General features: G+C 36.0%; 4 protein-coding genes and 1 long non-coding RNA gene across 13 annotated transcripts; 3 read left to right on the forward strand and 2 right to left on the reverse strand.

The window, feature by feature from the left end:
- The first annotated feature begins 16,731 nt into the window (after positions 1 to 16,731).
- LOC128555324 (uncharacterized) lies at positions 16,732 to 46,988 on the forward strand. 2 transcript variants are annotated; one of them, XR_008369984.1, is made up of 6 exons: positions 16,732 to 16,843; positions 25,864 to 25,977; positions 27,467 to 27,596; positions 28,506 to 28,705; positions 29,220 to 29,472; positions 45,876 to 46,988. It is a non-coding gene; the product is annotated as an uncharacterized LOC128555324 (long non-coding RNA). The 2 variants fall into 2 exon arrangements; XR_008369985.1 differs by lacking the exon at positions 45,876 to 46,988 and adding an exon at positions 39,442 to 40,032.
- Positions 33,079 to 104,640, reverse strand: LOC128555323 (protein zer-1 homolog). Of its 4 annotated transcripts, none has more exons than XM_053537410.1 (18): positions 104,523 to 104,640; positions 95,713 to 95,807; positions 90,597 to 90,690; positions 90,146 to 90,319; positions 85,201 to 85,312; positions 80,224 to 80,373; positions 78,594 to 78,682; positions 73,172 to 73,237; positions 69,185 to 69,281; positions 68,101 to 68,154; positions 65,734 to 65,898; positions 58,087 to 58,165; positions 56,081 to 56,151; positions 49,923 to 49,970; positions 45,563 to 45,630; positions 37,875 to 38,066; positions 36,807 to 36,907; positions 33,079 to 34,986 (listed from the first exon to the last, which is right to left on the reverse strand). In XM_053537410.1, the coding sequence occupies exons 3-18, from the start codon at positions 90,683 to 90,685 to the stop codon at positions 34,841 to 34,843; spliced, it is 1,701 nt and encodes a 566-aa protein (XP_053393385.1). In that variant the 5' UTR covers positions 90,686 to 90,690; positions 95,713 to 95,807; positions 104,523 to 104,640; the 3' UTR covers positions 33,079 to 34,840. The 4 variants fall into 4 exon arrangements, with proteins under 4 accessions (XP_053393385.1, XP_053393383.1, XP_053393382.1 ...); XM_053537408.1 differs by having other exon boundaries at positions 33,079 to 34,962; positions 90,597 to 91,746; XM_053537407.1 differs by having other exon boundaries at positions 90,597 to 91,746.
- A 17,655-nt stretch (positions 104,641 to 122,295) lies between these two features.
- LOC123541356 (uncharacterized) lies at positions 122,296 to 124,410 on the forward strand. Its single transcript, XM_053527548.1, has 2 exons — positions 122,296 to 123,606; positions 124,195 to 124,410. Exons 1-2 carry the CDS (start codon positions 122,296 to 122,298, stop codon positions 124,408 to 124,410), a joined length of 1,527 nt encoding a protein of 508 aa, XP_053383523.1.
- A 17,905-nt stretch (positions 124,411 to 142,315) lies between these two features.
- On the reverse strand, positions 142,316 to 219,085 carry LOC123564769 (protein zer-1 homolog). 5 transcript variants are annotated; one of them, XM_053537411.1, is made up of 19 exons: positions 218,622 to 219,042; positions 202,942 to 203,196; positions 202,557 to 202,655; positions 200,358 to 201,582; positions 197,025 to 197,198; positions 196,048 to 196,162; positions 190,880 to 191,029; positions 187,524 to 187,612; positions 181,102 to 181,167; positions 177,948 to 178,044; positions 173,239 to 173,292; positions 172,289 to 172,465; positions 164,991 to 165,069; positions 154,886 to 154,956; positions 153,439 to 153,486; positions 151,174 to 151,241; positions 148,055 to 148,246; positions 144,036 to 144,136; positions 142,316 to 142,962 (listed from the first exon to the last, which is right to left on the reverse strand). In XM_053537411.1, exons 4-19 carry the CDS (start codon positions 201,551 to 201,553, stop codon positions 142,817 to 142,819), a joined length of 2,823 nt encoding a protein of 940 aa, XP_053393386.1. In that variant the 5' UTR covers positions 201,554 to 201,582; positions 202,557 to 202,655; positions 202,942 to 203,196; positions 218,622 to 219,042; the 3' UTR covers positions 142,316 to 142,816. The 5 variants fall into 5 exon arrangements, with proteins under 5 accessions (XP_053393386.1, XP_053393389.1, XP_053393388.1 ...); XM_053537414.1 differs by lacking the exon at positions 218,622 to 219,042 and adding an exon at positions 212,287 to 212,329; XM_053537413.1 differs by lacking the exon at positions 218,622 to 219,042 and adding an exon at positions 210,333 to 212,251.
- A 6,229-nt stretch (positions 219,086 to 225,314) lies between these two features.
- LOC128546066 (uncharacterized) lies at positions 225,315 to 234,631 on the forward strand. The gene is made up of 4 exons (XM_053527552.1): positions 225,315 to 225,523; positions 226,758 to 226,821; positions 228,882 to 228,956; positions 230,168 to 234,631. Exons 1-4 carry the CDS (start codon positions 225,315 to 225,317, stop codon positions 230,258 to 230,260), a joined length of 441 nt encoding a protein of 146 aa, XP_053383527.1. The 3' UTR covers positions 230,261 to 234,631.
- Positions 234,632 to 235,266: the final 635 nt, after the last annotated feature.

Here is a 235,266-nt window from a genome sequence, read left to right on the forward strand (position 1 = left end):
CAGATTTTTCAATTAATTCAGAATATGCACGCAATACATCTTTCCAAAAGCAATTTTTAACATTGTTTACCGTTATGTCTATGTATCCCTTTCCACAATTGCATAGTTTTTCCAAATTCAATAAATTACCAGTAAGACTGTAACATTTGTTATTTGTACCCTTTAACAGCCTTTTAAACCAGGTATTCAATAAATTACCAGTAAGACTGTAACATTTGTTATTTGTACCCTTTAACATCCTTTTAAACCAGGTAAGTTTTAAACTTTTCATATATGCGTACACGTCAACCATTTTTGAACCGCCTTCTGCATATTCCTTTACTGCTACTGAATTTGTAATTTTTGCCGGCCCTTGCCAAACAAAGTCCAAAAACAGTTTATTTATTTCCTGTAAGGTCTGTATTTCGGGATTTGGTAGAGACATAAAAAGATGTGTCAGCAATGGTAAAAGAAGAGATTTTACAACAGTAATCGGGCCAATCGGCGTAAGTTTTCTTTTGTTCCAGTACGAAATTACGTTCCTTATTTTATCAACGTTTTCTTTGTAATTTATATCGCACATGGTTTTATGGTCGATATGAAATTTCAAACCCAGCAGTTTAAATGATTTTGTACCCCAGTTTAATTTCCATCTTGTTTTTATTGATCTTGTACTGTATTTCAAAGCACGATCCACACAACATGTGTTTTCTCAAAATTCACCTTTAGGCCGGAATACATTGCAAACTCATTTAAAACATCTAAAGTAGAGTGCAAAGAGGTTTCAGACCCATCTAACAATTACGATGTATTGTCTGCAAACTTACTTATTTTATATTCTACTCTATCAATTACAATTCGTTTTATTTTCTTACTGTTTCTAATTTTAATTGCTAAAATCTCGGCACATAATATAAAAATGTAAGGACTTATCGGGTCCCCCTGACGACAACCCCTTCTTATAACAAAAAAGTCGGATAAATACCCGTTTAATTGAATACATGCTTTGATATCTGTGTAAAACAGTTTTATCCATTTCTTAAACATTGGACCAAAATTAAAGAACTCAAAAGTCCTGTCAATGAATTCCAGCGACAAAGTATCAAAAGCCTTCTCAAAATCAATCATCATCGAGAGACCCGGAATTTCATTTTGTTCGGTGAAGTTCATTATGTCATAAATAAGACGCGTATTTTCACCTATATATCTGCCCTTGAGAAACCCTGTTTGATCCCTATCAATAAGAATATCTAAAACCAACTTTAGTCGTTTTGCTATTGTACCTGAAGCTAACTTATATACAGTGTTCAATAATGTGATAGGCCGCCAATTCTTTAAATATTGTCTAGGTTTATTCTCCTTTGGAATGCAAGTAATAATACCTTGTTTTTGTGTAACAGAGAGATGACCCTTCAGAAAGGCAAAGTTAATAGCCCTTACTACAAAATTACCAAGTTGTAACCAAAATACTTTAAAAAAAGTTAGAAGTGAAACCATCCGAGCCGGGACTCTTGTCGTTTTTCATAGATTTTAGGGTTTCTGAAACTTCTGCATATGAAAGGAGTCCTTCTACGTCATTTGATTGATCATTATTTAGCTTCGGAATATTGGCATTTTCTAAAAAGGCTTCAATATCTATATCAGAGGGTGTATCTCCCTTGGTATATAATTTACTGTAAAACAGTTCGGTTTCTTTTAAAATGTCTTATTGTGAGTAGACTTTACTTCCGTCATCTTTTTCTATAAAAGGAATTGTTTTGTTTACATAGTCTTTTCTAAACTACAAAAATAACTTGACGGGTTTTCTCCATTGTCAACCCAATTACCACTTGATCGAATAAAATGTCCTCTCATTTTTTCATGACTGATATTCTCTAATTCTGCCTTTGAAATAAGTAAATCTTCCTGATTAGATTCGGAGAAATTTTCCTCAAGCTTTTTAATCTTTAAAATCAAATACTGTTCTTTAGATTTAGTAGATTTACTTTTAAAACTAGAATACGATATAGTTTTTCCTCTTATTTCCATTAAAAGAGTTTCTAAGAATAATTGATCATCGATTGTAAATTGAATATCAGTTATTGAATATGAATTATCTATTTCTGGTAGCTTAGACATATTACAGACAGGTAAGCAATACTGTGCTTTTACCTCTTCTATTTTCTCTTTTATGCATTTGAGATACTCACTGTCGTGTAATAATGAATTATTAAATATTCCATAAACCTTTACCATGTGTAATTTCTTCTAGAGATAATTTTAAAATAACAGGCGAATGATCTGACCTATAGCTTATATCTAAATCACTAACGCGGATATGAGAAAGGAAATCTTCAGTTACTATAAAAAAATCTAGTCTTGCTTGCTGAGTAGGATTGGATCTTCTCCATGTATACTTTATTGCATTACCGTTTAATTCTCTAAAAGGATCAAGCAAGCGTCTGGCTTTGATGGCATCAAGTAAAACTACCCTCGCATTCCTATTGTTATTTATGGATTTGTAGTTACAGTAATCTAAATCAACATTTGTTACTAAGTTAAAATCTCCACATAATATGTATGAACTATTTCCTATGTTATCGATACTTTGAAAAATATGCCTGTAACAATCAGGTTTATCAACATTAGGTCCATATAAATTTACTAAAGTGAATCTTTTCGAATATACAGTTAAATCTAACATAATGTAATTTCCTTCTTTATCTACAACAATATCATTAGTTTGAAAAACCAGCTGTTTTTTTTAAATAATATGCTAACGCCTCTTGAGTTACTTTCACCAAAACTAAAATAGCAGTTTGCATTCCATTCTGAGTAAACTTGTTTCTGCATGCCAGCTGTAATGTGCAGATCTTGCAAACAATAAACATCTGCATCTCTTTCTTTAAGAAAATGAAATACATCTGCTCTTTTTATCGAATCATGTAGTCCTCTACATTTGTAAGATATTATCTTAATATTACCCGATGTCATAGCTAAACTTTACTTTGATTTGTACCCGTAACATACATTCAGGAATTACATACAATATTGTATAACAAAACATACAGATAAACATGACTGAAAATGACATAACTGCAAAACAACATTGAAAAATAACCAACAAAAACGTGAAAAAAAAAACAAGCAAATGTGACAGAAAATGTAAAGAAGAAGCCTGAAAGAGGCTTAATACATGTAACAGGATAAAAAGTGTTTAATTATCATTTATCCCTAAAGGCTTATTTTTTTCAAATTGCATAACACGATCACTTAGTATTTCCGTACTCCCACTATATACAATTTACACTTCCCTCTATATATATATACCTTCAACAAAAATACCTATATTTAATTACGGATCATATTTATACCTACACCTATATAACGTATTATTTACCTATCTCACCGGAATTTGAGTCGCGCCACGAATAACCATCGCGCATGCAATCTCAAGAATCCAGAACAGCCCCAGCACCGGCGCAGCCCGCCCGGGACCCACACCGCTGGCTGTCAGACACTGTGACTATTACAGAGGCTTTGAGCCAGCCGTATAGAACCCGCACAGACCCCGCAGACCGACACGGATCCAGTGTCTTCAAACTCACTAAGCCCGGCTCAATCAAAGAGCTATAGAAATAAATAATTGTTTTTTCTATACATGTCTGGTTCAATTAAAAGTTGTCGAATTAATTGAAATAGACTATATTTCTATATCCACCTCCTACTAGTATGTACATAAGGGACACAAACAGTATGTTATTTTCATGATTCATTGGTTTTAGACAAAAATAGCAGTTGTCACTGGGCCATAACTTGTCTGGTCAAACTGTGTCAGTTTTGTTATGTCATAGCAACAGGAAAAATAATTTTAGGATTTTATGCTAAATGTAAAAAACAGAAAAAAGCACTAAAATGTGACTGTTTTGGAATTATAGTGTACTATTACACAACATTTCCTAGAATACATGCATTTTCTTTGGAAGTAATTGAATACACTCCCTAGAAGGTAGGACATTTAACACTGTTAACAGTATATTTCACTTTGTTACCTTTATGGTTGCATGCTTGTAGTTTAGTTTACCGATTTTAAAATATTAAATCACTTCATCAACAATTCAAATGGTATAACTGAAGACAGAAGGATTACTTTACTGGTTGGGATCCATTTTCCGGACAGGACCAGTTTCCGGACACATGTAATATCCGCTTTATTTCGTTGTTATTCATGAAATTGTTTCATCTAGATCATTTAGATGTTTGTTCTTCATGTCTACAACAAACCACTATTTTATTAGGTTGTATAATGTTTGGGTTTTTAATGATAACTCACCTGCGTTTACAAAACAACTTTCTGTCTTAACGGGGCATGAAGATAACATTGCGCATGCGCAGTAGTTCACACATGCCGAGGTATCAAGTGGGGAAGAAATAATCAGACTGCATAATGATTGTCTGCTGATAACATGTTCTACTTTTAATTTCACGCTAAAAGTTACGTAAGATGCAGGGCTGTTGATTTTTGAACTAATTTTATTCTATTTCTATTGGAATTATCAAGAATTCGTATAAGGCGAAATTCGAGTTTTTTATAGTCAACCTCGGTTTGCTTTCGTAGCTGCTATTGAACGTCGGGTTATGTTTCATGTGCAAGTTTGAAGAGATGAATGATAAAGAAATGTGTAGAAATAGTTTAATTACTTATTTTGATATCAAATTAACAATAAAACACTGTCAAAATATTTGTCCGGATACTGGTTTACCTGACTGGAAAAATAACTTATTTTAGTGACCCCATTTGAGACCCCATGGAACCCATATTTTACGTCACAGCGCGATGCTGATTACAACATCGGATGTGGAAGGAGCTGAAGTTTGTGCAGTGTGGGCTTCATTTATGTCAAATATATTTTTAGGGAATAATGGAGCCGAAATATGAAAATGTGTCCGGAAAATAGTTCCCAACCAGTACAACAAACTCTTTATGTAAACATTACTAAAAAATATATGCATACATGCCCTGACCAGCCAGAAGGCAGTAAAACAGTATTTATGACTAATTGTTTAATCAACATTATCGTTAATACATGTATAGCCACTTCGTATAGAGTTATAGGTATATGCGCCAGAATATTTTAAAACGCCGCGTTACAATGTGCCTTTATGTTTCCACTACTCAGTGAAATTGATCAGGCTAACTGTATCTAAGACTATATATATTTATAACGTACTACATTTTCTACCGAATTCAAAAATCGTATTTATCCGGTGTTTCCGACTCATCTCTTCGAATACTCTATATAAGAACAGAAAAGTGGGAAAATACGCCATATAGTGTTTTGACAAGTCAAACTACTAAACAAAACAAAACACAACAAAACAAACGCGGCCTTGCACCAAGGCGCTTATATCTTGTCCAATTATTGTAAGAATATTCATGCATTGAATATACATCCATATTAATTACTCAAGTGTATACTGGGCATATTCCCTATAAATATGATGTAATAGTCATATAGTACAAAATATATATTTATACCAGTGTACTCAAATACACCGCCTTACACTGTATTGATAACGGTATCAAAAATCCATGTAAGTATAACAAACCAGCAGAATTTTGTATTTTAACAAACACAGATCCGTTCTTGTATCCCCAGGTAACATGCGAGTTTTTCCAAGGCAAATACATAATCAGTACAGCAAAATCGTGTATGCTTCAGAAACAAAATACACAACTTAACATAAATACGCACATGTTTTCAAAAGTATATCATTTTGTCAGTATTTTATCTACTATGTTATTTCTACCTGCTCATAGCGTCCGCATTAGTATTTGTTGTAAATTTATACTATACCAACTAGAAAAAAAGGTACGTGCGCATTTGCTTAATAATTACTCTTCGGATTTTGTTTTAGAATTAATTCCTTTTTCATATACTTTTTTAGTATAACCATTTTAATGAATGTTATATTGAATGATTCTTGTTCGATTTTTCCTGTTTTCTTTTTTTCTTCTTGAAAAATTCATGTTTTCCAAAATTTAATACAAGAAATCAAAAGTGTCATTCATACACATCAACAATCTATATTTCATCCGACTATTTTACCACCGTATACAAATGAAAACATAAGTAAGATTTACATACTATCAATAATAGACATGAAAAATGCGTAGAAGAAGTAAGGAGAATTTGAATTTTATCAATGAACAGTACGCAAAAACCGTGCGAAATGGGTATAAATAGGTTGGGGGAGTTGAAATACTATCAATGAATAGCACTTAAAACTCGTGCAAAATACTACTATTTAAGGTTATGAAAACAAAGTAGAGTAAATCTTTACAGAGTGTTGTGTAATGGGAATTAAGAAGTGCTATAAATAGCGAAAAACGTAATATTAACTTGGGAGTGTTTTTTACTAAATGAAGAGCACTTAAAAATCGTGCATTATACTACCATTTGAGGCTATGAAAACAGAGTAAATCTTTACTGAGTGTTGTGCAATAGCATTTAAGAAGTGCTATAAATAGCGAAAAAAGTAATGTCAATTCTGTTTCTTTTTTCTTACTAAGTCAATTTTTCATGATACAATAAGTAAAAAGTAGCATGTTTTCGACTTAGAAATGCATATTTCATTGTGCCACTAATACCTGTTGTCTTTATGATTAAATAAGGAAAAAAACTGAAAAAAAAAAAACAACATGCATATCAATTTAAACTGCATCTTTCAAATAATATTAGTTTTATTTTCCATTCAAAACATGACAGTTCTCTTCACGTCTTTACGGTTATGCAACCTAGTTCTTTCTCCTTGCTCGGAAACAGTTTTAAACAGTTATATATCTCTTCTCTCCCATTCATCTTCCTTTGACATTCTGACGTCTAAATAAACAGATAGTCCTTTCTCCTGTATCCTGGTTTTCAGTCCCTCATTTTGTCTTATATGGTAAGCTGCTTTAGCCAGATTTGACCTGATTTTTTTCAGTTCTGGAGGCAAATCTGTAACTATTCTTTTTTTCTCATCTCTCAACACTGGCATCAGAAATTTAGAATAAACCAAGTCTCTATCATCAAAAGAAGCAAATCTCACTATAATTGGTTTTGGGCCTTCTGCTTCAGAGGGTATTCTGTGGCAGCTACTGAAACGTATTTCACTCACTCTATCAGCATTTATGATCAACTTATCCTTAAAAAAGGTTTTCATAGTTTCTGTGAGATCTTCACCAGGCTGCTCTGAGAAACCATAAAAGACCAGATTGTACTGCATCTCCTGTTTTTCCGGTAGTAGCATCTTATGTTTCATCTCATCAAGCTCAGATTTAACTTTGTTTAATTTTGATTATTGTGTTTCTGTAATCTTCTCCAATCTATCTGAGTGAAAACTAACACTACTCTCTAAACTGTTGACTTTAGTTTTTACTTCTGCTACATCGTTCTTGGTTGTAGTGCAGTTTAAGTGACATTGCATTTACTTCACCCCTGATATCATTTACTGCTGTTTTAAAGCTTTGTTCCATTTTATTCAACCTCATATCCATATTTTCTTCAAAAGTTTTAAATAAACTTTTAATTTCTTGTCTAAATTTTTCAAACTCTTTATCTATTTGCCCTGTACTTTTCTCTTTCTCTTTCTCCTTGTCTGCTTTTTGTTTCTGCTTTTCGTATTTCTCATCCAACAGGTTACACACACATTCTCTCCATGACTGACCTCTTAGAGACATATTGAACATTCTGTTTATCTATTGTATTCTCATATATCATTAATCTATAGATTTATATTTTGTCTATTTTTATGACTATATATTGCTGCAGGTCTCTATCAAAATCGTCTCTAAGCAAAAAACATTTTGGCAGATGGTGGGTGGGGTACAATTACAGGTATAACATCTCAAGGTCACGCTCACTGTTTTCACTAGTTGATTTTTTCTATACGTGGTCCATACTAATACACATTTCACACGTTCATTATCATGCTAGATACCATATCAGTTCTCTATATTCATCTAAAAGTTCGTGAAAACCATATAGTATACACAATGAACACTTTTCATCCCGCTGTACTATTTACGTTCTGTCCGCCATGGCTGCGCTCGTTTTTTTTAATATGAATTGGTAAGTTAAATGGTATGTTCTTAATTTGAATATGTATATTGTCTCTAGTAGTTCTAATTAGAACGGTCATTTACAATTGTTTTATGCAGTATGTCAATTTATATGTTTGTAAATGAATAAGACGTTAATAAAAACTAAAAAAACTAAAAAACTTCTTATTCAAATGTCACGGTATAGAACTTGAATATTTAAACGGGGAGAAAATGTGTAGGCGGCCGGGTAGCTCAGTCGGTAGAGCATCGGAACGGTATTCCGAGGCCCCGGGTTCGAGTCCCGGTCTGACTGCACATTTTTCTCACCCTGTGACATTTGGCGCCCAACGTGGGGCCGTGACGGCATTACAATGGTTAGTCTCCGACGCCTGTAATTGCTTATATATAAAGTACCCGCTGAAATTCGAGGACGAATTTCAAAATGGTGGGGAAATATGTCACGGTATAGAACTTAAATATTTAAACGGGGAGAAAATGTGTAGGCGGCCGGGGTAGCTCAGTCGGTAGAGCATCGGAACGGTATTCCGAGGCACCGGGTTCGAGTCCCGGTCTGGCTGCACATTTTTCTCACCCTGTGACATTTGGATATGTCATAGGGTAAATCTGAACACCTATTTACATACCGTAGGCAGAGTAATTGTATTTGTAGTCGTAGGCCGTATCAGTTATTCACCAATATTTGCTTCCCTTATACCATCTAACATATCTATTTTCCCCGCACGAGTTATTAACCAATCACATTCGATCGATTGATATCCGCCATATTTTGAAATGTAAACAAGCCGATTTGTGCTGAACATTAAAACATCCAATTATGTAGTTATATATAAATATATCTACAGGTAATCATGTTTTTAAAATTTAAATATGTATTATTTGTCATGCATTGCTTTTGACATGAATGTGTATTATTAAACCCCTATTTTGACATTGTATTTATATTGTTTTGTTTATATCCTGTTTTACAGGAGGGTATCTGTCCATGACAATACATGTATACTGAAAATCTGTCGACCCATGTTGTTTTCACTACCATTGAGCAGCCCGGCGACACAAACTATAGCGAAAGTTCGATAATTTGATTCTGTTCACAGTCAACAGCTGCGTTCACACATATTGGTGATCGAAATTCCTTTCAAAACCTTTCAAAAAGCCGAATTACGAAACAATTGTTTATAATGTGTTGAATTGAAGCTAGCATTCCATTTAGAGCCTGGTTCAAGATCGAAATTCAAATTTTCAAAGGACAAAATTTCGAACAGGCATTACATTTCTAACAAATCTAGTAGATTCAAGCCAGCTCGAAGATCGAAATTCAAATTCAAAGAAAGCATCCAGCTTGAATTTAATGCCAAATGTGTTTACAGATTAAAAAATTAAACAACTGACATTTGTTCCGACCAATTAGAAAATCGAAATTCAAATGTTTAAAAGGCGGCTGTAATACTGACATTGTACTTTATTTTGGTTTTCTTCGAGAATCACATTTTTATCTCTTTGTTTTTTCGCATTCTTTTTGGAATGTAAGTCCTGGCGTACATGTTTTATTCCTAAATGGTTTCCGACTATGTACTGGACAACATGATATCACATATATCATCATGTAGTTTGAATTTTTTGTACTTTCATATATGGTAATGAATATTCGGGCGACTCTCTGAAGGAATGTTATGTTAATAGAATGGTTATTTTAAATAATTAAAGATATCAAATGGGCATCTTTCGCTTAAATATTGCATTTTTGCATATTTACTTACAATGTATAAAATCCTCATTAAATATAATTATCTTTACTAAATATATAAATTAAGTTTGCATATAGAACTACATTCATGATTAAATGTCATGCAGTAACAGTTGATTGTTAAAAAAACAGCCAGCTTTTAATGGTAGTATACATTGATACCGTGTTAATCTATACATGTATATTATAGTGTGTATAGTAGACGCAACTTGACCGCGATGGTTGACCTTAGGCTGATTATTCATATCGGTTATTTCATTATAGAAATCAAGTGTGCTTAGGGTAGCAGTGTATATTTATATGGAATTAGTTTGTATACAGTGCAGTATCAAAGTATATATACTTACATTTGATCAATTAAAACTTTCCAATACACTAATTTATATTTACACAAAATTATATTTCCTTCTTCTCGTGCAGCTCGTGTTTTACGTACACTCCTTTTCAATAATAGGTTGTGCTTCATTATGTATTATAATGCAGAGGTCAACCATCGGGGTCAAGTTGCGTCTACTATACTATTTTAAACCTTATGCATAGTACTGTCAATACACATGAACTTGTTGATTTTATGTTTTAAACTGAATAATGTATATGAAGTAATTGTTAATGTTTTTAAATATGAAATTTTGATCTAATATGCCTTTAAATTATCAACCCTTATTTCAGGTTTGCGTTTTGAAATAACCATGACAGTATTTAGAAACGTTCGTTTTTATGTACAGTAAATAACGACATTAAATGAACTATAAAATCAAAATCACAGTCATTTCTTTAAAACCAATAATATATGTTACACAGCTCCGTTCCATAACTAATATTCCCCAGAAGTTCTTTTTTTTTTTCAAAACAAATTTCGCACTTTTGGCAATATCGTTTAAGAAGTCCCCATGGTTTGATGATAGATGTAAACAGGCTAAAAAGTCTTTTTGTAATGATAAAAGAGCATTTAAAATAAATCCATCTGAAGAAAACAGATTGAAGTTCCTCTCTAGCAGGAGTGCTTTTACCAGTATTAAAAGAAAGGCAAAAAGAGAATTTTATTACACGGAAAAAAGCAAACTAGCTGATTTAAGCAAAAAAAACCCACGTAAGTTCTGGAAATATATTAAAAAGTACAAGAATAAAAACATGCCAGATTCTGTTAATATTAGCTTAAATGAGTTTGCCGAGTATTTTAAAACGTTATCCAACACTTTGCAAGATGATTTTATGTCGGATAACGAGAATATTGGTAGTGCAGAGAACTTACGTATAGATGAACTCGATTGTCCATTTACAGTTGAGGAAGTATCCAAAGTAATTCGTAGTTTAAATAGACATAAGAGTTGTGATTATGATAAAAATGTTGCTGATTTTTTCATTGACTCGAATAATTTTATTACTCCTTATTTGGTTTCTATCTTTAACAAAATATACGACTCGGGAAGATACCCTGAATCATGGTGTAAAGGTGTGATTATACCTATCTTTAAAAAGGGGGATGAGTCGAACCCAAATAATTACAGGGGAATAACTCTTGTTAACATATTAGCAAAAATATTTTCACTAACTCTAAGAAATAGAATTAATAAATGGTGCGAAGCCAATGATGTTTTTAACGATGTTCAGTTTGGATTTAGAGATAATCGTAGCACTAGTGACTGCATATTTTTATTACATACAATTATTCAAAATGCTTTGTATAATAAATCTAAATTATTTTGTGCCTTTATAGACTATGAAAAGGCGTTTGATACTGTAACTCGTGAAGCTTTATGGGTAAAACTTTGTAATTCAGGTATTAGTTGTAAAGTCATTACAATGTTAAAGTCTATATACGCAAGTGTTAAGTCATGTGTTAAATTAACTTCTAATATGAAAATGTCCGACTTTTTTGACGTCACTATTGGCTTAAAACAAGGGGAACCACTCTCGCCTCTACTGTTTATCTTGTTTTTAAACGATATTAGAAATAATATAGATTTCAACAACCTAACTGAGAATGATTTAAATCAGTTGTCTATGTATATGTTAATCTTTGCGGATGACATCGTTTTATTCACAACAAATGCTGATACTCTACAAGCACAGCTAGATTGTATTTATCATTATTCTATTAAATGGGGCCTTAAGATAAATGTTAAGAAGACTAAAGTCTGCATTTTTGAAAAACGAAAACAAAATCATGCATTTGAATGGTTTGTTAATGGTGAGAAATTAGAAATTGTCGATAATTTTTGCTATCTAGGTGTAAACTTTACATACACTGGTAATATGAAAAACGCTGTAAAGACTCTCTCTGATCAAGCCTTAAGGGCATATAGCAATTTGCTGTCTCTATTTAGTAGGATTAATCTAGATGTTAGAACGAAATTATCACTTTTTGATACAATGGTTGCACGTATTCTATTGTATGCGTCTGATATTTGGGGAATATACGATTTTAAAGAAATAGATAAAATTCATTTACGATTTTGTAAATATGTCTTAGGTGTGCGTAATCAAACCCCAAACTTGGCTGTTTTTGGAGAACTTGGTCGTTTTCCATTGTCTGTTATCATGAAAGAGAGAGCATTAAAATATTGGATAAAAGTCATGAAAAACCAAGATATGCCTATGTATAGACTATTTGTTGAACAATGCAACAGCCGTAATGTAAATTCATGGTCTCATAAAATTAAATCTTTGTTAGATAATTTAGGCTTTAGTGATGTCTTTTTGAATTTTGATTCAAATTGTAACTATTATAATATGTTTAAACAACGGTTACGCGATCAGTATATACAAAACTGGAAAGCGTCGATTCAAAATATATCAAAATTGGAATATTATAGAAAATTTAAAGTAGAATTCTGTTATGAGAAATATTTGGATATATTGCAAAGCAATTTATTGAGAAGGCAATACACCAGTTTTAGAACTGCATCGCATAGCCTGGAGATTGAGGTTGGACGTTATACTGGTATTGATAGACAACAGCGTGTCTGTAAAATGTGCTCAAGTCATTTTGTTGAGTCCGAATATCACTTCCTACTTTGTTGTAACAAGTACTCAAACATTAGAGAGAAATATTCTATAAATACAGCCTGGCCGTCTGTACAGAAATTCATTAATATTATGTCATCTACTAATAAGAAAAGAGTGATTAATAATGCTAAATATGTAAGCGAAGCTTTTAAATTACGGAAACAAACCCTTGAAGTTCTAACCGCTTCTTAGTTTTGTTTACTATGCTATCTTTTTGGATGATATGTTCCGCTTTATTTGTATGTTATAATTGTTTCTATATTTTATGTCAATATGTCTTGACCATATTTGTAATAGATTTTGTAAATGGTCAAAGGCATTTGTAATGCCGATTTGCCAATAAATGAAATGAAATGAAATGAAATGTTTAAATGCTTGCATGTGATAAGCTGAAAGATGTTGTTGATATTTGACTATATCATATTTTCCATTAATTTTTGGGGTCTTTAGATCAGGTTCTCAATATTGACCCCAGTTAAAGAACCCGTTTTCGATTTTTGTGTTAATGTCAAGCATAAATCTGAGATATGGTTCTCAATATTGACACTAGAGAAAGTACCCATTATCGACTAGCATAAATCTTAGATATGGTTCTCAATATTGACACTAGAGAAAGTACCCATTATCGACGAGCATAAAGCTTAGATAATTGTGGTTCTCAATATTTACACCAGTGAAAGTACCGATTTTCGACTTTGTGTTAGTGTCATGCATAAGTCTTAGATATGTTTGAGATATTGACACCGGTGAAAGTACCAATTTCCGACTTTGTGTTCTTACGACTTTTAGCCGTAACAAATCAAAGAGCATAGCATTCTTTGACGAAAAGCCTCAACTGTCTATGGCGAGATTCGAATCCGGGTCGATCGGGTGCTAGTCTAATGCTTTACCCACTGAGTCAATTAGTCGACTCCCTGACACAGTTGTCAGAGATTGGTTTTAAACGTTCAGGCTAGCAGAAGCGTCCGTAATAGTGTTAATGTCAAGCATAAGCTTATCCTGTTATTTAAAACATGAAACATGAGCTACATTTTACAAACAATTGCATCTGAGTAATGAAATGCAATTGTCTAAAGTATATAGTTTATTTTGCAATATATACTTTATGTTTACTATTTATGGACTGAATCAGATATAGATCACAATAACAATAAACACGGTTTACTACTGTAAATAGTATCGAATAGTTTAAGCAATTGTCTTTAAATAAATCGATTGATAAGAAACTATATAATTAGCGCGATCTCAATTAACTTTGTTTAAATTTCAATGTTAAATACTAGTAGATGAAGTATAGGTCGATTAAAATTCAAACCACATTTACAAATGACTTTGAATCCGTAATGTATTGTTCACTAAATGTTTACGTAAACTCGCGTATTTCACTGTCTTTCCTGAAAAATATTTACTATTTATTTAAGATACTATCAAAACTAACAGGTAATATAAGTCAGGAATTTAAATCAAATTTAAAACTATGTTTGTTTGCGTCTTGTCTTCTATTGTTTTACGTCTTATGTATTGTAATTCTGTCAAACTTGAGTTTACCGTAGGTTTATTTGTATTCAAAAAGAGATCTGAAATAGTGTAAGAGTTTAAAAAATCCTCTACGTTCAGATAGAGTCCCTGTCTCTAAGGTTTTCAAACTCTGTGACTGCCTGTGATCTGCGTTTATTTTCGCGAATCGTCGTCGTATATTTAACCTTTAGCCTGCTCGCGGCAAATGATTTTGCCTTTGCTACCTGTGCAGACCAAGATCAGCCTGCACATCCGTGCAGTCTGATCATGGTCTGCACTGTTCGCTATTCAGTCAGTAAATTTTCAGTGAAATCCCCTTTGAACATTAAGTGGTACTGCTCAAAATTAATAATGGACCAGTCTATTTTAGAAATATAGCAGGGAAAGGGTGCAGCAAAATGCACCTTATCGATTGCGAGGGATCAAGAGAGCTCGTACTCGTCCGAGATCTCATCTTCGCAATACATTTAGTGAAAACTTATCTTATGGATAAAAAACATTATTTTTCAATTGGAATGCAAATCATTAACAATAAATATAATTATTATTCTACTTTAAAACATTACACACTGTATTAGATAAATTGCGAACATAATATAAAAATGTAAGAGCTATTACAAAGCATAACTGAGCCAATAAGAGAAAAGCATGACCAATACGAGAAAACAGGACCAATAAGGAATTCAAGCATTTGGATTGCTTCAAAAGAGAGGGCAAATACGGAGATGTTACTTCCGTTAGACTTTTAAATGATGCTATTTTGTTCTAAATAAAAATTTATATACACAAAAATTTTCACATTTATGACAAAAATAATATCTAACATGTTCATGTAATAACCGAGTATGACTGAAAGGTGTACGTCTTTGTAGATTATAACGATACTTTCGGCTTATTTGGTGTTGTGTACAAACAAGTTCCTGTCAAAAATTCTGTATTCTTGTATTATCTTAATTCGTTGTCTGCAGCCTACAAAAGAAAGAAATTGACATTTAAATCACATTTTTTCACAGCTAAAATTATATGAAGATATTCACTAGAGAAAATAAAAACGGTATTTTCCTGTTATTGCTGATAATGTCGAGGCGTCACAATATCTCTAAATATTATTCACATGTTCCTACGAACAACCCATTCTGTTTTTCTGTCTAAAATGATGATTGTTGATTTGAACATGCATAACTGCCTTAAGATAACGCAAAGAGTTCTTAAAGTGCTACCGCCAATATTCGAAAGTTGAATAACAAAATCATTAATTAAGAGATTTCATATTGGCCCAGTTATTTGCCCTCGAACAGTCGTATTGGCCATCAGTCTACGGCTTTGGGCCAATACGACAACCCTGAGACAAATAACAAGGCAAATATGAAATTGTTTTATTAGTAATATTACATTATTACAGATTTACTATATTCTTGTAAATATTCTATCTTTACTGTGCGTATGCCACAATAAATGTTTCGCTTTTCAACAAGACGAAGATCAATGTTCTTACGAAGAGCAGTTTGCATTGGTATACACGCCTCTCTTTTCAGACTTTGTGGACATGTTGCTTTGCAAACTTTGCCTAGTGTTTGAATGGTCAATGACCCTAAATATTTGTTTAAAAAAATGATTTGTTATACAATATTAAAATGATTATCCTGTTATATATCTGAGGTCGGAACATGTTCTGTACCAAGGTTGATCCTAACTTAAGAACTGATACCAACATTAATATTCCAGTTATTATCTTGGTTGAATAAAACTGTATGAAACATTAAAATCAGTAGGCACAAAAAGAAAATGTAGAAGAGAGCTAACTTTTGTTATGCTACAAGATTCACTTCATGCGTGATTTATTCAAAGAAAGATAATTCAAAAAGTAACTTCAGAAAGGAACTTAGTTATACGTTAACATTTCAACAACGCAAACGTATATTTCGATAATCCTTGAATTTAGTAATCACACGGGGACAAATACTTCACTGGCAAGTATAAAAAGACATTTTCAACTGATTTAACGGTTGAAAAGTCAGATGAAATGGATCGTTTAAGAACAAATATACGTATCTTCGTAAAGTAAAAATGCGTGTGGATTTTAATATAAGACGCATTTTCCAAAAACAGAATGTTTATGTATTATGTAAATATAATTTTGAAAATTACAAACGTGAATGTGTTGGCACCTTTTATAAAAATAGGTTTGGACAAAACATTTGCAGGTTTGGCAACTCTTTAACTAATGTTAGGGAACCTTGTGATTCAATATCTGTAAAAGGAAGTTAAATACAGTACTTATGCGAAAACTGTGTTTACAAATATTTACCTGAAATATTACCCGAAATAAATATACTATGACGTTGTTTGTATTTCAATTTACCGCACCTTGAAATAACCATGAGGTATGCATTACGGAATATGTATTTTAATCAAATACGACGAAGAACACAAATTTAATGAACTAGACTAAAACAAGATGAAGTTCATTCTTTATTTTTTGTGTGGACTATCATACCTGTTGGGAGGTACATTTAACTTTTATTCTGGATACATTAACAAATACTGCTTTCAATTAATCATTGAAATAGACGACAAGGGCAAAGTAATATCTTAATATTTGTAGGAAAATACATGCGAGTCTAACTTTGAATATGGGCTAGTAATAGAAATAAGCTCTTAATCATAAAACAGATCATTCTCAAACTATACAGTGTAATGCTATATGACACATTTTGAATAAATTTAATGTTCTTTCCCTAATTATGTATTTCTGAAATCTGATTTTCTTCCTCCTTTGTCTAATAATATATCAAAGGACCAGAACTTATCGTACTTTCAATAGAACCTTACTATTTACCACAAGTCTTATTTTAAGATACAATTTCAATCAATCGTTAACAATTCAATCAATCGTTCTCAATTGTTTATAATATGTATAAACTGGTTTAAGATCCCCAGTGGTGGTTTTGCTACTGACCGTTCCAAGGTGGTGTCACACGTGTGTGTTGGTAGTGTGCACTTCTGCGTGCTGTGAGTTTCGTTTTGGAGAAGCTGCGTTTGTTTGTCTGTTTGTTTTTTGTTGTTTTTTTTTTTTTTTTTCGTTTTTTTTTAGCGTGGAATTCCCTGTTTGATATTTATCCCCTGGGATTGCCTTCGTTCCTGTTTTACACTGTGTAGATTCATACCGTTTCTTCAGTAATACCATATTTTTAAAACCTTACATACCAATATCAATCGCTAGTTCTACCCTAGTACACTTCAGTTCCTTAAATAATGCTGAGAGGGGCACATGAGGATTTCCTTTACCAATCAAAACTGGGAAATACTAGAAAATTCGCCATATAATCTAACATTGAGTTGGTGTGACTTTAAACCTAACAGATAAAGGATATACATGTCTGAGATTTAGTTACCACTTTAAAAAACAGCTACACGCATCTGTATCTGTCTTTTATAATTAGATAGGTAATACAGATTTCTGCTACGTGCACATCTATATGCAGGCTCCATTCCCGACGGACTTGCTGTTGATTCAATTTCACGGCCCCTGTTTGACACTGATGCGGGGAACCATCTTAAAGCGTTGATGGCTTTGGACGGTTCCAACCATGCCGTCGTAGTTAATATGGATTATGACCAGCCGAGAGCGATTGTGCTCGATCCTATGAAAGGATGAATATGAATAATAAAATATATGTCTTAATTTCTAAACTAAAACTGTCTTACGAATAAATCGCATTTAACCTGTGGAACTTTACATATGCAATAATGGAACAGCAAAAAAGAAAGACACATTTTCCGTTTTTGAAAAATAGTGAACATTGCACTACGTATTACAAATACCACAAGAAACACACTTCGGCATCTTTTGCTTCGTTGATATCTATAGAATATATATACCCACCTACAGAATTGGGTTTACTTTGTAGATGAAGTTGCAAACATTATGTAGCATTCAAAAGGGAAAAGAATATATACCAGAGTCTTAAAAAATAATTAGCATATGTCTAAAGAACACATCTCACTTTTTCAATAAACATATTTTAAGGTATCTCTTCATGGTAAGGAGTTGTGTATTTTTGGGGTTTTTTTGTGATCTTAGAAAAACAAAACTTACTTCCCTTTGTTGCTTCTATAAATAGCCTATTCTCGAAACTTCTTAACCTGGTTGTTAGAATTGAATATGTCATTGTTTTGGCTTACTGTCTACCAAACTTATACAGAATACGTTTTAATGTAACATCTACATGACGGGCGTATATTGTCACATTCTGGCACTTGATATTTTTTGTTCATGCCAAGATGCTGTATTGGCATGCAGTATGTTTTGTGAAAAATGTCCTTAGCCCCAACGTTGGTAACTCGGTTACAAATTCTTGTTATTATTATTTGTGACTCAATGGTAAGCTGTTGTTCTGTTATTGTGTCTTGACGCTTTTGAGAAATAAGAGAAATTCAAAGAAATAACAACTTAATCATAGGTAAACGTGGACAAAAGAATGATTGTTCGCCACAACGAACACGTTACTATATTTTTTCATACAGACGAATATTCTGGTCGGACTGGGGAAAATTTCCAAAACAAAGTAACAGCAAACTATGACGTAAGTGAACGAAAGGCGCTAATAACAACTGGAATCCTTTGGCCAAATGCTTTGGCAATAGATGTTGCAGGTTAAATTTGTAATTTTAATATATAAGCTGAATTGAATATTTTTGTATCTTTACTTATTGCCAAAGAATTGCGTTCCTTACAATCACTTTTTGCATGGCTAAAGATTATAAGATTCTTTCACTGGCTGTAGGTGCAGGTGGGAATTTCCGGCCTCGAGGGTAACTGTTTAGGCGGTAACGAGGCTCCCGCCTAAACAGTTAGCTGAGAGGCGGATATTCCCATCTGCACCTATAACCAATGACAGAATCTTTTTCTTGCATATCAAGAAATAATAATAAAAATACAAAAATACAAAATTTCGTTTCTTGAAATAAAATATAAATAGCTACATAAATCATCTACATATATGTAGTTCGTAATACGTCATTTAAAGCACGAGAGTCATCTTACACCACGGGGTGTAAGATGGATTTTTCCAGCACCGGTGAAAATCCCTGTCTGGTATGCAAGAATATGAGATTCTTTCACTGGCTGTAGGTGCAGATGGGAATTTCCGGCCTCGAGGGTAACCGTTTAGGCGGTAACGAGGCTCCAGCCTCGTTACCGCCTAAACAGTTACCCGAGAGCCGGATATTCCCATCTGCACCTATAACCAGTGACAGAATCTTTTTCTTGCATACCGATATCAAGAAATAATAATAAAAATACAATCAATCGAACGGCTTTCTTTTTAGAACTATTTCTTATAGCAGCGTATTTAAACAAAGCGCGGGAAAGCAACGTCCATAAACAGGAAAGACGTCATGACGTTTCAAAGACAAATAACAATGTTTAGTTCCGGTTTTGTTTTATCAGTTGCAGCGTAACGTTATGAATTTTTGATAAAATAACGTGTTTTGAATCGAGAAATATACTGTCAGGAACACAGAGGAACTGTCAAGGTATTGGGTTTTTATTTCGTTTCTTGAAATAAAATATAAATAACTACATAAATCGTCTACATATATGTAGTTCGTAATACGTCATTTAAAGTACGAGAGTCATCTTACACCCCGGGGTGTAAGATGGATTTTTCCAGCACCGGTAAAAATACCGGAAATCCCTTTCTGGTATGCAAGAAACAAAACATGGTATTCCATGTATTGTTTTCTTGATTAGCAACGTTCTCTTTTTCAGTTTGAAAATATATTACGGTGTTAGAGCATAGTCAACAAAAACTAGGTTATTTCATTAGATTTTACGAATATCGAAATGTTATATTAGGTCTCGTGCATGTGCACAATTCAGCCTTGAGACCATTTAAAATTGGGCTGTTTTATAAACAGTTATCTTTATTTTTTACATTTTACTACCTTCAGTCACATCCGCTGATTAAATTAAGAGCTTTTTGCGTCATATGTTAATATGCTATATAATTAAATTATGAAAGATCAGTGAATAAATTTGGGAGACGCAGGGACACATTACATCGAGCGGTCAAAATTAGACGACGCCCAGGCGCTCTATTTCTCCATGCACCTGTATTCAGATAAATTATTTTATACAGAAGAAAGTTCAGATACCTTCTGAATTTACGAACTGTTTTGACATGTTGGTAGTAAGATAAGAAATGTCAGATACAGTAAAAACTTAGGAAACCAGACTTTCTAAAAACAAGAGCACCGCCTTGCGGGTGCTGACGCTCATCTGATTTTTTTGTGTAATAGAAATATTGTCCTACCCATGATTTTCTAAGTCTAAAAAGGGCCATCATTCTTGCAAAAAGCAGGATAGAGTTATGTTTCTTGATGTACAGTGTCCACTTATGATGGTGAAAAACTGTTGCAAGTTTTAAAGCAATAGCTTTGATAGTTTATGAGAAAAGTTGACTTAAACATAATACTCAACCAAGAAAATGATTTTCTAAGTCCAAAAGGGGCAATAATTATTGCAAAAAGCAGGATGTAGTTATGTTGCTTGCTGTACAGGGTCAGCTTATGATGGTGAACAAGTGTTGCAAGTTTCAAAGCAATAGCTTTGATAGTTTAGGAGAAAAGTTGACCTAAACATAAAACTTAACCAAGAAATCTGATATTTTCTAAGTACAAAAGGGGCCATAAATCTTGCAAAAAGCAAGATGGAGTTATGTTTCTTGCTATACAGGGTCAGCTTATGATGGTGAACAAGTGTTGCAAGTTTTAAAGCAATAGCTTTGATAGTTTAGGAGAAAAGTTGACCTAAACATAAAACTTAACCAAGAAATCTGATATTTTCTAAGTACAAAAGGGGCCATAAATCTTGCAAAAAGCAAGATGGAGTTATGTTTCTTGCTATACAGGGTCAGCTTATGATGGTGAACAAGTATTCCAAGTTTCAATGCAATAGCTTTGATAGTTTAGGAGAAAAGCTGACCTAAACATAAAACTTAACCAGGCAATGCCGACGCCGACGCCGACGCCGACGCCGACAACCGCTCAAGTGATGACAATAACTCATCATTTTTTTTCAAAAAATCAGATGAGCTAAACAAACGAAATCTTCTGAAAATCGGATTTTCTTCAAAGTCCCAAGTTCTTATCTTGCACAATTAAAACTGTGAATTCTGAAAAGCGGTCGATTTTCCAAGGCCACAAAGGAATATTACACAAACATTTCCCCTGAAAGCGGACAATAAGTGTTATTTGTGTGTATTGTCTCACCCTGATTTAAAGAAAATATATTTAACAAGAGGGCCATGATGGCCCTATATCGCTCACCTGTTATCATTGCACTTGAGGGCAAGAAGTTTTTCAGAAAAAATATCTATGTCCAAAGGACAGTAACAACAAAGGGAAGAAATTTAACCATAAAGAAAAAAAATTCTTACAAGGTATAGATATGTCAAAATACACCTAAAAATTGGAGGTACCATCCATGTTGTACCACAGAAAAGTGGTCTCAGTTTTTCCCTACGGCCAATAATAAACAAGAGGACCATGATGGTCCTGAATCGCTCACCTCTTCCCACATGACCCAGTTTTGAGTATGACGTCGTTTTTTCTATTATTTGATATAGTGACCTAGTTTTTGAGCTCATGTGACCCAGTTTTGAACCTGACTTAGATATTATCAAGATAAAAATTCTGACCAATTTTCATGAAGATCCATTGAAAAATATGGTCTCTAGAGAGGTCACAAGGGTTTTCTATTATTTGACCTATTGACCTAGTTTTCGAAGATACGTGACCCTGTTTTAAACTTTACCTAGATATCATCAAGGTGAAAATTCAGATCAATTTTCATGAAGATCCATTGAAAAATATGGCCTCTAGAGAGGTCAAAAGGTTTTTCTATTTTTAGACCTACTGACCTAGTTTTTGACCGCACGTGACCCAGTTTCGAAACTGACCTAGATATCATCAAGATGAACATTCAGACCAACTTTCATACGGATCCCACGTAAATATGGCCTTAAAAGAGGTCAAAAGGTTTTTCTATTATTTTAACCTACTGACCTAGTTTTTGAAGGCACGAGACCCAGTTTCGAACTTGACCTAGATATCATCAAGGTGAACATTCTGACCAATTTTTATGGAGATCCATTCAAAAGTATGGCCTCTACAGAGGTCACAAGGTTTTTCTATTTTTAGACCTACTGACCTAGTTTTTGACTGCACATGATTCTGTTTCGAACTTGACCTAGATATCATCAAGATGAACATTCAGACCAATTTTCATACAGATCCCATGAAAATTATGGCCTCTAGAGAGGTCACAAGGTTTTTCTATTATTTGACCTACTGACCTAGTTCTTGATGGCACGTGACCCAGTTTCGAACTTTACCTAGATATCATCAAGATGAACATTCAAACCAATTTTCATGAAGATCTCATGAAATATATGGCCTCTAGAGAGGTCACAAGGTTTTTCTATTTTTAGACCTATTGACCTAGTCTTTGACTGCACGTAACCCAGTTTCGAACTTAACCTAGATATCATCAAGATGAACATTCAGACCAACTTTCATACAGATCCTATGAAAAATATGGCCTTGAGAGAGGTCACAAGGTTTTTCTATTATTTGACCTACTGACCTAGTTTTTGATGGCACGTGACCCAGTTTCGAACTTGACCTAGATATCATCAAGTTGAACGTTCTGACCAATTTTCATGAAGATCTTTTGAAATATATGGCCTCTAGAGAGGTCACAATGTTTTTCTATTTTTAGACCTACTGACCTAGTTTTTGATGGCATGTGACCCAGTTTCAAACTTGACCTAGATATCATCAAGATGAACATTCTGACCAACTTTCATAAAGATCCCATAAAAATGTGACCTCTAGAGTGGTCACAAGCAAAAGTTTACGGACGGACGGACGGACGACGGACACCGCGCGATCACAAAAGCTCACCATGTCACTTTGTGACAGGTGAGCTAAAAAGTTACTAAAATATGCTATTTATAGTAACGTAAAAGGGAAGTTATTAAAAAAAAATATTGTAAGTGGACAAAAGAAGGATCTGCCGAATAAATCTGTTGACATAAATGAAATTTCAGATCAGTATCTTCATTAGTTATGGAGATATAACAATTTTTATTTGAAATAAAGGGAGGTAATCTGACATAAAATCAGTCCATAGTTATCTATCCTGATTATCTCAGTCCAGCTAATAACAATAATGAAATTTCAAATAAATCCTGTAAGTACTTACTGATATAAATCCATTTTGATTACAATCAGAGGAGGTAATCAGATATAAAATAACTCTGGAACCTATGATTGGATCTGATTTGTCATGGAATCCAAGATTTATTGTTGTTGAAGATATTTTGGAAGTTTGTATCAAATAAAACCATAAATGAAGTCTCTATATGGCTGCAAAAGCCAAAATAGCCAATTTTGGACCTTTAAGGGGCCATAACTCTGGAACCTATGATGGAATCTGGCCAGTTGAAGAAAGGAAGCAAGATCTTGTGGTGATACAAGTTGTATGCAAGTTTAGTTAAAATCAAATCATAAATGAAGCTGCTATTGTGCAGACAAGGTCAAGATACCTAATTTTGGGCCTTTCAGGGGCCATAACTCTGGAACCCATTATGGGATCTGGCCAGTTCAAGAAAGGAACCCAGATCTTATGGTGACACAAGTTTTATGCAAGTCTGATTAAATTCAAATTATAAATGAAGCTGCTATTGTGCAGACAAGGTCAAAATAGCTAATTCTGGCCCTTTCAGGGGCCATAACTCTGGAACCCATAATGGGATCTGGCCAGTTCAAGACAGGAACCGAGATCTTATGGTGATACAAGTTGTTTGTAAGTTTGGTTAAAATAAAATCATAAATGAAGCTGCTATTGTGCAGACAAGGTCAAAATGGCTAATTCTGGCCCTTTCAGGGGCCATAACTCTGGAACCCATAATGGAATCTGGCCAGTTCAAGAAAGGAACCAAGATCTTATGGTGATACAAGTTGTGTGCAAGTTTGGTAAAAATCAAATCATAAATAAAGCTGCTATTGTGCAGACAAGGTCAAAATAGCTAATTTTGGCCCTTTCAGGGGCCATAACACTCGAACCCATGATGGGATCTGGCCAGTTCAAGAAAGGAACCGTGATCTTATGGTGATACAAGTTGTGTGCAAGTTTGGTTAAAATAAAATCATAAATGAAACCACTATCATGCAGACAAGAAATTGTTGACGCACGCACGGACTGACAACGGACGAAGGGTGATCACAAAAGCTCACCTTGTCACTATGTGACAGGTGAGCTAAAAATGTACCAGTTTTTGTTTACCAACTAACAATCAGAAATATTACCACGTAGGCGAGAGAAACATTTATCTGTATGTTTGTATTTTGTATATTAGCCATTAAGTGCAAGATATCCTAATCTAAGGGAGAGAAGTTTATTGATTTAGTTTATACTAATTTGTTTTAGCTCGATTGATGAAAGCTTAAAGCTTATTAGAGCCACTCTCTTTTGATTTGTTACTGTCAATTGATTTTTCATAAATTTGATAATATTTTGGAATGTGAAAAAGAAAGATATTTTTAATCATTAAATACTGATATTCACATAATCTACAGGAGCTAGTCTACTCATATCTCCACGGTAAGAGAAACATTCTTTTTACATCATCAGTAAATTCTCATTTAAGTGATGATATTGTGCTAAAACTATTTCAGTTTTTATATATAATAGAGATATATCATGCAGATTTTAAAAATGAAAAAGAAGATAAGACCTTAAACATAATATGGGCAAATACAGTGGATATGCACAATGCCTCATACAAGTCTGTGCAAAATCCTCTGAAAACCGGAATCCTCTTACCCGATATATTTTCGAGTAACTACACCATCAGGCACTACCCATGCACTTAAGTTGCGACATTAAACGCAACATAACAAACAAAAAGTGTTGTTCAGGAATAGCAACTTTGTTGCGACTTTCAAGCTTTAATAGTGGAGAAAGACCACAGGTGTCTCTCCGTGCATTATTTCATTTCGGGCGGGCACCTGGGTAGAACCGCCGACCTTCTGTAAGCCAGCTGGATGGCTTCCTCACATGAAGAATTCAGCACCCCGAGTGAGGCCCGGACCTACATCAGTGAGGGGCAATTGATTCGAAGTCAGAGATCATAGCCACTTGGCCGTGGAGGCACCCCTGAAAAAACACTGCTTTAGAGGAAAGCATCTATGTTTAACAACACAGCTTTAGAGACACTAATCTGTGTTTAAAACAGCTAGTTACCTATGTACATGCACTATATCTAATTGCTTATTCTGATAAACAAGTATTAGATCGGATCATAAAGAAAATAAACATTTTGTAAACATCCCGGATGTTTACAAAATGTTTATTTTCTTTCGCTCTTAATGTATATTATTCAATCGATAAGATTAAAATTACCCAACAGTAACATAGTTTAACAGAATTCTATGATAGCATCATGTCAAATTCTAGATCTGTAATGACATATTGCCCATATCCGGTGCAGAAAATGGTACAGCTGTCGGCAATGGATCTTTGCGGGACTGAATGACATAGGTCGATTGAAACAAAAACCTCTGTATCCTAGTAAGTATAATATACTTCGATCACAAATATCCTAGTAAATAATATAGTTCACGCCGAAATGTCCTCGTAAATAATGCACAACAACCACAAATATCCTGGTTAGTGGTATAGTCCACACATCTGTATCATAGCAAGTAAGATACTATATCCACAAATATCCTAGTAAGTGATATAGTTCACCACAAAATGTCCTAGTACGTAATGTACTACAACAATAATTATCCTGTTAAGGAGTGTAGTTCACACCTCTGTATCCTAGCAAGTAATATACTACAACCTAACCACAAATATCATAGTATATATTATATTTCAAACATCTGTATCCTTGTAAATAATGCACTACAACCACGAGTATCCTAGTAAGTGGTATAATAAACCCTAAAGTATCCTAGAAAAGGTTTAAGTACAAGTCAAATAATCTCAGAATTTCATGCATTGCAGGCCAAAATTTCATAAAAAGTTATATATGTATAACCAAAATATAAATTGACAAGAAAAGGGAATCATGACGACAATATGATAACTTCATAGTAATTTACTACAACTCAGTTTACCTTAGTAAGTGAAATATTACAACCAAAAATATTCTCATACAATGTTATATTACAAGCCACATGGGTATGTTTTAGAGATACCACATGCCGAAATATCCATGAAATTTATACTAATAAATTGACAAGAAAAGAGAATCATGACGACAATATAATAACTTCATTACCCTATCAATTCTTTAGAATATATTTAACCCTTACCCTACCAAAGTTTTATAATGAACTTGTCTTTCTTTCAATTTTGACAGTATCATTAACTGTTTAAAGGGGTGCATACCATATAGATACTGACTGAATAGCGAACAGTGCAGGTCATGATCAGCCTGCACATCCGTGCAGGCATTTCTGTTGAAGTATCATTGAAGACTATAAAGTCATACAACAAATTATTTTCATGTAATTTATGTTTTCTTTTTCAGTAGACAATACACTTTACTTTCAAATGATATCAAAATTATATAATCTGACCCGGCATCAATATCTGATACATTTTAATAGCACTTTAACATAGAACTTGCTTATTTGTGGATCGAATACCTTGAGTATTTTCTTAACGACATATTTGTCCAAATGAGTATGAAACTTGTTAAATCCCGGAAATTTCAGCTCAGAATCCCGGAAATGTCCTGAAAAATTATGGCATGTATGGTATTGTTTAACCCTTAGCCTGCTAAATTTCTAAAATGAACTGGTCCATCATTTAATTTGGGCAATACCATTTATTAGTCGAAGGGGTGTTTACTGAAAATTTACTGACTGAATAGCGAACAGTGCAGACCATGTTCAGCCTGCATAAATGTACAGACTGATTTTGGTCTGAACTGCAGGCTAAAGGTTAAATTATGTAAGATACTTTAAAACTGAAATATTGAAGGGGCGTAAGCGGCCTCGTAAAGTGTAATTCTGCAATATCATGCATCTTCATTATTGTTTAACAGGAACGAATGCATGTTCAAAGAATAAAGATGGATGTAGTCATATATGTATTCCAAGACCAAAGGGGAAATTCGCCTGTTTCTGTCCAACCGGATTTGCCGGATCTTAAAGACAATACGTATTGTACTAAAGGTATGCATCTTTTTTCACATAATCTGACTTTATCTTACCAATATATTAAGTTGTTACATATAATTTCTATTTTTTCAACTTTCGTTTTGAATTCCTTGTAATGCACTTTAAATTCAATGTCAAAAGAAACGTTAAAATCGCTTAATTATTCTGACACCCGATACTGCTACCACGTTCAAGATATCTAAGAAACTAACATCTTTATATTACAAATGTATATGTGTTTTGGGCCTATGAACATCGCCGATGTTTGTCTTCTGTGAGGTTATGAAAATTTGAGCCGCGCCATGGGAAAACCAACATAGTGGCTTTGAGACCAGCATGGATCCAGACCAGCCTGCGCATCTGCGCAGTCTGGTCAGGATCCATTCTGTTTGCTTTCAAAGACTATTGTAATTAGCGAAACCATGGATCCTGACCAGACTGCGCGGATGCGCAGGTTGGTCTGGATCCATGCTCGTCGCAAACCCACTATGTTGGTTTTCTCATGGCACGGCTCAAATGTTTTTGCTAAACATGCAGAACATTATGATTATTTTTTTGAAAATGGGTCACATGATTTTCGTGATCTTTTAATTTGTTAGGAAGTGTGCTTCAAAACAAGGAAATGTGTTTTAAAACAGATTAAATAATATTGTCATGAGGATTAAATGCATTTTTAACATAATGTTAACATCATTTTGGTACTACACATGTGTAAAAACACTTACGTTAACAGATTCTTCAGTAGGAAAGGCCAAAAAGAGATATAAAAGAACATTGTATGCGTGTCTTTCCACATTAAATTTATTCAACTAGTTTAATCAATTCGAATATACTCTACACATATCACAAACAAAAGCAACCACTGTGTGTTGATTTTGTTATACACGAGTCATAAGAAATGTACTTTTTTAAATATGATCATAGCACATCCACCTGACTACTGTCAACCATTAAATCTTCAAAACTTTATACAATTTCGCTGAATGATTGTATGACACACCCCTCACCGGTTGGGAAGGTTTGTACAGTCGAGTGCATGGATGGCTTTGTATATGACGGGTGCAAAACTGTACTTGTATGTTAGGAGAATGGGCAATGGAGCGATCCTATTCATAGCTGTATTGGTAAGAATTCTACTTTTGGTTGTACACTGTGTGTGAGTAGACCTCAATGTACGCAAATGATAGACCTTCGACATTGCAAGGCGAACCCGTTTGTTACAAGAAGACTTGCATGAAAGAATAACCTGAATTTTTGCATTGTTTTCTTTTTTATCTCTTTCTTTATCAACAAGGTTCTTATATAAATGTATAGTGTTTCTTTTCCTAAGTACGAGCAGACTAATGAACTAGTACACCAAGCAGCTCTAAAAAGATATAACATTATCTTTGGTGTTTATTTATATATTGTATTCTTTTCTCTTTAATATAAGAACAACTGAATTAAATTTGTTTGTAAATTATCTATTCACGGAAATTGCAATACTATTCTTTTGAAATATAGATCAACAGGCTTAGATACTAAACCTGAAAATAAACGTAAGAATTTTACTATTGACTGTTGTTTAATTCACACTAACGCTTGTTAATAGGGAATCCAGTTTACCTCAGTTCATATTAAGACTTTTTAAACATTTAGATGTGAGTCGCCAATTCATCCATAACTGTCAGCATGATTGGCAAGTTTTTACTGCTGGCAAGGGCAAGGACACAGTCACAATTGAATGGCCGGAAGTGTATGTAACTGACAATAGCGGCATTTTTTGCACCAGACATCTACTCATCTTTGAAAAGCAGTATCACACTACATGGGGCTGAATATACTGTAAACATATTTGCTGTTGATCACGTTGGTCATTTTACGGGCTGTGAATTCACCTTTATTATAAAAGGTAAGTTAATTAATACCGCTTGTTATCATTTCAACAATAATAGTATTAGTGGAAAGTTTTGTTCCAAGCACATATATTCTTAGCAACAGAATAACAAATCGAATCCCTAAGATCAGCGGTTAAAAATAATGTACGAGCAAAATATTTTATATCAAGTTATATATATAGGTCGATATTTCTCTATATTAGTACATCGATGTGGAGCAATTCCAATACCTGAACGAGGCTATATTCTGTCGGGTTGGTGTCCAGATTATTATGGAGCGAAGTGCAAAATTTCCTGTAACACTGGGTACCAGTTAAGTTCTAATAAATCGAATGTGTCATTGACCAAAGTAATCAGACGATGTGGACAGGGTCTATCTTTTATGTCAACGTAAATTATTATTGCGAAATATTTTCTTCATTTTGACTTTTTGCCTAACCTAGTGCCATAAAATCCCAAATATGATGCGTCATTTGTAAAGAGCGTGTCAATAATTCCAATAATTATTAAACAGTCTTATCAATGTGCAACTTTATCTTACTATTTCCTGGTTTGATAAACGTATGATGCGTTTTTAGCTCGACTATTCGAAGAATAGGGGAGCTATCCTACTTGCCCCGGCGTCGGCGTGAGCGTCACACAAATGTTAAAGTTTACGTACCACCCCAAATATTTTCAAAGTCCATTGAGATATTGCTTTCATATTTTGCATACTTGTTTGCCATCATGACCCCAGTCTGTAAAAAGGTGGAGGCAACTCTATCAAGCATTTTGACTGAATTATGGCCCCTTTTCGACTTAGAATAAATGTTAAAGTTTGCGTACCACCCCAAATATTTTCAAAGTCCATTGAGATATTGCTTTCATATTTTGCATACTTGTTAACCATCATGACCCTAGTCTGTAAAAAGGAGGAGGCAACTCTATCAATCATTTTGACTGAATTATGGCCCCTTTTCAACTTAGAATAAATGTTAATGTTTGCGTACCGCATATATTTTCAAAGTCCATTGAGATATTGCTTTCATATTTTGCATACTTGTTTACCATCATGACCCCAGTCTGCAAAAAGGAGGAGGCAACTCTATCAATCATTTTGACTGAATTATGGCCCCTTTTATGACTTAGAATAAATGTTAAAGTTTGCGTACCACCCCAAATATTTTCAAAGTCCATTGAGATATTGCTTTCATATTTTGCATACTTGTTTACCATCATGACCCCAGTCTGTAAAAAGGAGGCAACTCTATCAAGCATTTTGACTGAATTATGGCCCCTTTTCGACTTAGAATAAATGTACAAGTTTGCGTACCACGCTAAATATTTTCAAAGTCCATATTTTGCATACTTGTTTACCATCATGACCCCAGTCTGTAAAAAGGAGGAGATAACTCTATCAAGCAGTTTGACTGAATTATGGTCCCTTTTCGACAACTCAACTCAACTGTTACCATACAATATACAGTATGCCATACATATATGGATGGTCATAAGGGACCGAGAGTCAGGATTGTCCTCTTGTTTTTTGTTTTCATTTATTTCTATTTTCTCTTTCTTGTGTTTCTCAGTTTTCTCATTTGAATTGTTTCTTGTATAAAAAGAGCTCATCCTGAGCCCAAGGTAAACTTAAAATGACAAAGACAAAAGTTACTAGCAACAAACAAAATCAGATAATAACTGCAAACAGGTTGTAGATGAAAACTTCCATCTACATGTATATATGTATTAAGTATATCAAGCTTTACCCATGGCCACAGTTTTTTTTTCATGAATTATTTTTAAGCTATTTGGGTAAAGAGTAGACCCTGACAGACATTTTATATATGCTTGTAACTGACTCGCAGAGGCATTAAGTATTAAAGCCTGTCAAATGGGTAGTAAATAAAAGACAAGAGGGTCATAATGACCCTGGATCGCTCACCTGAGTAATATGAGCTACATGTTTCAAATGTCAAAATGATGATAAAATATTAAGAAAGTCAGTAGGTCACATTCATGGTCAATGAAATTCAGTTTTACGATTTGTGTGCAAAACTGTGTATGTCATCAAAATTTCAAGGCTGTCAAGGTCACAGTCAAGTGACATCATATTACTTGGGGTCATCAGGTAATTATAATTAAACAGTCTTGGAAATAGGATCAGATGATTTTTAAGTATTTTTCCTATATAACTCACATAATAACTAAGTGACCCCAGGGCGGGGCCTCTTTTAACCCCTGGGGCATAATTTGAACAATTTTGGTAGAGGACTACTAGACAATGCATCATACCAAATATCAAAAGCCTACGTCGTATGGTTTCAGACAAGAAGATTTTTAAAGCTTTTTCCTATATAAAACTTGGGACCCCCAGGGCAGGGCCTCTTTTCACCCAAGGGGTACAATTTGAACAATTTTGGTTGAGGACCATAAGACAATGCTACAAACCAAATATCAAAGGTCTAAGTGTTGTGGTTTCAGACAAAAAGATTTTAAAACTTTTTTTCCTATATAATTCTATGTAAAACCTGGGGCCCCTAGGGCCGGGCCATATTTGGCCCTAGGGGGATAATTTGAACAATCTTGGTAGAGGACCACTAGATGATGCTACATACCAAATATCAAAGCCCTAGGCCATGTAGTTTTGTACAAGAAGATTTTCAAAGTTTTCCCTAAATAAGTCTATATAAACCATGTGACCCCCGGGGCCGGGCCATATTTGATCCTAAGGGGATAATTTGAACAATCTTGGTAGAGGACCACTAGATGATGCTACATACCAAATATCAAAGCCCTAGGCCATGTGGTTTTGTACAAGAAGATCTTCAAAGTTTTCCCTGTATAAGTCTATATAAACCATGTGACCCCCGTGGCGGGGCCATATTTGACCCTAGGGGGATAATTTAGAAAATTTTGGTAGAGGACCACTAGATGATGCTACACACCAGATATCAAAGCCCCAGGCCCTGTGGTTTTGGACAAAAAGATTTTTAAAGTTTTTCCTTTCGGTTGCAATGGCAACCAGAGTTCTGCATGGAATTCAAATTTTTGAATAGTTTTGAAAGGGGGCCACCCAAGGATCATTCCTGTGAAGTTTGGTGTAATTCTGCCCAGTGGTTTTCAAAAAGAATTTTTTAGAAATTGTTGACGGACGACGCACGACTGACGACGCACGACGGACGACTGACATCAAGCGGCATACATGTCAAGTTTCCCGGATTGTCCGGGAGTCTCACGGATTTTTTGTGCATTTCCCGGACATACGGAAATCAATCATTTCTCCCGGAAATCCAAAATTCCAAGCTGATGCTTTCTGTATCAAACTAAATCCCTAATTACACACTGTGCCTGACGTTATTTATCACTCTACTGGTATATTGATAAGAGTTTAACAAGGTCACGCACTGATGACATTCTGCAAACAGGTGTGTACTGTGCTATTTTTAGATTGTGTTAATTGGCGAGTGGTGATACTGACATAATATGATGATAAGACAGGAACTTGTTTATAGAAGATTTATAGAAGATTTAGTGTGAAAATATATATTTAGGGATACATTTGAATAGATAAAGAGCCAACCTTTTATTGGAGTGATGGCAATAATTACCACTGATGACATGATTGAGAAAACAACTAGAGATAGGTTTTAACATTCTTTTAACACTGCTATGATTTTGAATTAAAAACGGTGAAATAGATTTATTTCCAATCTATGTTAGCTTCTGCTCATTTGCAAAAAATCTAAGAATGTAAAAAAAAAAATAAAAAACACGAAGATTATTCACATAAAAGAAACTCGCCAGTATAAAATTTAAAATTTCATCCAAATTCCTATTCCTCTGCTCAAAGAATACTGTAATAACTAAATAAAGTTACTACAAACCTATGTTGTTTTTTTTTTGTTTACATTGCAGAATTTCTAAAAAATTTTAGCGGTCACAATAGCTCACCTTGTCACTTAGTGACAGGTGAGCTAAAAAAGCCCTGAAAGTTTATCCTTATAATCCGAGTGCAACAGCTGCTCATCTTGAGCATACACTAACATAAAATCACTTGGCGAAGACAGTAAGGCTAAATATCGGTCGAAGGGAGTGTGTAAATTGGGATTTGATGTAGTGGATTTACGTAACTATGAAATCCACAAAAATTGTCCCCCATGAAAATAAATGATTTTACATTATAACAAATGCCAAACTCGGTTCTGAATAGCTCAGAAACATTTTGATCATATTTTATGTAGATCAGGTAAGTCATTAACAGAGTTTTTCAGTGACCTAGGTTTTACCCCATGTAACCAACTTTTGAACTTGACCTAGACTTCAAATGGATATACATTCTGACAAAAATTGATGATGATTAAGTTGAAATAGTGACCTTTCAAGTGTTTCAAGTGTCCTAGTTTTTTACCCAAATAATCCAGTTTCAAACTTAACCTAGATTTCCTATATGGACCAGATAGGAAGTGAAGCAGCCCACTTCTATTTTCCCTTTTTTTTTTGAAAAGGTAGGAACTACAAAACAAAACAATTTCTCAGTTATTGTACTTATAAAATGTCAATGTATCCCAGCTAAAAATATTCTTAAAGGTATACTTGAATTATAAACAACTACTACTTATAATTTATGTAAACACAAAAATTAACAAGTTTATGTGAATTTACAGTAATATGCATTAGACTAAATATGGTTACTACTTGGTACATGTATAGTTATAAACAGTATGAATATGGTTTTTAAACAATTCTGTTACTGTACATCATTTAATTTAGTTTATTTATTTAGTAAAGTTAAATATATAGTCAAGTACACTGGATGAGGATTTTCTACATTTGAACTAAATACTGAAGATAAAATATTTTGGTGAAAGATGGGCACTGAATATCTTTAACATATTATCCAATTACCTGTATTTTCATTCAAATAATTTCAATGTAGGTATCAATTAAACAGTTCGTAACATAATAGTATAACTATACATTTAACAAGCCAATGCATTGCTAAATTAATAATTCAACTGTTTCTCTTCATTGCTTGTAAATTTCCTAGTCTGTTGCACTTAACTGTTTGCCTATTTTGTCATCTTTTGTGTATTTCCTCATCTGTTGATCTTCACTGTTTATTTCCTTATTTGTTGCTCTGAATTCTTTGTATATTTCCGCATCATGTTGTTTGTATATTTCCACATTTGTTGCCCATAACTGTTTGTATGTTTCTTCATTTATTGCTCTTACTGATTGTGTATTTCCTCATTGTGCTGTTTGTATTTTCCCTAATCATCGCTCCTTGTATTCCATTTTATCTGTTTTTATTTTTCCTCACCTGCTCTTAACTGTCTATATATTTCCTCATTTGTTGCTCTTATTCATTTTTATTTTCCGTATTTGTGTTGTGTGTATATTTCCTCATCGTTGTTCTTTGTACTCCATGGTTAATGTTCTGATCTTCTCTAGGAGAATCACAATGTCATCTCGCAGTCCTCCATGTTGTAACACACTGTCAATCTTGGCCAATCCATCTCCAGATTCTAACATTTCACAATAACGCTTAGCTGTATTAAATACACATATACAATTATATAAATGAAACAGTATTTTTTCTTTTTGTCTGAAAGGTATGTTCACGATTTTTATCCAGACAAACCTCTAGTTGACATAACGGCAGTAATGGGGAGCTGACAAACTCTTCAAAAAATTATCGTTTTTCAGTTTTTTTTTCAGTTTCAAGTCTCACACACACATAAATTTGGTCACATTAAAACTCCTAGTTTTTAATGGTGCAGGAAGACCAAAGCTGCCCCTCTAAACATTATTTTAGGCATAAGCCGGCACCTGGATAGAACAAACGAACTTCCATAAGCCAGCCGGGTGGCATCCTGACATGAAAGAATTCTACAGCCCAAGTGGTGTTCAGAACCCACATAGGTAGGGGACAGTAAGAAAATTCAAAATCTGGGACCTTGACTACTAGGTTACAGAGGCCTAAAACATTATGCTATAATGGTTTAGAATACTTTTGATAAAACTACCTTCAAAGTTTAACAAATCCCTGTTCAATATTTAAAGTGTTCCGAATATTTCTAAGGAAAAACCAGCCAATTAAATAAAAAATTTGGCATTGTATAATAAAATATAATTTAATTTAAGGCGTGTTTGCAAGTTAACAGTAAACTGTAAATGTGTTTAAATTACAGGAAACACTACAAGTTTTTCTTTATTACCTTTATAACTGATTATTCAAGATACTTTCGTATCTTAAAACTGGGGGCTCTGTAGCCAGAGGTTAAGGATCCAGACTTTGAATAACTTGTCCCTCACTAATGTGTGTTTGAGCTTCATTCGGAGCTTTGAATTCTTCCTGTGAGGAAGCAGTCAACAGGCTTACAGAAGGTCAGCGATTCTACCCAGGTGACAACCCATGATGAAATAATGCACGGAGGGATACCTGGCATCAAAGCCGGAAAGTCACCATATGACCTACAATTGTGTAGATGTGATGTTAAACCCAACACTAGATGCCCAAGGGCAACATGTCGAGCCCGCCAGCAGTCAAAAAGGACTGGGAGTTGCACACAAACTCTGTCTCACTGAGGCAAACATTTGTGCCAAATAAAACAATTGTGCCAGGTTATTTTATAATCCCACATTCAATGACGAAGTTATTGTCCGGACAAGCTCAATTATAGCCATATTTGACCTTTGGGCTATAATTGACCTTTCAACTCCAAGTGTGACCTTAACCTTTAAGATATTGACACGAGTTTTGCGCGCGACACGCCGTCTCATTGTGGTGAACAATTGTGCCAAGTTATTTTAAAATCCCACAATCAATGACAAAGTTATTGTCCGGACAAGGTCAATTATAGCCATATTTGACCTTTAAACTCCAAGTGTGACCTTGACCTTTAAGACACTGACGCCGGTGTTGCACGCGACACACCATCTCATGGTGGTCAACAATTGTGCCAGGTTATTTTATAATCCCACATTCAATGACGAAGTTATTGTCCGGACAAAGTCAATTATAGCCATATTTGACCTTTAAACTCCAACTGTGACCTTGACCTTAAGATATTGACAGGGGTGTTGCGCGCGACATGCCGTCTCATGGTGTTCAACAATTGTGCCAAGTTATTTTAAAATCCCACAATCAATGACAAACTTATGGTCCAGACAAAGAAATCCGGACGGACGCACATACACCGAACAGCCATTTGGACAACTATGTCTTCGCTCCCTTACGGGCTTGACAAAAAAAAACCCCAGAAAGTATCTTACAATGATGTACATTTCTTAATCAAAACATAGCAGTTACATTACTTTAACAGTGCAACCTAATTTGAAGTTGATTTGAATCCACAAAGCCACTTACGTGAAACAATGATCGAATTATATATGAGCCAAGCTGCCCAATATTGTGCAACTGGGGTGCTATAACTGTCCAGGTGTGACAAAACTGTAGACAATGACCACCTGTGAAAAAGAAATAATCAAACTCATCTACTGTCTGATCCACCTTTCTGTAACAGGTTTTTATACAAGAATTACAGCTTCATTTTGCAAGATCCAGATATAAGTTATATATTATTCTTATCTCCCGTGTTAATAGTAGGATAATTCTGAATTCAGAATGACAATCGGCATTTTACATGAGATTATCCCGATGCTTCTTTAGCATTCTCCGGCTGCTAAATTTGCTTGTACGAGCAACCGGACAGAGAATGCCGAAGTCCTACATGGAGTAAATGTAATCACACGGAAATTATCGATATTCATTATGAATCAACTACCTTAAGACATAACTGAAATACTGTTGAAAAAACGACGTTAAACCCAAAACAAACAAAAAACCTTAAGACATCCTACATAACATTGCCAGAAAAAACCTACTTTTTCTGGTATAGAAATTAAATGTTTCGAAACTTACAAATATTTCACATGGGAATGTTACTTTTATGCTAAGGTATCCTGAAAGTTTATAACAATTCAGTAACAAAGTACAACCTAATATTTAGATAACTTTTTAGTGTCCAAACTGGCTGTAACTTACCATGGAAAGTACTACCCTATCGAAATTGTTTCTGATCAAGAATTTAAAACTAATAAAGGTATCTCGAAGACTACAAAAATCCTAGTACCATCATCAGACTTCTTTTTATTAGACTAATATAATATCATTGGTATTATTTCATATGTAAAGAGACATTAACTTAAAATCATCTTGTTGATCAAACAGTAGCTTTTCAATCAAGGCATAAAGATACAAGTAGCATTCGAAACAGACAAAAAGTACACAAGTGGGCCATAATTAGCTTATAGTGCTCCAACAGATGGTCAGCAGGTATGGTATGTAAGAAACTCTGACAAAGAGTGACAGTAAAGCCATAAAAGGCATAAATGTTGTAAAGGGATTTGAAATAAATGCAACACTACTGAATACCTGATTTTTCCGCCTATGGGTTTATTCATGTCCCATTTGTGCATGACCTGGTCTATTTTCTCTAATATTTCATCTCTTGACGGTTTCCTCACTGTCCACGCCTCAGGACCATGCAAAGCCTGCATGATGAGAAAATCCGCAGCGTTAGAACTTACACCAAAGTCTTCTTCATTTTCATATGACAAGAGCTCCCTGAAGAAATATATAATTGGTATCAACGTTACAAGAGAATGATGTAGCGACATGCAATACAGTGTCCAAAATCAGAAGGGAGTATATATCTCAACTGCAGCATAACCTAACGATCTGATATCTGTCAATGATGTATAAACCGTACATAAATATACAATATGTTATTATGCAAAATATTTGAACTTCAGTTTATATGTCTAAAAATTTACATTCTTATTTAAGCGTTTATTAATTTATTTTAATAACATTTCGATTTTAAATTGGCGGTGAAATAAAGCAAAAAATGTAATGAAATACTTAATCATATTTAAGTGAAGTAATTTTGAAGAAAACACATTAATTGGGTTCATTTAATATATTTACCTAATGCACATGTGCCGCAAGAAACCATTGCAGACTAGACAAGAAATCTGACATTATATCTTTGTTTTCTCAATGAGATCTTGACCTCTGAGCTATGGATCTGTGTCTTGCACGTGGGATATCATTTCATATAGGAGACTTTGTCCCGAGCGATTTTGAAATCCCTTGATAGATGGAACAGTTAAGGAGGTGACACAAAAAATCTCAGTTAAATTTTTACCCCAAAGAGTGATCTTGACTTTGAGCCAGGGATATGAGTCTTGTATATGACATGAATTAATTATGGGGAACATTTGTACCACTTTGGCCTCCATGGCTGACCTTGACCTTTGACTTTGGGGTCTGGGAGTTGCATTTGATACATCATAAGTAATATCAAAATCCCCTGATGGACTGCATAGTAAGAAAGCAGACACAAAACAGACAAAATTAACCTTTGACCTCCATGTGTAACCTTGCCCTTTACATTTTGGTAAAAATGTTCTGCATAACATATCATCTTGTTATGGCAAATGTCTGTGACAAGGTACTTGAATACTAATCCATTCATTGCAAAGTAACTGACTGGACAAGAAAAATTGCATAAAATCTTAAACATAAAGCATGATCTTTGAGCAGAAGGTCTGAATATTGCTCATGATACATTAATTAATTGTTTCACTATTACTGCTACATGATATCAAAATCCTTTGATGGATAGTCTACTTATGGAGGACAGGAAAAAACCCTGTTGACTTTTGATGCACTAATGTGACTCCGACTTTTGAGACTGGGGTCTGGGTGTGTGCATGACACATGTCAAATAATGGTGAACATTTGTGACAAGTTATATGAAACTCTCTTAATGGATGGCAGAGTTATGGACTGGACACAAAACAGACAGTGTTGATACCATTTTAACATTTGACCTTCACGCTGGAGCTTGGGGTCTGGGAGTTGCACATGACACATCATCTCATTGTTAGGAACATTTCTGCCATGTCACATTAAAATCCTCTAATGTATGGTTTAGGTATGGAGCAGACAGGAAAACAAGAGCTAAATGTTGACAGCGCGCTCGACTATTCGAAGAACTGATGGAAGTATGGGGTCAAAATTTTACCAGAGATTTTCAGACAAAAGAAGAAAAATAGATAGACAAACAAAGTACCTGTATTTGTGGATTTGGATAAGTCTCGCACTTTATGGCAATGTGTGACCATGATGGTAAGCAAGTGTTCAAGGTTTCAAAGCTATGTATATCAAACAATTACGACAAAATATGGAATGGTATGCCAAACTTAACTAATTACTATGTCAACTAGATGTGTGTCCATAGGACACAGGTGCCCCCACTCCTGCCACTGTAACATGGTTTTATGACTCGGGTTAAATAATTTTTAAGATGTTTGCAACACAAACTTTTAAGAACCTTACGTGTATTTTTCACTTAGTTAGCCATAACTCTGGCCTAGCTGAGTAAATCGTAAAGAGAACACTTCACAGGCGATAAAACAATCCTCTAATGTTTTATGATTCTAGATCAAGTATATTTTAACAAGTACATTTTGTACTTACATGTTTCACGAACATTTTTTTTGAGTAAGTCTGGACAAGAAGTCTGGTCTTGTGTAATGAAAAAAACTTAAAAAACAAAATAAGTCAGGGGCCACAACTCCTACACAATTGAATGAATCCGGACGCGAAACCCCAGGTGCACAACATGCTGACCAACATTCCTGTAAACTTTGGTGACTCTAGGTCAAATACTTTTGGAGCTATGCGCGACACAACATTAAAATGACCAATTTTTTACTTTTTTTTTTTTTTTGGATTTAACGTCGCACCGACACATGATAGGTCATATGGCGACTTTCCAGCTTAAATGGTGGAGGAAGACCCCAGGTGCCCCTCCGTGCATTATTTCATCATGAGCAGGCACCTGGGTAGAACCACCGACCTTCCGTAAGCCAGCTGGATGGCTTCCTCACATGAAGAATTCAACGCCCCGAGTGAGGCTCGAACCCACATCGACGAGGGGCAAGTGACAATTGTTTACTTAGTCAGGGGCCATAACTCCTACACGACTGAATGAATCCGGACGCAAAACCCCAGGTGCACAACTACACATGCTGACCAACATTCCTGTAAAGTTTTGTGACTCTACGTCAAATACTTTTGGAGCTAGGCGTGACAAAACACTTAAATGACCAATTTTTACAAAGTCAGGGGCCATAACTCCTACACGACTGAATGAATCCGGACGCAAAACCCCAGGTGCACAACTACACATGCCGACCAACATTCCTGTAACGTTTTGTGACTCTACGTCAAATACTTTTGGAGCTAGGTGCGACACAACATTCTCGGAAGGACAGACGGACGGACGGAAAACAGCAAATCTATATGCCCCCACCACTCCTTTGAGGGGGGGGGGGGGGGGGGGGGGGGGCGGGGGGCACAAAAAGGGTCATAACTGAGCTAAAGTCCTTGTCCTAGTTATGTAGTCTTGCCTACATATGTAGACTATGATGGTAAACAAGTGGTCAAAGTTTCAAAGCCATGTGATAAACAGGTTAGGCAAAATATGGACTTTAACTGATTTCCAAGTCCAAAAAGAGCCATACTTCTGCCAAAATAGTTGACAGAGTTATGTACTCTTGCCTACAGATGGAGATCATGATGATAAAAAGTGTTCAAAGTTTCAAAGACACATGTCAAATAGTTTTGACAAAACACTGACTTGTACGAAAACTGAGCCAATTTCCAACTATAAAAAGGGCCATAATTCAGCCAGAATAGTTGACAGAGATATGTACTCTTGCCTACAGATGGAAATCATGATGTTAAGCAAGTGTTCAAAGTTTCAAAGCCACATGTCCAGAGTTAGGTTTCTTCTATATTAGCCTATTTTATATACATGTCACACACACTTTTCAACCTAGGGCAAAAGTTTTAACAATTATGGTAGACATTACAAATCTGACATCACACGCCAGATATCAAGGCTCCAGCTATTATTGATTCAGAGAAAAAAAGTGACCACGCCCCCTATATGTTTGAACAACTTTGGTAGAGGACCACCCAACGTACATCATGGCCAAGTTTAATCAAAATCCATTCACTGGTTTTGGAGGAGATGTCGTTTAAACATAAATGTTGACGACGGACGGACAGACGAACGGACGCACGACGGCCGACGGACATAGCGTGATCACAATAGCTCACCATGTGCACTTTGTGCTCAGGTGAGCTAAAAATTGTTGACAGAGTTAAGTATTCTTGCATACAGATAGCGGTTGTTATAATAAACAAGTGATAAAAGTTTCAAAGCCATATGTCAGTATTCTTGCATACAGATAGCGGTTGTTATAATAAACAAGTGATAAAAGTTTCAAAGCCATATGTCAAACAGTTTACACAAATTACGAACTGGTACGAAAAACTTGACTAAGACTTGTAAGTTCAAAGGGGCCATAATTCAGCCAAAATCCTTGATGGAGTTATGGAATCTTGGATTAAACTGGACAAGGTGATGGTACACAAGTGTTGAAAGATTCAAAGCTTTATCTCAAAAGGTTTTGTCAAAATGTGGACTGGTATGAAAAACTTAACTAAGGTGTTACGCCGACGCCGATGCAGACACATGTCGTGGAGAGTAGGATAGCCCTACTTATTTTTCGAATAGTCCAGCTAAAAACCCTGTTGGCCTTTGATTCATAAGTTTGATCATAACATTTGAGCTGGCAGACCTGTAGTACCCTAAACCAGCCGTAGGAAAGGTAGGAGACAAACAAAAGCTATTGCCATATTTCAAAAACTCATATAATCAAAGATGAATGGAGGATATCTGGTAATGGAAACAAATAGCAATTATTTTGATTACACAACATTGTGATCTCATTTCCCACATCATTACATCATAATAGGTTATGTCTGAAAAAATAATAGTTGTAAGATATTACACACCCTTATTTTTCAATAAATCAATTAACAAATTCTGTCACTATTAGTGACAAATGCCCCCAAGCATATACGCCAAGTAATTCAAAAATCCCTTCATCGGTGGCAGAGTTATGGTCTGGACAAGAAACAGACCATGTTAACCTTTAACCTCTAAGTGTGACATTGACCTTAGAGCTAGGGTCTGAATTTTGTGCATGACAGGTCGTCTCATTATGGGGATCATTTATGCCAAGTAATTTTAAAATCTCTTGATGAATGGCAGAGTCATGAAACGGAAACGAAAGAGACCATGTTAACCTTTGACCTGTAAGTGTGACCTTGAGCTTAGAGCTATGGGCCTGGGTCTTGCGCAAGACACGTTGTCTCATTATGGTGAACACTTATGCAAAGTTATTTCAAAATTCCTTTATGGATGGCAGAGTTACAGCCCGGAAGAAAATTTGCACGGACAGACGGACAAACAATGCAATTTTAATATGCCCACCTTCGGGGGCATAAAAACTGTGTTAAATACTTCAGGCCAAAGCTCGTTAAGTATGTGTACTTAAAAATATCATCTTGCAAAGACAATGTTTTGTTGACAAGTGATGTTTTACACTTGGTTAATTTTGAAGTTCCTTTCTTAAAACTGGCAAATAAACAAGATCTGCGTGTTAGCACATATGCCCAATACGACACCTTTTCATATTTGACTGGGCGTACAATTTTCAGTCTCAAGCCTGAGCTATCTACTGACAATAGTTTATCCTTCTATAATGTTTGTTGGCCACAAGCCAAATCACTCTCAAGTCATTTATGTACCATCAAAGTCATTTTCACCTTGACCTTTGGTCTCTTGACCCCCTATAACAACACAAGCAATCTACTGACAACATACAATCATCCAATAAAGTTGTGCTAATCAAAGATCGTTTTCAGTTTCATAGTCACTGTGGCTTTCCAGACCCACTCTCTGCACGGCCTCCCCCCCCCCCCCACCTCCCCTCCCCCAGCAACAGGGTTCATATAGCGACCAAAGGCAACTGTCCTGTGAAGTTTGACTACTACAGGTCTGGTCCCCAGTCACAGATGTAAAACACATACCGACCGAAATACCAACCTACCTACTGACTGACGACAGTTTCAGTATGACACACAACCGGCATAGACGACTTGAGAGCTCCCAAGTGGTGCAAAGTGTGTGTGTGCGCGCAAGCGCGCGCGAACACATGCACGCGTCTGTGTGTGCGTGCGTGCGTGTGTGTGTGTGCGCGCGTGTGCATGTGTGTGCGTGGATTCATGCATGTGTAGCAGTTTGAGGGTTGTGGAGGAGGCAATTTGACTGTGGGCTTGTATTTGGGCAGGGCCTTTTTGGCCGTTTTGTAAGACACAGTGGTGTTAGGCACAAGAAACTATAAGTGAAAACAATTTTCAAAGGAAGCTGTGTTGGGGTTTGGGTGGGAAGTGGTCAGTTGTTGTACTCTGCAAATCGTCTCATCGCCACCTTTCTATATTCTAACTTTCAATATCTTTGATAGTTTTTAAGATACGCTCTGGATACAAAATATGGATATTTTACGGCCAGATCTAACTTTTGAACTCAATTTGTGACCTTAACGTTTTGTCTACTGACCTCTTTCATGCATTTTGCACAATGTTTCATTTTCACTGCTATTTACCTATATGCTAAGTTTAACGTCATTATCTTTAATGGTTTTAAAGTCACGCTCGGGACATGAAATATGACAGACAGACAGACAGACAGATGGACAGATCAAAACCCCTTAATAGAAACGCAAATTTTCCAAAACAGATTGTTTGTTTTGTTTTGGGTTTAACGCCGTTTTTCAACAGTTTTTCAGTCATGTAACGGCGGGCAGTTAACCTAACCAGTGTTCCTGGATTCTGTACCAGTACAAACCTGTTCTCCGCAAGTAACTGCCATCTTCCCCACATGAATCAGAGGTGGAGGACTAATGATTTCAGACACAATGTCGTTTATGAAATAGTCACGGAGAACATACGCCCCGCCCGAGGATCGAACTCACGATCCGTAGACCAACGCTCTTACCTACTGAGCTAAGCGGCAAAACAGGCATGTAACAAGAGGGCCAAGATAGCCCTAGGACGCTCACCTGAGAAACACACCATAACAGTGTGAACATGTTTGACCTAGCGATTTCATGGAAACAAATATTCTGACCAATTTTCATTAAGATTGGACGAAAAATGTGGTCTCTGAAGTGTAAACAAGTATTTTCTTCAAATCTGACCTAGTGACCTAGTTTTTGAGCCAAGATCACCTACATTCAAACTTGACCTAGATTTGATCAAGGCAATCATTCTGACCAAATTACATGAACCGCAATTGAAAAACACAGCCTCTATCTCATACAAAACATTTTTCTTTGTTTTTGACCGCAGATGACCCATATTCAAACTTGACCTTAATTTCATCAAGGCCATCATTCTGATCAAATTTCATGAAGATCAACTGAAAAATACAGTCTCTACCGCATACACAAGGTTTTTCTTTGATTTTACCTAGTGACCTAGGTTTTGATCACAGATGACCCATTTTCTATCTTAACCTAGATTTCATCAAGGCAATCATTCTGACTAAATTTTATGAATATCCATTGTAAAATGCAGCCCCCTATATTGCCTACAGAAGATTTTTCTTTAATTTGACCGGGTGACCTAATTTTTGATCCTAGATGACCCAAATCTAAAGTCGACCTAGATTTGATCTGGACAAACATTCTGATCACATTTCATGAAGATCCTGTGTAAAATGCAGCCCCTATTGCATACAAAAGGTTTTTCTTTGATTTGACCTAGTGACCTAGTTTTTAACCCTAGATGACCCATTTTCGAACTTGGCCTAGAATTCATCAAGGTTATCATTCTGACCAAAACTCATGAAGGTCAATTGAAAAATACAGTCTCTATCGCATACACAAGGGTTTTTTTATTTGACCTAGTGACCTAGTTTTTGACCCAGAAGACCATTTTCGAACTTGGCCATCAAGGTAATCATTCTGGCAAAATTTCATGAAGATTAGTTGAAAAATACAGCCTCTATCGCATACACAAGCTAAATGCTGACAGACAGACGACAGACAGACGCCGGACATCAAGCGATCGCAATAAAGCACCTGAGCATTGCTCAGGTGAACTAAAAACATAAATGAACACTCTGAACTTACTCAAACATTGATACCATGCCCGAAATCATCGACCAAGTAATCAAACCAGGATTTTCAGATACACCAACCTGAAAAAATTTGAAAACAAAAAAAACAATAGAAAACAGGGTCAAATGAGCCTAAATCGCTCACCTAAAGAGGACTTCACCATCTGACCTTACTTCTGACCAAGTTTGGTGAATATCCTTTAAGCAGATCATCAAAAGTTATTAAACATTTTTTTTTTCTATATTTTGCTGTTAAACACCCAAAAATGCATAACCATTAGAACAAGCTTCGTGATAAGAGCTTGTTTAAAAATTTCTATTTTCAGTTTGATGTCTACTAAAAAGGGGCCAAGCTGTACAATAACAATTATATCCAAGACCAAGTTTGACGAAGAATCATCAAATGGTTAATGAGACACGGTCAATAAAATATTTCTAATTTTAGCTCTAGAGATCAAGACAAAGTTGGAAGAGGACATTGCAATGATGAAACAGACCAAGTTTGATTAAGAACCAGCCAGCATTTCATCAGAAGAAGTCATTCATTTTAAAGATTTTTCTATTCTTAATCTAGCAGCTACTGAAGCAGACTGCCCATTTGAATAAATTTGTCAGAGGACCTTACTAGAGCTACTTCCATTTTTTGCTATAATTCCCCCTTTTCATGTCAAGTTGTTTAATAGTATTTCTATTTTTAGTACTTCTTAACAAGGCTAAGCACCCCTATTTGAAATTTGTAAGAAGATTTTATACTGATGCTATACACCAAGTGAAATGAAATGAATGATGCCAATGATGTGGAAGAACAATTTTAAGTTTAAATAAAATCCGTTATGAAATAACAAAAATATAGAGAAAGTGCATAAAAATTAACCCTAAATTTTAAGTTAAAAGGGGGCATAATTCATATAAGAGGACCTTGATTATCCTTTAAGAAGTTCATTAAAATAAAAGTTATATTACATTTTGCTGTTACCATTAGAACAAACTTCAAGCTAAGAAGTAATTTTTTATCTTTAACTCTGGTGTCTCCTAAATGGGACAAAGCTGAACCATTTGAACAACACTGGGAAAGGACCTTACAATGACCCTACAGACCAAGTTGATAAAGATTCATCAAGCAGTTCATGTCATGTTTAAGAGGCCCCTTTAAGGATCAAATTGCCCCCATTTAAACTAGAGCTATCACTAAAGGTGATGAATGTACCCCCTGCATGCACTGACACAGTACATTGCAATTTGATGCACACAAGATTACATAATAATTATGTGGACTGTATGTATATAGACTGTATGTATACAGTACAGTTACAAAAAACAAAGTCTCATAACTATGCAGAATATTTATCTAAAAGAATATAACATGCACCATGCACAACTAGGGTTGGTACTGATCACTTGTGTGAAGTGTCATTAAATTGTGTGTAAGGGTTTGGTAGATTAGGCACGCACAAGATTGCATATGCAGACTGTATGTACATAGCATGTTAACAAGAAACAAAGTCCCATAACTCTGCAAATTTTGTCTCTGAAAGAACCTAACATGCCCCATGCACAACTGGGGTTGGTACTGATCACTTGTGTGAAGTTTCATTAAACTGTGTCAAGGGGATGAGGAGAGATGGTGCGCACAAGATTGTGTCTATGTATATAGTAGAGTAACAAAAAAACAAAGTCCCATAACTCTGCAAATTTTTTTTCTGAAAGAACCTTACATGCCCCATGCACAACTACTGTTGTTACTGATCACTTGTGTGAAGTTTCATTAAATTGTGTCAAGGGGATGAGGAGAGATGGTGCGCACAAGATTGTGTCTATGTATATAGTATAGTAACAAAAAAAAACAAAGTCCCATAACTCTGCAAATTTTTCTTCTAAAAGAACCTAACATGTCCCATGCACAACTACTGTTGGTACTGATCACTTGTGTGAAGTTTCATTAAATTGTGTCAAGGGGATGAGGAGAGATGGTGCGCACAAGATTGTGTCTATGTATATAGTATAGTAACAAAAAAACAAAGTCCCATAACTCTGCAAATTTTTTTTCTGAAAGAACCTAACATGCCCCATGCACAACTACTGTTGGTACTGATCACTTGTGTGAAGTTTCATTAAATTCTGTCAAGGGGATAAGGAGAGATGGTGCGCACAAGATTGTGTCTACGGACAGACGGACAGACAGACAGACAACCTGAAACCAGTATACCCCCCCCCTTACAACTTTGTTGTCGGGGGGTACAACAAGTTTAGAAGAGACCCTTACACTAACCTTACGGATGAAGTTTAATGAAAATCCAGCCAGAGTTTCATGAGAAGATGTCAAGTTTTTTCTTCGTTTTTAATTCTTGCGGCCCCTTAAAGGGCAAAACCTGAACTTGATAAAGATCCTTCAAGCAGTTCATGACAGGTTTTTCTATTTTTAGCTCTAGTGGACCCTAACATGCACCAAGTGCAATTGAACAAGAGCTTGTCGAACACGAAATGCCCCCATTGATGCATTCAGTAATTGCACAAGGAACAGAAATTATTTGCTCACTGTAAACAAAAGTTCTACTGTTCTGGTTCAATGTGACGTCCAGAAAGGGTGTAAATGTTCCGAGTCACTGTAACCTTGACCTTTGACCTACTGACCTCAAAATCAATAGGGGTCATCTGCTGGTCATGACCAATCTCCCTATCAATTTTCCTGATACTAGTCCCAAGCGTTCATGAGTTATCGCCCAGAAACCGTTTTACTGTTCCTGGTCACTGTGACCTTGACCTTTGACCTCAAAATCAAAAGAGGTCATCTGCTGGTCATGACCAACCTTCCTATCAACTTTCAAGATCCTAGGCCCAAGTAATCTTGTGTTATCATCCGGAAACCGTTTAACTGTTCCGGGTCACTGTGACCTTGATCTCTGAAATACTGATCTCAAAATCAATAGGGGTCATCTGCTGGTCATGACCAACCTCTCTATCAACTTTCATGATCCTAGGCCCAAGTGTTCTTGAGTTATCATCCGGAAACCGTTTAACTGTTCAGGGTCAGTGACCTTGACCTTTGATATACAGATCTCAAAATCAATAGGGGTCATCTGCAGGTGATGACCAACCTTCCTATCAACTTTCATGATCCTAGGCCCAAGCGTTCTTGAGTTATCATCCGGAAACGGATTGGTCCACATACAGACTGACCGACCGACAGACATCTGCAAAACAATATACCCCTCCTTCTTCGAAGGGGGCATAACAAATTTGGGAGAGGACCTTACAGTGATGCTACAAACCAAGTTTGATGAAGATCCATTAAGCCGTTCATGAGAAGAAATCATTTAGAGGTATGTCTATTTTTAGCTGTAGTGGTCCTTACATGACGCCAAGCATCCCCATTTGTATAAAATTGGCAGGGAGCATTACAACGATGCTACACACGAAGTTTGGTGAAGGTCCATCCTGTGCTTCATGAGAACAAGTCATTTTTCTATTTTTGAGTGGTCCCTAAAAGTGGCCAAGTGGCCCCATTTGAACAACTTTGGTTAACGACCTTATAATGATGCTTCAGACCAAGTTGATGAAGATCCATCAATTGGTTTATGAGAAGTTGTTTAAGTGGTATTTCTTATTTTAAGTTCTAGTGACCCACTCCCATATGAACAAAATGAGGAGAGGACCTTATTATAATGCTACAAACCAAGTTTGATCAAGATCCATCAAGCGGTTCATGAGAAAAAGTTGCTTAAAGGTATTTTTATTTTCAGCTTTAGTCTCCCTTTTGAACAAATTCGGGACAGGTAATTATAATGATGCTACAGATTAAGTTTGATAATGGTTCATGGGAAGAAGTAGTTTAACAGTATTATTATTACTAGCTGTAGCTTTCCCTTAAAGGAGCAAAGTCCCCAACTTTAAAACAAAATGGAGAGAACCTTGTAATAATGCTACAGACCAGCTTTGATGGCGGTAGAATCACCGACCTTTCGTAAGCCAGTTGGATGGCTTCTTCACATTAGTTCAACGCCCTGAGTGAGGCTCGAACCCATATCGATGATGGGCAAGTGATTTGAAGTCAGCGACCGTAACCGCTCGGTCACGGAGGCCCCCTGTTGCACAGACAAGGTAAAATATGACAAAACAACTGAAAATCTCCTCCTTGTGGTGTTGGAGCACTGACAAGGTACAATAGAACAAATTAAGGGCAATAACCCTACTGAAAATCTCTGAACCAGAACATGCAAACAATATGCGCTACGAGGTTTGCCACTGGTCATTCTTGTAAAGTTGAGTAGAAATCCGCCCATAACACAAAACATCAGAAAATTTGACAAATTAGGGTCATAATGTATACTACATATAAAAGTAGTCGACTTTGCAAATACAAAATAGAAACATACCAAAGTCGCGGTGATCACTTCCCTGAGAGTTTTGTCATCAGAATATTTCTGAAACAAAGTCAGCGTAATTACACATAGTAAATTACTTAAATACTATCTATTCAATCTATACACTCAAACCTATGATGAAAATTTAATAAAAAATGTATAAAAAAAGAAGTTCAGGAAGTAGTAGATAAAAACTCATGCAAAATATTGTTGCTTTTTTCATTATTTCAAAAGGATCTCAGACCAAAAAAGAGTTTTGTTCTCTATTTTTGCAACAAATATGTCAATAAGGCTTATACAAAAGGAATCTTTTACTAAATACAATTTTTACAAATTTTTAGTTGAGACTTCCTTTTTTACTTGAGGTTTCAGGTACGTGTGCCTAAACCAAAGTGACCTCAGTGACCTTAACTGACTGACATGAGCAAATGAATATATATATGTGGTTTTGTTTGATTCCATTTAAGATCAAAATATATTTCACAAAGCAATTTCGAAAGCAATATTTCCATGTGTGGAACAGCTACCAGTTATAATTTGAAATCTGGTTTTAATGAGTGAAAGATATTTCGATCTTACATTTGAAACAAACATATTTTCTTTTTATTTCACGGCTTTTCAATTTTGCAACTCGTACTAGTTTTACCAGCCAAATGTCACGCATATTCTACAATGTCACATGCAAAGTTATGACATCACAATGTTAATACTGGGAAAGGATCTAAAAATTATTTTACATTTTAGTACAATGGAGAACATACATTTTATATTTTTGTAGGTATTTATATTCTCTATAGCTTTACTGATGTATATTTTGGGAAGAACACTGACTTTTTTTTATAATTCATATTCTTTTAGTGAAATCCTACCTAACAGTGATAGTTACAACTGGAATGTGTCTGTAGGACACAGGGTGTGCCCCCCACTGGTACATTTGTCACAAATAAGGGGCAATAATTCAAATGTTGGAGTCTTAATGGGGTATAGCCTCAACAAACATTTTATGAAAAGGATTCATTATTCTAGGCCCTATACTTCTTGAGCTATGAGCATTACAAACAAAAAAACCACTATTTTGGCTATTTCAAAAGCCATAACTCTAAGAGTTAAGATTCTCAAGAAGAATGCCAAGTTTGCAAGGTCACATCACGATAAAGACTCCAGCAAGGTTTCCTGAATTCACATCTAATACTTTTTGAGCTAGGCACGTAATTAGGTGAAAAAGTGCATTTTTTTACTATTTCAGGGGCCATAACTTTAAAAACAGCGGGTGGAGCCAGCCAAAAAATTAGAGGTGTGCAAGTTTATATCATGATAAAGACTTAAGCAAGTTTTCAACCATTTATATTAAATACTTTTTGAGCTAGGTGCGTCACAAGGTGAAAATGTACATTTTTGACTATTTCAGGAGCCATAACTCTAAAAATATGGGGCGGACCCAAATGAAAAATAGGAGGTGCGCAAGTTCATATCATGATTAAGACTCACGTAAGGTTTCATGAATCTATATCAAATACTTTTTGAGCTAGGTGTGTCACAAGGTGAAAATGTGCATTTTTGACTATTTCAAGGGCCATAACCCTAAACAAGAGCTGTCCCTAAGACAGCGCGCTCCACCATTCGGGGATTTGACAATAAAAAGTATATATGTCTGAATAAGAGAACTCTACTATAAAAGGAAGATACACCAAGGGGCATAATTCCATCAAATACACAAATTAGAGTTATTAGGATTGTTACAACAAATGCAGATGATGATGGTAAAGATATATTTTGAGTTTCAAGTCATTATCTTATATAGTACCAAAGTTATGTCCAGAAAACGAAGTTTGTTAAAACAAAAATTAAGTATAAAAGGGGCATAATTTGGTCAAAAATACAAATCAGAGTTACGGGGATTGTTACATGCAGATGATGGTGATAAAGATACTTTTTAAGTTTCAAGTCTTTATCTTATATTGCATTAAAGTAATATCCAGAAAGCGAAGATTGCAAAAAAAAGTTTAAGTACAAAAGGGGCATAATTCTGTCAAAAAAACAATTAGGAGTTATGGGGTATGGAACCACACATGCAGATAATGATTATAAACAAATATTTTTAATTTCAAGTCATTATTTTTTAAAGTACCAAAGATATGTCTATTAATAAAGCTTTCGAAAATATTTAACGTGAAAATAATTCCAAGTATAACTCCTTTGTGACCTTGACCTTGGGTATAATGGGCCCAGCCCCTGCATATACTATGTTTGTGTGCTGGGCAATATTTATGAGAACTTACAGTAAGATACAAGCAAAAGTAACAAAGTCATAACAGAAAAACAAAGGTTGCATAAAAACTTTAACCTTAAAAATAACCCAAGTATAAGACCTTGGTGACCTTGACCTTGGATAAAATGGGCCCAGTCCCTGTACATACTTTGTTTGCATACTGGACAATGTTTATGTAACGTTACAGTAAGATATAAGCAATAGTAACAAAGAAATGACAGAAAAACAAAGGTCGCTAAAAAACTTTAACCTTAAAAATAACCTAAGTATAACACCTTGGTGACCATGACCTTGGGTATAATGGGCTCAGCCCCTACACATACTTTGTTTGCATACTGGACAATGTTTATGTGAAGTTACAGTAAGATATAAGCAATATTAACAAAGATATGACAGAAAAACAAAGGTTGCTGAAAAACTTTAACCTTAAAAATAACCTAAGTATAACACCATGGTGACCATGACCTTGGGTATAATGGGCTCAGCCCCTACACATACTTTGTTTGCATACTGGACAATGTTTATGTGAAGTTACAGTAAGATATAAGCAATATTAACAAATATATGACAGAAAAACAAAGGTTGCTGAAAAACTTTAACTTTAAAAATAACCTAAGTATAACAGCTTTGTGACCTTGACCTTGGGTATAATGGGCTCAGCCCCTACACATACATTGTTTGTATACTGGACATTGTTTATGTGAAGTTACAGTAAGATATAAGCAACAGTAACAAAGATATGACAGAAAAACAAAGGTTGCCGAAAAACTTTAACCAAGAAGGGTCACGCCGATGCCGACGCCGGGGCGAGTAGTATAGCCTCCCCCCCCCACCCCCCTATTCTCCGAATAGTGGAGCTAAAAATAGGGGGCGGACCCAAATGAAAAGTAGGAGGTGTGCAAGTTCCTATCATGATTAAGACTCATGCAAGGTTTCATGAATCTATATCAAATACTTTTTGAGCTAGGCGTGTCACAAGGTAAAAATGTGCATTTTTGACTATTTCAGGGGCCATAACTCTGAAAATAGGGGGTGGAGCCAGATGAAAAATAGGAGGTGCGCAAGTTCATATCATGATTAAGACTCATGCAAGATTTCATGAACCTATATCAAATACTTTTTGAGCTAGGCATGTCACAAGGTGAAAATGTGCATTTTTGACTATTTCAGGGGCCATAACTCTTAAAATAGGGGGCGGAGCCAGACGAAAAATATGAGGTGCACAAGTTCATATCATGATAAAGACTCATGCAAGGTTTCATCAATTTACATCAAATACTTTTCGAGCTAGGCGCGTCATGAACTTCGGACGGACGGATGCACGGACAAGATCAAATCTATATGCCCCCATCACTCATGGGGGGCACAAAACCTAGAGCTATCACTGAAGGTGATGAATGTACCCCACCACACAGATACACACACACATGCACTGACACAGTACCTTGCAATTTGACGCACACAAGATTGCATAATTATGTGGACTGTATGTATATAGTATAGTAACAAAAAATGAAGTCCAATAACTCTGCAGATTTTTTTTCTGAAAGAACCTAACATGACCATGCACAACTAAGGTTGGTACTGGTCACTTGTGTAACGTTTCATTAAATTGTGTGCAAGGGTTCAGGAGATAAGCCACGCACATAATCTATGTATATAGCATAGTAACAAAAAACAAAGTCCCATAATTCTGCATAAGATTTATCTAAAAGAATGTAACCATGCACCACTAGGGTTGTTACTGATCACTTGTGTGAAGTTTCATTAAATTGTGTGCAAAGGTTCGGAAGATTAGGTGCGCACAAGATTGCATATGCAGACTGTATGTATATAGTATATTAACAAAAAACAAAGTCCCATAACTGTGCAGCATTTGTTTCTGAAAGAACCTAACATGCACCATGCACAACTAGGGTTAATACTGATCACTTGTGTCAAGTTTCATTAAATTGTGTGCATGGGTTCAGGAAACTAGGCGTGCACAAGATTGCCTATGCAGACTCATGTATATAGTATAGTAACAAACAAGAGGGCCAAGATGGCCCTAGGTCGCTTACCTGAGAAACACGCTATAATACAGCATATTAAACAGAGTAAACATGTTTGACCTAGTGATTTCATGGAAAAAAATATTCTGACCAATTATCATTAAAATTGGAGCAAAAATATTGAGTATAAGTACATATTTTCTTTGATTTGACCTAAGACCTAGTTTTTGACTCCAGATGACCCATATTCGAACCTGACCTAGATTTCATCAAGGCTATCATTCTGACCAAATTTCATGAAGATCAATTGAAAAATACAGCCTCTATCGCATACACAAGGTTTTTCTTTGTTTTGACCTAGTGACCTACTTTTTGACCCAAGATGACCCATTTTCAAATTTGGCCTAGATTTCATTAAGGTAATCATTTTGACCTAATTTCAGGAAGATCAATTGAAAAATACAGCCTCTATCGCATATACAAGGTTTTCCTTTGATTTTACCTAGTGACCTAGTTTTTGACCCCAGATGACCCATATTCAAATCTGACCTTGATTTTATCAAGGCAATCATTCTGACCAAAATTCATGAAGATTAATTGAAAAATGCAGCCTCTATCACATACACAAGGTTTTTCTTTGATTTGACCTAGTGACCTAGTTTTTGACCCCAGATGACCCATTTTCAAACTAGGCCTAGATTTCATCATTATTATCATTCTGACCAAAATTCATGAAGATTAATTGAAAAATGCAGCCTCTATCACATACACAAGGTTTTTCTTTGATTTGACCTAGTGACCTAGTTTTTGACCCCAGATGACCCATTTTCGAACTTGGCCTAGGTTTCATCAAGGTAATCATTCTGACCAAAATTCATGAAGATCAATTGAAAAATACAGCCTCTATCGCATACACAAGGTTTTACTTTGATTTGACCTAGTGACCTAGTTTTTGACCCCAGATGACCCATTTTCAAACTCGGCCTAGATTTCATCAAGGTAATCATTCTGACCAAAATTCATGAAGATCAATTGAAAAATACAGCCTCTATCGCATACACAAGGTTTTTCTTTTATTTGACCTAGTGACCTAGTTTTTGACCCCAGATGACCCATATTTGAACTAGGCCTAGATTTCAACAAGGTAATCATTCTGACCAAAATTCATGAAGATTAATTGAAAAATACAGCCTCTATTGCATACACAAGGTTTTTCTTTGATTTGACCTAGTGACCTAGTTTTTGACCCCAGATGACCCATTTTCGAACTTGGCCTAGATTTCATCAAGGTAATCATTCTGACCAAAATTCATGAAGATTAATTGAAAAATACAGCCTATATCGCATACACAAGGTTTTTCTTTGATTTGACCTTATGACCTAGTTTTTGACCCCAGATGACCCAGTTTCGAACTTGGCCTAGATTTTATCAAGATAATCATTCTGACCAAATTTCATGAAGATCAGTTGAAAAATACAGCGTCTATCGCATACACAAGCTAAATGTTGACAGACGACAGACAGACGACAGACGACAGACAGACGCCGGACATCGAGCGATCACAAAAACTCACCTGAGCATTGCTCAGGTGAGCTAAAAACAAAATCCCGCAAATCTGCAAAATAATTTTCTGAAAGAACCCAACATGCACCATGCACAACTACTGTTGTTACTGATCACTTGTGTGAAGTTTCATTTAATTGTGTCAAGGGGATAAGATTAGGCGTGCACAAGATTGTGTCTATGGACAGACAGACAGATGGATGGACAGACAACATGAAACCAGAATACCCACCTTACAACTTGTTGTTTGGGGATACAATAACCTACTGTTTTATTTCAATAAACTACTGAAAAGCATGATATGAACCCCGCTCCTCTTAAAAGAGGGGCATATAAGAGTTCTTACATAAATACAGGTTCTGGATAACTGCAACCCTTCATTCTGTACAAACAACTCACAGTTACATGGGACGCCTTCTGCAAACAAAGCAAGCTATGAAAAGTAAATTTCTTCGTAATAAAACAAGCAAAACATTGCAAGGAAATTAGACAAGTTTGGAAAAAGAATTAGCAAATTTTGTGATGAAATATCTATACCCATACCTGCAATTAAAATGGATATCATTAAGAAGGCAATTTAATGTATGATTTAATGGGAATTAGTTGCACAGTGGTTAGCATGCTGGACTACAACGCCGGCAGTCCCGATTCGATTCCTGGATGCCGCTGATATCCCAACTTGTGTTAAGTACCGGGTGATTTACTTAAACTGGTACTGTTTCAAGCAGTATAGGCCTAGACTGGATGCTGGGGAGGTAAATATGACACCTGCCGTGGGCTCAGCTGGAAATAAGTTGTTCCATCCATTCCAGGTGGGAACTTCTGATTTTCACTAAACTTGGTCTTGTATCAATGTGAATCATTTGAACAAACTTAAGACAGGACAATGCAGGGACGATACAGACCAAGTTTGGTGTAATTCTATCAAGTAGTTTCAGAGCAGACATAAAAATGTTGATGCAAATTGACAAAGGCAGGACACAGGATGATGGTGGTGCCAGACCACCCCATAATACAAATAACTCACTGTGAACAAAGATGTAACAAACAAATTCAATGAACTGGTATCCCCTGCCGAATGGATTTGCGGTGAGGAATGGCAAAGAAATATATCCGGCAAAAAGTTAAGGATGTTTGTCCTTAATAGAGCACAATCAAGTAAGAAATCTGGACCAAGGGGGTGGGGATGGGAGGGGGGAGCGGGTGTTACAACTTCACTTCACATGTTGATAAATATTCATGGAAGGTTTGAAAACAAAATTTAAAAAGGAATGAATTTTTTGGGGGGAGGGGGTGACCTGTTGTGGTACATTACTTCACATGTTGATAATAAATGTTCATGGAAAAAATGAAAGAAGTTTAATGAAATTCTACCAAATGGCATAATGTACAAATATGTGGATTTTTAAACAGTTAAAGGGTAATAACTCTGAAGTTACTAAAAAGATCCTGACGAAATCGTGTGCACTACCACATTATGGTGATCTAAATTCAATTTAAGTTTCATAGTTTTAGGTCAAATATGTCACAAGTTATGAAGCAGAAATTGCCATATTTATAGTACCCTATATAGATAACACTAGAAACTACTAAAGGCCATAACTCTGGTGTTACTTGGGCAAGTCAGCAACCTTAACCACTTGACCACTAAAGCCCCTACCCTGTACCAGACAATCAAAATAAATACAAATGTCAACATCCCATTATAGATTACCTAAACACGTTAATATGTCCGCAACTCCATTCTGAACTATCAAAATTAGAAAATTACATCTGCAAATTTCAAAATAAAACAACTATGTCACCATCCCAATCAAAATAAATATGTCAGCAACGCCATTTTGGACAATTAAAATAAGATAAATACAAGGGATATTCACAAAATACGTAGACTGATGCATTACTTTACTGTTTCTTGAGATTTGTTAATGTTCTTTTGAAGTCATTTTTATGTTAGGCTAAGTATAAATACCCTAAACTAAAACATTGTTTATTCAAGACATGAATGACCAACTGATGTTAAATTTTAAGGTGACACCTTTTAAATGCAGAACAGAAGTGATTTTTCCATTGCAGAAATTTATGTAATTTTATTTTCATCTAACGATAATTTTACATTAAGACATAAAAACAGTGACTAGGCCATGTACAAGTTCAAAACTGTTAAATAACCACCAATTCTGTACTTCGTGAAGTCATTCTAACTACAGCTGCAAGCAGACATATTACTGGTTATAATGGTACCGGTTATACAAAATTGCACATCACAGAAACAAAGTTGAGAGCTAGTCTATGTATTTCTTGAACACCCCTCTTATGTCAGCAAATAAGACTGCAAGATGCATAATTTACCAGTAAGAGTCCACAGAATATTCCATATTTTTGGCATGAAAGATGAACTTGCTTTTTCTTTGATTTCTTTTAACAATATCTGAAAGAAATTTACCTTTATGTTATCCTAAATCTTGTCAAAGTTTCATAAAGACTGGCCTAGAAATGTGGCCTCAAACGGTTATCAAAATATTAAAGATGGAAACTAAAAATCAGCACAACAGTTCAAAATTTTTCTCTATCATGCAGAATTGTATTTTCAAAACTGAAGAATATACAAGAACAAGACCTGTCATAGGACAGCAAGACTAGACTATTCAACAGCCTTGTCAAATGGAAGAATATGAAAGTCAAACAAGAGCACCGCAATGTGGATCAATATACGCCCGAAGGTATGACCTTGGACCCCTAAGTATGACCTTGACCTTGAAGCGAGCCATACGAAACATGCGCTCTGCAGGTTGTCTCGATGTGGTGAACATTTGCGCCAAGTTTCTTTAAAATCCTTCAAGCAGTTCAAGAGTTACAGAGCGGACAGTAAACAAAGTCATATGACCTTTGACCCCTAAGTGTGACCTTCACCTTGAAGCGAGACATAAAACAAGAGGGCCAAGATGGCCCTAGGTCGCTCACCCAAGAAACACTCCATAACAGTGTAAAACATGTTTGACCTAGTGATTTCATTGAAACAAATATTCTGACCAATTTTCATTAAGATTGGACCAAAAAATTGGTCTCTTGCGATAAAACAAGCATTCTCTTAGATATGATCTAGTTTTTGACCCTAGATGACCCATGTTCAAACTCGACCTAGATTTTATCAAGGCAATCATTCTGACCAAAATTCATGAAGATCAACTAAAAAATACAGCCTCTATCACATACAGAAGTTTTTTCTTTGATTTGACCAAGTGACCTAGTTTTTGACCTCAGATGACCCATATTCAAATTCGACCTAGATTTCATTAAGGCAATAAACCTGACCAAATTTCATAAATATCAACTGAAAAAAAACAGTCTCTATCGCATACACAAGATTTTTCTTTAATTTGACCTAGTGACCTAGTTTTTGACCTCAGATAACCCATATTCAAAACCGACCTAGTTTTCATCAAGGCAATCACTCTGACCAAATTTCATGAAGATCAATTGAAAAATACATCCTCTATTGCATACACAAGGTTTTCTTCGATTTGACCTAGTGACCTAGTTTTTGACCCCAGATGACCCATTTTCGAAATCAGCCTAGATCTTATCAAGGTAATCATTCTGGCTAAATTTCATGAAGATCAGTTGAAAAATACAGCCTCTATTGCATACACAAGGTTTTTCTTTGATTTGACCTAGTGACCTAGTTTTTGACCCGAGATGACCCATTTTCGAACTTGGTCTAAATTTCATCAAGGCAATCATTCTGACCAAAATTCATGAAGATCAATTGAAAAATACAGCCTCTATCGCATACACAAGGTTTTTACGTGATATGACCTAGTGACCTAGTTTTTGACCCCAGATGACCCATTTTCGAACTCGGCCTAGATTTCATCACGGTAATCATTCTGACCAAAATTCATTAAGATCAATTGAAAAATACCGCCTCTATCGCATACACAAGGTTTTTCTTTGATTTGACCTAGTGACCTAGTTTTTGACCCGAGATGACCCATTTTCGAACTCGGCCTAGATTTCATCAAGGCAATCATTCTGACTAAAATTCATGAAGATCAATTGAAAAATACAGCCTCTATCGCATACACAAGGTTTTTTCTTTGATTTAACCTAGTGACCTAGTTTTTGACCCGAGATGACCCATTTTCGAACTCGGCCTAGATTTCATCAAGGTTATCATTCTGACCAATATTCATGAAGAAGAATTGAAAAATACAGCCTCTATCGCATACACAAGGTTTTTCTTTGATTTGACCTAGTGACCTAGTTTTTGATCCCAGATGACCCATTTTCGAACTCGGCTTAGATTTTATCAAGGTCATCATTCTGACCAATATTCATGAAGATTAATTGAAAAATACCACCTCTATCGCATACACAAGGTTTTTCTTTGATTTGACCTAGTGACCTAGTTTTTGACCCAAGATGACCCATTTTCGAACTCGGCCTAGATTTCATCAAAGTTATCATTCTGACCAATATTCATGAAGATTAAATGAAAAATACAGTCTCTATCGCATACACAAGGTTTTTCTTTGATTTGACCTAGTGACCTAGTTTTTGACCCGAGATGACCAATTTTCGAACTCGGCCTAGATTTCATCAAGGTTATCATTCTGACCAATATTCATGAAGATTTATTGAAAAATACAGCCTCTATCGCATACACAAGCTAAATGTTGACAGACGACGGACGACAGACGACAGACGACGGACGACGGACGCCGGACATCGAGCGATCAGAAAAACTCACCTGAGCATTGCTCAGGTGAGCTAAAAAAAACATGCGCTCTGCACGTCATCTTGATGTGGTGAACATTTGTGTCTAATTTCTTTGAAATCCTTCAAGAGGTTCATGAGTTACAGAGCGACACAAAATTGTTAACGGATGGACAGACAGACGGAAACCAGCGTCATAACATAATACGTCCCTTTGGACGTATAAAAAAGGGTATAATTTTGTTAAAAAGCAAAAGAGAGTTATGGGACCTATGCAATGTAAGTCAGTTTATCACAGTTTCAATCAATTCCCACAACTGGTTACTGAGACTCCAGCTTACACACAAAAACTTAACTAAATTGGGACGCCGACGCAGATGCTGATGCCGACGCACCAATGCTTTGAATAGTCAAGCTAAAAAGAAGAGATAGCTTCCTTACATATTGATTCACAGATTAAAAGGAACACCAATGTTACCAATTAACAAATTAATCTAAACTGCGCATAACCTGTTCATCTGATATCTGTTAATGATGTTTACAAAATATTTGGGTATATACAGTTTATGTTATACATGTAATATAAAATGTTTTGGTTTGAATTTGTATGTCCACAGCTGTTAATTCTTTTTAAACATCTATAGATACATAAACAAGAGGGCCATGATGGCCCTATATCGCTCACCTGAGTAGAGTTGTTTGCTTGAACAAATTTCCTAGCTAAAGCTTTAAAAACAAGAAAATTAGGTGAGTGGGTCAAGGTAAAGATTATGCACGATTACTTTTGAAATCTGTAAAAAAAAAAATATTACAGGTGGTCCAAATCCTTTTGCTGTAGCTCAGAAAACAAGAAAGGAGGTCAGTAGGTAATGTGAAAGAATGTCCCTAGGTCAAAATCAAGGTCAAATTTCATTTCGGAACACAAAACTATGCATGTGGTCCAAATTTGAAGCCTGTATCTTCAAAAATGTGAAGTAGGTCACTAGGTCAATGTCAGGGTCAAAGTTCATTTCGGTACAAAAAACTATGCATGTGGTCCAAATCTGAAGGCTGTAGCTTGAGAAATGTGAATGTAGGTCACTAGGTCAAGATCAAGATCAAAGTTCATTTCGGAACACAAAACTATGCAAGTGGTCCAAATTGGAAGGCTGTAGCTTGAGAATTGTGAAAGTGGATCACTAGGTCAAAATCAAGGTCAAATTTCCTTTCGGAATACAAAACTATGCATATAGTCCAAATTTGAAGCCTGTACCCTCAAAAATATGAATTTAGGTCACTAGGTCAATGTCAAGGTCAAAGTTTATTTCTGTACACAAACCTATGCATGTGGTCCAACTTTGAAGGCTGTAGCTACAGAAATGTGAAAGAAAGTCACTAGGCCAAGATCAAGGTCAACTTATATCAAGGTTCATCTAGCCACTCAAAACTATAGATGTGGTCCAAATTTGAATGTTTTAGGTTATAGACAAAAAGATTTTTAGAGTTTCTCCCTATATAAGTCTACATAAACCATGTGGCCCCCGGGGCGGGGCCATATTAGACCCTAGGGGGATAATTTGAACAAGCTTGGTATAGAACCACTAGATGATGCTACATTACAAATATCAAAGCCATAGGCTTTGTGGTTTTCTACAAAAAGATTTTCGAAGTTTTTCCCTATATAAGTCTATATAAACCATCTGACCCCCGGGGCAGGGCCATATTTGACCCTAGGTAAATCCTTTGAGAGATCTTGGTAGAGGACCACTAGATGATGCTACATACCAAATATCAAAGCCCTAGACCCTGTGGTTTTTGACAAGAAGATTTTCAAAGTTTTTCCCTATATAAATCTATGTAATTTATAATATTAAACAAAGGGCCATAACTCACTCAAAAACTGTTGAACCAGTCTGATTTTCAGGGGGGCACAACTAGGGTACTAATACATCATTCTGACAAAGTTTGGTCAAAATCCCCCGATTAGTTTCTGAGGAGATGCGATAACGAAAAATTGTTAATGGAAGGACGGACGGAAGGATGGAGGGACGGAAGGACGATGGACCACGGACGCAGAGTGATTTGAATCATCAGATGGTGGGCTAAAAACAAGAAAGTAGGCCAGGAGGTCACATTCAAGGTCACTGGAAATCAGTTTTAACATCCGTGTGCAAAACTGTACATGTCATTTAAATTTCAAGGCTGTATCTTAAAAAACAAGAAAGAAGGTCAGTAGGTCACAATCATGGACATTCTGAATCGCTCACCTGAGTAATATGAGCCACATGTTTAAAATGCCAAACTGATGCTAAAATATTAACAAGAGGGCCATGATGGCCCTATATCGCTCACCTGTTATCACTGCACTTAAGGACAAGTCTTCAAGGTCAAAAGATCATAATAGACATCAATCAAAATAATTATGAGAAAATATAGTTGAAATTTGCTTTAAGTAACTTTAAAAACAAGATTTGAAAACTTTTTGTAGCGGTCCACTAGGCAATGCTACATGTCAAATATCTAAGCTCTTCTGGTTTATTTTTAGAAAATTTTGAAGATTTTTTTATGTACAATCAAGTAACCCCATGGGGCAGGGTCATGATTTGAATAAACTTTGTAAAAGTCTAATAGGCAATGCTACATGTCAAATATCTAAGATCTAGGCCTTCTGGTTTATTTTTAGAATTTTTTTTAAAGATTTTCCTATGTAAAATCAAGTGACCCCTAGGGCGGAGTCAATTTTGACCCCGGGGGACAAGGTTTGAACATATTTTGTAGAGGTCCACTAGGCAATGCCACATGTCAAATATCTAGTCTCTAGGCCTTCTAGTTTATTTTTAGAAATTTTTTGAAGATTTTCATATGTAAAATCAAGTGACCCCTGGGGCGGGGTCAATTTTGACCCAGGCGGTCATGATATGAACAAATTTTGTAGAGGTCCACTAGGTAATGCTACATGTGAAATATCTAAGCTCTAAGCCTTCTGGTTTATTTTTAGAAAACTTTTGAAGATTTTCCTATGTAAAGTCAAGTGACCCCTAGGGCGGGGTCAATTTTGACCCCCGGGTCATAATTTGAACAACTTGAGTAAAGGTCCACTAGGCAATGCTACAAGTCAAATATCTAAGCTCTAGGACTTTTGGTTTTTGAGAAGAAGATTTTTTAAATATTTTCCTATGTAAAATCAAGTGACCCCTAGGGCGGGGTCAATTTTGACCCCGGGGGCCATGATTTGAACAAATTTTGTAAAGGTCCACTAGGCAATGCTACATGTGAAATATCTAAGCTCTAGGCCTTCTGGTTTATTTTCCGAATTTTTTTGAAGATTTTCCTGTGTAAAATCAAGTGACCCCTGGGGCGGGGTCAATTTTGACCCCGGGGTCATGATTTGAACAATTTTAGTAGAGGTCCACTAGGCAATGCTACATGTCAAATATCTAAGCTCTAAGGCTTCTGGTTTTTGAGAAGAAGATTTGTTAAGATTTTCTTATGTAAAATCAAGTGACCCCTGGGGCGGGGTCAATTTTGACCCCAGGGTCATGATTTGAATAAATTTGGTAGAGGTCCACTAGGCAATGCTTCACACCAAATATCTAAGCTCTAGGGCTTCTGGTTTTTGAGAAGAAGATTTTTAAAGTTTTTCCTTTCGGTTGCCATGGCAACCAGTGTTCTGCATAGAATTCAATTCTTTGAACAATTTTGAAAGGGGGCCATCCAAGGAACATCCCTGTGAAGTTTCATCAAAATTGGCCTGTTGGTTTAGGAGGAGATGTTGTTTAAAGGAAAGTGCGGACGGCCGGACGCCGACGGTGAGCGATCACAATACCTCACCCTGAGCACTTTGTGCTCAGGTGAGCTAAAAAGTAGGTCAGTAGGTCACATTCATGGTCACTGAAAGTCAATTTTAAGATTGGTGTGCAAAACTGTACATGTCATAAAAATTTCAAGGCTGTATCTTATAAAACAAGAAAGTAGGTCAAGGTAACAGTCAAGTGACCCTAATTACTTGGGGTCATAAGGTAATTATAATTAAACAGTCTAGGAAATATGATCAGATAATTTTTGAAGAATTTTTTCCTATATAACTCATGTAAAATCTATGTGACCCTCGGGGAGGGGCCTCTTTTCACCCCAAGGGCATAATTTGAACAATCTTGTTTAATAGAGAGCCACTAGGCAATGCTACATACTGTAGTTTCAGACAAGAAGATTTTTTTTTTAATTCCTATTTAAGTCTATGTAAAACTTGAGACCCCCAGGGTGGGGCCTCTTTTCATCCCAGGGGCATAATTTGAATACTTTTGTTAGGGAACCAAAAGGCAATGCTACATACCAAATATCAAAGATCTAGGTCTTTTGGTTTCACACAAGAAGATTTTTTTAAAGTTTTTTCCTATATAAGTCTATGTAAAATTTGGGATCCCCGGGACGGGGCCTCTTTTCACCCCAGGGGTCATGATTTGAGCAATCTTTATAGAGGACCATTAGATGATGTCACAGGCCAAATATTAAGGCTCTATGCCTTGTGGTTTTTGACAAGATGATTTTCTCCCTATATAAGTCTATGTAAACCATGTGACCCCCAGGGTGGGCCACATTTGACCCTAGGGGAATAATTTGAACAACCTTGGTAGAAGACCACTAGATGATGCTACATACCAAATATAAAAGCCCTATGACCTGTGGTTTTGGACAAGAAGATTTTTAAAGTTTTTCCTTTTGGTTGCCATGGCAACCAGAGTTCTATATGGAATTCAATTCTTTTAACAATTTTTAAAGAAGACCATCCAAGGAACATCCCTGTGAAGTTTCATCAAAATTTGCCCGATAGTTTAGGAGGAGATGTTGTTTAAAGGAACGTGTGGACGGACGGACGTAGGACGGCGAGCGATCACAATATGCTCAGGTGAGCTAAAAATAATTACATTTTATTTGTAAAGTGTTAGAAAATGGAGCCAAAAATGCTATGAAATGCAAATGTACCTCATCATATTAAAGGGAAGTAATTCAGAAGAAATACCCCAACATATTTTTAATTTGCCCCCAATGATACATCAGCTTGTTAAGTTGAACATTTATGAAAAGTTATTTGAATATGCATCAAAATCATATCCACGACAATGAAAATGACTAACTCTTTGACCTCAAAGCAAGACATTGACCTTTGAGCTAGGGTTCGGAGTCTTCTGCATGGGCAAATTGTCTCATAGAAGCATTTGTGTCAAATAATATTAGAATCCCTTGGTTGGAAGTGCTGCAGACACACGACAATAAAAAATACTTCAAAGTGCACTTACTGACCTTAACAAGTTCCAACTTTTTGCCAGCAACCACCTTATATTCCTGATTGTTTTTGCAAACTGAATATAGCAAATTGAGGGAGAATAATTTCTCATTTTGTCTCACTGGACTGTGGAATATTCCAAGCAAAACTTGTATATACTGCTTGAATCTGTAGCTGTACATCTGTAAATTTATACGAAAATAAAAACACACAATATTTTTTCATTATGAAAATATGTTAAATTTACCTGCAGATTCTCAAAATATCATGACTTTCAATACTTCTTAAATGTTTTCCCTTTCTTGGAAACAATCTCCAACACTATTTACAAACAAGAGATCACAGAGTGATCTTGGCGCCCACCATTGTGCCATTTTTGAATGTTCCAAATTTCAAGACTAGCTCAAGGTCAAAATCAAGGTCAAAGTTCATTTTGGTACACAAAACTGTGCATGTGGTCCAAATTTGAAAGCTGTAGCTTGAGAAATGTGAAAGTAGGTCACTAGATCAATTTCAAGGTCAAAGTTCATTTCGGTACACAAAACTATGCATGTGGTCCAAATTTGAAGGCTGTAGCTTGAGAAATGTGAAAGTAAACACTAGGTAAAAATCAAGGTAAAAATTTCAATTCAGAACACAAAGCTATGCAAGTGGTCCAAATTTGAAGACTGTGGCTACAGAAATGTGAAAGTAGGTCACTAGGTCAATCTCAAGGTCAAAGTTCATTTCGGTACACAAAACTATGCATGTGCTTCAAATTTAAAGGCTGTAACTAGAGAAATGTAAAAGTAAATACTGGGTAAAAATCAAGGTCAAATTTCAATTCAGAACACAAAACTGCATGTGGTCTAAATCTGAAGGCTGTAGCTACAGAAATGTGATAGTAGGTCACTAGGTTAATCTCAAGGTTAAAGTTCATTTCAGTACACAAAACTATGCATGTGGTCCAAATTTGAAGACTGTAGCTTGAGAAATGTGAAAGTAGGTAACTAGGTCAAAATCAAGGTTAAATTTCATTTCGGAACACAAAACTATGCATGTGGTCCAAATTTGAAGCCTGTACCTTCAAAAATGTGAAAGTAGGTCACTAGGTCAATGTCAAAGTTTATTTCAGTACACAAACCTATGCATGTGGTCCAAATTTGAAGGCTGTAGCTACAGAAATGTGAAAGTAGGTCACTAGGTCAAGATCAAGGTCAACTCATGTCAAGGTTCATCTAGCCACTCAAAACTATACATGTGGTCCAAATTTGAATGTTGTAGATTATTGACAAGAATATTTTTATAGTTCTCCCTTAGATATAAGTCTATATACTATGTGACCACCGGGGCGATGCCACATTTGACCCCTAGGGGGATAATTTTAACAAACTTGGTAGAGAACCACTAGATGATGCTACATTACAAAAATCAAAGCCCTAGGCTTTGTGGTTTTGGACAAGCAGATTTTCAAAGTTTTTCCCTATATAAGTCTATATAAACCATGTAACCCCGGGGTGGGGCCATATTTGACCCTAGGGGAATAATATGAACAACCTAAATAGAGGACCGCTAGATGATGCTACAAACCAAATATCAAAGCCCTAGGCCCTGTGGCTTAGACAAAAAGATTTTCAAAGTTTTTCTCTATATAAATCTATGTAAATTATAAAAATAAACAAAGGGCCATAACTCACTCAAAAATTAATGAAAACCAGTCAGATTTTCAGGGGGATACAACTAGGGTACCAATACATCATTGTGACAAAGTTTGGTCAAAATCCCCTCAGTAGTTTCTGAGGAGATGCGATAATGAGAAATTGTTAATGGACTGAAGGACGGACGGACGGACCACGGACGCAGAGTGATTTGAATAGCCCACCATCTGATGATGGTGGGCTAACAAACAGAAATAGGAAAGCTGTACCATACTTCATATTCCTGTCTTGTTTCAAAGGTATTGCATATTGATGATGGTGGGCTAACAAACAGAAATAGGAAAGCTGTACCATACTTCATATTTCTGTCTTGTTTCAAACGTAATGCATATACATTTAAATATATAAAGTATACTACATAAAGGAATTTCTGACAAATACACATACAGGAGTATCTGAATTACAACTTCTCCTGAAATTACCCACTCCCCAAAGCTTAAAAACAGAGAGATGACCAAACTTTTAACCACAAGGTCATAGGTATTTACTTCCAGGCGAAGCGTATGTTCTCTGAGACGACTCACTGAAAACAAAGTCTCTAATGTCTCTAATTCATACGGAAACGTCACTTATAGGTGTTGAGAACAAAGAGTCCTAGAACAAATTGTTTAAGTGACTGACTGCAATATAAAACAGAAATATTGCTAAAGAACAGCCTTTAACCCAACATAACATAAGACAACTTACTGCTGTACGCTCCAAGTCAAGGTGAAAAATCAACAGCAAGGACTTCTCCAATATCTGTAAGAAATATTGTCAATAGGATATAATTAAATATGGTCTGGTCTTCAAACAGAAAAAAATCCATTACATGCAAACAGAAAACTTTCTAGAAAAGCTGGACATTAATAAAATCTGTAAAAAGGTCCTTTGGAAGCATAGAATGCAACCAAAAAGGAATAATCGCAGACTCGGTTTGATTGAGTCTGTTCATGACAGGTAATAAAATGTGCAACACCTCTCACGCCCCCTAGCCCCGGCTTAAGCGGAACTCTATTACACATATACTGAATGGACTCCATGATCCCAAAGGACCAGAAAATAAAACAACAATACCTAACCATGTTTGTTTGTAATTAATATCAAGTGAATACTGTAAGGCAATACAGGTCCCCAATGTGATTCACTATCATACATTCAGCAATTTTCACTAACAGTCTGTAGAAAAGCTACATCTTAGACATTAATATTTAACCATGTCTGTTTGTAATTCATATCGAAGTGAATACTGAAAGACACACAGGACCCATTAAGATTTACTATAATACATACAGCACTTTTCACTATTAGCAAACATTGTTTATGTTGTGCATGCTTCAATTTCTAAAAACAGATAGCACATAAGAAGTTTCAGAGAAAAAACAGTCGCTCCCAGAAAATCATACTGAATTCTTTCAAACACATCATTACTGACATGTGTATTCCTCAAACTTACACCGATGACTTGAAGCATCTGACATTCAACTACCTGTAATCTTGTTTACAATTCATCTACACAGCTGAAATGCTGCAGCACTTTCTAATTTAGTGGGATTAATATACCTGAAAGCTTTTAAGAAAAGTCTGAGCTATCTTTTCCATGTCTGCAAGCTAATAAACACACGACCTGATTCAAATCATATAATACTGAATATGAGCCGGTCTCCAAATACATCCTTGCCATTGGTCATTTTCAAAAAAATTTTGTGCTCAGAAACAGCCAATCAGAGGCTGGCATTTTGGATGAGGGTCTAGAAACTCAGTCTGTAAGGTTGGATCATAGACTGTTTACCTTAGTTCTCTGTTCTGTGATCCTTGTGGCCCTTAGCTTCCAGCGAACCCTGGTACACATCATGTTACAAACATTAAGAAGCTGCTCCAGAAGCAATCTAAATAATAAGAAGGAAACCATCCAGCTGGCTTACGGAAGGTCGGTGGTTCTACCCAGGTGCCCACTCGTAATGAAATAATACACAGAGGGGCACCTGGGGTCTTCCTCCACCATCAAAGCAGGAAAGTTGCCATATGACCTATAATTGTGTTACTGTGACGTAAAACCCAACAAAATAAATAAATAAATAAAACAATAAGATATCTAATATTTATACAATGTTTTATGAACTAGAATGCCACAAATACTAAATAATTGACACATTGTTTTATGAACTAGAAAGCTACAAAATACTCTCTGTGTGCCTGTGTTTGGGTCTAGCATAATTTTTTACCAATCTTTCAGTCTTATAAACAATGGTGTCTACTTGAAGCAGTGAGCACAATGCACAGCTTTTCAGTGCTGCCTCACTGGAATATCATGCCATGGAAATGTGACAAGATACACCACCCAGTCAAATTATACTGACACCAGGCTGACCAGTCCTAGCACTATCTTCTTAATGATGAGCGCCAAGCATGGAAGCTACTGGTACCACCTTTTATGTCTTTGGTATGACACGGCCAGGGATTGAACCCACAACCGCCTGCACTCAAAGCAAGTGATCTACCACTAAGCTACCAAAGCCTTTTTTACAAAATCCTAGAATACTGATACATTGTTTTATTAACTAGAATGCCACAAAGTGCATTGGTTTATGAACTAATAAACTAGAATTCCATTTATTAACACTTATTCTTAATTAAAAACTACTTTTTCAATAGATCACAGTAAGTTATAACTGTATTCTTTTAACTTGGACTTTGATGTTAAAGGGCAATAATGTTGAGCCCATTATTTGTGGACATATAGCATAAATTAATTGACTAAAATACTTGACAGGGTTACTCAACAAACAAGAGCTGCCACAGGAGACAGCACTCTTGAATATTTTGATGCTGGATAGTGGCACAACAGAGGAAGCTGGATCTTTCAATGCATTTAACTGCTCAAACTGCATAATGGTTGAAGTCTCTATCAAATATATCTTACAATAATAGAGGTAAAGGTATCAAAACAAAGTACATGTAAGTATAAAAGGAACATGATTCATGAAAAATTTCTGCTACACTGTAACAGTAATACAACATGTGTCATTTCATGTAACACCGACTTTAAATAAAATTTGTATGTGGCTTATAATGTGGAATATTTAGCAACAACTGAGATATAGCAAAAGTTATTTATTTATTTTATTTATTTGGGTTTTATGGCACACCAACACAGTATAGGTTATATGGCACCAAACAGGACTACAAATTTTGGTTTCACATCTCATTTACATCGAAATAAAAACATGAGGTATGGAAATAGCAAAAGTGGATAATAACTTGAACCTGAAATTCTAAGTAAAAAAGGACATAATTAATATCATATTGGAGCAAAAATTATGGACCATGTGTCATATGACGGGAGAGATGGTGTGTAAGTTTGAATCAAAACTGAAATTGAAAGTAAAAAGGGGATATTATTCATGAAATATTGACCTAGAGTTATGGACCTTTTGTCATATGATGAGGGCAAGAGACATGGAAGAACTACATGTATTTCAAGTTTGAACAAGGCAGTCTGAAAGACAGCTAAATCCCCCGCCACTGCTATGGATAGTTAAAGGGTAAACCTTTGACCTTTAGCTGTGACCTTGACCTTGAACAGACATGGCTGACTCATGAATTCTGCACAACGTCTTGATGAGGTGATCATTTGACCCAAGTTTCATGAAAATCCTTAAAGGGGTTTTGGAGATACAGAGCTCAAACCTTTGAGCTTCAGTTGTGATCTTGACCTTCAGCTGACATGACTGACTCATGAGTTCTTGATGAGGTGATCATTTGACCCATGTTTGATGAAAATCCTTCAAGGGGTTTAGGAGGTACAGAGTGAACACAAAATGGAAAGCTCAAACATTTTACCCTAAGTTTTGACCTTGACCTTGAGCCGGCATGGCTGACACTTAAGATCTGCACATCGTTTTGATGAGGTGATCATTTGACCCAAGTTTTATAAAATTCCTTCAAGGGGTTTAGGAGATATAGAGCGGACACGAAATGGAAGGCTCAAACTTTTCACCCTAAGTTGTGACCTTGACCTTGAGCCGGCATGGCTGACTCATGGGTTCTGCACATCATCTTGATGAGGTGATCATTTGACCCAAGTTTTATAAAATTCCTTCAAGGGTTTAAGAGATATAGAGCGGACAGAAAATGGAAGGCTCAAACCTTTTACCTTGAGTTGTGACCTTGACCTTGAGCTGACAATGCTGACTCATGGGTTCTGCACATCGTCTTGATGAGGTGATCATTTGACCTAAGTTTCATGAAAATTCTTAAAGGCGTTTAAGAGATATGGAGCAGACACGAAAGTGTTACGGACAGACGGACGAAAGGACGGACGAAGACCATTCCTATAACCCCTCACCACTTGTAGCGGGGGATTAATAAAATTCATATAGTAAGAACAAAGATACAGTGAAAGAGCATGGAACCTTTAGCTTTAAATTTTAAGTAAAAAGGGGGATAATCTATAAAGTATTAGTGGCAGATTTTTATGTGTCGTATGATGTGGGTGATGATGTGGAACAGCTATATTTAGTTCGACTCAAATCCAGTCAGTAATAACAGAGATAAAGAGTAAGTGCATCAAATCTTTAGCCTGAAGTTCTAACTGAAAAGGGAGGAAAATTCAAGAAACTTTGGTGCGAGAGCTATAACTCTTGCACCATATAATGTGGATGATGATGAGCAATGTATTTTAAGTCTGAAGCAGATCCATCACGTAATTACAGAGATAAAGAGAAAGTGCATCAAAATCTTAACTAAGGTGTGAACGTGGAACAGACGCAGATGTGGATGCCGGGTCAAGTAGGATAACTCTCCATATACTTGTATACCCTAGATACTCATGTATAATGCACAGTTTTTTTTATCCATGGATCACCCCCGAAGTGGCAGAACCACTCCTGAAAATGTAAGATATGGTGATCATGAGTGAAAGATATTGATCTTACATTAAAACAAGTAGCTGCGTTCAATAAACGCTTGATGCCCCCGGTGGCATCCTTGTCGATACAAAGCATGCTAAGTCCAAAACGAGGTCAAGTTCAAGGTCAAGGTCAAACTGAGGTCAGGTGATGTCTGAAGATGAGGAATGGTCACAGGTTACAACTGCATTAGTATCAAGTCATTCTAGTTAGGGGTATTGATGCTAGGCGAAACTGTCCCATTTGGTTAACCTCGTACGGACAGACGAACGAACGAACGGACGGACGGACAGGACAATCACTATATGCCTCCCGCATCAGTAGATACCAGGGGCATAAAAATCCTTTTATTCATGCTTTGACTAAATTTACCCATTTATAGTTTTTACATTGAAAAAATATTAATACTTTTCACTGTGAAAACACCAGATATATTTCACTCTAATATTTTGATAATTCACAGAAAAACATGTAATAAATCAAAAAAACCTGTCTTTCTTCAGTCGAATTATTCTAGAATTAATCCAATTTCTGTGCTGGCCATTATGTCAAAATGCCATCATTTTACTTATGTGACAAATTATATATATTAATAAATCTTACTTCACATCATTACTTTTTCCTACTTTAAACAAATCTTTACACAGCTTTTTTACACAACACGGAATAATTAAGTCTTAAATCGGCTGTTGCAAAGAGGTATTTGCAGAACAAGGACGTCATTATTCAGAGGTTATACTGCTTGTATTCAAACTACATAACGTCTTAAAAAGGCTCATAAATTATGGCTTAAAAATCAAAGCATGTAAATGTTGTACAGTCTGTTTATACCTATGTAAAATAAGTATGAAAGGACGACAAAATGATACCTCTTCCTTCTGACAGTAAAACATTCCACCATACCATGGTCTACTACCAGACTGAGCATAATTTCCCTGAAATACACAGAAGTGCTTCTGAAAGTCCTTTATAAAGTTTTGCAGCTTTATTTTAGTTATGATGTTAAATATAGATGGAGAACTAGATGTGTGTCATTAAGACACTGATGCCCCTACTCCTGTCACTGTGTGCATATTTTTGACTAAGTCAAGGGCAATAACTGTGGTCTAGCTGTGTGAAATCATAATTATAAGCAATAACTGTTGTCTAGCTGTGTGAAATCATAATTATAACACCAGATGCACAACTTCACACACTTAATAACAGTCCTGTGAGGTTTGATGACTCTTGGTGAAATACTTTCAAAGATATGCATGACACTAATTGGGACAGACAGATAAAGGCAAATCTAGGACCTTTGACCTACGGACCTGGGTCTTGCACAGGACACGTCCGTCTTACTGTGCCACACATTCATGCGTAGTTATTTTAAAATCCATGCATGAATGACAAAGATATGGACCGGACACGCCCACCAATGCACTATCATGAAATATGACCTTTAACGTCTAAGTGTGACCTTGACCTTTGAGCTACGGACCTGGGTCTTGCGCGCGACACGTCGTCTTACTGTGGTACACATTCATGCCCAATAATTTTAAAATCCATGCATGAATGACAAAGATATGGACCGGACACGCCCATCAATGCACTATGATGAAAAATGACCTTTAACGTCTAAGTGTGACCTTGACCTTTGAGCTACGGACCTGGGTCTTGCAAGCGACACGTCGTCTTACTGTGGTACACATTCATGCCAAGTTATTTGAAAATCCATCCATGGATGACAAAGATATGGATCAGACACGCCCATCAATGCACTATCATGAAAAATGACATTTAACATCTAAGTGTGACCTTGACCTTTGAGCTACAGACCTGGTTCTTGCGCGCGACACGTCGTCTTACTGTGATACACATTCATGCCAAGTTATTTGAAAATCCATCCATCGATGACAAAGATATGGACCGGACACGAAAATTGCGGACAGACCAACAGACTGACAGACCAACAGACCGACAGATGGTTCAGAAACTATATGCCTCCCTTCAGGGGCATAAAAAACTTGTGTATGCAATAAGGACTGCATTTTACACCGAATCTTCATGAAATTTGATATGAATGATTGTCTGGAGGACATCTAGGTCAAGTTGAATATGGGTCACCCGGTCTTATTAAAGAAAAACCTTGTGTACGCAATAGGGGCTGCATTTTACATTGGATATTCATAAAATTTGATCAGAATGATAGCCTTTATGAAATCTAGGTCAAGGTCGAATACCGGTCATCTGGAGTCAAAAACTAGGTCACTAGTTCAAATCAAAGAAAAACCTTGTGTATGCGCTAGAGGCTGTATTTTTCAACTGATCTTCATGAAATTTGGTCAGAATGATAGTCTTAATGAAATCTAGGTCAAGTTCGAAAACTAGGTCACTAGGTCAAATCAAGGAAAAACCTTGTGTATGCAATGGGGGCTGCATTTAACATTGGATTTTCATAAAATTTAGTCAGAATGGTTGCCTTGATGAAATCTAGGTCAAGTTCGAATATGGGTAATCTGGGGTCAAAACTAGGTCACTAGGTCAAATAAAAGAAAAACCTTGTGTATGCAAAAGGGGCTGTAGTTTTCAAACTGATCTTCATGAAATTTGGTCAGAATGATAGCCTTGATGAAATCTAGGTCAAGATCAAATAAGGGTCATCTGGGGTCAAAAACTAGGTCACTAGGTCAAATCAAAGAAAATACTTGTTTACACTCAAGATTTTTGCTACAAATTTAATGAAATTGGTCAGAATATTTGTTTCCATGAAATCACTAGGTCAAACATGTTTACACTGTTATGGTGTGTTTCTCAGGTGAGCGGCCTAGGACCATCTTGGCCCTCTTGTTATTGTTTAAACAGAAAACAGCACTAACATCGGAAGACAGCAACGCTCGACTATTCAACAGCCTTGTCAAATGAATGAGTATCAAAGTTGAACAAGAGCTGTCGGAGGACAGCAACGCTCAACTGTTCAACAGCCTTGTCAATTGAATTAATACAAAAGTTGAAAAAGGGGCATAATTTTGTAAAATGCAAAGTAGAGGTATTGAACCTCTGTACCGCATGTCATATCATGACAGTGAACAAGTGTGTTAAGTTTCGATCCTTTCCAATTTGTGGATACTGAGATACCAGCTTACATACAAAAACTTAACCAAAAACTGCTAAGTCAAAAAAAGGGACATAATTTTGAAAAAAAAGAGTAGAGTTATGGGACTTGCTTAGTGCATGTCAGATCATGACAGTGAACAAGTATGTGAAGTTTCAATCCATTCCCATTATTAAGTACTGAGATACCAGCTTACATACAAAACCTTAACCAACTAGAGCTATCACTAAAGGTGATGAATGTACCCCCCGCATGCACTGACACAGTGCATTGCAATTTGACGCACACAAGATTGCATACTTATGTTGACTGCATGTATATAGACTGTATGTATACAGTATAGTAACAAAAAACAAAGTCCCATAAGTATGCAGAATATTTATCTAAAAGAATGTAACATGCACCATGCACAACTAGGGTTGGTACTTATCACTTGTGTGAAGTTTCATTAAATTGTGTGTAAGGGTTTGGTAGATTAGGCACGCACAAGATTGCATATGCAGACTGTATGTACATAGTATGTTAACAAGAAACAAAGTCCCATTACTCTGCAATTTTTGTCGCTGAAAGAACCTAACATGCCCCATGCACAACTACTGTTGGTACTGATCACTTGTGTGAAGTTTCATTAAATTGTGTCAAGGGGATGAGGAGAGACGGCCAGACGGACAGACAGACAAACAGACAGACAGACAACCTGAAACCAGTATACCCCTCTTACAACTTTGTTGTCGGGGGGTACAAAAATTTCTAAGTCGAAAAAGGGGCATAATTTTGTAAAAAAGTAAAATAGAGTTATGGAACCTGTGCAATGTAGGTCAGTTTATCACAGTGAATAAGTAGGTGAAGTTTCAATCCATTCCCACAAGTGGTTACTGAGATACCAGCTTACATACAAAAACTTAACCAAAAACTGCTAAGTCGAAAAAGGGGCATAATTTTGAAAAAAAAGAGCAGAGTTATGGGACTTGCTTAGTGCATGTCAGATCATGACAGTGAACAAGTATGTGAAGTTTCAATCCATTCCCATTAGTAAGTACTGAGATACCAGCTTACATACAAAACCTTAACCAAAAATTTCTAAGACGAAAAAGGGGCATAATTTTGTAAAAAAGCAAAATAGAGTTATGGAACCTGTGCAGTGTAGGTCAGTTTATCACAGTGAATAAGTGTGTGAAGTTTCAATCCATTCCCACAAGTGGTTATTGAGATACCAGCTTACATACCTTAACCAAATCGGGACGCCGACGCCGACGCGGACACCGACGCATGGGCGAGTCCAATAGCTCTACTATTCTATGAATAGTCGAGCTAAAAAGGAGCATAATTCTGTAAAAAGACAAAACAGAGTTGTGGAACCTGTGCAATGTAACTCAGTTTATCACAGTGAATAAGTGTGTGAAGTTTCAATCCATTCCTACATAAGGTTACTGAGATACCAGTTTACATACAAAACTTAACCAAATCGGGACACTGATGCTGACACTTGGGTGAGTCCAATAGCTCTATCTATTCTTTATAAAATACCTATGTTGAATAATCAAAGGACAATAACTCAGAGAAAATCATCCAACCAGAATACAAAGACATCAGGCACAGCTCCTCTTGAAACTGAAGCTTTCTATGAAATTTTGCTAATTTCTAGCCAATAATAGCTGATGAATACCCTGGACAAGAAATGGTGCTATTGTTGAATAATCAAAGGGCAATAACTCAATGAAAAATCATCCCACCAGAACATGAAGACAATATGTGAATCTTCTCCTAGGAATAAAGCTTCTTATAAAGTTTCAATAAATTCCAGCAAGAGGTTGCTAAGCAATACTCTGGACAAGAAATGGTACCATAGTATACTAACATTGAATAATCAAAGGACAATTTCTCAGTGAAAAATCAACAAAGTGGAAAAAGAAGATAATATGCTAATCTCCTCTTGAGAGTAAAGCTTTCTATAAAGTTTCACTAAATTCCAGCAAGTTGTTGCTGAGAAATATTCTGGACAACACAAGAATTTCCGGACTGATGGACACACAGACGGACGAAGTGGCGACTGTATGTTTCTCCTTCAGGTAGCATTTTTTTATTATTATTAATATAATATCATGAATATTAAAACATTAACTATATGGAACTTTCAAATGCTTTTACTATTGTTCATCCCTTCCCATCCAAAGTATACTTCACGTCACCAGGCAGCTGAATCTTATTTTGAATAGATTTCATACTGCGTGTACTGCCTCCTTAGAAAGTGCTTAACAATTTCAACTGAATATACAACTGTATAACAAAGGAACAAACTGAGTGACAGAAACAAAGCATTAAACTTAATGACTAAACAGGGGCTTGAAACCGTGTTTTTATCATCCAAGTTTCACAGTATCTGCGTTCCCAATAGTTGAAGTTTTACTGTTGGTACAAAATAAAAGTGGTTCTAAAATAAAATCATTGCAAGATATTAAGATTATTGTAAAGGCGAGAATTCGAGCGAAATTTTTCCCAGTAATAGAATTTCTTCAAACTTTGGATATTGAAGGACAATCAACTAAGAAACAAAAATATGCAATAAAAATCATAGGTCACCAGTCTGTCTGTCGTCTGCCTGTCTGTCAACATTTAGCTTGTGTATGCGATAGAGGCTGTATTTTTCAACTGATCTTCATGAACTTTTGTCAGAATGATAACCCTGATGAAACCTAGGCCATGTTCGAAAATGGGTCATCTGGGGTCAAAAACTAGGTCACTAGGTCAAATCAAAGAAGAACTTTGTGTATGCCATAGCGGCTGTATTTTTCAACTTATCTCTATGAAATTTTGTCAGAATTATTTTAAAGTCACTAGGTCAAATCAAAGAAAAACCTTGTGTATGCGATAGAAGTTGTATTTTTCAACTGATCTTCAAGAATTTTGGTCAGAATGATTGCTTTGATGCAATCTAGGTCAAGTTCGAATATAGGTTTGAGTTCTTCAAACTTTGGATATTAAAGGACAATCAACTAAGAAACAAAAATATGCAATAAAAATCATAGGTCACCAGTACTGAAAAAAAAGTTACCTGCACTTGAAAATGGCATTTTTTAAGAAATTCTTTTATTAGGAAAAATTTTCGCCATCTCCACATCTCTACAGGGAATTCTAGCATACACCTTTAAATGTACGCAATATTCAACAAAGTTTTAAAATATAGACCTAGTACTCACAAAGCGATACAAATACTTTTCTCTTCAAATTCTTCAGATGCTCCGCTATCATTCCATTCTCCTAATTGTGTCACAAACATTATAAGACCCTGTGGTAATAGAGAGAACACATAAATAATATTTCTAATAGGTAAATCACCCAAAGTTCTTTTGTTTTGCTTGAACCTCACATTCTCATATTCTGTTGTTTTTTTTGGTGGGGGGGGGGGGGGGGGTTCAAAGGCAGACAAAACCTGCAAAACTTCAGTTATTTGGATTGAGATATAAAATAGGCATAATTTAATTTAGTAGCTCAATTGTGTAAGTAGATAGCTCTTCTATATGCTGAAGTTCAATGATTTAAGATTTAGTGCTATCATTGATATGCATGAAGAGTAATTTTTTTATTTCATGCTGTATTACTCCATGAAATTAAAGCCCATTGTTAAAGAATGACATCAATATTGTATGACACATGCGCCCTGAAAATGCCTGCTAGAATAATAGAGTTCACAACAGGGCCGTAGGTCCAGAAAAGAAAACAGACACAACATTCCTCATAAAATGCATATGACAACGTCCTGTTGGTGATGTTTACCTAGTTTCATTTCAAATGGATAAAAACTGTATGAGCTGTTGAAAATGTACAATGTTTCTGATTCGACAATAATACTGCAAAGTCCAAAGAAGGACTATAACCCTGGAAAAAATAATTCAACATAAAAGTCCCGATAATAAAAGTCGATACTTCACGTTGATGAAGTAGACTGAGTTTCATTTCAATAGAATAGAAACTGTAGGCGGAGTGTGTACACCATGTTCAGATGACTTGCTAATATATCTAAATCTAAAATAGGGACATAAGTTTTTCCAGGGCTTTTCATCCTTATATAACAGAGGCCTATAAAAGGCCACTTCCCAATCCAAAAATATACTATTTTTTCCCAACTGTGGCAGAGATATTTCCCAAAATGCAAGGTAAGTTTTCCCAAAATCATGCCTACAGATGGTTAAGATTTTGTTTACAGTTTAGTATTTCCAGAGGAAGTATTTGTTTGGTATCAATTTGTTGCGCTATAGTCTAAAAGTGCACAGAACCATGTGTGATGCATTACCAGTGTAATCTGTTATGTTCCATGGCCTGGAGTTTAGTTCGTGTTTCAGGGGAGATAAATTTAGTTCGTCTTTCTGTGTTTATTTCTGGTTGATTATTTTTCCCAAAATGGACAATTATCGTGCATAAATTTCCCAATTTGAAAGACCAAGACCTCTTCCCAATTTCTTGATGAAAAGCCCTGATAACTCCAGAAATAGAAACAGCACACCAAAATCCGTATAAAACAAGGCATTGTTTTTCACGAAAATCGTATGTCTTCCACCACTTTGCCTTTGCGTTCTTTTCTGTTTATAAAACAAACATTAGTTTAGCATAGAGCAAAATGGGTAGATTTTATCGTTTGAATTTCTACTATTAAGAAATTGAATATGGCTAGAATATGATATTTCAAAATGTCACCAGAATTAAATTGACTTATCCATGATTTAATTTTATAATACAAACATGTTAAGTAAATGTGACAATGATGCAGTAATATTATTTTCATATCAAACCTCATACTGATCTGTGGAACAAAAACTTGTTTAAACTTACATCTACCAAGGCAAGACCTGCTGTACTGCCAACCCTATGTTCCTTTATCCACTTGCTTATGTCTTGGATTACCGCAGACATGAGCATCCCATTGTGCTGCAGAGATTTCAGAGCTTCTACCAACTGTTCAATGCTTGCAGTCCCACTCACCTGTAAACAGATATAACTAAGAGCTCTACAAATTCCATGAAAACTTTGTTTTACAAGTGGCAAACCATTTAAAACTGCAAAGTTTTGTGCACTGATCCTGAACTTGATAAAATGTTTCTTTTCTTACTACAAAACAAAATTTAGGGTTATGACCGAGGGAGCCAAATGCACATCAAATGAGAGTCATACATTATTTAAAATGCAAGAAAGAATTATGGTTCTTGTCAATAATAAAATATTTTACCCAAACACTATTTTTACAACAACTCTTAACCTATGACAATGCATGCCCATCACAGCAAACTGATTTTAAATTTTAGAATTCTTCTAAAGTTCTTAAGTGGACAGCGTTAATTTTTGCAATTTTAACCAACTGAAGGGCCATAACACTAGAGATACTTATACAAACTGGTTAGTTATCGAACTTGACCTTGACTTTTATAGAGAAACATAGTCTGAATACTTAAGCAAGAAACAAAGCTCTGTAAAGCAGGGCAATATACACCCAAAGTTTCGGGTATTGGAGGTTAATTGCCGTAATTATAAATCTTTATATTTAACAGACATTAGGTAACTATTCCTCTGTGGTGTATTGCTTAAGAACGCTGAAAAGTTTTTTTTGCCAAGGCATGTTTTTTTCCCTTGATTTGGCAATTTTAAAGCTAGTTTAGAAACAACAGGAGCTGTCTGTTGACAGCGCACTCAACTATTCGAAGCACTGATAGAAGTATAGGGTCAAAATATTACCAGAGATTTTCAGACAAAGGAAACAAGAGCTCGTCGAACACGAAATGCCCCCCTTGATGCATTCAGTAACTGCACAAGGAACAGAAATTATTTGCTCACTGTAAACAAATGTTCTACTGTTCTGGTTCATTGTGACCTTGACCTTTGACCTATTGACCTCAAAATCAACAGGGGTCATCAGCTGGTCATGACCAACCTCCCTATTAAGTTTCATGATCCTAGGCCCAAGCGTTCTCAAGGCATCGTCCGAAAAGCGTTTAACTGTTCCGGGTCAATGAAACCTTGACCTTTGGTCTACTGACCTCAAAATCTATAGGGGTCATCTACTGGTCATGACCAACCTCCCTATCAACTTTCATGATCCTTGGCCCAAGCGTTCTCAAGTAATTGTCTGGAAACGGTTTAAATGTCCGAGTCACTATAACCTTGACCTTTGACCTACTGACCTCAAAATCAATAGGGGTCATCTGCTGGTCATGATGAACCTCTGTATCATCTTTCATGACCCTTGGCCCAAGCATTCTCAAGTTATCGTCCAGAAACCGTTTAACTGTTCCTGGCCAATGTGATCTTGAACTTTGACCTAATGACCTCAAGATCAATAGGGGGTCATCTCCTGGTCATGACCAACTTCCCTATCAACTTTCATGATCCTAAGCCCAAGCGCTCTTGAGTTATCATCCGGAAACCATTTAACTGTTCAGGGTCACTGTGACCTTGACCTTTGACATACAGATCTCAAAATCAATAGGGGTCATCTGCTGGTGATGAACAACCTCTCTATCTACTTTCATGAACCTTGGCCCAAGCGTTCTTAAGTTATCATCTGGAAACCGTTTAACTGTTCTGGGTCACTATGACCTTTACCTTAAACCTACTAATCTCAAAATCAATAGGGGTCATCTGCTGGTCATGATCAACCACCCTATTAACTTTCATGATCCTAGGCCCAAGCGTTCTTGAGGTATCATCCGGAAACGGATTGGTCTACATTCCGACCGACCGAAGACAGACCAACCGACATCTGCAAAATAATATACCCCTCCTTCTTCAAAGATAAAAATAGATAAGACAAACAATGTAGATTTGAATAAGTCTTGCACTATATGGCAAGGTGTGACCATGATTGTTAGCAAGTGTTCAAAGTTTCAAAGCCATATATAAAACAATTCAGACAAAATATGGAATGGTATGCAAAACTTAACTAATTTCTATATCAAACAAGAGCTGTCGGAGGACAGCAATGCTCGACTATTCAACAGCCTTGTCAGTTGAATGAAAACAAAAGTTGAAAAAGGGGAATAATTTTGTAAAATTGCAAAACAGGGTTATGGAACCTGTAAAATGCATATCAGTTCATGACAGTGGACAATTGTGTGAAGTTTCTATCCATTCCCATTAGTGGGTACTGAGATACCAGCTTACATACAAAAACTTAACCAAAAACTACTAAATCAAAAAAGGGACATAATTTTGTAAAATTGCAAAATAGAGTTATGTAACATGTGTATTACATGTCAGACCATGACAGTGAACAAGTGTGTGAAGTTTCAATTCATTCCCATTAGTGGGTACTAAGATACCAGCTTACATACAAAAACTTAACCAAAAACTTCTACGTCAAAGAAAGGATTAATTTTGTAAAAATGCAAAGTAGAGTCATGGGACCTGCATAGTGCATGTCAGATCATGACAGTGAACAAGTGTGTGAAGTTTCAATCCATTCCGATTAGTGGGTACTGAGATACCAGCTTACATACAAAACCTTAACCAAAAATTTCTAAGTCGAAAAAGGTGCATAATTTTGTAAAAAAGCAAAATAGAGTTATGGAACCTGTGCAATGTAAGTCTTGCCTACATATGAAGACTATGATGGCTAACAAGTGGTCAAATTTTCAAAGCCATATGACAAACAGGTTAGGCAAAATATGGACTGGTATGAAATACTCAATTGATTTCCAAGTCCAAAAGGGGCCATAAGTCAGCCAAAATAGTCAGCCGAGTTATGTACTCTTGCCTAGAGATGGGGAAAAATGACGATAAACAAGTGTTCAAAGTTTCAAAGCCACATGGCCAATAGTTTTGACAAAACATGGACTTGTATGAAATCTGAACCAATTTCCAAGTCCAAAAACGGCCATAATTCAACCAAAATCCTTGACAGAGTTAAGTGCTCTTGCCTAAAGATAGAAATTATGATGATAAACAATTGTTCAAACTTTCAAAGCCCCATGTCAAATAGTATTGACAAAACATGGACTTGTACAAAATTTGTACCAATTTCCAAGTCCAAAAAGAGCTCGTAAAACATGAAATGCCCCCCTTGATGCATTCAGTAATTGTACAAGGAACAGAAATTATTTGGTCACTGTCCACAAAAGTTCTACTGTTCTTGGTCAAAGTGACCTTGACCTTTGACCTACAAACCTCAAATTCAATAGGGGTCATCTGCTGGTCATGATAAACTTCCCTATTAAGTTTCATGATCCTAGGCCCAAGCATTCTCAAGTTATCGTCCGGATACATTTTAACTGTTCCAGGTCACTGTGACCTAGACCTTTGACATACTGACCTCAATATCAATAGGGGTCATCTACTGGTCATGATCAACCTATCTATTAAAGTTTATGATCCTAGGCCCAAGGGTTCTCAAGTTATCATCCGGAAACGGTTTTACTGTTACAGGTCCCTGTGTCCTTGACCTTTGACTTACTGACGTCAAAATCGATAGCGGTCATCTGCTGGTCATGACTAACCTCCCTGTCAACTTTCGTGATCCTATTTGGTCACTGTCCACAAAAGTTCTACTGTTCTTGGTCAAAGTGACCTTGACCTTTGACCTACTGACCTCAAAATCAATAGGGGTCATCTGCTGGTCATGATCAACCTCTCTATCAACTTTCATGAACCTAGGCCCAAGCGTTCTTAAGTTATCATCTGGAAAACGTTTAACTGTTCTGGGTCACTGTGACCTTGACCTTTGACCTACTGATCTCAAAATCAATAGGGTCATCTGCTGGTCATGACCAACCACCCTATCAACTTTCATGATCCTAGGCCCAAGCGTTCTTGAGTGATCATCTGGAAACCGTTTAACAGTTCTGGGTCACTGTGACCTTGACCTTTGACCTACTGATCTCAAAATCAATAGGGGTCATCTGCTGGTTATGATCAACCATCCTATAAATTTTCTTGATCCTAAGCCCAAGCGTTCTTGAGTTATCATCCAGAAACGGATTGGTCTACATACCAATCGACCGACAGACAGACCGACATCTGCAAAACAATATACCCCTCCTTCTTCGAAGCGAGGGATTAAAAGCGCCATAATTCAGCCAAAATAGTTGACAGAGTTATGAACTCTTACCTACAGATAGAGGCTGTTATAATAAACAAGTGATTAAAGTTTCAAAGCCATATGTCAAACACTTTACACAAAATGTGAACTGGTACGAAAAACTTAACCAAGATTTAAGTTAAAAGGGGCCATAATTCAGCCAAAATCCTTGATGGATCTATGTCCTCTTGCCTAAAACTGGACAAGGTGATGGTACACAAGTGTTGAAAGTTTCAAAGCTATATCTCAAAAGACTTTGTCAAAAAAATATGGACTAGTACGAAAAACTTGACCAAGGTGTTAGACCGACACCGACGCCTAGGTGAGTAGGATAGCTCTACTTATTCTTCGAATAGTCAAGCTAAAAACTCATGTTCTAATGTTCATAACATGATCAAACCTCAATTTTAAAGAAAGCTCATTTTTGATGGGTATATGTCCAATTTTGCAAAGCTTAAACAAGTGTGAGAGTTACGTTGTGTTGGGTTTAACATCGCACCTACACAATCATATGTTGTATAGCGACTTTCCTTGCGGGCTACGAAACTATAAGGGTGCTTCAAAGTACATGTAGAAGTTGTTTCAATGAAAGTCTGCTAACAAATGACAGAATCATGGTGACCTTAGAAGCTCAGGTGAGCTTAAAATCTTTTATACACAGAAATTATCTAAGAACTGTCACTGCTTAATAGCACGCATATTTTGTCTAGAAAACTGAAAACTGTAAGATATATCTTACATACCCTATCAGCTGGAATGAACTTGTGTGTACATGAATCAGTACCATATAGTCCAAGAAAGTCAAACCGTCTACCCTCAAATCCTGGCATACAGTGACCTCTACACTTCTGATCTCTGAAAAACATCAACTTCTCATCTATTTGTTTCAAAACTTAAGATCATACAAGAGGGCCATGATGGCCCAGTTTCGCTCACCTGAATACTATTGCTCAAAATGCTATGATCGTTTCAAACCAATCTCATTTAGAAGCTGTTAAGATGTATTCATTTAGTTAAAAAAAATAAAGGGAGGTAATTTGTCATAAATTCAGTCAATATGTATCTTCACTGATTGTCCAAGTCCATCTGTTGACATAAATGAAATTTCAGATCAGTATTTTCATTAGTTACGGAGATATACCATTTCAATTTGAAATAAAGGGAGGTAATTTGAAATAAAATCAGTCCATAGTTATCTACCCTGATTGTCTCAGTCCAACTAATGACAATAATGAAATTTCAAATTAGTCCTGTAAGTACTTACTGATATAAATCCATTTTGATTACAATCAAGGGAGGTAATCAGATATAAAATAACTCTGGAACCTACTATTGGACCTGACAGATTGGTCATGGAATCCAAGATTTATTGTTGTTGAAGATATTTTCAAACCATAAATGAAGTCTCTATATGACTGAAAAAGCCAAAATAGCAAACTCTGGACCTTTAAGAGGCCATAACTCTGGAAACCATGATGGAATCTGGCCAGTTCAAGAAAGGAACCAAGATCTTATGGTGATACAAGTTGTGTAGAAGTTTGGTTAAAATCAAATCATAAACGAAGCTGCTATTGTGCAGACAAGGTCAAAATAGCTAATTTTGGCCCTTTCAGGGGCCATAACTCTGGAACCCATTATGGGATCTGGCCAGTTGAAGAAAGGAATCAAGATCTTATGGTGACACAAGTTCTGTGCAAGTTTGATTAAATTCAAATCATAAATGAAGCTGCCATTGTGCAGACAAGGTCAAAATAGCTAATTCTGGCCCTTTCAGGGGCCATCACTCTGGAACCCATAATGGAATCTGGCCAGTTCAAGAAAGGAACCAAGATCTTATGGTGATACAAGTTGTGTGCAAGTTTGGTAAAAGATATTTTCAAACCATAAATGAAGTCTCTATATGGCTGAAAAAGCCAAAATAGCAAACTCTGGACCTTTAAGAAGCCATAACTCTGGAAACCATGATGGCATCTGGCTAGTTCAAGAAAGGAACCAAGATCTTATGGTGATACAAGTTGTGTAGAAGTTTGGTTAAAATCAAATCATAAACGAAGCTGCTATTGTGCAGACAAGGTCAAAATAGCTAATTTTGGCCTTTTCAGGGGCCATAACTCTGGAACCCATTATGGGATCTGGCCAGTTGAAGAAAGGAATCAAGATCTTATGGTGACACAAGTTATGTGCGAGTTTGATTAAATTCAAATCATAAATAAAGCTGCTATTGTGCAGACAAGGTCAAAATAGCTAATTCTGGCCCTTTCAGGGGCCATCACTCTGGAACCCATAATGGAATCTGGCTCAAGAAAGGAACCAAGATCTTATGGTGATACAAGTTGTGTGCAAGTTTGGTTAAAATCAAATCATAAATGAAGCTGCTATTGTGCAGACAATGTTAAAATAGCTAATTCTGGCCCTTTCAGGGGCCATAACTCTGGAACCCATAAAGGGATCTGGCCAGTTCAAGAAAAGAACCAAGATCTTATGGTGATACAAGTTGTGTGCAAGTTTGGTAAAAATCAAATCATAAACTAGAAAATGCTTTTGTAAAAAAGCGCATGTCTCCCACAATGCAAAGTCCTATAGGCAAGAAGTCAATAGGGGTCAGGAGCAAAAATCAAAGAGACACTGATGGTTGGCTGCAATAGGGATCATCTACTTGGCATGTCCATTCATCCCGCAAAATTTCAACACTCTTGGCCTAGTGGTTCTCCAGTCACTGTTCAGGCTCCTGTGACCTTGACCTTTGATCAAGTGACCTCAAAATACTCTACATGTCCAATCATCCTATTAAGTTTCAACATTGTAGGTCAAGTGGTTCTCAAGTTATTTCCAAAAAATGATTTTACATGAACAGGCCACTGTGACTTTGACCTTTAACGGACTGACCCCAAAATCAATAGGGGTCATCTACTCTGCATGTTCAATCATCCTATGAAGTTTCAACATTCTGGGTCAAGTGGTTCTCAAGTTATTGATCAGAACTGGTTATCAATGTTCAGGCCCCTGTGACCTTGACCTTTAACCGAGTGGCCCCAAAAACAATAGGGGTCATTTACTCCGCATGAACAATCATCCTATGAAGTTTCAACAATCTGGGTCGAGAGGTTCTCAAGTTATTGTTTGGAAATGGTTTTCCATGTTCAGGCCCCTGTGGCCTTGACCTTTAACAGAGTGACCCTTAAATCGTTAGGGGTCATCTACTCTGCATGACCAATCATCCTATGAAGTTTCATCATTCTGGGTCAAGTGGTTCTCAAGTTACTGACCGGAAATGGTTTTCAATGTTCGGGCCCCTGTGACCTTGACCTTTAACAGAGTGAACCCAAAATCGTTAGGGGTCATCTACTCTGCATGACCAATCATCCTATTAAGTTTCAACATTCTGGGTCAAGTGATTCTCAAGTTATTGACCGGAAATGGTTTTCAATGTTCAGGCCCCTGTGACCTTGACCTTTAATGGAGTGACCCCAAAATCGATAGGGGTCATCTATTTCGCATGTACAATCATCCTATGAAGTTTCAACATCCTGGGTCAAGTGGTTCTCTAGTTATTGATCGGAAATGGTTTTCCATGTTCAGGCCCCTGTGACCTTGACCTTTGATGGAGTGACCCCAAAATCAATTGGGGTCATCTACTCTTCATGACCAATCATCCTATGAAGTTTCAACATTCTGGGTCAAGTGGTTCTCTAGTTATTGATCGGAAATGGTTTTCCATGTTCAGGCCCCTGTGACCTTGACCTTTGACGGAGTGACCCCAAAATCAATAGGGGTCATCTACTCTTCATGACAAATCATCCTATGAAGTTTCAACATTCTGAGTCAAGTGGTTCTCTAGTTATTGATCGGAAATGGTTTTCAATGTTCAGGCCCCCGTGACCTTGAACTTTGACGGAGTGATCCCAAAATCAATAGGGGTCATCTACTCTTCATGACCAATCATCCTACGAAGTTTCAACATTCTGGGTCAAGTGGTTCTCTAGTTATAGATCGGAAATGGTTTTCAATGTTCAGGCCCCTGTGACCTTCACCTTTGACGGAGTGACCCCAAAAACAATAGGGGTTGTCTACTCCAGCAGCCCTACAACCCTATGAAGTTTGAAGGTTCTAGGTCAAATGGTTCTCCAGTTATTGCTCGGAAATGAAGTGTGACGTACGGACGGACGGACGGACTGACGGAAGGACGGACAGACGGACGGACAGGGCAAAAACAATATGTCTCCTGGGGGAAACATAATAAAGCTGCTATTGTGCAGACAATAACAAAATAGCTAATTTTGGCCCTTTTAGGGGCCATAACTCTGGAACCCATAATGGGATCTGGCCAGTTCAAGAAAGGAACCGAGATCTTATGATGATACAAGTTGTGTGCAAGTTTAGTTAAAATAAAATCATAAATGAAACCACTATAGTGCAGACAAGAAATTGTTGACGCACGGATGAAGGGTGATCACAAAAGCTCACCTTGTCACTATGTGACAGGTGAGCTAACAAAACAAGAACTCCAGGGAAATGTGTGAGGTGGTGGTGATTGAGTACTAAAGCACAAGAAACAAGAGGTAATATTTGTCTTTTATTTTCTTTTTTGCGGGGAAGGTGGTGGTAGGGGAGGTGGTATATTGAGTGTATGAGAGTACTAAGGGGCTTAATGTGGGAGTAGGGTAAGTAAGTATGTTTGATGAAAAGTATGTCTTGTGTGAAGTTTCTGTTAGTCACTGTGATACAGCTTGAAAGTTGCACACAAAACTTTTACCACCTTTCCTAGGTCATTTATTTATTTATTTGGGTTTTACGGCGCACCAACACAGTATAGGATATATGGCGGCAAACAGGACTACAAATTTTGGTTCCACATCTCATTTACATCGAAATAAAAACATGAGGTATGGAATCAAAATTTGCATACCTGCTGGAATCACAGTGTTACTGCAAAACCAAGTGTTAAGACCTTATTAGTCGCCTCTTACGATCATGCAAGGGTAAGGCAGTGCTTCCAATTCTTTTCATACACAGATCGTTCCAGAAACACATGGGACTTTCCTAGGTCAAACAGATGCCAAAGTTTACAACAAATCCAGCCTTAAGCTATTTAACTTATTTTATTAGCTCTGTTGAAAAGGAAGCATTGTGTAAGTTCCACTACAACATCAAAAGTTGTAACTGAGATACAGCTATACATTTAGTTGCTTGCAAAACTTTTAAAGAATTTTCTAAATCAAAAAGGGTCAAAGAAGCAAAAAATTCTGCCAAGACTTAATTAACCTATTAGTTATTTCAGTAGAATTGATTTCTGGGAGCCTTAAAGCCCTGGTTTTCCTAGTATTACCCACTGGGCTGGGCAAAATGATAAACCCACATTTTATGCCAACCTGGTTGCAAAATTTATCTTTGTGACTTATAATTGCCGGAGGTATCCCATCATTACTGTATAAGTGGACATATTCACTGGTAAAAAAATAGCAAACTGACATTTTCAGACATTTCGCAACCACAAATATTTGAAAATCGCCTAAAACGGAAGAGCAACAGCTTAGTTTGTTTATTTTACTTGACTTTAATGACATGTGTCTTGGTGAATATCAAATTTACGCTGGCTGGTATTTTCAATTTGCAAAATTCCAAACATTTCTATGTCACTAACTTTTCCACTTATACACTATATTTTACTCAATGGCAAAAAAGACTTACCCTTTATCTGTGTGACAAATAATGGTAGCAAGGTTTGTGCCAGATATATCCAGTGATTTCAACTGTGGCATCACCTTCAATGCCTCGATGAACATTTCAACCGTTTGCTCAGAGTAGGAAAACATTGATGACATGAAGTCTTCCACTGGAACACTACATGAGATATCCAAATGCCTGCACATATAAAACAAATATTATACTGCAACTTTTAGAGCTTGCAATAAACAACAAAATGGTAAACATTTCAAATGAAACGTAATATTTAATCATTCCATTTGGTTTCACTCTGCTTCACACCAGTGTTATTAAAGAGATTTTGACTAGCGTAAAAATGTTTCCTTATTCCTCTGGATTTCATTCAAATATTCATTATTTTCCTACATGTTAATCAGTCATTCGGAGATTTTCAACAGTTAATCAGGGTAGTTCAAGTTCAAACTGGACAACTTACCTTAGGTTTTGAAGAACAGGTAAGTTTGTAAAGAACTTGTCGGTGTATGGCATCTTGATTTCATCACTATCTGCTACATAGTCATCCATAAACTCTAAAGACAAACACAAAGACTGAAGATCCTTGAGCTTTGATAGATCTGGCTGAGACAGGAACCATTCGATTGGGTTTGAGATAATAGTGACTAACTTGAAAGACTGCAGATGTTGGTTACTGCTGATAACCCTTGAAAGAAGAGCATAAAACCACCCAAAACTACTACATGGCTCACAGTTTGGATGAGCGCAGGAGTCAAGTTGTAGGTAACTAAAAGTTTTCAAATTTGAAATTAACTTGTTGGAAATAATTTCAGATTGTTTGTCTTCTGATTCGACAGTTTCTGTGTCTGTGACAGTCTCGGTATCTAAGTTATCTATCTGCAAATCTGTTTTCTCTGCACTATCACCTTCTGTCTTTTTAATATTACCGGTAGCTCCTTGCTTGTCATCATCATCAGCTGCAGCAGTAGTAGCATCATCATCAGCATTGTTGTTATTGTCATCATCATCATCATCATTGTTGTTGTTGTCATCATCATCACTTGAGTCAATATTAGCATCAAAGTCTCTTCCACCAAGCACATTTAAAAGGTCAACTGTACAATCTTCTTCACATTTCTGGGACAGCTTTAATGATGTCAAATGAGGTAAATTGTTCTCAAGCAATCCTCTGTAGGCAGCGAATTGTGCGTTGTTATCAAAGCATGTAAGATCAAGTCTTCTAACTGACTTACATGAATTAGCAAGTGTCTGAACATTTTTCTCTGTCAAGGGTATTGTAGTAGTTATACTTATTTCGTCACACTGGTAAAAATGTTCCATTAGCTTATCAATGTATGGGAGTTCATGATCACATGGTATGCAGCATTTATTGTAATATCCCAACATTCTGTTGGCATGCAACAACGAAAATAATGAAGTGAACTCTTCATTTGTGTCTTGTGTTTTGTTCAGGGATTGCACAAGTATATCTACATTGTTGATTAGGTAGAATACACACAGGTCCTGTAGTGTATCAGGGCAATGTAAGACAGAACTTGCAGCTCCCCTTGAAATTTCAGGATTCAGAGCAATATGTGCCATAGTATCCGTTATGTTCTGCTCTTTTCAATCTGCAACAGGATAACAAGAGGGCCATGACGGCCCTATATCTCTCACCTGTTATCATTGCACTTGAGGACAAGAAGGTCCTCAGAAAAAATATCTAAGTCCAAAGGACAGGAACAACAAAGGGAATAAATTAAACCAAAAAGAAAAAAAAATTCTTACAAGGTAAAGATATGTCAAAATACACCTAAAAATTGGAGGTACCATTCATGTTGTACCACAGAAAAGTGGTCTCGGTTTTTCCCTATGGCCAATAATAAAAAAGTTACTAAAACAAGCTATTTATAGTAACGTAAAAGGGTAGTAATTAAAAAAACAATGATTGTAAGGTAACAAAAGAAGGATCTGCCAAATAAATCTGTTGATATAAATGAAATTTCAGATCAGTATCTTCATTAGTTACGGAGATATACCCATTTTAATTTGAAATAAAGGGAGGTAATTTGATATAAAATCAGTCCACAGTTATCTACCCTCATTGGCTCAGTCCAACTAATGACAATAATGAAATTTCAAATAAGTTTTATAAGTACTTACTGATATAAATCCATTTTGATTACAATCAGGGGAGGTAATCAGATATAAAATAACTCTGGAACCTACGAATGGATCTGATTTGTCATGGAATCCAAGATTTATTGTTGTTGAAGATTTGGAAGTTTGTATCAAATAAAACCATAAATGAAGTCTCTATATGGCTGCAAAAGCCAAAATAGACAATTTTGGACCTTTAAGGGGCCATAACTCTGGAACCCATGAAGGAATCTGGCCAGTTTAAGAAAGGAGCCAAGATCTTGTGGTGATACAAGTTTTGTGCAAGTTTGGTTAAAATCAAATCATAAACTAGAGCTATCACTAAAGGTGATGAATGTACCCCCCGCATGCACTGACACAGTACATTGCAATTTGACGCACACAAGATTGCATAATTATGTGGACTGTATGTATATAGACTGTATGTATACAGTATAGTAACAAAAAACAAAGTCCCATAACTATGCAGAATATTTATCTAAAAGAATGTAACATGCACCATGCACAACTAGGGTTGGTACTGATCACTTGTGTGAAGTTTCATTAAATTGTGTGTAAGGGTTTGGTAGATAAGGCACACACAAGATTGCATATGCAGACTGTATGTACATAGTATGTTAACAAGAAACAAAGTCCCATAACTCTGCAATTTTTGTCGCTGAAAGAACCTAACATGCCCCATGCACAACTACTGTTGTTACTGATCACTTGTGTGAAGTTTTATTAAATTATGTCAAGGGGATGAGGAGAGATGGTGCGCACAAGATTGTGTCTATGTATATAGTATAGTAACAAAAAAACAAAGTCCCATAACTCTGCAATTTTTTTTTCTGAAAGAACCTAACATGCCCCATGCACAACTACTGTTGTTACTGATCACTTGTGTGAAGTTTCATTAAATTGTGTCAAGGGGATGAGGAGAGATGGTGCACACAATATTGTGTCTATGTATATAGTATAGTAACAAAAAAACAAAGTCCCATAACTCTGCAAAAAAAATTTCTAAAAGAACCTAACATGCCCCATGCACAACTACTGTTGGTACTAATCACTTGTGTGAAGTTTCATTAAATTGTGTCATGGGGATGAGGAGAGATGGTGCGCACAAGATTGTATCTATGTATATAGTATAGTAACAAAAAAACAAAGTCCCATAACTCTACAAATTTTTTTTCTAAATGAACCTAACATGCCCCATGCACAACTACTGTTGGTACTGATCACTTGTGTGAAGTTTCATTAAATTCTGTCAAGGGGATAAGGAGAGATGGTGCGCACAAGATTGCGTCTACGGCCAGACGGCCAGACGGACAGACGGACAGACAGACAGACAACCTGAAACCAGTATACACCCCCTTACAACTTTGTTGTCGGGGGGGGGGGGGGGGGGGGGGTACAATGAAGCTGCTATTGTGCAGACAAGGTAAAATAGCTAATTTTGGCCCTTTCAGGGGCCATAACTCTGGAATCCATTAAGGGATCTGGCCGGTTCAAGAAAGGAACCAAGATCTTATGGTGACAAAAGTTTTGTGCAAGTTTGATTAAATTCAAATCATAAATGAAGCTGCAATTGTGCAGACAAGGTCAAAATAGCTAATTCTGGCCCTTTCAGGGGCCATCACTCTGGAACCCATAATGGAATATGGCCAGTTCAAGAAAGTAACCAAGATCATATGGTGATACAAGTTGTGTGCAAGTTTGGTTAAAATAAAATCATAAATGAAGCTGCTATTGTGCAGACAAGGTCAAAATAGCTAATTCTGGCAGTTTCAGGGGCCATAACTCTGGAACCTATAATGGAATCTGACCAGTTCAAGAAAGGAGCCAAGATCTTATGGTGATACAAGTTGTGTGCCAGTTTGGTAAAAATCATATTATAAATAAAGCTGCTATTGTGCAGACAAGGTCAAAATAGCTAATTTTGGCCCTTTCAGGGGCCATAACTCTGGAACCTGTAATGGGATCTGGCCAGTTTAAGAAAGGAACCGAGCTCTTATGGTGATACAAGTTGTGTGCAACTTTGGTTAAAATAAAATCATAAATGAAACCACTATCGTGCAGACAAGAAATTGTTGACGCACAGACGCACGGACGGACGGAATGATGACGGAGGAAGGGTGATCACAAAAGCTCACCTTGTCACCATGTGACAGGTGAGCTAAAAATAGTTCAATTAAAATCTATCAATTGCACAGAAAGCCCTTACAACTTACAGTAAATGGGGCAAAATTATCCACATTTCTTTCAACTACACATGCCTTTGTTAGGAATTGGGGAAACTGGGGTTATTGGAACTCACAGCTTCTGGGTTACCAGCCTGACACTCAACCATGACACATAGTGACTTCCTATCAAAACTAAATGGTATTTTTTACAAATAAACATGTCTCCCTAATAGTAGTCCTAATCCATGATTCTAGTTATCTCCCCTGTTGGTCCATCCATGGAGTCACAAGCAATGGCTATTTAAAATCGGCGTCATCAAGGTACTTCAGTCTTTCAGATATGATTACTAGCACTGTGATGATTTCATGGCAAAAAGAAAAATATTTCTGAATAGCAAATTTATTCTTGTGCTGGTTATAGTGTTATACACCATATGTCATGTCATGAGTACCCCCACTGTCTTATATTATCAATTCGTTTTTCTCCATGGCTAACGTCACAGCTTTGTTACATCACTATTGGCGCATTTCATTTGCCTCATGTACTGGTACCAAATAACAGTAAATGGCGGGCTAATTCTAAATTTTTATTTGTATTTTTACATGAAACAAACATCAAATTACAACATTTAAAAGTAAAACGTTTTGGGGAGATGTAGATCTATTTTAATATATTCATGTGCTTGTTCTTTCATGAACACTCATAAAGTTTGGTAGACAAATCAAGCACGATTATACACTGTGCTGAATGCTGTATGTTCATGCATATATTTTATAGCTGTTTTTCCGTAGGTTTTATGCAGAACATGCTAAAGAACGTTTCAGTTCATGAGATAAATGAGCCGCACCATGAGAAAACAAACATAGTGCATCTGCATCCAGCATGGATCCAGACCAGACTGCGCATCCACGCAGTCTGGTCAGGATCCATGCTGTTCGCTAATGATTTCTCTAATTGCAATGGGGTTTGAAAGCGAACAGTATGGATCCTGACCAGCCTGCGCACAAACGCACTATGTTGGTTTTCTCATGGCGCGGCTCAAATGTATTAGCAACAGTAAATTAAAATGTTCCTTTAGTTTTTACACTCAGCAGCTTACAATTTATGTCTGGATGTGAATCACTAATGATAATGCCTGTTTCCAGACACGGCTGAGTTGGACGTAATATCAGACTGAAATGAAATGAAAGTTATTATAACATCATGAGATGGACTACCCTAATAGTTGATGGAAACTTCAATAAAGTACACAAGAAAAAGTCTGTATATACCTATATATTATCTGACCATGACATCTTCAGGGTAACTTTGATCCTACATGACTGGCAGTTTCTCACTGTACATCATCTTACTGTGGAGAACAGTTCTGTTATGTAATAAAACAACATTTCTCATTAATCATCTAACAAATATTTGACAAAATAAGCACTTGGACCTCGTCATTAGACATAAAATATATATAAATATAAAGCAGCAGGAAGTTTCCGTCAGATCAATCTCAATCATAGAATGTCATACTGTCGTATGCTATGTGAAAATGTTGTCAAAATTACTTTTTATCAACTGACGTTCAGTGTAGTGAAAAGTTTTAGTAATAAAATGACCGAGGTTTACTTGCTATTCTATGCTTCTATGCATTTGCTTTAGAGAAGTTCGGTATATTTAACCTGTTTCTACAGCGAGATGTACCAAGTGCACATTTGATTGAAAGAGAAATGCAAAGTTTCCTCCAGTCACTGTTGACAAAATTTGTCAAAGTTAAAGAAATTAGAAATGCTGCATCTTTACTTGACATTGACCTCAATAATCCAGAAAATTTCCAAAGCTTAGAGGAAATCCAGATAGGATTTATAACTCGCCAGAAACTTATCACAGAGGCACAATGCACCAAATTCCTCCAGGCTGCACTTCAGTTCTACATAGATTCTGCAGTGTATGTGATTATAACTTTTCCATTTAACGATCAGGTGTTGATGCATGCTAAATTAATTGACTTTGAATTGACTGTGAAATTCTTTGTTGAAAAATTTCCTAAAGTTTTATCATTCAGCGCAAAAGAAATGGATATGTTGATGGAACAATTCCGAAATTACCAATTACTGGATGATCCCCCATCTGACGTTAAATCACAAGTAACTATTGTTGAAGAATTTACAGATGGTACCAAAAGGGAGCACATGAGAATGGACATGCTCTGGGGTATCTACATGAAAGAGAATTTCCCTCTTTTATTCAAAGTTGCAATGGTAGTTTTACTTACACCCCACAGTAATGCTAAAGAAGAGAGGGTATTTAGTATGGTTAGGAAAAACAAAACTGATTTTAGAGCATCACTGCAGTCTGACGGCTCTCTAAGTTCCATTCTAACTGTTAAGTTAAATAACAAAGAGCAGTCTCACTTATATGAACCTACCTCTGAAGTGATTGACAAGTCTAAGAAAGTGACCTGGGAGTACAACAAAGAACATCAGCATAAGTCTAAATAACTTAGTCAGTTCTATTGAGATACGTGTATTAAACAGTGTCCTTGACTGAAACATTTATGAAGTATAAATGTGGATGTATTAAAGTACACATAGTTATGCATAGTTTTTATGCATTATTTTAATATTAAACAGTATCAAAGTATTGACAGTATCAAAGTATATATGCTGTTGTATTAAAATAGTTATAATGCATAGATTTTTATTTGTTCTCTGTTGTCAAAGAAATGATTATTAAACCTCCATCATTTACTCTCCCATGATGCTTGGTTATATAATATTATGAGTCACTTTGTTCATATAGGAACCAGTTTGGTTTGAACGTCCTTCTTGTCTACTGATTCCAAACAATGCATTATTTGTTAATCACATCTGATTCACTCCACTCGGTAGTTAGGTCTATTTTGTGTTCACAAAACTCAATTTTCTATGTCAGGGCATCTCCGGCTTCTGGGGGGGGGGGGGGGGCAACTGCCCCTTCAAACCCCAATCACACTACTGGCCTTTAAAGACCCTTGACAGCTATGTTTAATATCTCAAAAAGAGGATTTGAAAGAAGCGAAAAGTAGTAAATTCAGCGGGTTGTATTTAACGAACTGTAGTTTTCTTATATAAAAAGTTAACACCCGCTTTTCTTTTTGTTTTCTAAATTAGCGATCTAGTTTTTTAAGGGAATATAAGTCTCTGAAAATCTGATATGCTAGAAAATGTCGAAAAACCGTTATGAAGTAAGTGGATTTTATATGAAATAAAGAACAGTTGTATTTAGTAGTGTTCAGCCTCTAAGGAACCGATTCCTGATATGCACAGGCACCTGGTTGCACTGATGGTAGTTTTAAGTAAATATATGTGAATAATATACCAATACCTAAAATTATAACTTTATTTATAAAAGGGATTCGCTTACAGTAAATCAACTTTTTGAATATAAGGAGTACTGGTGCACGTATTAAACCAACAAACAGTATGGACAGGCCAATATAGCTATACGACCTATGATACGCCGCCTGTGACACCCGTATCTCTCGGAAACACAGTCATGTCGGGTATCCCTTGACTTTTCCTGTAACTCCCCATGGGGCTAACTGTTCCTACAATTCGCCAATATGTAATGAAAGTTTATCAGAGAGAATACAAGTTATGGAGGGTGAAAATCAAGAACTAAAATACCAGAGGGATCGCCTCAAAAAAAAATTAGTTACATTGACAGAGAAATGCGACATATATCGTGTTTGCGTGGAGTATCTGGTGACTTGTACACGAATTCTAAGAAATAAAATTATGTCCCTGAAAGACAAATCATCGCGGTGGAAGAACTACTCCGACGAAATTGTTGTGTCTAGTTTAAAGAAATCTAAGGAAGATGATGAAGTCATAGGAGCCCTTAAGTCAGATATTAATCTCCTAAGGGAGAGTGTGCTAAGGGAGGAAGCTTCCTCACACTTCTCCGAATCCAAGATTTCCCCTGAAATGTGTGAGGTAAGTACCTCAACGGAATGCGGGGATTTCTCCTGTGATACTCTAGTTAAGGATCAGGGTAGTGTGCCATGTGTCCCCCGGGTTCCACTAAAATCAGATGATGACCTTGAACAAATCGTAAGAGCCCTCAAGTCAGAAATTAATCTCCTAAGGGAAAGTGCGCTAAGGGAGGAAGCCTCCTCACACTTCCCCAAATCCGAGATTTCCCTGGAAATGTGTGAGGTAAGTACCTCAACGGAATTGGGGGATTTGTTCTGTGATACTCTAGTTAAGGATCAGGGTAGTGTGCCTTGTGTCCCCCGGGTTCCAATAAAATCAGATGAAGACCTTGGACAGTTCTTTAACTTTCTGGACTTTGCAGAGCAGGATTTGTCCCAAGTTACTGAATACAAATCATCGAGCTCTTTTAGAAGTGGGGAGAGTGTGGGGGAAAATGATAGTAGTGCTCTCGTGCGGGGAGCATGTCTGAAACCTTGGGGAGAGCAGGCAAATAGCTCTGGGGTTGTTACTTCTTTATTAGGTCCAGATTCCAGTCTTGAGGGAGTCAGTGATGAGTCTCTGCAGAGGAGCAGTACACTGACCAGTAACCAGCTGGATAACTCTGCATCAGATAATGGTGGAAGTAATATTGCTGACACCACTAAATTACTGATTCCCAACAGGTTAATTAGTGAAGGAGACCATTCACAATCAGAGACTGTACCCACTCATAACCTTAGCACTATGTGTGTTGGTACGGTATGTTGTGCAGATACCGTAATTAACCTTTATCTGAGCGCCCCCTGTAATTTAGAAAATACGGCTGCCGTATTAACCCTTAATACCAGCACCCAATGCAATATGGGCAGTAATACAAATACTGTATCTACCATTTTGTCCAATGCCAGGTGCAATATAGACTATGTGGATGCCAGCATCCAATGCAATATGGGCAGTAATACAAATACTGTAACTACCATTCTGTCCAATGCCACGTGCAATATAGACAATGCGGATACCACAGTAAACCACCAGTCTAGCACCCCGTATGAATTGGTCGGCGTTACGGATACTATACCTACCTTTCCTTCCAACGCCATGTGCACTATTAATGACACCGGTACCGTATCAGCCACAAACGCTAGCGCCCTATACCATAAAGCAGATACCGTACTTACCATATCTTTGGATGCCCCAGAAAGTATGGTTACCCTAGTCACTCCTGTTTCTAGCGCTCCACGTGCTCTGTACAATAAGGCAGATAATGTATGTAACACTTCTCCTAGTTCCATGTGTGCTATAGACAACATAAATGCTACATTCATCCCTAGCTCTAGCACCCCATGTGATTTACACATTAATACTGATACAGTATCTTCTTATCCCCCAAGGGCCTTGTTCAATTTAAACAATACGGAAACTGTATTCTCTCCTGATCCTAATGTCCAGTTTGCTTTGCATAAAAATATGAACATTGCAAATACCTCCGTTGCAACCACCTTGTGCAAATTAAACACTAGGGGTACTCAATTAGCTCCAGTGTCTGAGTGCCCTGCAGATAGTGACAATAACAAAGATACGGCTTTTAGGGAGCAGTTATCCAATAATGTTCTTGAGCACAGTACTGTGACTCTTTTTAATACTGGCCTGTATATATTAATGGTAATTCAAGAAGATAATTATAGGAACTGCCTCACAATAAGATATCCTTTAAGTGAAATTGATGTATCTCTGGTAACTAAAGGAAATAGGCAAAATGGTACATCCGATTTGCCCAACTCGGAGACTGGTTTTTACAAGAGTAACTCTTTTGACGGCAAATCTGGGACTTCAGACTCTAGGGGTGAAGGCCATGACCAACGTCTTCCACTAAACTCCTCGCCAAGTTTATGCCAAACTAAAGCCCAGTTCAATACAAAGTCATCTGGACCTTAAGTGGCATCTGGGGAACCTAAGGTCATAGATGAATCGGGAATAGTAAGGAATCTTGTTACTAAAGGTCAAGGCACCGGTGGAAAGCTCAGAGGCCATTGTATTCCAAAGGTTTGCGGACCTGATACTAGCAGCTATGTTCAATATCAAGAGCTTGGTAGGGTATTGCCCTTCAATCATTCTGGGAAATTGCCGCCTTATCACGTTGGGGAACCAACAGTTAGTTTATTCCTATCTGACTTTGCCCATGAGGGTTCCCTTGCTTGGCAGTTGCCGCCACCAGCAACCTTGTCATTGTACTCTATACCGGCCCCTCCCTCAGGGTTCCCTTTTCCTGTAATCAACGAGAGTGCCAGTACATTAAGTCATTCTCTAGGGCAGCAACTATGGAACAAGTATGGGTTTAGCGATTCTTGCTCTTGGTCACAAATCATGGTGTCTTTGTCTGGGAATCTGTGTCCTACACCTCTGTTTTACTCACCCCTTCATTCAGAGATAGAAGGTTTGTACTACACTTTCCATTCACAATCCGGGGGAATAATGTTGAATTCTGACAGGTTCAGTAAGGGCCTCAGTGCCCCTGCCGCAACAGTTTTACAGGACCGGTCTGGTCTTAGCAATAGAGATCCTTGGGCTAAGGGCCTGGGGAAAGGGACTCCGGGTCACGGATCGCCTACTTCAGGTCCGTTTTCCTATACGGATCAGTAGAGGCAATGCCTCATCCTTCAATAGAAGCAGAAACTGTGTCCATCTTCTTGGGGTCTCCCCAGCCTCCTGGTATCCCGGGTTTATCCTTGTTCTAGATGTAGAAACTGTCCATCTGTTCAGTGCGCCCCAAGCCTCCTGGGCATCCCAGGTTTATCACTGGGATAACTTGTCCTGATACTGTCAAGTGCTAAACTATTTCCATAGACTATAAATTCTATTGGGTCTCTTTAAACCTTAATGCAGAATGGTCCAGACTTTAGACAGCTTTGCTTCTTAAGATCAATATGGGTGTCCCATGATCTTTAATGAGGTATTTCAATGACTGGGGGGTTCTCAGATCTGAATGTTTTGCTAGGTACATTTTGTGGTATGTCCTGGTGTACTGCAGTATGGGTATCCCATGGTACACCTTGATATGACAGTTGTTTTGCTGGGTATCCCAGCACCTTAATGATCTATTATGCCTCTCCGGGTAACCTTAAAGTTATAAACTGATGTAAGTATGTGTAATTCCTGGTATGCATCAGTATCAGTATAATGGTTCTTCCCCTGGGTATCCCAGGACCTTAATAATTTGATATGTTTATCTGGGTTACCCAGAAAATTATGAACATAGGTCAGTATGGGGATCCCATGACCTTAATTCCTGTTATTAAAAGAGATGTAATAAATCTCCTATGGGGGAATCTCGTCCATGATTTCAGAAGTCCTTGTTGCCTGGTCTGTTTTGCATCAGATGTAAAATCGTTATTGGTGAAACCTCCATGATTATTATTAAGCAGGGTATCCCTGTTATGCCTGTCTCTGTGAGGAATCCATCTGTGGCCTCCCAGGTCATCTCTTTACTGTGTGATTCACACAGACTCTGGTGACCCACTTTATAGAACGGGGGGCGGGGGGGGGGGGGGGGGGGGGGAGGAGTGTAGTGGGAACGTGGTTAAGGTTAGTTAGGTCACTGTAAGAGGTCACAGGAGAACCAGCCAATCGGAGAGGAGGATTCCTATCACCTGGCCAAGAGGACCAATCACCGACGAGCAGCATCGCTTCACGACCAGACTCCTTTGATTGTACATGTACTTTTGTAGCATCCACTGAAATCCAGGGCCATCTGGGTAGTAAGTGACCTGTATTGTAGTTATATCTGCCTGTTCAGGTTAGGAACCTTTTCTGCCTCTAATAGGAGAGTCAACTCCTGTATAGCAAAGTCACTTTCGCTATAGCACATTTTCAGATTACAGGTATCACTACGTCACACTCAATGCAGTTTTCCTCATCAAAATCATGATCCTTACAAAAGGTTTCTGCATCAGCATTTGTACAATTTGTTAAATCATTACTAAGCTGAGAAAAATATTCACGAAATTCTTCAAGCGTAATGCCTTCACTTTTAGTAGATTTTTTAGGTTTAAAATACTTCCAAAACTGTTTTGGGCTACTTTTCTTCAGCATTTCTATATCCGAAGTTTTTCTATAAAAGTACATTTTTTTCTTTTTTCGCATAATATACTTATATTGTGTTTTACACTTGCAAAATTGTTCTCTATTGTATGTAGTTTTACTTGCGTTAAAAGCTCCTAGAGCTTCTAAATATGTTTTTCTTGCATCTTGGCATTCCCTGTGATCAATAACCTTTAACACCTTTCGTATGCAGGGATATGCTCATTCTACTCTTTTTAGAAACCACTGTCTCCCTACATTTGAAGTATTTTTTTTTATTTTAATGACAAAAATGAATATAAAGCATGTTGATTATTTTTAGTAAAACATATGTGACAGATATTAGTTGTTTATTTATTCTTTATTGTATTTCTAATTAAAACTTTCTTTTATTATGACCAGGGGTAAGGATTTATTGCTCTCTCTTTTCTTACTATGATTTTTAAAAAGTTATTTAGATTTTCTAATATATTATATTTTTGATACTAAGGGCATTGTATTCATTTATTTTATTTCAGTTAATTGTCTTTTATTTTCAGTATATTTCTTTTATTTTTTTATCAAACCTAATTATTTAAAGTTAAGTACAGATAATTCGCCAATAGCGGGTCACTATCTAAACTTTTAGCATATAGTGAAGAATGTTTAGACTTTCATGATATCTAAACTTACTAACATTTAAAACTATTGCTCACATTCATATCAATGTTTGATTTATTTGAATCATTCTTTTATATCTGAAGTTATGATGAAATATTTATACCTGTCTGATTTACCAATAGGGGGTCACTTTTGCCAATAGGGGGTCACCTAGTTTATCTTCTTTTTATCCATTTGAAATTTGTCTTTTTCTGACAAAACATGACTGTGGTATTAGAAATAAACATTTCAAGACAGAATATAATGAGAGATAGTATGTTTACATTTCAAACAGGAGATATTAAGTCAAAGAATATAGCACTAGTTTTCACAGATGTATTTCTATGCATAATTAGCACCACCTATATCTAAAACTAAAATCAAAATATTGATTCATGGAACCTTATTTATTTATCTAGATTTGCCAGTTCAAACCAGTACAACATCAAATCAACCTTTGATTTGTATTTTTAAGCAAAATAAACAACCTTTTGATTATCCCTGAAATGGGTGATTCTCTATTGGCTGAATGACCGCCTCTGTTTGATGGCACTTTTTTTCATCGAAGTCAATCAAAAATTCATACTCATATTAGTCCTACGAAAGTGTGCGTTTCACTCTTCAAAATGGTACCAAATTTGTGTGGTTTTATCTAAGAAATTGTGAGGTATGCTCAAAAATATTCTACTTTGAAGAATTCAAGAGTGCTAAAATCCAAGTCATGAAACATGGTTGCAAGAGTTATCTACTCATGGAACTCAAACTCATTAGATTAGATTCGTCTTCTTTTGTCTAATAATTGCTAAATGATAAGTTTATATAACTGGATACTTAAACATTGAATACTCTGATATAGTTAAGGGAGATTCACATTTTATTTTCAAGTGACCCGCTATAGTATTGGCAGTGATTCTCTATTGGCGAGTTGACTGTATTTCCAATATAACTCCTTCAAAACTCTCGATGATTTTAAATACAAGTTTTCAAAGTCAAAAATATCATAAAAAAACAAAAATGCCTAAAATATTAAGGGGGGCAAAATTACCAAAAGGGGGACGAATTGACCAAAAGGGGGACGAGTTGACCAAATTTTAACATGACTCACTCACAGAGGGGGACGAAATGACCAGTTTTGGGGGACGAAATGACCAAATTGGGGACGAGTTGACTAGGGGACGTTTTGACTTGATACCATATTCAACCATCACATAACATTCATTGAGTCTATATAAATAACGCACATCTCTCTAAATGTTTGTCCGAATCCTAAAGCCATAAACCTGGGTTTATTCAGGTCATTCTAAAAATAGACACGGGCTGATTAGAGAATGTGCTATATTAGAAATACTACAGTATAAGTGCAACCAGGTGCCTGATATGCTAAGAAAATGTTGAATTTCTTACTTTGTAAATATAAATCATACCTAAAAACTTAGCGTTGAAGACTCTGCTAATTAGTCTTAACTGACATCAATTCTGTCTCTGATGGAAGAACATTCGTACAACACATAATTTATGTGCAAATGGCGTGTTCAAAATAAGGGGAGAAAACTCTGCAATGTTTCTAGCCCCCATAGGCATAATGCACCAAATAGCTAGAATATATAGGTTTTTTCAAAGAAGTATAAAAAATTATACATTTATTTTTATAGCTCTTTGGTTTCTTCTACTTTTATGTAACTGGCACAGTGTCAGAGAAAAAAGTTTTTCTTATAGGCATACAAACACTAAATAGAACAAGACAAAGAGCTATAAAAATAACTACTATTCCACATTAAACTAATGTTGTTTTAGAAGCTAACATGTACTCTAAATGTAGTTTTAAAGGTACAAATTGTAACTCCATGCTCGCCGATGTTTGTTTTTACTAAGATAACGCCGATTCACGCTCTGACACGAGATCACGCGAGATTACAGCCAGTTGCCATTCTGTGTATTTTATAGTTCTTTCAACAACAGCTGTCCGTCAGGAGGTAAAAAAACTCAAAAATATTAACAGAAATAGGCCCGTGCTGGGCCATTTAAATATAAACAGTGTTAGGTATAAATTCCAAGAAATAAGACCATTATTTGACCAAAGACTTGTTGATATGTTCTGTATAGCTGAAACCAAACTTGACACTACTTTTAGTGATAATCTCTTTTCGAATACCGGACGTTTTCCCCCCAAGACAGTTCCCCTTTTAGACATTCCCCCCCCCCCCCCCCCAAGACGTTTCCTCCCAAGACGTTTCCCCCCAATTTAGTTATACCCAAGACGTTTCACCCCCAATTTTTAAATAATTTGTTTCTTACACAATTACACCTTAACATTAAATCTTGGATTGTATTGAAATAAAGTGTACATTTGTAATGAACTGCAGCAAGTATTTAGTGATATAATTTGGACATTCAAAGAAAAATATAGCTCTTGTTGAGTCAACCTTTTATCCCTTAATTTCATCATTTATTTTGAGGTATGGCCTCAATGAATTTGGTTAACAGCTGTGGAATTGTTTTCTATTAACAAAAATTATCTTTTACTATAGTTCCTTTTCTTTAATTTTTTAATCAATGTTCATATATATAATTTGTTCAAGTCAGATACAAATTCTCAGATACAAAAATGTGAACTCCCTTAGTTTAGCAATTAAATTATCAAAAGGTGTGATTTACACCTTTTGATTAAGGTATTAGGCCCCTAATAGTAATGTTTAAAAAATGGCATTTGCTTGGTATATTCTTACAGTTGACCGTGCTTTGCACTTATATGCAAATTTTTAAAAACTTTTACCGTACCGTTTTTTTATAAATTTTGTGTAATTTATGGTATTTCCTGAAGCTCAAGAAGAGACAGATTTCAAAGTGGTGGCCTTTATCCAAAACGTTTTCAGAGCATTTATTATTCCATTATTTTTTATGAAAGAAACATCAAACTATTGGTAAACAATCATAAAACTTAAAATAAAAACTGTCAATATCATTTTTTCTAGGGTGCCTCGAGTAAACGGATTTAATCAGACAGAATTCCAACTCCAATATTGAAAAATTATGGTCGAATCCTGCGGGTCTGTTTTGAATTTTGCTCACTTCATTCAAAAATAACCTTGCGGCAGAAGTAAAACCTACCTACATTTCTTCAACAATATGTAATCTAAAGAATGAAGTCAAAATAGAAAACTTTTACCGCATGTAACTCAGTGTTTTTAAAGATGTCTAACTCTACCCCTTCTGTTTTAGAGGTAAATTCACAGTTAACAGCAAGAAATCGCATATCAAATGATTTTTTTCCCCCATTTTTGTATAATAAATCAAGAACAAGTCTTCAAAGAAGTAAAAACTTACTAGAAAAACAAGGGGGAAAAAATGGGTCCCAGTAGGGCTTGAACCTACGCCCCCCCCCCCCCCCCCCCCCCCCTGAAAATTGCTGTCAAAGTAGGTTTATGGTAGGAATTGAATACTCTTCAAAAAGGAGGTACTCTATTATGGGCCTAACACCTTAAATTAACACCTGTGATTAAACACACGGGGTTAGTGATTATGATATTTATGGCTAAAAACCAACCCGGTCCTCGTGGCCGGTCCTTGAGAGCGAGACGATGTCGGCATAACGGGTTGCGGAGGCTGAACTAAAGATTCTGTCATGGAATATAAACGGTCTTAGTAGACAAAAATTAAGTGACGATGATTTTTTAAATACTCTCTACAAATATGACATTATATTTTTGTACGAATCTTGGTCAAATGAACGTTCAGAACTAGATATTGAGGGATATAAATGTTTTAATTTCTACAGGAAATTTCAAAATCGGCGATCAAAACGGTGTAGCGGTGGTATTGTGCTGTATATAAAAGATTCAGTAGCAAAAGGTATATCCATAGTAAAAAACGATTATGACACGATTATCTGGATTAAAATAAATAGTACATTTTTTCGTTTAGATAATGATATTTTCCTTGCGGGAGTTTACATTTGGGTTGAAAGCTCTCCTGCGTACACTGTTGTGAATGTTAATTTATTTGATATTTTGCAACACGATATAAACACTTTTCAAGAATCTGGTAAAGTAATTTTAACAGGCGACTGGAATGTACGCGTGGGATCTAAAAGAGATTTTATTGTTTGTGACAGTAGTGTTTCTTCTTTAAATGACGATTGCTACAGTCCTGATAGTCAAGTGGAACGGAATTCTATGGATAAAGGATATAATACACACGGTTTGAAATTAATTGACTTGTGTAAATCGTTATCAATGCGCATTGCTAACGGGCGGCTGTCAAATGACCCTGACGGGTGCTTTACATTTTACAACAATCAGGGATCAAGCACAATAGATTACCTTTTATGTTAAACGAACAAGATTTTTGTTGTATAGAAAACTTTTGTATTGAACCACTGTCTGAATGGTCGGACCATTGTGCGCTGTCGTTTGGTATTATATGTAATTATGATGTAACATTACAATCGGAATATGAGAAAGAAAGTATTTATTGGTCAAAAGATAAGAAGATGTTGTTTAGAAGAAATTTGATAGGGAAATTACCTGTTTTAAATGATATAATATCGCAGGTTAATACGTCTTCATGTAGTAAAGATTTAATTAATATGTGTATTGAAAAATTTACAAATGTTATAAACGAGGTTGCTAAACCATTGTTTAGTAAAAATATAAAAGTAAGTAAGAAACAAACGTTACACAATAAAGACATTTCGAAACGGTCAGAATGGTTTGATACTGACTGCCGTGAAGCAAAATCAGCCTATCATGAAGCTTTGTTAATTTTTAATATGTGTAAGTCTGATGAAAATCGACTTAAGATGCTTGATTTGAAAGGGTTTTATAAAAAGCTAGTTCGTAACAAAAAGAGGAAATATGAATATGATAAAATTAAACAAATCGAACATTTAAGGCACTCAAAACCAAAAGATTTTGGTATTTGTTTCGTAAGAAAAAGAAGAATACTGGCAGCTCTATATCTGTTACAGATTTTTATAACTACTTTTATAGCCTACAAAATGACGTAACAAACGTGATTAATGAAGAGGCAGAATCATTTGCTAAAGACCATATTTTTGATAGCGATGACTGCAGATTTGAAGAATTAGATCGTCCTATTACAATGGAAGAGTTGCAATTAGTTATTAAGAAATTAAAATCTAACAAGGCACATGGAATTGATAATTTAATAAATGAATATTTTATTGCAAGTTTTGATATTTTGTCGTCTCACTTGTGTGATTTGTTTAATGCGATTCTCAATTCTGGTCATTTTTCCGTCCAATGGTCAAAGGGAGTTATTGTACCTGTTTTTAAAAAGAATGATCCTTGTGAAGCTAGTAATTACAGGGGTATAACTCTGGTGAGCTGTTTATCAAAAGTTTTACAAGTGTTTTAAATAAAAGAATAAATGATTGGACTGAAAATAACGATATTTTGAGCGATGCTCAATTCGGTTTTCGAAAGGGTCGGTCTACTGTAGATGCTTTCTTTGTACTAAATGCTATTATTCATAAGGTTTTAAATGAAAAGGGTAGACTGTACTGTGCTATGGTGGACATGAAACGTGCCTTTGATAGTGTGTATTTGAATGGCCTCTGGCTAAAATTATACAAATCTGGCATTGATGGGAAAATGTTGAGAATTGTTAGAGATATGTATGCTCAAGTCAAAGTATGTATAAAGGGATGTAACTCTTACTAAGAGTATTTTGAATGTGCTGTAGGCTTAAAACAGGGCGAAGTTCTCTCCCCTGTTTTGTTTTCATTATTTGTTGATGACCTAGAGTTATTTTTACAGGACAATCCCAGTAGTGGTTTAAATATTGATGATATAACATTTATACTTCTGTTGTTTGCTGACGATATGGTTATTTTAGGTGATACCATTAATAGTTTACAATCCAGTCTTAATTTGCTGTATACTTATTGTAATAAATGGGGCTTAGAAGTCAATACTTCTAAGACGAAAATTGTTGTATTCAGAAAACATGGGCCAGTAAAAAACGATGAAAAATGGTATTATGGTAATCAGGAATTGGAAGTAGTAAATGATTTTAATTATCTAGGAACAGTTTTTAATTATACCGGTACTTTTGTATTACACCAAGAAAACTTAGCTGGTAAAGGATTAAAAGCGTTTAATGTATTACAAAATAATATTAGATATTTGGATTTGAAGCCGAGCGTAGTTTGTCAGCTTTTTGATGCATTTGTCGGAGCTACTTTAAACTACGGTTGTGAGATTTGGGGTTTTGGAAAAAGCAGTGAAATTGAACGTATTCATCTTAAATTTTGTAAGCAATTGTTAAATGTTAAATCTTCAACTAGTAATATGGGTGTATATGGTGAGCTTGGACGTTACCCGTTATATATAAATAGGCAAGTAAGAGTAATAAAATACTGGTGTAAAATTGTTACTTCAGAAAATATTCTTATAGCCAAGCTTTATGATTACTTGTTAAAATGTAATAAAAGAAACAATAATTGGGCATACAATGTAAAATCACTCTTAGATAACTATGGTTTTTCTTTTATTTGGGATAATCAGTTTGGATTAAATTTAGATAAGTTTCATTTAGAATTTAAAGAACGCTTATTGGATGTGTTTAAGCAAACATGGTACCAAAAATGTATGGGTGTAGAACATTATTTATTTATAGACATGCAAAAGACAATTTTGGATTAGAAAGATATCTTGATGTTTTGCCGCGTAAATATAGATATGTTGTATCAAAATTAAGGTTATCATCACATGCATTAGCTATTGAAACTGCACGTCGTACTGGAATTGTTAGAGAAGAGCGTTTTTGTACATTATGCCACAGTAGAGATATTGAGGATGAGTATCATTTTGTATTAGTATGTCCAGTGTACAATAACCTTAGGCATGTTTATATCAAACCTTATTATTACCGTAGACCAAGTGTTCAAAAATACGTTGATCTTCTTAAATGTGATAAGAATAGAATAATGCTCAACTTAGCAAAGTATATCTATTATGCATCATCCTTAAGATCAAGTTTATTGTAATACTTGATACCATACATTCTTAATGTATTATTGTTTACTCAGAAACATTTTGTAGAACATATGTCTTATAAACATTATGTCATTTGTTCACCCTACATCTATTTATTTATTGTTAAAACTGTCCGCATTACATGTCTTTTTGTTGACAAATATTTATATGTATACATGTATCACAAAAAACTGTATAGTTTACGTGAATAAAATTATCTGTCTGTCTGTCTGCTAAAAACCAGTTTGCAGGAGATATTTTTTATATTGATTGATTTAGATAAAAGTTTTGGACATTTATGATATAGTGGGACACACAGTTGAAGTGACCCTTATACACACATCATACATAGCAGTGACACAGTCAGAAAATAATTTTAAAAAAACATCTTGTTTTATTATTCTATTTGACTTATTTAACATTTTGGGTATGACTTTTTTTTACAGATGTTTTTATTTCTCAAATGAAATATTTTTCTTTAATGAATCAAACATTTTCAAATTATTTATGAGCAACACCAAGCTTAAAGAGTATTTAATCATCATGACCATTATTTGTATTTTTATTTATTTTTCATGATGTAAATTATGTAATATTTGTATGTAACTTGATGTAAATTTCCTCAAAGATACCAATTCTTGAAAAAGTTCCTAGCTCACTTCTAGTACACTCTTGTTGTAGCAATAATCATGATAATAATACAATGTATTGTATACATAAATCAGTAAGTTTTTTCTCACCGGCAGTGATTAGGGCTATAATCTCATTGTAAAACTGTGTTTTTATTCAAAATAATAATGTAAAATAGTCAGTTTACATAATAAAGACACTTATAAGCAGAAATCATTGAAAATCGATATCTGTATTTGTTTTGTAGAAAAAAAATGTATGTGTCTGGTCAAGATTTAGCAAAGATTAAAAATGAGCTTTTGCCAATCAAACTTTTTTTATAACAATATAACAATATGTGCATGTATGCTTTTAGCAGAAATTATAACCATAAATCTTTCAAGAAAAATGTCCATGGCTGTGTGCCGTCCAATCTGTTTTAAATTAATGTGGTTTTAATAACATAAGGAACTAGCAAATATTGAAAAATAGCAAATGGCTGGACCTTAATCATGCTGGGCATGATTGATTCTGCCTTTGCGACCAGTGTAGATCTTGATCAGTTTGCACATTTTGTGAATATGATTCATTAATTAATGAGAATTGAATCATATCATTAATTTTCTTATGAGCCTCAAATATATTGTTAATTGATATCCCCAAAAGTTTGTACATTCATGAAATGAGTGAAATAAAAGTTGTTTTTTTTTATTCTGACTTGTTAACTTAGAACAAAATTATGTAATAAATGAGTAATGCTTTTTTCAACACAATATTACTAAAATGGTTAAATCACAGATTAAAATTTTCATACAAAGGAGTTATATCTTTTTATATTACTGACTGACGCTTTTTGATAATAATATGAAAACTACAATAAAATTCAAATGTCAGCAAAATTATCTTAGACACAAAAATAATAATTCTAATATGACAGGAAAATATCCTGGTTACATTTGATGGCATTATACAGAAAACTCCTTTTTGAACATGTTAATTCTTCAGAAAGGAGTAATGTATTTCTAAATAGTGAATATTTTGCAATTAGAATCGCACGCATATTTTTTCCGACATTTTAAAAATGAACGAATAAGTTGAAACATATGAACAGGGAAATATATGTGGGTCGCATGAAGCTAAAAACTTTCGTGGAATTACATTAAATAATATTTTGTCTAAAATCTACTCTAAAATGCTAATTACTAGGTTGACAAAATGGGCAGACGAAAATTCAGCTCTAATAGATAACCAATATGGATTTCAAAAATCGAAATCCACTAGTGATTGTATATTTGTCCTCCATGCTATTATATCAAAGACGCTATCTATGAAAAAGAAACTTTATGTTGCTTTTTTAGACTGGGAAAAAATGTTTGACCGGATTGATCGAGTAATGTTATGGCAAAAATTAATAACATCAAATGTAAGCACAAAACTCGTTACAGCTATTAAATCAATGTATCTAGTTGTTAAGTCTGTTATCCGTTATAAATCTACAAACTCAGATCCTATAACATCATATATCGGTGTAAAGCAGGGAGATCCTGCAAGCAGCATCTTGTGTCTTTTCTTCTTAAATGATATTTTAGAAAATATAAATAGTAATATGAATGGAATTGTTAGTATTGAAGATATAAAACTATTTTTGCTACTATTTGCTGATGACGGGGCCATATTTGCTCATGATCCCAAAACATTACAGTCATTGTTAAATGATGTTGAAACTTATTGCAATACATGGGGACTCCGATTAAATGTAAATAAAACGAAAATAATGATATTTGAAAATGGGCGTCATACATCGTTTAATTTTTACATTTATAATTCACTTATTGAAATTGTTCAGTCATCTAAGTATCTTGGGGTTTATTTGTTTAAAAACGGTAATTGGAATCGCACGCAGCAACGTATCGCACAACATGCCCAATTCTCGCTTCATAATTTATTTACAGTATATAACCAGTTGGACCTACCAGTTTCTCAGAAAGTATACTTATTTGATACCCTTGTGTCGTCAACCCTTAATTATTGCGCCGAGGTGTGGGGCCACCATGCCGGACCAGACGTTGAGATTGTACATACTAAATTTTGTAGAAAAATCCTATGTGTTAAACGCTCCACAAACGTAGATGCTCTTTATGGAGAATTAGGAAGAACACCAATGATAGTAGTATAGGGGCCACTTTGCTTGTAAACAATCGGGAGCCATCTTGGATGACCTAGTTACTATAATTAGTAACTCATTTGCATATAAGAATCATAATAAGGGCGTGTGCGGCGGCCATTAAATTCTAATGACGTATTATGAAAATGGAATGTCTTGTATACTTATCTAGGGCGTGTTTCGCGCACATCGGGGTCAACCCAAAGGGTCACAATAGCCTAAATAGTTTTCCCTATATATTCTATAAAAAACTGACTTTTTTTCAAAGAGCAAAGCAAACTAGCAACCCATTTCAGAGAACAAATCCTTTCCTCATTTTAAAGAGTTATGATAAAACTGATATAAAAGAACAGAAAAGTAGGGGTCGATCTTCTAAGAGAGATTTCTCTGGTCACATTACTGTAAACTGACATCAAATCACACTTCTGTGACCCGGAAGTACTACTCATACAAAAAATTGAGCTTGACTTCACCGAATACAACCTGCTCTCCCACGTTTCCTCCCAAAAATGTCAACAATACATCCACCAGTGAAATTTAAACAAAAAACTAGCCTCAATTTAAAACCTCTGTTAAGCGAAAAATTAGTATTCAAATACTTGACAGCCGTTACGCGATAGCCAGATGGCTCACACGCGGGTTCCTTTTAGTTTAGTTGGGCCGGGAGATAACACGAAAACAAAAGCTATACGCAGCGTTATAAAAAAACCTCTAGTAAAAAACCCATTCGAAAGAAAATGTATAATAAAAATACGTACTACTGACCAGTCATTAAAACTATACGAGATATACCAATTTATAAAATGAAATTAAAAGACAAAAATATTCCTACTCAACGGATGTTAACCCGTCGATACCCCACGCAAAAAATGAACCAACACTTTTAGAATACAGATTAATACCGTCGTTTTCTAAACATAAAATAGCCAATCAGAAGGCAGGGAAACGAACCAAATAAAACATCCCAATAAAGTCGTTTTGACAATGAAAACGTCAAAATTTTAACCAATCAATCCTCTCCCTCCTCCTCCTCCTCCACCACCATTCCTCCTCCTCCTCCTCCACGCTTCCTCCTCCTCTACTCCTTCTCCTCCTCCTCCACTCCTCCTCCTCCTCCTCCTCCTCCACCACTCCTCCTCCTCCTCCATCCACTCCTCCTCCTCCTCCACTCCTCCTCCTCCACTTCACTCCTCCTCCTCCTTCACTCCTCCTCTTCCACTCCTCCTCCTCCTCTCCTCCACTCCTCCTCCTCTCCTCCTCCTCCTCTCCTCCACTCCTCCACTCCTCCCCCTCTCCTCCTCCTCCTCTCCTCCACCCCCTCCTCCTCCACTCCTCCTCTCCCTCCTACCTTACCCTCCTCCTCCCTCCTCCTTCCACCTCCTCCTCCTCCACCTCCTCCCCCCACCCCTCCCCCTCACAACCCCATTCCTCCCCTCCTCCACTCCTCCTTCACTCCTCCTCCTCTTCCACTCCTCCTCCTCCACTTTTCCTCCCTCCACTCCTCCTACCTCCCTTCCTCCCCCTCTCCTCCTCCTCCTTGTCATCTGCCCCAAGAAAGCGAAAAGAATGGAAACAGAATAAAGCAGGTCTTTTTGATAATAGAAAACTTACATCGATTTCACAAATGCATCAGTGCCCTGTTTGTCATCAGTCTTTCTCTAGGATCGACAACATGCGGAGACATCAACGTTATGCCCAGGGAAATGACGAAGCCCTGACAGCAGTTTTTCACCGCCATTAAAAGCATGGGACATCTCAATTGAAAACACGTTTCAACATCCATTTTCTATGGTCGTTTCAGGCCCAAAGTGGAAACGGAAAAACTGAATGGACAAGAAAACTGTTATCATAAAATTTTGTTAGGACTCAGCCTCAGGTATCATATGGTTTTTGGCCCAATGGAAACCCAAATGTATGATGAACTTCGGCTAAAAATTCCCCGGGTCGATTTGTACACGGTTTTCCCAGACTACCTAAACGATTCCCAAATATATAAATGTCAATCGAAGGGAACCTGCTGGTCTTTGACGACTTAAAGACTGAAGCTAAATGCGATCAAAGAATTGCTGATCTCTTTACCAAGGGCAGTAAACCACAGGAACATATCTTGTCGTATAACTCACCCAAAATTTGTTCCCTAAAGGGTAAAGCTTGTAGAGATATCGTTTTAAAATACGCGATCTGGTGCTATTTAATTTAATCCAAATTGAAGACAACAAGTTGCTACATTGGCCAGAGAATTCCCCTTCGTCTAGTAACATCTTTATGAAACGGTTTGAACGAGCGACATTCAAGGCCGCACGGTTATTTGGTAATAGACTTAAAATCGAGCACCCCAGAACAACACCGTTTACGCGAAAACATTTTCGAGGCGATCAATCCAGAAAAGAGAAAAACGAACGAATGATGAATATAAAAAAGAAGACTATTTCAAGGGAAAAAGGACACTTATCTGACAAAAATGATGGCAATGATAAAGATGAGGAGAGGATTATGATGACCATGATGATGATGATGATGACGATGATAGTGATGAGAAACGAAAATAAAAATAATGACACAAGCTTTGAAAAGAAACGATTTTGATCAAGGACCTCCCGGTAACGTAGAAAAGTTGAGATTATAGAAGAGCGATCACGCCGTGAGATATGGGATAAGCGTTTTTCAGTATCCTCTCAGACAATCTATTAAAGAACAATTCAGAGCTAAAGTTAAAACTATACGGAACAAGGGCCCCCTTTTAAAGCGCTCCCGTCACACCGCTAATGACGTGCTGCCTGAACTAAGAAAGAGACTGAGACAAAATTATGCCCGATTTCTAATCGACTTTTTGAGTTACAAAACGATCCATACTCAGCAGCAAGATTATCAGTCGGCTAGAAACTTAAAAATCAGCAGGGGAAATGACTGTCAAAGAATCTATTCGACAACCCATTGCCCTTAGAAAAACCTTTTTTTGGAGTTGTGGCCCGATCATTAAAACCAAAGGAGACTATTCAAGGGAGGATAAAAAAAGAAGCTGATGACGATCAAGAATCGGATGATGATAAAATGAACGTTGTAAGAAGGATTGACGTGTTTTAACTTTCACGTGTCAAAATGGGTTCCATAGAAGTGTACGATTATAAACAAGAAAAAATGGGTCCCGGAAAAACCCGGGACCCTGAAAAATGGATACAACATTTCAAAGACCTGAGGGACGATACTACGGCGATCATATGGGCCGTTACTTTGTAGGAAGGGGTGCATATCGAAGAAAAATGGCCGAATTAAAAGAGGAACGAGACAGGGAAGCACAAGAACAAAAAGGAAGATCCTCCCGTAGTAAAAACTTGTGACCCCCGTAGCCCAAGCGGTTGAAATTGCTAGGTCGGAAATAAGACAGTCGCGAAAGCATAGTGAATCTGAAGCGACATAGGGATAAAATGGCCCACACCTTTGAGTCGTGATTTAGACAGCCAAGACGTAAGAAATATCGCGAAAGCATGACCCAAGATACTATAGATTGGAAAAACCTATACATTTTAAAATGAATAACTACGAACTCGAGGAAATGTTAAAAGAGTACCCTGTGACAATATGCGCCGCGGACCAACTTCAAATACGTAGTGGACAATACGTCTTTTCAAATAAGACACGAGCCAGGATCAGGAAAACATTGGGGGGTCTTTTATTTTCCAAAAAAAGGGCCCGACGAATTTTTCGATTCACTAGGTATAGACCGGAGCGCTACAAAGTTCATTTTGAGCAAGCGTTAAAGAAGCGTTATTGGATGAACTTCAGTCAAATACAGGATACGGATTCAAAATAATGCGGGCTGTATTACGAAAATTACATTATGAACCGATGTCCGGACGAAAAAATGAAGGACATTTTTAAAACCGTTTGATGCGTATCGCAAGAAATCGAATGAAGAATTTATTGTTCTATATTTTAGTTGATACATGTAGTCTGTATTAAGTTTGCAATAAAAGAATTTAAAGAACAATATGTTTTTGTTATTCAAAACCTATAAAATTCGAATTTGAGTTGACGGAAAAGATTAAACGTCGGGAGGGGTACACAAATAAAACGATATACATGTATTTGTTTATTGTATTTTTATTTATTCAAATCGTTCACAAATCGATTAGCTTTTTTAATAAGCGTCTCTCGCAAAATTTTAAATAAAGAAATTGCATCAATGATATCTACAGTAAAATAAAATCATGATTATTATTCTTCTTGGACTGGAAAACAATCGACTGAAATTCTTGGCCACCCCTCGTATCACAAACGTGGACATGAAGCGCTATTTCTCGTTCTCAGGAATATAAGTCATCCCGTCCTTTCGGCCCCCAATATTGAAAATTCATCTGATGAAAACAATCTGTCGATCAAAGTGTCTTTTTAAAAAATATTGCTCTTTTGCTTTAACCCCTGTTAAAGCATGGTTGGGAAAAATGTTGTGTTGTTATTTTACTAAGAGCCATCTATACGGCTCATAGTCCAACATGTAACATAACGATATATACGGTCTTTCTACACAGCCAGAAAATAGTTTTTTTACAGAATCCAAATGGTAACACATCCATCATTTACACTATTTAAAACTGCCTCTTTAGCCCGTCTTTCTACAAATTTCGTGTAACTTTATCAATACAATTCAGCAACTAGTTCAACGCTTTAAAATGCTCTTTTCTAAACCCAATTCTGTTTGCATGATGATCACAGGCAAAGTTAGTAATCTATGTAATATTTCCGGTCTTCGGGGTTTCCCTGCGATGTTACAGGGGCAATAGGAATTTGGTTGCAAGCTTGTTCGCACCACTTGAGTTCTATTTCGCATGATATTTGCCCCATGTATTGTCGGAGCATATATACCCATGTACAGTAAATTTATATCGAACTCTATTTCGTTTTTGTTATGTCCTTGTACTTAACATAGAGACACCCCTTTTGCTTCCAGAAAGTCGCGTAAAGCACACTCTATGTCTACCAAATAATGTTCGTCAGGCAAATTAATCTCCCATGTCCGTATACGGATCACCAGTGTGGATGATGGAGAAGTCTACATTCAAATTCGTCCTGTTTTTTATATAGCTTGTCAATAAATTTTACCCAAATTTCCGAAAATCAAAATGTACTTTACGTAATGCGCTTCGTAAAGCCATAACTTTGTGATGTACTGGACACACTTCCTTTAGGTCCGCAGCGAAGGGAATTCATCATATTCTCGAAAACTTCCGAGCTATTTTCCATGATTTGACTTTTGAATGAATTTTTGTCTGATGAGAGCGCTAATATTACTCGCCCAAAGCCTCGATTTCAAAAGGAGGCTTGTATTTTAGTAAGAACGTCATTTATCTCAATTCTGAGGTCAATTAAAATAGTAATACTGGAATTAAACCCGGTAAAAACCCGACAAGAGGCACTTATTTTCAAAATTCTTATTTAAAGAACAAATATTAAACTTTCCCTGCGGTTTATCTCAGTATTGGAAAACAAAGTCGATCCGTGCTATCGCTTTTTCAAAATTCTGCTTCCTGAAATTTGGTGTTGATAGCGAAGTGTTATATACAGGTAAATATCATTCGATTAAAGGATCTCAGTAAAGGCACATCACGGTTTATGCTGTATGAAAAGATTAAATTAGGTATTTCTATTTCATTTTTCGTATCGGGTTTATTAAAGACATTTTGCTATAATCATTTCTATAATTATGTATGAAGCGTTAAAAGGCGCTGTTTAAATCGATAAATAATAGCGTGGAGTAGACGCAAAAACGATACGTTGTCTCAACCTGTCAGGTGTATTTGGGAAAACGTTACCGCTTGTCAAAATACTGCATTCCGATTGGCTGATTTGGGAGTGATGTGTTATATACTGGAGTTCTACAGGGAAATATCATTCGAAATTTGAGGATCTAGTAAAGCGCACATCACGGTTTATGCTGTAGAACGATTAAATAGGTATTTCTATTTCATTTTTCGTATCGGGTTATTAAAGAAAATTTTGCTAAATCATTTCTATATTATGTATGAACGTTAACGGCGCTGTTTAAAATCGATATAAAGTGTAGCGTGGAGTAACGCAAAGCGATAGGGTCTTAAACCGTAGGTGTATTGGAAAACGCTACCGCTTGTCAAAATACGCATTCCGGTTGGCTGTTGGTAGTGAAACGATATTTCTATTCAACCATCTAAAGATTTGATTCATTAGGCGAATTTATCCGGACAGGTAAGTTGTATGAACGATTAAATTAGGTATTTCTGTTTATTTTCGTATCGGGTTTTTTTAAAGACATTTTGCTATAATCATTTTTATAATTATGTATAAAGCGTTAACGGCGCTGATCAAATCAATAAATGTAATCTAACGTGGAGTAGACGAAAGCGATACGTTGTTCACAACCTGTCAGGTGTATTGGAAAAACGTTACCGCTTGTCAAAATAATGCATTCCGATTGGCTGTTGGTAGTGAAACGATATTTCTATTCAACCATTGATCATTAGGCGAAAATTTTTCCGGACTGGGTAAGTTGTATGAATAATTTAGTTAATTATTTCTATTGTATTTCGTATCGGTTTTTTTAAAGAAATTGTAATCATTATATTAATGCGCCCATAATCGCACTATGTAAAATATCGTATTGTACGTTATAGTACGGGTTTTTAAACCTGTCAAAATAGTTTATTCTCTGATCAGATATCAGACTTACCGTTGTCCATTTGCAGAAGAGAAACGCCCGTATCCCCGCAAAATTCGTCTGCGCCGGGAAAATGTTAACGGTAAAGTTTTCCATTGTCACCCGTATGAATTCCCAAAGGATGACGGGTTGTGCACTCTCTTATATACGATTCGCTCTCTGAATCGCGATGTCAACGTTAATAATATTGAGCGTTGATTGGTAAAAATTTCGACGTTTTCATTGGTCAAACGATTTAATTGGAGTTTTTTTATTGGGTTTGTTTCCCTGCCTTTTGATTGGCTATTTTATGTTTAGAAACGACGTAATTTAATCTGTATTCTAAACGGATAAAGAATGTTGGTTCATTTTAGCGTGGGATATCGACGTGTTTTACACCCGTTTAGTGCGTAATAGTTTGTCTTTTAATTTCATTTATAAATAGGTATTCTCGTATAGTTTTAATGACTGGTCAGCAGTACGTAATTATATTAATACATTTTTTCGAAAAGATTTTACTGAGGTTTTTTATAACGCATGCGTATAGCTTTGTTTCGTGTTTTCTCCCGGCCTAACTAAACTAAAAGGAACCAGCGTGTAGAGCCCATCTGGTCTATCGCGTAATGGCTGTCAATATTTGAATACTAATGTTTCGCTTAACAGAGGTCTAATTTGAGGCAAATTTTTTGTTTAAATTTCACTGTGGAATGTATTGTTGACATTTTGGTTTGGAAACGTGGGAGAGCAGGTTGTATTCGGGAAGAAACATGACCCACTTTTCTCTTCATTTTATATCAGTTTTATATAACTCTTTAAAAAGAGGTAAGGATTGTTCTCTAAATGGGTCTAGCTTTTGTTTGCTAGCTCTTTGAAAAAAGTCAGTTTTATATAGAATATATAGGGAAAACTATTAGGCTAATGGACCTGTAGGGGTGACCCTCGATATGCGCGAACACGCCCTAGAATAACAAAGACACCTAACAAATTTCTAAATACGTGATTAGAATCAAAATGCCGCCCCACACGCCACTTATGACGAAATTTTTATATGAAAATGAGTTACTAATTATATAAATAGGTCATCCAAATGGCCCCGATTGTTTTCAAGCAAAGTGGCCCCTAATACTACTAATAATTATTTAGAGAATATACCTTTTTAAAATTTAAAAATGGATTAAAAAATTACTAACTCTAGACAAACAGTCAATATTTTAAGTATACAATATGTTAAGAACGATGCAGAGGCTGGGACATACAACGGCAGTAAAATTTGGGCCCATAAAATTAAACTATCCTTTATGACCACGGTTTAACCTACATCTGGCAAAAACCCGTTAAATATGCTATTAAATTTCAATACAATTTAAAACAAAGAAAAAAAGATATGTATAACCAACAATGGTAAATCATCAATTAATAACTCTCCTCGTCTTGAAACGTATTGTTTATTTAAGCATGAATTTAAAGTAGAAAAATATCTTGACATATACAAGACCTAAATTCAGAATATCATTTACGAAATTCCGTACATCATCACATGACTTAGCAATAGAACGCGGGCGTTACAACAATGTACCAAGGAACGAAAGAAATTGTACATATTGTAACAATGGAATAATCGAAAATGAATATCATTTTCTCTAATCTGTCCTAGATTTAGAGATCTTAGAGTTAAATATTTAAAACGTTATTATTATACTTGGCCCCCCAAACAAAAGTTATCAACCTACTAACAGTGACTAATCGGAAAATTATACAGAACTTGAGTAAATTTATATATCATGCAATCTGACACGAAACTAAGAACCTTTTTCTAATATCCACAAACATCTATGCTCTTTTGCAAAAAATGTATATTGTTTAAGAAGTCCATGTCTTCTATTGTATTTAATGTATTGTGTTGCTATAAATGTGTGTAACATGTTTAATGCAATAAATATATTGAATTGAATATAACTTTCAATTTAATTGATATTTCTCAAAGTAATAATTGAGTGTAAACAAATTGTACTGGCAATTCCTTTGATGAATGTTACAGAAAAGGATCCACTGCATTCACTTAATAAAGTGTTAAATGGTAATTACTGAAGGTGATAAATGCCACATTTATTATGTGAGGTAATCCAATCAAACATTTAATTTTGATTGAAGACTTCATTTAATGTTTAGATTTTATTATAAATTTCTGAATGAAAAGTAAATATTATTATGAAGTACTTCTTGTAAATCCCAGGGACAAAGCTGATAAGCGAAAAGCGTTGAGCGGCGGGTTCAGACAGGCGAAAAGGGACAAGAAAAATGTATACTTCCGGTATGATAAACTGTACATTGATGGCGAAGAATTTGTACCTCCGACCCGGGACTAGGATCCGCCTGAGGGTAGTGTAAATATTCTCTCGTGGAACGTTGAAGGGCTCACACGCGCGAAAAGGTCTTCAAATGATTTTACATCGTTTCTCACCCAGTACCAAATAATATGTCTCTACGAAACCTGGACAAATAAACATACAAATATTGACCTAAATGGATTTAGTAACCCTATACATTCGTTCAGAAAATTCCAAAATCGTCGTGCGAAACGTTCTAGTGGTGGGGTCATTATTTATATAAAAGGTACTATACGTAAAGGCGTCAAACTTGTTAAAAACGATTGCGATTGTATTGTATGATTACAGCTTTCGAAAGATTTTTTTCAAACTGACAAAGACTGGTACATTGCTGCAACATATATTCCGCCTGAAGGTTCTCCTGTGCACGATATGTATAACGTTGATATTTTTAGTAAAATAGAAGACGAAATAGGACAGTTTTCACAACAGGGACGAATATTGTGGATTGGTGACCTAAATAGCAGAGTAGGTCAAAAGTCAGACTATATTGAGAATGAACGTATAACGGGATTAGACTTTAATGACTTCTTAAACGACTTACCGTCTAGCCGTACGTCAATGGATCACTCAAGTAACAGATTCGGAGATTATTTATTGGATATATGCAAATCTACAAATATTTGTATTATGAATGGTCGTTCGGGTTGTAATGGGGATAACGGTAATTTTACCTGTTTCACACACAATGGAGAAAGTTTAATAGACTACGTACTTACATCCTACGGCAATTTCAAGCTAATACGTAATTTTAACGTCCACAACTATACAGAATATTCCAATCATTCACCTATATCATTTGAAATTATTACCGGCATGTGCAAATGTAACAATAACTCACAGAAGAGAGAGTTTTATAAATGGAACGAAAATGATAAATTGGCTTTTTTAAACGATTTATCATTAAATATAGACGGTATTACAGAAAGCCTACAAAATAATTATGACGTTGAGGATGCAGTTTCATGTTTCTCTGAGTATATCGCTTTAACAGCAGAAAAGTACTTCAAAAAGACCATTAAAAATGTACGTCCCACATTTGTTGATAATGAAATTTCGGACCGTAAACAGTGGTTTAATCTTGAATGTGAAAATAAACGCCTCGCATACATTCAGGCTCTAGAACAATATACGTGTGATCGTAGTGCTGAGAGATCTGATTTGATGAAACGATGCAAAAAAGACTATAAATACTGTGTTCGGAAAACAAGAAAACAGTTCAATATAAATAAAGGAAAAGAAATGCATGAGCTAAGGCGAAAAAATCCAAGGGATTTCTGGAAAAAATTTAAACGAACCCGACAAGCAACTGATGAACGCATTTCTCTAGATGACTTTTTGTCTCACTTTAAGTCGCTTGCTCAGACCCAGGATAATGAATTTAATGACGACGTTGATATGTTTTTAGATAATTTTGACACTGAAACCGATCGAGAACCCATGTACGAAGAGTTAGATGTTCCAATAACGGAAACGGAAATTAGAAAGGCTGTAAAAAACTTAAATAGAAACAAAGCCACAGGCATCGATAACCTATTAAATGAGTATTTTATAGAAGGTGTTGATGTGCTCATTAAACCACTAATCGTACTTTTTAACAGGATACTAAACACTGGAAAATTCCCACGTCAGTGGTCGAAGGGAGTAATAGTTCCGGTTCTTAAAAAGCAGCCATCGAGTGACGTAAATAATTATCGTGGAATTACTTTGATTAGTTGTTTGGGGAAGTTATTTACAAATGTATTGAATGAAAGGTTAAAGTCATGGACACGAAAATACGAAAAAATTGTCTGGTGCCCAGTTTGGCTTTCCCCAAAGCTGGCCACCAAAAGGGGAGTATATTTATATTGCATAATTTTTAAAAAAAAACATATTAGATCAACGAAAAGAGTTTACGCGATTTGTCGTTTACCGAAAGTTTTTTTTGACCTAATATACAGAAATGGCCTCTGGTAAATAATAGGGGAAGGGGAACGAGGGAAATGTTGAAATTATTAAGACCCAGTAAAACGGGTAAAGTCATGCGTGAAACACAATAATTATCAGATTTTTTTAAACTGCGCGTCGATTTTTTCAGGGGGAGATAAAAACCTCACCGATTTTTTTTTGTCACTTTATAAATGACATGAAATTGCTTACGCAAAAATATTCTCGGGATTAACTTTAGACCAGTTGTCAATATACCTTTTTGTTTGCCGATGCTGTGTATGCTAAGGAAAAGCTGAGGGGTTACAAATCCCTTTAAATCAATTAGAAACATATTGCAAAAAGTGGAGTTTAAGTGTCAATATAGATAAAACGAAAATAATGGTGTTCCGTAAAGGCGGTCGTTTAGCCAGAAATGAGGAATGGACATATAACGGTCAGAAAATAGATATAGTAGATAGTTTTAATTACCTAGGATTTGTACTCAGCACAGGTGGTTCATTTCGCAAGGGACTAGAGACTTTAGCTGCTAAATCACTTAAAGCAATGAAATCTGACTAAAGATATGGCTTTGCCACTGAAAATTACATTTGATTTATTTGACACATATGTCGCATCCATACTCAGTTACTGCTCGGTGCTATGGGGATTTTTACAAGCAGAAAATATTGAAAAGGTCCACAGAAAATTCTTAAAACGAACTCTTAATGTTAAAATGTCTACGAATTGCCTAGCATTATACGGAGAGACTGGAAGGTATCCGCTCATTATTAATAGGAAAGTCCATATTGTGAAATATTGGTTTAAACTTATGAATAGCTTTAACACCAATTGTATTTTAAATGCTGTATATAATAATATGCTTTATAGGTGTGAAAACAATAAAACTTCCTGGTTAACAAACGTTAAATTGCTACTACAAGAGACTGGTTTTAATGACATTTGGATATATTATGATTCTGTCATAAATGTTAAAATGTTTTTATCAGTATTTAAGGTACGTCTAAAGGACATTTATATTTCACAATGGAGAGAAAGTGTTCGAGTTTCTAGCTCGCTATCGTTGTTTCGTGAGATCCGACCAAACTTTCAATTATCGGACTACTTAAGTGTTTTAGACAATAGTAAACATAGATACGCCTTATCAAAACTACGTTTGTCGTCGCATAGACTTAATATTGAACTTGGAAGGCACCGAAACATACCACGTGAACAACGGAAATGTGAACTTTGTCAAAAGAACGACATAGAAGACGAATTCCACTTTGTTCTTATATGTGAATCTTATAAAGACGTGAGAAAACAATATATACCTACAGACAGACAGACAGATAGACAGACAGATACTTTTATTTACAATCAGGTTCTACAGCATGTATACATGAGAACAACATGATTTATTATATTAACAAATGTGGGTGTATGTACATAGCAATACTGAAACAAACATTTACATAGTTTTATATATAAATACATATATGGGGGACAGTTTGTAATTTTTAAATAGGTAATAATTCTAGTTTCTAAGTGGTGGACAATACAGTTAACGCGGTACACATTCACAAGGGTGATACTGACCTTGAATTTATCGACTAATTTTAGTGGAAAACCCCATGTGCGGGGGAGTTTACGGTCTAGTTGACATAGGTCAAAATGAGTGAGAATTCTGTGCGCGTTGTGAATGTGTACACGTGGAGCTGTATTGTTTATTCACTAATGTGATTTTTATTTTAATAAGTGTCGTAACAGTTGTTTAATTAAATGAAAATAAATAAAATGGATATACATGTATATTATTCATGGTGGGATAAATATACGACTGCGGTAAGTTATTTCTAAGTGTTATACTAGAATCTGTGTGTATAATATTCATTGATACATAGTACATCTTGTTACATATTTGTGGTACTGGAAAATTTCGGGCTACAGCTAAAATATGGTATGACTTCTCCTGAATTAAGAAGCCATAAAGTAGCATAAATAGAGATTGTAATATTGCCACATGACGGGCCGGGGGAGAAGCATCTCATTTGCTAGAGCGGAAACGGAAGGGTATACCGTACTTTAGCTGCATCCTTTAAAATATGATCACTTGTTAAAAAAAGACATTATACGTTTAGAAAAAATAGCAACATTTTTCAGTAAAGTTGGGGATGTTGAGTTTATTAGTTCATTAAATTTTAGTGCATTTGGTCTATTATGATATTTACTTGGGATCAGTCTTCTCCTGGCCAGACAGAAGAAAGGGCATTTAAACATATAATGATATTCGTCGGCAATATCATTCTGATTACATAGGATGCATTTTCGTTGATCATGTTCTACAAAGGACTGACGCCATCTTCAGTTTCAACCGGCAATGGGTGGTTGCCAGTTCGAAAATAAAAAGCGTAATGCGATGACTGCAAGATAGTACCTTAAGATAAGGTTCAAAATTTGGAGTGTTTTTAAACATCATATAATTTCTTCCTTTGGATGAATTGTTAAGTAGACCTGACCAAGTTTGAAAAAATTGATCCAATAAATTTCTTTTAATTAACTTATCAAGATTTCGGTTTTCAACAAGTTGTTGGTTTAACCATATAACACTGTTGCCGGTATTATCAAGTATACTCTTAACGTGTCGGAGCCACTTAAAACTAAACCCAGACATATACATGTAATCATTACATAGTCTAGATATCTTATTTTCTTGTGAAGTGCAGAGTTTAGTCCAAAAATTAATTATTCTGGTTTTAACGGTTATTTCTAAAGGGTAACGCCCTAGTTCACCATACAGCATATATAAGGGTGTGCTTTTTCTGCAATGTGTGATTTTTCTGAGGAAGTCAGTATGCACTTTTTCTAAAATGTCAAGGTTTTCGTAGCCCCACACTTCACAATTAAATGTTAAAATAGGTAATATTGTTTGATCAAACAGCTGAAGTTGAAGGTCAACAGGCAAGTCTAGATTGAATATTCTACTATACAAAACGTGCATGGCTTTGTTTGCCTGAGAGGCAAGCGATTTCCTTGCACTAAGAAAACTACATGAGGACGAAAATATCACTCCTAGATATTTGTATTCTTTTACAATTTCAAGAGGTGTACCATCAAGAGTAAACATATAATTTTCAGGTTTGTTTGTTCCAAAGATCATAACCTTTGATTTACTCATGTTAATTTCAAGTTTCCATTTTTTGCAGTATTTTAAAAAATCGTTCAGTGTAGACTGGAATGATATTTGGTCCTCACTAACAATTATTGTGTCATCTGCATATGATAGTACAAACAGTTTCAAATATACATCCAGGTTATCGTTATGATACTCTACAGTAATTCCAGGGTTGTTTTGCTCTAAGAAACTTTCAAGGTCATTTAAATATATAGAAAATAAAATCGGGGAAAGATTTTCCCCTTGTCTAACTCCACATGTACTAGAGAAAAAAAGCAGAAATGTCATTATTTGAGGATACACAGGATTTTATATCGGCATACATATTGCGCAAAACTTGAAATATTTTTCCATTTATACCTGTTTTGATAAGTTTACTCCAAAGGCCAATGCGCCAGATTTTATCAAAAGCAGAAGAAAAATCGATGTAGGATACGAAAAGTTTCTTCTTTTGGGACCTAAGTTTTTCTATCAAAAAGTTAAGAGCAAACACGTGATCAGCTGTTGAGTACTTTGCCCTAAACCCCGCCTGGTTTTCAGACAGAATGTTATTAACGTTTAGAAAATTCGTTATTCTATTGTTTAGAACTGAAGTGAATAGTTTTCCAAGGCAACTTAAAATTGTTATAGGCCTATAATTTCCTGGGTCTAACGGAGAACCTTTTCGCTTGAAAATAGGTTTGATTGTACCGATAAGCCATGTGTCTGGAATTTGACCAGTATCAAGAATAATATTAAATAAATTACAGTATACTTGTGTCATGTATCTTTTTGTACTTTTAATATATTCATTATATATATAATCTTGCGGCGAAGCAGCTTTGCCGCTGCTTAATTTAAGAATGGCCTTATGTATTTCATTTTCACATATTGGTCCATTTAATAATTCATTTGTATCATCTAAATCGAAATGAAAGTCGGATGGAGTTTGTTCTTCAGTTTCTGTTTGTATGTTTATGTTTCTAAAATGATCATAGAAAGTTTTATTTTCGGGCATTGGATGAGACGACTGCTGTTTTACGCTATTCAAAATTTTCCAATAATCACGTGGTTTATTTGTACTGTTTTCACGTAATTTTCGTTCGTTACTAAATTTGTGTTGCCTTATATAGGTGTTCATTGTTTGCTTGTAAAATTTGCTAGCTCTCGCAAGTACTTGTTTATATAGGTCATTTTTATGTAGATTATATTTTTTGCGGGCTGAGTGATATTTACGTCTTGCTTTTTCACAGTGAGGCCCAAACCATGGTCTATTAGTTTTCGATTTACTATTACAAGTTTTATAGTAAGAGTTAAAGGGTGTAGGAAAGGTATCGAAAGCCGCTTGATTAAACAGACTAGCGATTTTTTTCTGAAATTGCGTTTACTGTAGACTTAGTCACATCGCATGCCTTAATAGAAGTCAAAGTATTATTTATTTCAGCAATGCTATTATGGTCCAGATTTTCAATAAAAGTTGGTTCGAGCGAGTTTTGCCATTTTGGTGGTTTGCAATTTTGATACTGATTATCATTAATTTGTTCCACTTCATTCTGACTAATATAACCACATCTTTTTAATATTACATTGCTATCAATAGAGAGAGAAAGTAGGGAGTGACCATCCGAAAAAATCGGGTCGACCTCCTTTATATCAAAATTAGATAGATATTCAAAAAAAGGAATTGTACATATAACATAGTCAATTACAGATGTATTTCATATTATACACGAAGACCTAGTATGATTAAATTTATAGAACTATTAAGCAGCAAAAATAAAAAGTTATTGTACCGTTTAGCAAATTACACCATCAAGGCATTACAACTTCGGAACAGTATGATCAATGTTATATCGTGATAAGACTTCTTGGTATTGACGTGAGCTATTGACGTTTCTTTGTATATATATATATTAGGGTATAAAGACTACCCTCTCAGATATCACCTTTTATTAATATGCAATTCCTGCCATTTGCATGCTTGTGTAATATTGTAATATGTATGTATTATTGATGATAAGCTGTACATGCTTAAATCAAAATAAACCTGTGTTCTGTTCTGTTCTGTAAATAAAATCATCTTCAAATATAATTATAGTTCATAGAATTTAACTGGGAACGTTAAGTGATGAATTTCTTCTTTATATCTTTCCCATTGAAAAGCAGATCATAACATCTATTTAAAGTGTAAGTGATGCAACTCTAAAATTTAGTATAGGCTAGTGTTTATTAATGTGTATTTACAAAGTTTAATCAGCTACGAGCGGCGCAGCCGCGAGGCTGATTAAGTTTTGTAAATGCACATTAATAAACACTAACCTAGATCTATTTAGTGTTTGAAATTATTTTTTGTTTTCGGATGACGTCAGAGCAAATAAAATCAATAACACAGCTCTTGTTCCTTCTATACACCTGACTAACCTGTTAAATAAACGACTGCAAGTTAATGCTGATTTACTAAAATAAATTTCCTGAAAATTTGAAAAGTACTGCAATGCCATTGGACAAAAAATAATTTCAAACACTAAATGATGTTAATGGAACATCGAGTAACAAATATTTGACTACGACATAAGTACCCAAAAATCCTACCATTTTCAGGAGGTGTACATCAAAGAAACATAAAAGAAATCAATTTAGGTAATCCATATTTCATTTTAGCAAACTTGAAAAACAAAACTTTTAATGAGTGCAAACATATATATATATATATATATATATATATATATATATATATATATATATATATATATATATATATATATATATATATAAGGTAACTCACAACCATCATGGGCTAAATAATGAGTAATAGGGATTTTTTCCCAATTCATACTAATTATTATTAATATTAAAACTTGTATATTTATACATATATATTATTATTATTATTATTGTATGTCTCCTTACCAAATTTTGGTATTTTTTCTTTTAAACACATTTTTTAAAAACAGTTTTATTTCCATACATATCATTCATTTTATTACATATCTATTAGCCTGTATGTTATATGACATCTTTTAATACCTTAAATGAATTTGGGGGTGAAATGTCCTAAAAGCAGAGACAATTCCCCCCCCCCCAAAATGGGGGTGAAAAGTCTTGGGAGGAAACGTCTTGGGAGGAACTGTCTTGGGGGGGGGGGGAAACGTCTGGACACCAGGATATAAACTGCATAGAAGCCGAGACAGAAACTCTAAAGGTGGAGGGTTCATGACCTTTGTTAGAGCAGATCTACCTATAAAACATAGACCAGATATGGAAAGTAAAGGTTTGGAGTGCTTATGCTTTGAATTTAATCTTCAAAAAAGAAAATGGGGGGTTCTATTTGTTTATAGACCACTATCACAGTCAAATGTAATTTTTGATACAGAGATGACATATATGCTAGATAAATTATTTATAAATTTTGATCATATTATCACGATTGGAGACATGAATTATGATATGAAATCAGACAAAGGCAAACCAGTAGGAAATCTTTTAGACACTTTTAACTTTTAGTATAAGTGACTGCCATAGTATGATTTTCACTAGCCTCAAGGAACAAGTAAAAACAGTTCCTAAACAAAAAGTAATCTTCCGTAGCTGGTACAAAAACTTTGATGAAACACCATTTTAAAATGACCCACTTCAAGCTCCATTTCACATAGCACATATTTTTGATGACGTAGATGATATATATTGGGCACACAACACCATGTTTGTAGACATCCTTAATGACCACGCACCCATAAAAACAAAATACCCTAAAAAGATCCACCACCATACATGGACTCACAATACAGAAAGATTATTTACAAGACACGCCAAGCACACAATAGATATTTAAAAACCAAAATTACAACAGACTGGGAAAATTACAGAAAATTAAGAAACCGCAAAACATTTATAAAGCGAGATTCAATAAAAGTATACTTTGAGGAAAGGTGTGGCGGTGGACCAAAGTCTAAGGACTTCTGGCCTACATTCAAACCTTTCCTGTCAAAGAAATCCATAAATAAAAACAATAATGACATTATCATAAAAGAAAATTATCATGCAACTACTATGCAAAATGCCTGATATCACTTGCCTGATATTTTATTTTGTTATCAGGTCATTGACCTGATATCAAAATTAAGCCCCTCCCATATTGACGGACTAGTTTTTACATCATTCCAGATTGAATTTTATTACAGAGTCCAGTTTCGATGTTGCACAATTTTTTTTCTAAATAGATTCAGTAATCTCAACAAAGTTCCTTGAATATGGTTGTCTCTAATTTTATCACAAAGACAATAGCACTGAATGACGTCATTGTGAAACGTTCATCATGACATCACAATGTTTACATGGATCGATTCTCGGAAAGGTTAACAATACACTTGACAATGTATGATATACTTATTCTTGATTTATGCCTTATTTAAGGCATGCACATTTTATCAAGTATTAGCTAAAGTATTTGTGTTTATTATTATTCTTGAATCAGTTAATTATAATTCTTGGATCAGTGTAAATTTAGTGATTTAAAAAACTATAAAGTCTGGAACTGGAAGTGAAATTTTCAGCGCTTTGGACATGATGTAGTTGTCTGAGTCAAATATTTCATGATAGATCTATGGAAATAAAGCATGTTCTGGTTTATTCAAGAGGATGTTTTTTTTATTTTTATGCAGGTAAGAGTTTATTTCATTGTTATCTTTTTTTACAAGAATATCAGAAAGTCAAAAACATTGTCGGAGTTGAATTCAGTATGGCTGCCGTATTGTTTCGTTCAGAAGTTTCAGGGGCGAATGAATTTTCAAATCTGTACTGTAAAATATAAATTTAATTTTTTGCTTCAGAAGACATTTTTTACGTATAAGAGATGAAGACATGTTTTTCTAGGCAGTTTGTATGAGTTTCATGATAAATAGAATAACAGGCTACTGTCTTTTGATATCAAATGTTATCAGGTCTCGGCTGATATGGGCGGAAGGGGTTCGGTTCCCTCACCCCTTCCAGCCCATATCAGCCTCGACCTGATAACATTGATATCAAAAGAGAGTAGCCTATTATTCTCTTTATATCAGACCAATCAAAAGTATGTGAATTATTCAATGATTTTTATGTAAATATTGCAAAAAATATTGGTATAAATTCAAACTCTAAAATAGATGACAACCATAGAAGTATTCAGGAAATCCACAATAACATCCCAAACCCGCCCAATTAACTTTAATTTCAGTGAAGTAAAACCTGAGAATATCGAAAAACACTTAAAATCTATCGACCCAAAAGACGCAATACCACCTAAAATACTCAAATGCTCAGCTAATGCAATTTCAAAACCCATCAGTAATATGGTTAACACCATGATAAAAACAAATGACTTTCCAAATAGTCTTAAGGCAGCCCAGGTTACACCAATTTTCAAAAAAGAGGACCCATTTACTCTTAAAAACTACCGTCCTGTAAGTATACTTCCTACTATGTCCAAAATCTTTGAGAAAATTATTAATGAACAACTAAGTGAACATTTTGAACAAATATGTCATGACTTCCTTAGTGCCTTCCGAAGAAAATATGGTTGTCAGACAACTCTATTACGTCTTGTGGAAGACTGGAAGGAGGCACTGGATAGAAACGAGTACGTAGCAGCAGTACTGATGGATCTATCCAAGGCCTTCGACTGTCTCTCACATGACCTCATCATAGCAAAACTGGAAGCATATTGCTTATCAAAAGATGCATGCAGTCTAATAAATAGCTACCTTAAAAACATAAAACAAAGAGTAAAAATTGGTCCAACCCACAGTTCTTGGCTCGAGACCATTAAAGGCGTTCCCCAAGGTTCGATATTCGGACCGCTAATCTTCAACATTTTTATAAATGATATATTTTATTTTGTGGAAAAATCAAACCTTTATAATTACGCCAAATGCAAGCAAATCCAGAGAAAAGCTGTAGGTAAAAACACAAATTCTAAACTATCAACTATTACCATCGAACGCAACAACATTACATGTGAAAAATCTGTAAAACTTCTAAGTATTGATTTAGATTAGAGCCTAAATTTTGATCAGCAGATAAAAAAATGTGTCAAAAATCCGCACACCAATTAAATGTTATACTAAGACTAAGCAAATTCTTAAACTTTGAGTGCAAATTACTTATATACAAATCCTTTGTAAGATCTACTTTCAACTATTGTCCAGTTATCTGGCACTTCTGCAGTAAAACAAATACAGATAAATTAGAACAATTACAGCATAGAGCCTTAAGATCGTCTATAATGATTTTGACTCATCATACAGTGAACTCCTCAATAGAGTGAATATGCCAACACTACATCTTGGCAGATTAAGAACTTTAGCCATTGAAACTTTTAAATGTTTGTACAACCTTTCACCTCCATATCTACATGATTTAGGCACATTCAAAAACTCTAAATACTCTTTGTAGGTACAGCAACACAGTCGAAATTCCAAACGTGAGAACAACTACCTACGGTAAGAGATCTTTCCGGTTTGAGGCGACCCAGCTCTGGAAGAGTCTGCCAAACAACATACATGTACTTATATAGTTATTTATCCCTGTATTTTCCATCCTCAGTTACATTTCATCTTAATGCCCTATTGCATGCTTCCTTTTTGCTTGCTTTTTAGTCCTCTTGTTGCTATTTATTTTATATCTTTCAATTTTCAGTTCAAGTTTTGGTTAGCTAGTCAGCATGCCAATAGACTATGTATTTTTAACCTTATTTTATAATGACTCAGTCTTTAGCACCAGCTTTTGTCAGCTAGTTAGCATGCTGCTAGACTATACTGTATTTTGACTCTCTGTGAGTTAGCTGCTGATCAGTTCTTCACAAATCTAATTTGAGGGAATATTTGATTTCTTAAGACTATTTTTCTTTCCTGTCGCACTTTTGTGCTGGTATTGAAAATTCAGTTTCTTATTTACATGTAGTTTTATAGCAGTTTTTAGGCCATTGGTCAGGATCAGCAGCTTTCCCGCAGATTTTTAATTCTAAAAGTGGTTAAATGTGCTATATTTCATGTGCTTTTAGATTATATGTGTATGTATATTATATGTGTGGGTAAGTGCATACATGTATGTATGCACGTAAATATGTATGTTATGTAATGTATATATGTGTATGCGTATGTATATGTATGGGTGTACGTGTAGATATGTATATGAAAATAGTGTCTAATATGATTAATTTTAATAATTTATTATCTTATTTATGGACCCTTACTTTGCTTGTCATGTTTCTTTAAACCATATGCAATGTTTTAAATGTATATGTATTTTATAATCATAACTTAATCTTTTAGTTACAGGCTGTTTGTTATTTTAAATGCTTCTTATGTCTTTGCTTAATAGTCGGCAAATAGCTTATTACTAATGCTAATGTTATATTGTTAAAACATCCGACTCAAAATAAAGATTCTTGTATCTTGTATCTAGCGCGCTCCACTGGGATTTGACAGTAAAATGAATATAGAATCTATGTCTCAATAAGGTTATAACACTAAATAACTGTTGTTCTTTATTCTATATAAAACTGAACTATTTCCAATGGCCGCAGCACACACCAGGACCCATTTTAAATGTCTGTAACCTATATTTTCTTGAAGAATATTGTCAGTGCTAAATAAAAATCAGAAGAAAAGTGGGGGTCATGTTTGATGCAAGAAAAATAATTTCAGTCAAACACACAAACCGCAAAATCAGCTACAAGATGAGACCCCAAATTATACTGGTGGTGTATGATCTAGGTTTCCATGAAAAATGTTGTTATGTTGTTATTTCATTATGAAATGCTACCTACACGTCAAGCATAGATCTTGACCTAGATATCATCAAGATGAACACTCAGACCAACTTTCATACAGATCCCATGAAAAATATGGCCTCTAGAGAGGTCACACCGTTTTTTCATTATTTGATCTACTGACCTACTTTTTGATGGCACGTGACCCACTTTCGAACCTGACCTAGATATCATCAAGATGAACATTCTGGCCAATTTTTATGGAGATCCATTCACAAGTATGGCCTCTAGAGAGGTCACAGGGTTTTTCTATTTTTAGACCTACTGACCTAGTTTTTGACCGCACATGACCCTGTTTCGAACGTGACCTAGATATCATCAAGATGAACATTCAGACCAACTTTCATGAAGATCCATTGAAAAATATGGCCTTTAGAGAGGTCACAAGGTTTTTATATTATTTGACCTACTGACCTAGTTTTTGACGGCACGTGACCCACTTTCGAACTTGACCTAGATATCATCAAGATGAACATTCAGATCAACTTTCATACAGATCCCATGGAAAATGTGGTCTCTAGAGAGGCCACAAGGTTTTTCTATTATTTGACCTACTGACCTAGTTTTTGATGGCACGTGACCCAGTTTCGAATTTGATCTAGATATCATCAAGGTGAACGTTCTGACTAATTTTCATGAAGATCTTGTGAAATATATGGCCTCTAGAAAGGTCACAAGGTTTTTCTATTTTTAGACCTACTGACTTAGTTTTTGACCGCACGTGACCCAGTTTCGAATGTGACCTACATATCATCAAGATGAACATTCAGACCAACTTTCATACAGATCCCATGAAAAATATGGCCTTTAGAGAGGTCACAAGGTTTTTCTATTATTTGACCTACTGACCTAGTTTTTGATGGCACGTGACCCAGTTTCGAACTTGATCTAGATATCATCAAGATAAACGTTATGACCAATTTTCATGAAGATCTTTGAAATATATGGCCTCTAGAGAGGTCACAAGGTTTTTCTATTTTTAGACCTACTGACCTAGTTTTTGAAGGCACGTGACCCAGTTTCGAACTTGACCTAGATATCATCAAGGTGAACATTCTGACCAATATTCATGAAGATCCATTGAAAATTATGGCCTCTAGAGAGGTCACAAGGTTTTTCTATTTTTAGACCTACTGACCTAGTTTTTGATGGCACGTGAATTAATTTCGAACTTGACCTAGAATTTACCAAGATGAACATTCTGACCCATTTTTATAAAGATCCCATGAAAACTGTGACCTCTAGAGATGTCACAAGCAAAAGTTTACGGACGGACACTGCGCGATCACAAAAGCTCACCTTGTCACTTTGTGACAGGTTAGCTAAAATAAGGAAAATAGCTCTACAGAGCAAAAAACTGAGGTCTATTTGTATCCGCCATTATGCTATACCATTTTTTTTTCGCGCCATTTTTCTATTTAGTGCCTGTATGCCTATAAGAAAAACTTTTTTCTCTGACACTGTGCCAGTTTCATTTGAAATGTACAAGAAACCTAAATGCATGAAAAAATATAAGGTTTTAGCTTGATATCAACAGTTTCTTAGGTTTTATGGCATTTTTAGAACCGTAAGACAAAGCGTCAGATTTTGTCAAAAATAGGTGTCGGACATAATTTTGAAGCAGTTACTCTAAATGCAGCCTTGTTTTGCCCTGTTTTGACATTTTCTACTCTGATCTGCATACAAATTACACATTTAAAGTGTTAAATATGTTCACTTTTACCTCTGATGGCCATAAATTAGCAATCAACAGGCTATAAATATGCAATTTTTGAAAAAATACACTAAAAACAGTGAAAATGTGCTATTTTTGGGTTTTATCCTCATTTTAAACAAAAATGCGATAAATTTGTCATTTTCTATCAAATTCTAATCAAAGTAGCCCATTTTCACCATCATCTGGCCAGATTTCAATTTTTAGCTCACCTGTCACAAAGTGATCGCGCAGCGTCCGTCGTCCGTCCGTGCGTGCGTAAACTTTTCCTTGTGACATCTCTAGAGGTCACAGTTTTCATGGGATCTTTATGAAAATGGGTCAGAATGTTCATCTTGGTAAATTCTAAGTCAAGTTCGAAACTGGGTCACGTGCCATCAAAAACTAGGTCAGTAGGTCTAAAAATAGAAAAACCTTGTGACCTCTCTAGAGGCCATATATTTCACAAGATCTTCATGAAAATTGGTCAGAACGTTCACCTTGATGATATCTAGGTTAAGTTCGAAACTGGGTCACGTGCCGTCAAAAATAGGTCAGTAGGTCAAATAACAGAAAAACCTTGTGACCTCTCTAAAGGCCATATTTTTCATGGGATCTGTATGAAAGTTGGTCTGAATGTTCGTCTTGATGATATCTAGGTCAAGTTCGAAACTGGGTCACGTGCGTTCAAAAACTAGGTCAGGTCTAAAAATAGAAAAACCTTGTGACCTCTAGAGGCCATATATTTCATGAGATCTTCATGAAAATTGGTCAGAATGTTCACCTTGATGATATCTAGATCAAGTTCGAAAGTGGGTCACGTGCCATCAAAAACTAGGTCAGGTCAAATAATAGAAAAACCTTGTGACCTCTCTAAAGGCCATATTTTTCATGGGATTTGTATGAAAGTTGGTCTGAATGTTCATCTTGATGATATCTAGGTCAAGTTTGAAAGTGGGTTACGTGCCGTCAAAAACTAGGTCAGTAGATCAAATAAAAGAAAAACCTTGTGACCTCTCTAAAGGCCATATTTTTCATGGGATCTGTATGAAAGTTGGTCTGAATGTTCATCTTGACGATATCTAGGTCAAGTTCGGAACAGGGTCATGTGCGGTCAAAAACTAGGTCAGTAGGTCTAAAAATAGAAAAACCTTGTGACCTCTCTAGAGGCCATACTTTCGAATGGATCTCCATAAAAATTGTATACAATGTTCATCTTGATGATGTATAGGTCAAGTTCAAAAGTGGGTCACGTGCCGTCAAGAAGTAGGTCAGTAGGTCAAATAATGAAAAAACGTTGTGCCCTCTCTAGAGGCCATATTTTCCATGGGATCTGTATGAAAGTTGGTCTGAATGTTTATCTTGATGATATATAGGTCAAGTTTGAAACTGGGTCAACTGCGATCAAAAACTAGGTCAGTAGCTCTTGAAATAGAAAAACCTTGTGACCTCTCTAGAGGCCATACCCTTGAATGGATCTTCATGAAAATTGGTCAGAATGTTCACCTTGATGATATCTAGGTCAGCTTCGAAACTGGGTCACGTGCGGTCCAAAACTAGGTCAGTAGGTGAAATAATAAAAAACCTTGTGACCTCTCTAGAGGCCATACTTTTCATGGGATCTGTATAAAAGTTGGTCTGAATGTTCATCTTGATGATATCTAGGTCATGTTTGAAACTGGGTCAACTGCGGTCAAAAACTAGGTCAGTAGGTCTAAAATTAGAAAAATCTTTTGACCTCTCTAGAGGCCATATTTTTCAATGGATCTTCATGAAAATTGATCTGAATGTTGACCTTGATGATATCTAGGTCAGTTTCGAAACTGGGTCACGTGCGGTCAAAAACTAGGCCAGTAGGTACAAAAATAGAAAAACCTTGTGACCTCTCTAGAGGCCATATTTTTCATGAAAATTAGTGAGAATGTTCACCTTGATGATATCTAGGTAAAATTCAAAACAGGGTCACGTACCTTCGAAAACTAGGTCAATAGGTCAAATAATAGAAAAACCTTGTGACCTCTCTAGAGACCATATTTTTCAATGGATCTTCATGAAAATTGGTCAGAATTTTTATCTTGATAATATCTAGGTTAAGTTCAAAACTGGGTCACATGAGCTCAAAAGCTAGGTCACTATGTCAAATAATAGAAAAACGACGTCATACTCAAAACTGGGTCATGTGGGAAGAGGTGAGCGATTCAGGACCATCATGGTCCTCTTGTTACTAATGTCATCGGACAATGAAATTCGACTGCAGCAAACATACACCATCTCACTTACATACAAAGAAAGAATCATACGACATATATATGCACTTACTCTATCGTCTGCGTTTTCCCTATATAACTTATTGTCTGCGTTTTCTAACCGGTGTATGACCTTACAACGGACAACCTGTACAGTATTTAGGATTTATGACAGATATATTTAAGATCCTGCAAAAATATTATTTGATAAGTTACATGAATGTTTTCATAGACACCTCATGCTTTCCAAGCAAAGGAGCATGGTAGTCAGTATTACAGGGTTCCATTTTCCAGCATCAGCGTAAGAAACGCTTAGAAACCTGTGCCAGCTTATAACAGTTGAGCAGTGTTTAAACATTTTTGATGTGAAAGGTCCATGTATTTTCTGGACAATTAGCAGGAAATACCCGTCAACAGAAATATATTGCTTTACGGCTACAAAGATACCCAATAAGTTGCTCTCATTTAATAAGACGAAGGGGTGGAAAAAGTGCAATTTTACTGTGGACAATTCTAAAATACACTGTATACTATTTTGCCCACGTTATGAGACAGTCCGTTCATGCCTATGGTCAAAACTTACCGCGGTCTGTGGCGTACGTTCTTTTAAGACGTTCATACCGAAATCACCTTTGGGTCAAATCGTGGACTTACTGGCTGCTTTATATTGTTCCGATAATGATATAATTATATTAGTTTTTTTTTTTTTTTTTTTTTGGATTTAACGTCGCACCGACACATAATAGGTCATACGGCGACTTTCCAGCTTTAATGGTGGAGGAAGACCCCAGGTACCCCTCCGTGCATTATTTTTCATCACGAGCGGGCATCTGGGTAGAACCAGCTGGATGGCTTCCTCACATGAAGAATTCAATGCCTCGAGTGAGGCTCGAACCCACATCGATGAGGGGCAAGTGATTTGAAGTCAGCGACCTTAACCACTCGGCCACGGAGGCCCCCATATCAGATGTGATAAAAACATGTCATAAAATGATAGTTTAACTAGAATGTGTCTCACATCATGCAAAAGCCAAATGTAGGGAGCGGGGCTAAGCAATATGTATGGTGGATTTGCTTAAGCTCAGGATTAGAAGAGGCCGTCATGTCATGCCAAAAAATGCATTGAAAGTCAGTGATTTGACCAAATGACCTAGTTATTCACCCCAATCAGCATGTAACATTTGAACATGACCTAGATTTCATATGGACATCCTTTCTGACAAAACGGATGATGAGCAAGTTGAAAAAATGGCCTTTCAAGTGTCAACAAAGTTGTTCTAAGATTTGACTGAATGGCCTATGTTTTTTTCCTGTTGATGGAGTCACAAATCTATCCTAGATTTTATAAGACAAACATTCCACCCAAGTCTCATGAAAATCAGGTAGACAACTTGGTCTTCTGAATGTTAATGATGTCTTTCTATGATCTGACCTAGTGTCCTAATTTTTGGCCCAGATAATCCACTTTAATACTTACCCTAGATTTCCTTTATGGACCAGATACGAAGTGAAGCAGCCAATTTCTTTTTTGTTTGTGTCGGGTTTAACGCCGTTTTTCAACAGTATTTCAGTCATGCAACGGCAGGCAATTAACCTAACCAGTGTTCTTGGATTCTGTACCAGTACAAACCTGTTCTCCACAAGTAACAGCCAACTTCCCTAGATGAATCAGAGGTGGAGGAGGAATGATTTCAGACATAATGTCGTTTATCAAATTGTTACGGAGAACATACGCCCCGCCCGTTGATCAAACTCACGATCACGCGAGCCGTTGACCAACGCTCTACCTACTGAACTAAGCAGGCGGGCTGTGCAGCCAAATTCTATTTCCCTTTTTCAAAAAGATGGGGAACTACAAAAACAGAACAATTTCGCAGTATTGTACTTATAAAAATGTTCAATGTTATACGAGTTCACATAATTTTCAAAGACAGTACCATAACTCAAAAGCTTAACAATATGCTCTTCCCCTTGAGTTAACTTCCCTTACAATATAAAATATCTTGGTTTACATAACATCTAATTTTAAATTCAAATAACTTAATAGTCATATATTGTTTACATATCTGATTCAGTGTCAATGAATCCAGTTTAAAAATATTCTTCAAGGTATACTTGAATTATAAACAACTGCAACTTATAGTTTATGTAAAGAAGAGGGTCATAATGACCATGAATCGCTCACCTAAGTAATATGAGCCACATGTTTAAAATGCCAAACTGATGCTAAAATATTAGAAAGTATGTCAGTAGGTCACATTCATGGTCACTGAAAGTCAGTTTTAGGATTGGTGTGCAAAACGGTACACAAAACTGTACATGTCATCCAAATTTCAAGGCTGTATCTTAAAAAACAAGAAAGAAGGTCAGTAGGTCAAGGTCACGATCAAGTGACCCCTAATCACTTGGGATCATCAGGTAATTATAATTAACAGTCTAGGAAATATAATCTGATAATTCTTTAAGTATTTATTCCTATATAACTCATATAAAAAGTGACCCCCAGGGCAGGGCCTCTTTTCACCCCAGGTGCAAAATTTGAACAGTCTTGTTCGAGATCCACTAGGCAATGCTACATATCAAATATCAAAGGCCTATGCCTTGAACTTTTGGACAAAAAGATTTTTTCCCTATATAAGTCTATGTTAAATTTGGGACTCTAAGGGCAGGGCCTCTTTTCATCACAGGGGCATAAATGGTAGAGGACCACAAGGCAATGCAACATAACAAATATCAAAAGCCTAGGCCTTGCAGTTTAAGGCAAGAAGATTTCCTTTTCTTATAAGTTTATGTAAAATTTGAGACCCCCCGGGGCTGGGCCTCTTTTCACCCCAGGGGCATAATTTGAACAATTTTTTGTGGAGGACCACAAAGTGATGCTACATACCAAATATCAAAGACCTTGGTCCTGTAGTTTTGGACAAGAAGACTTTTTAAGTTTTTTCCTATATAAGTGTATGTAAAACTTGTGACCCCCGGGGAGGGGCCTCTTTTCACCCCATGGGCATAATTTGAGCCATCGTTATAGAGGACCATAAGATGATGTCACATGCCAAATATCAAAGCTCTACGCCTTGCAGTTTTGGACAAGAAGCTTTTTAAAATTTTCCTTTCGGTTGCCATGGCAACCAGAGTTCTGCATGGAATTCAATTCTTTGAACAATTTTGAAAGGGGGCCATCCAAGGATCACTCCTGTGAATCTGCTCAGTGGTTTTCAAGAAGAAGATTTTTTAGAAATTGTTGACGGACGCCCGACCCACGACGAACATTGAGCCTTTTGCTCAGGTGAGCTAACAAAATATTAACAATTTTATGTGTATTGACAGTAATATGCATTCGATTAAATATGTTTACAACTTGACACATGTATAGTTATACACAGTATGAATGTGTTTTAACCAATGTCTGTTACTGTACAACATTTAATTATGAATGCAGCTTTACATACACAATTTATTTATATATTTAGTAAAGTTAAATAAAATGTTAAGTACCTCTGATGACGATTTTCTACTTCTGAAGTAAATACTGAAGATAAAATAATGGTGCAAGATGGACACTAGATATCTTTAACATATTACATGTATCCAATTACCTGTATTTTAATTCAAATATTTTCAATGCACGTATCAATTAAACAGTTCGTAACATAATAGTATAACTATACATTTAACAAGCCAAAGCATTGCTTAATCAATAATTCAACTGTTGCTATTCATTGTTTGTAAAGTTCCTAGTTTGGTGAACTTCACTGTTTGCGTACTTCTTCATCTTTTGTGTATTTCCTCATCTGCTGATCTTAACAATATTTCCTTATTTGTTGCTCTGAATTCTTTGTATATTTCCTCATCATGTTGTTTGTATATTTCCTCATTTGTTGCCCATAACTGTTTGTATGTTTCCTCACATATTGTTCTTAACTCTTTGTGTATTTCCTCATTGTGCTGTTTGTATTTTTCCTAATTCTCTCTCCCTGTACTCCATTTTATCTGTTTTTATTTTTCCTCAACTGCTCATAACTGTTTGAAATTTCCGCATTTGTTGCTCTTATTTTTTTATTTTCCGTTTGTGTTGCATGTATTTTTCCTCATCGTTGCTCTTTGTACTCCACGGTTAATGTTCTGATCTTTTCTAGGAGAATCACAATGTCATCTCGGAGTCCTCCATGTTGTATCATTCTGTCAATCTTGGCCAATCCATCACCAGATAGTAACATTTCACAATAACGCTGTGCTGTATTAAATACACATTCACAATTATATAAATAAAGCAGTGATTTTTCTTTTTGTTTGAAAGACATGTTCGCGTTTTTTATCAAAGTTAAACCTCTGGTTGACATAAAGGCAGTAATGGATATGAGGAGCTGACAAACACTTCAAAATATTATCATTTTTAGTGTTTGTGCAGTTTTAAGTCTCACACACATAAGTTTAGTCACATTACATCTCAAGTTTATAATGGTGCAGAAGACCATAGCCGTCCCTCTAAATATTATTTAGGCACAAGCCGACACCTGGATAGAACCAACAACCTTCCATTAGCCAGAAGGGTGGCATCCTTACAAGAAAGAATTCTTCAGCCCAAGTGGTGTTCAGAAACCGCATAGATAGGAGACTGCAAGCAAATTTAAAATCTGGGACCAAGACTACTAGGCTACAGAGGACTAAAACATTATGCTATAATGGTTTAGAATACTTTTGATATAATTACCTTCAACGTTTCATAAACACCATATATGTTCAATATTTACATTGAAAAAAGTGTTCCGAATATTACTAAGGAAAACCAGCCAATTAAATAAAAATTTAGACACTGTATAATTTAATTCAAGGTGCGCTTGCAAGTTAAGACAGTCAACAGTAAATGTGCTAAAATTACAGGAAACACTAAAAGTTTCTTTTATCACCTTTGTAACTGATTATTCAAGTGACTTTAGTTTCTTTAAACAGGGACCTCTGTGGTTAAGGTCCTCGACTATGAATCACTTGTCCCTCACTTATGTGGGTTTGAGTTTCACTCAGGGCTTTGAATTCTTCATGTGAGGAAGCCATTCAGCAGGATTACAGGTCATCGGTTCTACCCAGGTGACCACCCATGATGAAATCATGCACCGAGGAGTATCTGGGGTCTTCCTCCACCGTCAAAGCTGGAAAGTCACCATATGGCCTATAATTGTTTTGATGTGATGTTAAACAAAACAAAAACAAAGTATCTTAAAATGATGTACATTTTTAAAACAAATAACAGTAACAATACTTTAACAGTGCAACCTAATCTGAAATTGGTCTGAACCCAAAGACACTTACGTGAAACAATGATCGAATTACATATGAGCCAAGCTGCCCAATATTGTACAACTGGAGTGCTGTAACTGTCTAGGTGTGACAAAACAGTAGGCAATGACCACCTGAGAAAAGGAAAAAAATCAAACTCAAACTGTCTGATCCATAAAAGTTTCTGTAACAGGTTTTATACAAGAACTGCAGCTTCATTTTGCAAGAGCCAGATATAAGTAACATATTTTTCTTATTTCCAGAGTTAAAAGTAGATTAGAATTCATAATGACAATCAGCGATTTATTTGAAATTACATAATCTCTTGATGCTTCTTCTGAATTCTCCAGCTGCTAAATGAGCTTGTATGAGCAACTAGGCAGAGAATGACGAAGTCCTATATGGAGAAAACGTAATCACACGGAAGTTATCGATATTCATTCTGAATCAACTTCATTAAGACAAAATTTTATTGCCAAAAAATGTATTTTTCCTGTGTACAAATTAAATGTTTCAAAACTTACAATTATTCCACACGAATATGTTACTTTCATGCTAAAGTATCCTTAAAGTTTCTAATAATCCATTAACAAATCAAGTAATAAAAGGACCATGATGGTCCTGAATCGCTCACCTGTCCCCACATGACCCAGTTTTGAACAGATTATGACGTCATTTTTTCTATTATTTGACATAGTGACCTGGTTCTTGAGCTCATGTGACCCAGTTTTAAACTTGACATAGATATCATCAAGATAAAAATTCTAACCAATTTTCATGAAGATCCATTGAAAAATATGGCCTCTAGAAAGGTCACAAGGTTTTTCTTTATCTGACCTAATGACCTAGTTTTTGAAGGCACGTCACCCAGTTTTGAATCTGACCTAGATATCATCAAGGTGAACATTCTCACCAATTTCATGAAGATCTCATGAAAAATATGGCCACTAGAGAGGTCACAAAGTTTTTCTATTTTTATACCTACTGACCTAGTTTTTGATTGCACATGATCCAATTTCAAACTGTACCTAGATATCATCAAGGTGAACATTCTGACCGATTTTTATGAAGATCCATTCAAAAGTATGGCCTCTAGAGAGGTCACAAGGTTTTTCTATTTTTAGACCTACTGACCTAGTTTTTGACCGCAGTTGACCCAGTTTCGAACTTGACCTACATATCATCAAGATGAACATTCAGACTAAATTTCATACAGATCCCATGAAAAATATGACCTCTAAAGAGGTCAGAAGGTTTTTGTATTATTTGATCTACTGACCTAGTTATTGATGGCACGTGTCCCAGTTTCAAACTCGACCTAGATATCATAAAGGTGAACATTCTGACCAATTTTCCTGAAGATCCATTCAAGAATATGACCTCAAGAGAGGTCACAAGGTTTTTCTATTTTTAGATCTACTGACCTAGTATTTGACCGCAGTTGACCCAGTTTCGAACCTGACCTACATATCATCAAGATGAACATTCAGACTAACATTCATACAGATCCCATGAAAAATATGACCTCTAAAGAGGTCACAAGGTTTTTTCATTATTTGACCTAATGGCCTAGTTATTGAAGGCAAGTGGCCCAGTTTCAAACTCGACCTAGACATCATAAAGATGAATATTCTGACCAATTTTCCTGAAGATCCATTCAAGAGTATGACCTCAAGAGAGGTCACAAGGTTTTTCTATTTTTAGACCTACTGGCCTAGTTTTTGACCTCAGTTGACCCAGTTTCGAATCTGACCTGGATATCATCAAGATGAACATTCAGACCAACTTTCATACAGATCCCATGAAAAATATGACCTCTAAAGAGGTCACAAGGTTTTTTATTATTTGACCTAGTGACCTAGTTTTTGAAAGCACGTGACCCAGTTTAAACTTGACCTAGATATCATCAATGTGAACATTCTGACTAACTTTCTTGAAGATCCATTGAAAAGTATGGCCTCTAGAGAGGTCACAAGGTTTTTCTATTTTTAGACCTAATGACCTAGTTTTGGGCCGCTCCTTACCCAGTTTCAAAATTTACCTAGATAACATCAAGATGAACATTCTGACCAATTTTCATAAAGATCCCATGAAAAATGTGACCTCTACAGTGGTCACAAGCAAAAGTTCACAGACGGACGGACGGACGCACGCATGGACGGACGACGGACGACGGATGCTGCATGATCACAAAAGCTCACCTTGTCACTTTTTGACATGTGAGCTAAAAACTGAAATGATACAACATTTAAATGTCCAAACCGGCTGTAACTTGCCAGGGAAAATACTACCCTATCGAAATTGTTTCTGATGATGAAATTGAATTTAATAAAAGTATTTTGAAGACTAGAAGAAACCTAGTACCACCCTCAGAATTTGTTATTAAACTAATACAGTATCATTGGTATTGTTTCATATTTAAAGAGAAATTTGGTGAAAATCTCGTTGATCAAACAGTAACTTTTCAATTAAGGCATAAATATACAAGTAACATTCTAAACAAAAACAAGAGGGTCACTGATCCTAAAGCACTCACCTAAGTATAAGGCTTTAAGTGTGTTTGCATAACGTAATGATACAAGTATTCATAGGTTTCTTCTACAGTCACATACATTCTTTAGTCTAAGGCAATAGTTAGACAGTACAACCCTGACATCACACATCAAAAATCAAGGCTCTAGCTAGTATTGATTCAGAGAAGATGCATGTGGTCCAAGTTTGAAGCCTGTACCTTCAAAATCGTGAAAGTAGGTCACTAGGTCAATGTCAAGGTCAAACTTTATTTCGGTACACAAACCTATGCATGTGGTCCAAATTTGAAGGCTGTAGCTACAGAAATGTGAAAGTAGGTCACTAAGCAAATATCAAGGTCAAAGGTAATTTCGGTACACAAAACTATGCATGTGGTCCAAATCTGAATCCAATACATTTAAAAATGTGAAAGTCAATGTCAAGATCAAAGTTGATTTCGGTACACAAATCTATGCATGTGGTCCTAATTTGAAGGTTGTAGGTACAGAAATATGAAAGTAGGTCACTAGGTCAAGATCAAGGTCAACTCATGTCAAGGTTAATCTAGCCACACAAAACTATACACGTGGTCCATTTGAATCTTGTAGGATATGGACAAGAAGGTTTTTAATGGTTTTCCCTATGTAAGTCTATATAAACCATCTGACCTCCAGGACGGGGTCATATTTGACCCTAGGGGAATAATTTGAACAATCTTAGTAGTGAATCACTAAATGATGTCACACAGAAAATATCAAAGCCTTAGGACCTATGGTTTTGGACAAAAAGAATTTCAAAGTTTTTCCCTATATACATGTAAGTCTATAATATTATAAACCACGTGGCCCCAGGGGCGGGGCCATATCTGACCCTGGTAGAGGACCATTAGATGATTCTACATACCAAATATCAAAGCCCTATGCCTTATGCTTTTGGACAAGAAGATTTTCGGGCCAGCAGTTTCACACAAGAAGATTTTTAAAGTTTCCATAATATACTTATAGGGCAAAGTGACTATCCCCTCTGGCAGCAATGTTTTTTGACGATTCATAATAATTTGAACAATCTTGGTAGAGGTCACACAAGGACCACTTGTATAAAATTATTCTAAAATTGGGCAAGCAGTTTCACTCAAGAAGATTTTTAAATTTTGCACTATATACATATATGCACTCCAGTGGCCATGTTTTTTGATGAATCAAATTAATTTGAACAATCTTGGTAGAGGGTGACTCTAGGACCATTTGTGTGAAATTATTTCAAAATCGGACTATTGTTTAGGAGAAGATGTCTTATGAAGACTTTTTTAGTTTTAGTTCTGGTAGTCCCTATGTGCAACCAAGCGGAACCGTTTGAACAACTTTGGTAGAAGGACCACCCAAGGAACATCATGGCCAAGTTTCATCAAAATCCATTCATTGGTTCTGGAGGAGATGTCGTTTAAACAAAAATGTTGACAAGGACTGACAGACACAGCATGATCACAATACCCCACCATGAGCACTTTGTGCTCAGGCGAGCTAAAAAAACACTACTGATACCTGATTTTTCTGCCTATAGGTTTATTAATATCCCATTTGTGCATTACTTGGTCTATTTTCTCTAATATTTCATCTCTAGACGGTTTCACCATCGTCCATGCCTCGGGACCATATGAAGCCAGTATGATGAGAAAATCAGCAGCTTTAAAACTTACACCAAAGTCTTCCTCATTTTCATATGACAACAGCTTCCTGAAGAAATTTTAAAGTTAAAAATGTAACTAAATATTTCATCATATTTAACTGAAGCAAATCTAAAGCAAATACACCAATATATTGGGTCCACATAAACATATTTACCTATTACATTATAAGTTTTAGATGAATTACAGTCTAACCTGTACTAACGGTCACCTCCGATCAGTGGTCATTTCCGTTCAGCGGCCATTTTATGACGCCCCCGACGGATTTTCCTCTATTTTATCACTTTATTCAGCGGCCACCGAAATTGCCTCCCGATCGTCGTATTTGACCCCTTTCAGTGGCCATTTTTCTTCCAAAACCAATTATTTTTAGGCAATAATCGCCGAAGATACCCGATTTTTGAGAAACACGTGATTGCTAATTTTCGCGTGACTTCACCAAAAAACGACAAAATGACATGAGCTTCTCAATTAAAACTGATAACCAAAGGTGTAATCCCCTTTTTGTTATGACCAAATGGCCAGTAATTATCGGCAATTAGCGTGTCACCTCGTGTCAATTTTGTTCACAGTTTGACCTCGGTTAAAGATAATACTCGATAACTAATTAGTAGCATAATATCTGTGATATTTTTATACTTCTGTCATCAAAATACTATTAAATTTATACGAAATTAATTGTGTTTGAAAAAATAAAATATATAAACCGCTCGATCTTTTACGGAACGTAACGGCAATGTGAAATTTTAGCGTAGACAATAAGCGCAGAGAGTAGCTTCCCTTACCAAAATGGCGAAAATTGTAAACAAACTTGTTTTGAAGTTGGAAAATTGTAACAACTTTTGTTGTAAAAAAAAAAAAACACGCCAGAGTTTTAAATTGCTAAGAAGACCATTCGTATTGCGAAGGCAAATGCACGTCATTGTATCGAGGTAAAATAATAATGGAAAACCCAAAAAGAAATTGGCCTAAAGGCTAAACTGGTCAGAAGTCTGAAAATACATATACTGGCTGCACCTCCGATCAGCGGTCACCTGGCTTAAGCGGCCAAATTGTCTGCTTCCCTTGGCTGGCTGCTTAAGACAGGTTAGACTGTATTGGAATATATATGCATGCAAGAAACCATTGCAGACTTGACAAGAAATTTGACATTACACAGTTGTTTTCTCAATGTGATCTTGATCTCTGAGCCATGGGTCTGGGTCTAGCACAGGGCATATAGGAGCATTTGTCCCGAGCAATTTTAAAATCCCTTGATAGATGGAACACCTACAAAAATGGCAGAAAAATATCATGTTAAAATTTTACCCCAAAGTGTGACCAAGACTTTGAGTCTGGGGTCTGAATCTTGTACATTGCGTCCAAGTTACAACTATGGCCTATATAGTGTACATATGCTTTTCATTTGATCTGACCTTTTAACTGGCCTAGTTTTTGACCCTTAATGGCCCAAATTCAATCTTGACAAAGAAATCATCAAGGAAATCCTTCTGACCAAGTTTCATAAAGATTGAGTCAAAATTGTTCCCTCTAGTGTGTTCACAAGCTTTTCCTTTGATTTGACCGGATGACCTAGTTTTTGACCCCACATGACCCATATTCGAACTTGACCTAGAAATCATCAAAACAATCATTCCGACAAAAGTTTCATAAATGTTGGATTACAACTGTGGCCTCTAGAATGTTCAAAAGCTTTTCCTTTGATCTGGCCTACTGACCTAGTTTTTGTACCCACTTGACCCAGTTTCGAACTTGACCTAGAGATCACCAAGACTAACATTCCGACAAAGTTTCATACAGATGGGGTCACAAATGTGGCCTCTAGAGTGTTCACAAGGCAAATGCTGATGCACGATTCATGACTGACGCCGGACGCCGGACAATGACTGGTCACAATAGCTTACCTTGAGTATTTTGTGCTCTGGTGAGCTTAAAATACTATAAATGCTTCAAGCCATCTACTGATAATATACAAACTTAAAATGAAGTTGTGCTATTTTATTTCAATTAATCAACGACCGTTTCCAGTCTCAAAGTCACTGTGGCCGTCTAGACCCACTCTAATCCCCCATCCCACCCTAGCAACAAAAACCATCTAGCAATCAAAGGCAACTGTCCTTTGAAGTTTGAATACTACAAGTCTAAGAGCCCTTCAGTCACTGATGGAAAACATATTTGAGTCTAAAGGTCACTTTGATTTAATCTAATAGGGGTCATCTGCTGACCACAGACAATCATTCAGTAACATTTGATTGCTTAAAGTTAAAGCATTATTGATGGAAAATCAAACTGTCTACTTACTGAAATGCTAACCTACCTACTGACTGACAACAGTTTCAGCATGAATCAACACAAAATGGTCATATATCGAGACTTGAAGGAGACTTCCCCTGTCATGCAGTATGTGTATGTGTGCATGTGTGTTCATGCATGTGCATGCATGTGTAAAGGGGTGAGGGTTTTAGAGGACGTAATTTGGCAGTGGGTTGGTGTTTGGGCAGAGCCTTTTTTACTGTTTTGTAAGACACAGAGGTGAGATACTTAAGCACAACGAACTATTCTTGGCAACATTTTTAATGGAAGCTTTGTCAAGGTTAGGTGGGTAAGTGATGTCAGTTTTTGTACACTGCAATTCGTCTTATCACCACTTCTCTATATTCCAACTTGCGAGTCAATTTCTTTGACAGTTTTTAAGTTATGCTCTTGAAACAAAATATGGAAACTACAGTTCTGACTTCTGAGCTGAATTTGTGATCTTAACGTTTTGTCTACTGACCTCTTTCATGCATTTTGCCCAATGTTTCATCATTACTTACTTAGTTAGTTTATTGTCATTTTCTTGAATGGTTATAAAGTTATGCCCGGGACATGAAATCTGACAGACAGACAGATGGACAGATAAAATCCCTTTAATAATATAAACCCAAATTTTCCAAAACGGGCATATAAAAACATTTATGAACACTATGTACTTACTTTAATATTGATATCATGTCCGAAGTCATCAGCCAAGTTATCAAACCAGGATTTTCAGATACATTAACCTGAAAAATATTGTAAACAATACACAACAGGGTCAAATGGGCCTAAATCGCTTCCCTTAAGAGAACTTCATTATCTGGCCTTACTTCTGACCAAGCCTGGTGAACATACTTTAAGCAGATCACCAAAAGTTATTTTACATTGTTCTTGTCTATATTTTGCAGTTACAGCCCAAAATGTATAACCATTAGATCAAATCTTCTGATAAGAAGTTGTTTAAAAATGTTCTAGTTTTAGTTCTGGTGTCTACCAAATGGGGTTAAGCTAAACAATAACAATTGCCCCAAAATCCAAATTTGATGAAGAACCATCAAATGGTTGATGAGTCATTGTCATTAAACCGTTTCTACTTTTGGCACCTAAGATCAAAACAAAGTTTGGAGAGAACGTTACAATGATGCTACAAACTAAGTTTGAATAAGAACAAGTCAGCATTTCACCAGAAGATGTAATGTAAAGATTTGTCCATTTTTAATCTAGCAGCCATGGATACAGATCGCTCATTCGAATACATTTGCATGAAGACCTAATACTTCAGACCAAATCTGATGCGGTTCGTGAGAAGAAGTCATTTAAAGCTACATGTACTTCCAATTTTTGCTCTAAGCATTTTTGACGAATACTAGGAGAGAACCTTACAATAATGCTACAGACCAAGTTGGATGAAGATCTATTCAGCAGTTCATAGAAGAAATCATCTAAAGGTATTTCTTTTGTTTTTCTTTCCAGTAGCCTCTAACACAGGCCAAGTGCTACCATCTAAACTTGGCAGAGGACCTTTAATGATGCTCTAAACCATGTTTTATTAATGATCCATCAGGTAGTCCACGAGTATTACTATTTATTGGGAGAGGACCTTGCAAGGATAATACAGATCAAGTTTGATGAAGATCAATCAAGCGTCTAAGAGAAAATTCATTTAACAAACGTGGAATAATACCTTCTGAGGTATTTCTATTTTTAGCTCTTAAGGCCTGTAAAAGGGGCAAAGTGCCCCGAATTGAACGTGTTTGAGAGAGGACTTTACAACAACACTACAGATGAAGTTTAATGAAGATCTAACCAGAGTTTCATAAGAAGATGTCACTTAAAGTTTTTCATTCATTTCTGATTCTTGCTAACCCTTAAACGGCCAAACGATCTATCAAGCATTTCAAGACAAGTCTGATGAAGATCCATCATGTACTTCATGGGAAGTAGTCATTTATTGATAATACCTTTTTTAACTCTAGCTGTTCCTTAAAGGAGCAAAGTGATCTCACATGAACTAATTTGGAGAGGACATTGTAATAATGCTACAGAACAAGTTTACTGATGGTCATGAAGCAGTTCATGATAACAGTCTTTTAAAGGTTTTCTTATCTTAAGCCTTAGTAGGATTGACCGCTCCCATTTGAATACATTTGGGTGAGGACCTTATAATGATGCTACAAGCCAAGCTTGATAAAGATCCTAGAAAAGAAGTTGTTTAAAGACTTTTTTTCTATTTTTAGCTCTGGCGGCCCCTATAAGAAGCCGAAGTGAATCTGACTGGTAGTTTCAGACAAGATATTTACATAAAAAAAATTGACTAAGGAGGACCAACAGCAGACAACAACACAGTTCAGGTGACTGGTGTGACTGTTTTAGTCTTTGTGTCACAGGATGTGGGTGATAATATCTGTACCAGATTTATGGCCCTTGTTCCCTTTGGTGTGGGTGAAGAGGAAGAATAACTATTTCAAGTCTGAAGAAAATCCATCATGTAATTACAGCGAAAACGAGAAAATGCATCAAAACTTTAACCAAGTTGTTGACATGGAATGAACGCCATTACAGACCCTAACGCCAGGTCGAGTAGGATAGTTCTTCACGTACTTTTTAAAGCAGAGCTAAAAAGGTTTACGCAAGACGCACTACGAGGGATGCAGTATGATAATGATGGATGCCCGAACATCTACCTTTACTAAAAGCTCCCCTGAACCGCTTTAGACTCACAAACACACAATCGCACCCCTATAAGCAGGAAAGAAGTAGCTGCGTTAGCGAACAGCATGGATCCTGACCAGACAGCGCAGATGCACAAGCTGGTTTGGATCCATGCTTGTCGCAAAGCCACTATGTTGGTTTTCTCATGGCGTGACTCATTTGTAGCTGATGCTTATTATGTATAGTACATGTAACAGTGGTAAATTTTGCAAAAACAAAATAGAAACCTACCAAAGTCGCGAAGATCACTACCCGGAGGGGTTTGTCATCAGAATATTTCTGAAACAAAGTCAACAAAAATAACACAAATTAAAATACTTAAATACTGCATTTGTATTTATTCCATCTACACACTCGAGATTACAAGGAAAATCTAATAAATAACGTATAACAAAATGAGTTCAGGATGTAGTAGATAAAAACTCATGCTAAATATTGTTGCCTTTTTTTTTTTTGTAAGAACTTTGTCCCCTATTTTTTGCAACAAATTTGTCAATCCGGCAATAAAAAAGGCTACTTTTATCAAATACAATTTTTTCAAATTTCTTATTTGAGACTTCATTTGACGAATTTTTTAACTAGACATTTGAGTTACCTGTCCTTACACCAAATACTGTCTGTCCCTCCGCAAGACCAATCCATCTGTGATATTTGATGATGATAGGGGCAGAAGTTAAGAAATGGTGAATTTGATAACCATGTAATAAACTTTAAACCAATACTGTAACAATATGTACCCTAGTGACTTTCACTGACAGACATGAGCAAATCAATATATATGTATATATAGGGTGTTTTGCTTGGTTCCATTTAAAACCAAATTCTAACACGACCAGCAAATAACCTACATACATGTAGAGCAAAATCTATCTCGGGTTATTCTGCAATAAACCACTCGCGTGCAATGACGTCATCCGATTCAGGTGCATAGCACGGTTGTAAAAAGTAGTTATCATTTCTTTTCTAACACTGTTGTACTAGCATGTCGTGTTAGAATCGAAATAACAAGTTCCCAAGTGTGATTTATCGTAGAAAACCCGAGTTTTGAGTTCTTATGCGAAATAATATATCACTCAGGCCTGAGTGATATATTTTTACGGCCTGAGTGATATATTATTTCGCATAAGAACTCAAAACTCGGGTTATTCTATGATAAACCACGTACGGGAACTTAGTATTTCTTAAATATAGTTCACATCACATGCAAAATTATGACATCACAACGTTTATATCGAGAAAAGATTTAAAACTTCCTTAACAGTTCTTTAACATTTCAGTACATAGGCTACCTTTTACATTTTTGTAGGTATTTATATACTCTATACCTTTACTGATGTGTATTTTCGGAAGAACACTGATTTTTTTATTATTCATTTGCATCAACAGTAATTCCATAACAGTGAAAACAAGAATTTGTAAAAGAGATACCAACGTCCCCCGCCTAGGGACATTTTTCGCAACACCAAGTAATACTACAATCCCTTGATGAATGACAGAGTTATGAACCAGACATGGAATTGCGGACAGAATGAAGGACAGACAGAAACGACTTTTTACGTGCATTGCTTTAGTCCTCGAAACTTGTTTTCAACCAGGAGACTAACAGCCTACCATTATATTTCAATTAACTACTGAAAAGCAAGAAATGAACCCCGCTGGGGCATGAAAGAGTTCTTACATCAATACACGTCCTGGATACCTGCAACCCTTCATTCTGTACAAACAACTCACAGTTACATGGTACGCCTTCTGAAAACAAAGCAAGCTATGAAAAATAAATTTCTTCTTTATAAAACTAGCAAAACATTGCATATACAAATAGATAGACAAGTCTGAAAGAAGAATTAGCACATTTTGTGAGCAAATATCTAAACCCATACCTGAAAGTTAAAATTTAAATGGATATCATTAAGAAGGCAATTAATGCATGATTTAATGGGAATTATTGGCACAGTGGTTAGCATAGTGGACTACAACGCCGACAGTCCCGGTTAGATTCCTGGACGAGGCTGATAATCCAACTTGCGTTCAGTACTGGTACTGGTTCCAGCAGTACAGGCCAAGACTGGATGTTGTGGAGGTAAATATAACACCTTCCTTTGGCTCTGCTGGAAATAAGTTGATCCATCCACGGAAACTACCTACGGTAAACAAGAAACTTTTATAAATAAGAACTTTAGGTTGATGGATTTTCACTAAACATGGTCTGTATCACCCTTGTATCAATGTGAATCATTTTAAAAACTTAAGACAGGGCTATGCAAGGACAATACAGACCAAGCTTTTAAGTTTGGTGTAATTCTAACAAGAAGTTACGTGTTGATGCAGAATGACAAATGCAGGACACAGCATGATGGTACCAGACTAAACCCACAATATCAACAACTAACTGTGAACAAAGATGCAACAAGCAAATCTGATGAATTGGTATTCACCGCCAAATGTGTTTATGGTGAAAAATGGCAAAGAAATAAATCTGCAAAAAAGCTAAGGATGTTTGTTCTAAAGAAAGCACATTTAAGTAAGTAATCTGGAATGGGGGTAGGGAGTGGGTGTTACTACTTCACATGTTGATACATATTCATGGAAGGTTTGAAGATTTAAAATAAAAAGGAATGAAAAAAATGTGGGAAGAACGGGTGAGAGTACAAAAATTCACATGTTGATAATAAATATTGATGAAAAATAAATGGGCCGAGATGGCCATAGGTCGCTCACCTGAATAACAGGCCGTAATAGTGTATACATGTTTTACCTAGTGATTTTATGGAGACAAATATTCTAACCAATTTTCATCAAGATTTTACCAAAAAGCATGGCCTCTTGAATGTTTACAAGCAATTTCTTTGATTTGACTAAGTGATGTAGTTTTTTACCAAACGTGGCCCAGATTCCAACTTGTCCATTTCATGAAAATAAACATTCTGACAAAGTTTCGGGAAGATTGGAGCAAAAACGTGACCTCTAGAGTGTATACAATTTTTCCTTTGAATTGGACTGGTGACCTAGTTTTTGACTCTACATGACCCAAATTTTAAATTGTCCAAGAATTCATAATAACAAACATTCTGACCAAGTTTTATGAAGATAAAATAAAAAATGTGCCCCTTAGGGTGTAAACAAGCTTATTATTTTATTTGACCTGGTGACCTAGTTTTTGACCATAAATGACCCAGATAAAAAATTAATGCGATATTACATGCAGACAACATTCTCTCCAAGTTCCATGCACATCAAATGAAAAATGAAGCCCCTGTTGCATGCACAAGGTTTTTCTTTGCTTTTACCAGGTGATCTAGTTTTTGACCACAGATGATCAAGATTCAACTTAGAAGTAACAAGAGATCACAGACTGATCTTGGCGCCCACCATTGAACCATTTTTGAATGATCCAAATTTCAAGACTAGCTCAAAGTCAAAATCAAGGTCAAATTTCATTTCGGTACAAAACACTGTGCATGTAGTCCATACATGTGGTCCAAATTTGAAAGCTATAGCTTGAGAAATGTTAAAGTAGGTCACTAGATCAATTTCAAGGCCAAAGTTCATTTAGGTATACAAAACTATGCAAGTGCTTCAAATTTGGAGGCTGAAGCTTGAGAAATGTGAAAGTAGGTACCAAGTAAAAATCAATGTCAAACTAGAGATGCTTTTGAGAAAAGCGCATGTCTCCCAGAACTGTCCCTATGAAAAATGTCTAGGTTTTCTAGATGGCTTAGATGAATGGACCCGGTTAGACGGCTTAGACGGATGGTCTCAATCAGTAATTCAAGGGACATAATTCAAAAGTGCCTGGGCAGATTTAGCTAGTTATCGAACTTGGCCAAGATCTTATTATCAAACACATTTTGTTCAAGTTTAATGAAGCTCGGATGAGAAATGTTCGACTTAGAGTGCGGACAAGCTTTGAGACAGACAGAGTAGATCAAGATGTCTCCCACACCACTGTGTGGTGGGAGACATTATTTCAATTCAAAACACAAAAATACGCACGTGGTCCAAATTTGAAGCCTGTAGCTTGAAAAATGTGAAAGTAGGTCACTAGGTCAAAAGCAATGTCAAATTTCATTTTGGAACACAAAACTATGCAAATATTCCAACTTTGAAACCCGTACCTTCAAAAATGTGGAAGTAGGTCACTAGGTCAATGTTAAGGTCAAAGTTTTTTCGGTGCACAAAAACAATGTATGTGGTCTAAATTTGAAGGCTGTAGCTTGAGAAATGTGAAAGTAATTCACTAGGTCAAAATCAAGGTCAAATTTTATTTCGGAACACAAAACTATGCATGTGGTCCAAATTGGAAGCCTGTACCTACAAAAATGTGAAAGTAGGTCACTAGGTCAATGTCAAGGTCAAAGCTCTTTTTTGTGCACAAAACTCTGCATGTGGTCCAAATTTGAAGGCTGTAGTCACAGAAATGTGAAAGTAGGTCCCTAGGTCAAAGTCATTTCATGGTCCATCTTGCCACTCAAAACTTTACATGTGGTCAAATTTGAATGTTGTAGGTTATGGACAAGAAAACTTTAAAAGTATTTCCCTATTTATGACTATATGAACCAAATGACCCCGGGGCGGGGCCATATTTGACCCTAGGGAGATAATTTGAACAAACTTGGTAGAGAACCACTATATTATGCTACATTGCAAATATCAAACCCCTAGGCTTTGTGGTTTGGACAAGACCACGGACGCAGTGATCTGAATAGCACACCATCTGATGATGGTGGGCTAAAAATCATCAAGTTTATCATTTTGACCGAGTTTCATGAAGATTTGGTCAAAAACGTGGCCTCTGTGGTGCTGTTAAGATTTTCCATTTCCCTATTTATGACTATATGAACCAAATGACCCCGGGGCGGGGCCATATTTGACCCTAGGGAGATAATTTGAACAAACTTGGTAGAGAACCACTATATTATGCTACATTGCAAATATCAAACCCCTAGGCTTTGTGGTTTGGACAAGACCACGGACGCAGTGATCTGAATAGCACACCATCTGATGATGGTGGGCTAAAAATCATCAAGTTTATCATTTTGACCGAGTTTCATGAAGATTTGGTCAAAAACGTGGCCTCTGTGGTGCTGTTAAGATTTTCCATTGATCTGGCCTACTGACCTAGTTTGTGACCCCACAAGACCCAGTTTCAACCTTAACCTAGAGATTATCAAGACAAACATTTTGACCCAAGTTTCATGAAGACTGAATCTTAACTGTGGCCTCTAGTTTATTCACAAGCTGTTCCTTCGATCTGACCGGGTGACCTAGTTCTTGACATCACAAGATCCAGATAAAACTTGACCTAGAGATCATAAAGACAAACATTTTTACCAAGTTTCATAAAGATTGTGTCAAAACTATAGCCTCTAGAGTGTTCACAAGCTTTTCCTTTGTTTTGACCTAGTGACCTCATTTTTGACCCACATGATCCAGTCCCAAATCTGACCTAGAGATCATAAAGACAAACATTCTGACCAAGTTTCATATAGGGTGGGTCACAACGGTGGCCTCTTAGAGTGTTCACAATGCGAATGTTGACGAACGGTGCACGACTGATGACGGATGCCAACAGATGCCAGACAGTGACTGGTCACAATAACTCACCTTTAGCACTTTGTGCTCAGGTAAGCTAATAAACAAGAGGGCAAAGAAGGCCCAATGTCACTCACCTGAGTAACACACTATAATAGTGTAAATATGTTTTACCTAGTGATTTCATGGAGCCAAATATTCTGACCAATTTTCAATACCACTGGACAAACAAATGTGGCCCTTTGAGTATGAAGAATCCCTTTCTTTGATTTGACCTAGTTACCTAGTTTTATAACCCACATGACCCAAATTCGAACTTGTCCAAAATTTCATGAAAAGCAAACATTCTGACAAAGTTTAGGTAGATTGGAACAAAAAGTCGCCTCCAGAGTATGTAAAAGCTTTTCCTTTGATTTGACCTAGTGACCTAGTTTTTAAGCCAATGTGACCCAGATCTTAAATTATCCAAGACTTCAAAAAAACAAACATTCTGACCAAGTTTTATGAAGATAGAAACATAAAAAGTTCATGCACATCAAATGAACAAAGGTGTTAACAAGGTTTTCCTTTGATATGACTGAGCAACCTAGATTTTTACCCCAACTGACTCAGTTTCGAACTTGGTCTAGGAATCATCAAGATAAATATTCTGACCAAGTTTCTTGAAGATAGGGTCATAAATGTGGCTTCAAGAATGTTAACAAGCTTTTCCTTTGAATTGTCAGGGTGACCTAGATTTTGACCCCGTATGACCAAACTTTGACCTTGCCCTAGAAACCATCAAGATACCTTGACCAAGTTTCACGCAGATATGGTCATAAATGTGGCCTCTAGGTTGTTACCAAGCTTTTCCTTTGGTTCATGGCAGTAACTCTATAACCCATGATGGAATCTAGCCAATTTTCGAAAGAAACTGAGATCTTATAAGTTATTGTTACTTAAGGTGTGTGTAAGTGTGGTTAAAATCAAATACAAAATCTAAGTTCTATCGTTTTCAGAAGGAAAAATAAACAAATTGTGGCTCTTTCGGGGGTCAATCAGGGGCCGTAACTATGGAACCTATGATTGGATCTGACCGATTCATCATGAAATCCAAGATTTATTGTTACTGAAGATATTTTGCAAGTTTGTATCAAATTAAACCATTTGAATGAAGTCTCCATTTGGCTGCAAAAGCAAAAATAGTAAATTTTGGCCCTTTAAGGTGCCATAACTCTGGAACCAATGATCGGATCTTGCCAATTTTTGAAAGGAACTGAGGTATCATGCCAATACAAATTGCATGCAAGTATTATTAAAGTTGAATAAGAAATGTGGTCTCTACCATGTTTACAAGCAAAAAAGAGTGCCAGAATTTCACGTTATATGCCTTTCGCAGCAAATTTTTTTACACCAGCACCTACATTTGCAAATGGAATTTATCTTTTGTGGTTGTTTATTAATTATTGTAATTCTTTTGTTTTTTCTAAATCTACATAAAAACTCCTTACCAGGTAGAGATACCTTAAAATACACCTGAAATTTGAAAGTAACTGGTCTTGGTTTTTCCCTACGGTTAATTATAACAAAAATTTACAATATAGCTGTTTATAGTAACAGCTAAAGGAAGTTAATCTTTAAAAAAAAAATAAGTCCCCAGATGACCTAATATCGAACTTGTCCAAGATTTTATTGAGGGTAACATTCTGACCAAGTTTCATTTAGATTGAGCCAAATTTGTGACCTCTAGAGTGTTAACAAGCTTTTCCTTTGATTTGACCTGGCGATCTAGTTTTTGACCCCAGATGACCCAATATCGAACTCGACCAAGATTTTATTGAGGGTAACATTCTAATCAAGTTTCATTGCGATTGGGCCAAAACTGTGACATCTAGCGTGTAAACAGTCAAATTGCTGACGACAACAACGCCGCCAACGCCGACAGCGGACACAGGGCGATCACAAAAGCTCACCTTGAGCATTCTGTGCTCAGGTGAGCTAAAAATTATCATAGTAATATAAAGCTTACCAAATAAATTACATCAAAGAACAAGAGGGTCATGAAGGCCCTGTATCGCTCACCTGACCTACTGACCTAAAGATCATCAAGATTAACATTCTGACCAAGTTTCATTAAGATATGGTCATAAATGTGGTCCCTAAAGTGTTAACTAGCTTTTCCTTTGATTTGACATGGTGACCTAGTTTTTGACCCCACATGACTCAGATTTGAACTTGACCTAAAGATCACCAAGATAAACATTCTGGTTATGTTTCATGAAAATACAGTCATAAGTCATAAATGTGGCCTCTAGAGTGTTAACAAGCTTTTCCTTTGATTTGACTTAGTGACCTGGTTTTTGACCTCACCTGACCCAGATTTGAACTTGACCTAAAGTTCATCAAGATCAATATTCTGACCAAGTTTTATTAAGATATTATCATAAATGTGGCCTCTACAGTGTTAACTAGCTTTTCCTTCGATTTGACCTGGTGACCTAGTTTTTGATTCTACATGATCCAGATTCAAACTGGACCATGAGACCATCAAGATTAACATTCTGACCAAGATTCATGAAGATAAGAGTCATAAATGTGGCCTCTACAGTGTTAACAAGCTTTTCTTTTGATTTGACCTGGTGATCTAGTTTTTGACCCTAGATGACCCAATATCAAACTCGTACAGGATTTCATTGAGGGTAACATTCTGACCATGTTTCATTAAGATTGGGCCAAAATTGTGACCTCTAGTGTGTTAACAGTCAAATTGTTGATGACGGACAGATGGACGACTGACACAGGGTGATCACAAAAGCTCACCTTTGAGCACTTGTGCTCAGGTGAGCTAAAAAGTAAAGTCACCTTTTGTTCCTATAGCACCTAACTATGCAAATGTCGGCAGGACGAAATAATATGGAGGACGGACAGATGGATGGACAACACAAAAGCTATATCCCTCCACCTTTGGTGAGGAATAACAAGAGGGCCACGATGACCCTTAATTACTCGACTGAATAATATGAGCCACCCGTTTCAAATGGCAAACTGATGCTAAAATATAAAGAAATTAGGTCAGTAGGTCACATTCATGGTCACTGAAAGTCAGTTTTTAGATCAGGGTGCAAAACTGTATATGTCATCAAAATTTCAAGACTGTATCTTAACAAGAGCGGTCAGTGGACAGCGCGCTCGACTATTCTCAGTGCTTGATAGTATAACATAAGCAATGAGTAAAACTTTAACATTACAATAAGCATATTCTAAGTCGAAAAGGGGCCATAATTCAGTAAAAATGCTTGATAGAGTTGCCTCCTTTTTACAGACTGGGGTCATGATGGTAAACAAGTATGCAAAATATGAAAGCAATATCTCAATGGACTTTGCAAATATTTGGGGTGGTACACAAACTTTAACATTTATTCTAGGTCGAAAAGGGGCCATAATTCAGTCAAAATGCTTGATAGAGTTGCCTCCTCCTTTTTACAGACTGGGGTCATGATGGTTAACAAGTATGCAAAATATGAAAGCAATATCTCAATGGACTTTGAAAATATTTGGGGTGGTACGCAAACTTTAACATTTATTCTAAGTTGAAAAGGGGCCATAATTCAGTTAAAATGCTTGATAGAGTTGCCTCCTCCTTTTTACAGACTGGGGTCATGATGGTACGCAAACTTTAACATTTGTGTGACGCTCACGCTAACGCCGACGGCGGGGCGAGTAGGACAGCTCCCCTATTCTTCGAATAGTCGAGCTAAAAAACAAGAAAGTAGGTCAGTAGGTCAAGGTCAGTCATGTGACCCCTAATCACTTGATGTCATCAGGTAATTATAACTAAACAGTCTAGGAACTTTGATCTAATATTTTTAAGTACTTTTTCCAATATAAGTCATATAACAAGAGGGTCATGATGACCCTGAGTGGCTCACCTGAGTAATATGGGCCACATGTTTAAAATGGTGTTAAAAACTGTACATGTCATCCAAATTTCAAGGCCGTATCTTAAAAAACAAGAAAGTAGGTCAGTAGGTCAAGGTCACAGTCAAGTGACCCCTAATCACTTCGGGTCATCAGGTAATTATGATTAAGCACTCTAGGAAATATAATTTTTGAAGTATTTATTCCTATATAACACTTTTTACAAGTGGCACCCAGGGCGGGGCCTCTTTTCACCCCAGGGGCATAATTTGAACAATCTTGTATGAGATCCACTAAGCAATGCTACATACCCAATATCAAAGGCCTAAACTTTGAACTTTCAGATAGGAAGGTTTTTCCCCTATAGATATGTCTATGTTCAATTTGGGAACCCTAGGACTGGGCCTCTTTTCACCCCAGTGGCATAATTTGAACAATTTTGGTAGAGGAACACTAGGCAATGCAACATACCAAATATCAAAAGCCTATGCCATGCAGTTTCAGGCAAGAGGTTGTTTTAAGTTTTTTCCTATATAAGTCTATGTAAAACTTGAGACACCTCGAGGCAGGGCCTCTTTTCACCCCAGGGGCATAATTTGAACAATTTTAGTAGAGGACCATAAGGCAAATATCAAAAGCGTAGGACTTGCAGTTTCAGATAAAAAAGATTTTTAAAAAATTGTCCTATATAAGTCTATGTAAAACTTTAGACTCCCCGGGGCAGGGCCTCTTTTCACCCCATTGATATAATTTGAACAATTTTGGTAGAGGACCATAAGGCAATGCTACATACCAAATATCAAAGGCCTAGGTCTTGTGGTTCTAGATAAAAAGATTTTTAATTTTTTTTCCTTAATAAGTCTAAGTAAAACTTGTGATTCCCGGGGCGGGGACTCTTTACACACAAGGGGCACAATTTGAACAATCTTATTAGAGGATTATCAGATGATGTTACATGCCAAATATCAAAGCTCCATGCCTTGTGGTTTTGGACAAGAAGCTTTTCCTTCCGGTTGCCATGGCAACCAGAGTTCTCAATGGAATTCAATTCTTTGAAAAATTTTGAAAGGGGGCCACCCAAGGATCATGTCTGTGAAGTTAGGTTTAATTCTGCCCAGTGGTTTTCAAGAAGAAGAATTTTTTAGAAAATGTTGATGGACGGACGGACGACGCACGACTGACAATGGACGACGGACATTGATCGGTCACAAAAGCTCACCATGAGCCTTTGGCTCAGGTGAGCTAAAATGTGACCGCAAGGCAGGGTCTCTTTTCATCCCAGGGGTATAACATGAACAATCTTACAAGAGATCCAGTAGGCAATGCTACACACCAAATATCAAATGCCTAGACATTGAACTTTTGGACAAGAAGAGTTTTTAATTTTTTCCTATGTAAGTCTTTGTTAAATTTTGGACTCCCAGGGCTGGGCCTCTTTTTATCCCAGGGGCATAATTTGAACAATTTTGGTAATGGAAAACTAGGCATGGCAACAGCCTATGCCTTGCAGTTCCAAGCAAGAAGGTTTTTTAAAAAAAAATTCCTATGCAAGTCCGTGTAAAACTTCAGACCCTCCCCCCCCCCCCCTTCGCTGTGGGAGGGCCTCTTTTCACCCCAGGGTATGAATCTGAATAATTTTGGTAGAGGACCACAAGGCAATGCTACATACCAAATATCGAAGTCCTAGGTCTTGTGGTTTTGGACAAGAAGATTTTTAAGTTTATTCCTAAATAAGTCTATGCAAAACTTGGGACCCTCCGAGCAGGGCCTCTTTTCACCCCAGAGGCATAATTTGAACAATTTTCACAATTTTCATAGAGGACAATTAGATGATGTCACATGCCAAATATCAAGATTCTAGGCCCTGCAGTTTTGAACAAGAAGATTTTTACAGTTTTTCCTGTTGGTTGCCATGGCAACTAGAGTTCTGCATGGAATTTAATTCTTTGAACAATTTTGAAAGGGGACCACCCAAGTGTGGTGTAATTCTGCACAGTGGTTTGTAAGAAGAAGTTTTTATTATAAATTGTTGGCGGACGGATGACTGACGACGCATTCCGGACATTGAGTGGTCACAAAAGCATACCATGAGCCTTCAGGTGAGCGAAAATGTAAAAACTGGAAGAACAAACAGCAACTGAATCTGTGCTGCCTATAGAAATATTTCTAACTTAAGGAACTTTTTTGTGAGACAAATTCTTACCAATTTACACATTTTTCAATCTACTAATACTAATGTGTTGTAAGTATATTTTTCAATAACTCGATTAAACCCATACTGAGCTATCAAAATCTAAATCATACTTCCTCAACTCAATAATTAGTGTAAATTTATGACAATTATGATAATTTACCAGTAAGTGTCCACAGTATATTCCATATCTTTGGCACAAAAGCTGAACTTGCTTTTTCTTTGATTTCTTTTAACAATATCTGAAAGAAATTTCAAAATTACCTTCATGTTATTCTAAATCTTGCGGAGGTTTCATAAAGACTGGCCTAGAAATGTGGCCTCAAATGGTTATCATAGACTAAAAATCAGCAAAACAGTTAAGAAATTGTTCTGTATCATGCAGAATTTATTTTTTTTTAATTAAAGAATATACAACATCAATACCTCTCATAGGACACTCCACTATTCAACAGCCTTGTCAAATGAATGAATATAAAAGCCGAACAAGAGCACAGCGATGTGGAGCAATATTCGCCAAAAGGTATGACATTTGGCCCCAAAGCGTGAAAGGACCTAGAAGCAAGACATCCGAAACATGAGCTCTGCACGTTGTCTTAATGGTGTGAACATTTGTGTGAAGTTTTTTTTTAAATCCTTCAAGCAGTTCAAGAATTACAGAGCGATAAGAAACAAAGTTATATAACCTTGTACCCCTAAGTTTGACCTTGACCTTGAACATGACTTTGAAGCAATCATCTGTAACATGCGTTCTGCAGGTTGTCTCAATGTGGTTAACATTTTTGTCAAGTTTCTTTGAAATCCTTTAAGAGGTTCAAGAGTTACAGAGCTGACTCGAAATTGCCAAAGGACAGACAGACAAACACCAGGCTCAGGTGAGCTAAAAATAGTAGGTGTGCAAGTTTATATCATTTTAAAGACTCATGCAAGTTTTCATCAATTCATATCAAATCCTTTTTGGCTAGGCGCATCACAAGGTGAAATGTGCATTTTCGACTATTTTAGAACCATTAACCTGGAAATATGGGAGGGTGGGGGAGAAGCCAGACAGAAAAACAGAATGTGTCTTTATCATATCATGATAAAGACTCATGCAAGGTCTAATCAATTTATATGAAATATTTTTTGAGCTAGGCACATCACAAGGTGAAACTGTACAGCCTTTACTATTTCAGGACCCATAAATTTGGTAGTAGGAAGCAAAGCAAGACAAACAAGAGGGCCAATATGTCCCTAGGTCACTCACCTGAGAAACACACCACAAGAGGGCCGTGATGGCCCTATATCGCTCACCTGAGTATCATTGCTCTTAATGATAAGATCAAGTTTTGACATAGATCACATAGGCATACACTTTAAATATAATCAGGATAAATATTTTCTTGTAACAGTCCCCTTTGACCGATGGATCCCATACTAGTCAGGGCCAATCTCCATACCAAGTTTGACGGTTCTAGGCTCAAATGCTGCATTTTTGTACTAGCATGACTATTCCTTACCCTGGAAGACTTAAATAACATTAAAAACCAATCTCATTAGATGCTACTGAGGTACACTGATTTACATAAATAAAGGGAGGTAATTACCCATAAATTCAGTCAAAATGTACCTACCCTGATTGTCTGAATCCATCTGATGGCATAAATGAAATTTCAAATCAGTATCTTCATTGGTTACCGAGATACACCCATTTTAATTTTGACACAAAGGAAGGTAATTTGACATAAAATCAGTCAATAGTTATCAAACCTGATTGTCTCAGTCCAACTAATGACAATAATGAAATTTCAAATGAGTCCTATAAATACTTACTGAGATAAATCCATTTTTAATACAAGAGGACCATGATGGTCCTGAATCGCTCACCTATCCCCACATTACCTAGTGTTGAACTGAGTACGACGTCGTTATTTCTATTATTTGACATAGTGACCTAGTTTTTGAGCACATGTGACCTAGATATCATCAAGATAAAAAATTCTGACCAATTTTCATGAAGATCCATTGAAAAATATGACCTCTAGAGAGGTCACAAGGTTTTTCTATTATTTGACCTAATGACCTAGTTTTTGAAGGCACGTGACCCACTTCTGAATCTGACCTAGATATCATCAAGATGAACATTCTCACCAATTTTCATGAAGGTCTCATGAAAAATATGGCCTCTAGAGAGGTCACAAGGTTTTTCTATTTTTCGACCTACTGACCTAGTTTTTGACCGCACGTGACCCAGTTTCGAACTTGACCTAGATATCATCAAGGTGAACATTCTGACTAATTTTCATGAAGATCCATTGAGAAATATGGCCTCTAGAGAGGTCACAAGGTTTTTCTATTTTTAGACCTACTGACCTAAATTTTAACCGCACGTGGCCCAGTTTCAAACCTGACCTAGATATCATCAAGGTGAACATTCTGACCAACTTTCATAAAGATCCCATGAAAAATGTGACCTCTAGAGTGGCCACAAGCAAAAGTTTACGCACGCACGAACGCACGCACGCACGGACGGACGGACGACGGACGCCACGCGATCACAAAAGCTCACCTTGTCACTTTGTGACAGGTGAGCTAAAAATCAGGAAAGGTAATCATGCATTGGTATATGCATGTAGAAGATACAGAGTAAAAACCTTTACAACAACATATTAGAACAAGAGGACCATGATGGTCCTGAATCGCTCACCTCTTCCCACATGACCCAGTTTTGAGTATGACATCGTTTTTTCTATTATTTGACATAGTGACCTAGTTTTGAACTTGACCTAGGTATTATCAAGATAAAAATTCTGACCAATTTTCATGAAGATCCATTGAAAAATGTGGTCTCTAGAGAGGTAACAAGGTTTTTCTATTATTTGACCTACTGACCTAGTTTTCGAAGGTACGTGATCCTGTTTTGAACTTTATCTACATATCATTAAGGTGAACATTCCCACTAATTTTCATGAAGATCTCATGAAAAATATGGCCTATAGAGAGGTCACAAGGTTTTTCTATTTTTATACCTGCTGGCCTAGTTTTTGACCGCACGTGACCCAGTTTCGAAACTGACCTAGATATCATCAAGGTGAATACTCAGATCAATTTTCATGAAGATCCATTGAAAAATATGGCCTCTAGAGAGGTCAAAAGATTTTAACAATTTTAGACCTACTGACCTAGTTTTTTAACGCAGATGACCCAGTTTCAAACTTGACCTAGATATCATCAAGATGAACACTCAGACCAACTTTCATACAAATCCCATGAAAAGTATGGCCTCTAGAGAGGTCACAAGGTTTTTTTTATTATTTGACCTACTGACCTAGTTTTTTAAGGCACGTGACCCAGTTTCAAACTTGACCTAGATATCATCAAGGTGAACATTCTGACCAATTTTCATGAAGATCCATTCAAAAGTATGACCTCTACAGAGGTCACAAGGTTTTTCTATTTTTAGATCTACTGACCTAGTTTTTGACCGCAGTTGACCCAGTTTCGAAAGTGACCTAGATATCATCAAGATGAACATTCAGACCAATTTTCATACAGATCCCATGAAAACTATGGCCTTTAGAGAGGTCACAAGGTTTTTCTATTATTTGACCTACTGACCTAGTTTTTGAAGGCACGTGACCCACTTTCGTATTTGACCTAGATATCATCAAGATGAACATTCAGACAAACTTTCATACAGATCCCATGAAAAATATGGCCTCTAGAGAGGTCACAAGGTTTTTCTATTATTTGACCTACTGACCTAGTTTTGGACGGCACATGACCCACTTTCGAACCTGACCTAGATATCATCAAGATGAACATTCTGATCAATTTTCATGAAGATCTCATGAAATATATGGCCTCTAGAGAGGCCACAAGGTTTTTCTATTTTTAGACCTACTGACCTAGTTTTTGACCGCACGTGACCCAGTTTCGATCTTGACCTAGATATCATTAAAATGAACACTCAGACCAACTTTCATACAGATCCCATGAAAAATATGGCCTTTAGAGAGGTCACAAGGTTTTTCTATAATTTGACCTACTGACCTAGTTTTTGACGGCACGTAACCCAGTTTCGAACTTGACCTAGATATCATCAAGGTGAACATTCAGATCAATTTTCATGAAGATCTTGTGAAATATATGGCCTCTAGAGAGGTCACAAGGTTTTTCTATTTTTAGACCTACTGACCTAGTTTTTGATGGCACGTGACCCAGTTTCGAACTTGACCTAGATATCATCAAGATGAACATTCTGACCAACTTTCATAAAGATCCCATAAACAATGTGACCTCTAGAGTGGTCACAAGCAAAAGTTTACGGACGCACGCACGGACGCACTGACGGACGGACGGACGACGGACGACGGACACCGCGCGATCACAAAAGCTCACCTTGTCACTTTGTGACAGGTGAGCTAAAAACAAGTAAAAGTAGAAATTTTTACCATGGAAGACATAAATAACGTTTCAAACCAATCTCATTAGAAGCTGCTAGGTATGTTCATTTACATAAAAAAGGAGGTAATTCAAAGTCCATCTGATGACATGAATGAAATTTCAGATCAGTATCTTCATTAATTACGGAGACTTACCCATTTTAATTCGAAATAAAGGGAGGTAATTTGACATAAAATCAGTCCATAGTTATCTTCCCAGATTGTCTGAGTCCAATTAATGACAATAATGAAATTTCAAATGAGTCCTATAAGGACTCACTGATATAAATTCATTCTGATAAAAATCAGGGGAAGTAATCAGATATAAAATAACTCCAGAACCTAAGATTCATCATGGATTCCAAGATTTATTGTTGTTGAAGATATTTTGCAAGTTTGTATCAAATCAAAGTTTGATTAAAGTTGACTGCAAAATGTTGTCACTATCCTGTTTACAAGCAAAAAATAGCAAATTCTGGCCCTATAAGGGCCCATAACTCTCGAACCCATGATGGGATCTGACCAGTTTTCGAAAAGAACCGAGATATTATGCCCAAACAAGTTGTGTGCAAGTTTCTTAAAATCAAACATAAAATGTCTCTATCGTGTTCACAAGGAAAGTGTGGACGGACAGACGACAGAGGATGGACAAAGGGTGATCACAAAAGCACACCCTGTCACTACAAAACAGGTGAGCTAATAACAGTGTAAATATATTTGACCTAGTGATTTCTTGGAAACAAATATTCTGACAAATTTTCATTAGGATTGGACCAAAAATGTGGTCTCTTGAGTTTAAACAAGTATTTTCTTTGATATGATCTAATGACCTTGTTTTTGACTTTACATGACCCATATTCAAATATGGCTAGACTTTATCAAGGCAATCGTTCTAACCAAATATCATGAAGATCAATTGAAAATACAGCCTCTATCACAAAAACTTGACCACTGAAGCTGGATAGCTTCCTTACATACTGATTCAGATTAAAAGGAACACCAATGTTATCAATTAACTAATTAATCTAAACTGTAGCATATTCTACTCATCTGATATCTGTTAATGATGTATACTCAATGTTACGCTATATAAACAATATATATTATAAAATGTTGGTCTGAATTTGTATGTCCACTGTTGTTAATTCTTTTTAAACATTTATAGATACATATATGAAAAAAAACACTACTGCAGCTTTTGAGTAAAGCGCATGTCTCCCACAACTGCCTAATCATTTGAACAGTAAGTCTGTCTTTATAAACTGTTCACTCACAGAAAATACACCTTTGATAGTTTTGGAGTAAACGTTGGAGTAAGCGGCCTTTTGGATAAGTGTTGGAGTAATCTGCCTATGGGTAATTCAAGGGCCATGATTCCCAAGTGCCTGTGACGAGTTGGCTAGTTATCAAACTTGGCCGAGGACTTATTGGCAAACATATTTTGTTCAATTTTGGTGAAGATCAGATGAAAATGTTTCACTTAGGGTGCGCACAAGATTTGTGACTGATGGACACAAAGACAGACAGACAGGAGTAAATCAATATGTCTCCCACCATACAGTGGTGTGGGAGACATAACTAGAGTTGTCACAGGAGTGACAAATTATACCCTCACAATGTTGCCTTGTCACAGAACTAAGCCAATGTCAAAGCCGAACTTGCTTGAACTTTGACCTACTGATCTCAAAATCAATAGAGGTAAACCGCTGGTCGTGATTAACCTCCCTATGAAGTTTCATGATTCTCAACCCAAGCGTTCTCAAGTTGTCTAGAATCCAGGTCACTCTGACCTTTGACCTCTGGAATTCCAAATCAATACTGGTCATCTGCTGGTCATGACACCTCCCTTTTAAGTTTCGAGATCCTTGTCCCAAGCGATCTGTCTGTCTGTCTGTTTTGGGTTTAACGCCATTTTCAACAGTATTTCATGTAACGGCGGGCAGATAACCTAACCAGTGTACCAGTACAAACCTGTTTTCCGCAAGTAACTGCCAACTTCCCCACATGAATCAGAGGTGGAGGACTAATGATTTCAGACACAATGTCGTTTATCAAATAGTCACGGAGAACATATGCCCCGCCAAAGGTTCGAAGTCGCGACCCCGCTATCCGTAGACCAATGCTCTTACCTACTGAGCTAAGCGGGTGGGCTCCCAAGCGATCTGTAGTTTTTGTTCAAAACCATTTAATTGTTCTGGGTCATTGTGACCTTGACTTTTGACCTACTGACCTCAACATCATTAGGGGTCATCTGCTAGTCATAACCAAACACCCTATCAATTTTCTTGATCCTAGGTTCATGCGTTCTCAAGTAACCTTCCGAAAACCGTTTAACTGTTTTGTGTTACTATGAGCTTGACCTTTGACCTACTAATATCAAAGTCGAACCCTGACCTTATTTTATCATGTTACACCTGTTAAACAAAAATTCATGATCCTAGACCCAAGTGTTCTAAGTTATCATACGGAAACCGTTTAACTGTTCAGGTTTACTGTGACCTTGACCTTTGTTCTACTGACCCCGAAGTCAAACTTGACCTGTATTTTCTAAACACCTGTTTACCAAAAAGTATTTAAATTGGTCAATTCTTTCATGAGTTATCATCCCGAACCCATAAAACCGACAGACAAGCTCACTCCTTGTGGGGGTATAATAACAACATTTTATTTGTAAATTGTTGGAAAATTGAGAAAAATGCTATGAAATACAATGTACGTCATCATAACAAAGGGAAGTAATTAAGAAGAAATACCCCAACATATTTTTAATTTGCCCCCAATGATACATCAGCTTGTTAAAAATTGAAAATTTACGAAAGGTTATTTGAATATCCATCAAAATCATATCCATGAAAAAGTTACAGACTAGACAATGAAAATGACTTTGACCTCAAAGCAAGACACTGACCTTTGAGTTAGGGTTCGGAGTCTTCTCCGTGGCGTATTGTCTCATTATAGAAGCATTTGAATCAAGTAATATTAGACACCCTTGATGGAAAGTGCTGCAGACACACAGCAATAAAAATACTTTACTGACCTTAACAATTTCCAACTTCCTGCCAGCAACCACCTTGTATTCTAGATTGTTTTTGCAAACTGAATACAGCAAATCGAGGGGCAAATTCCCATACCACAATTTCTCTGTTTGTCCCACTGGACTGTGAAATATTCCAAGCAAAACTTGTACATACTGCTTGAATCTGTAACTGTACATCTGTAAATTAATACGAAGATAAAAGTACAAAATAATGTACTCAATATTTTTTCATCACTGCAGTTTATGAAATTATGTTATAATGAACTGTAGGGTTTCAAAATACCTTGACTTCCAATACTTATTAAATGTTTTCCTTTTTTCTTGGAAACTATTCCCAACATGTACTCAGCTTATTTACAAACATATAGAAAGCTGTATCATACTTCATATTTTTGTCTTGTTTCAAACCTAATGCATGTACATTTACAAACTTCATCTATATGTATTTTTTGTTCCTAATATAAAGGTATTTCTGACAAATACACATACAGAAGTTTTGGGATTTCAATTCCTACTGAAAACTTACCTACCCTTCAAAGCTTAAAAACAGAGGAAAGTCGAACTTTTTACTACAATGTTTTAGGTAAAGTGTATGTTTTCGGTGAAGACTCACTACAGACAAAGTCTCTAATGTCTCTAGTTCATATGGAAACATCTGTTATAGGTGTCGAGAACAAAGGGTCCTTGAACAATGTTTAAACTGACTGAATGTCACATGAAACAGAAATACTGCCGAAGAATACCCTTTAATCATGCTTGTTACAACTGATTCCGTCCTTGTGACCAGTGTGCAGTCTGGTCAAGATCTGCACTGTTCGCCATTCAGTTAGTATCTATCTGATAAGCATCCCTTTTAACAGACAATGGCATTGTCCAAATTAATAAATGGATGTTTATTAAAGAAATTAAGCAGGGTAAGGATTAACCCAACAAAACAAAAGACAACTTACTGCTGTATGCTCCAAGCCAAGGTGACGAATCAACAACATGGACTTCTCAAATATCTGTAAAAGATATTGTCAGCTGGACTAACTAAATCTTGTGTGGTCTTCCAAGTACAGAAAAACAAAAAAATTCCACAGTGACAACTTTTTATAAAAGCTATAATTATGCTGGACATTAATATTTGACCATGTTTGTAATTCATATCGCAGTGACAACTACAAGACACACAGGTCTCAAATGAGATTTACTATCATACATTCAGCAATTTTCACTGATGGCCTGACCAATTTTTCCATTTAGGTTGTACATGCTTTTATATTTAGAAGAGGGCCACGATGGCCCTAAGTCACTCACCTGAGTAACACACAATAACAGCTTAACATGTTTTACCTGGTGATTTCATGGAGACAAATATTCTGAAAAACTTTCATTAAGATTGGATAAAAAATGTGGCCTCTTCAGTGTTAACAAGCTTATTCTTTGATTTGACCTGGGAACCTAGTTTTTGACCCTACATGACCCAGATAAAAATTCATAAGATATTTCATGTACACAAACATTCTGACTAATGAACAAGAGTGTTACCTTTGAATTTACCGGGTGACCTAGTTTTTGACCCCATATGACCCGGTATCAAACCTGGCCTAGGAATCATGAACATAAACATTCTGACCAAGTTTCATGAAGACAGGTTCATAAATGTGGCTTCTGTGTTGTTTACAAGCTTTTCTTTTGATTTCAACCGACATGAACCAGTTTCGATTCTGGCCTAGAAATCATGAAGATAATCATTCTGTGCAAGTTTGTATAAAATCAAAGAAAAATGAAACCTCTATATGGCTGAAAAGGCCAAAATAGAAAATTTTGCCCCTTTCAGGTGCAGTGACTCCAGAACCCAAGATGGAATCTAGCCGGTTTTCGAAAGAAACTGAGATCTCATTATGACAATAGTTGAGTGTAAGTGTGGCTAAAATCAAATATAAAACGTCACTTCTATCGTGTTCCCAAGGGGTCAATCAGGGGCCATAACTCCGGAACCTATAACTTGACCTGACAGATTCATATCATGGAATCAAAGATTTATTGATGTTCAAGATATTTTGCAAGTTTTATCAAATCAAACCATACAGGAAGTCTCTATATGGCTGCAAAAGCCAAAACAGCAAATTTTGGCCCTTTAAGGGGCCATAACTCTGAAACCCATGAAGTGATCTGGTCAGTTTTTGAAAACAAGTTGTATGCAAGTTTGATTAAAGCTGACTGCAAAATGTGGTCTCTACTGTGTTCACAAGCCAAAAATAGCAAATTTGGCCCTTTAACAAGCCATTAACTCTGGACCCCGTTATGGGATCTGCCCTGTTTTCAAAAGAAACCGAGATATTATACCAATTCAAGATGTGTGCAAATTTGATTAAAATTGATTGCAAAATGAGGTCTCTTTCGTGTTCACAAGCCAAATATAGCAAATTTTTGCCCTTAAAGGGACCATAACTCTGGAACCAATGATGGGATCTGGCCAGTTTTCAAAAAAAAAAAAAAACAACGAGATATTATAGCAATACAAGTTGTTTGCAAGTCTGATAAAGTTGATTGCAAAATGTGGCCTCTATCGTGTTCACACACCAAACAAGAGGACCATGATGGTCCTGAATCGTTCACATCTTCCCACATGATCCAGTTTTGAGTATGACGTCGTTTTTTCTATTATTTGACATAGTGACCTAGTTTTTGAGCTCATGTGACCCAGTTTTGAACTTGACCTAGATATTATCAAGATAAAAATTCTGACCAATTTTCATGAAGATCCATTGAAAAATATGGTCTCTAGAGAGGTCACAAGGTTTTTCTATTATTTGATCTATTGACCTAGTTTTTTAAGGCACGTGACCCAGTTTCAAACTTGACCTACATATCATCAAGGTGAACATTCTGACCAATTTTCATGAAGATCCATTCAAGGGTATGGCCTCTAGAGAGGTCACAAGGTTTTTCTGTTTCAAGACCTACTGACCTAGTTTTTGATCGCAGTTGACCAGTTTCAAACTTGACCTAGATATCATCAAGATAAACATTCAGACCAACTTTCATACAGATCCCATGAAAAATATGGCCTCTAGAGAGGTCACAACTTTTTTTCATTATTTGACCTACTGACCTAGTTTTTGATGGCACGTGACCCACTTTCGAACCTGACCTAGATATCATCAAGATGAACATTCTGACCAATTTTTATGGAGATCCATTGAAAAATATGGCCTTTAGAGAGGTCACAAGGTTTTTCTATTATTTGACCTACTGACCTAGTTTTTGATGGCACATGACCCACTTTCGAAACTGACCTAGATATTATCAAGATGAATATTCAGACCAACTTTCATACAGATCCCATGGAAAATATGGCCTCTAGAGAGGTCACAAGGTTTTTCTATTATTTGACCTATTGACCTAGTTTTTGAAGGCACGTGACCCACTTTCAAACTTGACTTAGATATCATCAAGGTGAACATTCTGACCAATTTTCATGAAGATTTCATGAAACATATGGCCTCTAGAGAGGTCACAAGGTTTTTCTATTTTTCGACCTACTGACCTAGTTTTGGACCGCACGTGACCCAGTTTCGAACTTGAACTAGATATCATCAAGGTGAACGTTCTGACCAATTTTCATGAAGATCTTGTGAAATATATGGCCTCTAGAAAGGTCACAAGGTTTTCCTATTTTTAGACCTACTGACCTAGTTTTTGACCGCACATGACCCTGTTTCGAAAGTGACCTAGATATCATCAAGATAAACATTCAGACCATGTTTCATACAGATCCCAAGAAAAATATGGCCTTTAGAGAGGTCATAAGGTTTTTCTATTATTTGACCTACTGACCTAGTTTTTGATGGCACGTGACCCAGTTTCGAACTTGACCTAGATATCATCAAGATGAACGTTCTGACCAATTTTCATGAAGATTTCATGAAATATATGGCCTCTAGAGAGGTCACAAGGTTTTTCTATTTTAAGACCTACTGACCTAGTTTTTGACCGCACGTGACCCAGTTTTGAACTTGACCTAGATATCATCAATGTGAACGTTCTGACCAATTATCATGAAGATCTTGTGGAATATATGGCTTCTAGAGAGGTCACAAGGTTTTTCTATTTTCAGACCTACTGACCTAGTTTTTGACCGCACATGACCCTGTTTCGAACTTGACCTAGATATCATCAAGATAAACATTCAGACCAATTTTCATACAGATCCCAAGAAAAATATGGCCTTTAGAGAGGTCACAAGGTTTTTCTATTATTTGACCTATTGACCTAGTTTTAGATGGCACGTGACCCAGTTTCGAACTTGACCTAAATATCATCAAGGTGAACGTTCTGACCAATTTTCATGAAGATCTTGTGAAATATATGGCCTCTAGAGAGGTCACAAGGTTTTTCTATTTTTAGACCTACTGACCTAGTTTTTGACGGCACGTAACCCAGTTTCGAACATGACCTAGAATTTACCAGGATGAACATTCTGACCCATTTTCATAAAGATCCCATGAAAAATGTGACCTCTAGAGATGTCACAAGGAAAAGTTTACGCACGGACGCACGACGGACGACGGACACTGCGCGATCACAAAAGCTCACCTTGTCACTTCGTGACAGGTGAGCTAAAAATAGCAAATTAAATGTTGGCCCTTAAAGGGGTGATAACCCTGGGAACCTATGATGGGATCTGGCAAATTTTCGAAAAGAACCGAGATATTATGCCAATACAAGTTGTGTGCAAGTTGGTTAAAATTGACTGCAAAATGTGGTCTCTAACGTGTTCACAAAAAATAGAGAACGTACGACTGATGACAGATGGATTGATGACCTACAACAGACAAAATGCAATCACAAAAGCTCACCCTGTCACTATGTGATAGGTGAGCTAAACAACAGACAGCACATAAGAAATGTTTCAGAGAAAAAGGCAAGTATTCCTAGAAAGTCATACCGGTTTCCTCATAAACACATGATCACTGACACGAGTGTTCCTCAAATAGAGAAATAGCATCAGACATTCAACTACCTTTAATCTATTTTACGACCTGTCTACACTACTAAATTTATTATGTTGCAACAGTTTCTGTTGCAGTAAGATAAATATTTCTAAAAGATATTAAGAAAATTCCGCATCTGAATGTTGATAAACAAAGGACCTGATTTCAATCATACAACAGTAATTATTACATACTCGTTTCTATTCCCTGTTAAGTTACATTGGTACCGGAAGTATCAATATTTTTCCATACACTGACGCCTGAATTTCATATCGGGTGTGTGAGGTAATTCAGTGTGTGTTGTTGCACTATTTTTTCTATTTAGTTCAGTATTGTCAATTCTATTCAGACTATTGCACATATTTATGATATTTACATAATATGTATACGTGTAGATGCGTATGTAATAATAGGTTATTATCTTTGCATCGGGAAATATGCACTCGTTTTTCAGCGGAAGAATATTGTGCTCCTAAAGTCGTGCAATATTCCACCGAAGAACACGTGCATATTTCCCGATGCAAAGCTAATAACCTATAAATATAGAATCAGTCTCCAAATACATCCTTGCCATCGGTGAATTTCACAAGTTCTTTGTGCTCTGAAACAGCCAATCAGAGGCTGGCATTTGGGGAAGGTGTCTCTAAGATTGTAAGGTTGAATCATAGAATGTTTACCTTAGTTCTCTGTTCTGTGATCCTTGTGGCACTTAGGTTCCAGCGAATTCTGGTACACATCATGTTACAAATATTAAGAAGCTGGTCCAGAAGCAATCTAAATAATAAGATATTTATCATTTATACGTTGTTTTATGAACTTGAATGCAACAAAGTACTAAATAATTGACATACTGTTTTATGAACTAGAAAGCTGCAAAATACTCTACAAAGCTATAGTTTGCCTGTGTTTGGGTTTAGTATTTTTTTCAACAATCCTTCAGTCTTATAAATGATGATGTCTACTTGTAGCTATGTGCACATATTTTGATCTTACATGAAAAACAAAAACTAGATGCCCATACGCATCATGTCCAGCCTACCCTTTGACCTTAAAATGTGACCTTGACCTTTGAGATAGGAACCTCTGGTTCGCATATGACACTCCATCTCACTGAGTTAAACATTCATGCCAATTATAAACAAGATTCCTCAATGCATGTCGAAGTTATGGGCCAGACAAGATCCGACATGACATTTAACCTCCAATTGTAATCTTGACCTTTGAGACAGGAACCCGAGTTTGCACATGACACTCCGTCTCAATGAGGTTAACATTGATGCCAAATATAAACAAGATTGCTCTATGCATGTCAAGTTTATGGTCCAGAAAAACAAATAAGGTTGGACGGTCGCACACATGATGCAAGCACACATCGAACAGCCATTTATAGGAATATGCCTTCGCTTCAGCAAGTGGGCTCCACAAAAATAACATTATTCATATTCTGACTAATTTTACCCATTTATCGATTCTTTAAGTGAAAAATATATTAAAACTGTTCTCTGTGAACACACAGTATATTACACACTCAGTTTAATATTTCAATAACTCAGTAAAAAACATTCATAACACAACATAATCTGTCTTTCTTCCGATGAACTATTCTAGAATTAATGCAATTTTTGTGCTGACCATTCTGTCAAAATACCATCATTTTACTTAGGTGACAAATAATAAATGTAAATATATCTTACTTCAATTGTTATTTTTTTCCTACTTAAAATCAAATCTTTACAAAGCTTTCATCAACAAGGAATAACTAGAACTGCACAGGAGTGACTCATACCCCCACCATACGGTCTTGTCACAGAAGAATGGCAACCATAAGTAATCTTAAAAATACTTAGAATAATATAAAAATGTCAAAAAAGCTTAATACTTAAAAAGAAGTTCACTCGTCTTTGGAGTACTTCATCCTGGGCTTCCACATATAAGTAATACTAGTATAATTATGTGCCCTGGATGAGGGATGAGGTAAATATAAAAAATCTCTAATATTAGAGATACACTAAATGTGAATACAAAAAATGTGTCTTACCGACACTGATAATAAAAAAGTTAGAAAAATACCAAAAATATTGAAAATCTAAAGGATTTCTAAAAATAGACTAATTCCTGGAATTTAAGGGGAAGAAACTCAGTACAAAAGTTAAAAAAAAGGTTACTTCCCTTTGGCTCTAAGCCAATCAGAATAAGATATAGTGAAAATACATCAACATTAACCTTAAATTCTAAGTAAAAGGGGACATAATTCAAGAAAAATTGGTGTCAGAGTTATGCACCTTGTGTCACATGATGTGGGTGATGAGGTGGAACATCTGTTTTAAGTTTAAATCAAATCCATTTAGTAGTAACTGAGATATAGCGAAAATACATCAAAATCAACCTTAAATTTAAAGTAAAAAAGGGGACATAATTCATAAACAAGAGGACCATGATGGTCCTGAATCACTCACCTCTTCCCACATGATCCAGTTTTGAGTATGACGTCGTTTTTTCTATTATTTGACATAGTGACCTAGTTTTTGAGCTCATGTGACCCAGTTTTGAACTTGACCTAGATATTATAAAGATAAAAATTCTGACCAATTTTCATGAAGATCCATTGAAAAATATGGTCTCTAGAGAGGTCACAAGGTTTTTCTATTATTTGACCTATTGACCTAGTTTTTTAAGGCACGTGACCCAGTTTCAAACTTGACCTAGATATCATCAAGGTGAACATTCTGACCAATTTTCATGAAGATCCATTCAAGGGTATGGCCTCTAGAGAGGTCACAAGGTTTTTCTATTTCAAGACCTACTGACCTAGTTTTTGATCGCAGTTGACCCAGTTTCAAACTTGACCTATATATCATCAAGATAAACATTCAGACCAACTTTCATACAGATCCCATGAAAAATATGGCCTTTAGAGAGGTCACAACGTTTTTTCATTATTTGACCTACTGACCTACTTTTTGAAGGCACGTGACCCACTTTCGAACTTGACTTAGATATCATCAAGGTGAACATTCTGACCAATTTTTATGAATATCCATTGAAAAGTATGGCCTCTAGAGAGGTCACAAGGTTTTTCTATTTTTAGACCTACTGACCTAGTTTTTGATGGCACGTGACCCAGTTTCGAACTTGACCTAGATATCATCAAGATGAACAATCTGACCAACTTTCATAAAGATCCCATAAAAAATGTGACCTCTAGAGTGGTCACAAGCAAAAGTTTACGGACGGACGCACGGACGGACGGACGGACGACGGACGACGGACACCGCGCGATCACAAAAGCTCACCTTGTCACTTTGTGACAGGTGAGCTAAAAATTGATGTCAGAATTAAGCAACTTATGTCACATGATGTGGGTGATGAGGTGGAACAACTATTTTAAGTTTGAATCAAATCCATTTAGTAATAACTGAGATACAGTGAAAATACAACAAAATAAACCTTAAATTCTAAGTAAATGGGGACATAATTCATGAAAACTTGGTGTCAGAGTTATGCACATTGTGTCACATGATGTGGGTGATAAGGCGGAACATCTATTTTAAGTTTGAATCAAATCCATTTAGTAATAACTGAGATAATAGATTTCAGGACGGGACGGGACGCGACAAAACTGACTCCTATATACCCCTCTCCAAACATGTTTGGTGGGGGTATAATAAAGTCTTAAATCAGCTGTTTCAAAGAGGTATTTGGATTACAAGGACTTGATATATTCAAAGGTTATACTGCCTATATTTAAACTACATAATGTCTTAAAAAAGCTCACAAATTATGGCTTAATAAGGCTTGTATGAAAGGTATGAAAGGACAATAAAATTATACCTCTTCCTTCTTACAGTGAAACATTCCACCAGACCATGGTCTACAACCAGACTGAACATAATTTCCCTGAAATATACACAGGTGCTTGTAAAGGTCCTTTATAAGTTTTTGCAGCTTTATTATATAAATATAGATAAAAAGAACTAGATGTTTGTCCATAAAACACTGGTGCCCCCACTCCTGTCACTGTGTTCATATCAGTGACTAAGTCAAGGGCAATAACTGTAGTTTAACTGTGTGAAATCATAATTATAATACCAGGTGCACAACTTCAAACACATAGTAACACTCCTGTGAGGTTTGATGACTCTTTGTGAAATACTTTCTAAGATAATTATTATGCATGAAACAAATCTGGACAGACAGATAAAGACAAATTTGTTTGGGGAGAAGGGCACAAATAATACCACAGACATTGTACATACAGGATATCTGAATATTGTGGAATCCTACAAACTGTTATGTCACTTATTTTCATGATGCTCATAGTTCACTATACATGTATTTAGAACTGGAAAGGGATAGATACAAGAGTTTATATAAAATAATACCCCACCAATGTAAGCTCACTTGTTTGACAAAATACCCAATTGTTAAGCCCTTAACATACAGAAAGGGTGATCAGTAGATAATATACTCAATAACTCTAAAGCTAGCCCAAAATGTGTATATCTTTCAAGGACACAATTATGGCACAAGCTGCCAGATAAAAACCCATATCATACATCTGTTTTATGCCGGATCTTGAAAGAAAAGCATCCATACCCTCTTTAGAATAATACAAAAAGCACAATGATAGAACACTTACTGGGTCAAAGGAAATGCCTCATCCATCCTTTATCATTTATTGTTTAAACAGAGAACATCATGAACAAGAGCTGTCGGATGACAGCGCGCTTGACTATCTAAAGAATTGATGGAAGAATGGGGTCAAAATATTACCACAGATTTTCAGAAAACAAGATCTGTCACTAATGGTGACAAATGCCCCCGCAGCGCCTTGAGCTTTGACCTGGTGACCTTGACCTTTGACCTGGTGACCCCAAAGTCAATAGGGGTCGTGTACTCAATAAGTACTATTAACACGTGAAGTCTGAAGGTCCTGAGAGCAGTGGTTTGCGAGTAATGTGCCTTCATGCAAAAAGTTAACATTATGACGAACTAACGAACAAACTAATAAACGGACGGACAGTTGAAAACTAATATGCCTCCCTTCAGAGGCATGAAAAAAGATAAGACAAACAATGTACCTACAAATTTTGTAGATTTGGATAAGTATTGCACTAAATGACAATGTGTAACCATAATGGTAATGAAGTGTTCAAAGTTTCAAAGTCATATGTCAAACAGTTTAGACAAAATACAGAATGGTATGAGAAACTAAACAAATTTCCGTCAAAAAAGGGCTCAACTGAGTTAAAGTCCTTGGCCTAGTTATGAAGTCTTTTCTACATAATGTAAACTGTGATGGTAAACAAGTCGTCAAAGTTTGAAAGCCTCATGACAAACAGGTTAGGCAAATAATGGACTTGTATAAAAATATTAACTGATTCCGAGTCCAACAAGAGCACCGCCTTGCGGGTGCTGATGCTCATCTGATTTTTTTTTATAATAGAAAAATTGTCCTACCCATGATTTTCTAAGTCCAAAAAGGGCCATAATTCTTGCACAAAGCAGGATGGAGTTACGTTTCTTGATGTACATAGTCAGCTTATGATGGTGAACAACTGTTGCAAGTTTCAAAGCAATAGCTTGAATAGTTTAGGAGAAAAGCTGACCTAAACATAAAACTTAACCAATAAATCTGATATTTTCTAAGTCCAAAAGGGGCCATAAGTCTTGCAAAATGCAGGACAGAGTTATGTTTCTTGCTGTACATGGTCAGCTTACGATGATGAACAAGTGTTGCAAGTTTTAAAGCAAAAGCTTTGATAGTTTAGGAGAAAAGCCGACTTAAACATATTACTCAACCAAGAAAACTGATTTTCTAAGTTCAAAAGGGGCAATAATTCTTGAAAAAAAGCAGGATGGAGTTATGTTTCTTGATGTACAGGGTCAGCTTATGATGGTGAACAAGTGTTGCAAGTTTCAAAGCAATAGCTTTGATAGTTTAAGAGAAAAGGTTGACCTAAACATAAAACTTAACCAAGAAATCTGATATTTTCTAAGTCCAAAAGGGGCCATAAATCTTGCAAAATGCAGGATGGAGTTATGTTTCTTGCTGTACAGGGTCAGCTTATGATGGTGAACAAGTGTTGCAAGTTTCAAAGCAATAGCTTTGATAGTTTAGGAGAAAAGCTGACCTAAACATAAAACTTAACCAAGAAAACTGATTTTCTAAGTCCAAAAGGGGCAATAATTCTTGAAAAAAGCAGGATGGAGTTATGTTTCTTGATGTACAGACTGTACAGGGTCAGCTTATGATGAAAAATTGTCCTACCCATGATTTTCTAAGTCCAAAAAGGTCCATAATTCTTGCAAAAGGCAGGATGGAGTTATGTTTCTTGATGTACATAGTCAGCTTATGATGGTGAACAAGTGTTGCAAGTTTCAAAGCAATAGCTTTGATAGTTTAGGAGAAAAGTTGACCTAAAACTTAACCAAAAAATCTGATATTTTCTAAGTACAAAAGGGGCCATAAATCTTGCAAAAAGCAGGACAGAGTTATGTTTCTTGCTGTACAGGGTCAGCTTATGATGATGAACAAGTATTCCATGTTTCAAAGCAATAGCTTTAGTTTAGGAGAAAAGCTGACCTAAACATAAAACTTAACCAGGCAACGCCAACGCCGATCAAGTGATGACAATAACTCATCATCTTTTTTCAAAAAATTAGATGAGCTAAAAAGGGACACAATTCAGCCAAAATAGTCGACAGAGTTATGTACTCTTACAGATGGAAATCATGATGATAAGCGAGTGTTTATAGTTTCAAAGCCACATGTCAAACTGTTATGACAAAACATTGACCTGTATGAAAACTGAACCAATTTTCAAGTCCAAAAAGGGCTATAATTCAGCCAAAATACTTGACAGAGTTATGTACTCTTGTCTACAGATAGAGACATTATACTGAACAAGTGGTAAAAGTTTCATAGTCGTATGTTAAACACTTTACACAAAGTATGAACTGGTAATAAAAACTTAACCAAGATCTCTAGGTCATAATTCAACCAAAATCCTTGATGCAGTCATGTACTATTGCCTTTACCTGGACATGGTGATGGCAAGCAAGTCTTTAAAGTTTCAAAGCCACAAGTCAAATAATTTTGACAAAACGCCGATTTGTACAAAAAACAGAACCAACTTCAAAGTCCAAAAAGGGCCATAATTCAGCCAAAATACTTGACAGAGTTATGTACTCTTGTCTACAGATAGAGACATTATACTGAACAAGTGGTAAAAGTTTCAAAGCCTTATGTCAAACACTTTACACAAAACATGAACTGGTATGAAAAACTTAACCAAGATTTCAAGTCAAAAGGGCCATAATTCAGCCGAAATCCTTGATGGAGTTATGTTCTCTTGCCTATAACTGGACATAGTGATGGTAAACAAGTGTTGAAAGATTCAAAGCTTTATCTCAAAAGACTTTGTCAAAATGTGGACAGGTACAAAAAACTTAACCAAAGTGTGATGCCGAAGCCGACGCCACGGTGATTAGAGGATAGCTTGATGAAAAATCTTTCCACCAGAACATGAAGACAAGATGTGTGTGTCCTCTTTGGAGTGCAGCTGCTATTGCTATGAAGTTTTAATAAATTCCAACAAGAGGTTCCTGAGCAATACTCTATAAAAAGGTATCATAGAACACTATCGTTGAATAATCAAATGGCAATTTCTCAGTGAAAAATCAACATAGCAGAACAAGAATATGATATGCTAATCTCCTCTTGAGAGTAAAGCTTTCTATAAATTCTAATTCTAACTAATTGTTACTTAGACATATTCCAGACAAGAATTACCAGACAGCCAGACACAGACTCACGGAAGAAGTGGCAACTATGCTTCCCCTTCAAGAAGTACAAAACTATTAAAGCATAAACAACATGGAACTTTTAAATTCTTTTACAGCTGTTTACTCCCTCCAATCCCAAGTATACTATACGTCACCAGACAGCTGAGTCTTATTATTTTGAATCTAGACTTCATACTCTGTGTACTGCCTCCTTAGAGAGAGCTTAACAATTTTAACTAATATATAATGAAGGAACAAACTGAGTGCCAGAAACTAAAGCATTACACTTAATGACTAAATAGAGGCTTAAAACTGTGTTTTTGCCATCAAAGTTTCACAGTATCTGAGTTCCCAACAGTGTAAGTTTTACTGCTGGTACAAAATGAAATGGTTTCTACAATAAATTCACTGCAAGATATCAAGATTACCACTTAGTGAGTTCTTTCAGCGTTCAAAAAACTTTGCGTTTTGGTTCCAAAAATTAAGGCATAATTTTCTGCGTTTTTTATTTTTGTGTTTTCACATAAAAGGAAGAGAATTTTTTGCGTTTTCAATGCCAAGGAGGATGAATTGTTGTGAGAATGACTAATTGGTGAAAAACATTGAACTAAATTACCCGTAACTGCTATAAAGTAAACATGCTTTTAATGAAACATTGTAAGATATGCATTGCACTGAGAGCTGTCTAGCTGAAATTGTCTCGTGGATGCATTGCAACATGCTGAAGTTCAATGCTGATAAAACAGAGGTAATGCTATTCATATCAAAGAGTAACTCCAAGCACAATCCACAAAATGTGTTAGGAATCTTGATGCAGTATTTGACAACAGTATGGATATGGAATAACAAGTCAATTCTGTGTGCTGGGCTGGATATTCACAACTCCGCAGAACAGGTCATGGTATCTTACCAGTGATGCCACAAAGACACCTATCAACAGTCCCGTTACTTCACGGTTAGACTACTGTAATGCCTTGTTAAGTAGTATTCTAAATAGCACTAAACAAGTTGCAACATGTCAAGAACACGGCAGCTCGCGTCATCACTAAGATGCCCCGTCGCAATCATATTACACTGGTTCTGAAGGAGCCAGTAATACAGGGTGCAGTACAAGGTTTTGACCCACACCTTTAGGCAGGGTTCCTACTGTCGGTCGGCAAAGGCGCCAAATGAGACAAAATATAAATTATGGCGCTAAAACTGTTCAATTTGCGAATTTCATTGGTGCAAACACAATAACCGTCGATCTGATCTTCTGATCATTCTCAAGGAAGTAGTAATGGATAATCAAAGCAATACATGAAGACAATACACCGATGTGTCAATATCGATTTACACCTCGGGGTATAATTTTAAACTTCGCCGAGTCACGAGAGTATTCCTCCATGCAAAAATGGTTATCAGTCAATCTGATTCACCTTTAGCCCTGCCTTCTTCTACGAAAGCAAATGAAATGAAATATTAGCTGCATGCTTCGTCTGAAGCCCTATCCATTTTCTTGATACTAAAAACGTGAGCTAAATATTAATGACGAGGTGAATCGATAAATTTTAATGACAACCCGATTCGCAAAAGTAATCAAGATCGAAAATATGCGAGAAATAATGACACGTCAAATCGCTATCATAAAATACATATTATGCAATCATAAAAATATTGATATTAGATAAAATTTGTGCAAGCATAAAATATCAATGTTAAATGAATTTACCCATTCGGAAAATTCAATTGCGGTGGTCATAAAATTTCATTCGAAGACTTTTGAGACACAAATGAACTAAAGCAGTTCTTTTGGTTCTTTCATGTGCCCAACGTAAAGCATTGGTACACGGGGTAAATATTGCAAAGCTCAACCACTTAGCTTCAAAAGAGCTTCATTTAGATGGTATTTTCACTATAAATAATTATGTATGGAACAAAATAGAAATTCAGATCTGTCTGTCTGTGTTTAAGTTTAATAATGGTCCATTCGCTCTTTTGGACACAATGAAGCATAGAAATGCCACGTAGAGTATAGAACGCAGACATGCCCCTTATAATGTCCTTAAAGCGTGATTTTTGGGGTATTGATTACCTTGACCTTGATCTTGGAGCTAGTGGTCTGGATCTTGCGCATGATACATCATCTCATTATGGTGAACATTTGTGCCAAGTTATTTTAAAATCCCTTTATGGATGGAAGAGTTACAGCCCAGACAGGAACTTACCGGATGCACGGACTCACACATTCACGGACGGATGACGGACAGTGCGATTTTAACATGCACACCTTTGGCGGCATAAAAAGTGCAGATTTTTGCAGTTTAAATTTTTGATGGGTAAATATTCTGCTGGAAATATTTTTGCAATTATACCGAGAGACTGCAGAAACATAGAATTATCACCCCCTAGAAATAACTCGCTGTACGGTATTTTAAATGTATGCAATATTCAACAAAGTTTTAAAATAAAGAACTTGTACTCACAAAGCGATACAAATACTTTTCTCTTCAAATTCTTCTGATGCTCCACCATCAGTCCATTCTCCTGATTGTGTCATATACATTATAAGACCCTGTGGTTATAGACAGATCATATAAATAAAATTTCTAATAGGTAAATTACCCAAAGTTATTTTGTTTTTCTTGAACCACACATTGAACCTCACATTCTCATATTCGATTTTTTGCAAAAGCAAACAAAACCTGCAAAATTTCCATAATTTGAAATAAGACAACAAGAGCACCGCAATGCGGAGCAATATACACTCTAAGGTATGACCTTTGACCTCTTAAGTGTGACCTTGAAGTGAGCCATCCAAAACATGCACTCTGCATGTCTTCTCGATGTGATGAACATTTGAAGCAAGCCATCCAAAACATGTGCTCTGCACGTCGACTCAATGTGGTGACCATTTGTCTCAAGTTCTTCGAAACATATATAGCCCAAAAACACAACACTTTCCACACCACCTTGTATCCCTCTGTTGCCTTATGTATCCCTTGTATCCCTGTATGACTGACCAATTTGGTGAAATATTAAAAAGTATGCATGTAACCCCCTTGTATCCCTCTGTTGCCTTATGTATCCCTTGTATCCCTGTATGACTGACCAATTTGCTAAAATATTTTAAACAAGAGGGCCATGAAGGCCCTGTATCGCTCACCTGACATATTGACCTAAAGATCATCAAGATTAACATTCTGACCAAGTTTCATCAAGATATGTTCATAAATGTGGCCTCTACAGTGTTAACTAGCTTTTCTTTTGATTTGACCCCGTGACCTAGTTTTTGACCCACATGACCCAGATTCGAACTTGACCTAAAGATCATCAAGTTTAACATTCTTAGTTTCATGAAGTTACAGTCATAGATGTGGCCTCTAGAGTGTTAACAAGCTTTTCCTTTGATTTGCCCCCATGACCTAATTCTTGACCCAACATGACCCAGATTCAAACTTGACCTAAAGATCATCAAGTTTAATATTCTGACTAAGTTTCATGAAGATATAGTCATAAATGTGGCCTCTACAATGTTAACAAGCTTTTCCTTTGATTTAACCTAGTGACCTAGTTTTTGACCGAAGCTGACCCAGGTTTAAACTTGACCTAAAGAGCATCAAGATAAACATTCTGACCAAGTTTCTTTAAGATATGGTCATAAATGTGGCCTCTACAGTGTTAACTAGCTTTTCCTTTGATTTGACCAGATGACCTAGTTTTTAATCCTACATGACCCAGATTCAAACTGGACCTTAAGATCATCAATATTAACATTCTGACCAAGTTTCATGAAGATATAGTCATAAATGCGGCCTCTACAGTGTTAACAAGCTTTTCCTTTGATTTGACCTGGTGACCTAGTTTTTGACCCCAGATGACCCAATATCGAACTCATCCAAGATTTTATGGAGGGTAACATTCTGACCAAGTTTCATTAAGATTGGGCCAAAAATGTGACCTCTAGAGTGTTAACAAGCTTTTCCTTTGATTTGACCTGGTGACCTAGTTTTTGACCCCAGATGACCGAATATCGAACTCGTCCAAGACTTTATGGAGGGTAACATTCTGGCCAAGTTTCATTAAGATTGGGTCAAAATTGTGACCTCTAGAGTGTTAACAAGCTTTTCCCTTGATTTGACCTGGTGACCTAGTTTTTGAACCCAGATGACCGAATATCGAACTCATCCAAGATTTTATGGAGGGTCACATTCTGACCAAGTTTCATTAAGATTGGGCCAAAAATGTGACCTCTAGAGTGTTAACAGTCAAATTGTTGACGACGGACGGACGGACGGACGACGGACGACGACGGACGCCGGACACAGGGTGATCACTAAAGCTCACCTTTGAGCACTTCGTGCTCAGGTGAGCTAAAAATCTAGTGGTAATAATTGATCTTGTATCCCACTATTGCCTGACAAAACCATTGCATCCCTTTTGCCTAAATATAAAGTATCGTATATAATTTTGTATCCTGTATCCCAAGGCTACATTTAACACACTATATGGAAAGTTTTGTGTTTTTAGGACATATCTGCTTCGAAATCCTTCAAGGGGTTCAAGAGCTACAGAATGAACACGAAATTGCTAACAGATAAACTGATGTATAGACATCAGCATTACCACATAATACGTCCCTTTGGGCGAAAATGTTTAAGGGAAATTACCTATATATTTTTCATACAAGATAAACTTCAGAAGCTCACTTGCGTAAGTAGATAACTCTTCTTAATGCCGGAGTTCAATGATTTAAGATTAGTACTATGACATTATTGATATGCATTAAGAGAACTTTTTGTATTTCGTGCTGTGTTACTCCCAGTGACAAAGAATGATACCAACATTGTATGACACCCTGAAAATGCTTGCTAGAATTATAGATTTCACAACAGGGCTGACAACTTCATGCTGATGATGTTGACCTGAGTTTCATTTTTAATAGGATGGAAACTGCAGTCGAGTGTAAATATCATGTTCAAATGACGTAATGTTAATACATCTAAGTCTAAAATAGGGACATAACTCCATAAATAGTAACAGCACACAAAAATCTTTATAAAAAAGACATTTTCACAAAAAAACAGTCTAACACCTCTTTGTCTTTACGTTTTTTCTGTTTACAAAACAAACATTACTTTAGCACTATAGAGCAAAACCGGGTAGGATTCATCACTTGAATTTCTATTTTTATTAAGAAACTGAATAAGGCTAGAATATGATATTATATAAATATCATATGGCAGCGTGTGTGACATTGATACTGTCAACCCGAGGGCAGAATGTCACCCGAGGCGAAAGCCGAATGGCAACGTTCTGTTTCGAGGGTTGACAATATCAATGTCACACACACTGCCATATGATATTTATTTTATTATACCGAACAAAATTTAGTACATAAAAATCTCTAAATATGTTTAATTCATTTAATTGAACAGTTTCATCTTTAGCATGGTAATCGCTTGTGTACACATTGAATAGTGACGTCACTACTATTTATATACAAGGGAGGCAATCATTTGGATAAAAAAATGAAGCAGTTAATTGCCCTTATATGACATTCAAATTATCAGGCTGGTCACATGACCTGACAGTCACTTTCGCTTGGTCATGTGTCAAAAACATTGAAAATGCTTTTGATAGTCAAAATATCTCTTTCTCAGGTAATGAGATTTTATCTTTGTTGACAAAAAAGAGGTATAATAATTCAAAATGTCACCAGAATTGAATTAACTTATCCATAATTTAATCCATGACAAGAAAATGTGGCAATGATGCAGTAATATTATTTTCATATCAACCTTTGTACTGATCTGTGTAACAAAAACTTATTCAAACTTACATCTACCAAGGCAAGACCTGCAGTACTGCCAACCCTATGTTCCTTTAACCATTGGCTTATGTCTTTGATAACCGCAGACATGAGCATCCTATTGTGCTGCAGAGATTTCAGAGCTTCTACCAACTGTTCAATGCTTGCAGTCCCACTCACCTGTAAACAGATATAGCAAAGAGCTCTATAAATTCCATGAAAACTTCAAAGTTTTGCGCACTGACCTTAAACTTTAAAATGATTCTTTTCTTACTACAAAACAGAATTTAGGGTCATGCCCGAGGGAGCCAAATGTGCATCAAATGGAAGTCAGACATTTTTTAAATTACAAGACAGAATTATTGTTCTTGTCAGTAACAAAGTATTTTACCCATTTACCAACTTTATTACAATCCTAACCTATGACAATACAATGTAACATGACTGACTTTGAAATTTAGAATTCTTCGAAACTTTTTGACCAATTCTCATAAATTTCAAACTTAAACTGTTGTAAACAAAGTTTTCCGTTGATCTGACCTACTGATCTGGTTTTGACCCCACATGACCAATTTTCCAACTTGACCTTAAGATCATCAAGACAAGGCACAAAATACATGTCAGAGTTATGGAACTTGACCCAGTGAGGTTGGTAAATGATCTAGAAAAAGAATAAATAAGTTTCACATCTATATGCCTTTTAGTAATAGCTGTATGTATTTGCACACAAAACCTTAACCGTGCTATTCTATGTCCAAAAGGGGGCATATTTGGCCAAAATGCAGGTCAGAGTTATTGGAATTGATGGTTTCAACTAATTTTATAACCACGAAGACACATGTGAAGTTTCAATTCAAAATCTGCATTAGTTTTGGAGATAGAAAATTCTGGTTAAAGTTTTGCGTGCAAGTTACTATCTCCAAAACTAATGCAAATTTTGAATTGGAACTTCACATGTTTCTTCAGGGTTATAAAATTAGTTGAAACCATCAAGTCCCATAACTCTGACCTGCATTTTGGCCAAATTATCCCCCTTTTGGACATAGAAAATCCCGTTTAAGGTTTTGCATGCAAGTACAAATTATGCCCCTTTTTGGACTTAAAAAAATCTGGTTAAAGTTTTATGTGCAAGTTACTAAGTCCAAAAAGGGGCATAATTTGCCCAAAATATATGTCAGAGTTGTGGGACTTATCCCAGTGACCTTGATTATTGATCTAGAAAAAGAAAAAATAAGTTTCAAATTTATATGCCCTTTAGTAATAGCTGTATGTACTTGCACACAAAACTTTAACAAGGATTTTCTATGTCAAAAGGGGGCATAATTTGGCCAAAATGCAGGTTAGAGTTATGGGACCTGATGCTTTCAACTAGTTTTATAACCCAGAAGACACATGTAAAGTTTCAATTCAATATCTGCATTAGTTTTGGAGATAGTAACTTGCATGTAAAACTTTAACCAGGATTTTCTAAGTCAAAAATGGGGCATAATTTGCTCAAAATACATGTCAGAGTTATGCAACTTGACCCAGTGAGGTTGGTAATTGTCCTTGAAAAAGAAAAAGTAAGTTTCAAAGGTATATGCCTTGAAATGATAGCTGTATGTACTTACATGCGAAACTTTAACCAAGGTGTGACACAGACGCCGATACTGATCGATGCTGACGCCGACGCCAGGGTGAGTAGGATAGTTAGACTATTCTTTGAATAGTCGAGCTAAAAAGGGCACTGCAATGCAATGCAAATGCACAGCAATATACACGCAAAACAAAGTCATATGACCTTTGACCCCTAAGTGTGACCTTGACCTTGAAGTGAGCCATCCGAAACATGCGCTCTGCACGTCATTTCGATGAGATGAACACACGTGTCAGGTTTCTTTGAAATCCTTCAAGGGTTCAAGAGTTACAGAGCGGAAGGGAAATTGCTAACAAAAACAGACAGACATACAGACACCCTTTGGGCGTATAAAAAGGAGTCTAGATCTTATGATGATACAAGTTGTGCGCAAATTTGGTTACAATCAAATCATAAATGAAGCTGCTTTTGTGCAGACAAGGTCAAAATAGCTTATTTTGGCCTTTTCAGGGACCATAACGCTCGAACCCCTTATGGGATCTAGTCGGTTCAAGAAAGGAACCAAGATCTTATGGTGACACAAGTTTTGTGCAAGTCTGAATAAATTCAAATCATAAATGAAGCTGCTATTATGCAGACAAGGTCAAAATAGCAGACTCTGGTCCTATCAGGGGTAGGGTTGGATACCAGTTCCCGGTATATGTACTGTACCGAATAATCACTTAATCAAAGTACCGGTATATACCGTTTCGTAAAGAACCGGTTCTGATTTCGATAATTCAATAAAAGTAAATAAACAAAATAATTACCAAATCCGTGGCAAAAGAAAGCAGAAAATAAGCAAATAGTATCTGAAACACAGTAATAACGTGATCGACATTGTTTACTGTGACACCGCTCTGAGTAACCTCTGTATTAACATGGACAGCTGGCCTTGTGAATAATTTCGTATGCTAAATATTAATAACTAAGGCACCGCCTATAGCATGGGGACTTATCTTTAATATATCTACTTACGAAGAAATATTCAACACTCAAAAGAAAGTGAAACTTAGCTCAAATAAACAGTTTACTTTTAGTGTCATCATACCTCTTTCAGCGAATATCATATTTTGCAAATTGTATGAGAAGCCGTGACGGGGACGTCATTCAACGCGTTCTCGCACTGGCTTTATGATTTTTTTTTGTTTGGACTCCACACAGAAACTTAACGGCCTTTACACTTCCTTACTGTTTTAAAAGTGTTTTTTATTTTTCAGTTGCATGTACAGTTTTCATTACGAAAAAGAAGTAAAAGAATCATGTTGGCGTGGTTTACGAATTTCTGGGACTGATTCGGGGTGCTCAGATGATCATGCAGACCACCAGTCTGCGGTGTGTACATAAACCGGAACCGGAAAACATCGAAAAAATTGCCTCAGTATATGCAAACAACAAAGACGAATAACTATATATGGACGTTACCGTCTCGGGGATTTTCATCCCTGGCGCTTCTCGCCGTGGACAAATCCCCTATTATAAAAACTTCTTTTCCCGTCGTTCGAAACTACATAAATCATACTTAATTGCAAAATATACGGCACTTTTTTTCTCTTTGTCATATTCTATCAAAACAAATGAAATTTAAATAAAAAGTTACGATAGTAAGCTGTAACCTACGTAAACAAGTCATCGGTTTTCGCAAACTAATAGAAATATGTTATTGTTGGTCCTTTCAAGCGTTATCCAACCCTAATCAGGGGCCATAACTCGAGAACCCATAATGGAATCTGGCCAGTACAAGAAATTACCAAGATCTTGTGGTGATACAAGTTGTGTGCGAGTTTGGTTAAAATCAAATCAAAAATGAAGCTTCTATTGAGCAGACTAGGTCAAAATAGCTAATTCTGGCTATTTCAGGGGCCATCACTCTGGAACCAATTATGGAATCTGGCCAGTTCAAGAAAGCAGCCAAGATCTTATGGTGATACAAGTTTTGTGCAAGTTTGGTTAAAATAAAATCATAAATGAAACCACTATCTTGCAGACAAAAAATTGTTGACACATGCACGGGCGGCCCTTTAAGTGTGTGTGTTTGTTCGGGTTTTAACGTCTTTTTCAACAATTTTTCAGTCATATAAACGACGGTGTCTACTTGTAGCAGTAAGCACAATGCCAAACTTTATAGTGCTGCCTCACTGGAATATCACGCCATAGACACGTGGCATGGTACCCCACCCAGTAACATTATACTGACACCGGGCTGACCAGTCCTAGCACTATCCCCTTAATGCTGAGCGCCAAGCGAGGAAGCTGCCAGTACCATTTATTACGTCTTTTGGTATGACGCGGCCGCGGTTCGAACCCACGACCTCCCGCACTCGAAGCGGACGCTCTACTTAAAGGGTCAATAACTCTAGAACCCATGATGGGATCTGGCCAGTTTTCGAAACGAACCGAGATATCATGCCAATACAAGTTTTCTACAAGTTTGATCAAAATTGCTTGCAAAATGTGGTCTCTATCGTGTTTATAAGAAATTGTGGACGGATGACTGACGGACGAGGGGCGAAGGGCAATCACAAAAGCTCACCCTGTCACAACCTGAGAGGTTAGCTAAAAAAAAATAAGAAATTAGAATTCCAGGAATTTACGTCCCCGTCAAACAGCTATTAAGACCAAAAACGACGAAACTCTGTGCTTACAAAATTAAATGATTTCACAGTATATAGCAAAACTATAAAAGGTCCATAACTGCTGTAAAAATAGTCAAGAAAAACATTCTTCCTTTATGGTTATCTGCATATCAAGGTTGTTCATCTTTGAAAGACTGAAGCAAATCCAGTTAATGATGTGGGAGGAAGATGTCAGGAGGAAGATATCAGGACAATCTTATGAGGTCAAGGATTAAACTTATAATTGAGATATTTATTAAATCTTGCTGATATCAAACTTGGCTTATATTTTATAGAGATGCACTTTCTGATATAAATTTCTTTTGCCAGCAGTTTTATAAGCACTGGCCTCCAGATCGTATGACAATAAAAAAAGAATTTTTTCAGATATCAGGAAATTATTGATATATTTCTTAAGAAAGACAGATTACACGGTTTGGAAACACACAAGAATTAGTTGTTGTTTACAATTTTTTCCATTCAAGTCTGAAAAGAGTTTGTATTGGAGAACTGGATATTAGAACCTTTTCCTCCGTGGTGTATAGGTTAAGAACGCAGGTGATTTTTCTTTGCTAAGGGAGACCTAGTTTTGATTCCGGACTCATCATCATGTTTTCTTTTTTTATATTGGCATTTTATGATAGTTTAGAAACAGAAACATATGTTCTATTGTTCATAATATGACCAACCTTCAATTTTAAACAAAAGTCATTTTTGATGGGTATGATGTCATCTTTGGCAAAGTTTAAACAAATTTGAGAGCTGTGAAACTAGGAGGATGCTTCATAGCAAATGTTTCAAAGAAGAAGTTGTTTCAATGAACGTCTGCTAACAAATCAAAGAATCAACGTGACTGTAGCTCAGGTGCGCTTACAACCTATTATTTGTAGAAACATAACTTTCACTGTAATAACACACATATTCACTCTACAAATATGAAAACTGTAAGATATCTCTATCATACATACCCTATCAGCTGGAATGAACTTGTGTTTACATGCATCAGTACCATATAGTCCAAGAAAGTCAAACCGTCTACCCTCAAATCCTGGCATACAGTGACCTATACACCACTTCTGATCTCTGAAAATAGTAACTTCTGTACCCTTTGTTTTTAAACTTAAGATCATACAAAACAATAACACCCGGGAATGGTGGTGGGGGGGGGGGGAGTGGGTTAAACTGAGTGTATGAGGGTAGGGGCTTAATGTGGGAGAAAGGTATATCAGTGTGTTAAATGAAAAGGATGTCTTGTGTGAAGTTTCAATACTCACGACAATACAGCTTGACAGTTGCACACAAATGTTTTACCACTTTTTCTAAGTCAAAAAGATACCAAAGTTTACAACAAAACCTGCCTTAAGCTATTTAACTTGTTTATTTTATTAGGTCAGTTGATTACGAAGCATTGTATGAAGTCTCACTTCAACATCAAAAGTTGTTACTGAGAAACAGCTACATGTAACTATACTGTTAGTTGCATGCAAAACTTTTACAGAATTTTCTAAATCAAAACGGGTCACAAAAAGTAAGAAATGTGACCAAACTTAGTTAACTATTTATCTCAGAAGGGTTGATGTCTGGGAACCCTTAAAGCCCCACAAAACCCTATTTTTGCTAGTATTACCCTCTGGACAGGGCAAAATGATACCCAGGTGTTATGCCAACCTGGTTGCAAAATTCTTTGTGGCTAATAACTGCCTGAAGTATCAATTCATTACTGTATACGTGGACATATCTGCGGGTAAAAAAATAGCAAAACACAAATATTTGAAAATCGCCAAAACCAACAGCTTAGTTTGTTTATTTTACTTGACTTTAATGACATGTGTCTTGGTAAACATCAAATTTACGCTGGCTGATATTTTCAATCTGTGAAATTCCAAACATTTCTATGTCACTAACTTTCCACTTATACACTATATTTTATCCAAAAAAGACTTACTCTTTATCTGTGTGACAAATAATGGTAGCAAGGTTTGTGCCAGATATATCCAGTGATTTCAACTGTGGCATCACCTTCAATGCCTCGATGAACATTTCAACCGTTTGCTCCGAGTAGGAAAACATTGATGACATGAAGTATTCCATTGGTACACTGCATGAGATATCCAAATGTCTGCACATATAAAACAAATCTCATATTGCAACTGTAAGAGTTTGCAATAAACTACAAAATGGTAAAGATTTCAAATGAATTGTTATTCATTCCATTTGGTTTCGCACTGCTTCACACCAGAGTGATTTAAGAAATTTTGACTAGAATAAAAATATTCATCTTGATTTCATAAAACATTCATTGTTTTCATACATGGTTAATCTCTAATCATTGAAGAGGTTTGTTACACACAAGTAGAAACCTTAAGAACCATGCTAGATCTTGCTTCATAAAATAGTAGTCTGCTAGAAAACAAAACTACAAAAGGGCATAAACTCTTGAGCATTTATACAGCATACAAAGAAATAAAATGTCTATTGATTATGTTATGTAAGGTAAGAATGACTTTTTTATGAAGAATAAGGCTTCGAAAGTAAAAAGCAGAACAGTATTCACTTAATTGTGATGTATCAGACTAAGTTAGTCACAAAAGGCCAAAGCTTCCTTTACCAGAGCGTCTACAATTCAAAGAGCAATCTCAAAATGTAATACTTTTAACAAGAGGGTCATGATGACCCTGGATCGCTCACCTGAGTAATATGAGCTACATGTTTCAAATGTCAAACTGATGATATTTAGAAAATTTTTGGAAGATTTTCCGATGTACAATCAAGTAGCCCCTGGGGCGGGCCAATTTTACCTCGGGGTCATGATTTGAACAAAATTTGTAGAAGTCTACTAGGCAATGTTACATATCAAATATCTAAGATTTAGGCCTTCTGGTTTGTTTTTAGCAAATTTATGAACATTTCCCTTTGTACAATCAAGTAACCCCATGAGGTGGGGTCAATTTGACCCCTGGGGTCATGATTTGAATAAATTTTGTAGAAGTCTACTAGGCAATGCTACATGTCAAATATCTAAGATCTAGGCCTTCTGGTTTATTTTTAGAAATTTTTTGAAGATTTTCCTATGTAAAATCAAGTGTCCCCTGGGGCAATGATTTGAACAAATTTTGTAGAGGTCTACTAGGCAATGCTACAAGTGAAATATCTAAGCTCTAGGCCTTTTGGTTTATTTTTTGAATTTTTTTGAAGATTTTCCTATGTAAATTCAAGTGAACCCTCGGGCGGGGTCAATTTTGACCCCGGTGGTCATGATTTGAACAAATTTTGTAGAGGTCCACTAGGCAATGCTACATGTGAAATATCTAAGCTCTAGGCCTTCTAGTTTATTTTTAGAAAATTTTGAAGATTTTTCTATGTACAATCAAGTAACCCCATGGGGCGGGGTCAATTTGACCCCGGGGGTCATGATTTGAACAAATTTTGTAGAAGTCTACTAGGCAATGCTACATGTCAAATATCTTAAGATCTAGGCCTTCTGGTTTATTTTTAGAAACATTTTGAAGATTTTCCTATGTAAAATCAAGTGACACCTGGGGCGGGGTCATGATTTGAATAAATTTTGTAGAAGTCTACTAGGCAATGCTACATGTCAAATATCTAAGATCTAGGCCTTCTGGTTTATTTTTAGAAAATTTTTGAAGATTTTCCTATGTAAAATCAAGTGTCCCCTGGGGCGGGGTCAATTTTGACACCGGGGGTAATGATTTGAACAAATTTTGTAGAGGTCTACTAGGCAATGCTACAAGTGAAATATCTAAGCTCTAGGCCTTTTGGTTTATGTTTTGAATTTTTTTTGAAGATTTTCCTATGTAAATTCAAGTGACCCCTCGGGCGGGGTCAATTTTGACCCCGGGGGGTCATGATTGAACAAATTTTGTAGAGGTCCACTAGGCAACGCTACATATGAAATATCTAAGCTCTAGGCTTTCTAGTTTATTTTTAGAAAATTTTGAAGATTTTTCTATGTACAATCAAGTAACCTAATGGGGCTGGGTCAATTTGACCCCGGGGGTCATGATTTGAACAAATTTTGTAGAAGTCTACTAGGCAATGCTACATGTCAAATATCTTAAGATCTAGGCCTTCTGGTTTATTTTTAGAAAAATTTTGAAGATTTTCCTATGTAAAATCAAGTGACCCCTGGGGTGGGGTCAATTTTGACCCCGGGGGTCATGATTTGAATAAATTTTGTAGAGGTCCACTAGGCAATACTACATGTGAAATATCTAAGCTCTAGGCCTTCTGGTTTATTTTTAGAAAATTTTTGAAGATTTTCCTATGTAAAATCAAGTGATCCCTGGGGTGGGGTCAATTTTGACCCCGGGGGTCATGATTTGAACAAATTTTGTAGAGGTCCATTAGGCAATGCTACATATGAAATATTTAAGTCCTAGGCCATCTGGTTTATTTTTAGAAATTTTTTGAAGATTTTCCTATGTAAAATCAAGTGATTCCTCGGGCGGGGTCAATTTTGACCCCGGGGTCACGATTTGAACAACTTTAGTAGAGGTCCACTAGGCAATGCTACATGTCAAATATCTAAGCTCTAGGGCTTCTGGTTTTTGAGAAGAAAATTTTTCAAGATTTTCCTATGTAAAATCAAGTGATCCCATGGGGCGGGGTCAATTTTGACCCCGGGGTCATGATTTGAACAAATTTGGTAGAGGTCCACTAGGTAATGCTTCACACAAAATATCTAAGGTCTAGGCTTCAGGTTTTTGAGAAGAAGATTTTTACAGTTTTTCCTTTCGGTTGCCATGGCAACCAGAGTTCTGCATGGAATTCAATTCTTTGAACAATTTTGAAAGGGGGCCATCCAAGGATCATTTCTGTGAAGTTTGGTGTAATTCTGCCAAGTGGTTTTGAAGAAGATTTTTTAAAGAAAATGTTGACGGACACACCACGTACGACACACGACGGACATTGAGCGGTCACAAAAGCTCACCATGAGCCTTTGGCTCAGGTGAGCTAAAAATACCAGTAATTCAGTCATAAAAGTAAATAAACAAACATGCATTTTACATCTGCAATTCAGAATCAACAACAAAAATAAGCTTAACACTAGCTCTATAACTAATATGTGGAAATGGAGTCTTAAACTGGAAGAAAATTGTTGAATTCTGACAAAAGCCTTCATCTAAGGACCACACAAGCATCTCAAAAGCTACCCAGATCAGATACTGAAAATTGGTCAAGCTAATTAGGACTAAGACATTTTTATGTCATTCAATGCACTTATCAGGTTAGTTTAAGTTTAAACCAGTGAACTTACCTCAGGTTTTGAAGAACAGGTAGGTTTGTAAAGAACTTGTCGGTGTATGGCATCTTGATTTCATCACTATCTGCTACATAGTCATCAAAATACTCTAAAGACAAACACAATGACTGAAGATCCTTGAGCCTTGGTAGATCTGGCTGAGACAGGAACCATTCGATTGGGTTTGAGATAATAGTAACTAACTTGAAAGACTGAAGATGTTGGTTACAGCTGATAACCCTTGAAAGAAGTGCATAAAACCACCCAAAACTTCTACATGGCTCAAAGTTTGGATGAGCATTGGAGTCAATTTGTAGGTAACTAAAAGATTTCAAATTGGAAATGACCTTGTCGGATACATTTTCAGATTGTTTGTCTTCTGATTCAACAGTTTCTGTGTCTGTGACAGTCTCGGTATCTAAGTTTCCTTTTTGCAAATCTGTTTTCTTTGCACTATAACCTTCTGTCTTCTTAAAATCACAGGTAGCTCCTTGCTTATCATCAGCAGCAGCTGCAGCAGTAGCATCATTATCACCATCATCATCGTTGTCATTGTCATCATCATTGTTGTCATTGTCATCATCAGTGTTGTCATTGTCGTCATCATCGTTGTCATTGTCATCATCATCGTTGTCATTGTCATCATCATTGTTGTCATTATCATCACTTGAGTCAGGCACTATAATATCGGCATCAAAGTCTTTTCCACCAAGCATATTTAAAAAGCCAACTGCACATAATTCTTCACATTTCTGTGAAAGTTTTAATGATGTCAAATGAGGCAAATTGTTTTCCAGCAATTCACTGTAGGCTGAGAGTTGTAAGTCATTATCAAAGATTGTAAGATCAAGTCTTCTAACTGACTTACATGAATCAGCAAACATCAGAATATTTGTCCAGGGTGATGTAGTAGTTACACTTATTTCATCACACTGTTGACATTTTTCCATTAGCTGATCAATGTATGGGAGTTCATGATCACACGGTATGCAGCATTTACTGTAATATCCCAACATTCTGTTGGCATGCAACAACGAAAATAATGAAGTGAACTCTTCATTTGTGTCTTGTGTTTTGTTCAGAGATTGCACAAGTGTATCTATATTGTTCATTAGGTAGAAAACACATAGGTCCTGTAGTGTATCAGGACAGTCTATGACAGAACTTGCATCACCCTTTGAAATTTCAGGATTCAGAACAATATGTGCCATAATATCTGCTATGTTCTGCTCTTTTCAATCTGCAACAAGATAAAAATAATTTAATCAAAATCTATCAATTGCACAGAAAGCCCTTACAATTTACATCAAATGGGGCGAAATTATCCACATTTCTTTCAAGTACCTGTGCCTTTGTTAGGGATTGTGGAGAGTTGGGTTATTGGAACTCACAGCCTCTGGGTTACCAGCCAGACACTCAACCATGACGCAGAGTGACTTTCTATCAAATACAAATGGTATTTTTTTACAAATAATCGTGGCTTCCCTAGAAGTATTCCTAATCTTTGACTCTAGTTACTATTGGCTATTTAAAATCAGTGTAATTGACATACTTCAGACTTTCAGATATGATTGCTAGCACAGTGATGATTTAATGGTAAAAAGAAAAATATTCTTCTTCTTTCGCTTAGCTCAGTAGGTAGAGCTTTGGTCTACAGATCAAGGGGACGGGAGTTCGGTCCTCGGGCAGTGCATATGTTCCAGGTTACTATTTGATAAATCATAACACAGTTAATTGCAGGCTAATTATTCCAAGTGTATTACTGCATTATTACTTTTACATGGATAAAACATCAAATTACACCATTTGAATGTAAAACATGTATGGGGAGAGATATATTTATACCGATTTTCATGTGCTTGTTTTTTCATGAACACTCGGGACATCTCGAGCACAACATTACACTGTGATTAATACTGTATGTTCATGCATTATTTAGATCGAATAGCTATTAATATGCAGAACATGCTAAAGAACGTTTAAGTTCATGAGATAAATGTATTAGCAACAATAAATTGTTTTTTTACACTCTGGGGCTTACAATTTATGTTTGAATGTGAATTCCTAATGATAACGCCTGTTCCCAGACACGGATGTGTTGGACTTAATATCAGACTGAAATGAATAAAAGTGAAAATTACGTAACCAAATGGACTACCCTAATATAGTTATTGGAAACTTCAATAAAGTATAAAAGAAACAATCTGTAAATACCTATATATCATTTGATATCGACGTCCACAGGATAACTTTGATCATACATGACTGGCAGTAAATTGCTCATTTTACACCATATTACTGTGGAGAACAGTTCTGTCAGGTAATGAAAAAATATTTCTCATTAATCATCTAGCAAATATTTCCAATATAAGCACATGAACCTGGTTATTGGACATAAAATATATCGAACATACTGCAGCAGGAAGTTTCCTTCAAATAAATGTCTTACCGATACTATGTCAAAATGTTGTCAAAATTATTTTTCAACTGTGGTTAAGTCTGATACGAAATCAAACATACAATCAAATATTTTCATTAGCCAAACTTACTATTGTAATAATTTATTCTGAAGATTTTGTGAACCTTGAATCAGAGAAACCTTATGTTCATATAGTCTGTCCAATAGTGTTTCTATACAACGAAGTCCTGATTCAGCTGGTGTTTATGGACCTGTGCTGAACACTTCACTACCAGAAACATAAATACATGCTGGAGTGAGTAGATAGAATGCATTCTAAACACTGAAAAGGATCTTCTCACATATTTAATTAACTATCTCAACAGCCCTATTTGCCTGCTGTGTCACAGCCATAAAAGTCCTTGTACTTGACTGTGTGTTGCTATATTTCAGATCCTATGGTAATGAAAACAAATCAATATTTCAGTATAATACAGCTATGCTTAAAAGACAATGCTAAAGGGCACTAGTGGTTTTTTCACATTTTGTAACTTCTCATAAAGAGACTAAACCATACCAAATCTGCCAGTACTTTGCTTGCAATGTTCCCTTTCAGATCTGGGTGATGGTGCTTTCATTTTTATTCACCACATGAAAAACAAGTAGGGGGGGCGCATGAAGTCCCTGTATCGCTCACCTGACATATTGACCTAAAGATCATCAAGATCAACATTCTGACCAAGTTTCATTAAGATATTGTCATAAATGTAGCCTCTAAAGTGTTAACTAGCTTTTCCTTTGATTTGACCCTGTGACCTAGTTTTTGATCATACATGACCCAGATTCAAACCAGACCTAAAGATCATAAAGATTAATATTCCGATTAAGTTTCATGAAGATACAGTCATAAGGTGGCCTCTAGAGCGTTAACAAGCTTTTCCTTTCATTTGACCTAGTTTTTGACCCAACCTGAACCAGATTTGAACATGACCTATAGATCACCAAGATTAACATTCTGACCAAGTTTCATTAAGATATGGTCATAAATGTGGCCACCACAGTGTTAACAAGCTTTTCCTTTAATTTGACCTGGCAGGGCTCTCGTTTGCTTTTTTGGGACTGGGGCCAGGGTCCATGCAAGGGGGGAATTTCGCATGATTTTTCAAAAAAAAATTCTTTTGAGGGGGAATTTCAAACGTGAAAAGAAATGCAAACAAATATAAACATTCTTTTCAACTTTACTGACCCAAACATGAATTCTGTTGATTATAAACTCTGCTGTATGAATTCTGCCAAATATAAACATTATTCAGAAATCACACTTTGTATTTTTCCTCTGAGCCACTGAATTTTTGGAAACAATAACATTTCAAGGCCAACAAATCAACTGCAAAGCGCTTAGCACGGATGTTCTTGGACTTGAGGGGGGAATTTTTTTGTAATTGGGGGAAAAAAACATACCATTTTGAGGGGGGAATGGGGCCGATATTCGGCCCCAAATTTTGCCAAACGAGAGCCATGCCTGGTGACCTAGTTTTCCACCCAAGATGATCCAATATTAAACTTATGCAAGATTTTATTAAAGGTAATATTCTGACAAAGTTTCATTCAGATTGGGCCAAAATTGTGACCTCTAGAGTGTTAACAAGCTTTTCCTCTGATCTGACCTGCTGACCTCGTTTTTTGACCCCAGCTGACCCAGATTTGAACTTGACCTATAGATCAACAAGATTAACATTCTGACTAAGTTTCATTAAGATATGGTCATAAATATGGCCTCTAGAGTGTTAACTTCTTTTCCTTTGATTTGACCTGGTGACCTACTTCTTGAATCAAGATGACCCAATATCAAACTCGTCCAAGATTTTATTGAGGGTAACATTCTGAACAAGTTTCATTAAGATTGGTCCAAAATTGTGACCTCTAGGGTGTTAACAAGCTTTTCCTTTGATCTGACCTGGTGACCTCGTTTTTGACCCCAGATGACCCAATATCAAAATTATCCAGGACTTCATTGAGGGTAACATTCTGACCACGTTTCATTAAGATTAGGTCAAAATTGTGACCTCTAGAGTGTTAAAAGTCAAATTGCTGATGACGGACAGATGAATAGACGGACAACAATGGAAGACGGACACAGGACGATCACAAAAGCTCACGCTGAGCACTTTTTGTTCTTTAAAATCATTTGACAAGATAATGGTTTAGTCAGATAAATACATGTCAAAGGCAGATCACTACCGAATCAAATGTAACCTCCATAGGTCTAATCACAAGTATTCCAAATATAAATAGTGCTAATCTTTTTTTCTTTCCTCATGCCCTTTCTCAATAGTATCATGTTTTCTATTTAGTCTACAGCATTTCAGTACGTATTACACAGAATCTATCGAAATTGGCATGTTCCTATCACATGCTAGGTAAAAATGGCGGCATAAGAATTTTAATGTCTCTAAAAGAGACAATGAAAGAAGGGAATAGGTGTTAATTTAGCAGGCTGTATTTAAGAAACTGTACAGCCATTCTCCCAAAATCGACTCATACTGGAAACAAGAGGGCCAAGATGGCCCTAGGTCAATCACCAAAGAAACATTGAACCTGGCCAAGATTTCATCGAGGCAATCATTCTGACTAAATTTTATGAATATCCAGTGTAAAATGCAGCCCCTATTGCATACACAAGGTTTTTCTTTAATTTGACCAGGTGACCTAGTTTTTGAACCTAGACGGCACATATTCAAACTCAACCTTGATTTCATCCAAACAAATATTCTGATCAAATGTCATAAAGATCTGGTGTAAAATGCAGCCCCTACTGCATACACAGGGTTTTCTTTGATTTGACCTAGTGACCTAGTTTTTGACCCAAGATGACCCATATTTGAACTTGACCTAGATTTCATCAATGAAATCATTCTGACCGAAATTCATAAAGATGAACTGAAAAATACAGCCTCTATGGCATACACAGAGTTTTTCTTCTAGTTTTTCTTCTATTTGACCTAGTGACCTAGCTTTTGATCCTAGATGGCCCATAATAGAAATCCTCCTGGATTTCAATAAGGCAATCATTCTGGCTAAATTCTATAAATATCCAGTGTAATATGCAGCCCCTATTGCCTAAACAAGGTTTTTCTTTAATTTGACCGGGTGACATAGTTTTTGACCCTAGATGACCCATATTCAAACCATATCTAGATTTCATCCAGATAAACATTCTCATCAAACTTCATGAAGATTCGGTGTAAAATGCAGTCCCTATTGCATACATAAGCTTTTTCTTTGGTATGACCTAGTGACCTAGTGTTTGACTCCAGATGACCCATATTAGCCCTTGACCTAAATTTCACTAAGGTAATCATTCTGACTAAAATTCATGAAGATTAATTGAAAAATACTGCCTCTATCACATACACAAGGTTTTTCTTTGATTTGACCTAGTTTCTGACCCTAGATGACCCATTTTTGAACTCGGCCTAGATTTCATTAAGGTAATCATTCTGACCAAAATTCAGGAAGATTAATTGAACAAAAGGGTCATGATGACCCTGGATTGCTAACCTGAGTAATATGAGCTACATGTTTCAAAGATCAAACTGATGATAAAATACTAAGAAAGTCAGTAGGTCACATTCATGGTCAATGAAATTCAGTTTTATGACTGGTGTGCAAAACTGTGTATGTCATCATAATTTCAAGGCTGTATCTTTAAAAACAAGAATGTAGGTCAGTAGGTCAAGGTCACAGTCAAGCGACATCATATTACTTGGGGTCATCAGGTAATTATTATTAAACAGTCTTAAAAATAGGATCAAATGATTTTTTAAGTATTTTTTCCTAATAGTATATAACACACATAGTAACTAAGTGACCCCAGGGCAGGGCCTCTTTTAACCCCAGGGTCATAATTTGAATAATATTGGTAGAGGACTACTAGATAATGCACCATACCAAATATCAAAAACATAGGTCGTATGGTTTCAGACAATAAGTTTTTTTCCTATATAAGTCTATATATATAACTTTGACCCCCAGGGCAGGACCTCTTTTCATCCCAGGGGTACAATTTTCGTTGATGACAGTAATACAATGCTACAAACCAAATATCAAAGGTCTAAGTGTTGTGGTTTCAGACAAGATGATTTTTTAACTTTTTTTCATATATAAATCTATGTAAAACTTGGTACCCACGGGGTAGAGCCATATTTGATCCTAGAGGCATACATGTCATACGTCCTGGATTGTCCGGGATTGTCCCGGAAATCACATACTCGTCCCGGTGTCCCGGACAGTGTTGAAATGTCCCGGAAAATTAAAAATACAGAAAAACAAAAATAACCCCCCAAAAAACTAGTTTTTTTGCCTATAAATTGTTGAATTTTACATGAATAAAACACAATAAACAGTCACCGGTGTCACATTGTTTATTCCTAATTATCCGATAATCAGTTTCATGCCCTCGAGCAGGACACATGTTGATAAAGCTAGCTCCGGTCACCACTCATATTGCGCACTGCAATCTTTTGATGACCCAGATTAATTTACAGACCCTGATTATGAATTGACAAAATTATGCAATCAGTAACAGTTTATGATAATTTAATATTAGGAACAATAGCCGAAAATCTCGTTGTTGTTAGCACGTAGGCGGTGAAGCTACATGTAGCCTTGATTGGAAGAAATGGCTGATAACGGTCAATTAAACGATAATTATTTTAAAAGGTTGTAATCTTTCAAAATGTAGATTGATTGTCACACATATTCTAAATTAAACTTTTGACTGTTGAATGCCTTTGCCGGCCGATCCTTGAAAATTGACCCAACCCGAAATATTTTATATCGACTAGATGATGCTACATACCAAATATCAAAGCCCTAGGCCGTGTGGTTTTGTACAGGAAGATTTTCAAAATTTTCCCTATATAAGTCTATATAAACCATGTGACTCCCGGGGCGGGGCCATATTTGACCCAAGGGGAATAATTTGAACAATTTTGATGGAAGACCACTAGATGATGCTACATACCAATTATCAAAGCCCTAGGCCATGTGGTTTTGTACAAGAAGATTTTCAAAGTTTTCCCTATATAAGTCTATATAAACCATGCGACCCCCGGGGCAGAGCCATATTTGACCCTAGGGGGATAATTTGAACAATTCTGGTAGAGGATCACAAGATGATGCTACAAACCAAATATCAAAACCCTAGGCCCTATGGCATTGGACAAGAAGATCTTTAAAGTTTTTCCTTTCAGTTGCCATGGCAACCAGAGTGCTGCATGTTTTTAATTCTTCGAACAGTTTTGAAAGGAGACCGCCAAAGGATCATTTGTGTGAAGTTTGGAGTAATTCTGCCCAGTGATTTTGAAGAAGATTTTTTTAGAAAATGTTGACAGACACACGACGCATGATGGACAATGAGCGGTCACAATAGCTCACCATGAGCTACAGCCAGTTGCCATTCTGTGTATTTTATACTTCTTTGTTGGGACCGATAGATTTTAAAGTTATGAGTCCCAAGGATCGGCTCATATTTTTATTCGCTAAAATTGTCACTATGTGATTCTTTTCTGATAAACTGCAGAGGGTTCAAAGCTTAAAATATCATATAAACCATTACACTACCATGGACTTTAAATTTCAACTAGAAAATGCTTTTGTAAAAAAGCGCATGTCTCCCCCAATGCAAAGTCCTATACAAGAAGTCAATAGGGGTCAGGAGCGAAAGTCGAAGAGACACTGATGGTTGGCTGCAATAGGGATCATCTACTTGGCATGTCCAGTCATCCCGCTAAATTTCAACACTCTTGGCCTAGTGGTTCTCAAGTCACTGTTCAGGCTCCTGTGACCTTGACCTTTGATCAAGTGACCTCAAAATAAATAGGGGTCATCTACTCTGCATGTCCAATCATCCTATTAAGTTTCAACACTGTAGGTCAAGTGATTCTCAAGTTATTTCTAAAAAATGATTTTACAAGAACAGGCCACTGTGACCTTGACCTTTAATAGACTGACCCCAAAATCAATAGGGGTCATCTACTCTGCATGTTCAATCATCCTATGAAGTTTCAACATTCTGGGTCAAGTGGTTCTCAAGTTATTGATCAGAACTGGTTATCAATGTTCAGGCCTCTGTGACCTTGACCTTTAACGGAGTGACCCCAAAAACAATAGGGGTCATTTACTCTGCATGAACAATCATCCTATGAAGTTTCAACATTCTGGGTCGAGAGGTTCTCAAGTTATTGTTTGGAAATGGTTTTCCATGTTCAGGCCCCTGTGGCCTTGACCTTTAACAGAGTGACCCTTAAATCGTTAGGGGTCATCTACTCTGCATGACCAATCATCCTATGAAGTTTCAACATTCTGGGTCAAGTGGTTCTCAAGTTACTGACCGGAAATGGTTTTCAATGTTCAGACCCCTGTGACCTTGACCTTTCACAGAGTGACCCCAAAATCGATAGGGGTCATCTACTTTGCATGCACAATCATCCTATGAAGTTTCAACATTCTGGGTCAAGTGGTTCTCTAGTTATTGATTGGAAATGGTTTTCCATGTTCAGGCCCCTGTGACCTTGACCTTTGATGGAGTGACCCCAAAATCAATAGGGGTCATCTACTCATCATGACCAATCATCCTATGAAGTTTCAACATTCTGGGTCAAGTGGTTCTCTAGTTATTGATCATAAATGGTTTTCAATGTTCAGGCCCCTGTGACCTTGACCTTTGACGGAGTGACCCCAAAATCAATAGGGTCATCTACTCTTCATGACCAATCATCCTATGAAGTTTCAACATTCTGGGTCAAGTGGTTCTCTAGTTATTGATCGGAAATGGTTTTCAATGTTCAGGCCCCTGTGACCTTGACCTTTGACAGAGTGACCCCAAAATCAATAGGGGTCATCTACTCTTCATGGCCAATCATCCTATGAAGTTTCAACATTCTGGGTCAAGTGGTTCTCAAGTTATTGATCGGAAATGGTTTTCAATGTTCAGGCCCGTGACCTTGATCTTTGACGGAGTGACCCCAAAATCAATAGGGGTCATCTACTCTTCATGGCCAATCATCCTATGAAGTTTCAACATTCTGGGTCAAGTGGTTCTCTAGTTATTGATCGGAAATGGTTTTCAATGTTCAGGCCCCTGTGACCTTGACCTTTGACGGAGTGACCCCAAAAACAATAGGGGTCCTCTACTCCAGCACCCCTACAACCCTATGAAGTTTGAAGGTTCTTGGTCAAATGGTTCTCCAGTTATTGCTCGGAAATGAAGTGTGACTTACGGACGGACGGAAAGACGGACGGACGGACAGGGCAAAAACAATATGTCTCCTGGGGGAGACATAACTATTCGCAAGCTGCATTTAGGGAGAATAGCTGTGTAGAGGAAATGTAGTTCTCTTATATAAAAGTTGCTTTTTTTCCTAAAGTAGAGATCTAGCGATATAGTTATGGAAATAAATGTCTTTAAAATCTAATATGCTAGAAAATGTCGAAAAACTGTTATGAAGTATTACTATGTTAATTTTATATGACATAAAGCAGGTAGAGCACACAGTAATTAACAGTTCATATATAAATCAATACATCACCTGGAAATTTATATATCAACACATCTTTTAATCCATAGGTATACTACTGTTTGCAGATCAAATTGCCCCTTCAATTTCTTTCAGATCGATAGAGTTGCACGTTTACGTCACAGAAACTGTGAAGCTTGAGCTATTTTTGGAGTAATTCTGACAGGTTAACCCCGCCTCATCCACAATAAATTATTCATTCACCTTGTCCTGAACCTTTTTTTTCTTTATCTTGACGTCACACAAAGCGCACGCTCTGACTCTGTCTTTGAAGTATTGCCGTACTTGCATACATTGTAAAATGCAATAAGGTGATAATGGATATGTTTTAAAAGTAGAATATAGAATAGTTCAACTACGTTCAAATGAAAACAGCACTTTTTGTTTGTTATGACAATTATTATCGACAGAATTTCCAACCACGCAAGGTACACAAGGTTTTATAGAAAGGTATCTCGTTGAACCTTCAAGCTACGTAACACTTGTACGTAGATCCATAAACACTGACTTATTTGATATTCAGACTGTTACAGAGTCTTCTGTAGCTTAACTATCGCAAATCTAACTCCATTTTAGATCTAATTTTATTTCATTTTTATTTTATTGGTGGGGTTTACGTGTATGTGAATTTATCTACTATTTATTTGAAGTCGTTTAAACACTATTTCAGTTATTTACATACAGGCAGTTGATAAACCTTTTCTTCGTTCATGGAAAGAACCAGTTATAGACTCGCGTAAGTCAAAATAATTCGACGTTTAGTTTGTTTTATATTTGTGACGGTCACTCTAAATGGACCAAAATAATCGAGGATAAATAACAGCACACCGTCATTTAAAGTCGTTGGTTTTATTGCTTAGACATTACGTGTAACGTTAATCGTGTTAAAGGGAATTATGATAACTTTTACATAAATTAATGAGGAATTTAATCTCCCCTTTTGATTAGTCTTTATAATGAGACCCCGGGTAGACCGATTTTACATTTTGAAATTTTACGTTGTCTACCTAGAGGGGATATCGACCAGTCAAAAAATATAACGATATTCAACTCTTGAGTATAATTATTTGGACTACCTTTTGATACAATAGTAAGTTTTATTTGAATTTATCTCATATTCGCAACAAATCAGCATCTAAACCCAAATCTAGTGATCTTTCGAGTTGAGAAAATAACTCGTAACTGTTTCCTAGGATCGCGTCAAATTAGTTAGACTAAGACTCACATATTCCATAAGAAATTGCCGACATTTTTCAGCTAAAGAGGCATGGTCGGTTCCGGGAATCGAACTTATGCCCATCAGTCAATAATGAGCGAATCCAACAACTCGAGTCAGTCACGTTTTATAATTATTGTGAAAACTAAACACTAGATACGTTATTTAGAAGAAAAGACTGCAGCAAAAGTTACTGAAATTTAGGCAGAAAAAAGGCCTGTAATGTATAAAAGGGTGTCTTTTTTCACATCCAAGCTACCTAAATGTACTGTGCATTGTGGCAAGATTCATTTAAATTTTAAATGAAGATTAGATTTAGTACATCTGTTACAATCCGGTTAAACACCCGTTCGAACAGTATTTAAATCATCATTTCTCGGTCATGCAGCCAATGTAAACAAGTTCATTCAGTATTTTTGTTTACACGTATCGGAAAGGCGGAGTTACCTGTATAGACGAGTTCCAAAAATAGCTCCAGCGACGTAAAGGTACAAGTCTATTGATTTAAGATAAGGCGAAAGGGCAATCTGATCTGCAAACAGTAGTATCAGCCGCTTCATAAATGTTATTTCTAACGCAAATCATTTCCGCAAAGATTTCAACAATGGAGACTGACAAAAAACTGTAAATGTTCATTTTATGATAAAAAAAATGTGTGTTTGTAAAATAAACTGCATTAGCATATCTGTATATTAAACCACATATGAATGTTTAACAGTTTCAAATGCTATAAATACGTCAAAATACAACTTATTCAATTAATAATGTCGAAATTCTTCTCCTTTCTTTTCCAAGGTGAAGGTCATGATTGACTGGTTTACAACATCGTCATTCAGTTTCATCAGCAGCTTCTTAGTAATGAATAGCATCTCTCTTTGTCAACATCAATCACAGTGCTTGTTTAAATAAATGCACCAGTCAACATCAAAATGCTTCCAGCGAATTGAAAGAAAGGCAGAGAAATGAATTGTAGTTATTTTTGCATTTCTGGGGTATATTATAATCCTGAAGTCCTTCACTTGTATAGTTCTTTGAAAATATGTCCCCAAAAGCAAACTTTGCAGCATTCGAATTTGAAATTACCTTCACAAATGTGCTGGTTTAATAAAATCAAAAATAAGGAAGTGGCTATTCTTACGGTCCCGTATGAATAGCCTCACAGGCTATTCTTACGGCTCTCCCGTAAGAATAGTGAAAAGCCTGCCTGTGGCTATTCCTACAGCTCTTTGTAATTTTTCATTAGTGTAAAATACGTATTTAAGTGAAATTTGAAAGAAAAAGATCGTTGGTTGTACAGATGTAGATGTAAATACACATGTTATTAATACTGAAACACTAAAAATATTTACCAAGTGTTTTCAACTAAACCAGTTAGAGAATTATTGATCTACTGCAGTATGTTTCGTTTATATGCATGCACATTTTTCAACAGTACGAATCTCTCACCTGACTCTAAACATGTTAACTGACCTTTAATTTATGTTTATACTTAGTTTAAACATATTTTATTTCAGTAATACATGAAACATTTACAGAACATTAGTTAGGAATTGGACGTTTGTCACACATCAGCTTGACATTTGACATTTGCAGCAATTCAGACCTGACAAATTATTTGTAACACAATGACAAAGTGTGTTTACACATCATTTCCGAAATCGGTTGAAAATATATGAGTTGAATGACTTCAGTACTATGTATTGTAATAAAAAAAAAGAATAACAACCTGCAGGCTTTTCACTATTCTTACGCGAGAGCCGTAAGAATAGCCTGCGAGGCTATTCCTACGGGACCGTAAGAATAGCCACTTCCCAAAAATAAACCCCGGATGTGCGTTTAATGGTGTGGATTTTACTGTGAATTTTTTTTTTAAACAATTTTACTTACTGGTATATTGATTAAAATATGTGTAGATATATAAATTTACAGGTGGTATATTGATTTATATATGATCTGTTAATTACTGTGTGTGCACTACCTTAAGGGGACGCATATTGCTACATTCACAGTTCATACAGAAATGCAGAAGGGGTGCATATTCAAGAAATCGATGGTGGGAAAATAAAAAACATATTCCTAAACTGATATAATACTGATGGACACCTGTAATATTCAGTATTTTGTGGATAAGGATGTGGTACTATGAATGTAATAGGAAAACAGACGTCTTTGAGAAAGTACATTCAACACAAAATATTAAGCTTTTGTATAAGGAAACAAGAGGACCATGATGGTCCTGAATCGCTCACCTCTTCCCACATGACCCAGTTTTGAGTATGACGTCGTTTTTTCTATTATTTGACATAGTGACCTAGTTTTTGAGCTCATGTGACCCAGTTTTGAACTTGACCTAGATATTATCAAGATAAAAATTCTTACCAATTTTCATGAAGATCCATTGAAAAATATGGTCTCTAGAGAGGTCACAAGGTTTTTCTATTATTTGACCTATTGACCTAGTTTTCGAAGATATGTGATCCTGCTTTGAACTTTACCTAGATATCATCAAGGTGAACATTCTCACTAAATTTCATGAAGATCTCATGAAAAATATGGCCTCTAGAGAGGTCACAAGGTTTTTCTATTTTTATACCTACTGGCCTAGTTTTTGAACGCACGTAACCCAGTTTCGAAAATGACCTAGATATCATCAAGGTGAACATTCAGATCAATTTTCATGAAGATCCATTGAAAAATATGGCCTTTAGAGAGGTAACAAGGTTTTTCTATAATTTTAGACCTACTGACCTAGTTTTTGACCGCACATGACCCTGTTTCGAACCTGACCTAGATATCATCAAGATGAACATTCAGACCAATTTTCATACAGATCCATGAAAAATATGGCCTTTAGAGAGGCCACAAGGTTTTTCTATTATTTGACCTACTGACCTAGTTTTCGTCGGCACGTGACCCACTTTCGAACTTGACCTAGATATCATCAAGATGAACTTTCAGACCAACTTTCATACAGATCCCATGAAAAATATGGCCTCTAGAGAGGTCACAAGGTTTTTCTATTATTTGACCTATTGACCTAGTTTTTGATGGCACGTGACCCACTTTCGAACTTGACCTAGATATCATCAAGGTGAACATTCTGACCAATTTTTATGAAGATCTCATGAAATATATGGCCTCTAGAGTGGTCACAAGGTTTTTCTATTTTTAGACCTACTGACCTAGTTTTTGACCGCACGTGACCCAGTTTCGAACTTGACCTAGATATCATAAAGATGAACATTTAGACCAACTTTCATACAGATCCCATGAAAAATATGGCCTTTAGAGAGGTCACAAGGTTTTTCTATTATTTGACCTACTGACCTAGTTTTTGATGACACGTGACCCAGTTTCGAACTTGACCTAGATATCATCAAGATGAACATTCAGACTAACTTTCATACAGATCCCATGAAAAATATGGCCTTTAAAGAGGTCACAAGGTTTTTCTATTATTTGACCTACTGACCTAGTTTTTGATGGCACGTGACCCAGTTTCGAACTTGACCTAGATATGATCAAGGTGAACGTTCTGACCAATTTTCATGAAGATCTTGTAAAATATATAGCCTCTAGAGAGGTCACAAGGTTTTTCTATTTTTAGACCTACTGACCTAGTTTTTGAAGGCACGTGACCCAGTTTCAAACTTGACCTAGATATCATCAAGATGAACATTCTGACCAATCTTCATGAAGATCTTGTGAAATATATGGCCTCTAGAGAGGTCACAAGGTTTTTCTATTTTTAGACCTACTGACCTAGTTTTTGATGGCACGTAACCCAGTTTCGAACTTGACCTAGATATCATCAAGATAAACATTCTGACCAATTTTCATAAAGATCCCACAAAAAATGTGACCTCTAGAGTGGTCACAAGCAAAAGTTTACGGACGGACGGACTAACGCACGGACGGACGGACGACGGACGACGGACGCTGCGTGATCACAAAAGCTCACTTTGTCACTATGTGACAGGTGAGCTAAAAACAGGTTTTTTACAATAACAGTGTTCGAAATAATGTTGAAGGGATGAGATTTTCTTTCTAACACTCCAGGTTTGCTTAAACATGTAAAAATTTAACGCCACATCATTTCAGCTCGGGATGGATGCCATATTTCTCATTGATAAAAATGTAAACAAAAAAAATCAGAGTGGGATTAGCATTGCAAGGGCATAACATGACATTCTACACAATGAATACCTTAGAACAGATATCTAAGATGCTACACAGGTCAGGCGGGTTAAATGCATAATGGCGATCACTTGAAATTCATCTTGAAAAGGTGGTTAATTTTAGTTTATTTACATGGTTTTTAATTTTCCCATGACTTCTCGGCGATTCACTGCAAATGTATTACTGCGCCGGACAAAAGGTAACTCTAATAAACAACGGGAGACAACTTAGGTGTCAGCACGTGTACGATTTTTAAAAACAAGAGCTGTCCGTAAGACAGCCAAGCTCGACTATTCGAAATATTGTCACAGAAGCAGGAAATTATTACCCAAAATGTTAAATATCAAAAGAGTTTTAAGTTCGAAAGGGGACATCATTTGACCAAAATGCATATCAGAGTTATGGGACTTGATGCTATCAACTAGTTTTATAACCCCGAAGAAACATGTTAAGTTTCAATTCAATATCTGCATTAGTTTTGGAAATAGTAACTTGCATGTAAACTTTAACCAGAATTTTTAAAGTCCAAAAGGGGGCATAATCTGCTCAAAATACATGTTAAGAGTTATGGAACTTGACCCAGTGAGGTTTGTAATTGACCTTGGAAAAGAATAAATAAGTTTCAAAGCTATATGCCTTTTGGTAATAGCTGTATGTACTTGCACGCAAAACTTTAACCAGAATTTTCTAAGTCCAAAAGGGGGCTTAATTTGCCCAAAATACAAGTCAGAGTTATGGGACTTGATTCTATCAACTAGTTTTATAACCCCAAGGACACATGTGAAGTTTCAATTTAATATCTGCATTAGTTTTGGAGATAGTAACTTGCATGTAAAACTTTAACCAGGGTTTTCTAAGTCCAAAAGGGGGCATAATTTGGCCAAAATACATGTCAGAGTTATGGGACTTGACCCAGTGAGGTAGGTAATTGATCTAGAAAAAGAAAAAATAAGTTTCCAATCTATATGCCTTTTAGTAATAGCTGTATGTACTTGCACGCAAAACTTTAACCAGAATTTTCTAAGTCCAAAAGGGGGCATAATTTGGCCAAAATACATGTCAGAGTTATGGGACTTGACCCAGTGAGGTAGGTAATTGATCTAGAAAAAGAAAAAATAAGTTTCCAATCTATATGCCTTTTAGTAATAGCTGTATGTACTTGCACGCAAAACTTTAACCAGAATTTTCTAAGTCCAAAAGGGGGCATAATTTGGTCAAAATGAAGGTCAGAGTTATAGGGCTTGGTGCTATCAACTCGTTATATAACCCCGAAGACACATGTGGAGTTTCAATTCAATATCTGCATTAGTTTTGGAGATAGTAACTTGCATGTAAAACTTTAACCAGAATTTTCTAAGTCCAAAAGGGGGCATAATTTGCTCAAAATACATGTTAGAGTTATGGAACTTGACCAAGTGAGGTTGGTAACTGACCTAGAAAAAGAATAAATAAGTTTCAAAGCTATATGCCTTTAAATGATAGCTGTATGTACTTGCATGCAAAAACTTAACCAAAGTGTGACGCCGACGCCAACGCCGACGCCGACGCCAGGGTGAGTAGAATAGCTAGACTATTCTTCGAATAGTCCAGCTAAAAACATGTCGATGATTATAATTTCTTATCAAATAATGAATCCTATTCAGATATTCGTCTTTAATATTAGAAAATTATTAATTTCTGTGGATATTTTGTCAAAAAATATTACTTACATTGGACTACTTTGTGCATCAAACTGGTTTCCGCTTCAGTTTTGAGGCACTTCCGTTATACTTTTTGACAACAATAACAAAACACAAAATGAATTAATAGTCACTTATAAACCGACTGCTACTTAAATCAGTGTAAGTAAAGTTGTTGTTACAACATTATATATGTTCGTTACGTTATGAGATAAAGTTTATCTTGAACTGCATAATCCATTAATTACGTTTAGATGATATTGCATTTACAACTTATTTGACCCCATTTTTTACGTGAATGACAGCATTCTCGTGCAACTCGTGCAAACAGAGTTATGAAAAGTATGGTGGAGAATTCAAGGACAAATTATAAATGACATTAAAGTGAGGATAACTGTATATTCGTCCAGTTTTGATCATTGACATGCCTGCTGTGTATTAGTAACTTTTGTGAACAAGATCAGAATGTTACTTTTGCACATATACACATTGATTGGACCTCTCAACCAAATTTCATACCTTATTTTAGGGATTTTTAAGACAATACATTTTCAAAAGTTTGTTGAATGTGTTTTGATATTTAAGTGCATTGAAGTTCATGAATACCAAGTTAAAAATTAATAATGGCAACATTTCTAGGCCCTTATTGTAAGCCACTAGACTTCTGTTAGGATAAATGTTTAATGTATTAAGGGGAATATACTCTTTTAGTTTTGGAATGTGGCATTCCTTGACCACCGTATCTTTTCTTATGCACTACTTTGTAAACAAACTAAATAATGTGTTTTAGCTTACATATGCGAAATGAAAAGCAAGACAGTGACCATATTTCACATTCTTTCTTTAAATTAGAATCTGTAGGACACTGATAAATGTTTGGACAAGGTGAAGCACTATTATTTTCGCACCAAAAAGTCTTAATAAAATAAAGTTAATTGTTGACTTTGAATGTACACAATAAGTCTTATGTAATTCAACAATAACTTTCTTGTTTCAGTTTTCTCATTTTTATTTTAGTGAGCAATCCTTTATGTACTTATAACAGTTGAAACAGTATCCAGTTCATGTACCAAAACCTTGTACTTTTTGGCAGGTAAATTTTATCATACCCCACCCACTTTTTTCTAATTTCAAAGTATGCGTCCCTTTAAAGAACCAGATTTAGCAGTAGCTTTTAGTCTATAAATAAGTCGTTGATCATTCATACTTTGTTAAAATTAATCATACCTAAACATTGAGCATTAAAGACTCCACTAATTAATGTTAACTGAAAACAATTCTGTCTCTGATTTTGTCATAACTTTAACATGTCCAAAACATTGTGGAATGATACTTATTTCACTTGGGTATTGATTACATTTTACTCGGACTTTATCATAGACTCCCTGTATAAAATCTCGAAGTTTTAACTAAAATAACGGTATCAAATCGAAATAATATTTCAATGAAACTTCAATGTTTTGTTGTTTGTAGCATCATTTGGAGCATGTGCAGTGAAAAATCTTGATTTGATTTCTTAAATTGTGTGATATTTATTTCTAAAGTCACTATATGTTCATTGTAAAAATACCTCGTTATACCCAAGTGGAAACTGGCAGGTACTCTAAAATGCAGCTCTCTGATTGGTCAGCTAGAACCCCTAATGTTCTATGATGTCATGATAAAGTTATGAATACAGGCAGAAAAACGACTCTATAAAGAACACATACAACACAAAATATCTTTATCTGCAAATGGCGTGCTCGAAATAAAGGGAGAACACTCTGCAACATTTCTAGTCCCATTTTGTTTTCTATTTTTCTAAATGATTTAGTGTCATTCATATCACATAGCTACAGTGGCCTTGAATTACTTTCAAACTCAGTAAAGACTGTTCTTAGTGATAATACAATTAAGGTTTATTTTAAACTGTACCTGTTGCTATATGCTTTAGATTCAATGTCAGATTGTGACGTGTGGAAGCTAGAAGTGAACAGTAGTCGTATTCTCTCGAGGGAAAATTAGGAATAAGCCATCTTTTACTTATAATAAGTTAAATAACAATGAGCTGGAAATTGTTGATGACTTTAGTTACTTTGGAGTAAAACTCAATTATAATGGTAGTTTTCATAAAACTAAGAAGTATTTATGTGAGCAAGCTAGAAAAGCAATGTTTAGTTTACTCAAGAAATGTCGTAAATTGCAGTTAGGAATTGATTTGGTTTTGCATTTATTTGAAACAACGGTCAGTCCCATCTTGTTGTATGGAAATGAAGTGTGGGGCTGTGAAAGACCTTAGTGTTACATGCACTTTTCAGAATGAAATTTCTAAAATTATTACTAAATGTTAAGAAATCTACGCCTAATAATATGGTACTTGGTGAGCTTGGTGTTTTACCATTAGATTCAGTTGTTAAGAGTAGGGTTTTGAATTACTGGAGTAGAGTTGTGAACAGTAGAACAGAAAAAATCAATGTTATTATGTATAGGTTATTATACAGACTAGATTTTGAAAATGTAGGCCTATATTCATGTCCTTGGATAAAGTTTGTGAAAACGTCGTAAGAACAATTAGGTTTTGCAGATTTTTGGATTAATCAGTCGGCTCCTAGCCCAAAATGTTTTAGTACTATTATTAAGCAAAGAATCAAAGATCAGTTTATGCAGAAATGGAATGAGCAGTTGCAGTCATCTAGCAAATGTATTAACTACAGAATATTTAAAACAGATTTCACTTTTGAGAATTATTTTAATTTATTTCCAAGAGACTTGGCTTTGTCATTTTGTCATTTTAGATGTCGTAACAATAAATTACCAGTAGAAAAGGGTGTAAGATATAATATTGATCTTAGTCAGAGAACTTGTCATTTGTGTAGTAATAACTCTATAGGGGATGAATTCCATTATATTTTTGATTGTGTACACTTTATTTCAGAAAGGAAAAATACATTCCAAAAGAATTAAGAATATGCAATATTGTATCTTTTCAAAAATTGTTTCAAAGCTCGGATAGGACTGTTTTATTAAAACTTGCAATATTTCTTAAAAATGTTATGCAAAAGGTAAGGTAATATTACCACCTTCCATTAAATGTAACTTTACATTCAATTATTTTTACACATGTCTAGTCACGCTTAGATAGAATTATCATTTTGAATATGTTTGAACTGTCTTGGAACTGTTTTGTGGAAATTGTTATGGTATTATGCCATGCAGATGCCCTTATGGGCCTTGTATTAAAAATAAACTGGCTGAAAACTGAAACTGAACCCTACAACTTTAAAGGCATAAATACACCATGGTCTGATTTAAAATGAAATTGAGAAAATTCAAACGGCTGCAGTAAATGTACACCAGTACCCATTTTAAATGCCTAAAACTTACATTTTCTTGATAGATATTGTAAGTGCCGAATAAAAATCAAAAGAAAGGTTGGGGTCATGTTTGATGCAAAAAAGTCATTCCTTGTTTTAGTGACCATTGCATACAATTTGTTGACCTTTTATCATCAGCAAGAATTAATCTAAAAAGTAAGCATAAAACACAAAACTTGGGTGTTCAAGAATTATGGCAGAGCTTTAAAAATAAATTAGATGAGCTAGTATCAAGTCATGTACTGAGCAAACTTGTCTCAGGTAGACATCATCTTCCATGGTTGAACTCTGAAATTAAAAAAAAAATAATTAAAAAACGGGATAGACTTTAAAGTAAAATAAAGAAAAATAATAAAATATATATATATATATATATATATATATATATATATATATATATATATATATATATATACGTCTTGTTGTTTTCTAGACTTATAATATATTAAAACTCTTATCCAAAAGAAAACATAGAATTCATACTGCGATTAGAGCTACACGAATAATGTTTTTGTAGTTCCCGTTACGAAATGGTCAAAAGCTGCGAACATGCCGCGAACATACCTATTTGCAGGAAGTATTTGCGGGATATTCGCTGCTATCACGATCATCCTGCGATTGGTTTGATACTAGTTCGTGGGATATCAAGTTCCCAGGAAGACCAATGATCGCGGCATGTTCGCAAGAAGAACTTAGAAGATTATAATCTGTTGGTAAACTGTTACTGAAGAGCTTTTATAAGAGCAGGTAATTGTAGCTCAATTAATTTGTGACATTATCTGTAAGGTCACAGTATGAGTCTGATAAGTTAATTACGACCAGATAATTATATTATTCTGGAGAATAATAGAAGGAAATCTGTGTGCATTACAGACAGTTTTCATAAGTGATAGGAATATAATAATTTTTTGTGATACGACATGTAAAACTATGATAGATTTGTAGTGATACATATAACTTCTAAGCAGTGTGAAGAAAAACATTGGGATGAAATGCATGAATACATGCACTCAGACACTGTTATTGAAATGACAAGTAACAGTTAAAATTCAAACATATCTTATCATTAAAACTTTGTTTAAAATGCTCCAAATATGATATGAAAAAGTTCAGACATTGACAATTTGAATTTGTTACAACCTAGGTGTTCAAGTTTATTCAATAAATTTATATTCCTGATTCCTACTGATTTATTTGTTTTTGCACTTTTTCTGTACATGCTTTTTTGTACACAATTTCTGTAGAGATGGTTTCAGCTAGTTCGTGGCATGTTCGCAGCAACTAGTTTGCGGGATGTTCCCAGTAACTAGTTTGTGGGATGATCGCAGCAACTTGTTCGCGGGAAGTTCACAGCTACTTGTTTCCGGGAAGTTCACGGCAACTTGTTCGCGGCAAAACTAATTTGCATGTGAAAAGTGAACACCAAACGAACATCCCTCAAACAATTATACCAATTGTATCAAAAGTGTTTGTGGCATGTTTGCCGGATATTCGCGGCATGATCGTTGCAAGTGTTCACGGCAAACTATAATATTTCCAAAAGTGTCCGAAGCACATAAACATGGCACGACCAAATGATTCTGTGTTTTTATAAAATGTTCGAAAATGACTCTTGTGGTGTCGTCTTCTGAGAGAAAAAGGTGTCTGGAAATCTAGTGCCCATGATAAGACAGAAATTTTTAATTAATGGTTTTCTTCAGTATTTACAAATGACCCCAGTCCTAGCTTACCAAATCTTAGTCCTAGCCCATTTGCAAGCATGCCCAGAATAAAAGTAACTGAGAATGGTGTTAAAAAATGGCTTGAAAATTTAAACCTGTACAAAGCAGCAGGTCCAGTTTAAAAGACTGTGCAACTGAAATAGTTCCACTCTTTACAATATTGTTTAATAAATCTCTTGATAGTGGTACTGTTCCCTAAGATTGGTCTGAGCCTTATGTAACACCTATCTTTAAAAACAAGAGGGCCATGATGGCCCTATATCGCTCACCTGTTATCATTGCACTTGAGGACAAGAAGGTCCTCGGAAAAGATATCTAAATCCAAAGGACAGGAACAACAAAGGGAAGAAATTTAACCAAAAAGAACAAAAAATCTTACAAGGTATAGATATGTCAAAATACACCTAAAAATTGGAGGTACCATCCATGTTGTACCACACAAAAGTGGTCTCGGTTTTTCCCTATGGCCAATAATAAAAAAGTTACTAAAATAAGCTATTTATAGTATCGTAAAAGGGAAGTAATTAAAAAAAAAATTGTAAGTGAACAAAAGAAGGATCTGCCAATTAAATCTGTTGACATAAATGAAATTTCAGATCAGTATCTTCATTAGTTACGGAGATACACGCATTTTAATTTGAAATAAAGGGAGGTAATTTGACATAAAATCAGTCCATAGTTATCTACCCTGATTGTCTCAGTCAAACTAATAACAATAATGAAATTTCAACTAAGTCCTATAAGTACTTACTGATATAAATCCATTTTGATTACAATCAGGGGAGGTAATCAGATATAAAATAACTCTGGAAACTACGATTGGATCTGATTTGTCAAGAAATCCAAGATTTATTGTTGTTGAAGATATTTTGGAAGTTTGTATCAAATAAAACCATAAATGAAGTCTCTATATGGCTGCAAAAGCCAATTTTGGACCTTTAAGGGGCCATAACTCTAGACCCATGAATGAATCTGGCCAGTTCAAGAAAGGAAGCAAGATCTTGTGGTGATACAAGTTGTGTGCAAGTTTGGTTAAAATCAAATCATAAATAAAGCTGCTATTGTGCAGACAAGGTCAAAATAGCTAATTTTGGCCCTTTCAGGGGCCATAACTCTGGAACCCATTATGGGATCTGGCCGATTCAAGAAAGGAACCGAGATCTTATGGTGACACAAGTTTTGTGCAAGTTTGATTAAATTCAACTCATAAATGAAGCTGCTATTGTGCAGACAAGGTCAGAATAGCTAATTTTGGCCCTTTTAGGGGCAATAACTCCGGAACCCATAAAGGGATCTGGCCAGTTCAAGAAAGGACCCAAGATCTTATGGTGATACACGTTGTGTGCAAGTTTGATTAAAATAAAATCATAAATGAAGCTGCTATTGTGCAGACAAGGTCAAAATAGCTAATTTTGGCCCTTTCAGGGGCCATAACTCTGGAACCCATAATGGAATCTGGCCAGTTCAAGAAAGGAACCAAGATCTTATGGTGACACAAGTTGTGTACCAGTTTGGTAAAAATCAAATCATAAATAAAGCTGCTATTGTGCAGACAAGGTCAAAATACCTAATTTTGGCCCTTTCAGGGGCCATAACTCTGTAACCCATAATGGGATCTGACAGGTTCAAGAAAGGAACCGTGACCTTATGGTGATACAAGTTGTGTGCAAGTTTGGTTAAGATAAAATCATAAATGAAACCACTATAGTGCAGACAAGAAATTGTTGACGGACGCACGCACGCACGCACGACGGACGAAGGGTGATCACAAAAGCTCACCTTGTCACTATGTGACAGGTGAGCTAAAAAGGGTGAAAAGTTTCAAGCTTCTAAATATATAGACCAGTCTCATTGACATGTATAGCTAGCAAACTATTAGAACACATTGTGGTCAGTGATATATTGGATCACTTAGACAAATTTAACATCCTGGTGGACAACAAGCATGGTTTTCGTGCCTGGCCTTGTGAGACCCAACTTGTGGATCTTAATCATGACTTAGCTAAATCAGTACAGCAAAGCCAAGTTGATGTTGCCATCGTGGACTTTAGTAAAGCATTTGTTGTAGTTCACCATGGCTGGCTCTTATCAAAATTAGATCATTATGGCATCAGAGGGTGGTGGTAGATGGAGCAACATCTGGATTTGCTCCTGTTATATCAAGCGTCCCTCAGGGGTCTGTCCTTGGACCTCTACTATTCTTGTTCTACATAATGGACCTACCGGGTTCTGTATCTTTTAATGTGTGTCTTTTGCAGATGACTGTGTACTAACAAGAGGTACACATGTAATTCAGAGACTTAAGTTGAAAAAAAGAATTATGTTTTATTTACAAATTTAAACAGATTGAGCTAAGCCTGTGGGCTAAAGCAAAACAAGAGGGCGCTGATGACCCTAGATCACTAACCTAGGTTTAAGAGCTTACGCAGGCTAGAGTGTGTGAAAATTTGGAAGAGCATAATAATATGCTCCAGGTGTACTAAGTTCAAGAGGCAGTAGAAGGTGATAACATAAATAAGTGTGACATCACAAACAGTTCAAACACTATATGCTTCTTAGGTCTTTGAAATTGGGTGGATTATACACAAAGACTATTGGATAAGGTTGAGGGTGTTAAAGAAAATCTCTATAAATGGTTATCTGCATCCTCAGGGAAACTCAAGAAAAAACTTTCCAAATATTCAGATTTGTTGATTTTAATTAGCTACTATTTAAATATTTAAAACTGTAGCATTTTGATATAATTTTAGCATAAAAACTGAAAAATGATGATGATATTACAGTTGCATTCAAGTTCTCATTTTAGATAAAAAATGTCCTTGAACATTTTAACGAAAATATCCAATATGTTTATTAGTGGTCACCTGGAATGTGTTAAATGGTTGATAGCCAACCGTTCAAGCCTGTCAGCAGAAGACCAACTAGGTCGTACACCACTTGACCTGGCCGAGGAGTACCAGCATCAGGAAGTGGCAAACTTTATACGCAAATGTATCGATGAGGCACATGACCCAAATAGCAGTCTACATGCATTGAGGACTAGCAACAGAAAAGGGTAAGAAATTTTTAGATTTTATTTCTTTAGTAGTAATAAAGTTTTATACAAAGAAGAAGGCAGTTGTTTTATGTACGGTCAAACCTGCCTTTAGCAGCTAGTGATAGGAGCAACACAGTCTGGTTGCTTAAGACAGGTGGCTACTTATGGCAAGTTAAAATTAGAACAAAAAATTATTTTGGAGGTATGACGACTGGCTGCTTAAGGCTGCTTAATACAGGTGATCGCTAAGGCAGGTTCATATGAGCCATGCCATGAGAAAACCAGCATAATGCGTTTGCGACCAGCATGGGTCCAGACCAGCTAGCACATCCGCGCAGTCTGGTCAGGATCGATGATGTTCGCTTTCAAAGCCTATTGCAATTAGAGAAACCGTTAGCGAACAGCATGGATCTTGATCCGCGCAGGCTGGTCTGGATCCATGCTGGTCGCAAATGCAGTATTTTGGTTTTCTCATGGTGCGGCTCATATGTATCTGCCGTTAACATCAGGTTTAAGTTGAAGGCCAGCCAGAGACCATTATGGTAACAGATTTCACAACAACTCACCAGATTTGTAACAATGCTATGAATGCAGAATATTTTTTATCATAGCATTTCAATTTATGAATGTGTAACAAAAAGAATGATTAAGGCCTTCCTTGTGATTGATTGTTTGATATACCATGTTTCATAATTTAGGTCCTTGGATATTTAGCCATGAAGGCATTAGAGGGCAAATGGTTAAATTCTTGCACAGCTGAACTCTAAGCCATTGAATATTATACATTGAGTCATCATTGAGGAGCTTGAAAAAAGATAAATCATCAAATGAGCCGCACCATGAGAAAACCAACATATTACCTTTTTATGACCAGCATGGATCCAGACCAGCCTGCGCATCCGTGGTCTGGTCAGGATCCATGCTGTTCGCTAATGGTTTCTCTAATTGCAGTAGGCTTTGAAAGCGAACAGCATGGATTCTGCGCTGGTCTGGATCCATGCTGGTCGCAAATGCGCTATGTTGGTTTTCTCATGGTGCGGCTCAAATTAAGAAAAAACAATGACAGATCTGTTTTAAATAAGCATTAGTGATATTTCCTTACTTCATGCAAGTTTTAATTTACATTGTACATTTTTAACCATTTAAAAATCTACACCATATTAACAAGTTAGAAAATAAAATCTACCTGATATTAACACCTGTAGACTGTTGAATATGGTGCGTCCCTCAAGTTATACCATTTGTATTACAGATTGGATCCAATTCAGGAGGATAGACAAAGAGAGAGGAATTCGGATAGTATGTGGCAAAATGATGTAAGCTAGTCTGAGTGTTTATACTGTCTTCTGCTCTATGTCTTTTGATAGTCCTGTCATGCTTAGAAACTGTATTTGGATTAACATGATTAAAAATTTAATATTCTAGTGCTATTCTTTATTTATTTAAAAGTATGTTAAATTATATTCTTACTATAGTTGTTTTCATTTTTCTGCATTCTTTTTTTTTTATTTTACTGAAAATGCTTTAAAACCTTTGTGCAAACTTTATTTCACAAATTTCTCCCAATTTTTGTCCTATTTTATTTATTCGCAATACCTTGAATAAGGGATGTTTTGAAATGGGAAGAGTATTTGGCTAAGTATATACACATACAAACTTTTTAAAAATTTTGTGAAAAGCTTTTAACATTCGAGGGTGAAATGTGCGAATATTAGCAAAAGTAAAGTTTTCACAAATACTAAGTATTTTACAGTACTAAGTACTAATTATAGGTTTCATGTAGTTTATTCCATTTAATAGTTAATCTTTATTAGGTAATCTCAGTTATGATTTTCTGTATTTTAGAAGAAATTAAAAATTAAGCCATAGCTGCCAAATATGGTAACATTGTTAATGCTATGCACAAGAAAACAGAGCTTGTTTTTGACAATACATCTTTCACAAAGAAAAAGAAAATCTTCTCTCAAAAAAGTGCATGTTATACTCAAATTTCTTAAAAGAGTGCAAGTTAACCAGTCCAGTTTAAGGTGGTTGTGCATATAAAGATAAAAAATTCTATAAAGTAGGGTTTGATTTGATTATAAATTTTAAGGTTACACTGAGAAAACTATCAGTTTTGCTTCATTTTTCTCTAGGAATATTTGACTATATTCTATGATAAACCAAATAATGTGGTACTTTAGACATAACTTGTTGTTACCATCATGCAGTACTATCGTAAAGCATTAACAGCTTTCCCCCAAAGTTTCTTTGTGGTCAGTTTTTGAGGAAATGATTTGATTGCTTCTGTTCTCCCTGGGAATATTGTCAGATACTGGCATTGGTTAGCAGAACCATGAACATGCTTTGTTACTTTGAACATATTACTCAAAACTCAATCCATGCATTAAATTTAGAAATGTTTCATTCAATAAAACACAAAATATGGTAGGAATTTAGTGCAATAAGTTCATCAAAAAGACTTCCTTGACAACATCTATGTACTAAATTTTCTGCTTTTTTTTATCAATACACTCAGGTGCACAGAAGTAGAATGGTTAGCTGAATAAAGTTTTGATATAATTAAGGCTCCAAAGTTATAAAAATAAACTTGAAGACCAGTCTTGGAATGTAACCTTTTGATTGGTCAGTTTCATGATTAAACTTAAAATCAACCAATCAGATGCTGAAAGTTTGAGACTGGTCTCCAGTATCAGTTTTATGACTTTGGAACCAGAATTTCTTCTCTTTATTTGATTTCTGTTTTGAACAAACGAATATCTCAAAAAAAGTGCACTTATAATATCTAAAATTGTGAAAGATGTGTTGTTTTCATGAAGTGCAGTTATATGAGTGATAATTTTGTGAGTGATGATGCATCTAATCAGTTTTAAACAGCTTAAACTGTAAAAGTTTGGGAGGTACCTTCAAATTTCAGTTTTTGAAAACACCAAATACTATAATTGGTTGGGATTTGGGATTGTTTACAGGTTGTATAAAAAAAGTTCAAGGACTGAGAGCAGATGCAATATTAGTGATACTCCTGAAAAAATTATAAATGTATTACTTAGGAATATTAAATATAGTGTAGACCTTTGCGAGTTTTAGATCTTTCAGTTTTCTTGTATATTCTATCAGGGCTAGAAACACTCTTTCTTTTACTCTCATATCTCATTTCGAGGACATGCTAGGGAGAAAAATCTGCTTATTTAAGAAAAACCAGAGCTTGATTGCAGAAATTATACTGCTGTTTTTCATTTGCAGATTCAGTCACTTTTAGGGACTGGTGGGATAGAGGGTTTAGATGGGGAAATACTGAGGTGTTTTTTATTTGTTTTTCAAAGTTTGGATGCATGAACTAATGAAGCTACTTGGGTTTGGCTTGATTTCTTTCCAGACTAATCCGGATTCAGCACGGGCCAACGTGGGCAGCGAGAGTGAAGGTAGAAAAAACAATGTAGCACAAGTAAAGGTCTGTCACATTGCACACATTTCACTGTGTATTGGAATTTTTACTTGGGTCCTATAAAAAAAAAGAATTGCAATCATATTGAAAAATTTCTGATTGATTTTATTAGTACTCACTAAAATCTCAAAAAAGTAAGGAAAACCAAGTAGACCTGTTGCTTTATTATACCTTCAGCAATTTATGCTTTGTTTTGATTTTCTCTGAAACTTTCTGCTCAATCTATGCCTTTTTGCTAGAACTTTCAATAGTTCTATTTTCTTATATTGTTTAATTGAGGTTAAATTAAGGCTATCTGCAAAATGCAAAATAGGACATTTGCTAAACTTAGGGACTTTATAGCATTTTACTACTTCAATTAGAAAGAGGAACATTCAAAGGAAAAAGCTCAAGAAAATGTGGTAACATTGATTTTTGTAAAACGTTGTATTCTTTCCTTCTGAAATACAGAATGAGCCACATCATGAGAAAACCAACATTGTGTGTTAGCGACCAGAAGGGATCCAGACCAGCCTGCGCATCTGCACAGTCTGGTCAGGATCCATGCTGTTCACTTTCAAAGCCTATTGCAATTAGAGAAACTGTTAGCGAACAGCATGGATCCTGACCAGACTGCGCGGATGCGCAGGCTGGTCTGGATCCATGCTGGTCGCAAACGCACTATGTTGGTTTTCTCATGGTGCGGCTCGAATGTATAAAGAGAGGTTATTAGTATTTCTCCTGTAAATTGTTAAACTTGACTTTGAATATTAAAAAAATACAAAAATCATCAACAGCTCACCATTACTTAACACATTCACTTCATTAGCTTATGTTACTCATCTTAGTCAAAAATGAGAACACATCACCAGTAGGCATATTATGTGTAATATTATATGTTGTTCTAGTAGCTACTGTGTAATGTGTGCCATTATATATGATTATGCCATTTCAGATTTTACATATTTCATGTTATTAAATACCGGTAGTATCATGATAGAAAAAAAAGAGTTAAAAAGAGGAATTTAAAAAAAACGCAAAACCCTGCATATTTAAATATAATTATTCGGTTGGAATAAGAAATACTTGTTACAGTTTGCAAAGTTTAATTATTGTATAAAGTAGACAGTTTTAGTGTTCTTTGTAGCTAAATTATTTGTCATTGCTGTATTCATACAATTTCTCAACTTGAAATTGCCCCCGATGTTGAAATATTTTAATTAATTTATGTTTTTCAGGAGAAGAAACGACTGTATGAAGAACAACAAAACTATATGGAGAGAACACATACATCGTTTCTAGACAGTATCCGGGACCAGGCTACACACTGAGTCAGTCGTTAAGCTTGTGTTATGCATAAAGGAGGCTATTTTGATATGTACAGAATGTTAGTTTTATATGTGAAGGATTCAGAGCATCAGTTTTTTTAATATTCAGGTTTTTTTTATATTGGTAAAAAATTTAATGAATATGAATCATTATGAAATAGACTGCAGATTAGGAGAGCATGACATCTTTACACATATTAAAGATAGTTCTGCATGTTTGAAACAAATCTTGTTTGACAATATAGAATTTTATAAACCCACACTTTTTCAAAGCATCATTGTATCTGAAGGAAATTCAGCCAAAAAAAAAGATGGGATAGTGCTTGATTTTTTTGTAATTCAACCTTAAGGTAAATTTTCACAAGGGGCTTCTTTGGGGAAATCACATTTTTGACAACATTGCTGCATATAGAAAAAGTTCCACAATGTGATTTTAATGAAACTTTCCATAGTTTTAGGTTTACCTATTTTCAGTCACATGACCAAATAAATTGTTTAGATTCCTGAGCTTACATTTTTTCCTATTTGGAAAAAAAAAATCTTTTGTGAAAATCAGTCTTAAGGAAGACAGTAGCACTCTGTGTTTATCATTTCATACACAGGATTTAATAGATTCCCAGCAACATATATGTTGCCCATATAACGGCTACCAGGCATTGTTCTAAGAGTTTCCAGATAAATGACGTAACACCATCACTTCTGGTTAATCAGACTTGCAGAACTACCTTAAATGCTGGTGATTTAATGCAATTTGCTGTTGCATTAACATCGTTTATTTTATCAGGAAAATTTTACTAATTTACGCAACGATTTTTGACTATAGTCTATCTGCCGTTATTGAATGATATTAACGAGTATATAAATTTTATTGTTTTGAAATATTCATATATTAGTATGTAGATTTAGGCAATTTTTTGCATTTATTTGTATGGTGACTAGCGAATTTACCTCTTAAACTGCTATTGATTTCTTGCTATGACATATTCAGGTATTAAACTGACTTACTCGAGGAGAAATTTGTTGATTAGGCCAAGAGGGAAAATTTTCCAATAACACAAGTAAGGAAAATGTTTATGGGATTCAATATGTTATAACAGTGCATATAAAGAATTAACTATTTTCCTGAGAAAAAAACACACTAAATAATGATTTTAGAGGTAATTCTCAGTTGCTGGATAACTGGAGAAATGACAGTATTGTGCCGAATGTTAGCTTCAAATGATTTGTCTTGTTTGTAGAGAGAAAAAAGAGATGCTGATATTTCTCACTTACATATAGATAAAGAAAGGCATTGAATTTATTTTTGTACAGATGTTTAGTGTCTTTAGCTTCAAGTGCGGGAATTCTTAACAGAAGTAAGATTGTTATATTTATGAAAACCTGTTAAAACTGTTTCAGTTGAAACAGCATGTATGTATGTGAAGAGGTACTCTATTAGTTGATTGGCTGTTTTTCTACATATACACATAAAAATAAGCCTGTTGTAATTATAACTGGTCATTGTTTTTAGAGGTAACCTTTGTTTCTTTATTAGATTGGTATTAATTATCAGGGCCCAAGGTTATAAAACAGAATCTGGATACCAGTCTCAAATTTCCGGCATCTTATTGGTTGTTCATGAGCTCAGTCTGGAATAAACCAATGGTGGGGCTGTATTCTGGGACAGGTCTGCAGACTTGGTTTTGTAACCTGGAAGTCTGGGCCGTTTCACCATTTTGGTATACACACAAGACTTCCGAGTGATTTTTGGTGACAATGGCAAGTCAGACTAGAATCCCATATTACACCACCTTAATTAAGACAATTTTTAGAAGAATGGTTAGTGGTCTTATTGATGTGTATAGTGCATATGTTTTCTTTAATATTAAAGCTCAATGCAATTGTTTGTTAATCATCTCAAAATATCAATGTAGTAACCCGGTAGTCTTGCCCATGTTTAGTTTTCTTCTTAAGGCTAGTATAAAATATTTCATTCATTACTATACCTGTCACAGTCCAACATCATATGTTTGCATGTATTTACATTTTTGTCTTGGTTTTATACTTGTAACTCAATTTAAGAAGTCAAATCTTCCGTGCTTAATTGGAAACTCAAAAATCCCATGCATTGTGATGCTTTCCCTGTCAGCTCTTGAAATTATTTTGTCATTTTTCTAATAAACTTGCTCTGAAGACATAGAATAAATACTCCAAGGTTTTTGCTTCACTGGCTGTTGATAAAGACATTCTGTGATATTTATTACGTTTGTAGACATTTTCTTGTACTGTATAAATGTTTCGAAACTGTTTAAAAGTTGTTGTTCTAAATGTAAACATTTTCATTCTGTATAGATCTACATTTTTATTTCTTTTAGTTGATATTATATTAGCTTGTTTCTGGTTTTGTTTTCCCTTCATAATATACTTGAAGTGGTGTTAAAATGTTGAAAATGGATGATGTATGTTCACAAGAATAGCCAGGATTTTGTACAGAGGTTTGGTGCAGAAAGGGATCCTGCTGTGGCTGGGGTCAAAGAAACAAAGTCAGAATGCATTTTCAACAATAAAAGTACATGCACTGGTGGAAACGCACATAATAGATACAGGCATATTGGCAAATACAGTAAGCTAATATAATGCAGCAGAGGATACTTAGAATGGCATAAAAACATACTTTGGTGATAGAAGAATTTCAGACTTCAGCAGATAAGTTTGGTGCTCTTGCACTAGTAAAACTCCTGATTATGCCCATACTGTCATAATCTCTTGTATTTGCTCTTTTATTTAAAGTCAGTTTTGTCTTTAAAGACTATACTAGATTAAGAGATTTTTGAGCAGGTTTGTCCCACCTGGTAAAGGTGTGTGTATGGTCAACAAGAATAGGTTTGCCTTTCAAGGCAAGTTTTAAGGTTGTTGTATATATATAAAGAGGTAGTATTAAACACAGGTTTGCCTGTATATTCTGTTCCAGAAGTTTTGCTCCAGGGTTACAATACATTAATAGTAACATAGCAACAAAAAGGTGGCTGCATTATATCTAAATTTTCTGCTTTGATATTGCAATAATTTATGTTTGAAAGGTTGAATGCTCTGTTATTTTCAAATTCCGTCTCAGAAAAAAAATCAGTGAGAAACTCGATGCAGCATAGTAACATTTATCAAAGTTTTAATTGTGGGCATGTCGGGCTTTATTCCTTTAAGAAAACCAGTTTGTGTTACTTTCATTTTAGCTACAAAAAGATTTGTCAGTGAGTTTGTGACTTAACGGTGCTTGTAGCTTCAGGGAATTAAAGGAGAAGAATCTGGAAATATTTCTTTGTTCTTGGTAATAAAATATTGAGACTTTACTTTAGCAAGTGCCAATTGTGTCTGTATATAGACATTCAAAACCTCAAGTATAGACATTCTCAACATAAAATATAGACATTTGCATCATAAAATGTAGACATTTACATGGGAAAATGCTCGAGTCTAAAATGAATTTACGTCTATCTAATAAATATATTTTAGTTTTTTTGGACAGCAATATACAACAGCCCGTTGAGGTCTATGAAGCTTGTATGTTTTTGTCAAGATTTATATGTAAATTTGTTATCCGTTTAGACTTCATAATTGGCTAGGTATTTGTAGAAAGTATAAAAATATTTATTTAGATATTTCGTTGTTTATATTTTTCCAGTATTACTTTGTTGAAGTTTTAGATATTTTTGAATTTAAACTTTTATTTATTACCCTCTTTAGGGCTTTTAAAACAAAATAAACAGAATTTTTAATATAGAAATATAGAGGCTGTTTGTTTGCAAGAAGATGTACCTTTCCACGTTTTTTTTTTAAAAACACAAACTGGACATAACTGGCTAGGTAATGGCAAGCTCCATTTTGCGCGGATGCGCAAGCTGGTCTGGATCCATGCTGGTCGCAAAGCCACTATGTTGGTTTTCCCATGGCACGACTCATTTCTATTTGTTTGGAGACAGCTTGACCAATTTTTCAGGGAAATCAATGGAAACATTACCTTGAATTCATAGAAAATGAAAATGCTATCAGCAGTGCTGGATTGTCACTTTTGTTTCGCATGTTCGAGTGACATACCAGTATGTTTCTGATTATAGAGATAGCTGCAGACGTCAGTTTGTTAAAATGACTCGAGATATTGTAAACAAGTCATGCTGACTTTATTCTGTTAAATATTTAAATGTATATTTTTTGTTAGTAGATGAACATATCTCTTGATGACGATTATTGTATTTTGTTGTATGTTTCTATACTGTGATACTCTTGTTGTAGACTGGTACGTTAAATGTTTTTGCATCTTTTTAATGCTTTACACTCCATTAGATTTTTCTGTTTTTATAACTATTATTGCATTAGGGAATAAATTTATTTATAACTTTACTGTTTGTGATGATGTCTTTTGTTCTGTTAATATTACAAATATGCCTGGCCTTATTAAGGTCTGTAGAAAAATTTGAATACATTAAGAGGTAAGAGTTCTTTCCCCTGGAGAATGCCCTCCAGAATGTTAAGGCAGGCGACAGTATGTTAGATTTATGTACTCCACCACTGATGCATGTGGGTAAACAGAGAGTCTGTAATGTTCCAGGAACACCGGTTAGGTTAACTAAACAACATTCAATAATGAAGTAATGATGTTAAACCCAATATCCAAGTCAAGACGTTTTTGTTTGGATATGATGTTGTGTCAACCCCAACAACTTTCCCACTTTAATGGAGGAAGAACCAAGGTGCACCTCTTGGCGATAACTAAGGAACAGATGAGTACATAGGTAGAACAACACACCTGCACACCAGCCTAACAGCTTCCTTGTAAAATAGAAATCTGCATCCCAGGTAGGGCTCATTTAAATCGGGCAAGTAATTTAAATTGTTGATCTTAGCATTGGTTAGAATATTTAATAACAAACGGTAAACTGTGATATTACCAGTTTTAACACAAAAAAATACAAGGAGCTGCGTTCAATAAACGCTTGATGCCACCGGTGGCATCCTTGTTGATACAAAGCAACCAA

This window comes from Mercenaria mercenaria, chromosome 2, assembly GCF_021730395.1.
Source record: "Mercenaria mercenaria strain notata chromosome 2, MADL_Memer_1, whole genome shotgun sequence".
Classification (NCBI taxonomy): Eukaryota; Metazoa; Mollusca; class Bivalvia; order Venerida; family Veneridae; genus Mercenaria; species Mercenaria mercenaria.

Excerpts from the sequence above, each read along its gene's own strand:
- LOC128555323 (XM_053537407.1), bottom strand. The coding sequence starts at position 91,717 with ATGGCACATATTGCTCTGAATCCTGAAATTTCAAGGGGAGCTGCAAGT. Across the intron at positions 80,374-85,200 it reads AGTTCATTCCAGCTGATAGG|GTGAGTGGGACTGCAAGCAT; the intron begins GTATGTAAGATA and ends ATCTGTTTACAG. Across the intron at positions 34,987-36,806 it reads TAATTCGATCATTGTTTCAC|CTAAGCGTTATTGTGAAATG; the intron begins GTAAGTGGCTTT and ends TATTTAATACAG.
- LOC123541356 (XM_053527548.1), top strand. The coding sequence starts at position 122,296 with ATGTATAACGTTGATATTTTTAGTAAAATAGAAGACGAAATAGGACAG. Across the intron at positions 123,607-124,194 it reads AAAAGCAGCCATCGAGTGAC|TGGAGTTTAAGTGTCAATAT; the intron begins GTAAATAATTAT and ends TATTGCAAAAAG.
- LOC123564769 (XM_053537415.1), bottom strand. The coding sequence starts at position 201,553 with ATGGCACATATTGTTCTGAATCCTGAAATTTCAAAGGGTGATGCAAGT. Across the intron at positions 172,466-173,238 it reads TTGGCTTGGAGCATACAGCA|ATGTACAGTTACAGATTCAA; the intron begins GTAAGTTGTCTT and ends ATTAATTTACAG. Across the intron at positions 151,242-153,438 it reads TAGTGATCTTCGCGACTTTG|GTTAATGTATCTGAAAATCC; the intron begins GTAGGTTTCTAT and ends AATATTTTTCAG.
- LOC128546066 (XM_053527552.1), top strand. The coding sequence starts at position 225,315 with ATGTTTATTAGTGGTCACCTGGAATGTGTTAAATGGTTGATAGCCAAC. Across the intron at positions 225,524-226,757 it reads AGGACTAGCAACAGAAAAGG|ATTGGATCCAATTCAGGAGG; the intron begins GTAAGAAATTTT and ends TTTGTATTACAG. Across the intron at positions 226,822-228,881 it reads ATAGTATGTGGCAAAATGAT|ACTAATCCGGATTCAGCACG; the intron begins GTAAGCTAGTCT and ends ATTTCTTTCCAG.